At 39.5% G+C, this 288,358-nt stretch overlaps 7 protein-coding genes and 1 non-coding gene across 18 annotated transcripts in view; 6 read left to right on the top strand and 2 right to left on the bottom strand.

The window, feature by feature from the left end:
- Positions 1 to 16,078: 16,078 nt before the first annotated feature.
- Positions 16,079 to 106,344, top strand: JAM3 (junctional adhesion molecule 3). 2 transcript variants are annotated; one of them, XM_032357436.1, is made up of 10 exons: positions 16,146 to 16,227; positions 43,890 to 43,964; positions 92,247 to 92,312; positions 92,825 to 92,938; positions 98,598 to 98,750; positions 99,247 to 99,449; positions 100,425 to 100,524; positions 103,087 to 103,216; positions 103,312 to 103,366; positions 103,671 to 106,344. In XM_032357436.1, the coding sequence occupies exons 2-10, from the start codon at positions 43,904 to 43,906 to the stop codon at positions 103,704 to 103,706; spliced, it is 918 nt and encodes a 305-aa protein (XP_032213327.1). In that variant the 5' UTR covers positions 16,146 to 16,227; positions 43,890 to 43,903; the 3' UTR covers positions 103,707 to 106,344. The 2 variants fall into 2 exon arrangements, with proteins under 2 accessions (XP_032213326.1, XP_032213327.1); XM_032357435.1 differs by lacking the exon at positions 43,890 to 43,964 and having other exon boundaries at positions 16,079 to 16,227.
- Positions 106,345 to 107,075: 731 nt separating this feature from the next.
- Positions 107,076 to 175,848, bottom strand: NCAPD3 (non-SMC condensin II complex subunit D3). Of its 2 annotated transcripts, XM_032360485.1 has the most exons (35): positions 175,684 to 175,848; positions 173,346 to 173,500; positions 171,698 to 171,860; positions 159,270 to 159,454; positions 157,971 to 158,135; positions 157,801 to 157,862; positions 157,537 to 157,624; positions 155,194 to 155,327; positions 153,589 to 153,661; positions 152,668 to 152,793; positions 152,287 to 152,539; positions 150,620 to 150,676; positions 150,283 to 150,372; positions 144,339 to 144,412; positions 143,464 to 143,598; positions 142,303 to 142,523; positions 136,321 to 136,512; positions 135,699 to 135,796; positions 135,488 to 135,603; positions 131,863 to 131,970; positions 129,789 to 129,903; positions 129,588 to 129,695; positions 127,801 to 128,039; positions 126,796 to 126,875; positions 120,861 to 120,998; positions 120,416 to 120,549; positions 119,964 to 120,163; positions 117,615 to 117,725; positions 115,542 to 115,679; positions 114,662 to 114,816; positions 114,299 to 114,438; positions 113,352 to 113,429; positions 108,088 to 108,159; positions 107,949 to 108,009; positions 107,076 to 107,858 (listed from the first exon to the last, which is right to left on the bottom strand). In XM_032360485.1, exons 1-35 carry the CDS (start codon positions 175,745 to 175,747, stop codon positions 107,750 to 107,752), a joined length of 4,437 nt encoding a protein of 1,478 aa, XP_032216376.1. In that variant the 5' UTR covers positions 175,748 to 175,848; the 3' UTR covers positions 107,076 to 107,749. The 2 variants fall into 2 exon arrangements, with proteins under 2 accessions (XP_032216376.1, XP_032216377.1); XM_032360486.1 differs by lacking the exon at positions 131,863 to 131,970.
- On the top strand, positions 168,160 to 168,265 carry LOC116600416. Its single transcript, XR_004289629.1, has one exon. It is a non-coding gene; the product is annotated as a U6 spliceosomal RNA (small nuclear RNA).
- A 587-nt stretch (positions 175,849 to 176,435) lies between the features above and the next one.
- Positions 176,436 to 198,801, top strand: VPS26B (VPS26, retromer complex component B). The gene is made up of 6 exons (XM_032360493.1): positions 176,436 to 177,148; positions 186,025 to 186,181; positions 191,146 to 191,310; positions 194,200 to 194,375; positions 195,910 to 196,052; positions 196,461 to 198,801. The coding sequence occupies exons 1-6, from the start codon at positions 176,926 to 176,928 to the stop codon at positions 196,605 to 196,607; spliced, it is 1,011 nt and encodes a 336-aa protein (XP_032216384.1). The 5' UTR covers positions 176,436 to 176,925; the 3' UTR covers positions 196,608 to 198,801.
- A 435-nt stretch (positions 198,802 to 199,236) lies between these two features.
- THYN1 (thymocyte nuclear protein 1) lies at positions 199,237 to 204,466 on the bottom strand. Of its 3 annotated transcripts, none has more exons than XM_032360494.1 (9): positions 204,291 to 204,466; positions 203,970 to 204,097; positions 202,126 to 202,307; positions 201,255 to 201,323; positions 201,041 to 201,100; positions 200,816 to 200,908; positions 200,157 to 200,252; positions 199,768 to 199,918; positions 199,237 to 199,436 (listed from the first exon to the last, which is right to left on the bottom strand). In XM_032360494.1, the coding sequence occupies exons 1-9, from the start codon at positions 204,449 to 204,451 to the stop codon at positions 199,390 to 199,392; spliced, it is 987 nt and encodes a 328-aa protein (XP_032216385.1). In that variant the 5' UTR covers positions 204,452 to 204,466; the 3' UTR covers positions 199,237 to 199,389. The 3 variants fall into 3 exon arrangements, with proteins under 3 accessions (XP_032216385.1, XP_032216387.1, XP_032216386.1); XM_032360496.1 differs by having other exon boundaries at positions 204,210 to 204,382; XM_032360495.1 differs by lacking the exon at positions 201,041 to 201,100.
- On the top strand, positions 204,458 to 225,872 carry ACAD8 (acyl-CoA dehydrogenase family member 8). Of its 5 annotated transcripts, XM_032360489.1 has the most exons (12): positions 204,602 to 204,689; positions 205,351 to 205,438; positions 210,437 to 210,537; positions 210,974 to 211,143; positions 211,915 to 212,024; positions 212,435 to 212,511; positions 212,914 to 213,051; positions 215,131 to 215,266; positions 215,362 to 215,459; positions 215,795 to 215,947; positions 216,571 to 216,715; positions 223,412 to 225,872. In XM_032360489.1, the coding sequence occupies exons 3-12, from the start codon at positions 210,505 to 210,507 to the stop codon at positions 223,462 to 223,464; spliced, it is 1,113 nt and encodes a 370-aa protein (XP_032216380.1). In that variant the 5' UTR covers positions 204,602 to 204,689; positions 205,351 to 205,438; positions 210,437 to 210,504; the 3' UTR covers positions 223,465 to 225,872. The 5 variants fall into 5 exon arrangements, with proteins under 5 accessions (XP_032216378.1, XP_032216379.1, XP_032216380.1 ...); XM_032360487.1 differs by lacking the exon at positions 205,351 to 205,438 and having other exon boundaries at positions 204,458 to 204,689; XM_032360488.1 differs by lacking the exon at positions 205,351 to 205,438 and having other exon boundaries at positions 204,458 to 204,689; positions 216,613 to 216,715.
- A 26,858-nt stretch (positions 225,873 to 252,730) lies between these two features.
- Positions 252,731 to 288,358, top strand: part of LOC116599262 (beta-galactosidase-1-like protein 2) — an 81,253-nt gene continuing 45,625 nt past the window's right edge. The window contains exons 1-8 of one of the 3 annotated variants that reach the window (XM_032359045.1): positions 252,731 to 253,148; positions 254,032 to 254,124; positions 254,268 to 254,465; positions 274,171 to 274,239; positions 276,809 to 276,904; positions 278,137 to 278,245; positions 281,112 to 281,204; positions 287,381 to 287,462. In XM_032359045.1, coding sequence (XP_032214936.1) covers positions 254,033 to 254,124; positions 254,268 to 254,465; positions 274,171 to 274,239; positions 276,809 to 276,904; positions 278,137 to 278,245; positions 281,112 to 281,204; positions 287,381 to 287,462 — 739 coding nt within the window. In that variant the 5' untranslated portion in view covers positions 252,731 to 253,148; position 254,032. Of the gene's footprint in view, positions 253,149 to 254,031; positions 254,125 to 254,267; positions 254,466 to 274,170; positions 274,240 to 275,708; positions 275,781 to 276,302; positions 276,402 to 276,808; positions 276,905 to 278,136; positions 278,246 to 281,111; positions 281,205 to 287,380; positions 287,463 to 288,358 lie in introns of those variants that run through there. The other 2 variants (XM_032359046.1, XM_032359047.1) reach the window with 2 other exon arrangements.
- LOC116599263 (elongation factor 1-alpha 1-like) lies at positions 285,405 to 286,845 on the top strand. The gene has a single exon (XM_032359048.1). It carries the CDS (start codon positions 285,420 to 285,422, stop codon positions 286,806 to 286,808), a length of 1,389 nt encoding a protein of 462 aa, XP_032214939.1. The 5' UTR covers positions 285,405 to 285,419; the 3' UTR covers positions 286,809 to 286,845.

The following is a 288,358-nucleotide window of genomic DNA, read 5'->3' on the forward strand; positions in this document are numbered from 1 at the left end:
CAATTACATTTTATGGTATGTGTACTTAAAAATAGATTCCTAAATCTCTAGTAACTTGAAGCTTTAGAGTTTTGCTACATTATATTGCATAATGGAAATTGATTGAAGATTTAGATCATTACCAAATAAGATAAAATACTGAAACATTAATTACTGGACATAAATTAATTTACTTTTTCTCCCCATTATAGAGGAACTGAAGATATTTGGGCCTATTAGTAAACACGTTTTGTGTCATGCTGAGAAATTTATTATGAGAAAATATATGTTTCTAGAAATTATGAATAGTACTTGTAAGTGTATCCAACCACAGAGTGCTAACATAGTTTATAATTGCCTACCTCTGAGGTTTCACTAGAAATTAAGGCTTCTAAGGGTGGAGAATTCTAATTAATATATGTAATTAATCCTGCTAGAAATTTATTATTTCTCTGCATGCAAGGAAAGTAAAATGTGTGTTTTGGTAAAAGAAGGTATGAGGAATGGAGATGTATTTTTGAGCAAAGATAAAGTTATAGAAAATTTGTGATAAAGGAATCTTTAGAAAGGAATTTTAGGTGTACTTTGAACTAAGATGGGAATGAATAAGTTTTAACATCAAAAGTAAGCTGGTGCCATAGTGGAGGTGAGTGAAGGGGATTAAGGGTATACTTCATGATGAGCACAGACCAATGTATAGAACTGTTGAACCATTGTATTGGATGCCTGAAACTAATAGAGAAAGGCATATTACTTATACTAGAATTAGAAAAAAAATAAAAAGGTGATGTGAAATATTGGGGTTCAAGAGCAGACTGTCAAGAAAGAATTCTTGAGATGTCTTCAGGGCAAAAAAAAAGGTAGTTTTATTAACGCATGGGGACAGGACCCGTGGGCTGCACTGGGGTTATGAGGAGTGGCTGGTTATGTACTTTCAAGTTGGGAAGGGGTTAGGAATAGCCTGTCTCTAAGGATTTTGAAACAAGGTTTCCAGAACCTTAAAGAGGCTAGCCATTGTCAGGACAAAATCATTATCACTGTCTAGTGAAACCTTACTCATGAGACCCTTCAGATGTATATCGGTGGGATATATGCTTAGAGGATGGTTGCCAACATATATCTTGGGGGTTATAGATGAAGGAAATTTCCAAAGGGATTTTACAGGATCCTGGAGTTCTGGCTAATGTCAAGCTAAGGCTGCCTTTTGCCTCTAGCAAAGTGTTAACATTGAAGCAGTTGAGTTCCTGGAGGAAGGTCACCCTGCCTGTCTCTGGTATTTGTCAAAGGGCTGTGAGTTATAAGGAAGTTTAATTTTTTTTCTTTTGCCTTTGTTCTCTACATCAAATATAATTTAATATTTAAAAAGGTAAGCTGGTGCAAAATTAGAATTTGGTTTTCTCTTTGGGGTTTTGGTCTATTTTTGATAACAGATTGTGAAAGTTTCTTTACCTTATTTAAGTGATCTGCCTAGACAACAAAGATTCTGTGCTTTATCAAAATAATAGGTCTTTCATTACTTAGAAAAACAGAATTGTCTTAACGTGAAAAGATGTAAGATCTGTTGGGATGCCTGGATGGCTCCATCAGTTAAGCGGTTGCCTTCAGGTCAGGTCATGATCCCAGGGTCCTGGGATGGAGTCCTGCATCAGGCTCCTTGTTTAGTGGGGAGCCTGCTTCTCTGTCTGCCTCTGCCTGCCACTCTACCTACTTGTGCTCTCTCTCTGACAAATAAATAAATAAAATCTTTAAAAGAAAGTAGTTTTGTTAATAGATAATGATGTATTAAGTTTCAAAAAATCTGTGATTCTGTGTAACCAAGTACTATATATATATATATATATGTATATACATATATATATATCTCAAAATCAAATTCTAAATAAAGTGATTTTTTTAATTTATTAATTAATTTTTTTAATAAACTAAATAAAGTTTTTTTGACCCAGAAGAAAGTTCTGCAGTCAAATGCTCTGCTCTACCCAGAAGAAAGTTTTGGATTTTTTTTAGAGGGGCTCTGGAATATTCCAAAGGGCTTGTTAAACTAGGTTTACTTGCTATGTTAAATTACCTGGGAAGGTTTTTCCCATCAGAAGTAATACTAAGCTTTCTTTATGGTGTATTTGTACAGGTATATACATGTTCTACAAATTATATAAAACCCCTAGAAATTTTATATGTTCTGCTATAATGTTATCACTTATAATTCTAGTTATTATTAAAATGTTGTGTTTTGTCCTCTGGGGTCCCAATCAAAAATGAGCAACATTTGGTGTGGTGTTACTGCTATTCTCTTACCTTCTAAAATTGCTGTCATCAAAACTGAGGCTCACATTAAAAGGACAAAGCCTGAGTATCTGGGAAATGCCCCAGCTGCCTTTGATGCAAAAGCAGCAATAACAGAATCTGTAAGGCTGAAACCACCGCTAGGATGAACAGGCCTATGATTCTTGGAATTTCCATCTGAGCCACCTCAGGGTCCTAGGGCTCCTGTCACTATCCTGTCATCCTTTAATCCAAGACAGGGTCAGAACGTACAAATCTCTCCCAGCAAAATGTTGCACAAAGGGAGTGAGGGGAAAAAGATTGTGGCATATGTGGATGAAGTCCATTCTGCTTCTGCAAAAAAATGACCCCTCATTGTCAGACATTTTGCCATCCTGATGTCCTTGAAGCATGACTACAGTCTGCTCCTGAATCAGAAAATTACGGTAAGTAAGTAATATCTGTAAATTGGGGTGTGTGGCTGGCTCGGTTGGGGGAGCTTGCAACTCTGGATCTTGGGGTTGTGGATTAGGGCCCTGTGTTGGGTATAGAGGCTACTTAAAAACAAAATCCTTTTTAAAAATAGCGGTATGGGACTCCTGGGGGGCTCAGTCGTTAAGTGTCTGACTCTTGATTTCAGCTCAGGTGATGATCACAAGGTTATGAGATCAAGCCCCATGTCGGGCTCCCCACACAGTGCAAAGTCTACTTGTCTCTCTCCCTCTGCTCCTCCCCCACTAGCTCTCTTGTTCTCTCTTACTCACTCTTTCTTAAATAAATAAATAAATAATAAAATCTTGTAAAAAAATAAAAGCTATAAATTAAACAAATAGTTGGAGCTGTGGTAAACCCAAGACGGCTGCTTGGTTCTTTTTGACTCCCTGTCAAATCCGATTGTTTGATTTTTTCATTTGTTCACTCACCTTTGCAATCAAGACGACTGAAATTATGAATTGACATTGGTGGGGATACTTCTACAAAATTGCAAAAACAGTTTACCAGCAGTCTGACCTGTTAGGTCCATTATCCTGGAAAAAATATTTATGTCCCCAGAGGCCTCAGACCTCCCTCTGGATCCTTTGAACATCTGTAGTGAGATTTCATTCAACTGTCACTTAGTATAGGTTGTCAATATGTTCTTGTTATTGTGTATGTGTGTGTGTGTGTGTGTGTGTGTGGTTGTATGTGTGTGTGTTTTCCATGTGGGTTGAAGCTTTCCCCTGCCACAAGACCCATGCCCTCATAGTGACAAGGAAACTGTTTGAAAATGTGTTTCCCACTTGGGGTATACCTACCATGATCTCCAGAGATCAACACACCCATTTTGCTGGATAAATCATACAAGCCTTAATGAAAGCCTTGCAAACTCTGTATTTATCACTGTCCCTATTACTCTCAACCATGAGGCAAATTCAAGAGAGCAAACAGGATGCTCAAACTTAAAATTTTTAAACCTGCGGTAACTACTGGCCTTCTGAGGCTTAACGTGTTGACTCTGGTCTTCCCAGATGTGTGCAGTTCCCACTCTGGGAAACATAAACTCACCCTACATGAGATAGTCACTGGCAGACCGGTATCTATTTGTATACAACCTTCTGCTGATCACTTGTCTCATGCTAGTCTGGGCAGCTACTATGAGGCTCTAACATCCGATGCTCAAGTTTGTCATCAACAGGCTAAAGAAGGCTTCCCAGATCCCAATTCAAAGGATCCTATTGGTCACCATCTAGAGCCTGGTGACTGGGTTTTCTGGAAATATTATCAGAAAAGTCAGTCCATAAGCCCCATTGGAAGGAACTTCACCAGGTATCCCTGACTGACGTAGGAAAGAATGTTAGGATTCAAAGCCGATAGCCAAGAAAGAATTCTTGAGCCGTCTTTACTGCAAAGAGATGATTTTATTAAAGCATGGGGACAGGACCCATGTGTAGAAAGAGCTGCACTGGGGTCATGAGGAGTGGCCCATTGTACATTTTCAAGTTGGGGGTGGTTAGGAATAGCATAAGTCTCTGAGGAATATTGGAAGCAAGGTTTCCAGGACCTTGAGAGAGTTAGCTATTGTTGGGAAAAGGTCATTTATTACCATCCAATAAACCTTAGTCACGACACACTTCAGATGTATACTGGAGGGCCATATGCTTGAGAGATGATGGCCAACAAGTATCTTGAGGGGTTTAGAGATAAAGAAATGTTCTAAAGGAAGTTTTATATGTTAAAGTAGACTTAAAGGATTCCTGGTGAGGAAGGTGGTCAGGCTAGGATTGTCTTCTGCCTTTAGCAAAGTATTAACATTGAGGCAGTTGAGTCTCTAGAGGAATGTCACTCTATTTCAAGAATTTGCCAATGGGCTGTAGGTAGTAAGGAAATTAAATAATTTTTTTTCTGCCTTTGTTTCCCACATCATTGGCTACTGTCATTGCTGCAAAATTAGAAGGTATTAAACCTTCAGTACACATCTCACAGCTAAAGAAGGCTCTACCTAACAGCTGATTCTGTGCAGACAATGGAGATCTCTGAATCAAATTGAGAAGGAAGAGAAATAGTTGACATTGGGGCAAATTGCTTTCAGCAAAGATGATACATCAAGACTTCATACTTTAAGCCTAAAACTCTTTCTCCTTTCCCTTTTCTTTTCTTTCTTTCTTTTTTTTTCTTTTTTCAAATTTTGCTTATTTATTTATTTATTTGAGAGAGAGAGTATGAGCATGAGCAGTTCTGGAGCAGTGGAAGAGGTTGAAGCAGACTCCCCTCTGAGCAAGGAGACTGATGTGGGACTTGATTCTAGGACCCTGAGATCATGACCTGAGCTGAAGGCAAAGGCTTAACCAACTGAGCCATCTAGGTGCCCCTTCCTTTCCCTTTTCTTTATTCTGACGCTGGCTTGGAAAGATAATGCCTTTATTCATATCTCCTAAACCATTGTGAACTCTGGAATTTAAAACAACCTTTTATTTCAGGCTAGAAGAAAATCTAAACATGTCCCTAACTTTTCACAAAGCAAATAAGACATTGCATTGATAAAGGCTTCTGAATTTACATTGTTAAGTTAGAAAAGACCTGCCAGGAGTCTTTCATGATTCAGGATTCACTCCTTTGTCAGGTCCCTCCTTCCCTGACTAGGAATAAATGTAAATGAGGCTTTGGTAAGGAACTTCTCCTTCATTCTTTAAGTCATTGGAGAATCTGCTGCTGAAGCAATAGTGAACCAAAAAGTTCCTTAGACTCTGGCCAAAGTTGTTCTGGAGAATAGGGTAGCCCCTGGTTATCTTTTAGCTGAGCAAGTTGGAGCCTGTACTATGGCCATCTGCTTCCCCTCAATCAACACTTATGAGGAGGTTGAAACTCAGTTACATAATGCCACTGAGCAAGCCTTTTTGCTTGAAGGGGTAACTCCTCTAACAGGATCTTTCTTTGACTTCTGTGTGTGTGTGTGTGTGTGTGTGTGTGTGTGTGTGTGTGGTTGTTTTGTTTTGTTTTTTACTTATTTGATTTTGATTGCTGTGGGTTTTGGGGACAATGGCTTCAAAGTACACTCCAAACATTGGGAATTATCCTGCTTATAATCTCCCTGGTGTGCTGTATCTTCTCAAGAGCCTTAAATGCATGTTCGCAGCTCCTAACTACCAAGCAGATGAGCTCCTCAAGACTGGAACATTTTGGAGAAGCAAAAAGCATGACTGACTTAAGGATGGTGAGCCTGGAGTTGTGATCTGAGAGTATCACAGAGATTAAGCAAAAACATCCTGACCTGTGAATATCACACAGAGGATCAGTGAAAAACCATGATAACTACAGAGCGGTAGCTGAGAGTGGCGCTAGTGCCTTAAATTTTTATCACACCTCTCAGGCTGAGAATCTGATCAAAAAGGGCAATCATTAAGAAAGAAACAAACCCAAAATAGAGCCATTCGCCCTCACAACAGCAAACCAAGACTTAATTACAGTTTCAACTCTCCCAGGAATGTGACCTTGTAACAGTCAATCTGAAATTTCCTGATTAGCACTGGTAAAGTAATCCACACAATAAAACCCTGTTGTTCCCTTCTTCACAAAAAAGATATTCCAGCCTGAAACAAACCTTTCTTGTCTTTTGCTAATAACTTCTTACCCCACTCTCCTTCCTATGAAAACCTTCTACTTTGTACAAATCCCTGGAGCATCTCTCTATTTGCTGGATGGGATACTGCCCGATTTGTGATTTGCTTAATAAAACCAATTAAATATTCAAATTTACTCAGCTGAATTTTTAAAAGAAGGCACAAGATTAAGTCTTTTTTCTTTTAAGAGAAAACAGGAGCCAAGGAAGATAAACAAGGAATGTTAACTTAGAAGTAGAAGAATAATAAATGAGAGGAAAAGGAATCAATCTAACAAGCGAGTGGAGAGAAAAAGGACAAGGAGAGACCTTGAAGGCAAAGGAAATGAGGGCGGGTGGGAATGGCTCAGCCGGGGTCTTCGAGTTCTGCTGTCCGGTGCCCACTGTGCATATTTGAGTACCAGCCCAGCAGGGCCCCCGGATGGCGGCTGGCTCATCTGTAACTTACAAGCACAAGCTCCCCTCAATCCTGATTAACAGGAATTAAGTGACATATGGCTAATCCTCCTGGCTACAGTTAATACTTTTCAGCCCTGCATAGGAAACCAGTCAGCCTTCCGTATTCAGGGAGGAGGAGGCTTCACCCAACATAGCATCTCAGGCACTGGCGGAGCCAGCCATCAATGCTGGCTGCAGGAGAGGCTCTGACATGAGATTAGCCAGTCAGCCCACAGGAGAAGAGGAGGACAAAGTGGCTGGAAAACTTTCTCTACCTCCTTGAAGAGAGTACTATTCCTCTGCATGTGTACCATTTGCTTTCCTTCTTCCTAAAGGCTTTTGTGTCTGCTGTTTCACTTAAATAATCACAGAAACCCTGGAGGACAGGAGATATACATAATTCCCGTGAAAAAAAATTGGGAAAATAAATCCTAGAGAACTGGAAGGAACTGAACAAGAACTATTCAATAGCCTAGTCTGGGGGAACTTGCTCCCAGTCCAGCCTGAATGTGGAAGATGGTGGCTGATTTATTCCATGCACACAAAAGAGAAAGGAAAAGTGAAAGAAGAAAAGGAGGGGAAATGGGGGAATGGGAGAGGATAGGGGAAGGAAAGAAAGGAAGAGGATAAAGATGAATTTCTGACAGTGACCAGGATAAAGCAAGGTATATTGTGAGCTCCAAATGAGTGCCTTGTGATTAAGGATTTGCTCTGTTTTATAATTGAGCTGTGTATAGAATCCTGGATTGATTTTCCACTTCCCACAGCACTTTGAAGCAATGATTCCATTTTTCCAGCCTGTACTATCATTATTGCTTTTTCCTATTAAATAGCCTACCTTTTCAACATAACTAGTGTTGAGATTTTTCTTTTAATTTGGCGTTCTAATATTTCACTCTGACATGTGGCTGGGGTAACTAAACAAAATGAGATCTCTCTTTCTCCTGGAAGGTTATGTTTGGGAGGGATTCTTCAAACTAGGGATTTTTTACCTTCATCAATTCTAAAACATTCTCAGTCATTACCTCTTCAATGACTGCCTTATCCTTGTTATCACTTCATTCCTACACAACTTCATTCTGTTTTGCATATCTCTTAACATCTTTCTCGACATTTTCATGTCTTTACCTCTCTGTGCCTCATCCTTGGGAATTTCCTAAAATCAGTCTTTGATTTCACTATTTTTTCAGTCAACTATTAATCCAACCACTGAAGTTTTTTCTTCTATATATAGATATATATATATATATATATATATATATATATATATATATAGAATACTAAGCAAGGACCACACAGAATTTCTTAAAAAAAAAATATATATATATATTTTTTAAGAAATTCTGTGTGGTCCTTGCTTATTCTTTTCTAGTACCCTTTTATTTCTCTGTGTTATCTAGTCCATTTTTCTTTCTAAATTTTTAAGTCTACTTATTTTATTATCTCTTTTGGATTATTTCATAGTCTTAAGATTTGGAGGTGTTTATTCTCCCACTTGTTATGTGTGCTGATTCTGCCTATGGCAAGCTATTTCCTCCTGGGGCTTGTAAACTTACTGTTAAAAGTTTTCATCAGAGATTATTTTATTCTGTGGGGACCCTTAATGTTCTCAGGACATGCTAGGAAGTGTTGTGCATTAGCCTCTACTGGTTGGCCCAAAGGTTTCTTCCATGACTAAGGTAACAAAAAAAGAAAAGCAAAGGAAAAGGTTTTACATTAATTTTGGGGCTTGGGGACCCAATGAGATAAAGTTAAATTCACATCCCACACCAGAATGTGACACAAGCTTGGAAATTTGAATTTCTCACAGGAAACTGTTTTCTTTCTTCCCTAGGGCCTAGGTCAGAAACTGATGGCTGGAGGCGCCTGGGTGGCTCAGTCGGTTGAAGCCTCTGCCTTCAGCTCGGGTCATGATCCTGGGGTCCTGGGATCGAGCTCCACACCAGGCTCTCTGCTTGGCGGCGAGCCTGCTTCCTCCTCTCTCTCTCTCTGCCTGCCTCTCTGCCTACTTGTGATCTCTGTCTGTCAAATAAACAAATAAAATCTTAAAAAAAAAAAAAAGAAAGAAACTGATGGATGGAGATGTTTTTCCTATCCATCTTCCCCTGAGGGAGCAGGATTTCAGTTCTACAGCCCTGCTTTCAGTGGGTCCTAGGGTGATTGCCCTAACACACATGGGTGTTAAAATGCTACCCCAGTTCTAGGGCTCCCTTCTTCTGTTCACATCACCATGGCTCTGGTTTGCAAACTTACTCTTTTGGCTTTAAATTCCTTCCTTGTTTCTATCACTTGAGAATTTCTTTCTTTACTTCAAGCTTAATACGCATTTTAATTTTTCTGTTACACTTTATTCAGAATTTCCCTGCATGATGCAGTAAAGCAGTAGATATCCACATTAACTTGTTTCTGTGAGTTACTAGACCCTTAAGGCATAATTATTTTTGCTCCTGTCTCCCCCACTTAACTGTGGGCTCCATGAAGAAAGAAATTATGTCACATTGTCTCTGGTTCCTAAGTTGTAGCAGTCACAAACACAATATAATGTGTGCTGGATGGATAATTAAATGATGGAAAGTGATTATCAAGATTATACAGTTGTTTCTACATCTCTAGGAAGATTTTCTCAATCATTCCAAGCACGAGGATATTCTTTTCTTTCTTTTTTTTTTCTTTCCTTTCCTTCCTCCCCTCCCTACACCTTTCTCTCTTCTTTCCTTCCTTTCTAGTCTCTACACCCAACATGGAACTCAAACTCATGACCCGAGATCGAAAATCACATGCTCCACTGATTGAGACAGCTAGGTGTCCCAGCAGAGGGATATTCTTTTATTCTGAAAATCTTTATAGGACATTCTGTAACATATGTCATTGTGACACTCATGTAAGTATGTTTTTCTTTTTCTTTCTCTCTCTTTTTTTAAGATTTTATTTATTTATTTGACAGAGAGAGAGAAGCAGGAAGAGAGGCAGGCAGAGAGGCAGGCAGAGGGAAAGGAAGAAGCAGCCTTCCTGTTGGGCAAGGAGCCCAAAGTGGAGCTTGATGTGGGACTTGATTCCAGGATCCCAGGATCACGACCTGAGCCAAAGGCAGATGTTTAACTGACTGAGCCACCCAAGCATCTACCAAGCATATATATATATAATATAATATATATAATATATAAAATATATATATATATATTTTAAAGCTCTATACCTAACCATTAAAGAATACATTTTTTAAGCATGCAGGAAGCATTTAAAACAACTAGCCCTCATTAAGCTGCAAAGTCAGTCTCAAAGAATAGGAAGCACTGATTTCACACAAATCTTATTCTCTGGCCATAGTGCAATAAAACTAGAAGGCAGTCATGGCCACATGCTCTCCAGCCCCCAGATATTGAGAAATTAATAAAGAGACTTCTAAATGATGAATGGTCAAGTAAAAGTCATATAAGAATAAGAAAACACTTGGAACTGAGTGACAATGAAGACAATATATAGCATACTTTGTGGGATGCTGCTAATGAAGTATTTAGAACAAAATTATAATCTCAAAGGTACATGTTAGAAAAGAAGGAAGGTTGAAAACTATTAAACTCTAGAAGTCTGAAAACAACTGCAGAGAAAATATGACATTAGAATATGGTGTGATGAAGTGTAAAATATATGAATGCATAGTGTATTATAGGAGGAGGGCCACCTCAATCATCTTGGAAGAACAATGGGGTCAAGAAATTCTCCCACGAACATGCAATGCTTGGAGTGGTTCCTCAAAGACATGATACAGCTAGAAAACTGAGGAAATAGGAGGAGAGGTGATGCAGGCCAACAGGACCCCATGGGTAACTCCAGGAGTTCAAGAGAGCATGACGAGTCATAGGAAGTTCAAATGAGTCAGTGTAACAAGATTCAAGAATATTGATGAGGCTGTAATATGAGATATTGTCTTGTTGCTCATGACCAAAGGACTTATTTATTTCAGCTATGACTTTTTTAGTTATAGAAGGGATTTTAACTGGATTCTGAGGATAATATGGAGCCACTTAAGAATATTAAGTAGAACACTATGAGCTTCTGTTGGTTTGGTAGGATGCAGGAGTGGTTTTTTTTTTTAAGATTTTATTTATTTATTTGACAGAGATCACAAGTAGGCAGAGAGGCAGGCAGAGAGAGAGGAAGGGAAGCAGGCTCCCTGCTGAGCAGAGAGCCTGATGCGATGCGGGGCTCAATCCCAGGACCCTGAGACCATGACCTGAGCCCAAGTCAGAGACTTTAACCCACTGAGCCACCCAGGTACCCCAGTAGGATGCAGGAGTCCTATTGACATTCATTCCACGAATACTTGTTGAGCATTTACCAATGTTCCAGGCCCTATACTACTCAAAATTTTGAAAATAAAAGTCTAGAGACAGAAGATACATGCAGGTGCTTATAGATCATTTTCGCATTCTGAATGAAAACTGATGCAGCTTGCTCTAGGTTGGTGGCAGTGGGATGGCCATTGCTGTGGGGAGGTGCACAAGGAGGATATTGATGCTTAGTAGAATTTCCCACCCCTTCCAGGGTCTATCTTGTGCATCTGCTAGTGCTGGGCCTGGACTATACTGGGCAGTGCAATTCTAGAGAATAAGGCGTGGCCAGAATACAAAATACTGCCTGGAAGGAATGACAGGAATAAGGCGAGACCTCAGAGTATAAATGTGCAGAATACAGACATTCTCAGGAGATGGTCCTCTGTCCTTTGTAGAGCTAGAGTAGCCTCCAAACTGCAATAAATCTCTGCTGTCTTATGGAGTATTTTGAGGACTTGATATCATCGCAGAGGACCAAACACATCCACTCCTCCTAATCCTAAATTTTGTGGAATACAATTCCATGGGATTAAAGAGAAACTTCAGAATCCTCTCTAGAGCCTTTATCTACTTGCTTAAAAGACATGGTATTAAATAATCTCTGGGGGAAAAAGGCTTGGGGTATAATCCTCATCATGTTAGAGATCTGGGAAATAGAATCAAATACTCACTATTTCCAGTCCTGGAACAGGCTATCCAGGACTCTGCAATGGCAAGTAGAAAAAATACCCTTCCACCCTTGGAAAGAAAGGAGCAGTACAAGTTACCAACCCAAATCCTGGGCCCAAGACCATCAGGAAGAACTTGCCTCTTCCCCAAACTGTGCAGTAGGGAATTGACCTTGAAAGGGACTCTGAAAAAAATGCAAGATTCCCTGAAGGACAAGAGAGAGATAACAGAGGCCCTGGTCTCTCTTTGGTGCTGCCAGGAGGTAAATACTTGATGGTACAATTTGTATGAAGAGAAAATTACCTCTAATAGGAGGTTGAGATAAAAATATCTCCAGTCTGTAAACAAAGTAGTTGGAGCATCCCAGAGGCACACAACTTGAGCTGAAGAGCTGCAGATACACTGTCTGCCCACTGTTAGGAGCTCTCCTACCCCTGCCTCTGAATCTGCTCCTTGGCTGGGCTCCAAGATAGTCCCAATATCTTGTGTGTCCTTTGTGCTAATGTTTGTCTGTGTCCCCAGTCCTGAAGCACAGATGAGGAGAAGTTTCCCATCTTCTCCCCGGGCAGTGGAAATATTCATCAAGTCAAGTAGAAGAAAGAGCTTGTTTGTTTTATCTCATGACAGGTGTCCTTCCTGAAGGTGGTCTGGGAAGTGTTTGCTGGCTGTCGCTAACACATTTTCCTTGGTGTCTGGAGGGAACATTCAGGCAAACCCTGCTTCTCTATTTCCTCAAAGAAGGAACTGAGGCAGACACCTTAACAGGGATCTCGGGATTCACAGTTCTTAGAACCTTCAGTGCCAGAGTATAGCAAATCCTGTGTCAGGCCTCGGTTGTGGTCATGAAATTGTCCATTCAGTGTTGGTTGTTGTGTTGCATTTTCAGGGGCACTGGTGAGTAGAGATCCTGGCTAGTGGTGATGGGACATTCCAACTCTTCCCCTAGCAGAGGTGAGTGAGTCTTTCTTTCACCCATGGCATGTATGATATACTTATTTATACCACACACAAACACATACTAACACACTCTAGCATATGAACATCAGCTTCCTTTTGGTGAAATATGAAGGGACTGCCAAATAGCTTCTTATAAAGTTCTCTCCTAGGAAGACATTTTAAGCCAAAATTTTTGGCATTAATACAACCTTTCTCAACTGAACCACTACAAAGGAGAGGACCATGCAAATAAATTGAATAAAAAAATTTTTATTTTATAAATAAAATATATAACTTCCTTATATAGCGTGAGCAGCATATCTAGTTAGAGGGGATGGAGGTTTTCCTTCCTACTGTTGCCTTGGATCGGCAGGGGAGGGATAGAAATCCTCTTATTTAAATGAAATTCAAGAAGTACTTTGAAAAGAAGGAGCAGGGCCTGATAGCTGAGAGAAAGTGTGAGAGAATAGAGTTGAATATTTCAAGGAAGAGGAAACTTGAATGGAGATGAGATGGAGCAAGAATCTTTGATAAAACCTGAAGAGGAATGCTTTCACAGAATGACTCTAGGGTCAGAGACTTCCCTTAGTCAATGGATCTTGCTTCTTTTTTGCTGTGAGGGTTGACTTCAGGTGATTGTTCAGGTGTATAATGGCATACTGAAGGGACAGAAGCTCTTCATGTTACTTTTTAAGAATATAATCACACCAAGAGAACAAACACACATTAATGTAAAAACTTCCTCTTTGCTGCTCATTCTCTCTGAACCCATATCCAGGCTGAAGATTGTTTTCATTATCAAGACTCTCCAGGAATATTATATCATTTGGCCCACTCTGAGCCAGAATAGTAGGAAAGGGAAGGGGCATAGAGCACAAACATCTACTGAGCACCTAGTATGTTCCAGACTTTTATTTCACATGATCTTCACAATGACCACTTGAGGTGGGTATTGTTATCCTTATTTTACAGACAAGGAATCCAAGGTCTAGCGAGATTAAATAACTTTCTTAAGTGTACAAAAACCAAGAACTTGAATCATTGTCCATCAGACTCCAGGGCTTATATTTCCCCTCCTGTAATTGCTCCTTCCAGGACCTCCAGTCTGTTCAGGAGTGACTCTCACAGGAAAACTCTACTCTTTGCTACTTGATTTATACTTTGCATTAATATTGAAAAGTCTCACAAATGCTTCTGTATAAGGTTAGCATATGTGTATTTAGTTCCCTGAGTGCTTCTAAGAAATGTATCTCTCCCTAGTAAATCACACATTAGAAATAAACATATTCAGTTGGATAATGTGGTGATAGAAGCATAGACTTCACAACCCCACTCATTGAATGCTTCCAGAACTCTGGTTCCCTTCTGAACAGAGCCAGAGCTCTCCTGGGAACAGTTAAATCATGTGGAGAAGCAGATCATTTGACAGCCAAGTACATCCTACCCTGTCTTGGTGCATCAGTAGTTAGGCTCCAATCCAGGATTGTGTCTCAACCACCAGCCATGACATGCAGACTCCATCTGTGGAGGAAAATCAATGTTTTACAACGAAGTACCTGCATTTGCTCTAATAGGAACCTCTTTTCCATATAGAATATTCATGGAGCCTTTCTGTCTGGTCTTGTTCTAAGTTTGAAAAGATTCCTTAACAGAGAAGACCATTTAATAGAACCATGTCACAGTGCAAACACAGGAAATACAACAGGAGAAAAGAGGCACTAGTTTTTGAAAACGACTCTGTCCACAGTAGGAAACTTCATATTTCTCAGGTAACCAAAATGGTTCCTTCATTTAGGCAAATAGGCCTAGCTATATATTTGGGAACCAAAGGGAATGATAAAGAAAAGAGAAAGCAAAAGGAAAAAAAATCAGTGGGCCTAAGAAGAATTTTCCCCTTTAAATTCCTGTATGTTGTGTTTGATGAAGGGAGAAAGGCTGCCACTATAATATAATTTTCACATACTTTTACTTGTGACTGGAATATAGTGAACTGGAACAGAAAGATGGGTTAAGAAAGGAAAGATAAAATAATAATAAATTGTTGAGTTATTTTAAATATTTTATTCTGTCTTTATGAGATTTTGAGAATGTAATTAATTCACAATTGCAAAGTTTTGAGCAATTATAAAAATTTATAAAGAAGATCATAAAGTGTGGCAGTTGAAGCATATCCTTGGCAACAACCTCAATCTATTTCATGTTTCCTGGCATTCGTAATTTGGTATATATGGAAACTACAACACACACTCACTGTTCTACTTTGCAAAAAATAAAAATGCTAAAAAATATGTAGGGTGACTGTATGAAAAATGAAGTCCTTAAATTAAACATAAAAAAATCAGTTGTTGGAAACTCTGGCATATTTTACTAATAACTACACTCAGAAATCCGTTTTTACCCTATTGTTTTCTGGAGCATTAGGGGTGTATTTTCTTTTTTTAAATTTTTTAAAAATTTTATTTATTTATTTGACAGACAGAGAGAGAGATCACAAATAGGCAGAGAGGCAGGCAGAGGGGGAAGGGATGCAGGGCTCGACCCCAGGACCCCGGGGTCATGACCTGAGCTGAGGGCAGAGGCTTTAACCCACTGAGCCACACAGACACCCCAGGGGTGTATTTTCTATATTAGATATAATACAAGCTATATTTTAAGAATTTTCCACAGTATTGACACACAAAACTTCCTGCATCCTTAGAACCAGTTTCCAGTACATTCTATCCTTCATCTTATCCGGTTGTCCTCATAAGATTCTGCTCCATTTTCTACCCTAGCCTTACCATTTTCCGATATTCAGAAATCAGACAAAGAATTATCCTGCTTTTCTGCAGAGGAAGCTATCCTCGTGTTTTTGATCTACCACAGAAGCTATAGATTACATTTATTTTAGGAAGACGTCAGTTTTATGTACTACCTAATATATGTCTTGCTTTGTGGGGTTTTGTTTGTTTTGTTTTTGTTTTTTGGTCTTGCTTACGTTTTAAATAGATTTCAGTGTTTTTTCCTTCCATCACATTTGGAATCAGGGTTTCAAAAGAGGTTCAGGCAATAATGCTTCAAAGACAATTAGATTGTACCCTTATTTGTGAGGAAACGCTTCATTTCCAAGTTTTAATTGAGTGTTTCTTCTTTGATCTGTAGTGCCGGATTCATTTTATAGCTATGGAAAATTTACCCTGCCCCAATCTCGAACAAGCTTCTTTACTTCTTCCCATCGGATTCTTTGAATGAGACCACATGGGCGCGGGTTCAGAGCATCCCTGCATCCATAGCAACCATATTTCAGCTTCTTTTGTCACCATGGTGACGGCTGTGCCGGGGCCAGGAGGTCGCTATGGTAACTAGGGGCGGGTAGCAGGGGCCCCGGCAGGCAGGGCGCATGCGCGCGGGGAAGCCTAGCTGCGCCGCGAGCCTGCGGCCCCTCAGCTACCCTCGTCATGGCGCTGAGGCGGCGGCTGGCGGTCCGGCTCTGCGCCCGGCTGCCCGACTTCTTCTTAGTACTGCTTTTCAAGGGTGAGTGTGTTTCTGTCCCTGGGAGGGGAGGATCTGGGGCGGATGGGAGTTGAGCGAGCCCGGAGCGGCTGGAGTCGGTCCAGGCGGGAATAGCGGTCCCGGCTCCGGGAAGGCGGGGGACTCGGCCGGAGGAGCGGCGCGCGCCCGGGTCCCGGCGGGAAGGGGTGCATGCGGGCCCTCCGGGCGGGGGTCTCAGGCGGGTGGGCGCGGGGCTGCGAAGGGCCCGTGCGAGGCCCGGGTAGCTCGCTCCGGGCGGTGGGCCGGTCCCCGGGCGGAGGGCACAGCTCTCTGGAAAGGGGATGGCAGCTTAGGCGTGGGCTCGGAACTTAGGGGAAGACTCTGCGGAGCGAGCACCTTGCCCAGAAGTGGATAGTGAGGGGCCTGCGAAGTACCAGCGAGGCACGGCTCCGAGGCCTGTCTTCTTGGTCATAGCCTTCTGGGGATCTGCGGTTCATTTCTTCCTTGCTGTAAACAAAGGAACTGATCGGGCAAACCCAGCTTTACTTCGGGGGAAATAAAATGGCACAGATCTCAATCAAGTATCCCTTTTGTCTCCAGCCTGGCCTAGGAGACCCCGCAGACCCTTAACCTGAAATAGCATCTGGGCCATTTTGATGAGGTCACAGTGATAAACTTGGGAGTCTTGGCTTTTCCACTGTCTGGAATTCTCTTCGATTTGTGTGTCCCAGGACAGTTGGACAGAATAAAGTAGATTGTATTTCGTGGAAATGAACTGTATACTGGGCACTTCGAAATCTTTATCTCATTTAGTGCTTACAAGAAGTGTGTGAGCTGGATTTTATTAATCCATTTTCAGGTAAGAGAACTACGAACCAAGTCAAATCTCCTTTCCAAGACAGTGTTCTGAGCGAGTCATAAACTCACGTTTCCATAAAGCACTACCACACTTCTGTGGTGGGCATCCACAGGCAACCAGATCCGTAGCACTATCTGCAGACCTTTTCAGTTTTTAGGTCATTTTATTGTTTGAGTTTCTGTTGTCATCCCATGATGTTTTCCAAAATATACAAATTAAAGTACGAAGTGACTGGGAGTGGGGGTGGACAGACTAGGAAGACAAAGCATTCCTGTATTTGATGCTCATTCTTGGGGAGTGTTCATAATGGTGGTAGATAAAAGTAATGGTCCTAGAATCTGTGTAAACAGGATTCTATGATGAGGGATCAGTTTCAGGGTATAGATTTTGTCCATATACTTTGCCTGAAAGTGATCCAAAAACGTGGCTGGGAGATATAAATGATCAAAGGCTAGCCAGGGGACAAGGGTGTCAGGAATGTCCAGCTCCCAGCTTTGTTGGTCACACTGACACTGTCCTATTCACAGACTGGAACAACTCCCTATTGTTGAAAAGTTCTGTTCACATGAAAGTTTGCAGTTTTTATTGCAGACACATTTGGCAATTTAGTTTAGGAATGAATTTCAACTTGGTGGCTTGTTAATAAAACTAGAAGATGCTAAGGACCTCACATATCCTTAACTTTATTTTGCTCTCCTGGAGGTGCAGGTTTTGTGACTTTATTGATATTAAGGGCTGGGATTTACTGGTAGGACATAGGAGGAAGAGTGAAATTTTGCAAAATAGGGCTGATGACAATCACTCTGAAGGGATGCAGCTCTCTCTCTTTTCTTTCTTTCTTTCTTTTTTTTTTTTTTTAGTACGGAGCTGTTTTTCCTGTTATTTTGTATGTACTGTAAACATACTGTGATACCTTGAAATTTTATTCTTTCATAGGTCATGACACCTGTGTCTTTTTTATTTTTATGGTTATTCTTTTCAATTACAATTATTTTTCAGCATTGTCATTTGAAAAAAAATTTGTTCCCGATATAATATGTTTTTTTATTAGCCTTTGCCAGGCTCTGTTATAACAGTTTAATATTTATTCACTTGAGGTTGATAATAACTCTCAGAGGTTTTTACTATTATTTTGCCCATTTTGTGGATGAAGAAGCAAGTACAGAGAGATTCAGTAACTTGCTCAGGGTGATAAGCCCGTGTGTTCTAAATTTAGAAATCTTGAACTATTTTTGTTAATCTAATTTCTGGTTACTTGTATTGCATTTGACAGTGGATTTCTTGTTATGCATTAGTTTAACAGTTTATCAAATGTTCAAAGCTATGTGGTTTGTATATATAAAATATTCTTTTGTTGTATTGGTGACAGGTGCAATTCAACCTTACTAATGTTACACCACATGTCTTTTTTTGAGTGATTATATAGTAATTACTTTTTGGTTTCCAAATCTTTTGACATCCTAGAGAGAAGGGCTTCATTTAGAATTAAAACAGTAACAGTTCGTATTCTTGGGATTAGACAATTTGTGTGCTGAAGTTTAGCAAAATCTGAAAATTGAAACTTCCAGGAAAATTTTTTGAAAAATATTCTGAAACATTTTTTAGAATGACGTATTTTATATTGTTTTAATTCTTTTTAAATTATTTGGCAGATATAATTACTATCAGACGTGTGTGTGTGTGTGTGTGTGTGTGTGTTCAGAAAAACAAAGAACCACCTGCCCTGTAGCATGCAGTTTCTCAAATCAGCTGTTCATTCCCAAATGACTTGTTGATAGGCATTTCTTCTTGAGTGCTTCAGGCTGCTGAGACTGAATGGATAGCTATTAGAGATACTTCATCATAAGTAATTGCAGTATTACATCCAGATAAAATTATCCTACACCCAGCCTCTAAGTTCTATATAACTTGCTCTTAAGGAAGCCCAGTAAGCTAGGCTTAAACCAGTTTCTTTGAAAGAAACCAGATTTGTAATTAAGCACACTTTCTGACATGGACATATACTATAACTGAAGGAGAGATAGATTTAGTATATCCAGCTAGCAGCTGTTAGAGATGTGATATTAGCAGATCACTTCTCCATAAATTCTTTGAATTTTTTCAAAGCACAAGTGGGGTAAAAGAAAAGAAAATATGTGTGTGAATGAAGTTAGGATGTTGAATAAGACACTACTCATGAAGCTGGATTCTTTTTTTTAAGTTAGGTTTAGAATCAGGTGGTGTGTTTGTGATGGTGTTAGGGTTGAATACAGATTTAACCATATATGCAAATAGCTTCACTGGGGTATAAAGAGATCCTGAAAGAAAGTTTTGGTAAGCACATTCTTTTACACCTAGTTTAGCAAAGACAGTATCCACTATGGTACTGTATGTGGAGATCTAAAGCCTTAATTTGCTGCCTCTTTGCCACTTGTGAAATACAGAAAGCTTCCTGAGAATTAGACTTTGTTTCTGATTTAAAGGAATGCTGTAGTATTTTGTGTTGGTGTATTTTCTTTGTTTTTAGGTAGAATCTACTATGTGTTATATATTATATTTCCCATGAATAGTTGGTGTATATTCAACAGGGGTTTCAATGTTAATTGTGTAGAAACCTCAAACTGTTAAATAAATTAAGACTATAATACAAACATTTTTTCTTATGTTATCTTTCATTTTCACAGAATCCCAAAGCTTCTTTGGTTCAGCCTTCTTTCTGTAAACTATTGCCAGAGTCACATTCTGCTATATTCATGCTGCTCCTCTGCTTAACCCAACCTCAGCTCACAGTGACCTTTCCTATTTCCATATAAGCATAGCTCTTAGTTTGTAGTTCAGTTTAGTACAACAGTCATTTACTGAGTATTTGTTATATGCCTGGTACTGTTCTTCATGCTAAGGGTGCAGACATGAATGAAGTATCCCCTGCTCCTGAAGAGCCAGGACAGTTGTTTACTGGGTTTCAGTTATTGGGTATAAATACATTTTATCTTCTCAATGGTATTAAAAATTCATTGGGAACAGAGGCTGAATTTAATTTTTTTTTGTATCTTTCCAGGTATGACATAGTAAATATTCTCTTCGTCACTTGCAAGTCATTTAATTATCTTAAAAACTTCCTGTGTATCTGGGCATTTTTCATGTATCTTAGCTCTAGTGGCCCCAGGAACTTTGGAAATTCTCAGTTTTTACTAAAGTACTTTCCGTGAAAGAAAGCAAGTGATATTTCTTGGTTTAATTAAAAATCTTTACCATCTATGCAGTTATACAAGGTTCAGAAAAAAAAAGGGGGGGGAAATGCTTATGGTATACCTTAAGTGACACAAGTTGCAGATGCAACGAGCATATACTATATGATTACAGTTAGGTAAAACTAATCATATGCTTAGGGGGCAGAAAACCCTGAAATATAATGAACCAAAATTTTGAGAGTTGCTTTTTTGAGTGGTAGGTCTTATGGCTGATTGTTTTCCACTCTTCTCTTTTTCTGGCTGATTCTTTTGTCTTCTTCCAAGTTTTCTTTAATGAGGATTTTTTAATATAATGGAAAAAATTGCATTTTGTTTTGGCCTCTAATAGATACAGTAGTGGAATTTTAAATTTGACACTAGTAAAGATTTTCTTTTAAAATGGAAAAACTGTTTAGTTCAATGTGATAGCATGTTGCCTGTGCTTCTTAATTAATGTCAGCCACAGAGAATAAAGGAGGGGCTGACTAGATTCAGTTGCTTGATCATGCATTGTTTGTGACTCATTTGAGAAATTTGCTGTCAGTGGCTTTTGGGTTGGGGAGCCAGCTGTGGCATCCTCAGCAAATGGATAACTGGAAAACTGAAAGAAAGCTGTTGAGAAAACCTGTCCCCCCCTCCCTTTTTTTTGAACAAACAAACAGAATAAGCTGAGTAGTTGCTGTGGTCTGGTCTGCCTGTTCATAGTCAGCCAGCATTTATTGAACACCTCCTTCGTGCCAGCTGGGCAACTCCTGGAGGACTGTTTCCTTTATCTTGGGTGAGAGGAACACCAGGTCAAATTGACTTCCTTGGAAAATAGACTCTGAAAGATGTTTCCTGAAGTAAGCTATTGGCTCATGTACCCTTATCACTTCTTCCAGCCCAGCATGGACTTCCTTATTTGATGTCTTTCTCTAAGGAAAAATACATAATGTCTTTAGAATGAGGTGCAGCTGTCTGGAGGGTTACAAAGAATGCACAAATCCTAAGACAGCTGCCTTTGAGGGGGGGCATGTTTTTGCCCTAGAGTATCTCTGTCAGAGTGCTAAAACTTAACCAGCCAATCCATATTTATTTGGCAGTCTTGGTTTTCATGGCTGTAAAGCTTTCCATGAGCAAAACAGGGAAATCTAAGAAGAATACCTCTCCAGGTGAAAAGAAACATACAGTTTAGATAGTGAACAGAGTAGCATCTTGGGAAATATTTTATTTTTTTAAAGATTTTATTTATTTATTTGACACACAGAGAGAGATCACAAGTAGGAAGAGAGGCAGGCAGGGGGGGAGCAGGAAGCAGGCTCCCCTCTGAGCAGAGAGCCCCATGCGGGGCTCTATCCCAGGACCCTGAGACCATGACCTGAGCCAAAGGCTGAGACCTAACCCACTGAGCCACTCAGGCACCCCTTGGGAAATATTTTAATGTGTTTAGTTAGAAGCAAGAGCACTTACTTGTGCTTGGTTATTAGGGGAGATTTTCAAGAAGGAGCTGGACTTTCAGGGATAATTTTGATATACCTAGTGCACATATGAGGGAATGGAGGTGTTGAGGGCCAGTAAAATGAATATTATGAGCAAAGGCATGGAGTTGGGAATGCATATGTTATATTTTAGGACCTATGAGTTATAATGAGAAAAATACCACCTACCATTTATTGAAAACTGTGTGCCAGGTGCTGTGCAGATAGCTTTACCTGGGCTATTTTAATTGGTCTCAGAAATCAGTTTTTATTGGTTTCATTTTGCAGATGATGAATCTGAGGTTTAGGCAGGTTAATTATCAGCTTAGGGTTACGCTTAGTAAATTGAAGAGCCAGATCATCCATTGTAAAAAAAAAAAACAAAAACAAACCCCTGGAGAGTAATTAGATTGTAAAGTGCTTTCAATGCCAGGCTAAGAAATTTGGACCTGATTATGTAGGTTCTAGAAATTCATGTGGCAGTTTGAAGCAGGGAAGTGATAAGATCAAAATGATTTTGCAAGTATTAGTCTGATATTAAGAAGATTGGAAAGGGAGGGTTGTTTAGGAAGTTCAAAATCATTTCCAAGGTAGGTCTCTTGATCTTCAATTCACTTTTTTTAAAAAAAATTTTATTTATTTATTTGACAGAGATCGCAAGTAGGCAGAGAGGCAGGCAGAGAGAGAAGGAGAAGCAGGCTTCCCACTGAGCAGAGAGCCCGATGTGGGGCTCGATCCCAGGACCCTGGGATCATGACCTGAGCGGAAGGCAGAGGCTTTAACCCACTGAGCCACCCAGGTGCCCCTTCAATTCTCTTTTATGTGTATCTAAAAATATATTTATTTTGTTCTTAAAATATAGATTTGCTTGATGTGGATTTGTTTTGTTAACAGTTATTTTGTCTTGGAGCCTGGAATATGTAACACAGATGCCATTATTATTATTGTGAAGTCTGCAGTTAGTCATATCCTTAGCCTTCTCTATGTTGGCCCTCTTCTGTCCAGCTACTTTAAAGCTCTTTTCTTTGTCTTTGGTATTCTGAAATGTTACTACAATGTGTCTAGGATGTGTTTCTTTTTAGTTATTTTCCTTGTTAACTTGTTATGCTTTGTGTATCTATGACTTTATATCTTTCCTGAGAGTTCTCAGGTATTATCTGTTCAAATACTGTCTACCATCTGGTTCCTTAATTGTTTCCTTCTGAGACTCCTATTTCATATGTATTCAGTCATTTTCTCTTCTAAGACTGTTAACCTTTCTGTCATAATTTTGTATTCTTCCCTCTGTGCTATTCTGGGTTATTTACTTAGCTTTGCTTTACAGCTCTTTCTTTTTTCAGCTGTGTCTAATCCGTTATTTAGCCAGTACATAAAGGTTGTTTTTTTTTTCTTCCCCCAGTTATATTGCTCATTTCTGAAATTTTACCTTGTTCTTTTTATAATTTGATCTCTTTTCTTTGCTCATTTTTTTAAAAGTCCCTTCAAAAAACCATTTCATGCATCGTTGTTTTATGTTCTTTATCTGATACTTCAAACATCTGTCATTCTTGGATATCTAAATCTAATGTTTATTGTTTCTCATGACTCTTATGATGATTTTTTTTTTTTTAACGCAAAAGCTGATATTTGACTGATTGTAAATAGTTCAGGGTCTGACCTGAAGATGCTTTTGTGAGAGTATGCTTCCACCAGCCAGTGGCCACCTGGGATGGCGTTACTCCTTTGAGAGTCCCTGGGATTATTGGAAAATTTCAGGCTCCATTTCTCTGCCTTCCTGCTGGCTCAAGGGCGCAGTCTCCCCACTGAAGTGTTAAAAATGAACATTTGTTCTCAGAGTCACATCCCTACCCATCTTTCTGGTTTCAGCCCATAGAAATTTTATTTGCCCTTTTAAAAATCTCCCCACTTTGTGGGAGCCCAGAGATGTATTAAAAACTATGGTTTACAGGGGTGCCTGGGTTACTTAGTCGGTTAAGTGTCTGCCTTTGGCTCAGGTCATGATCTCAGGGTCCTGGGTTTGAACCCTGCATTGGGCTCTCTGCTTAGTGGAGAGTCTTTTCCCTCTTCCTCTGCCTGCTGCTCCCCCAGCTTATGTTCTTTCTCTCTCTCTTCATCTCTGTCAAATATATTAAATCTTCAAAACAAAACAAAACGAAAAACAAACCAAAAACCCCCTATAGTTTACATAGGACCTTGTTGCAGTGGAAAGGCCTTTTGTAGTATCTAATCCACTGTACTGCTGGGAAAAGGAATCTCAGTTTTTACTTAACCTATTTCCCCTTTTAATTAATTTTAAGAGTTACATGTCTTTCTTTATTTTTTTATTTTCTTAAAAGATTTATGTGTTAGAGACACAGAGAGCATAGACACTTGCATGAATGGGAGGGGTAGAGGAAGAGGGAGAGAGAATCTCAAGCAGACTTCACACTGAGCTTGGAGCCTGATGCAGGGTTCTATCTCATGACCCTGAGGTCATGACCCAAGCCAAAACCAAGAGTCAGATGCTTAACTCTCAGCACCATCCAGGCACCCCTCACATACCTTTTTTTTTTTTTTTTAAGATTTTATTTATTTATTTGATAGAGATTACAAGTAGTCAGAGAGGCAAGCAGAGAGAGAGGAGGAAGCAGGCTCCCTGCTGAGCAGAGAGCCCGATGTGGGGCCTGATCCCACGACCCTGAGACCATGACCTGAGCTGAAGGCAGAGGCTTTAACCCACTGAGCCACCCAGGCACCCCTACCTTTCTTTAAATGTCCATATTGTGAAGGTAATTTTTTTTTCAGTTTCAAATAGAAAATAAAAGTATTGTTTTTGCAGAAGCACATATACCTCCAGACAGGTTATGATATACTTGAAGGGAGGGATTGTATGATTCTTGCTAAGCTTCACTGCTTTAAGAATTGAGACATATATATATATATATATATATATATATATATATATATATGACATTTATTTATTTATTTTAAAGAGTGAGACAGTGTGTGTAAGTGAGGGGAGGGGAAGAGGGAGAGAATCTTCTAGCAGACTCCCCACTGAGAGTGGAGCCTGGTGCCAGGCTTGATCCCACTACCCATGAGATCATGTCCTGAGCTGAACCAAAAGTGGGATGCTTAACCACCTGAGCCACCAGACACCCTTAGGGGTATATTATTTTAAAGATATACAGAATTGTACAACTATAATCTCTGTCCTTAGATTCTCTGAGAAGCAACCATCTATCACTTAAGATACAGCAACTTAAAATTTGGAGAATTACAGCTGTTCTGTACTAAACAGGCAACTGGTGAAGGTGAAGACATTCAGAGGCAAAATATAAAAGTAAACTTGAGCTTTATAGCTGAAATCTGAATCTGAGATTCAGATTCCTACAGAATAAAATGTTGGTTCTCTGAAAGGCTCAGCCCATGTACAGTGAGGAAGAAAACCACCCACTGCATCTTGGGAAGGCTCCATTGTTTGTAGCCTTTCAGATACTTTTCTGGGTGAAGGAAGGAGCACAGCATCGTGGGTGTTAGGCATTCTGGATTCATTTCCCAGCATTGCATGTGATTCATTTTTGGACCTTGCAGAGATAATACTGGTTTTAATCCAAATCATTTGAAAGTAATTTAAACACCATCCCTTTCACACTACCAGCAAAACATCCACATTTCATTCCTTTTATTAGATGACTCACTTTAGCTATATAAGTTTCACATCCAAAGAAGTGATTTTATGGGAATTTAAGAGAATTTTTAATTGATTAGTTGAATTAGTTTGTTTTTTAATTGAAAGTTTATTAGAAGGTTTTGAAAACCTAGTTTTTAGAAACCTCTTTTTCTTCTGAAAGTTTAGAAGTGTATTAGGGCCAGGTGAACTTTGTTTGATCTCCAAGAGGTTGGGAGCATTCATATTTCAGAGCCTCAGGTTTTTGTTTGTTTGTTTTTGTTTTTTTAAGACTGCTACAGCCTTACTACATCTAATGTTTTAAGAGTTTCTGTGTTTGTTTACCCAAATTAAAAACTAAGAACTATTTGGTTGGGTTGCTGTTCTTAATTCAGTATGATTTCTTTGTATCAGATATGAAGTCTCACTCACCAAAAGTCTACTGGTAATAAAGAACAGGTTTAGAACTGTAGTTTAAAAAAAAAAATAGTTGTGAATCTTTAGAACACTGATTCAGTAGGAACAAATATTGAAGTATCTTTAATTTACCAGGCAATTGTTTTCATACCATTAGGGTACATTGATAAAGTACCTTACGTTATGAACACTTTATAGGAACTAATGAAACCTGTAGACAGACTCTTTCCTCCAAAGAGTATTCTTAAGTACATATATAAATCTTTTATATACTATTTTTGGGGGTTTGCAGCCCCCAGAAAATTATTCATGCACCTTAGGTTGAGAAGCCTGCTCTAGGGCTCAGGATGGGGGACAAATCCTTAGAATGAATGTTTTTTGAAATAGATGCTGACTGCGAGTAGAGTTCAGGAGGATTACAAAAATATTATTTTATTCTTGTTATTTCTTCTTTCCCTTAATTCTGTTATAGCCTAACTTTTCTGTTAGACTATGTATGGATAATGACTGTTAGTGTCAAACATCTGGTTATGGGCACCTAGGTGGCTCAGTTAAACATCTGCCGTTGGCTCAGGTCATAATCCCAGAGTCCTGCGATTGAGTCCCACATTGGGCTCCCTGCTTAGCAGGGAATCTGCTTCTCCCTCTTCCTCTGCGCCTCCCCCGCTTGTGCTCACTCACTCTCTCTCGCTTTCTCACTTTCTTAAATAATAAATAAAATCTTTTAAAAAAAAAACCCATCTGGTCATATTCTTTATGTATTTTCAATTTAAATTACTTTGTAGATAAGTCAGAGAATGAAGACTTCGATGTAAATGGAAAATAATATACACGTAACTTTCAAAATGCTTAATTCTATAATTTTTACAGTGTTTTATCATGTTAGTACAGCTTTAGGAGGTGTGCAGGGTTAAGCCAATGAATAACAGAATGAAATGTCGAGATGAAATTATTGCTGGAATTCCTCTTCCATCTACCTCTGGTTTCTGTTTATAGCAACTCCCTCTCTGTGTCTCTCTTTGCCTCCCTGGCTCACTCTCTCTTTCTTTTTCTTAGGCATTAGTGATGAGAGAAGAATCCCAAAGACATTTAGTAACATTGGATTAGGAATTTGGACTTCATTGAAGCCAGAACAAATATTTTCTCCTTCTAGTACCCTGTGGCTAATATCCCACATGCTGTTTGCAAATTACAGCAAACTATTCCTTCTCAGAGTGAGTTCAGGGTCAGGTAACTTTTTTTGAGAAAGAGTGTGTTTTTGTGTTTTATTCTCTCCAACTCACAGATTTTACTTTCTGTTCTCTTCTTGTCAAGTACATTTTCTACATGTAGGATAAATAAAATCTGTTAAAACTTTGGTTGCTTTTGTTCTTACATCTGAGCAGTCCTTTTAGCTTATATTTTTTTAAAGTTACTTTTAATGAAACCTTGAGGAAGAAAATTTAATTGGAATTTAGAAGCTCCAGTTTCAAGCCTCATAACTTACCTATAGCCCGATGATAATGTGATGTGCTTGGTTGTATAACCTTAGTTTCCTATGGAAATCACTGCTTTCCCTTCAAGAACAAAACATTAGACTTGGGTTTCCTGATGACAGAGGTAAAGCAGTTCTTTGAATGTCCACATCCACCTTTTCCATTTAGGAGTTGGATTCTAGAGAAATATTGCTTTCCTTTTTTTTTTCTTTTTTAAGATTATGGCTATATAATAGAGGAAAAATTGATGATAAGACTTACTTTATTCCCTTTTTATTGGGAATCATGATTTGGAGCATGGTGTTTGGCTCTGTAGAATTGTTTTTTCATTGTCTTCTGAGTAACCCTTGTTTTTTCCATTCCTATTTTCTTATCATGGTTCATTTACCCCCAAATATAGAGCATACTATTTTCTTCATTGCTACACATTCCCTAGTATCCAGCTTAGTGTACTTCTCTGTAAAGTCTTGTTTAGAGCTCTAACCTGTAGTGATCTCATCCTCTTCTGAATTCCTATTTATTACGAAGAGCACAAATTAGACCAAGATTTGGATCTCAACTCTGCTATATTACTTGCCAGTAATTTCCTGTTCTATAAAAGAGTAGTGATAATTTGTAAATTTGTAGGATTGTCTTGCAAACCAGTGACTATATATAAAGCTCCTATCAGAGTATCTAAATGGTAACAAATACAACATTAATTAAGGTAGTAAAATTAAAATTAATTACACGATTCATATAAGTGCTCTGCAGAGGGCGTGGCATAATAATAAGCTCATAGTGTTATGTTTGTTTTTTGTTTTGGGGTTTTTTGGTCAATAAGTAGTAAAGATTTACTTTATTATTAACGGTTGTTGCTACTACTTCTATTACTACTTATCATCTGACTGCAATTCATTTGATCCTTAATTATTGAGAGGCAAATTTAAAGTGAGGTTTATCAGGCTTGGGCATTTGGACTCCTCACTTTCAGAGGGATCCCTTTCAAGGCCCTGGATTTCATACTAGCAATGTGTCCTCAGATTTGCATAAGTTAAATGCCTTAGCCATAATCAACTAAGACTGTTCTTTTCTTCCACTCGCTTTCCCTTCTGTCATACTCTTCCTCATGTTGAGTACCGTTGTAATGGTCATAGGCATTTTTCCCAGCTAACAGGAGTTGAGTTGGGAACACATTCAGTTCTGGTTTTAGTGGAATTGTTTATGTGGTCCATAGTCACTGTTATGTACAGTTGTTATTGCTAACCATCTCAGTGTAGGCATGGTTTCCAGGAATATTCTACGATGTTGTTTGACTTACTAGGATGGTGATAAGAAGTTGTAGAGCCCACTGAGAATGCCAATTTTAAGTCCTCATAATCCTGCTGTAGTGAGTATGTGGTTGAAAAAACCAGGTAATGAGTTTTCTCATGTCAAAGAGTATTTAAGATTTTTCACTGTAAAAGAAAACCTGAAATATCCTGAAGTCTTAGAGCTTAAATGTGAAAGAAACTATATAGTATGTTTTTATTTATTTTTAAATAGAGAGGAGCACCTTGGTGGCTCATTTGGTTAAGTGTCTGCCTTTGGCTCTGGTCATGATCCCAGTGTCCTGGAATTGAGCTGGGCTCCTTGCTGTCAGGCTCCCTGCTTAGTGGGGAGCTTGCTTCTCCCTCTGCCCCTGCTCATGTGCTTTTCCTCACTCAGTTTCTCAAATAAATAAATAAAATCTTTTAAAAAAATAAGTAGAGCACCTGCATGAGCAGGGGTGAGGGAAGGTGCCAAGGGAGAGGGAGACAGAGAATCCTAAGCAGGGTTCACATTCAGTGTGAAGCCTGATGTGGGGCTTGATCTCACAACCATAAATCATGACCTGAGCTGATATCAAGAGTTGAACACTATCGACTGAGCCACCCAGGTGTCCCTGAAGGAAACTTTAAACAGAGATTTTCCCAAATTTAACAACAGTACATTAACTCTTTGCATGATTGCCAATAATGAGTAATTCATTTTCCTGTGATATTACCAGTAATGAATAATGGAGCACCTTAAAGTGTTTGTTTTTTCATTAACCATGCTGAAAGTGGGTTTTTTTTTTTTTGGTTTTTTGTTCTTTTATTTTGATTCACTTATTTTTATAGAACATAGTGACATAGTGGCAGGGCTGAGGGAGAGGGATAGGAAGAGAAACTCAAGCAGACTCCCTGTTGAACACAGAGCCTGATGTGGAACTCAGGCCCATGACTCCAAGATCAAGAATTGGATGCTTAATTTACTGAGCCACCCAGGTGGCCCTGAGTTAACCGACTGAGCCAGGCATCCCAAGGCACCCCTGAATTAAAGTCTTGATTATCATTATTATTTTCATAGACAGTATTACGAAATCATTGTCATATCATGATGTGCTCTAAAAATCCTCAGATGTGAGAAAGATTTTAGAGTACCAAGGAGTTAATGAAAATATGATTATATGTCTAGGTTTTGTGATATTTGTGCAGCCATCTTTTTTTTTTTTTTTTTTAAGATTTTATTTGACAGGCAGAGATCACAAGAAGGCAGAGAGGCAGGCGGAGAGAGAGGAGGAAGCAGGCTCCCTGCCAAGCAAAGAGCCCGATGCGGGGCTTGATCCCAGGACCCTGGGATCATGACCTGAGCCTAAGGCAGAGGCTTTAACCCACTGAGCCACCCAGGTACCCCAGCCATCTTTTAAAATTTGTATGTTTTTGTGATTTTTGTTCTCATTCTCTTTTTTAAAAGATTTTATTTATTTATTTGAGAGAGAAAATGAGAGAGAGAGAGAGCATGAGAAGGGAGAGGGTAAGAGGGAGAAGCAGACTCCCTGCCGAGCAGGGAGCCCAATGGGGGACTTGATCTCGGAACCTTAGGATCATGACTTGAGCCAAAGGCAGTTGCCTAACCAACTGAGCCACGTAGGCACCCTGTTCTCATTCTTAATAAATATTCACTTATTACCTAATTTTGTATTCATAATTTTGTATTTGTTCTCCTAATTAGGGACTCAAAATTATATCCACTTTAGACTCCACAAAACTTGGTTTACCCTAATTATAGTCTAATTTGAATCATATCTTTGGTTGTTAGATTGACCTATTAATTTAAATTACCAATGACAGTGTATTTTCCTATTTGTGTGTCTTGACTCTTCAAGTAGCTTGTAGTTTGAGGGTAGACAATTTGTCTTATGCCTAGCATAATTCTTGAAATAGGTATATAGATATAGTTACACAGATATTCATTGATGAGAGAACAATGTGGCATAAGGAAGTGTCTATTCTTTAATTGCAGGTTTGGGAGCTTCACTAGCTATTTTAGATGCGGGCTGATAAATATTTATGTTCAAACATATTATAGCCTGAATAGATGAGAAGCCATGGTCTAATTTGTATGTTTCTTAATCTTTATTTTATTTTTAAAGATTTTACTTCTTTATTTGACAGAGAGAGAGAGAGAGATCACAAGTAGGCAGAGGGAGGGGGGAAGTAGGCTCCCTGCTGAGCACAGAGGCTGACGTTGGGCTCTATCCCAGGACCCTGAGATCATGACCTGAGCTGAAGGCAGAGGCTTAACCCACTGAGTCATTTCCCAGGCACCCCTAACCTTATTTTAAAGTAATTCGGACCTAGAAGATCTGGTTTTCACTTTGATCTCTGATACTTTCAAATTTTAAAGTTATAATAGTCTCCTAATATATTTGAGAATTATTCTCTTAATCTATAGTGAGATCATTATAATACCCATTTTCTAGGATTGTTACATGGATCAGATGAGATTGTGAGTGAAAGTGGTAGTATACATTATAAAGTGCTCTACAGATGTAAACAGTTACCATTCTTTACTTTGCTTTATTCCCTTTGGGTTCTAGAATTTCATTAGATCTCCAATTCTCCAAAACTTTAACAGTACTAACGAGAGGAACATAATTGTATTAAAGCTTCCCTGATGGTTTATTTTGATGAGATAACCAGTTTTTTAATTTATTTTTTTTCTATGTAGGGAACATATTTCAACTAAGGTACAGATGGTGTCCTGAATTTTTCTTAAAAAAAAACCAAAAAACCCAAAATAATTTTAAGTTTCAAGAGTAAAGAAGAAAAATTTCTCTTTGACATTCCAGGATTTAAAAAGTGGTTCAGTGATATTTGTAGAAAAAGACCTCAGGACACCTGGGTGACTCATTTGTTAAGTGTCTGCCTTCTGCTCAGGTCATGATCTCAGGGTCCTGGGATTGAGTCCCTCATTGGGCTCCCTGCTCAGGGGGGAGTCTGCTTCTCCCTCTGCCTGCTGCTCCCCCTGCTTGTGTGCACACACACACACACGCACACACTCTGAAAAACAAATAAAAATCTAAAGAAAAGAAAAGAAAAGATTAGACCTCTTATTGGGGAAATTTTCATGTCTGAGCCAGCAAGCTTTGAGTAATACGAAGCGTTGGTGGGAATTTCAGCATATCTTTAAGTAAAGGGGCTGCCAATATAAATCATTCAGTTTACATTAAAAATAAACATCTTATGAGATAAATAGCTGGTAAGAATGGATGAGTTTGGGATAATAAAATGCCATATGAATGAATATATGTCCATATTTCATAGGCTGTTCTACCTGAGAGTTTTAGTGTTGCCTTTTCCCCAACAATGAGATAAGGTGACAGAATTTCATGTCCTGAGATCAGTGTGCCATGTAATGTTAGCTACCCTTTACATGAAGGACATTTTTGTTGCTATTGTTGTTTTTTGGTATATGAAGAAAAAGTAGGGGAGTGTGAAGAAAAGCATTCTGAAACTCACCAAAATACCTCTGTTTTAAGACCCAAAGAGTATATAGTTTTCAAAAAATGCTATAACAAAGCATATGTTGGGTATTAAACCAGAGCTTTATGGGCATTAAATTCTGGGTCTCCAACTCTCTCATAGATTATATTCATACTCATTTCAAATCATTAATTGAAGTTAGTTGAAATCTGGAAAGTCTGAAAGTGTTAACTGTTCATTCATTGGAGAGCCAAAATTTGGAATCTGTCTCATTACAGACCTATATAGGTAAGATACTTTAAAAAAATTTCCTCTTCTCTTAAATGTTGTTCATGTTGGACTTCTCTGGAAGAGGGAACTATCTTATAGGCCAAATCTAATTGCTCAGTAACTGGACTAGTTATCAGGAGATCCAGATTTTTGTCACTGATGTACATGGTGATCTCAACAACTCATTTAATCATTTTGTATTAAGTTTTCAACCCTCCAAGGTAATATTTACCCCCTCTCAACTTATACAGAGTTGAGCTTATAGAACTTAAGAGTTGAAAGGCATTGTAAGAAATGGTTTCTCAACATTGGCACTGTTGACATTTTGAGCTGGATAATCCTATATTATGGTGGGCTGTCCTGCACATTGTAGGATGTTTAGCAGTGTCCCTGGCCTCTAAATGCCAGTAGTAGCACTGCTAGTTATGACAACCAAAAATGATGCCAGAAATTTCCAAATGTTCTGTGGGTGGCAGTGTCTCTCCCAGTTGAAAACCACTGCTGTAAGAGATTATTCAAGACTGAGACAACTGAGGCCTAGAGAAGTTCAGTCACCAGCTTTAGATCACATAAATATTAAGTGATTGAGCTGGAACTAGAACCCACCTTTATTAATATACTCCCAACCCAGTTCCCTGGTTTCCCCCTTAAATTAATTTAGGGTTTTGTTCCATATCAAAAGCAGTGGCATACATTAATTATTGATGCCAAAAGAAATATTGATAAATCTTCTACATTTACCAATTACCAATTATGTTTTACCCACTGACTTCCACCCCACAACTTCCAGAGCTCTACCACACATCCTAAGGAATCCCTGCCTTTCTCAACTCGTAAACACTTGATAAATGCTCGAGCACCACTTGAGTTCCAGCTATCCCAAAAGGGCACCCCGGTCCAGAGAGCTCTGGCCTATGCCTGTTCTATCTCCAGCGATCTCACCAGGGCCTTTGGCACGGAATGCCCTAGACTGTGCCCACTCCAACTCTAGCCATCCTTGTGGGGGTGGTTCTGGTGCGGTGTGTCCTAGGACTACTGACCCATCCTGCTTCAGCTCCAGCTCCAGTTGGCCAGCCAAAACTTCTAGGCACTCACATTCTACACTGAGGATGTTTCTTCATGAAGCTGCTCCTTCAAGACTGGGAGATGTGACTGTTTTCCTTAATTCACAGAAACAAAGAAAACCAAACAAAATGAGGAGACAAAGAAATACGCTTCAAATAAAAGAACAAGGCAAAACTTAAGGACAGGATGAAATGGAGATAAGCAGTCTTATAAAGATTTCAAAAAGTAAGGGTCATAATGTTACTCACCTGACTTGAGAGAACAGTGGATAAGCTCAGTGAAGACACCAGCAAAGAGAGAGAAAATATAAAAAGAACCAATAAGAGTTTTAGAATACAATAACTGAAGTGAAAAACTCACTAGAGGGAATCAAGCAGATTAGAAGATACAGAAGAATGGATCAGTAATCTGGAAGACAGGATAATGGAAAGCACTCAAACTGAACAGAAAAAAAGATAGAGATATTACTGTCTATCTATAAACATATATATCTGTTAAAGTTTTTATATATATATAAACACACATATATATAAACATTCTATCCAAAACCAGCAGAATACACATTCTTTTCAAGTATACATCGAACACTTTTCAGGATCACATATTAGGCCACAAAATAATTCTCAGCAAACTTAATGAAATTGAATTCTTATTAAGCATCTTTTTCATTCACAACACTATGAAACCAGCAATCAGTTACAAGAAGAGGACTGGAAAAGGCCCATAAACATATGGAGGCTAAACAGCATGCTCCTAAATAACCAATAGGTCAACAGAAACATCAAAGAAGAACTCAAAAAAATAAGTTTTTTTAAAAAGTTTTTATTTATTTATTTGTTAGAGAGATTGAGAGCACAAGTAGGGGCAGCAGCAGGCAGAGGAAGAATCAGGCTCCCCCTGAGCAAGGAGCCTAGTGTGGGATTTGATTCCAGAACCCTGGTATCATGACCTGAGCTGAAGGCAGATGGTTAACTGACTGAGCCACCCAGGAGTCCCACAAAAGAAGTTTTAAGAGTGAAGTTTATAATGATACAGGCCTACGTCAAGAAACAAGGAATATCTCAATCTAACCTTATTCCTAAAGGAATTAGCAAAAGAAAAGGCCCAGAGTTAGTAGAAGGAAGGAAATAGTAAAGATGAGAGTGGAAATAAATGAAAATGGAAACTACAAAAACAATAGAAAAGATCAGTGGAACTAAGAGCTTGTTCTTTGGAAAGATGAATAAAATTGATAAACCTTTAGCTAAATTTATCAAGAAAAAAAGGACTCAAAAATTAGAAATGAAAGAGGAGAATTAAAACCAACACCATAGAAATACTATGATAATAGGAGACTGCTGTGACCAATTATATGCCAAAATTGGACAACCTAGAAGAAATGGATAAATTGGTAGAAATATAGAGTCTTTTAAAATTGAATCAGGAGGAAAGAGAAAACCTGAATAGACCAGTTAACAGTAATGAAATTAAATTGACAATTTAAAAGCTACCAACAAAAAAAGTTTAGGACCAGATGGCTTTACAGGTGAATTGTACTAAACATTTAAAGATTAATGCCTATCCTTTAAAAAATATGACAAAAAAATAGAAAAGGGAAAAAATCTTTCCAAATTCATTCTGTGAGGCCAGCATTACCCTGAAACCAAAACCAGACTAAGACACTATAAAAAAAGAAAATTACAGACTAATATCCCTGATGAACATAAATGCAAAAGTTTTCAACAAAATATTTGCAAACCAAATTCAACAATACATTAAACAGATTATTTACCATGATCAAGTGGGATTTATTCCAGGGTGCAAACATGGTTCAATATCTGCACATCTATCACTGTTATAACACATTAACAAGATGAAGGATAAAAACTATATCATTTCAATAAATATAGAAAAACCATTTGACAAAATTCAACATCCATTCATGAAAAACTCTAAACAGAGTAGGTTTAGAGGGAACGTACCTCAGCATAATGAAGGCCATATATGACTGACCCATAGCTAACATCATATTGTTGAAAAGCCAAATGCATTTTCTCTAAGATCAAGAACGAACTAGGATATCCACTCTTTCCACTTTTATTCAGCATAGTGCTGAAAGATCCAGCCACAGCAGTCAGACAACAAAAAGAAATAAAAGGCATTCAGATTGGTAAGGAAGAAGTAAAACTTTCACTATTTGCAGATAACATGGTACTATATGTAGAAAACCTGAAAGACTCCACCAAAAGAGTACTAGAACTGATAAATGAATTCAGTAAAGCCATAGGATACAAAGTCAATGTGCAGAAATCTTTTGCATTTCTATACACTAATAATAAAGCATCAGAAAGTGAAATTCAGAAAATAATCCCATTTACCATTGCTCTAGAGATCACAAGATACCTGGGAATAACTAACTAGACTAAATAACTAACTAAAGAGGTGAAAGACCTGTACTCTGAAAACTGTAGAACATTGTTGAAAGAAATTGAAGATGACACAAAAATGTGGAATGACATTCCATGCTTATGGGTTGCAAGAGCAAATATTGTTAAAGCAATCTATACATTTAATGCAATCCTTTTCAAAATAGCAACAGCATTTTTTACAGAAGTAAAACAAACACTAAAATTTGTATGGAACTACAAAACACCCAGGATAGCCAAAGTAATTTTGGAAAAGAAAAGCTGGAGGTGTCATAATTCCAGACATCAAGTGCCAGACTGACAAAGCTGTAGTAATCAAAACAGTATGGTACTGTCACAAAAATAGACATATAGGTCAATAGAACAGAATAGAAAACCCAGAGATAAGCCCACAAGTGTATGGTCAATTAATCGCAACAAACAAGAAAAGAATATGAAATGGGGAAAAGAGTCCAGCAAATGGTGTTGGGAAAACTGGTTAGCTCTATGCAGAAGAGTAAAACCAGACCACTTTCTTATACCATACACAAAAATGGATGCAAAATGGATTAAAGAACAGAGCAGAGGCAGTGATTTCTCTTACATTGGCTGTAGTAATATTTTTCTAGATGTCTCCCGAGGCAAGGGAAATAAAAAATAGACTGTTGGGACTACATCAGAAAGCTTCTGCACAGTGAAAGAAACAGCAAACTAAAAGGCAACCTACTGAATGGGAGAAGATATTTGCAAACTACATACCAATAAAGGGTTAGTACCCAAAATGTCCAAAGAACTTATACAACTCAACACCCAAAGAACAAATAATTCAGTTTAAAAATGAGCAGAAGAAATGAATAGATATTTCTTCAAAGAAGACATACAGGTGACTAACAGACACATGAAAATATGCTCAACATCACTCATCTTTAGGGAAATGCAAATCAAAACTGCAGTGGGAGTTGTCTGGGCGGCTCAGTCAGTTAAGTGTCCAACTCTTGATTTCGGCTCAGGTTCTGATCTCAGGGCCATGGGATCAAGCCCTGTGTGAGATTCCATTCTCAGTGCAAGTCAGCTTGAGATTTCCTCTCTCTCCATCTTCCTCTGTCCCTCCCTCTACTTGTTCTCTCTAAAAATAAATAAAAGCTTAAAAAAAAAAACTACAGTGAGATATTATCTTACATCTATCAGAATGGCTAAAATCAAAAACACAGGAAACAACAAGTACTGACAAAGATGTGGAGAAAGGGGAACCCTTTTATACTATTGGTGGGAATGTGAACTGATGTTACCACTGTGGAAACAGTATGGAGGTTCTTCAAAAAGTTAAAAATAGAAATACCCTATGATCCAGTACTACTGAGTATTGACAGAAAAAATACAAAAATACTGATTCAAACAGATACATGCACCCCTCTGTTTATTGCAACCTTATTTATGGTATCCAAATTATGGAAGCAACCCAAGTGCCTATTGATAGATGAATGGATAAAGAAGATGTGGTGTATATTTATAATGGAATATTATTCATCCATATAATAGAAAGAAACTTTGCCATTTGCAACAACATGGATGGAGCTAGAGAGTATATTGCTAAGCAAAATGAGTCAGAAAAAGACAGATACTGTATGATTTCAATCATGTGGAATTTAAGAAATAAAACAAATGAGCAAAGGGAAAGAAAAGAGAGACACAAACCAAGAAGCAAACTCTGAACTATAGAGAATAAACTAATGGTTACCAAAGGGCAAGTGGGTTGGAGGATGGGGAAAATAGGAAATGGAGATTAGGGAGTGTGCTTATCATGACGAGCACTTGGTAATCTATGGAATTGTTGAATCACTGTAATGCACACCTGAAACAAATATAACATATGTGTTAACCATACTGGACCTAAAAATAATTTTAAAAAGCCCTAGAGACTCCATGAAAAAGTTAATTAGAACTAGTAAGTTCAGTAAATTTGTAGGATATAAAAATTAATATACAGAAATCTGTTGCATTTCTTTCTCTTTTTTAATAGATTTTATTTATTTATTTGACAGAGGGTGGGGAGAGAGAGAGAGTGAGAGTGGGTATAAGCAGGCAGAGAAACAGGCAGAAGGAGAGGGAGAGGTGGGCTCTCCGCTGAGCAGAAAGCCTGGTATGGGGCTTGATCCCAGGACCCTGGGATCATGACCCGAGCCGAAGGCAGATGCTTAACCAACTGAGCCACCCAGATGCCCCAGTCTGTTGCATTTCTTTACAGTAATAGTGAAGTAGCAAAAAGAGGAAGTAAGAAAACAGCCTCATTAACAATTGCACCAAAAAGAGTAAAGTACGTAAGAATACATTTTACCAAGGAGGTGAAAGACCTGTACTCTGAAAAACACAAGCCATTGATGAAAGAAATTGATGACACAAATGGGAAGATATTTAATGCTCATGGGTTAGAAAAATTAATATTGTTAAAATGTCCATATTACTGCAGTCTGTAGAGTCAGTGCAATCCATATAAGAATACCATTAGTCATCTTCACAGAATTAGAACAAATAATCCTAAAATTTGTATGGAGCCAAAAAAGACCCAGCATAGCCAAAACAATCTTTTTTCTTTTTTTTTTTAACTTAACTTCAATTTAGTTAGCATACAGTGTATTGTTAGTTTCAGGGGTAGTATTTAATGATTCATTAGTTGTGTATAACACCTAGTGCTCATTACATCAAGTGTCCTCCTTAATGCCCATCACCCAGTTACCATCCCTCACCCACCTCCCCTCCAGCAACTCAATTTGTTTCTTATAGTTAAAGAGTCTCTTATGGTTTGCCTTCTTCTGTTTTTAATCTTAGTTTTCCTTCCCTTCCCCTATGTTTATCTGTTTTGTTTCTTAAATTCCACACATGAGTGAAATCATGTATTTGTCTTTCTCTGACTGACTTATTTCATGTAGCATAATGCCCTCTAGTTCCATCCACATCATTGCAAATGGCAAGATTTTATTCTTTTTGATGGCTGAGTAATTCCATTATATATATATACACACACATATATATGGAATTCCATATATATTCATAAACATATAATGGAATTACTCAGCCATCAAAAAGAATGAAATCTTGCCATATGCATACATATATGTATATATGTATGTATTATATATATACAGCACATCTTCTTTACCAATCTATCTGGGTTCTTTCTATATTTTGGCTGTTGTGAACATTGCTGCTATAAACACTGGGGTACATGTGCCCTTTTGAGTCACTATTTTTTGTATCCTTTGGATAAATACCCAGTAGTACATTTGCTGGGTCAAAGGCTAGTTCTATTTTTAGCTTTCTGAGGAATCTCCATACTGTTTTCCAGAGTGGCTGTACCAGTTTGCATGCCCACCAGCAGTGTAAGAGGTTTCCTCTTTCTCCACATCTTTGGCAACATCTGTTCATAGCCAAAGCAATCTTAAGAAAGAAGAACAAAGATGGAGATTTCAAACTATACTACAAAAGTATGGTAATCAAAACAGTATACTGGCACTGACACAGAAATAGACACATAGGTCAGTAGAGTGGAATAGAGAATAGAATAGAATAGAATAGAATAGAGAACCCAGAAATAAACCCACTTATTTGGTCAATTAATCTCAGCAAAGAAGGTAAAAAATACACAGTCAGGAAAAGACAGTCTCTTCAATAAATGGTAATAGGAAAACTAGATAGCAAAAGGATGAAACTGGGCTTTTTTTTTTTAAGATTATTTATTTATTTGACAGAGATCACAAGTAGGCAGAGAGGCAGAGAGAGAGGAAGGAAGCAGGGTCACTGCTGAGCAGAGAGCCTGATGCGTGGCTCGATTCCAGGACCCTGGGATCATGACCTGAGCTGAAGGCAGAAGCTTTAACCCACTGAGCCAAACAGGCGCCCTAGGCTACTTTTTTATACCAAGTTTATTAATATTGAGTTCATCTAAGAATAAACTCAAAATGGATTATAGACCTAAATGTAAGACCTAAACCAAAAACTTTAAAAAAAAATTGGGCAGTAAACTCTTAGATATTGACCTTAGCAATATTTCTCTCATTCTGTCTCTTCAGGAAAGGGAGACAAGGGCAAAATAAAGTATTGGGATTACACCAATATAAAACACTTTTGCATAGTGAAGGAAACAGGAAAACAAAAAGCAGCCTAGTAAATGAGAGAAGGTATATTTGGTAAGGGTATATTTGGTAAGGGATCAATATCCAAAATACATAGAGAGCTCTTAAAACTCAATATCAAAAAACAAATTATCTGATTAAAATGGGCAGAGGACCTGACTAGACATTTTTTCCGAAGAAGAAATAGAGGTGACTAGAAAACAGTTGAAAAGATGTTCAACATCACTAACCATCAGGGAAATGCAAATACTACCATGACGATAGATAACCTCACAATGGTCAGGATAGCTAGTATCAATAAGGCAAGAAATAACAAGTATTGGTAATGGTGTAGAAGAAAGGGAACCCATATGTGCTGTTTGTGGAGGTGTAAATTGGCACATCCACTATGGAGATTCCTCAAAAAATTAAAATAGAAATGCCACATGGCCAGGGCATGTGGGTGGCTCAGTTAAGTGTCCAACTCTTTATCTCAACTTAGGTCTTGATCTCAGGGTCATGAGTTCAGGCCCCACATTGGGCTCCACACTGGGCATGGAACCTACTTTAAAAAAAATTACCACATGACCTATTTATTCCCCTTCTGGATATTTCACTGAGGAATGGGATAACATAGATGTTCATAGATGAACATCATAGATTAATGGATAAAGAAGATGTTGTGTATATATATTACTCAGCCATAAAAAGGAATGAGATCTTCCATTTGTGACAACCTGCATGGATGTCGGGGGTATTCTGCTAAGTAAAAGAAGTCAGAAAAAGACAAATACTGTATAATTTCACTTACATGCAGAATCTAAAAAAGAAATGGGCAAAACCAGAAACAGACTCTAGAGAACAAACTGCTGATTGCTGGAGTGAAGGGGGTCAGGTGATGGATGAAATGGGTGAAGATAATAAAGAGGTGCAAATGTCTTGTTCTAAAATAAGTCACAGGTATGAAAGGTACAGCAAGGGTAATATAGTCAACAACATTGTAACAACTTTGGTGACAGATGGTTTACTACACTTATGGTGGTGAGCATTTGGCAATGTATAGAATCCTCAAATTACCATGTTGTACACCTGAAACTAATAAAATGTTGTATGTCAACTATACTTCAGTAAAAAAGTGCTTGAGCAGCATTTAATAAGAACATTTGGAATGGCTGGTATGGAAGGTTTCAGTTTGCATTATAAGTCATATAGATAAGTTTAAGTTGGATATAATGTATTGGATATTGAAAAGTAGTGAATTCTGTTGTAGTGGAGAATCTAGAAGATGTATCTTTGGAATCTAGTGCCTGTGTATCACAGTGAAATCACTGTGGTATCTTATGTTTATACTGAATCATTTTGTGTCTTCCATTCTTTACGTACTTCAAAGTTACATGATTCTTAATAAACAGTAAAATTGGAAACATAGTAGCACTTAGTAAATTTTGATTATTTGTTTAAATCCATATCTGATGTTTATCATAATAACTTGGGTTTTCAGTTTATCATAATATCTTGGGTTTTCAGTATATAGAAATTCAGTTTTAGCTTGGGGACACAAGGGGAAGACAAAAGAAGGAGAACCAGATAAGAGAGAGCAAATTGGGTAAAATTTGTTGTCAGAAAAACTGTCAGGTAGGAGAACTTGTAAATACACACTTTCCTTTAAAGTTAGGGTAAATCATCTGAACATTTGAATTCTGGAATTCTCTCAAGCTCGGTGCTGAGGACATCTTTGGATTTCTTATGGTCTCATTAACAGAACCTTTTCTCTGATAGCTGTGCAGCACAGCTGTCTATCTTTTGAAAACTCCAGACCCCTGCAATGTTGAAAACCTCAGACACTAAGCTTTGAAGATGCTTTTTTAATCTATTGAAATCTTTGAACTTAGATACAATTGGGTTGTTATGTAATATTCTGAACATGCATAAATTCACAATATGAAAGTGCTTGAAGTCCAAACTCAGGGGTTTGCAGACTAAGAGAAACTATAGAGTAAGAGCCAGTAGACATTAAGTGTAATTATCTGCCATGGTTATATTTACTTGCTGTTTTTCCATTCCTCCCTCTATAAGTACATTATAAACTGTCCTAAGCTAAAGTATTGATTAGATATTAAGAGTTTTTAAAAAAGATTTTTATTTATTTATTTATTTGACACAGAGAGATCACAAGTAGGCAGAGATGCAGGCAGAGAGAGAGGGGGAAGCAGGCTCCCCTCTGAGCAGAGAGCCCGATGTGGGACTTGATCCCAGGACCCTGAGATCATGACCTGAGCCGAAGGCAGCGGCTTAACCCACTGAGCCACCCAGGCGCCCCGCTAATAAGATTTTTAAAGATATCATTCTTCTCACTGGGTATCAATATTCTTAGTGGTATTTTCCACTAGAAAATGAACTAACACTAGCCAGTAGGGATTGGCCTAGTACTGAAGGACAGTTAAAAGTGGTCCTTGGGGCGCCTGGGTGGCTCAGTGGGTTAAAGCCTCTGCCTCTGGCTCAGGTCACGATCTCGATCTCAGGATCGAGCCCCGCATTGAGCTCTCTGCTTGGCAGGGAGCCTGCTTCCTTTCCTTTCTCTCTGCCTACCTCTCTGCCTACTTGTGATCTCTGTCTGTCAAACAAATAAATTAACTCTTAAAAAAAAGAAAAGTGGTCCTTAAGGGGCACCTAGGTGGCCTCTGCCATTGGTTCAGGTCATGGTCTCAAGGTCCTGGGATCGAGTCCCACATCGGGCTCTCTGCACAGCGGGTAGCCTGCTTCCTCCTCTCTCTCTGCCTGAGTTTCTGCCTACTTGTGATCTCTATCAAATAAATAAATAAATAATCTTAAAAAAAAAAAAAGTGGTCCTTAAACTTAAGCTTGGATAGTAGGATTGAGGGTCAAAGAATAGGTTTGGGGGGCAGGATGTATCCTATAAGTAAATGTGTGTAGTGATAGAAAGGTTGCATGACGCAAGGGGACAAGGGAGCCACTACCATGTAGTAGTTGGGGAAATGGCCTTTTTTTTTTTTAACTGTAAGAATGATGGTCAGTAAAACTTGGTAAGTTTAAAAAGTTTACATAAGAAAAATAATTATTCACAATCTTATCAGGGCAGTGTTGCAACAATTTAACATTTTCATATATTTGTTATTTTTCTCTACATTTTAGAAATAGTTGAGTTCATACTTTAAATATCCTTTTGTATTCTGCCCCTTTGCTCACTATAGTTGGTTTCCTTGGTTTTTATTTTCTTACAGCTGCTCAGAGAGACTGCACATGTTTCCCAGTGCATGTAATATATTTTTGGCCACTTTTTTGCAGGGTTGAATTTATTTACCCATCAGAGTCAATCCTAAATGTTATTTTCTTAGAGAAGCTTTCCCTAATTCTTGGGATTAGTACCTCCTGTTACATACTTCTGTAGTCCCCTGTACTTTTCTTTATAGCCTTTATTGCAATTACAATTCATAATGTATGCAGAATTAGGATGTTGTATATTGGTTAAGTATGTGTTGTTAGAATGCAAGATTCATGAGAGTAGGAACTGTTCACTCTATCTTTATCTTCTACCCAATACAGAATGTGGTAGGTGCTCAGTAACCTTCAGTATATATTGAATAAATAAATGAATGAACAAACATTATAGGCAGCAGTCTCCCTCCATCATACATAATACCTTTGTTAAAGTGTATGTTTGGTATTGGGTGTCTGAAAGTCTAATCCTGGATTCTTTTTTCTAGGAGCTAATAAATATATATATATAGATCCCTAAATATGCTTCTTGGAAGCACTGCTCTTTTTGACCAAGGAAAATGAGTTCAGAGTCTACCTTGTTAGGCATCAGGGGTGGGAAGTGACTGCTAAGAATGGCAGTCACCAGCTGCTCCCTACTGATTTGGAATTTTGTAAGTAGAATCAGGAATCTCTTCCTCCACAGGCTCACAGACCCCTTCCCTGATCCTTTTTAGTCCATGTTCCAAGATCAGGCAACCCACAATATTGAAATTTCTGCTTTAGGATGCTCTTGGTAGCATCCTGGGTGGAAAAGGGGAGACAGTGTTCGTTTTTCTTGTCCAGGCAGCAAGATCTGAATGGAGCTTCAGCCATTTGCAGTCCCCAGTCCCACTCACAAAAATCACGGTCATCATCCAGGTGGGTCTTTTCACCTGCATTTAAATTCCTGAGATAATAGAAGAGGGAGAAGATTAGTGGGGTGAGATTACAAGTATCCCCAGAACACAAAAAGTCTGACTTCATCATTAAAATGAAGGAGAAAGAAATAGGGGCACCATTGCTGTCAAAATGTTTTCCACTAACAACAGCAGCACCTGATAGGAGCACTGTCCTATTTTAATCCTGATTAACCATTTGGATATATGGGTTAGGGCCTTGCTGCTTAGGGTGTGGTCTATAGACCAATAGCTTACAAAAAATGGATGGGCTGGGGGCACCTGGGTGGCTCAGTGGGTTAAAGCCTCTGCCTTCGGCTCAGGTCATGATCCCAGGGTCCTGGGATCGAGCCCCACATTGGGCTCTCTGAGAGGCAGGGAGCCTGCTTCTCTTCCTCTCTCTCTGCCTCTCTCTCTGCCTGCTTGTGATCTATCTCTCTCTCTCAAATAAATAAATAAAATCTTAAAAAAAAAAAATGGACGGGCTTATATAAAAAAAAAAAATTTTCAGGTTTAATTCCAGAGTAGTGAATCAGAATCTTCATTTAACCAAAGCTGGGTGGCCTGTGTGCATGTTAGCTTTTAAGGCAAGCTGGGTTAGGTTGCTGTAAAATGTACAGACTGAGTGGTTGCAAGTCAAGGACATAAGTATTTGAAAACCTGAATATCTATTTATTTTAAGATTTTATTTTTAAGTAATCTCTATACCTAATGGGGGGCTCAAACTCACAACCCTGAGATCAAGAGTTGTGTGGTCTACTGGCTGAGCTGCCAGGCACACCAGAAACCTGATTTTTAATCTTAGACCCTGATACTCAAAATATTTGATATACGAGTTTCTTTCTGAGAGACAAAGAGTAGCCACTCTTTAAATGTATGGCCATGCAGTAAGTTAATGGCAGTCACAACTCAGTATTTCTGTGGTGTTTTAACCTAGACTTGTTTTCTATTTAATTATTTAATTCACTTTGCCTAATTTTATATTAGGGCAAAACTTTTAAAGATAGTCTTAGGGTGCCTGGGTGGCTCAGTTAGATAAGCATCAGACTCTTGATCTCAGCCCAGGTCTTAATCTCAGGGTTGTCAGTTCAAGCCCAGCCACTGGGCTTCATCCTGGGTGTGGAGCCTACTCAATAAATAAATAGATAGATAGATAGATAGATAGATAGATAGATAAATAAAATAAAATAAAAATTAAAATAAAAAATAAAATTGTCTTCTTGTACCAACAGAGAAAATAGAGGTTTCCTGTGTTTGTATATACAGAAGGTATTCCAAGCAGTATATTTCTCCATTTATATTTGGACTATTTTGTTTGAAAACCTAATTTTAACAAGTGGGAAAACAGGTCAGCTTCTTTTCTCTTTTTCTGTTGGAGTTTTCATCTGTGACATTTGTTCAACATAAGTCTAAAATTTAACACACAGCAAATGAATTATCTTTTCTTTGCTAGACTCAAATGCAGCCATTAACAACATCTGCCTTTAGAAGCCATTTATTTATACAGTGAGCTGCTTTTTGCTGGAGTGAGCTCTGAGTTGAGTATAAATAAGAAAGGATTCTTATTCTCTGATCTTATGGGTCCATTCAGTTCCATCCAGAAGTTCTGGGTTTCTGGGTTGTTACAGTGGCTTTGTATGTGGAGACAAACCTTAAATGCTTTTACTCTTCTTGTTTTACTTCATATTTCATAGTAAGTATATAGCAGTATTTGGGAATTTCCTCTATTTTAAGATTCTTCTCAAATCCAAGGACCCATTGTTTGGTAGAGGTTTACTGGAGACTCCAATCACCTGTTCTTCCCCCTGAGGAAAGGTAGTACATTTGAAGTCTCAGTTCTGTTATCCAAAAGCTGGTTATGCATTTACCTGCTTCTGGTCTTTCTTACTTCCAGGAGAGGCTGACTCAACATTTCCAGCTACCTTGTGCTTTGAACTGACTTCTTTGGTGTGTTGGGGTACTCAGTTTATCAGAAGTGGACATAATTGGATGCTTCTTTCCTTTGGTAGCTGCTGGCCAGAATTACTTTTTCCCTTTTACCTGCCAATAAAGGACTCTTCAGTTTATGGTTTTACATAATTCACTAAATTTAGTGTATTTAGTTAGGTTTATCAGTATAATGTTGCTGAGTGTTTACATTGTGCCTGACACTTTCCAGAACCATTTGGGAGAACCATTACTCGGAGAGTACATCTTTGTGTCTTGGGTGTTGTGGGAGAGGGCTGGAATATAACATTGCCCTTTATGGGGTTTATTGTGATATGTAATATAGAAGAACTTTCTTCATGGCCCCTACACATGTTTATGCCCACTTTAGGCAGATCTTCTTGAGGTGAAGGGGAATACCTTAAAGGAGGAATACAAAATGGTGACAATGTCTTAATTCCCCCCTACCGTCCTCTTCCCCCAATAGTTTGAATGTTACTTAGAAACAGTTTCTAAGAGGGAATTTCCTTAAATAAGTATTACGGAAGTTGGCAAATTGTGGAAACAGTTTTAGCATCTGTGGTTGATGTTCTACATTGCAGAACATTTTTGCATATAGGTTTAAGTCTTAGCTGATCACTTTGCCTTCTACATCGTGCATGCAGGAACAGGGTACAATAATGACACCTTCATTTTAGACTTAGTGAAATTTTTAACAAGGATCTCTGGAATCCTTTGATGAACCTCTTTGGAACATTTAGTGACAAAATGTCTTTTGCAGAGACGTCTCTTCTTCCATCTCATGAGTCCTTAGCTTGTGCTGGTTTTCAGGAGTAGGCTGACTTCTAGTTGTATAATCAATTAAATTTTTTCCACTAGTGGAGAAGAAAGGCATTATCACTAATGGAAAATCCAAATTACAAAGTATTAGAAGAAATTTTTTTAGAAGCAATTTAAGGGTATAGTTTAGGGGTGCCTGGATGCTTCAGTCAGTTAAGCATCTGTCTTTGGCTCAGGTCCTGATCCTAGGGTCCTGGGATTGAGCCCCATGTCAGGCTGTCTTCTTGGCGGAGAGCATGCTTCTCCCTCTCCCTCTGCCTGCCATTCCCCTCTCTCTCTCTCTCTTTTTCTCTGTGTATCAAATAGATAAATAAAATCTTAAAAAAATAAGATTATATTTTACTTTAAATAATATTTGCTGTATGTCTGACCTAACAGTGTTTATTTCAGGATAATGTTTTCTTGATTTCTTTTTATATTAGAAGATGCCACCTTATCTTCCAAATTACAGAAAGTAGTTTTAAGGCATGATCTTTAGGTTTTTAAAATTTTAAAATCTATTCTTAATTTTCTTATTCAATGTATATGCTTTCTTGGTCCTGTAAGATTAATACTGCCCTCTCAGCAAATCCCTCTTAGAGGAAACATGCCTTAACATAGTAAAAACCATATATGAAAAACCCACAGTTAACATCACACTCAATGGTGAAAAACTGAGAGCTTTTCCTATAACATCAGGAACAAGACAAGGATGCCCACTCTCAGCACTTTTGTTCAGCATAGTGGTGGAATTCTTAGCCACAGAATTCAGGCAAGAAAAAGAAATAAAAGGCAATGGGGAGGAGCTTAGATGGTGGTAGAAGAGGAGGACCCTAAGCTTGTCTCCTCCCTCAAACACAACTAGATAGCTATCAAATCTAAATACCCCAGAAATCAACCTGAAAACTGACAGAACAAACTCCACAACTAAAGGGAGAGAAGTATCTACATCGAGGAAGGTAGGAAGTACGAAATGTGGTTTAGGGGAGAAACTGGGTGCTTTGGAGGGGAGGGAGCCATGGTTGCAGAGAAAGAGAGAGAGAGAGAGAGAGAGAGAGAGAGAGAGGAGAACACCAGAGAATACACAGGGAGACTATTTTCCCAAAACCATTTCCTGGAAAATGAGATCGGCTGATTTTCATGAGTTCTTACAACCATCGGGACATAAACACTAGAATTTTAAAAGTCAGTGGGCTCAATAGACAAACTATGGAAAGAACCTAGATGTCCATCAACAGATGAATGGATAAAGAAGATGTGGTGTGTGTGTACGTGTGTGTATATATGTATATATATATATACACACACGTATACACACACACACACACACACACACACACACACACTGGAATACTATGCAGCCATCAAGAGAAATGAAATCTTGCCATTTGCAACAATGTGGATGGAACTAGAGGGTATTATGCTGAGTGAAATAAGTCAATCAGAGAACGACAATTATCATATGATCTCCCTGATAAGAGGAAGTGGAGAGGCAACGTGGGGGGCTTAAGGGGTAGGAAAGGAATAAATGAAACAAGATGGGATTGGGAGGGAGACAAACCATAAGAGACTCTTAATCTCACAAAACAAACTGAGGGTTGCTGGGGGAAGGGGGGTCGGGAGAGGGTGGTGGACTTTGGGGAGGGTATGTGCTATGAAGTATGTAAAGTATGTAAGTGAGTGAGTGCTGTGAAGTATGTAAACCTGGCGATTCACAGACCTGTACCCCTGGGGATATGTTTATAAAAAAATTAAAAAATTAAAAAAAAATAAAATCTTAAAAAAAAAAGTCAGTAGGCTTCGCAGGGTTAGAGCCATGAGAGCACTGCAGTGCTCCTGAAGAGAAGGCAGGCAAACAACCTGGAGGTGTTCAGTATGGAAACAATGATCTGGAAAATGCCTAGGTCACACATGGGGGAGATTATTCACTCCTCCCAGAGTACTCCCCTGAGAGGTGGCAATCAGGGAGATGCCTTTCCAGGGACAAAGGAGCCATCTGCACCATTTCCCTCTCCCACGCCTCAGCATAAGAGCCACCTGCAATAATCAATGCAGTGCCAACACTGCCTAACCTACTTATATCAAGTCTACACCCTTGTGCTCTGGCAGGACTGCCTGTCTTGGTCAAGATTGCCTTAATCCCTATGCAGCAGGCCCCTTACCCAGAAGACCAGCAGAAACCCCTACCCACATAATGTCCCCCAACCAGAGAGTTCTGCAGGGCTTCAGTTCTAGTTGAAGTAGTATCAGGTCCCATTTAACAAGCAGATCAGAGCACATCTAGTTAAAACTGGTGCATTCTGGCCAAGGACCAAACACTGCCCACTGTGGGCAAGGAGACCCTCTGTAAATGACTATATTGAAGGATAGAGCAGCCAAGATACAACAGTAGAGCTCATGCAGCACATACCAGAGACCTTCCCTAAAGAGCCAGGTCCTGGACATTACATGATCTCTTCTTCATAAAATCATTACTTTCAGGAATAGTAAACATAACAGGCTTTTTTCTAAAAAATAGAAAAAGACAAGGACTTAGACAAAATATCAAGTTGGAGGAATTAATCCCGAATGAAAGAACAGGATAAGGTCATAGCCAGAGATCTAAGTGAAACAGATCCAAGTAACATGGCCAGTGGAGAATTTAAAGAAACAAACATAAGGATACTCTCTGGGCTTGAGAACAGAATTGATGATTTCAGGGAGACCCTTAAGACAGAGATAAAAGAGATAAAGCAGCAGAAATGAAAAATGCCATAACTGAGATTTAAAACAGGCTTGCTGCGATGAACACAAAACCAAAAGAAGCAGAAGATTAAGTGATATAGAAGATAAAGTAATGAAAAAAAAAAAAAAAAGAAAACAAAGTAAGGGAAAATAGTGAAAGTGAACAAAAGAGAGAAAGAAGAACTATGGAACAGGAGAGTAGACTGAGGGAATTCAGTGACTCCATCAAACGTAATAACATGTGTATTATAGGAATCCCAGAAGAGGTTGAGAGAGAAAGGGGGGCAGAAAGTTTATTTGAGGAAATAATATCTGAAAACTTCCAGAATCTAGGAAAGGAAACAGACATCCAGATCTAGGAGGCATAGACAACTCCTGTCAAAATCAACAGAAACAGGCCCACACCAAGACATTGTGATTGAATTTGTAAAATATAATGATAAAGAAAAAGTCTTAAAAGCAGCAAGGCAAAAGAAGTCTTAACTTACAAGGAAGGCCCATAAGGCTACCTGGAAATTTCTTAACAAAAACTTGGCAAGCCAGAGGAGAGTGGCATGATATAATCAAAGTGCTGAATGTGAAAAAAAATCTATATCCAAGAGTACTGTATCCAGCAAGGCTGTTCTTCAGAATAGGAGAGGTAAAGAGTTTCCTAGACAAGCAAAAACTGAAGTTTGTGACTACTAAATCAGCCCTGTAAGAAATATTAAAGGGGACTCTGAGTGGAAAGGAAGGACCAAAAGTGACAAAAATAAGAAAGGAACAATGGAAATGAACAGGAACAGCAAAAAAACAGGCAGTAGACACATATCTATCAATAATTACTCTGACTGTAAATGAGCTCAATGCTCTAATAAAAATATATAGGGTGTCAGAATGCATAAAAAGATAAGACCCATCTATATACTGCCTATAAAAAACTCATTTTAGATCTAAAGACACCAGCAGATTGAACATGAGGAGCTGGAGAAACCTTTGTCATGCAAATGAATGTAAGAAAGCCACAGTAGCAACGTTTAAATTGGACAAATTAGACTTTAAACCAAAGACTGTAACAAGAGGCGAAGAAGGGCACTATATCATAAGGCAGGGGACAAATCCACCAAGATCTATCAATTATAAATATTTATGCAGCCAACCTGTGAGCACCCAGATGTATAAAACAATTAATAATAAATATAAAGCTCAGTTAGTTAAGCATTCTGCCTTTAGCTCAGGTCATGATCCCAGGGTTCTGGGATCAAGCCTCATGTTAGGCTCCCTGCTCAGCTGGGAGCTCTCCCTCTACCCCTCCTCTGCTTGTGTTCTCTCTCTCTCAAATAAAAATAAAATAAAAGAACTCATTGATAATAATACAATAATAGTAGGGGACTCAACACTGCATTTATATCAATATACAGATCATCTAAGCAGAAAATCAACAAGGATATAATGGCTTTGAATGGCACACTGTATCAGATAGACTTAAAGATACATTCAGAATATTCCATCTTAAAGCAGCAGAATTACACATTCTTTTCAAGTGCACATGGGACTTTCTCCAGAACAGAGCACATACTAGGTCACAAATCAAGCCTCAGTAAGTACAAAAAGATTGAGATCATACTATTCATATTTTCTGACCACAATGTTATGAAACGAAGTCAACCATAAGAAAAAATTTAGAAAGACCACAAATACATTGAGGTTAAAGCACATTCTATTAAAGAATGAATGGGTTAGGCAGGAAATTAAAGAAGTAAAATATATGTGGCAACAAATGAGAATGAAAACACAGTAGTCCAAAACCTTTGCCATGCAGCAAAAGTGGTCCTAAGGGAGAAGTATAATATGGCAGTAGAGGTCTACCTTGGGAGACAAGAAAAATCTCCAAGAACCTAACCTTATACTTAAAGGATCTAGAAAAAGAACAACAAGTGAAGCCTAACGCCAGCAGAAAAAGGGAAGTAATAAAGATTAGAGCAGAAATAAATGATATTGAAACAAACAAACAAACAAAAACAAAAACCCAGCAGAACAGATCAAGAAAACCAGGAGCTGGTTCTTTGAAAAAATTAATGAAATTGATAAACCCCTTGCCACACTTGTCAAAAAGAAAAGAGAAAGGACCCTAATAAATAGACCACAAGTGAGAGAGGAGAAATAATAACCCAACACCACCGAAATACAGTTATAAGAGAATATTATGGAAAACTATATGCCAAAAAATTGGACAACCTGGAAGAAGTGGGTAAATTCCTAGAAACACATAAACTACCAAAACTGAAACACTAAGAAATAGAAAAATTGAACAAATGGAAACCATCAAAGAAATTGAATCAGTAATCAAAAAATCTCCCAACAAATAAAAGTTCAGGGCCAGATGGTTTCATAGGCAAATTCCACCAGACACTGAAGAGTTAATTCCTATTCTCAAACTATTCCAAAAAGTAGAAAAGGAAGGAAAACTTTCAAATTTATTCTATAAGGCCTGATACCAAAACCAGATGAAGACTCCACTAAAAAACCAAAACTACAGGGCACCTGGGTGGCTCAGTGGGTTAAGCCTCTGCTTTTGGCTCAGGTCATGATCTCAGGGTCCTGGTATTGAGTCCTGCATCAGGCTTTCTGCTTGGCAGTGAGTCTGCTTCCTTCTCTCTCTCTTTGCCCTCCTCTCTGCCTACTTGTGATCTCTCTCTGTCAGATAAATAAATAAAATCTTTAAAAAAATAAAAAAACTACAGGCCAATATCCTTGATGAACATGGATGTAAAAATCCTCAATAAAATACTAGCAAACTGAATCCCAGCAGTACATTAAAAGAAACATTCACCATGATCAAATGGGATTTATTCCTGGGCTGCAGGGGTACTTTAGTATTCACAAATCCATCAGTGTGATACATCACATTAATAAATGAAAGGATAAGAACCAGATGATCCTTTCAAAAGATGTAGAAAAAGCATTGACAAAGTACAACATCCATTCATGATAGAAACCCTCAACAAAGTAGGTTTTGAGGGAGCATACCTTAACATATGTACAAAAAACCCGCAGCTAACATCATCCTCAATGGGGTAAAACTGAGCTTTTCCCCTACGGTCAGGAGGAAGACAGGAATGTCCACTTTCCACCACTGTTATTTAACATAGTACTGGAAGTCCTAACCTCAGGAATCAGACAACAAAAAGAAATAAAGGCATCCACATCAGTAAGGAAGAAGTCAAACTCACTATTTGTAGATGATATGATACTCAATGTAGAAAACCAGAAAGAACACCAAAAAATTGCTTGGACTCATACATGAATTCAGTAAAATTGCAGGATAAAAAATCAGTGTATTTTGTTGTATTTGCAATTTGTATTTGCAGTCTATTTGTTGCATTTCTCTACACCAATAATGAAGCGGTAGAAAAATAAATCAAGGAGCCTGTCCCATTTACAATTATAGCAAAAACCATAAAATACCTGGGAATAAACCTAACCAAAGATGTGAAAGATCTGTACTCTGAAAACTATAAAATACTGATGAAAGAAGTTGAAGGTGACACAATGAAATGGAAAACCATTCCATGCTCTTGGATTGGAAGAACTAGTATTGTTAAAATGTCTCTGTTACCCAATGTAATCTCAACATTTATGCAATCCCTATCAAAATATTAACAGCATTTTCACAGAGCTAGAACAAACAATCATAAAATTTTTATGGAACCACAAAGTAGCTAAAGCAACTTTGAAAAAGAAAAACCTTGAAGCTTCAGAATTCCTGACTTTAAGTTATATTACAAAGTGGTAGTGATCAAGACAGTATGGTACTGTCGCAAAAATAGACATCTCGATCAGTGAAACAGAATAGAAAAAGAATAGAAAACCCAGAAATGAGCTCATAGGCAATTGATCTTTGACAAAGCAAGAAAGAATATCCAATGGAAAAAAGACAGTTTCTTCAACAATGGGTGTTGGGAATACTCAACAGCAACATGCAAAATAATAAAATTGGACCAGTTTCTTACACCATACACAAAAATAATTTCAAAATGGATGAAAGACCTAAATGTGAAACTCAAAACCATAAAAATCTAGAAGAGAACACAGGTAGTAACCTCTTTGACATTGGCTTTAGCAACTTCTTACTAGATATGTCTCCTGGGGCAAGGGAAATAAATGCAAAAATGAAGTATTGGGACTACATCAAAGTAAAAGGCTTCTGCACAATGAAGGAAAAATCCACACTAAAAGCCAGCGTATGGAATGGGAGAAGATATTTGCAAATGACATAGCTCATAAGGGATTGATATCTAAAATCTATAATGAACTTTAAAAACTCAACTCCCAAAAAGCAAGTAATCCAATTAAAAAATAGACAGAAAACACGAATAGACTTTTTTTTTTCAAATAAGACATCCAGATAGTCAACAGACACATGAAAAGATGCTCAGCATAACTCATCATCAGGGAAATGCAAATCAAAACCATAATGCAGTATTACCTCACACTGTCAGAGTAGCTAAAATCAACAACACAAGAAACAATAGGTGTTGTCAAGGAAGTGGAGAAATCTTACACTGTTTATGGAAATACAAACTGGTGCAGCCATTCTGGAAAATGTATGAATGTTCCTCAGAAGGTTCAAAATAGAACTACCTTTTGATCGAGCAATTGTACTACTAGGTTTTTACCCAAAGAATACAAAATACTAACTTGAAGGGGTACATGCTTCTTTGATGTTTATAGTAGCATTATCTACAATAGCTAAATTATGGAAAGAGCCCAAATGTGCATCGACTGATGAATTAATGGGTAACAAAGAAGTGGTATCTCTACAATGGAATATTAGCCATAAAAAGAATGAAATCTTGCTATTTGCAATGGCATGGATGGGGCTAGAGAGAATAATGTTAGGCAAAATAAGTCAGCCAGAGAGAGATAAATACCATATGATTTGACTCAAATGTGGAATTTAAGAAACAAAACAAATGATCTTGGTGGGGGAGGGGAAGAGGAAAATCAAGAAACAGACTCTTTACTATAGCGAACAAACTGATGGTTACCAGAGGGGAGATGGTATAAATTTGTGATGGGGATTAAGGAGTGTACTTGTGATGAGCTGTATGTTGTACATAAATTGTACACCTGAACTAATATGACACTGTATGTTAACTAAGTAGGATTTAAATAAAAATTTTAAAAAGAGAGAGAAAAGACATCTAAATTGGTAAGGAGTAAATAAAACTTTCACTCTTTGCAGGTGATATGGTACCATGTATAGAGCACTGTACAGTCTCCACCAAAAAACTTTTGAAACTGATAAATGAATTCAGTGAAGTTACAGGATACAAAATTAATATACAGAATTCTATTGTATTTCTTTTTAATAATAGTGAAGTAGCAAAGAGAAATGAAGAAAATCCCATTTACAATTGCACTAAAAATAATGAAATTAATAGGAATAAACTTAACCAAGAAGATGAAAAATCTTTACTCTGAGAACTATAAAACACAAATGAAAGAAATTGACACAAACGAGTGGAAGGATATTCCATGCTCACAGATTGGAAGAACCAATATTGTTAAAATAAGTCCATAGTAAACAATCTGCAGATTGGATGCAGTCCCTCACAAAATAGCAACAACATTTTCTACAGAAGTAGAACAATAACCCCCAAATTTGTATAGAACCACAAAAAACCTTGAATAGCCAATGTAATTTTGAAAAGGAAGAACAAAGCTAGAAGTACCACAATTCCAGATTTCAAGCCCTACTACAGACCTGTAGTAATGCAACTAGTAAGGTATTACACAAAAAAATAGACACATAAATCAATGGAACAGAATAGAGAGTCCAAAAATAAACCCATGCATATATGGTCAACTAACCTATGAGACTGGGGTCAATAATATACATTTGGCAATAATATACAAAGATAGTCTCTTCAACAGATGGCACTGGGAAAACTGGACAGCAACATGCAGAAATGAAACCAACCACTTGCTTGAAGCATAAACAAAAATATACTCAGAATTGGTTAAAGATTTAAATGGTGAGACATGAAACCATAAAACTCCTAGAAAATAACATAGGCAGTAATTTCTTTGACATTAGTCATAGAAACATTTTTCTAGATATGTCTCCTCAGGCAAGGGAAACAAAAGCAAAGTTAAGGTATTGGGACCACAACAAAATAAACTTTTTTTTTTTTAAGATTTTATTTATTATTTATTTGACAGAGAGAAATCACAAGTAGATAGAGAGGCAGGCAGAGAGAGAGGAAGGGAAGCAGGCTCCCTGCCAAGCAGAGAGCCCGATGCGGGACTCGATCCCAGGACCCTGAGATCACGACCTGAGCCGAAGGCAGCGGCTTAACCCACTGAGCCACCCAGGTGCCCCCAAATAAACTTTTAAACAGGGAAGGATGCCAGCAACAAAACAAAGCAACCTGTTGAATGGGAGAAGATATTTGCAAATGAGGGGTTTTTATCCAATAAGGGGTTAATATCCAAAATGTATAAATGATTTATATAACTCAGCACCAGAAAACCAAATAATCCAATTTAAAAATGGGCATAGGATCTGAATAGACACTTTGAAAAAAAAAAAAAAAAAAAAAAGACACACAGAAGGCCAACAGACACATGAGAAGATAGATGTTCTACGACACTCATCATCAGGGAAATGCAGTTCACAACCATGATGATATATCACTTCACACCAGTCAGAATGACTAAAGTCAAAGAGAAAAAATAGCAAGTATTGGCTGAGATGTGGAGGAATACAAACCTTGTGCACTGTTGTTGGCAATGTATATTGGTCAGCCACTGTGGAAAACAATATGTAGTTTCTTTGGAAAACTAAAAATAGAATTACCATATGATCCAGTAATTCCACTACTGGGTCTTTACCCAGAGAAAATGAAAACACTAATTCAAAAAGGATATGCATCCTGTGTTTATTGCAGGATTATTTACAATAGCCAAGATATGGAAGCAGCCCAAGTGTCCATGAATAGATGAATGAATAAAGAAGATGTAGTATGTATCTACAATGGAGTATCAGTCACAGAAATGAATGAGATCTTGCTATTTACAGCAATATGGATAGACCCAGAAGGTATATGCTCAATTAAATAATTCAGACAGGGAAGGACAAATACAATATGGTTTCACTCATATGTGGAATTTTAGAAACAACAAATGAAGAAAACAGAGAGAACAACTCAGACTTTTAAATACAGAGAACAAACTGGTGGTTGCAAAGAGAAAGTGTGTGCAGTGGTAAGTAAAATAGAATAAAGGGGATTAAGAGTACACTTGTCATGATGAGCATTGAAAAACTTAGAGAACTCTTGAATACCAGAAATTGTACACCATAAACTAATATTATAAAGTATACTTCAATTAAAAAAAATTTTAAAATTTTAAAAATAAAATATTAATCCTATATTTTATGTGAGAAGACAAAGTAAAGAGAATTTGGATTTTCTTAAAAACAAAGCAGTGATACCTGGTAATGATCCTCACATGGGGGATGCTGTGTAAAGGCTTATTAATGAATGAGGCCCAGGCTCCTGCACCAAGGCTCAACTCCTTGCTACTGCCCTCAAATGCACTAAGAATCAAAGGTAAAGTAAGAGGTTTTCAAAAGGACTCGGGGCACAACACCTGTAAACCAGACTTAGAAAGCAGTCAGTTTAATCCCATCCTGCAAACTCTTTGACAGCCAGGTAAGCAGGATATGTATGACTCTGGAAGCCTGCTGTCCTGCCCTGCCCTTTCCTTCTGTCACTCTCTTTTCCCCAGGCTTGCAGGGTCCTTGCTGCATTCTCTAGTTGTCTGCTCCCCTGGAGTGTCCTACAGGGCTCAGCCCAGGCCTGACATCCATACCTGTCCCACTTGAACTTCCCAGATACTGTTCCTTCTGTATTTTATAAGCTGCCTAGATGAACTAACCAGATAAACTAAGTTCTGACTTGAGGTTTGCCTATGTTTCCCACACTTGGTAAGCTCCACCTGGGAGTAATATCTGTGAGACTGGAGCTAGACATGGCATACCTTCCTACAGCAGCAATATTACTCCAGGATTTGGGAGAAAAATATTATTTGAAAACACAGATATATTATTGTGGCAAATAGTATAAAATTCACTTGATTTTAAGATAAAACATAAAATATAAAAACATAATACTATTAGTTAAATCACATCTCTAGACACTTCCCCTTCATCCCCTTGTCCTATCCCTATTTATAAACCCATTCATTCTCTTCTAGAGTTCAGGGCATCTTGAGGGGAAAAAAGATGCTCAGTTCATGCCATTATTAAGGGCTCTAGCCCTTGAGTTATGAAAATTTAGTGCTTGCTCTTTTGTGATGACTGTTAGTTTTTTCTAATCACTTCCAGTCTGTGACAAAGCTATACACCTTACGGGGCACACAGGAAACATCTTCCTCAATATTTTCCACTTCATTCCCCAAAAACCTTGATCGGGTCCATCCCCTGGGTCTAGTGAGCATTTATTGAGTACCTGCTGTACCCGCAGGGCTTAGTGCTAGAGCATGATGAAGGCCCTGTCCTCTAGGAGTAATACTGTAGTTGTAGAAAGGACCAAGCTGCCCACACCATGTATGCATAGAACATGATGCCTATGCAGAAGCTTCAGCTGCATATGGGCTACTTTTTGAGGAGAGTGTGGACACAAAAGTCCAATTTCAAAGAGGGAAACTAGTAGCAATTCCAAGTTAACAGATTTTAATCTGTTTTGAAAGAGGTCTGTTTATGAACTGAAGCTAGTTCTTACAAAAAGTGCAGTAACCAAAGACAGATAAAACCCATTAGAAGGTTTGTTTGAAATATATGATATTTACAAAATTAGCTCTAATGGGTCAGGACAAACAGTAAACTATTTCTACCTGGGCAAGATTTTGCTTTTCCTGTGTATCTGAAGTTAGAACCAGTCGTCCCTGAGGCTGAAATGCTTCCTCACAGGTAGGCCACATAGACAGATGTGCATTCTCTTTTTAGTTGGGTCAGCCATCTTTCCTATGTGTTAGGGTTACCTCTAACAAGATAGCTAATTGTGGCAGAGAGAGATTCTTTTTTTGCCTAATACCAAGAGCATTGTCAGAATACACTGAACTATGAATTAGGCAAATAGCAACACTTTATCTTTCATTTTTCTCAGCCTGGTTTTTTATTTTTATTTTTTAAAAGATTTTATTTATTTATATGAGAGCTGGGGGGAGAACATGGAGAGGGAGAGAGAGAGAGAGAGAAGCAGGCTCCCTACTGACTTGGGGCTCCGTCTCAGGACCCTGAGATCATGACCTGAGCTGAAAGCAGATGCTTAGCCTCTCAGCCTGATTTTTATGGCATACTGATCTTCTTAACTGATTCTGAGCCAACTTTCTGAGCTGACTATGATGGAGCTCCCTACCTACTAAAGGATAGCTCAGTAAGTAGTTTCCTTCTCCCAGAATACCTATCCCGTTGATATTTTACCATTAGAGAAATATATCTTTGGGTTCAGTCAGAGTCTCCACAAAGTCTCCAATTAAGTGTACCTATGCTCCACAGGGGAGGAATGAGATGAGGTAAATATAAGGTGTAAGATGAAAGAGGCATCTGGCTGGGACAGGTAAGCGCAGGAACAGGTTTCAGAGTTTTATCAATATTTTTATTAGAGTATGTTTCCATTTTCTAGATTTTTTTTTCTTACCCATTCCCTGCTACTTAAAAGAAGATTTGAGGGTGCATACATAATGAGGAGTCTATTTGAATTCTTTTCTCTCTCAAGTTTTTATTCTCTATTCAGTGATAGTTGTGGAGGATGAGACATATTTATCATTTGTAATGTAATATAACTGATTAAACTGTTCTCAAACTTCTATTTCTGGTTAGAAGAACACTTTGAGATGAATTCCCTTTCCCCCTTTTTCTAGTACCTTTCTCTGAATCTTTAAGGAGTTCATCACTTCTACCTAATCTAGAAAAATTTCTGCGACTCTTAATTCTTTAGGGCCCTTGTGTCCTCTGAAGAGTGATGCTTTCTGCATAACATCCAGTGTTTTTTGCTGCTTTCCACCCACATAGCGTTTCTTGTTGAGGAGGAGGTGTGATGTAGGAAAATTATGAGTGCTTTTCAAACCTATTTGAATTGATGGCCCAGATGGTGAGGAAAATCCCCTGGGGAGCTAAAAATTGAATGGTGATAGCAGAATTTTTAAAAATCGTAATTTTAGGACCATTTTAGAGTTTCCAGTCTATTTATGCATCTGAGTTCCACTTCTTAATTGATAGTGATCTCCTTGAGGGCAGTCTTGGTTTGTACACCACTGAAACTCCAACACCTTAGAAAGTAGTTCTTTAATACTATCATAATAATGGCTAACATGGATTGAATGCATTTTATATGTTAAGTTCTGTACTGAGTATCTTACATATGCTACCTTATTTAATTCATACAACCTTAAGAGGGAGGTATTGTAATTTACCCCCATTTTATGGATGAGAGAACAGAAGTTGACTAAGACGCAAGTTACAAGTACCCTGGTAAGCAGCTGGAGAGTATGAACTCTTAACCACTACATAGTACTACTTCATTATTAAATACTTAGTTTTAAAATAAGTATTTGTTGAGCAAAGGAAGAGTGAACCAAACCTAAAATTAATTTTCTGAAGTCACATAGAGATACTTTACTCTTTAGTATGTACTGCTCATGTAAGCAGTAAGCTAGGATGCACAGTGCTGTGCTTGGTGCTACTCAAAATTCAAGAAGATACCACCCCTTTTATAGACACCCAACATGGAATAAGAGTGTTAACACTGAAATTTCTTCTCTTTTTATCACCTTCAAACGAAAGTTCAACAGTGATACTTGGCTTACAAACTTAACATCTGTTGTGCAACTTGGTAATGGCAAGTTAATGTGGCATTGATGAGGCGGCACTGTCATTTAAGTACAAATTAAAATGTGGGTTTTCATCCCAGTTCTGTATGTATTAAGTAGTGTGCTCTGGGAACCACAGAATATTCTCAAGGAGTATGGCCATTTAACTCTAAGCAGAACCATTTGATTTATGAAGACCAGAATATTTGTTAAAAGAGGGGTAGCAAGAAAGTGACTTGGGTAAAGATACTACTTCATAGTGGAGAGAACACTGGACTGTGAGTCAGGATATCTAGATTTTAATCCTGTCTTCATTTTAAATTTCTCTTGGGTTTAGCTAAAGCATTTCTGCTGTTAATACTTTAATATCAGAGAGGTTCGTAACTACACTAGAAAATATGGTCACCTTCTTTGTGTCTTTGTAACAGTACAGTATTCTTTTGGTAGAATTTTCTGTCCACCACCAGCCTTGCTTTTTATCTTCTTAAAAACAAATCTGATCATATTACTCTCTTATTCACTCCTATTTTTATTAAATGCTTGCTCTGTGCCAGTAATTGCTATAGGTCATTTGTATGTAGTAACTCATTTAATTATCTCAGTTACCTTATGAGGCAGGCTCTGATACCTACATTTCACAGATGAAGAAACTAAAGCACAGTAGTACCAAAAGTAGCGTAATAATTGATGGTGCTAGTGTCAGACCCAGACAGTTCAATGCCCAAACTGACACTATGAATTACTACTCTTCACTTCCTGTCAGTAAGACATTTCTTTCTTGAAAATCATCAATAAAAACATTTATGAGCTCCTAATTTATGCCAGTTACTGTTCTAGGCACTGAGGATTCAGAGGTGACCAAAATGTAGGCACTGGGGGCAGGGGGAGGGGCGTGTGGGTGGCTCAGTCAATTAAGCAGCTGCCTTCTGCTCAGCTCATGATCCCAGGATACTGGGTTGAGCCCAGCGTTGGACTGTCTGCTCAGCAGGGAGCCTACTTCTCCCTCTCCCTCTACCTGCCACTCTGCCTACTTGCGCTATATATCTCTGTTAAATAAATAAATAAAATCTTTTTTTTTTTTTAAGATTTTATTTATTTGACAGAGAGAGAGAGAGAGATCACAAGTAGGCAGAGAGGCAGGCAGAGAGAGAGAGAGAGAGGGAAGCAAACTCCCCGCTGAGCAGAGAGCCTGATGCGGAACTCGATCTCAGGACCCCTGAGATCATGACCTGAGCCGAAGGCAGGGCCTTAACCCACTGAGCCACCCAGGTGCCCATAAATAAATAAAATCTTAAAAAAAAACCAAAAACATGTAGGCCCTGGGGTTCAGATAATCTGTACCTGATTAGAGTGCTTTCCTTGTAAACTTCCTGGTGATTTAATCAAAAACATGGGGCCACTCCAGCCCCCACCTTATTACACAGAAAGCAGAATATTAAACTTTCTCCAAGACTAGTCTGTGGCTTTTGGCCTCAGGCATGATAGATTTTCATCCTTCAGACTTCCCCTTTTCTTATCAAATGTCCATGTCAGCGTCCCCTTATTCTATATGTAGACAGGCAAGGGCGTACAGCAGCATAAGTAAGAGCAGCACATATCTAGAGCCACAAGCTGGTTCATCTCCCCTGTACCTTATTTTTTTTTAAATAAATGTTTTATTGGAGAAAAATAGAACCATCATGTACACAGGGAAAAGAGCACAAAAATTTAACTGATATAGAACAATGGAAAGTCGTCATTACCCAGTGTCGTTTGCAGTGACTTTTTAGTTTCTTAAACACCTCCCCTCAACTTATTTGTTTTTTTTAAATATTTATTTTAGAGAGAGTGTGGGGGGAGGGGCAGCAGGAGAGGGAGAGAGAGAGTCTTAAGCAGACTCTGTGCTGAGTGTGGAGCCTGATGCAGGGCTCAAACTCACTACCCTGAGATCATGATATGAGCTGAAAGCAAGAGTTGGATGCTTAACCAGCTGAGCCACCCAGGTGCCCCTCAACTTGTTTTTTAATAGTCTTGCCAATTTTTCAGTTGAAATAGCATCAAATTTTCAGAAAATTGAGAACCTTGGGAGAAGGGACCAGCTTTCAGGATAACAATAGTGACATCAAGAGTCTCCTCCTAACAGGGACAAATTCTTCCTAAACATTCCTTAAGACTAACTATTGAAAAAGTTGTATATCTCAGAGACCATCAGGGATGAGTTAGGACACTGACCTAGATGGTCCAATGTGGAGAGAGGATTAACAGACTAGCTGCATTTCCTTATCAGATGGGCTCATGCAAAGAAGCCAGGGAGAAGCTAAGAAAATAGAGGCAATGGCTTCTCAGAAAGAATTAGGAGGGCATTCTAAATATCAAATATTGTTAACAGTGTGCAAGTTGATGCAGTTAGAAGCAGGCAACTTTTTATAATTGCTGGTCACAGGTCTTAAGAACTCAAGAAAACAAACAGTAGTAGACACAAGAGCCAAAAGTTTCTTCAGTTGACTGTTAAGACCTAAGTATTCTTCCTAATGGCTCCAGTTAGTCAAGGAAATAGAACGTTGCCAGAGGCATCAAAGCAGTTCTGATTTTAAAAAATCCAAAGTTTTCTGCTTCTCCTCCAAGATCAGATCTCTTCAATGAAAAAACAAACAAAAGACAAAAACAAAACAAAAAACCCACAAAAACAAATGAACAAAAACCTCACTGATGCTAAAGAGCTTTTACTCACATTATCAATCTGAATAAAGTACTTTTGCTGTTTTCTCTGTATGAACAATCCTAAGACATTCCCCTGAAAAGTAGATGTCCAGTGGCTATGAGAAGTCTTCAAGAAATTTTGAAAGGCATAAGATCAGCATAATACAGATTTTTGAAATTCCAGATTAGGGAGTATATGGGGAAAATAAAGAAGGACCTTTTTATCTAGGATTTTAGGAAGTTAGAAGATGGATGATAGGAAATGTTTATTTACCAAGAAAACTCTTGGGGTGCCTGGGTGCCTCATTAAGTTGAGTGGCTGCCTTCTGCTCAGGTCATGATCCCAGGGTACTGGGATGGAGCCCTGCATTGGGCTCCCTGCTCAGAGGAGAGCCTGCTTCTCCCTCTCCCTCTGCCTGCCACTCTGTCTGCCTTTTTTTTTTTTTTTTAATAAACATATATTTTTATCCCCAGGGGTACTTTTTTTTTAAAGAAAGAAAAAAGAAAATCCCCATGTACCTTAGTTGCTGTGTGACTTCTCTGCAAGTCTTCTCTTCTGTGATGGGGATAATCGCTGGCTCTGCCTCACAGGATCATTGGGAAAAGGAAGTCCAGTGTTTTAGGAACTTGGCACATGGCCCCAATGTTCATAGCGGCAATGGCCACAATTGCCAAACGGTGGAAAGAGCCAGGATGCCCTTCAACAGACGAATGGATAAAGAAGATTTGGTCCATATATACAATAGAATATTATGCCTCCATCAGAAAGGATGAATACCCAACTTTTGTATCAACATGGACGGGACTGGAGGATATTACGCTGAGTGAAGTAAGTCAAGCAGAGAGAGTCAATTATATGGTTTCACTTACTTGTGGAGCATAAGGAATAACATGGAGGGCATTAGGAGAAAGAAAGGAAAAGTGAGTTGGGGGAACTTGGAGAGGGAGACAAACTACGAGAGACTGTGGACTCTGAGAAACAAACTGAGGGTTTTGGTGGGGGTTTAGGGGAGCCTGGTGGTGGGTACTAAGGAGGACATGTATTGCATGGAGCACTGGGTATGGTACATAAACAATGAATATTGGAAACCTGAAAAAATAAAATTAAATTGAAAAAAAAGGGACTTGGCACATGGCATGTAGGAAATACTCCTGAAGGTGTTTGCAGAGAGGTGTGTGTGTGTGTGTGCGTGCGCACGTGCATGCGCACCCACATGCATATGTGTGTATTGACACACAAACATATCTATATGAGCATGTGTAATTTATGTAATGTACATATATATAGTATTCATTTAGATTATGATTATAATTTGTGTTGAAAGCTATACTTCCATTTCTGACCTTGAATTTATGGCTCATTTTAATTTGCTTTCTTGTAATAAAAATGTTAACCATATGAGATGGTAGTTTTCACATACAAACTATTTTTTCTATTTTTAGAGGCCACTCTCCTCCTTGGTTCTAAAAATGTAATTCATGGGATTATGGAAGTTGTGGTAGGAGGGAGATGCTAGACTCCAGATCGCTGGACTATTTATTTGGGTGTTGTGAGCATTTTGGGGTTCTATAATAACTCTGAAACTTGGTATGTGGGTATCCTATTAATTTATGGATCTACAGAAGTTAAGGTTGAAATCCTCCATTTATAGGAATTGTCTAAAAAGAATGTGGATATTCCTGTTTTATTACTTATCTGGATGAGAACACCTTTTTTCCCTAAGCTTCAGTTTCTTTTTTAATGTGTGATTTTACCATTTCCCTTTTCCCATTCTCTTTCTTACACATTTTAAAGTTCAAAACCGGACCAACAACTCAATTCTGGGTTGTTTGGGGAGGATGATTACATGCTAGAAGAAGAATTAAGAGCTCCTTCCTTTTAATACTATAATTTTACTGACCCTGCACCTTTCCCCCTTAGGATCATACAAAGTGAGAGATGAAATTGCTTAATTTTCATTGGTATCTTTCTGTAGTTAAGTTAAATGATGGATGTGTGTTGGAGTGGAGTGCAGGCATGTGGTACAGGTATAGAAAATGTATAGTAGGGATGAAGAATCATCTTCAAGGAACCATATTGGTCTATATTCTTATATACTATCCTTCTCACAGAAGGAAAAGGTTAGGATGCTTCCATATCTATGTTCAATTTTGGGATTGAGGAATTCTGGTTTAGAGCTACTATATTTTTATTCAGCAGATTTCTGTGTCACAGGGCCACACATCAGAGACCTCTTTTACAACTGTGGATGTTTTAGAAAACAGTGAGGTGTAATTAACATACAATAGGCTACATATATTTAGTGTACAGTTTGATAGGTTTGGCATATCTGTAAACTCTTGAAACTACCACCACAGTTAAGAATTGGACATAATCAGCACTTCCAGAAGTTTTATAGTGCCCCCTTGTAATCCTCTTTTACACCTCCATCCCACCCCATCTGCCCTTTCCCCAGGCAACCATTTATCTGTCTTCCATAATTTCATGCTACTTTGGATTTCCTAGGATTTTTATATAAATGGAATCATACCATGTATTTTTATATGTCTGGCTTCTTTCACTCAGCATAATTATTTTGGGATTTATCCATGTGTGAGTATGCATCAATAATTCATTCCTTTTTATTAGTGAATATTAGTATTACATTGTATGGAAATGCCACAGTTGGTTTTTCTGTTCACTGTTCATGGGCATTTGGGTTGCTTCCAGTTTTTAGTTATTACAAATAAAATTGCTGTGAACATTTGTGTGCAAGTGCTTATATGATTATATGATTTTATTTTCTTTCATAGGTATCTGGGATTAGAATGATTGAACCAAATGACAAGTGTATGTTTAAATTTTTAAGAAACTCTGTTATTTTCCAAAGTGGTGATACCATTTTACATTCCTACCTGCAATAGATGAGAAATCCACTTTTTGAAATTCTTGTTAACACTTGTTATGGTCAGTTTTTAAAATTATAGGTATTATATGAGGTGTGCAGTGGTATCTTATTGGTTTCTTAAAAATTAATTTACTTAAAAGTAATCTCTACATCCAGTATGGGGCTCAAACTTAGCACCCCGAGATCAAGAGTCGCATGTTCAACCAACTGAGCCAGTTAGGTCCTCCAAGTATCTTACTGTTTTAATTTGCATTTCAGTAGTGGCTGATGATGTTGAGCATCTTTTCTTGTGTTTATTTTTCTTCCATAAGATCTCTGTCACAGTTGCTCAACTCTGCCATTTTAGAGCGAAACACCCTGTATGTTAATGAATGGGTGTAGCTGTGTTCCAGTGAAATTTTATTTACCAAACAAACAATAGCACAAAAAAACAGAGCAGGGAAAAAATTTAAAAAGCAAGTTGTACATAGACTTGGATTGTAGTTTGCTGACTCCTGTTGTATGAACATGTCATCTGCAAATAAAAACAGATTTATTTCTTCTTTTCCAGTCTGGCTGTATTCAAATATTTCTTTTTCATGCCTGATCGTACTCTCTAAAACGTCCAACACAGTATTGTCTAGAGATGGTGAGAGCAGATATCCTTGTCTTATTCCAGCTCGTAGGGAAAAAACATCCAATCTTTTATGATTAGTTATATTCTTAACTGTAAGTTTGTTGTGGATACTATTGATCAGGATTAGGAAATTCTCTCTATTGTTAATTTTGGTTTACTTGAACTAGCTTTTGGTTTATTAATTTTCTTCTATTTTTTTCTGTTGTTTATCTCTGGAGGTTTCTTTCTATTCTGAATATTTTCTATCAGGAATGGATGTTGGACTTTGTCAGATGATTTTTCTGCATTTATTAAGAATATCATATAGTGTTTAGCTTTTTATGTGATGAGTTATATTGATTGGTTGTCAGATGTGAAGCCAGTCTTGCATTCCTGGAATAAACCTTAGTTGGTCTTTTTTATATTTTTGGATTTGGTTTGCTAAGGATTTTATTTGGAATTTTTTCTTAAGTTTTTACTTATTTGAGAAGGAGACAGAGAGCACAAGCAGGGGAGAGGGAGAGGCAGAGAAGAGGGAGAAGTAGACCCCAATGTTTAGGTAGCCTGCTGTGGGACTCAGTCCCAAGACCTTGGGATGATGACCTGAGCTGAAGGCACTTAACCAACTGAGCCACCTATGTGCCCCTTTATTTGGAACTTTTGCATCTGTGCTTATGAGACACATTGATCTGTAGTTCTCCTGTAATGGTTTTGGTGTTAAGGTAATGATGGCCTCTTAAATAAGTTGGGAAATACTTCCTTCTCTCTACCTTTTTGGAAGAGTTCAGATTTGTTATTATTTTTTCTTTAAATGTTTGGTAGAATTCACCAGTGAACCTGTCTGGGCTTGGAGGATTTTTTATTGTTGTTTTTTTGTTGTGTGTGTGTGTGTGTGTGTGTACGTGTGTGTGTGTGTGTGTGTGTGTTTAATAGACATAATGATACTTCAATTAATCATTTGTTCTTGAGTGAGCTTTGGTAGTTCGTGTCTTCCAAGGAATTTATTTTCTTTAAGTTGTCAAATTTGTATAAACTTGCCTATAATATTGCCTCATTTTAAAAATACCTATACAATTGTAGTGATGTCTCCCTCTCATGCCTGATATTGTGTCTTCTCTCAGTTTTTCCTGCAGTCTAAGTAGAGTTTTATTAATTTTATTGATCTTTGCTCAAAACCACCTTTTGGTTTTATTGGTTTTTGTCTGTTTTTCTGTCTTCTATCTCAGAATTTCTGCTTTGATCTCTATCATTTTCTTTATTCTGATTACTTTGCATATAATTTGCTTCTTTCTTCCTACTTTCATAATGCAGAAGACAAGGTTATTGATTTGAGACCTTCTTTCCCATGGCCATTAGTGGTGCCAATTTTGCTTTAATTACTGTGTTAGCGGTCTACCACAAATTCTGATATGTCATTTTTCATTTTTGTTCAGTTCAAAATACTTTCTTTCCCTTTAGATTTTTTCTTCGATTGAACTGTTATTGAAAAGTATTTAGTGATTAATTTTCAAATATTAGGGCCTTTCCAGATACCTTTCTGTTACTGATTTCTAATTTAATTTCATTGTGGTTAGAGAACAGACTTTGTATTACTTGAATCTTCTAAATTTTTTGTGATTCATTTTATTGCTCAGAATGGTCTATACGGTAAATGTTCCATGTGCATTTGAGAAGAATGTATTTTGTTGTCTTTGAATGAACTGTTCTATAATATCAACTAAATCAAGTTGATAGTGCTTTTTGAAGTCTATGTTCTTACTGATTTCATATCTCCTTGTTCAATTAATTATTGAGAGAAGAGAGTTGAAATTTAATAACTGGATTTGTGCATTATCTATTTTGCACCTTTGTTATTAGGTACATGATTGTTTAGGATTCTTATGTCCTCTTGATGAATTGACCCCTTATCATTATGCATGATGTTTTTAATCCCTGGTAATATTCTTTGCTCCAAAGTCTACTTTGTCTTATATTAATATAACCACCCCTTTTCTTTTGACTAGTGTTAGCATAGCATATCCTTTTATTTCAAACCTATTTGTGTCAATATTTAAAGATGTCTTGTCTTTTTTTTAAAAAAAATGTATCTGATAGTCTCTGCTTTCTAATTGGGATATTTAGACCATTTAATTTAATGTGATTATTTATGTAGTTAGGTTTAAGTATATTCTTTTGCTCTTTGTTTTATATTTGTCTTACCATTTCTTTTCTTTTTTAAAGATTTTTTTTTTAATTTTGTTTATTTATTTGACAGACAGATTACATGTAGGCAGAGAGGCAGGCAGAGAGAAAGGAGGAAGCAGGCTCCCTGCTGAGCAGAGAGCCCGATTCGGGGCTCGATCCCAGGACCCTGAGATCATGACCTGAGCCGAAGGCAGAGGCTTAACCCACTGAGCCACCCAGGCACCCCTGAAGATTTTATTTTTTATATATTTATTTATTTGACACAGAGAAAGAGAGAGAGAGAGATCACAAGTAGGCAGAGAGGCAGGCAGGGTGGGGGGAGAAGCAGGCTTCTTGCTGAGCAGAAAGCCTGATGCAGGGCTTCATCCCAGGACCCTGAGACCATGACCTTGCAAAGGCAGAGGCTTAACCCACTGAGCCACCCAGGTGCTCCATGTCTCATCATTTCTTTATCTTTTCCTCTTTTTTTTGGCCTTCTTTCAAATTGAGTAGTTCTTATTCTAATTTATCTCCTTTGCTATTAGCTATATTTCATGACCTTGACATATTTAAATAGTAGTAGTTGGTTATTTTGTAGAGTGCCACTCAATTTGAGTTTGTCCAGTATTTTCTCATGATTAGACTTGGGGTGTAGTAATATCCTTCTCATCATAGATATGAAAGGGTACGTGGTATTATCATGACATGTTAACTGATGTTACCTGAATCTCTAGGTTCAGGTGGTATCTTCAAGGTGTCTTCACCCTAAAGTTAATGTTTTTCCCTTTGTGAACTCTGTTATTTATAAGAACAGTCTACACTCAATGGGAAGGAATTAGGTTTCTCCTCTTAGATGGAGGAATATCAATTACTCCTCCACATGTAGACACATAATAAAACCATCACAATAACTAATAAATATTTGGGGGAATCAGATACTATTAAACTATGCAAATACTCAATTTCTCCTTAAAGATTTCCAACAAATTTTGGCAATCATCAGTGGATTTTGCCAAAAACAATTATTACTCTGGTCCAAAGGTAATTTGTTTATTTACCTAGTTATTTCTACATTGACTAACTGGAATACTTTTTTTTTTTTTTAAGATTTTATTTATTTATTTGACAGAGAGAGATCACAAGTAGGCAGAGAGGCAGGCAGGGCGGGGGGAAGCAGGCTCCTTGCCAAGCAGAGAGCCTTTTTTGGGGCTCGATCTCAGGACCCAGAGACTGTGACCTGAGCCGAAGGCAGAGGCTTAACCCACTGAGCCACCCAGGCACCCTCAGAGTCACTTTTGACATGAGAAAATAGGCAGGTTAGCCAGGGCTGGAGTCATTAAGTTTTACTAGGTTGAAATCTGCAGTAGGGAAAATTAAGCTAAGTTTTGCTTTGTTTTCTTTTTGTTTTAGAATGATGATGGTCTTTGATGTGGCTTTCTGGAGAATATTTTCCTCTCCAAATAGGCATCTCTAATTTTCCTATCCATAGTAGACCAGTTGAAGATGAGTGAATTGTAATTAACCAGTTTAAAAAGAAAATCAAAGGTCACTGGTTAGTGATGACTATCCAAAGCCTGTCACTATTAATATTTCAAAATTCTCTGGCACTGTAATGATATAGCTAGCTCTTGTTCCAGTTTTTCTCTTTTTACACCTTTACACTTTTTCTCTTTTCCTTTTGTGCTCATTCCATGTTCATTTATTCATTGAGCCTTGTATATTTAGTCCTGCCTATCATGTGTCACTAAACTCTATTTAGCCTTTGTACTACTAGCGTTATATAAAATTAAAATATTTTTTAGCATTAGTTGTATTTATTGAATATATTCTGGTCTTAAAATGTAAATGGATGAAATATTTTATTCTTCATTGAGGCAAAAAAGTAAATTAAGGTGCTTTTTATATGATTTGTTTAATCTGTATATGTATCAGTGGTCATCAAGAGAAAAAGGTATTCCTACCCTTGTATCAAAATAGAGATACTCGATCATTTATAATCTCTTCTTCTACCTTAGGTGGGATTGCACTAAAACTAATGTGAACTTAGGATTTTTTTGTGAAGACCACACCTTCTATTTCCCCCACCCCCCAATAGCTCAGTCCTCATTGGAATATTTCATAGCATTTTAAAAAAAGTGTTAAACCTAAAGCCCATGTGTTGTAGCTTGAATATGTTTTCTCTTACTGATACATTAGCAGAATAAAACAAAAACAAAAATAACTAACTAGTCCTTGTCTTTTATCCAGTGGTTATTGGCAGGTGAAATTACCATACATGTTTAAGTCTAGAGCCCCTGAGATGGCTTACCCAGTCAGCTTCTAAAGTAGGGTGGTAAGCATGTACTGCCTTTCACCTTAACAGCAAAGGCTATTTCCGTGCACCTCTGAAGGATACAAAGATGGAGTGAGCTATAGAGATCACAAGTAGGATGGGAAGATTGCAGTGTTTGCAGTTGGAAAGCAGATGTAACTTTGAATTATTTCTCTGTAGCATGTGAGAGAACACAGTTTTCAGAATGCTCTGATACCAGAATCTGTAATCCATAGGAAACTGTACTTTAGGACTGGGCTCATGCAGAGAGTAGCATCATGCTAAAGTCTTATGCTCAGGGTATGTTTGGGGTAATTTATTCCCAGATGAGATGTTTTACTGAACAAGAGTATGCCTTGATACATATTCTGTATTTAGTTACATGTATTTGTCATGCCTCAGTACCTTTAAGATAGATCTTATTGCAACAGACAGAGAATTTTATGTGTTCATCTGTACTTTAATGCCAAGAATATTTTACAGTTGGTCTGATCGGTCTGCAGTTAGAAAAGTGATGGTGTACCTGGTTCATGTAAAATTGGTGACTGCCTCTCCACCAAGCATTTGTATAACTTCATTTCCTTATTTTAGTTTAGAGCAAAGCTCCTGGTGAGTAAAGGTTTTGTGCAGTTTTGTTTCCATTGCATATAGACTCTTTAAACCGTCGAAAACATTGAGAAATCATTGCCTTGTTATGATAGAAGTAGTGCCATTATTCTAGATAATTCTTTCCTTTCTTCCTCTCTTTTTCCTCAGCCTTCGCTCTACCTGTTCCCTGCACTTCACTCTTCTCTGCAGCTCATCTTCTTACCTTCACCCTCCTCTCTTCTCCCTTTCTAAATTTTTCCCAACCACTAGTTTAGGAGATTTTATCCTTGTTTTTACTTGGTGGTTTGTTTAAAGGGCATATAAGACCTAGCCGTCTCCCTTTCCCTTTTGGTCTTCTCCCAAAGCTTCCATTCACATGACAGTAATTTCTTACCCTTGGCAATCCTGGACCTCCTACTGAAGCAGCATAAACCTGTCTATTAGACATTGAAGGGGGATGGGGAAAGTCCTTTCAAGGTACTTATTTCTTCAAATACTTCTAAGGTGACTAGTAGATGGATTTTCACTCTAGTGTTTATGACTTGATTAGTCAAACTCATGGTCAAGAAATCTTTGGTTCAGCATAGAAACAACAAATAGTATACTCAAATTAAGAGCATCTCATTTCATTTCATCCTGCTGCCTTAACGTAGGAATACAACATGATACTGTTCTGACTCTGCATTTAGGATTGCCACTGAAGGAGTTCATGAACCATATGTGCAGTGAAATTACAGATTTTTCTTTTAAACTTGAGATTCAAAACAAGAAGCAACATAGCCTAGTGTATTTGTCAAGGTTCTCCAGAGAAATAGAACCAGTGTGTGTGTTTGTGTGTATAGAATAGAATAGAATTTATTTATTATATGTGTGTGTATGTGTGTATATATATATATATTTTTTTTTCTTTTTTTCTATATACAAAGAGCTTTGTTATGAGGAATTGGCTCATGTGATTAAGGAGTCTGGCAGGTTCAAAATTAGCAGGTACCAGCAGGCTAGAGACCCAGGAGAGGTGAAGGTGCAGATGAACTCCAAAGGCAGTCTGCTAGAGAAATTCCCTCTTGCCTGGGAAAGCTTATCTTTTTGATTTATTCATGCCTTTCAGCTGATTGGATGCAGCTCACCATGTTATAGAGGGCAGTGTGCTCACGGAAATTTTGCAAACTTAAATGTTAATCTCATCCAAAAACAGCTCCAAGTTGATATATAAAATGAAACATGACAAATCAGATGTATTTGGAATTCCATGATATTTGGTTTGGTCTTATATTTTTTATGGGTTTCTTTGTATAAACATTTGATTACCAAAGTAGCAATGGGTAGACTTTAACCGGAGATTCAACTGGCTACGTTCTTCTCACAATCCTTTTTTGCTTGATTTACTATATATTCTTAGCTATGTGTATGAGTGAGTGTGTCTGGAAAATATCATTGATTGACATGTAGTTTCTTCTGCTCTTGCTCTTAAATTCCTTAAAAAATTGGCTAAGGAATTGAGACAATGTTAAAAAGATGCTATTTTATGAGATATTTTCTTCTCTAAGATGGAGTCTGCTAAGCAAGCACACAGAAGTAGTCTTGAAGAATAAACATGTAAATATCCTCCACTGGAAAGCCTGCATTGCCATTTTATATTTAGACTTGACCCCAGTAGACCAGTGAGGTCCCACAGTGATGCATGCTGACGTGCACCCACGCTGTTCTAGTCTCAGTCAGGGAAAAGTTTCTTTTGAGCAGGGGAAAAACTGGACAGAATGCCAGAAGTCTAATTATAACTCTTTAGAGAGCCAGACATACATAAACTAGTTCTTAGTGAGCAACACATCTGACTTAAAGTGAAAGCATTTTCTAAAAGAACTTCTTTTCCTTCTTGGTATATAATAATGAGTATAAACCCAAACTAATTTTTTTGTGGTGAGCTTAGACGGCTATTGATTTTTCTCTTTTAGCTCTCTCTGCAGTTAAATGATAATAGCCATTATGAAAGGTAGAAGGAAGCTCCTACCTCTCCCTTGTATCCCAGGCAGTATGCCTGTTCTGCTGCTCAAATTGGTTTTGTTTCCGTAAGTGGAAAAGACAGGTAGTTTGGAGTTTGAGACGTTGATCTTCCTGGCTGTGGGTTGGATGGTCACTTTTGGAATTTAGTCTTTCCTGGACTCTTCCTCCTCCTCAGGATGCTTGCACTGGTGTGCTAAGGCAGTTTGAAGAATTAATCAAAATAAGCCAGGCTCTACTGAATCAGGGAGTTTGTGGGTTAAGAGTAACATTATCTCAACAACTGTTATGGTTTAAATGTATTTTTTTATTATAATATTCTGTGTTGTTATTAGTTTCTTTGCCTGTGGATCTGGAAGCATTTTATAGCCAGTAATTCTTTAGAATAATAAAGGAAAGCAGTCATCATCCTCATGCCCAAGAAAGGGCTGTCCTGTGAACACAACCCTAGATTTCTCATTGGGCCCATTCAGAATGAATGACTTAGTTGCAAGGTTCCATAAAAGGGACTGCACATAAGAGTCACCTGGGAGGCATGGCAAAAACAAACAAACAAACAAACAAAAACAGATCCAGGCTTTTCCCAACCCACTGAATAAGAATTCAGGGTTTGTGTGCTCTAGGGACTGAGGAGGTGTATTGGGAAATAGCATTTCAAACAAGATCCCGAGGGAATTGTCATGCAGCTTGTCTGGCATCAGATACCCAGACTCTGGCAGAATTTCCAAAAGGTCTCTCAAAACCAAAATAAGAAACTGCAGTTGTTGTCCACAGCTGCTAAAACTGTTTCAGATTAGGAAAGGGAAGGGCAAACAAAGAACACAGTAGTTTCAGAGAATAATCTGAGGAGCCTGCATGAACTGGGAAGGCCATTGTGAACCTCAGCGTCAGCATTTCCTCCCCTGCCTTATCATCCCCCCATCTGCCTGCTCCCTTCACTGCCCCTTAATTCAGTTCCACATCTTCCCTAGAAGGAAGAGATGGCTGTGTTGAAGATGCCAGTGCTATCTGCATATTATACCAGAGGCTTTTTTTTTTTTTTTTTTTTTTAAAGGCCACTTCCCCTGCAAACTCATCAGAGAAAGGGTTTTAGTAGAACAATGGGATATAAGTTTAGGCTTCAGGGTCTGAGTCATGTTTCCCTTTTGGTTCCAGATCCTCTTTGCATGTATTTATTGCAATCTCTTTTAGTTCTGGATAGATTTTAATAATACGTTTCTTCTTATATAGGAAAGATTATGAAATAGAGCAAGAAGTGGGGTCTCAGAGTCAGAACTCCTGGCTTCTGGTTTTTACTTTGTGCTTATAGACATTAACCTCTAGGACTTGGTCCCCTAACTGGGAAATGAGTGTAGTCATCCTTACCTACATTGATGGAATGCCGGAGGCCTAATTAGTGTTCCCAATGTGCTGTCAGACAACCTAAACAGTTTTCAGAAGAATGTACAGTTCATTGAATGCCTAACAGCACTATGTACTTACCCTTTAGTTCCCTCCTGCTTTGTTAATTATCAAAATATTGGTGGGAGGAAGTACAGTGTCTGCTCTATTCTATTATCTACTTTATCCATCATGCAGGCTAGGTTGACTCTCCTGTTCAGAGAAAAGTGCCTTAACAAGTCCAGTTTTCTTTTTTAGCAGACTAGTGAACTAAACTACATGGAGAAGCTTACCATCACATCTGCCACAGTTCAAAACAGTACTGCTTGTGAGTCTAAAGGTCTCATTTCTCTGTGTGCTCTTCTTTCTCTGAGCACTGCTGATTGGCTTTTTATAGGTAGAATTTTATACTCTATATGACCTCCTTTCCCAGCCCACCTTTGACTTCTCAGAAGCATGTATTTTTATTGTAGACCAGTGGCCAGAGATACTTGTAGTTCTTGAGTCCAGTTGCTTAACTAGATTATTCTGGAATTTAGAAATTGACACCAAGTTCCTCTGGCTCTCTGTTCTGTATGTGCTGTGCTCCAGGTCCCTAACCAAATGAGGCAAAGGCTTATGTCAAATGTGGTGACTAATATGTAGATGAATGGCCACAGTGTGCTCCATCCCTGCCATCATCTCTGTTTGTTTTTCTGCCGAGCCTCGCTGCAGTGCCCTGCAGGTTCATTTATATGCATGTCTCTGGCATCTGTTTCTAAGAGCAGAGAGGGAACCTCCTGACTGGGAAGGGCCTGTGCTCTTTCTTTTAGGGCAGTCCCATATTTCTCCCTTCTCAAGGCAGGATTCCTATCTCATTTACTTCTCTCCATGTAGTGCCTCGTTCCTCTGGCTTTTTCTTCATGTAGTTTAGGCAGGGGCACACAGATGTGGGGGAAGGGACACTTAATCTGGGAACTATGTAGATGGAGATGGGTCAGAAAATCTGTGATAGATCTAGGACAGCAGTCACAGTTTCTAGAAAACTATTGCCATACAACACTATTTATGACATGGTACGTGTGTTTGGAAGTAGATCTGTCCCATGTGTAACCTTTCTTCATCTTGGTTTTGTCTCTTCCTCCTCAAGTCTTGCTGATTCTACCTAACTGTTGGACCTTAAGGATATCACCATGCCTCTAATAATGTATGGTTAGTATCAATATATTGGTGATAACCTGGTCTTCATGCATTGTAGAATAGCATTGCCTTTGGACCATCTTAGAGCCATTTAGCATTTGGGAAATAACTGGTTAGAAGAATTCTCCAACTTTTTTTTTTTTTTTTTAAATCTCTTGCCACATTTCTTGTCAAGTACACCCACAGATGAAACCAACCAAATGTTAATTTCTTCCATGGATTCCGTGGGGCAAAGAAGAGGTGTAGACAATACAGTGTAATGGAAGGAGTGTTCAACTTGGAGTCTGAGGATACAAATTGAGTACTAGCTTCATCAGTTAGCTGTAGACTAGAGGTTAGTCAGTTAGCCACTTCTTTCATAGGTTGGAAATAATACCACTTACATCAGTATTTTAGAGAGTGATCTAAGGAATAAATTGGAATCTTATTTTCACTTTCCTCCTCACCTCTGGAACTATGACTTCTTTGATGACCTTGGTTTCAAGAATAAGAAATCAAGCCATTATCCTAAGCCACTTCAAAGCTTGATCCCTCTGGAAACCCAGAATTAGTTTCATATTTTTCAAAAAAAGTAAGCCCAGTGGAGAATGGTGTGACAACTGCTGCTCCTAGAATAACATGAAAAGCATAGAGGAGATAAAAAGCAAGAGACAATGTAAGCCTAGGCCATTTTCAGCTGGCCTTCCCATCATCACATCTGTCCTTTCAGAGCTCCTTACTCTCCTCTCTGCCCTTATGTCCAGGCTGACATGGACCTTATGCTGGGTATGAGGCACCTCCAGGCAGAAAGCATATATTGACTCTCATAGTGAACCAGGCAGTGGTACCTTTTGCTTATTAATAAAAAATCAGAGCCTATGGGTGTTGTTTACAAAAAAAGGAAAGAAAGGAAAAAAGTGGTTTCCTTCTTGGATTTTAGCTTTGGCTTGCCACTGAGCTGGTGTATTTTCATAATTATTATCAGCTTGAGACTAGCCTCAAGTCAAGTCTTTTCCTTAATATAGTTGGAAATGTCATATTGTGTGGCTTTGTAATTCCTTTGTCATCTCTGCTCATCTGCAAAGCAGCCCTCCAGGACTGAACCCCCGTGCCTACATTCTCAGAAATCCTCCATTACCATGCTGGGATTAAATACTTTTGGACTAAAAGACCAAGAAACTTTGCCAGCTATGAATTCAAGCATATTTTGATGCTCAGAAATTTAGATTTTCTGGATTTGGTGTAAAAGGAATTATCATTTTTATATTTTCATTTATTTTACTTCTTCTTCTTGACACCATTTAGTTCTTCTGCCACCTTTCAGTTCTTCTCACCCTCCCTTATCCTACCTCTCCTTCACCTGCCTTGGACCTCATATTGAATTTTCTTGGGATTCTCATTTTTATTATTCTACTCATGGTATTTAGGATTAATATATTTCTGGCTTCAAGTCTAAAGCCATTCAATTTAAAACTTAATGTTCTTGGGCCACTAGAAAGGCATTGATCTCTATATAGCAAATATAATAATGACAATAAGATAATAAGTGTTTCTCTTTCTCTATTTTTATTTAGTTTTATTTATTGGTGAAAGAAGGATAAAGTTTCTAATAGTATTTTATACTTGGGAAAATAGGGTCAGATTTCTTGATAGTAATTTATAGTTTTGGCATATAGAAGAACTTTGAAAATGGAATTTTAAGCACAAGACTGTTTACCTCTATATTAGCATCTGTCACCTAGTTCATCTGGTTGAAAACACATTTGTCAGTTCTGTTTGAAGCAGTTAAGCCCTAGGAAATCATGGAATCCAAAATGCTAAAAATTTCCTAATTTATACTGAGAGCTACATTGTCAGAAGAAACGCTGAAAGAGCAAAGACAGTCCTGGGTTTGAGTCCTGGCTCTTTGGTCATACCCTCCGTGTATTACTGACATGTAGATCATCATATTTTATTGAAATTGTGTCTCTCCTCCACTTTGTAGTCAATAGCATTTCCAAAACCTTCTTGTATCTCAGGTATGATTGTTGGGAGGTACAAGGATGAATAAAAATGGCTGAGATAACAAATAAAAAATAAAAAGAGCCATAATGCTAGTTTGGAGTGACATCAGCAAGAGCTCTTGTTCTCCCATAGAAACATTGAAAAAACAAACAAACAGAAGTTGAACCAACTTTGTAGGAGCTTTGGAAACCAGTTAAAGTTTTATAGGAACCAAATAAATGCCCAGTAGAGAAAAAAAATAATCTTCAAAATGGTAGGGAAGTTTTTTGACATTTTTACTCACTCTTTCCCTACCACAGTCTCTCCCTCTGTCCCCCTCCTCCACTCCCTAAATTGGAGGGAGCAGAACAAACCTTATTTTCAGATCGTTTGATACATTTATTCTAACTTCTCTAAGCATAACTGAAGGACAGACATCAGGTGCTCATCTTTGTCTCGCATAAGTTGGAATGCAGGTGGGAAAACTAGTAGATACTGCTTGTAAAAGCTACAAGGGGACTATAAACCCACAATTGCTCTAAGAGATTCTGGGTAGAGATAAACAACAGGCCATCTGGGGCTCAGAAGAGAAGCTGTGATAAGACTAGGAAATTAGGACATTCAGAGCAATAGCATAACATCTCAGGTGATCCCTAGACTCAGAACAAACCTAAATAAGAAAGGGGAAAAGGAGTGCCGCTGTACGGAGCCAGTCTGCAAAGATTTGGGAGAGGGGGCTGTTCTCTCGTGTGTGTGTGTGTATGTGTGTGTATGTGTGTTTCAGTTCTTGGCATTCAAGGAAGTCTTTATCAGAACAGGAAATGTCTGTCAGAACACTAGCTGAAAAGAAGCTAAAGGAATCTCAGTGACCATGTTCAAAAAGGAATAGTGTTTGAGGAAAAAAAAAAAAATTTGGAACTTTCAAAACAGAGAACAACAGTTTTCAACAATAATTAAACACACACACACACACACACACACACACACACACACACACACAGCAAACCCTGGGGAAGGAGAATCTGATTTCCTGAATAATAATTTTGTAATAGTGAAATGCCCAATTTTCAACAAAACTTGGAAAACATACAAATAAGTAGGAAAATGTAGCTTATTCAAAGAAACAAAGTGAATGAAAAGAAACTGTCCCAGAGGAAGACCAGACATTGGATTTAGTAGAAAAAGACATTAAATAATTTATCTTAAATATGCTTAGAGAGCTAAGGGAAAAGGAAATCAGGGAAACATTTTTGAGCGTCAGAGTATCAACAAAGAGAAAGAAGTTGTAAAAAGGAATCAGAAAGAAATTCTGGACCTGAAAAGTACAATAACTGAAAAGAAAAATTCACTGGAGAAGATAAATAGCATATTTGAGCAGGTAAAGGAAAGCATCAGTGAACCAGAAGATAGGGCAATATAAAGTATTATTCAAGTTTGGGGAGCAAAAAGAAAAAAGAATGAAGAGTGGACATAGCTTGTATTATTTTCCTAGGCTGCCATAACAAAATGCCACAGATTGATTGACTTAAACAACCAAAATCTATTTTCTCACAGTTCTGGAGGGTAGAAGTCCAAGATCAAGGTGTCAGCTGGTTTGGTTCCTCTGGAGGCTTCTCCTTGGTGTACATATGGCTGCTGTCTTGCTATGTCCTCACACAGTTTTTCCTCTACATGTACATCATTCTATGTGTCCTAATTTCCTATTTATGTAAGACATAAGCCAGCTTGGATTAGGACTCCTAATAGCCTCAGTTTAACTTACCACCTTTTTAAGGGCTCTGTCTCCACATTTCGTCATATTCTAAGGTACTAGGTGACAGAACTTCAAAATATGAATCTTGGTCAGGGGGAGGTAGGTACACAATTCAGCACATAACAGAGCTTAAGGGACTTGTGGGACACTGTCAACCTGACCAACATGTGCTTTATGGGAGTCCCAGGAGAAGAGAGAGTAAAGGAGGCAGAATGATTATTTGAAGAAGGAAGAAATAATGGCTGAAAACATCCCCAATTTGATGGAACAAATCCAAAAAGCTCAATGAAATCCATGGAGGATAAATCCAGGGGGACTCATTCTGAGACGTATTATAATCAAACTGTCAAAAGCCAAAGACCAAAAAAATCTTGAAAGCAGCAAGAGAGAAGTGAATTATCACTAGGAATCATCAATAAAATTATCAGCTGATGCCTCACCAGAAGTGTTGGAAGCTAGAAGACCATGGAATGGCATATTTAATGTGTTGAAAGAAAAATACTCTAAACTGAAATTTTTATATCTGGCAAAACTGACCTTCAAAATTGAGGGAGAAATTAAGACATTTTTCAGAAAAGCTGAGGGAGTTCATTATCTGCTCTATATAAAAATGTCAAAGGGAATCCATCAAGTTGAAATGAAGGAACACTAGACAGTAACTCAAATCTATATATCTTCATGGGTGCCTGGGTGGCTCAGTGGGTTAAGCCGCTGCCTTCAGCTCAGGTCATGATCTCAGGGTCCTGGGATCGAGTCCCGCATCGGGCTCTCTGCTCAGCAGGGAGCCTGCTTCCCTCTCTCTCTCTCTGCCTGCCTCTCTGTCTACTTGTGATCCCTGTCAAATAAATAAATAAAATCTTTAAAAAAAAATCTATATATCTTCAGTAGAGATAATTACAAATATAAAAACTAGTCTTATAATTGTGGTATATAAATTCTACAGAATTTAAAAGACAAATGCATAAAGTAATTATATTTTATTGACAAGGCATACAACCTGTAAAGATGTACTTTGTGTCAATAATAATATAAAGGGAAGGACAGAGTAGATTTTTTTCATACAGTTGAAGTTAAGTTGGTATCAGTTCAAATTTGTTATAATTTGAGGATGTTATAAACCTTATGATAACTGCAAGGAAAATATCTATAGAGTTTACAATGAAGAAAATGAGAAGGGAATCATAATTTGTCACTCCCAAAAACCAAAACATTAAAAAAAAAGGCCATGGAGGAAATGAGGGAGAAAAATAATACATACAGATAGCAAGTAGTAAAATAGCAGAAATAAGTTCATTATTAGTTAATTACTTTAAGTGTAAGGAACTAAATTCTTCAGCAAAAGGCAGAGATTGGCAGAAAGGATAAAGAAATAATCCAGCTACATGCTGTCCATAAGACATTCACTTTAGATCTAAACACCAATGATTTGAAAGGATGGGAAAAGATATTCTATGCAAATAGTAACCAAAAGATAAAGCAGACTTTAAGTCAAAAACTGTTAAAAAAGACAAAGAATGTCAGTAATAATAATATAATATATAATAATTAGAAACGTGTGCATCAGACATCTGAGCCCCTTAATATATGAAGCAAACTTGACAGGATTAAAGAGAGAACTTGTTCTACAATAATAATTGGAGATTTTAGTGCCCACTTTCAATAATGGATAAACAAGATAGAAGGTCAATAAGGAAATACAGGACTTGAATAACATTATAAACCAATTGGACCTAAAAGACAAATATAGAACACTACACTCAGCAACATAGAATACACATTTTTCACAAGTACACATAGAACATTCTTTAGGATTGATCATATTTTAAGCCAAATTAAAAAAATTAAACCATATAAAGTATCTTTTCTACTCACAATAGAATGAAACTAGAAATAAATAACTGAAAGAAATTAGAAAATTCACAGATGTGGAAGTCAACACACTCCTAACCAATGGGTCAAAGAAGTTACAAAGGAAATTAGAAAATACCTTGAGACAAGTGAAAACACAATATACCAAATTTATAGGATTCAGAGAAAGCAGTGCTAAGAGCTAAAACACTTAAGATTTCAATAAAGATAGATCTAAAATCAACAGCAATGTTACGCCATAAGGAACTGGAAAAAGAAAAATAAACTAACCCCCAAACCAGCAGAAGGAAGGAAATGGAAAAGATTAGAGCAGAAATTAACAAAAAAAAAAGAGAGAGAGAGAGAGAGAGAAAATAGAAAAACAATAGAAAAAAATCAATGAAAATAAAATTTTCTTCTTTGGAAAAAGAAAAAAAATTGACAGAGTTTAACTAGATTGACTAAGGAAGAAAGAAGGTTTGAATTACTAAAATCAGAAAAAGAAGGGGAGGTGTAACTACTGATTTTATAGAAGTAAATGGGATTATGAAAGAATACTGTGAAGAAATAGCCAAACTATTGGAAAGAACCTAGATGTCCATCAACAGATGAATGGATAAAGAAGATATGTGTGTGTATATACACACACACACACACACACATATGCAAGCACAATGGAATACTATGCAGCCATCAAAAGAAATGAAATCTTGCCATTTGTGATGATGTGGATGGAACTAGAGGGTATTATGCTGAGCGAAATAAGTCAGTCAGAGAAAGACAATTATCATATGATCTCCCTGATATGAGGAAGTTGAGAGGCAAAGTGGGGGGTTTGAGGGGGAGGGAAGGAAAAATGAAACAAGATGGGATCGGGAGGAAGACGAACCATAAGAGACTCTTAATCTCACAAAACAGGGTTGCTGGGGGGAGGGGGATAGGGAGAGGGTGGTTGGGTTATGGACGTTGGGGAAGGTATGTGCTATGGTGAGTGCTGTGAAGTATGTAAACCTGGCAATTCACAGAGCTGTACCCCTGGGGCTAATAATACTTTATATGTTAATAAAAATTTTAAAAAAATACTGTGAAGAAGTGTACATCAGCAAATTGACAAATTGCTAGAAACAAGTAATACTAAAACTTAATTGTTAAGAAATAGAAAATCTGGAGATGCCTGGGTGGCTCAGTTGGTGGTTCAGCCCAGGTCATGATCCCAGGGTCCTGGGATTGAGCCCCGCATGGGCTCCTTGCTTAGCTGGTAGCCTGCTTCACTCTCTCATCCCCACTTGTGCTCTCTCTCGCTATCTCTTTCTCTCTCTCTGTCAAATAAATAAATATTATCTTTAAAAAAAGAGAGAGAACTGGAAAATCTGAATAGATTTTCAACCAGTAAGGAGACTGAATCCATAATCAAAAACAAAGAAAAGCTCTGACCAGATGACTTTACGGTGAATTCTGACTAACGTTTAATTTTGTCAAACTTAACTGAAAAATTGAAGAGGGAATACCTTCTTCTTTTTTTTTTTTTTTTTTTTTAGGGAATGCCTTCTAACTCATTACCCTGATATGAATAATAGCAAAAGACACTAGAAGAAAAGAAAGCTATAGATCAGTATTCCTAATATTGATTAAAAAATGTTACAGAAAATAAAAGCAAACTGAACTACACACCCTGAACAAATGAGATTTGTTTCCAGAATGCAAGAATTATTTAACATATGAAAATTAGTTAAGGTAATAACCAGATTAATAGAATAAAGAACCACATGATCATCTTAGTTGATGCAGTAAAAGCATTTGACAAAATTAAACTCCCTTTCATAATAAAAAGACTCAATAAATTAGGAGTAGAAAGGACTTACTCAATATGATAAAAATAAAACCATATATGAAAAACTCACAGCTAATGTCATAAGTAATGGTGAAAGACTGGTTTCCTCCTAAGATCAGGAACAAGACAAGGATATCTACCTACATTCACCATTTCTGTTCTACATATTTTTGGAATTTCTAGCCAGAGCAGTTAGGCAACAGAGGAAAAAGTAGAAGTATTCATATTGGAAAGGAAAGAGTAAAATGATACTAGAAAGAAAGAAAGAAAATTATTTCTATTCATAGATAATATGATCTTATGTGTAGGAAACCCTAAAGGTTACACCAAAAGAAGAAAGAAAGAAAGAAAGGAAGGAAGGAAGGAAGGAAGAGGGATGGAGAAAGAGAGAAAGAAAGGGAGAAAAGTATGTAAGTGTGGAGGTAGCCCAGAGCTAATAACAAGGAAAACAACAAAAAAAGAAACTCCCAACACACAAAAAGTAAGTTGCATTTCGACATATTAACAATGAACAGTGAACATAGAGAAAAGGAAAATAAGAAAACAGTCCCATTTATAATAGCATCAAAAAGAATAAAAAAATAGGAATAAATTTAATCCAGGAAGTAAAAGACTTGTACCCTAAAAACTGCAAAACTTTGCTGAAATTAAAGAAGACATAAATAAATGGAGTAAATTCTGGGTTTATGGACTAGAATATTTAATATTGTTAACAGTACTCAAAGGGATCTACATTTCAGTGTAGATTGGGATTTCAAAATGCCAAAGGTGTTCTTTTCTGAAATATAAAAATCCATCCTGAAATTTATATGGTATCTCAAGGGGCCCTGAATAGCTGAAGTCATGTAGAAAAAGAACAAAGTTGGAGGACTCATATTTCCTGATTGCAAAACAAACTATGAAGCTACAGTAATCAAAACAATGTGGTAGTGGAATAATTGCAGACACATGAACCAATGGAGCAGAATTAGACCACCCTGAAATAAACCCTTGCATACCTGGTCAAATAATTTTCAACAAGGGTGCTAAGACTATTGAATGAGGAAGAGTAGTCTTTTCAAAAAATAATGCTGGGAAAACTAGATATGAACATTCTATATAATGAATTTGGGCTCTTATCTTACACAACAATGACTTAAAATGGATGAAAGACCTAAATATAAATGTAAAGCTAAAATTCTTTGAAGAAAACATTGATATTGGATTTGGCAATGGTGTCTTGGATAGAACACCAAAAGCACAGGCCAACAAAAGAAAAAGATATATTGGACTCCATCAAAATTGAAAACTTCTGGGGCTTTTGGGTAGCTCAGTCATTGAGTGTCTCCCTTTGGCTCAGGTTATGATCCCAGGGTCCTGGGATTGAGCCCTGCACTGGGCTCTCTGCTTGACGGGGAGCCTGCTTCTCCCTCTCTCACTCTCCTTGCTTGTGTTCCCTCTCTCACTGTCAAATAAATAAGTAAAATATTAAAAAAAAATTAAAAACTTCTGTAAATCAAAGGACACTATCAATAGAATAAAACAGAATGGGAGGAAACACTTGTAAACATATATATATAATAAAGAACTGATATCCAGAATGTATAAGGAACCCCTACAACTCAACAACAACAACAACACCTACTTTTAAAAAAAAGCAAAGGACTTGAATAAACGTGTCTCCAAAGAAGATATACAAATAACCAATAAGCACATGAAAAGATGTGCAACATCTTCTAGCTTAGGGAAATGCAAATCAAAATCACAATGAGATACAATGAGTAAAAAACAAAATTCAGAAAATTACATATGTTGGTGAGGATATAGAGAAATTGGATATCTCATGGGCATTGCTGATGGGGTCATAAAATGGTATAGCCACATCAGTGAAATTTAGCATTTCCTCAAAAGTTGCACATAGAATTACCATATGATCCAGGAATTAAACTTCTAGGTTCGTACCCAAAATAATTAAAAGCCAGGACTCAAACAGATACTTGTACACTATAGTTCAGCATAATTCACAATAGCCAAAAGGTAGAAACAACCCATCTGTTGATGAATGATGCATGTGTAAGATGTGGTAAATATATACAGTAGGATATTATTCAGCCTTAAAAAAGAGTGAAATTCTGATACATATTACACAGATATACCTTGAAAACAAAATGCAGTGTGAAATAAGCCAGACATAAAAGGACAAACATTGTATGATTCCACTTATATGTGGTACCTGAAATAGGCAAATTCATAGAAGGTAGAATGGAGGTTACTGGAGGCTGGAGTTTGGTGGAAATGGGAAGTTACTGTTTAATTGGTATAGATTCTGTTTAGGATGATGAACAAGTTGTGGAAGTGGATAGTGGCAATTGTTGTACAACATCATGAATGTCCTTAATGCCACTGAATTAATTATACATGTAACAGTGGTTAAAATGGTGAATTTTTTGTTACGTATGACAGAATAAGAAAAAAAAAATTTTTAAATAGTAATGGCGAGAATGTGGGAAAACTGGATCAGTCATAGACTGCACGTAGAAAACACAGTAAGGACATAAGGGGTGGAACACCATGTCTCACATTCAATTCAGATGTCTTATTGATATAAAAATACCACAGTCAATAAAGAGAAAATCTTTGTCACTCTGACTGATTTTCTCTATTCACTAACCATCAGTTGGGTAGGAAAAGCAGATACTCTGCCTGCTGCTATGGTTTTTTAGAGAGCCCAAAAGCAAAACCTCAAAACCTTCATGTTCAATGAAATGTCAGAAACATGTAGACCACTGCCAAATTATTCATGATCACGTAAGTGTTTTCACTGCATACTTTGATCATGAATGCATTTAAGCCAATTGATTTTTTAACTTATATATTCACTGAAAGAATTCAGGAAAATTTATATAACATTTTTAATTAAGTTTAAATGGTTCTTAAGTATCTATTTTTTGAAATATCATAAATATTAATACCTTAAAACTGTTCCTTCACTTTTTTTTACTGTATCCAGTGGATTCCAAATGCCCTGTTATTAAAACAAAACAAACTTTGATCATGGAAGTTTCGAAATTAAGATTGGAATTTTGAAAGCAATGATTTTTCGGTACAGCCAACTCTGGAAAACAGTTTATGAGTTTCTTAAAAAAAAAAAATCTAAAACAAAACTGACCATGCAACAACATACAGTGGGGCACATGTACTTTTGGGCCTTTATTCCAGAGGAAAGGACACATGTTCATACAAAAACCTATAACGCATGTTCACAGCAGCTTTATTCAGAATAGCCACAAACTGAGAACAACCCAGCTATCTTTTAATGAGTTAGTAGTTAAACTGTGGTACATCCATACCATGGAATACTACTCAGCAATGGAAAGGAATGAACTATATATAGTTAAACCGAAGTTGGATGGATATAAAGGGCATTATGCTGAATGAAAAAAGTCATTCTCTGAAGGTCACCTACAGTGTATTTCCATTTATATATATATATTTTTATATGTCTCTAAGTGACAAAATTATGGAGATGGAGAGCAGATTAGTGGTTGCTAGGAGTAATGGATATTAAGGGGGTAGATGTGACTATAAGGGGTAGCATGAGGGCGATCTTTGTGTCGTGGAATAGTTCTGTATCTTTTTTTTTTTAATAGTTCTTTATATTAATTGCAGTGGTGATTACAGGAATCTTTACATGTGATAAAGTGACATAGAACCATATACATTTTTTTTCTACAAAAGTGGAGACATATACATGTCAGTGTTCCAATTTTGATATTGTGCTATAATTATGTAAGATGTGACCAATGAGGGAAACTGGATGAAAGATTTACTGAATTTTTTAAAAAATATTTTATTTTAGGGGCATCTAGGTGACTTAGTCCATTAAGTGCCTGCCTTTGGCTCAGGTCATGATCCCAGGGTTCTGGGTTGGAGCCCTGGAGTAGGCCTTCTGATCAATGGGCAGTCTGCTTCTTCATCTCCTGCTTGTGCTCTCTCTCTCTTTCTCTTTACCTGAAAGTGATAGAGAGTGACAGAGAGCACAGAGGGGGAAGAAATGGAGAAGCAGGCTCCCCGATGCAGGGCTCAATCCCAGGACCACAACCTGAGCCGGAGGGAGACTCTCGACTGAGCCACCCAGGTGCCCCCGGAAAAAGATTTTATTTTAGAGAGAGAGAGCATGAACGAGCAGGAGAAAGAGCAGAGCAGAGGGAGAGGGATAAGAAGAATCCACGCTGAGCACGTGGAGCTCGATCCCACAACCCTGAGATCATGACCTAAGCCTAAACAAGAGCTGGAAGCTTAACCGACTGAGCGACCCAGGTGCCCCAGATTTACTGAATTTTAATAACTACATACTGAAACCATAATATGCTTAGGACTTAACCACACCTGCCTCTAGAGGGGAGTCTTAAATTTGGTTAAGACGTTTTGAATACAAAGAGACAACTATACGTATCTTAGATCGTTCTAAGTTCAAGACTCAATAATATATTCCTAGGCAGGATGAAGAAGAGAGTGACCACATTATAGCCCTGTGAGAAAACTGAATTCAACCAAATGATTTTTTGGAAAGCTCAAGTCAAGGAAATCCAATATAGAATACAAAAAAATGCACCTTGATTTATTCAGCAACCACTTTCCAAGTACCTACTAAATATCATTCAGTGTTAGAATTGAAGATAGAAAGATGAGTAAACCTAATAATACTTGTTCTTTTATACTAGAATGTAAGCTCGATGAGAACATAGGTTTTTATCTGTTTTATTCACGTCTGTAATGTTCAGGCCAGTATCTGGCATATAATAGGTGCTAAATAAAAATTGCTGAATGAATGGATTCTCCTAAAAAGCCTTGAGTCTGATAAGCCAAGATTGGAAATAGGGACAAGAGCATGTGATAGATGCTATCATAGATTTGCTGCCTTTTTCTCCTTCCCTTTCCATCTAAAGTGGTATCTCTTTATGAGTATTCTGATAGTACTGGGTTCAGTGTGTGCACAGTTAAACTTTAGCAGTCACCACTTCAGGGCTGGCTTCTGGACCCCATTTCTCATCTGGTTCTGTCAGAATCTTACCTTCAAGCAGGGGTAGTTACTCCAAGTTCCAGTGAGTTACTTGCGATACCTTTAAGAGTTAGGTTTGTTCCAGGCCTCATAGCACCGTTCTTTTACACAAGTTATTGCTATTCAGTTGACCCTGGGACAGCATGGGGCAAATAGGTGCCGCTTCCCCCCCTCCCCGCACAGTTGAAAATCCTGTAACTTTTGACTCCTCTGAAACTTAATTATTAATAATAGCCTACTGTTGACCAGAACCCTTACCTATAACATAAACAGTCGATAAACTCATATTTTATATGTATTATATCCTGCATTCTTATAATAAAGTAGCCTGGGGGAAAGAAAAATTTTAAATCATAAGAGAAAGTACATTTACAGTACTGTATGGCTATTTAATTTTTAATGAATCCTCCAGGAGGGGCTGGGACAAGGGGTGGTGGCAGCAGGCCTGGCCCCAGGGGGATGATGTTCTACAGTTGGTGGTCTCTGCTCAGTAGTGGTAGCAGCTGGGCGGCCTGGAAATTCAGTACAGTTGACCCACCTGCCTGGATGTATACCGCCGGCTATAACCATCAGCAGCTTTGGAGACAGAAGGAAGAGGGACTAGAGGGACTCCGGGCAGCGCAGAGCCCGGCACACAGAGGACCCTCTGGGCATGTTCTTCCTCTTCCTCTTCAGCCCAGGCTCCTGTCTGCCAGCTGTGGGCGCTCAAACCAACCACCCTGTTGGCATATGGGCCACCTGTAGCTCTGTCTGGTGCTGAGGCTTCCCTGGGGCTGCTGACGGCTCCCTGCGGGCCTCTCCTCCTGTGTTCTCAGAGGGTAGCAAGTGTGACTTCTGTGCCAGTCACCTTTGATTCTCCTGAGAGACTGGGGTGGGCAGTTGTAAATAAATACTGTGTGGTTTTTGCTGTCAACCCTTAAAAACCCACCTGTAAGTGGACCTGTGCAACTCAAACCCGTGTTGTTCAGGGTCATCTGTATTTTAAAGTGGGATCTAGGCTATTGGGGAGGGTTAAATGAGGCGTGTAGAATGTTTATAAGTTTAAGACTTGCTTAATAATAATAATAATAATAATAATAATAATAATAAAGGCTTATTTAAGAATAGAAGGAGAACTCTGAAGTATAGGACTCTCAGCATGGGCCTCCTCAGCTCAGGCCCGGCTCTGGTGAATCCTCATCTGGGCTAGAGCTTCACTTGCTTGTAGTGGTCCTCTGTTGTTTAATCTTCTTGGGACAAACCATCTTTCAGGATTGGCACAGAATTCCAGGATTGCCTATGAAACTTATCCAGGGTAATTGGGCTGGAGAGGGTCTGGCAGAGCCTTCATTAAGGAGTACAGAGCATTCACCTCTTTGCTGCAGAGTAGAGGGATTAAAAGAGGTGATCATTTCCATTATCTGAGGCTGTGTTACCTTAGCTTCTTTTAGATTGTAAGAAGCACATTAGTTTACTTCACTGTAGGGGTTTATTATAAAAAATGTGTCTCTCGGTTGGCCTTCGTGAAAATTTGACATTGTCGCAGTTACGAGAGTAGCTTTCCTGTTATATCCTCTTTGTTCTCCAGTTCACTTGTTACCAACTATAGTGTTTTCACCATTTTGATAAGTCAGTTAATCCTTCCCTCTACTCTTCTTCCACTCTGTTTCTCTGGTGACTATGAACTCTCCAGTGCATTCTTCATTTCTCTTAGCATCATACTTCTTAAAGGAAAGTGGCAGATTGGGTTTGTCTAGTTGTTTATTATCCAGTTATTTGAAGCTCTCATGAGTTACCTCAAAGGCCCCTTAGATGGCCTCTGGGTTGGAAGGTGATTCCTGGTCATAGTCATTAGTAACTAGAGTTTCAGTGTCTTATCATCTAAATTATAGTGATCTCACTGGAAGAACTGTTTGTGGTCATTTACTTAGAAGGAACCTGTGGGGCCTTGGTAGATACTTGAAGCATCATTTATTAATCTTTCTCAATGGTCATTGGGAGCTTTTGGATTGAAGGAGAAGTAGAAAGTGCTGCACATACATGGGATATGTTTCTGGTTCCCAAAAGGAGTAGCTCAGGTTAATCAATACAAAATAAAATTATTTTTACTTGTCCTGGTTCACTAACCTTTTGTAGAAGTCAGTGTTCTAGAAATTAATATCAACTCAGGTATATGTATTATATTTCTGATTTTCATCCCTGTTAGTAAATTTTTATGGCTTTTGCTATAATTAATGAAGTCTTTTTTTTTAATTAATTTTTTATTTGTTATAAACATATATTTTTTTCCCCAGGGGTACAAGTCTGTGAATCACCAGGTTTACACACTTCACAGCACTCACCAAAGCACATACCCTCCCCAATGTCCATAATTCCACCCCCTTCTCCCAAACCCCCTCCCCCCAGCAACCCTCAGTTTGTTTTGTGAGATTAAGAGTCACTTATGGTTTGTCAAGTAATTAATGAAGTCTTACTAAAAAAGAAACAAAGGATCAAGATGTATACTGGGATTGTACACATGTGTCTCAACCATTAAATAAGACTTAAAAAAGGGAAAGACTGGATTGTTGTGACATGCATCCCACCTAATATACAAGAAGTTAGCTACTCAGGAGTACATGTCTTTCTGCACTTTGTCCTTAGCTGGGATAGTAAGCTAAGATCCAGAGACCTTAATGAGGGTTTTGTATGAAGGCCCTCTTTGGGGAATGCATATTTTCCTAAAGGCCAGGTGGCTGAAGAATGAGATTTTGTGGGTGGTCATTGTACCTTCTATATCTTCTCCAAGAAAATAGGTAAGACGTTAGAGACCATGATAAACTGGTTTTAATGTTTGTTGAAACATGTGGAGAGTCAGATGCTAGTTTTGAAAGGGATTACTGTACAGTTGGCATGTCTTGATTTTATCAGTAGCTTCATTCAATTTCGCTTAATGAAAATTGTTAATATTTTTCTCATTTTACCAAAAACTAGTGAAAAAAAAATTTTTAAGATTTTATTTATTTATTTATTTATTTATTTTAGAGAGACAGTGCACGTGAGCCAGTGCAGGGAGGTACAGAGGGAGGGAGACTCCCGCTGAGCGGGTAGCCCTACGTGAGACTTGATCGCAGGACTCTGAGATCATGACCTGAGCTGAAATTAAGAGTCAGACATTTAACTGACTGAGCCACCCAGGTGCCCCTAGTGAAAACTTTGTAATGGATGGGAATCACTGGGTTATATGGTTAATAGAGCGAGGTGGTCTCTTTGCTGGTTGATATCTATACCAGAGAATGTTGTGCTATCCTGAAGGGGAACGTACCAGACCATGAGTCTGGGCCATATCAAATCCACCAAGGGTGCCATTGCTGTGTTGGAAGCTTGGAGGAGAGGAGAGAATCTGCAGGATGCAGGAAAGACAAGGCCCAGGTGGGTCTGGTTGAAAGACGTTTACAGGATTAAGAATGGCTCTGAGCAAGAAGGAAATTCTTAGAGCTCTAGCTCCAGGGTGGTTATGCTCTAGATCTAAGTTCTCAGAACTCTTCCACTCAGTTCATTCCAGTGAGGTTAGTCTAAGAAAGAAAGTTGTCAACTTGCTTTATCTAATAGACTTTGTTTTGAAATATAGTATTTTTCTATACTCTGTGGTTAGTGATTGTAGTCTACCTAGAAGGGGAAAATCTGAACTTGATTGGAGGATTCTCTGCTATTTTAGAGTTCAATTGTCTCTAATTTTACTTTATTTATTTTTTCCTTCAGGTTGCTTGATTGGAGCCGTGAATCTCAAATCCAGCAACCGAACCCCAGTGGTACAGGAATTTGAAAGTAAGTACAAGGGAGACTACTAAGAGAATGGGCACCATCTAATGGACATTTGGTAGTCTTGCAGCCTACTCAGGACAAACACAGCACATCCATACAGTGCCCAAGAGATGTTTGGGTGGGTGGCTCTGTAGCAGTGCATTTGATGTGCACATGTGTCAGTGAAGCCCTTTTCAGCAGGCTGACAGGGAACTCTGCAGGTTTTATATTGGCTAGAATCAGATTCCTGCCCTGGTTTTGTACATATATAACAAAGAACTTCCTTATATACAAGCAGAGTATTAAGGCCTTGCTAATCACCTTTAAAAATTTTTCTGGCTAAAATTCATCTTTTCTTAGAGTCATTTGGAACTTGAAGATAGATTTTTTAAATGTACATTTAAGACTTCTTTCAAATTAGAGATAGCTTGCAGGGTCCAGATATACAAGTGATCATAAAATTGTTTCCCATTCTGTAAGAGTTCTTCTTCTTCTTCTTCTCCTTCTTCTTCTTCTTCTTTTTTTTGGCTCATTAGGTGTGGAATTATCTTGTATCATTACGGATTCACAGACAAGTGACCCCAGGATTGAGTGGAAGAAAATTCAAGATGACCAAACCACATATGTGTTTTTTGACAACAGAATTCAGGGTATGATTCTCTAATCCCCTCCTTTGTTTGCAGGGCCCAGACATATACTTGTGCCCAGAGACTTTCCTCTGACTGGTCCTGCATCTGTATCCAGGATTGGTTTGTTTTTTGTTTTGTTTTCTTTGTTTCACTTCTGAAAAATTCAAACATGGAAAAGTAATGAGAGTAGTATATTGAATCTCCCTGTCCTTGTTACTCAGCTTCAACAAGTATCACCTCATTAGTTATGATTTAAATCTATCTGTAGCCCATCCTATTGTGCAATGAGAGTGAATGCTGTCCTATGCCATCCTCTTATCATGGTCCCATTCGTGATACCAGCTGCATGAGTTAATCAGAAGGATCACAGGGAACAGCAAGGAGATAAGACAGGTATTTGCTGAGCACCTACTGTGTCCCAAGCTTCCTACATTGAGAAAGCATTTGCTAGAACAGACATCAGCATAAAGTATCTCTGATCACATGAAGTAGGAGCAGGGCAGCTGGTGGGGGAAGCTTCCCAGAAGTGGCATCTAGGCTGAGCTGTGAAGCTGGTTATCCAGGCCAGATGGTGATGGGTGGGGTGGAGGAAGATGTTGGGCAAGAAAGAATGCTCTGCATATAGACGTGGAAGCAAAAGGCAGGTTGGCTTAAGGAAACTGCAAGTTCTCTATCACAGGTGGGATTTAAGGAAGGGAGAGAGGAATATCTCCACACAGCTGGTGAGGCATGCCAAGGCCAGGCAGGAAGTACTGAACGCCATGCAAGAATGGACAGCATCTTGAGTTCCGTTCAGATTTTTTTTGGAGGGAAGGGAGATGACTTCATTTTCAGTTTAGAAAGACTTGACTCGGCTGCTTTGTAGAGGAGATTGGGAATGGGGAAAACTCAGAGCAGGGGTGCTAATTTAGATTGTTTTGCAGATGCCAGAAGGGAGCTGCTGATGGCCTGAGCTAAGATTGAGGCATTGTAGAGAGCAATGGGGAGGGCTTGCTAGGAGCTGGCTGTGGCGAGGGAGGGAGGGAGGGAGGGAGAGAAATTATAGATGACATGCAATGGTACCTTACCTTTATTTTGACAGAAGGGATGGGAGGAACATGAGGGACAAATGCAATAGCTTCTAAGGGCTGGTTTTGTTGTTCTCAGAGAAATTGATAGTTGAGGCTTCAGAGAAGAGGAGAGATGTCGAAACAGCTAAATCTCAGTCTTCCTGCTTTGGGTCCCCAATATCATCAGGCTCTTAAAAATCTTTTGGGGACACCTGGGTGGCTCGGTCAGTTAAGCATCTGCCTTCAACTCAGGTCTGATCCCAGGGTCCTGGGATTGAGCACTGCTGCTCAGCGGGGAGTTTGCTTTTCCTTCTCCCTCCCCACTCCTCCTGCTTGCGCGCTCTCTCTCACACACACACAAATCTTTTTAAATATTTTGTTGTTTTTTTTCCTTCACCAGTATATCTCCCACCTTTTAATTTTGAAGAGATGGAAATGTTTTTTCCAGAAAACAAGTCTGGTTTCTCTGGCAGTTTAGGCTGCTGCTGATAAAGCCTGTACGTGCATTTGTGATCATCAGAGAACCTAGGTGGGGAATTTTTTTCTTTTTTTTTTTTTTTTAGGTGAGAATTTTCTTAAAGAACTTCCTGTTTGTAGGCACCTGGGTAGCTTGGTTGGTTAAATGACTGCCTTTGACTCAGACTATCATCTGGGAGTCGCAGGATCAAGTCCCACATTGGGCTCCCTGTTTAGTGGAGAGTCTCCTTCTCTCTGTCCCTCTCCCCCTCATTCATTCTCTCTCTCTCATTCTCTTTCTCTCTCAAATAAATAGGATCTTAAAAAAGATTCTCTTTCTGGGAATTAAACACTTTACTCTTAGCCAGAGGGATGAGGAGGATATTTATACACAAATATGAAGGCTGCAGGAAAATTTGAATCTTTCTTGGCCTCATCTCTTGCCTCAATTCAGGACTGTGCCAAAAACATCGTGATATATTTTTTTTAATGCCCCCCCCTTTTTAAAAGATTTTATTTATTTATTTGACACAGAGAGAGCACAAACAGGGACCAGCAGAGGGAGCTGCAGAGGGAGAGGGAAAAGCAGGCTCCCCACTGAGCAGAGAGCCTGATGTGGGGCTGGATCCCAGGACCCTGGGACCCTGGGATCATGCCCTAAATTGAAGGCAGACATTAACTGGCTGAGCCATCCAGGCATGCCAATCCTGATAGATTTTTTTTAAAACTTTATTATTGAAGTATGGGTGATATACAGTGTTATATTAGGCTCACGTATATAACATAGTGATTAGACAAATTGTACTCAATGCTCCCTGCAAGAAGAGTAGTCACCATACAACATTATTACAATATCATTGACTCTATTTCCTCTGTCGTACTTTTTATCTCCATGACTTACTTATTTTATAACTGGAAGTTTGTTTCTCTTAATTTCCTCTTCACCTATTTTGCCCTGCCACCCACCCCCTCCCCTTTGGCAACCACCAGTTTGTTCTCTATATTTAGTAATCTGTCTTTGGCTTTTTTTGTTGTTTGGTTTGTGTTTTAGATCACACATATAAGTGAAATCATATGGTACTTGTCTTTCTGTCTGATCTCTCTTCACTTAGCATATATTCTCTAGGCCTGCTGATGTTATCACAGATGAATAGATCTCATTCTTTTTTATAGTTGAGTAATACTCTCAATTATACACACACACACACACACACACACACACACACACACACACCATATCTTTGATAGATTTGCTTACATGGTAAAAGTCTAATCCTCCAGTAACGGCTACTGGATAGCAACCTTCTTATTAGAAAATGCCTTTGCAAGTGTTCATCTTTTGTCCTAAGCATTTTTCTATTTTTATTATATTATGGTAAATCCTTCCTGTTCTTACCACCAGTCATCAGGTTTTAGTAATAATTATTTTCTATTTTTGTGTCCTTTTTTCCCCCCTAATTCCTTCCCTTATTTGTCATTTTTTTTTTTTAGGATTTTATTTATTCATTTGACAGAGAGAGCACAAGCAGGGGGAACAGCAGGCAGAGGCAGAGGGAGAAGCAGACTCCTCACTAAGCAGGGAGCCCAATGCGGGACTTGATCCCAGCACCCTGGGATCACGACCTGAGCTGAAGGCAGAAGCTCAACTGACTAAGCCAGCCAGACGCTCCTTTATTTGACATTCTTTAGGTTCTTCATGCTTCTTTGAAAGAGCTACCATCTTTTTTTGCTTTAAAAGTTTTAAATATTGAGATACAGTTCATACAGCATAAAACTCACATTTTTTAAAGTGTATACTTCAGCAGTTGTTAGTATATGCAACAAAGATGTGCAACCCTCACTGCTATCAAATTCCAGAACACTTTTATCAACCCCAAAAGAAACTGCATATCCTTTGGCAGTGACTTCCCTTCCCCCGTGTCCCCACCTCCAGGCAACCACTAATCTACTTTGTCTCTATGTATTTGCCTATTCTGGGTGCTTCATATAAGTAGAATCATACAATACGTGGTCCTTGGTGACTGACCTCTTCCACTTAGCATATTATTTTCCAGGTTCATCCACGGTGTGGCATGTATCAGTACTTCATCCCATTTTATATGGGTGCATAATATTTCATTGCACTTAGGCCACTTTTTTTTTAATCCATTTATCAGTTGATGTACACTTGGGTTATTTCTAGCTGTTATCAATAATGTAGCTATGGATATTCATGTAAGCATAATGTTTTTTGTGTAAACCTAAGTTTTCATTTGGGGATGGATAAATCACCAAAAGTACAATTGCTAGGTAATATGGTAGTTATATATAAACTATATAGAACCTGTCAAACTATATTCCCAAGTGGCTGCACCATTTTACATTCTTTCAGCAGTGTTTTTCCCTATATCCTCCCTAACATTTGTAATTGTCCATCCTTTTTTTTTTTTTAAAGATTTTATTTATTTATTTGAGAGAGAGAAAGAGAGAGAGAGAGAGAGAGCATGAGAGTGGGGAGGGTCAGAGAGAAAAGCAGACTCACTGCTGAGCAGGGAGCCTGACTTGGGACTCAGGATCATAACCTAAGCTGAAGGTAGACACTTAACCAACTGAGCCATCCAGGTGCCCCTGTAATTGCCCACCTTTTCAATCTGGCCGTCCTAGTGGGTGTGAAGTGATATTTCATTGTGGTTTTGATTTGCATTTCACTGGTGACTAATGATGCTGAGCATATTTTCATGTTCTTGGGGGCCATTTAATATACTTTCTTTGGAGAAATGTCCACTCAAATCCTTTGTCTATTTTTAATTAGGTTATTTGTCCATTTATTGTTGAGTTGCAAATTCCTTATATATTTGGATACTAGTTCTTTTTCCCAGATACATGATTTGCAGATACTTTCTCCCATTTAGTGGATTGTCTTTTCAAAACTTGAATGTGTTCTTTGAAGCACAGAAGTTTTAAAATTTTTTATGAAAATCCAGTGTCATTTTTTTTTATGCTTGTGGTCTTGGTGCCATTTCTAAAAAATTATTGTCTAATCCAAGGTCATGGTGATTTTTATCTGTTTTTTTCCTGAGAGCCATACTGTTAACTCTTGTTTTAAGTTTTATTTTTTAGAGAGTGAGTGCTTGAGATACAGAGCACAAGCAGCAGGGAGGGACAGAAGTATAGGGACAAGCTGACTCCTCACTGAGCAGTGGGGCTTGATCCCAGGACCCTGGGATCATGGCCTGAGGCATGATGAAGGTCTTAACTGACTTAAGCCACAGCTTAACTGACTGAGCCACTAGGAGCCCCCATATTGTTAACTCTTAGAGGAAAGTCTTTGTTGTATATAGTGTGAGGTAGGAGTCCAGCCTCATTCTTTTGCATGTGGATATCCAGTTGTCCTAACACCATTTATGAATACTGGTTGTTTTTTTCATGTTGCTTGTTTGATTTTTTTTTTTTTTCTCTTTTAATGGGGAATCCTGGCTAGGAATGAGGAGAACGAAATAAGGTCCATGCTTGCTTGCTTGCTTGCTTGCTTGCTTATTTATTTATTAATTTATTATTATTATTATTATTATTATTTTTAAGATTTTATTTATTTGTCATAGAAAGAGAAGCGAGAGCAAGCACAGGCAGACAGAGTGGAAGGCAGAGTCAGAGGGAGAAGCAGGTTCCCTGCGGAGCAAGGAGCCTGATGTGGGACTCGATCCTAGGACGCTGGGATCATGACTTGAGCCGAAGGCAGCTGCTTAACCAACTGAGCCATTCAGGCGTCCCTTTATTTATTATTTTAAAAAGATTTTTATTTATTTGTCAGAGAGAAAGCATGAGCAGGTTGCAAGGGAGAAGTGGAGGTAGAAGGAGAAGCAGGCTTCCTGCTGAGCAGGCAACCCGATGGCAGAACTCGATCCCAGGACGCTGGGATCATGACCTGAGCTGAAGGCAGATGCTTAACTGACTGAGACACCCAGGCGTCCCAAGGTCCCTGCTTTAACAACAGAGACACATGTAATGAGTCCTTTTACACACCAGGTATTATTTTGGTGCTCAGTGTCCTTAGTTTACCTCTCTTTTACAGGAGCAGAAGGAGAAGCCAGTCTGCAGTGTCCTTACTGAGGCATTAAATGCTAGCCCCAGAAGCCTCCTTCTTCACAGGTGACAAAGATGTCTTTAAAGTCTTTTTATGTTCTTCTTTTCTGTAGGAGATTTGGCAGGTCGTGCAGAACTATTGGGGAAAACCTCTCTAAGAATCTGGAATGTTACCCGGACAGACTCAGCCCTTTATCGCTGTGAGGTGGTTGCTCGAAACGACCGGAAAGAAATTGATGAGATTGTCATTGAGTTAACTGTTCAAGGTAGGAACTCACATAAAGTTAAAAATATGTTCCCCTTTTTAGACCTCATGAATCTGTCTATAAAATAAAAAAGGTTGGGGAGGCGGAAAAATAAATAAAAATAAATAAAAGAGATTAGCTCTTTCTTTTTTCCCAAAGGTATATCCCTGGGGGTATTGCAGGCCTTAGGGGGCAGGCGGTTGTAGGAGCTTGGACTGCCTGAGTTGGGATAGAAGGCGAGAAGGGAGGTGGAGCTACGGCCACCCACACCCAACCAGCTGTAGGAAGTGCTCCTCAGGAGGTGTGGGCATTAGAAATGCACTGTGGGTTATACATGGGGGTGAGCTGTGTGTGGGGCAGATGCCATGGCAGATCCAAGCCCATGGGTGTGACATGGCTATGGCAGTGGTGCATCCCCAGGCTGGTTTTCCTTTTTTGTGAGCAGGTTTATTATGGGCTTTCAGAAGAATCAATCCATGTGGCTGATTTGAAACCCCAACTCGAATTTCTTCCACAGTGAAGCCAGTCCCTCCTGTGTGCAGAGTCCCGAAGGCTGTACCTGTAGGCAAGACGGCCACGTTGCACTGCCAGGAGAGTGAGGGCTACCCCCGGCCGTACTACAGCTGGTACCGCAATGATGTGCCGCTGCCCACAGACTCCAGAGCCAATCCTAGATTCCGAAATTCCTCTTTTCTCTTAAACTCTGAAACAGGCACTCTGGTAAGATCTCTTCTTGGACGTGAGGATAGAAGAAAAGTCTTTGTTGAGGAAGGGATACTTATGGTGGGAAGAGCGCTTACTAGGAAAAAAATAAACTTTATAAGACAGGAACTAAAAACCTATAATGTTGGGGATTCTGTGGGAAAAATGAACCCTCCCTCCTTTGTATAAGCAAGTAAGTTCTAAGAGGATTAAAATAAAGGAAGGGAAACTTGTAAAATAAAGGTGATTGTGTAGGTCTATTAAAGAAATATAATGGATGAGTGATGTTAGGGTCCTGATGTGAATAACCACCTGTAAAAATCACGAGACAGGGAAACTGGATTACTGGTGGCATATTCGATGTTAAGGAATTGTTCATTGCTTTAGTTACAATAAGGTATTATAGTTATAATCTGAAGAAGTCCTTGTCTTTCAGAGTTGCATGCTGAAGTTTTTATGGATAAAATGTGTCTAGAATTTTCTTCAAAATAACCCAGTGATGGTAGTGGAAAGTGGTTGGGGGGCAAGATGCAGTTACATTGGTCATGTATAGAAGACAGACTGCCCTCCGCAGCAGCATCTCAGCTGGGCTTTCCTACAGCCAGCCCTCCTGATCCTTGGCATATTTAACTACACGTAGTAACAAGTCAGGTTATATAAGATCCTCTGTATTTGTATTGCTCAAGTGTTGCTGAGAAACAATTCTTATTATCTTCACACTGCATTCTGAATGTTGCTTTGATATCTTCAAAAATCTGAGGGGATCTCATTGTTCAGGAGCTCTTGGGCAAGACTGCTGGGGAAGAATATAAGGGAAGAACCTGACAGTGCAGGAAACTGAAAGGAAGCCAAGAGCAAATGAGATATTTTACTGAGCTCTGGACTTAGCACCTTGTTGGGAGGCGGGGGTGGCGGAGCATAGTGATGTCTTCAGTCCACAGAGGTCTGCCCTGGTGATTGGTCTGATGATTTACTTGTAATTTACTGAAATAGGTTTTCAATGCTGTTCACAAGGAGGACTCTGGGCAGTATTACTGCATCGCTTCCAATGATGCAGGCTCAGCCAGATGTGAAGAGCAGGAGATGGAAGTCTGTGAGTTACTTTTTGAAACTATTTCATCTGAAGACTGGCAAGTGGATAGAACATTTTTAATTTAATATTGGACCATCTTTAGACAACTGGTCTCCTTTCTTCTGGAGATGACTAAATTCACCAAAACCCATCCGGGTACATTGAAAGGAAAGATGAGAAAGTTCTGAGTAACAGTTAAATGACTAATAAGTGGTTACTTGAAATATGTTTATCTCCTCAAAATAGACTTTCTGGAGTCTTCTGGTGTTGGGAACATAGCTAATCATGTCACTTTAAACTGAGTTTGTTTTTTTAAAAAAATTTTAAAGATTTTATTTATTTGACAGAGAGAGCAAGCCAGAGAGCACAAGTGAGGGGGAAAAGCAGAGGGAGATGAAGAAGCAGGCTCCCCACTGAGAAGGGAGCCTGATGTGGGGTTCTAGGGTACTGGGATTATGATGTGAGCTGAAGGCAGCCACTTAACCAACGGAGCCTCCCAGGTGCCCCTTAACTGTGTTTAATAAACTCCACTTCTGGGATGTAAGCATCTGATTCTTGATCTTAGCTCAGGGCTTCATCTCAGGGTCATGAGTTCAAGCCCTGTGTTGGGCTCCATGCTGGGTGTGGAGCCTACTTAAATAAATATATGGATAGATGGAGGAAAGATAGAAAAAATTACTTCATTTCTTTGGTAATTGATAAGATCAAAACATAATGTCATGTAAAGTCTCTAGAAATTTATCCAGTTATAACCATTTTGTGGTAAGCTGACAGTCAGAGGTTTAGCCTCAATAACTTTACCATGCATGTTCTGTGATGATGCCATCTCTAGGGTGCTGGTTCTAAAGGAGAGGTGTTGAAGGCAGGATGGGGCAGATGGAGCATGTCACATTCAGTCACCTGCGGAGCTATCTCAGCCCCTCCCTCCTTCCTGAGCATAACTGACCCCAGAGCAGTGTTTTCCAAGCTTGCCTAATTATGAGAATCCTTTGCACTGTTTCATGTACGGATTCCAAGGCCCCACCCCAGGCTTATGGACTTAGTCCTCAGGGGAGGTCTGGAAATGTCTGCGTGTCAAACACAACTCCAGGGGATTCTTGTCATCTGTCAAATTCAGGAAACTGCTCCAGTGCAGGAGGAAGACTCTTGGACTTTGCCCCAGACCTACTGAATCTCTCTGTAGTGATAGAGCGTGGGAATTGACATTTTAAAAGTTAAAATTCCAATTTTTAAATGCACACTCGCATTTGAAACCCCTGCATTAAGGGAAGGGAGAATTTAACAACTTCCAAGTTAGCTGGCTTATGTTGCTATATCGCTTGCATGTTTTCCATTGCATTTTTGTCTGTATGGAGGAAACAACCCCAGTGCCGCACACTGATGTGGACTGGGGCACCTTTGCCCGGTATAGAGAAATGGGAAGAGAGGGTCAAGGGCCTTCCTCCAAGAGACTTGAAGATATGAGGCCATGCAGCTGAGAGTGAAAGGTCATGTTCCTACCTCATATTTTTACTTTTCAGTCTTGTGCAACACTAGTTCTTTTCCCTCCAAATAATGCATAGCAAAGGAAATCCGTGGAAATTAGGAATTTTTTCTTTGGGATTCCTGGCTCCTTAATTCTGTCTCTATAAAGTGAAACAGTTTTCTCCATTAATAATATTTTTAGGAATTTAGCCAGAAGATTGTAAAGCCTTTTAAAAATGCTAAGCCCCTGGGGCGCCTGGGTGGCTCAGTGGGTTAAGCTGCTGCCTTCAGCTCAGGTCATGATCTCAGGGTCCTGGGATCGAGCCCCACATCGGGCTCTCTGCTCGGAAGGGAGCCTGCTTCCCTCTCTCTCTCTCTCTGCCTGCCTCTCCATCTACTTGTGATTTCTCTCTGTCAAATAAATAAATAAAATCTTTAAAAAAAAAATGCTAAGCCCCTTTTAAAGATTTTTTAAAAAATTTATTTATTTGACAGAGAGAGAGAGATCACAAGTAGGAAGAGAGGCAGGCAGGGGGGTGGGAAAGCAGGCCCCCTGCTGAGCAGAGAGCCTGATGTGGGGCTTGATTCCAGGACCCTGAGATCATGACCTGAGCTGAAGGCAGAGGCTTAATCCACTGAGCCACCCAGATGCCCCCTAAGTCCCTTTTAATATCAGATTAAGTATAACAGCATTTGAACTTTGGAGGTCTCGGTACTTTTTACAAGTGAGAGCAGGGGTTTGGGGTCCTCTATGTTCTGGGCTAAACGTGTTAAAAAGTGGGGACACCTGGATGGCTCAGTGGGTTAAATGGCTGCCTTTGGCTCAGGTCATGATCTCAGGATCCTGGGATCGAGACCCACATTGGACTCCTTGCTCAGCAGGAAGGCTGCTTTTTCCCCTCCCAGTCCCCCCGCTTGTGTTCCCTCTCTCGCCATGTCTCTCTCTGTCAAATAAATAAATAAAATCTTAAAAAAAGAAAAAAAGTTGAAGTGGTCTCACTCTGCTCTTCTGGCTGGAGTAGGCATGACAGGGCAGATGTGGGAAGTGGAAGGATGCAAAAAAGAAGTGGGGTCAAGGACTTTTCTAAGACCAGATCCCTTAATCCCTTTTTTTTCCAGATGACCTGAACATCGGTGGCATTATTGGGGGAATTCTGGTGGTCCTTGCTGTACTGGTCCTGATCACTGTGGGCATCTGCTGTGCGTACAGACGGGGTTACTTCATCAATAATAAGCAGAATGGCGAAAAGTGAGCCTGTCTTCCGTCTTAAGTGACCAAACCAAAGTTTAAGTTGGCATTACATGAAAAATCAGTCATTGAAGCCCTCTCTCCTTCCTTTTCAGTTATAAGAGTCCGGGGAAGTCAGATGGAGTGAACTATATCAGGACAGATGAGGAGGTAAGGAAAGGAGTGAGGCAACAGAGCAGACATTGATTAGGAAACCTAGTAATTGAAGTGTTTCCAGAAAAAATGACATTCGTCCTTGGAAACCTTCCCAATGCAGAGTTTTTACACACTCCTGGCATTCAGTTTGCAGGCTCTAGTAGTAGATGTTACCTTTGAAGAAGGGTTTCATTTGATTTGTTTTGCCATGAGTTTCTTCAGGGAAATGGGGATTAGATCTGGCTTCCAATTTCCCTCTCCCACTTGGGCCCCTAGGTTTGTCAAGGATGGCCGTTTCTAACCTGTTTTGGCCTTGCAGGGCGACTTCAGACACAAATCATCATTTGTGATCTGAAATCTGATGGTGTGACTGACGGAGCACATGCAAATACCTCTACCAGAAACTCCTATCAAGAGCAGCCCGGGAGCCAAGTGCACTTGGACAGAGCTAGACACTTGCGCAAAAGCTTTTTGTTTTGGCCAAAGTTGACCGCTACTCCTTTCTTACTTTTTAACAAGCCACATGAATAAAAGAATTTTCCTTGAGGTGGGCATAGTCATCACAAGGGGGAAGAAAAACCACACAACTGTATCTCACTGAGGCGGATTCCCAGTCTGTTTCTGGCCTGGCTCCCACCTGAGCGTTAAGGTGAGCGGAAAGCTCTTGCTCACAGAGGCCGGGCTGGGCATTGTGGCCTGCGAAGCCAGTTTATTTGCCGCTCACTTACATCAGCCCAGGTGAGTCCCATGTGTGTTTCCACAGGCAGCCATGTAGCACCAGCATTGCAGGGCTTGGGAGCACAACCCACTGCAACACCCTACAGCTGCAGAGTTTGAACAGTGAACCCAGAAAAGAGGCGTTCTATGTGATGGTCTTGTTTCACAGCTGCCCACAGCCAGCATGGCAGATTCTTCTTGAAGGTTTTGTTGATCAGTATTTTAGTGTCCATCTTGGAAAATCTATTTGGATCAGAATTTTATAAAAACAGCCCAAATCAGGAAGGTAAATTGCTTGTCCATGGGAGGGGGGTAATATTTACATACAAACCTTCATCTTAGGCAAAATCTGAAATGGTACTGAAATAATGCTCTGCTTTTCTATCGGTGTTTATTTTATAAAATTTTACATTCTGAATTTTTGCTAAAGATGTATTTTGGTTATTGAAGGAAAATTTCTATTTAAACTGTAAATATGTTGTCATACAGTGTTAAATACCTATTTTTTTAAAAAAAAATTTCAACTTAAGGTAGGAGTTCCAAGCTACTAGTGTTAAATTGGAAAATACCAATAATTAAAGAGTATTTTAACCCTAAAAAAATCCTCTCGAGGAAGCTTACTGGAACATTCCTTTTTCCCATATAAGTTTCAGCATTTTTCACAAGAGAACTACATTGTCTATACATCAAACCATTGTTACTTAGGAAACTTTTTTAGAAATCCAATTGAATAATGTCAAAATCTGTTTACATCTCTCCAGAAGAAAATGTAACCTCTAAGGTTGGCTTTGAACAGTGTCTTCCTGGATTACTCAGACTACCTAAGCCCAGAGACACCACCCATAAGTGCTTAGATGTACCTGTGAAACCATGTTAGCCAACCCCTGGGCTTGAGTCCTGCACCACTCTCTAAGTCGATATTAGCTATTAACTTTGAAGGCTAGCCAGCATGTGCACTGCCATCTTTATTGGCTTGATAGTGGCTTTGTGTGCTGATTAGCTTTACAGTTAGTTGTAAGGTGGACATTTCAAGAAGGGTGGGTGTCTTCCCTGTGGTATCCCAGCCTTTGGATCCCCTGTGACAGAGCTCTTTGTGGATGGCTCCTGAAACAAAGCAGCCTCTGCTGTTTGGTTTTAAAATTCATTTTACTTATTTGTGTAGTTCATAAGACTGTCCAGGGCCAAAGGCCATTCTGAAAACTACAGTAATGTTTTTTAAGAAAATGAATTCCACCCTTCCTCTTTGCCATGAAGAAAGCACAGAGACACCACAGGTTGTGTCTCATTTCACAATAAACCCATTGTGTGGTAGCGGCGAGGCCATCCCTTTGAAGAACATCAGGTATTGTAGCCAGAGCAGAAAGCCTGATGGTGAGGAAAGCGAAATGCCTGAATCAAAGGCCATATTCTGATTTTTTTATTTTAAAGTCTACCCAAGACACTGTTGCTCACTGGGTGTGGGACATTAGAAACATCATTCAAAAGCCTTTGTTCTTCAAGAGCAGATGTTCTTCACCTTAGATACATTGCTGTGTTAAACTCATGATGTGAAGCTGTTTGAAGAGGGAGCTTCTCAGAAGAGCGCCTCCAGTCCCAGTGCCTCCAGTGTGCTTCAAGGATGGTTTTTATTCAGAAGGATATAGTCATGTTGAGATTAAACTTCCAGTGTCTTAATTTTTTATACTTGGAGGGTGTTTTTTAATTGAATACTTGAGACTTATGTTGACTTTTCTTTTTTAAGTTCTGTGAATACTCTGCCATGGGCTATTTGGCAGAAGTGGTGGGCAACTCTTCATAATTGCTTAATGGTACCCATCTTCTTTTGCGTTTGTGTCTTGAATGCTTAGACTTAAGATATCCCTTCATCTTCACCCCATCTTGGTAGAAAGGGATAGTGTCCCTGTTCTCTAATTGTTGGGGAGCAACACTCGAGCTGCCATCTTGGTTGTCCAAGTGATAGGACGGCCTTGTTGACACCCTTCTTGTGACCACAACACCTCCTATCCTAGTGCCATGTGAACTGGGTCTGACAGAAGTGAGTATGGAGTCTGGGAAGTTGTTGCCTAATTTGTTGTTTACATTACTGTAAAAATGTAAACAGAAAAGGAACATTCATGTGTTTTTAAGATGTGAATGTGATTGAAGACTCGGAGCTTCTATAAGGCTACTGTGGCTTCTGGTGTGGCTGTTGCTGTACATAGACTTTGCAGACTTGTACTAACACACCTATAAGTTGGTATTTGTTAAACCTCATTTATAAAAGCTTTTAAAAAAAATCAACTTTGTCTCATTATTTCTCCTCCTTATGTGCTCTTATGTTGAGTTTACCTCATCTTCCTAGCATTTTGTTAGGAAGGTATACTTAAAATAGCACAATCCCAGGTTTTAAAAGAGGCTGCCATCAGTTACCATCTACTTGATTTGGAGATAACTCTCCTTACTCAAGGGCGGCTTTGTGACTCTCTCTGCCAATGACATCTCCATGTGTGTCACCATTCATATATGGGAGGACTGTAGAATAGACACAATGCACAATGACATTCTACCCCTCAAATCCAACTACCACATTTATACTAAAAAAAAAAAAAACATATCAACACAGTAACCCTGTAATTTTGCTTCTATAGTACTGGGGTTAAAAAGGGAACTGAATGAATTTTTTCCCCAGTCACTCTTGGATAAAACATGAGTGTAAACGTGTTTTAAGGTGACCTAACGGTATCAGCAGAAGACACCAACACCTTCCCCCTTCATGGGAGCAATCTTTGTGGACTGTTAACACAAACCAGCATTAGTGCATGCCACACATAGGTGGAACTTTCAGGAGCCAGCCCATGTTTACATTTGAAGACAGATGTGTGCTATTAGGAGGCAGACAGCTTCTGTCAGGGGACAGAAGCAGAGGGACAGATGAGCTGAACATTAAAGACAAAGGGAGTCATTTTTTTTCCTAAAGGAAAGTTGGGTTTTATTCTTTTTCTTCCTTTTTTTTTTTTTTTAAACAACACACATTTATTTCTCACAGTTCTTGAGGCAGAGAAGGTTTTATTATTCTTAAACACTTAATGTGAATCAAAATGACTACCAGTAAAAGCCCTGTTCTAAAAGTAGAAATATTCTATTAAATAACCAGAAGGCTATATTTATGCTTAACCTTTATTATTCCATTTTATAAAGCTGTACACTTTAAAAACCTGCAATTTATAAATAAGAATAAAAAAAATAATTACAATGAAAATTTCATCATTAGATACAGGAAACTACTGTACTATAGGGAATTCCGACCATATAACAAACAGAGCCTTCATTTATATAAAAGAAAGCTGATCTGTTGAGTTCCTTAAAGACCAGAGTATGCTTTATCAGAATGAACATGATACTTTCAAATGGAGTAAAATTAGAATATTAAATAGCTAAGGCAGTTCTATTATATATATATACACATATATATATGTATATATATATTTTTTAACCACGTATTGCATAAAGAGAAATGCAAAAGTTTGGCCAGCCACACAGATAAACAGTTAAGAGTGCTGGAGTCACAAGAAAAAACTCTGGTATCACACAGTAAAAGTCTCCCTCACCCTGAGAGTAAGGGAGGTGGACTCTGCCTTTCCACAGGCAGGAGACAACATCTCCTTAGAGCTCTTGCCTCCTGGACACTCCTGAATGACTGTTTCAGTTGGCTGTTTTCAGGGGTGTCTTTCTGAGTGACCTCCTGCTAGGGGCTGGGTTATCTTTATTTCTGGCCGGGGACTTCACATTCCACTGCTGAGGCTGTGGCGGCCTAGGGAAAGGAAAGAGACAATCATTCTGGAACTAAAGATAAAACCCTGACACAAACATTTACCTCAAAAGGAACTCTTGGTAAACTTACGGTTTATCAGGAAGCGATAAACATAAAATGTCATTTCCTTGACACTGGGCTTCAATTTTCTCTGAAAGGGAGTCAGACACAAATTCAGATTTCCCAGAACTCAAAAGCGGCTAATACATCTGACAGGAAAGGAACTTGCCTTTGACCGAAGGTGTCTGTGGTGTGCCTATGTAGCTGACTCCTGCTCCAAATGTGACATCATTGATGGTCCCTGGGTAAATACGGGGAAAACAACACCATTAATGAAAAGCCAGTAGGAGACAGACCTACATAAAGTCACCTGCGCAAGGTCAGTCATGGAGCTTCCGCTACAGTTTTACTCAGTCACTTGTATCAATCCCTAAGCACTGTCAAATCTAAATCCAGGGGCCCTGTCAGGCCTCAATTTTACCTTTTTTGTGGGACTCAAATGAAGTTGGAGACTCTCCTGGATACTCATCCCACCAATGGTCTCCTGGCTCCTTCCACCTCTGACTACTCCCTCAGATGGCTCTGTGGCCCCTGCATTCCCACTGCCCACTGCCTCTGGCTTCTTGCCCACCCCACATCTCCAGTTACTGCCAACACACCAGTGACCCCATCCAGCTCTAGCCTCTCTCGGAGTCCTACATTTCCTACTGTCCCTCACTGCACTCCCTGAAAACACTTGGCCCACCTCATTACCCCCACTTCTCAGCACATTCTTTCTGAATCTCCTATCAATGGACTGCCCAAGTCAGAACTGTCAGGCATGAGAGGCTCCTTCTCCACACCTAATCACTAACTGGTTACATTTACCTTCCTCCTATCTCCTCCCTCTCCCGTTGCCTCCTCTCCTCCTCACTTGATGTCTGCTCCTCTCACCCTGACTTAGCTTAGTGGTTGGTCTCCACCCATGGCCTCCTCTTCTTTCAGTTCTCCCCTAGGAGGCAGGGAGCAGAGTGTAGGAACAGACCTGAATCAGACTGGATCTGAATACTGGCTCAGGGTCTTACTGAATTACTCTAAAAACCTCAAGCTTTTTTTTCTTTTTTTCTTAAGATTTTATTTGACACAGAGCAAGATCACAAGTAGGCAGAGAGGCAGGCAGAAAGAGAGAGAGGGAAGCAGGCTCCCTGCTGAGCAGAAAGCCCGATGTGGGGCCTGATCCTAGGACCCTGAGATCATGACCTGAGCTGAAGGCAGAGGCTTAACCCACTGAGCCACCCAGGTGCCCCAAAACCTCAGGTTTCTTTAGCTCCAAAATGGGATACAGATGTACTCACCTCAGGGGAGTTGTAGGGATTAAAGAGATTATTTATGTTAAGTCCTTAATAGAGGAATTGGGACAAGGTAAGTGCTGAATAAAGGTTATTACTATTGTAACTTATTAGCTGTTACTCCCTATGTCACTAGAGTTAAAAGATGTAGTGAGGTGACTGCTCCGCTTAAGGGTCTTGCCAGCTCAGTGTTCTAGGGGAAGGCCTAAAATCCAGCCTCTGAGCTGGACAGACCCACCTTTGTGTAAGTGCCTATGGAACCAGCCACCCTTAGGAACCAATTTGCTGCATTCCCACACTACAGGCCACCATGTCCGATCATCACGGTTCTCTTCCTGGCCCAGGTCTGAGCGTGCAGTTCTACCTGGAGTGCTTCCCTCATCTCATCTGACTACCATGCCAGTCCTTGGAGACCTGGGAGGCGATGCATCTCCCAGGGACTTGCTCCCTACTTTGTGACCTGTACCGCTCTACATGAGCTATCAGCACATTTGTTAGGAATAGAACAAGGCTCAACACTGGCCGCTGACTGTTCTGTCAGAGCCCTCATGCCTTCCAAGAACACGTGTGCTATGAACCTTCTCCCCTACACTGTGGCCTTGTTAAGAGTACTGATCAGATTTTTCTAGTCTGTTTTAAAGTCCACAGTGCATCTGCAGTGCTATGTGCCCACGAACAACTTAAGCTACATTAACTGCTAAGAGATTGTATTTTCATAATGTGTGTTGGAGAGGATGTGGAGAAAGGGGAACCCTTTTACACTGTTGGTGGGAATGCAAGTTGGTGCAGCCACTTTGGAAAACAGTGTGGAGATTCCTTAAAAAATTAAAAATAGAGCTTCCCTATGACCCTGCAATTGCACTACTGGGTATTTACCCCAAAGATACAGATGTAGTGAAAAGAAGGGCCACCTGTACCCCAATGTTCATAGCAGCAATGGCCACAGTCACCAAACTGTGGAAAGAACCAAGATGCCCTTTAACAGATGAATGGATAAGTTAGATGTGGTCCATATACACTATGGAGTATTCTGCCTCCATCAGAAAGGATGAATACCCAACTTTTGTAGCAACATGGATGGGACTGGATGAGATTATGCTGAGTGAAATAAGTCAAGCAAAGAGTCAATTATATCATATGGTTTCACTTATTTGTGGAGCATAAGAAATAACATGGAGGACATGGAGAGAAGGGAGTTGGGGGAAATTGGAGGCGAAGATGAACCATGAGACTATGGACTCTGAAAAACAATCTGAGGGTTTTGAAGGGGCAGGGGTTGTGAGGTTGGGTAAGCCTGGTGGTGGGTATTATGGAGGGTGCGTATTGCGTGGAACACTGGGTGTGGTACATAAACAATGAAAAGAAATTAAAAACAGAGAGAGAGAGAGAGAGACCAGTATTTTCATCATGCTGCCACTCAAATAGCTCAGTTGTGCTTATTCCTGTTTCTGGGAGGTCTCTCCTTGTGCTGCAGTTCAAACTCCCCTTCCCTACGTATACATTCCTTTTCCGGTTTGGAAGCCTGAGCACATCCAGGCAATAGGTCTCCAAACTTCGCAAAGGCAGCTATGTGGTAGCTCTCAGATCCCCTGTGTACTTTGTAACCAAAGGCAGGAGCATCTCTGCTGCTTGAGTGACAGCAATAAGAGGGACTTACCTGCATGGATTTTCAGTTAAGATCTAGCTCTGAAAAGGACTAATTTACATTTCGCAAAGCCCCTCTGCTCATGCTGAATACCACTGGTGTGCCAGAACAGTGGAACTGGCTAGCATTTTTCCTCCTACCTTCTTAGAGCTGAGACCACTTCCTGACAGTCACCCCACCTAAGAGTTGTCAATAGAATGTGTATTTATAAACCACACAGAAAACAGAACTGAGTGTTTTACATGATCTGATAATTCTCCCAGGAAGGAGAGCTAATAGGAGACCCTTCTTCAAGCATTCCTTCCTGGTTCAGAATAAGGAAAGATGGCCACGAATTTTATATTCAAGAGCCTAGAGAGAGAAAAAGTAGTCTGTTGACCTGGGGTCACCTGACAGTCTTATTTTCAGTGCAAAGACGGGCTCCATGCATGCACATTCAAGCAGTATTAATGCAGCATGCCAGACTTCACAGCTGAGGAACTCAGGCTGCTAGGAAACCAACTAAAGACTGGAATCAGGGACTCCTGGGGATGAACAAAACTAAAATGAGATGCATTCGCCCCATTTCTGCAGCATATGGTTTCTAATGCCAAAATAGAAGCACTCTGAACCAGGAACAAAGAACATACAAAAAAATTTGTCTGTTTCAAAGGGTTGAATTTTTCCACATATATAATATTACACCTATTCAATATAGAGGAACCCCAAATTACAACTTTTAATGACAAAAGCAGTCATGATTCAGTTGTCATCTAAGGAGATGTGGGGTAGGAATTCTGTTCATCTGTTAATCTCCCTTAAAAGGAGGACTTGATGGGTGCCTGGGTGGCTCAGAGGGTTAAGCCTCTGCCTTCGGCTCAGGTCATGATCTCAGGGTCCTAGGATCAAGCCCCGCATCGGACTCTCTGCTCAGCAGGGAGCCCGCTCCCCCCCCCCCCCTCTGCCTGCCTCTCTGCCTACTTGTGATCTGTCAAATAAATAAATAAAATCTTAAAAAAAAAAAAAGAGGACTTGATGGAAATTCTCTACAACCCAGTATATACTCTAACAGATCACAGCATCACAGGTCATAGAACTGCCCAGCAACTAGCCAGAACACACTAGGTGCTCAATACATTTGTATGACTGAATGTACAACTAAATGAATGGCTTGCTCCTGGGCTGCACCATAATCAAAGAGAAGAACACCTTAACATGTTCTCATCTTGCAGTCATGCCCAAGAGCAGCACTGGGAGAGCAAAGGCTGTAGAAGGACATAGGACTTGCAGTCAGGAGACTTGACTTCAGGTCCCAGTTCTGCCATTTGTCCCATCACTTAACTCATTAACATCTGTTTCACTCCTCTCATGTTCCAGGCACTGTGGCAGGCACAGTGGGTACAGTGAAGAGTAAAACAGCATATGAACTACAAGGACAGGTGAAGCAGTACAGATGACCCTGAACAACGAGGGAGCTGGAGCTGCCAACCCCACCAACAGTCGAAAATCTGTGTATAACTTTTAACTGCCCCCAAAGTTAACTACCAATAGCCTACTGTTGGCCAGAAGGAAGCCTTACCAGTAATATCAATTAATGGTGCTGCACTGTAAACAATTTATGGTGCTGCCCTATAAACAATCTGCGCATAAGTGGACCTGTGCAGTTCAAACCTGTGCTGTTTAAGGGGTCCCCTGTGTCTGGAGGTACGGTGAGTACTGCTGCTGGAGGGTAAAGCAGCGAACACCAGGGAAAGGGAAGTTGTAGATGAGGACATGGTGCATGAACGCCCCGTGGCAAGCAAGAACAGGTGTATGCAGGACTTTGAGAACGCGGCCCAGGAGTGGTAGACAGAGGAAGGGGGAGGTTAAGAGGGAAGAGGCAGGAGGCACACTGAGACACGCTGTGGACAGTAAGAAGGTAAAAAACAAGGTAATAGGGAAAAAATCCTCTATACTTCTAACTCACCTTGACTTTGAAATAATAGGAAATAAAAGATTAGAAAAACCACCCAATGGGAGTGAGAAGACAGAGGTTCTCGACACAGCTGGTGGGTGGGGGTCCTCAATAGGACACTGAACCCGAAGCCTCAGCCTGGCTCTGGAGCTGGCCTCAATGACGTACATGGAGCATGCCAGCATCAACATGTGACAGCTACAAAGCAGGGCTGCCCGAGGCAGGCCGGAGTGCCCAAGTGCTGGCTCTAGATTGGCAAGCATGGCGCTGCCAAGGGAAGTTGTGCCTCAGCCTCCCCGTGTGTCAAACAGGGATCCTCAAAGATGGCTGGGAGTTTAACTGAGTTCATGCCTGTGAAATCACTTAGAAAAGTGCTTGACTTACATTCAGCTAGTTCCTGGGCTGTTGAGTTATAATTATCATGAGACACCATGTGACAAGGCACCACAATGTTGTTGACCACAAGAAGTGCCTTCATCTAGTACAAGACCTTTCTTTCAAGAGAAGGAGTCTTACTGCAGCTCCTGCAGACACACAGTGGCTGAGGAGAGACTTAGCAGAAGCTGGCTTGTCACAGGAGTACTTACTCTCGGGAGTACTGATCGCTCGTTTAGTTACGCGGTCCACAGCTCCACTGGACTCCTGCTCCAGGCTGTAGGAGTTTGCTAGGACAAAACAGGGAAATTTTAGCTGTCCAGAAAAACCCCCAACATGATTAGCAAGATCTATGATAAAGTTAATATCCCAAATAAAGTGTTCTTATAATGAAGTAATTCAGAAAGATATAAAAAAATGATAAACATGAGAAACAATGTCCATTTTCACTAGGATTCAAAGAAAAGGAAATTAAAACCATCACCAGTTTGACCTATAAAGCCTGGCAAAGAAGGGAAATTGTTAGACCAATGTTTTGAAGTAGGAAAACAGACACCGGTGCACCACTGGCTCCCATCAATGTACAACCACGGGGAATTACAGAAGGCAACCTGACACTAGCAAAGGCTTTAAAAATATCCACGGCCTTGGAGTGCTGGGAATCAATCCTAAAGATTATATACTTTATTGTGACATTACTTCAAAAAATTGAAAAACACCTATATTTCCAAGAAGAGGGTAACAGTAAATAGGTTTCAGTACTTTCACAAGATAGAATGCCACGAAGCCACAGGAGAAAAGTTAGGAAAAAGTTCATGAGCAAATGTTAACTGTTATTGTATGTGTAGGGAAGTAGATTACAAACCAAAAGTGCGCACTAAGATTAAAACTTTATAAATAAGGCCAAACGCATGTGTGTGGGAAGTAGAAGATGGGAAAAATGAACACTAATGGATGAGTTTTCCACTTCACTCTTTTCCAAATCTCTTCTTACGGAATCCCAAATGCCCAAAATTGTTTGTTTTAAAGATAAGAAAACAGAAATCACTTAGAAAAGGATGAGAGGGAGGCCTGTTCTGTATTTTCATCTGTAACCTCACTGTGTCTGAGGTACAAAACCCAGCACTTCTTTCAGCCCCCGGAGCCACGTGGGGCTTACCACGATTGCACATTTTGTCCAGGCTTTGAGAGCTTAATGGGAATGGCAACGCTCCTGTGCTCCGACTCCGGTGCCTGCTATTGGACTCCACAGCTTTCTTGACAGAATTCAGGATTGCGATGGTGCTCAGGGACATGGGCCTGTAGAGGAAAACATGCACAGAAACGCAGAGAGAAGGAGGGTGAAAATGCTGGAGTCACCACCCTCTGCCTCTCAGGTGCACCCTCAATCACACTCATTGCAAATCTGAAGGAGAGGAGCCTGGAGGAAGTGTTCATGAAACACCCAGTGGGGAAGGCACAGACATCATGGAGAATGTGGTGAGAGGCAGTCTGCCCCATTCCTGATGTACCAGCTCCATACCTGCTTTTGGGTATGAACCTCTTCAATAGCCCAGCCTCAAGGGAAGGAGACAGAGGCGGTGCTTGGCCAGCAGCCGTCCTGAGTGTTGAGGGCTGGGTATCAGTGGCACCTTCCTGGCCAGCAGGAGCTGGCATTACTTCCGAACTCGGGGCAACCTGTCAGAGAACAGAAATAAAGACTATTTACCTACTGAAACTTTTTTTTTTTTTTTAATGGAAACTTTACATGCCCTGAGCAAGTCCAGAAGTAATTTATTTTAAAACCGTATCAGCCCTGGTCAAGTAGAACTTTTTCTTCAGAAAGTTATGGCAGATGCTATGGCATTAAAGAGAAAAAGGATTAAGTTAGTTTGCCTTCATCAGTTTTTAATGCAGCAGATCTATCTGGATTTCTCAGAGAAGTGACCACACTTTGTCTGGAAGTGAACAGCAGCTTACTAGAAATAACCCAAGCAACATTTTGTCCTGAACAGGGGCACACGGGAAGCAGGACCATAAACAAACTGAGATACCTAGAGGGATCTAATTAGCTATGATCACTAGAATCACACATTAAATAACCCCACCACCAGCTTGCTTTTTGGGCATTCATACATGGCCCCCAAGTATTACTACGATGACTTTCCAGAAAAATTCACATAGCCTGGGCATGAGGGAAGGGAAGCCTCTCTGATCAAATAATCTGTGTGGCACACGTGGCAAAGGAACACAAAGCGATCCACAACCGGCAACCCAAAAGGTCTTGTTCCAACCAACCTTGGCTCCTATGTGGGTTTCAAGAAGCACTGGGAAAGCTGGCAGTGGAAGGCAGACTGGAGAGGAGGGTCACATGCTACTGGTGCTCTTTGTGTCCCCCGGGCCCTGTAAGCCACCCCACTCACATCTGCTTGTTCTGCCAGCTCCTGCTCCTGCGCTAGCTGCTCGTTGTACTTCTTGATGTCGTATTCAAGTTCTGATGCCAGCTGCTTGTCTAATGCAAAGAAATCCTTTATTTCATCACGGTAATCCTGCATCACCTCCTGAAACAGACCCAGAGGCATCTTTTAGTGTTTTCTTGAATAAATACATAAGCTCTGCAACACAACCTGATAAATATTAACAGGAATAATAAGATGTGTTTTGTTGAGAGCAGACTTATTTCTAGTATATCAACCAACAAGTTAAGTAACATGATGGTATTATCCTGGGAAATGCCAACTGCACTCGTATTGACCACAGAAGCCAAGAAGACTTGAGAGATTAACTATCAGTTCTGATCTCTTAGGGAGCGTCCTGTCTAACCACCACTCAACAGGCAGTTTCCCAGGATCCTGATAAGGAAGAAAGAAAACAGAATCACACAATCTGAGCCTCCAGCAGGTCTTATACAAGGGCACAGACTTGCCACTAATAAGCTACCCCCATCTATTCCTGAAAGTAGGGATGGGGATAGTGATGTAGCTAGGTGATCGGGCTTCGCTCTGGGTCACTACCAGTTTAAAGGCTTCTGTAGTGTCACTGAGGCAGGTCCTTTAGCAATTCAAGTCAGAGGTTAGATGGGCAGGTGATATATGGCACTGTCCTGGCTCTGACAGGACCTCTGAAGCAAGTTACAGGAAGCTGTGCAGTCTAAAAGTTGCTCATCTGTCTACACTAGCTTTCTCAGAGGACTGCAACTATAGCTCTAATCCCATCGTTCTGTCTTCCTCTGAAGATAGAACAGAAGAGCTTTCATCATACAAGGCTAAGAACATTCTCAGGCCTTACGGGGAGATGCCAGGGACCAGGCCTCTTTGCTAAGAGGAAGAAACCATTTCATCTAACAGTATCAGAAGGAGAAGATTTATCGCAGCCCTACCTGCGAGGGAAGTCCTAACAAAAGGTAGGAACTCTATGAACGCTTCCAGGTACCATGAAGAGGGGGCTGCACAGGCTGGGGGAGAGGGCGGCTGGAACTGCTTTCACAGAAGGCTGCCGATGCACGAGCACTGTGCTGCTCAAATAAGGCAACTGTGTGGCCATCCTCTGGGCGTGTGCTCAGAAATAGGGGAAACTTATTGTTCATAAGCCTTTAAGTAGTTTATTGAAGATCTAAACTCTTTTTTTCCTCTTAGAGCTTTAAAACAGTCAGGGCAGTAAAAGCATAAGAATGACTGGAAGTTCTCATTTGGTCCACACAATGAGCCTATCTTTTCTACCTTAACTTAACTTTCCTACCTTAACTCTTTAGTTTAAAGAGCTATTTGAAGAATTTACATTAAACGTAATTTGGTTGTAGCCCTTATGGAAAATATTTTTTTTAGCATTTCTTGAGGAAGAAAATAGCATCATGTAAACAGAGAAAGGAAAAAAAAAGTTCCATTTATTTCTGATAGAAAAATTTTACCAGAAAGGTCAGGGGCCTCATTTATGTCTACACAGCAGTTCTACATATTCTGAGGGCTTAGACCATTTTTCATGGCCTCGGATGCCACCAGTGATGGTGGCCCAGCCCCCATCAGTGTGCCCCCAAACCCACTGTTATTTCCTGATGTGGAGGCAGTGTTAAAGGCAAACATCCCCAAACTGAACATGATGCCCAATTTCACTTTATCTCTCCCCAGAATGACTAAGATGAAGTCTTTGTACTTGACCCCAGTTGAGAAAGCCTTCAAAACTGAATCTCCAAACTGGCATCAAGGACACACAGGCTCAGCACAGTGAGTCAGCCCTTCATAAACTCAACAGCATGAAAAAGGCAAGGACCAGCTTCTGTGGAACCTATGGTCAAACACTCTCTCTGTTCTCCCAACAGTCAAAGGCCTATTTGGCTGGTCTAATTCTAAAAAAATATAAAGCTGGTTTTGTAGTATTCTGAGTTCCTGTGTTCACTGACCAACTACACCATCATAACTGTGACAGATCCTGAATAATGAGCTAGAGGCAGGAGACAGAGTCCACAAAGCACAAAGTCCTCTTTTAAAGTCCTCTTTTACCCTGAGATAGGTCATGAGTTCCCGCAAAGCTGGGATCTTATTTTTCTCTAGTACGGTCTTCAGGGAGATGATTATTGGAATAATATTTTCTATAAAATTCTTCTTCTGAACCTGTAGTAACACAAACAAAGGCATGTTTTAGATGGATAAAGTTCGGAGACAAAGACTTCTCCACCTAGCTCCTTCTGCATGGCCGAGCTATATAGTACTACAAAGGCTTCTTGTTTATCTTTTATCATGATGCTGGGAACTCTGGCACCTTTGTCCTGGAGACTTTATAAGCATTACCTCAAAATACTCAGAAGGCTTTGTGAAGTAGGATGGGGGCAAATGCTATTCATATTTTCTAAACAAGAAACAGGAATTAAAAATAGGATGAATAAATTGATAATAAGCTCTCAACCTCTACACAAACCCATCTCGGATCCAGTCAATTCTTCTACTCAGCATCCCCCCTTTGGAATAAAAATGAGTTCACTTCTGGCTACTCAAAAAAGACATTTTATATTCCTGCTGTGAAATGACAAATGGTTGAGAATGTCTAAGCATGAAAGAGTCAGCGTTGTATTTCTCTCTTTTTGTGTGTATAACTTCGCATACATTTAGAAAAGGTTTATGTATTTATACAGTACCTGATTTGACCATGCCTTCATATTCTTACCATGAATCATCACTAACCATAGATATTTTCTAATAAATCTCTTAGAATTAAAAATAATCATTATAGTAGCCAACATATGTAGAAAGATTTCTCCTCTGGATTTGGAAAGTATTCTTTTTCTTCTTATTTAAAGTCACTAGTATATGTTCCTTGCTTGTAAATCACCATTTCTAAAAAGGCTTATCAGTTCCTGAAATAGAAGTTCAATCGGTAGAGAAATAAGCACTTTAATAAATATGAGTCTGAGCAGATCGTAAGTATAGGGATAGCCTTAAAATGTGGTTTAAATGCATTCAACTCAATAAATATTATCAAATGCCTTCTTTGTACCAGACACAAAGTTAACCTCTGGGGATGTAAACATGAAGCCAAGAATTCTTGCCTTCAAGCTACTTCTAGATCAGGCTGTGTGCTATGATGTATGACATGGTGTGACAAGTGGCAGGATGGTGAGCAACTTACACAAGAGGGATGCCTACGCAGGCAGGTGAACCTTTTGAAAAGATGTAGGAATTTGGCAGCAGGAAATGAGGACAGCGTGGGAGAGGTCCTGCGGGGGGGGGGGGCAGACAGTGTGCAAAGGCAAACAGCAGGAGCACACACCTCCCACTTGAGGAACCAACAGGGACCTGGAATGGAGGGGTCAGGGAGGGGAGCATGGAGACGGGAGGCGCAGGGGCAGTATGGACACTCAAGAGTTCCATGTGCCTGGGAGAATAATAAGGATTTTATTCAGAAGGTGATAGGAAGCCACCAAACTACAGACTAAAGGTAGCAGTGGTGAGGTATAAATTATATGCAATAAAATTTACCCATGTTAAGTGAACAGTTTGACGCATCTGACAACAGTATAGAGTGAGTAACCAATACCACAATCTGCTTAATCACCCGTAATCCATCACTCTGAAAGTTCCCTGCTGCCCTCTGCAGCCAATCTTCCTCTAGTCTCTTTTAAGCAGAAGAATAAAATGATCAAATTTGTCCTTAAGAAAAACTGCTGGGGCAGCAAGGTGGTACACAGCCTGAACCAGGAAGAAACTAGCGACACAAAGGGTGTTGAGTGAGGAAACCACTGGGAACAGCACCAGTTTAAATAAGTGAAGAATGGGTGAGAGAGATGGGTTTGTGAGATAAAATGGACAGCAACTAGGGACACACTGGATGGCATCAAGGTCTATTTTTTTAGGGTCCAAAGCTCTCAGGACTCAAGTGGGAAATACAACCTAGTGATCGAGGCTAGTTTAAGAACTGGACCCTGGTGAGGACTATGGCAATTAAGTGCCATTCTAAATTAGCCAGATCCCAATTTGGATACTCTGGTCAAAGGAAGCATGCACTTGGCATGCCAGACTCCAGACGGAGGTGGTACTGGGTTACAACTTGGTAGATAATGGTTTGTTTCCCCACAATAAAGACAGTGAGAGAAGAGACAAAGAGGAGAAGAAAAGAGGAGTAACTCAGTTTTGACAGAGGAAGTCTGAGATGCCTGTGGCACATCCAAGCAGACAAATGGGATGGGCTCAGGCCATGAGAGAAGGTGGAGCTAGAAACAGAGGCAGAATCATCATCACTAGGATAAGTGTTAAGGCCATGGGTGAGAATAAAAGTGAGGTAGACCACCAGGACTCAAGGGGTGGACGGAGGAACACAGGAGTATAACCAGGCCCATTTACGGAATGACAACTCACTTGCGAGATGAGCCTCTTTTGAGCTTCCTGCATGACTGCACTGGCCAAGGCTGTGTCATCTTCTTCTAAAAGAAGGTCCTTATCTGCTTTAGATCTCATGGCCAAAAGCTTGATCTCCTTTGAGCTGAGGACCTCAAATGTATCTGAGAGCAATTCACTGGCTTCCATGTCTAGGGGCAGGATGCCGTCAGCAAAGGATGCTGAGAAAAGAGCACAGAAGATCAGCTTCTGAGAAACAGTCCAGCTCCAGGGGCAAGGGTATCCCACAGAGCTAGGAGGGCCCATCTTGGCTTCGAGTGGGGGTCTGCATGGGCACAGCTGATGTCAAAGAAGGAAAAAAACGGGGTCTTCCCATAATATCAGGGTCTCATTTGCTACAGATCTGCTGAGCCATTAGCCACAAGGCATTTCATTTTTAAATATACATTTTATCCCAAACACATCAGGCCTACCCAAAATACTAAGACAGATTTTAGAAGTGATATTGAATCGCTGTTCATCTGTGAAGTGTTCCAGAAGAAATTTGTAGATTTTCATTCGTTTCTGCTTATTTGTCTTTCCCTTCAGTGAAAACAGCCGCTTCTCTCTATGGTGAAACAGGACAATTTTACCACATCACATGGACAAGGATACAAGGGTACAATTTCAACAGCAGTTTGCAGCATCCTAAAAAAATTGTCTACCCAAGGTGTAAGTGCACAGATCAGAGGACTGTGCTTCCTGGAGGCACTTCCCTCAGGACACTATCACAGGGCAAAATGTCTCGGGTCACTTTGCCCAGAGAGGGCAGGCCCACCACACAGAGTGCTAGGGCCGGGGTCTGTGCCTCATCACCTGTACAAAGCAGATGCCCACCTCCCACTGTTTTGCCTAGCCCTTCCAGAGAGCTCCACTGACCTCTCTGACTGGGGAAACTTGTTATACTTCTCATGCTTCTCGTAGTTATTGAAGTGGAAGATACATTCAATGAAGTGCTGGAAGAACATGACAGGGTTCCTCTTCAGTAACAGATGAGCCAGGCAAAACTCCCCAAAACTATAGAAAAGAGGAGAGAAAAGAGAAAGAAAGAGACCCAATTCCTGTTTGCAGACAGCCTCTAAAATTACACCAAAAACACAGGGGCCAGGGGAAGCTATGAATAAGGGAAAGGGATACGAAATCTATCCCAATACACAACTTCATTCAGACCAAAAGCAAGATACAAATTTAGCTTCTTTTGTCTGTCCTTGCTCAAGTGCATAAAGGCTTTTTCTACCTAGATTCCTTTCAAAATTCTAACAAGGTGTTATTATTCAGCTATATTTCAAATGCAGGAAAACAACCAACCGACCCCAAACTGCTCTTCAAGTAGAATTCTGTGGTCCTTACAGCTGATGCAACAACAGACCACCACCTGAAAATGAACACTTGGTTTCCTTCCCCCACTTCAACTTGAGGTGTGTTGTCCAAAATAATGAAAAAAAACCAACTTTCGTAATTGGGACTTCTTTAAGAACTGGGATTAGTTATAAGAGCCTCAAAGTTTGGTTCAGCACAGACAGTGAAGCACTCTCACTGAGCCTTGGACCCATCAGCAAGCCCCAGGCACTCTCCTTTCTCCCATGGCCCCATGTCAGAAGAGGCGTCTGACATGCACATACCAGGCCACCCAGTAAGACACAGATGTCACCAACACTGTGCCGATCTGAATGGCAAAACACTAGTGGTTTCCAAAGCCAAATGTATATGGACAAAAGCCAACTGCAGGCCCTAGACAGTTTATCTAGTAAGGGAGAGAAGGCCAAGGCACGAGCATTTGCTCAGAGGTCAGCACGGGGTGGTACAGGGCTGGCTCTGATTCATTTAGACTGTCTAGACCAATGTTTTAATTTCATTTCAGAGTTAAATCCAATTTCCACCTACACAGGGGCACCAGTTAGCTCCCAAGGAGGGAGGAGCAATGACGAGGATAACCCAAAGCGATTCTTGGCTTTGGGAAGCACAGGACTTGCGGGAGAGTCACCTTCTCCTAACGGTCCTCCTGAGGCTAATATTAAAATCACTTTGTATTCAAAGAATACACATTGATTATGACTCAGAGTAGGTAGTTCTGGAAACTTGACTGAAGTAAACCTAGGAAAAAGCTCCACTGCAAAAAGCGGCACTCTGACCACTTATCTAGGAGATAAGGGAGCAGCCTAACACAAAACCAGCAAAACTCTAACTCCCTTAGGCGAAGTTCCTATAAGGCCAGCTAGATGCCCCTGCTGATCTAGGAGCAATCGGTATGTTCTACACAAACTGCTGTTTTGTAGACCTGGCTGAAGAACAAGCAAGGTCACAGCATCAGGTGAAGTTCTTTCTAAATAAGGGTTACTCTGGTAAGCTATCTGTGACCAAGAGTGGAGAAAATCATTAAGTAAACAAAACCATTTCCCTAGAAACAAGGCTTTACCTCCCTTTATTACAGTTAACCTACAATAGCATAGCAGTTCTTACAACTATCTGCATTTTCTCCTCGTATCTGAAATCATTCATGTCAAAATAAGATTAGACAGAATACAACCCTTCTACAAGAAGAGGGGCTACTGTGAGCTTCAATTTTTGAGCTTGGACTTGATCTTCAGTGTTCATCTGCTCAGAATTTAGGTCAAGAATACATACCAGTAAAGGTAACTGACAGGCAAGATACTGCAATCTACTCCCTAGTGAGTAACTGGCTTAACCAAGTATACAGATAAGTCCAAGAGTAACACAAATTATGCAAAGGATTTACATGCTCAGGGCTGGAAGCAGAGTTAAAGGGCTTTGCATCATGAGAAGCCAGAAACCACAGTCAATGGGTAACATTCAGCACTCGTCTTGCTATTACATTTACTGGGACTAAAAGGACACATTTCAGCATTACACTTACCAATCTTTCTAGCTTGATAAACTGGGAAGACAGAGAATTGGGGATTTTTTTTTGTCAGCTTAAAAGTTAAAATAAATGAACAGTAGTCTAAGGAATGTTTCCTGGAGCATTCCTTTTAGAGTGGCAGAGGACAACACTTTCCAGATACATAAAACAGGAAACTTTAACACTTCCAAAGACACCTTCCTAAGAACTCAACTTCCTTTCCCACCTCTTCTCATCCCTCAGGACAACTGAAAGGAACTGGACAATTAAAAGGAACAGTACATAATCACACCACCAATTCAGGGATATTGTCTAGACATTTTACACCGCATTAATTACATTACACAGAAAACAAAGAGACGACCAGCTAAATCTGAGTCATAACAATCGTTTAAAAAACAGTTGTTACTCTCTTACTAAGAATCCAAATCCAGGTTTCAAATAGCCTGGGAGGAAAGTAGGGCTAGATTCCTCCACCTGGCCCACATAATAGTACGTAGCCTCCTCTACTGAGGATCTGGCTATCTTTTGTCCCTCACTGCTTGGTAACTGCTTCCTAGTTTTCTCCCAACAACGCTTCTGTGGTCTGAATGTTTGTGTCCCCACAAACCCCATTCCTATGTTGAGAACCTAGCCCCTAGGAAACAGTATTAGAAGACTGGGCCTTTGGGATTACTGAATGAGATTAGTGTCCTTATAAAAGATGCCCTGGAAAGATCCCTTGTCCCTTCTGCCATGTGAAGACACAATGAGAAGCCTGCTATCTGGAAGACGACCTCCATTCACCAGAACCCAATCATGCTGGCAACCTGGTTTCAGACTTCTAACTTCTAAACTGTAAGAAAGAAATTTCTGTTGTTTATAAGCTACTCAGTCTGTAGTATTTTTAAAAAATATATTTTTATTTATTTATTCGACAGAAAAAGAGAGACCACAGCAAAGGGAGCAGCAAGCAGAGGGAGAGAAAGAAGCAGGCTTCCTGGTGAGCAGGGAGCCCGATGTGGGGCTTGATCCCAGGACCCTGGGATCACAACCAAGCTGAAGGCAGATGCCTAACAGACTGAGCCACCTAGGTACCCCCAGTATTTTGCTATAGCTGCCTGAATGGACTTAGACAATTTCTCAGAGATTCTTCAATGTCCATACAGATAACCTCAATTAACCCCTAACTTTCTATTTTTCTGATCTCATCAACTCTAGTGACCCTCCCATGCATGTTCTATGTAGCTACTCTGCAGACCCATCCTGAACCATGTCACTACATCCAGAACACCCGCTTCTGATGTAAGATAATCTACGTCATGACCACACACACCTAACCTTCCAGCTTTCTGACACCCCCTCTTCCCATCCCTTTTGTTCTACAACTTCACTAACCCCTTGACATGCTCAATTACTTCCTCTTCTTCCAACCAGTCCGTCTTCACTTTCTTTACTGACTCAATGACTACTATCTTAGTCACTCTCTTGCCTTGAACCTCTCTGGCCCTGCCTTGTGACACTTCCGTGGCATTTCCCCAGTTAAGCCCAAACAACCCACTTTTTACCTATCACCTCTTGATTGCTATACTACAAGGACACCACCTAGTGGGCAGAGGGAATTTTTTTTTCTTTCTACTGCAGACAGGTTTTATTGAGGTTAATGGTCATAGGAAAGGCTCCCAAGGAACCTGGGGAACCCCTTCCCCAGGTTCCTCAACAGGGGTTCCCTGCTGAGTCAGTCAGCGGATGCACAAGGCCAGGGCACATATGTGGGAGGTTAGGACACATTCATCTTCTCAGGATTCTGTGGCTCCTTCTTTGGGGAAGGGGGAGAGCATCTTGAGGGAGGAGTAATTCAAAGAGAGCAAGGGAGAGGTTAGGCACAGTTGAGAGCTCCTAACCTGAGAGAAAGCAACACAATAGGCAGCAACATCTGTGTGGAAAGCTGGATACATCATACATCATACAATTTTGCAGACCCTAAACTTTAGTGGGTGTATATGACCAATTAAAAATGTCACTCAAATTTGCTCATGCAAGAATCTTCAGGAAATCCACCTAGGCCAGAAATAAACGCATCAGGCTGTGCCACTATAGTTTTTAGAAGACTGTATTAGCACACATGTATGGAAAAATTAATCTGTTTCATGCAAGCAGATAGGCCTGACCTAAAAATAAGGGAACAGACTAATTTAAATTACAGTTAATAAAGGTAATCATCAGCTTATCAAAGCTGAAAATCAGGGCCCACATTTAAGCCACGTGGTTTAAACAAACACAGAATATGGAGATACAATGGAAAGATTTAAAAGGAAAGTATCAGAATACTGCATTGATAATCTACTATAAATACCTATCTATCCTTTTTTTATTTAAGATTTTATTTATTTACTTGACAGAGATCACAAGTAGGCAGAGAGGCAGGCAGAGAGAGAGGGTGGGGGGAAGCAGGCTCCCTGTTGAGCAGAGAGCCTGATGGGCTCAATCCAGGACCCTGGGATCATGACCTGAGCCGAAGGCAGAGGCTTTAACCCACTGAGCCACCCAAGTGCCCCCCTATCTATCCTTCTAATTTCTTTCTGATTCATGCTCTGATCACTTTTTTTTTTTTTAAGATTTCATTTACTCATTTGACCGAGACAAAGAGAGAGCACAAGCAGGGGGAGCAGCAGGCAGAGGGAGAAGCAGGCTCTCCACTAAGCAGGGAGCCCAATGTGGGGCTCAAGTCCAGGACCCTGAGATCATGACCTGAGCCAAGGTAGCTGTTTAACCAACTGAGCCACTCAAGTACCCTCTGATCACCTCTATAATGGGTTCTGTGTATGTTACACACTGACCAATGATCTTGTTCACATACATGTAACAAGGCTGAGAAAAGGGAGTAAACCTAGAAGGGTAGGTCTCACCTCCCTGGCTCATCACATGAAAGCCTCTCAACACTTCTAATTATAGTTGCTGCTGGGCTATACATTGTAGAGAGGAGAAAGCCAGGACAGCCAGTCTTATGGTAGCACAGTAAAGGTAAGAGGGCATTACACTGTTATTTTGGTCCTTTCTCAGTTATATAAACAAAAAAAAAGTAATAGTCTCAGCTTTTTTTTTTTTCTGACTCTAGATAGCATTAATTAGAATGTTAACCTTCTACTAGTTTACTATGTGAAATATTCCTCCTTGGAAAATTATACCCAAAGAAAACCAAACAGAAATTCTTCCATGGAAGTCAGAGTAAATCACAGGTGATCATATTTAAAACCACTATTATAAGCTATTTATAGCTAATGAACTCTATAAAGACCTTTTCCCAACTGTGGTAGCTTTTGCCATGGCATTCAACATTCTATTTTCCAGTTGTAGAACTGCTCCAAAAAGAATTATTCATGCAACATAATCAAGGTAAACAAATTCTATTAAGATCATTCCTCAACCTCCTGAAAACAATCCTCAAAAACACAGAATGACAGGAATTAACAATTCTCAAGAAACACCCATTTCCAAGAAGCCTTGTAATTTGTATACTCATTTCACATGTGCAATTACCTTAAAATTCCTAGAATATCTTCCTTACAAGTTCTGTACTTTTAAAAAGCATGAACTCTATCAAAATTGGCATTTTATTGACCTAGAAATCAACATAGTTAAGTCAACAATTAATGGCTACAATTCCGTATAATTTACTATGACAAACTCATATGCTGCTCTTCATTACTCCTTTAGGGAGAGTCAACAATGTTAGCAACTGTAGTCAGTGCTGAGATTATTTAACGGTCAAATTGGATGAGGCATTTTTCTTTTAAACATATGTAAAATAAAGCTTTGTTATATAGCTTACAAATCTGCTAATTCTCTGGCAACTGCCAAAAGCTCACTAAATTCTAAATAACTCAGCTCTAAACCAGTTTTAAAGAAAAGAGCTAAAATACACCAGAAATTAGGTAAATCATTCAGTTTTCTGACATGTGAGGGAAGAGTTACCTGGCAATGTCCGGGTGTGAATCTATCAGAGTGCTGACAAATCTGAAGAACAGAGAGCCCTTCCATTTCACAAATTCTTCCTGTATAAAGAGAAACAGGCTTATTTAAGGATGAATTTTAATATACAAATCCTAAAATCAGTCATAAAACCAACTGTTAACTTTCTTTTGTTTAACATCACACCTGTCAGCTACTTAGTCTGTCTGTGGCACATTAGCATAGTCTGTTAGCACTCACTTCCCGACCATCTTGAAAGCATGTGTATTTGTTAATCACAAAGAGAAGTGGAGGGATATTTGGGTAGAACAGCATCATATCTACTCTATTAGGAAAATGACTCAAAGCACATAGCTTTTAAAGGGAGAGTGCCAATGGTGCCTTCGTCAGGCATCTAACCATATGAAAAAGTAAGTATATAGAACATACAAGAATAGACATACATCTTAGTTAAATGCCTTCTTTTTAAAGATCAATTATTATTTCTCCTTCACTTTAGGCTAAACATATGTTCTTGATAGCAAGAAAAATATTGAGTGCTCTGTTCACTAAGTTTAGAGTTCACCAAGTTCTTTCGCATATTAAAATTTCTCATTAGACTCTCAGAGCAACTCTGAGCTAGCCAAGGCAAACATGATCCTCATTTCACAAAAGAAGTTATGTCGAGAAACACTGACTTGTTCAAAGTCAAGGAGAATGACAGAATAGGAACTAGAAGTACTCATCCACTGAGTGTGTTCTTCTCTATATGGAATTTATTCACAAAAATGAAACCTCACACTGGTTGACAGGATATCTGAACAAACACCCAAAATAAACATTAGGAAGTAATGATCTGTTTAAAAGCCTGTACAGAACATCAGAAGAGTGATATTTTAAACTAGAGCCAAGGCTGATTATTTTTGGATTCTACTACAGAGCAGCACATTTCCTATTTACTCAAATATTCCCTGAAACCAGAAGAAATAGTAGAAGGAAAAATATGATAGGTCCTGTTCTAAGACATACCTGCAAGAGATTAGTAAGCAAGATGAGTGTTTGCTTTCGGATAAATGGATTTGAATCCTTTAGACACATGGAGATATTGGGAATGTACTTGTCCACCATGACAGTGTACCGGATACAAAGATCACACATGACGATGATGACATTGTTGCGAACAGCCACATCATCACACACTTCCAGCTCTCGCACAAGGGCTGGGATGCTCTTCTTTGCAAGATCCTCATGCTGTAAGCACAACTTACCTGTCACAGAAGAGATTAAGATTCTTAATTCTAATCCTATGCTTATAATTTCTCCAGATGTAGCTTGCTAAAATATATATTTTACTTGATCAAAGTTAAAATATCATGCCAACAATCACAAAAGGTCAAAGGCAGGCAAACTCATACTACTAAATATAAGGAAGTTCAAAACACCTAAAAAAATAATATTCCCCTACCCCTTCCAGGGTTTTATGAGACATAGACTAAGAGATGTTCCTTCATTGGAGTAAAACTATTCTCCCGGTTTTTTTTTTAAAGATTTTATTTATTTATTTGACACACACAGAGAGAGAGAGATCACAAGTAGGCAGAGAGGCAGGCAGAGAGAGAAGGAAGTAGACTCCCCACTGAGCAGAGAGCCCAATGCGGGACTCGATCCCAGGACCCTGAGATCATGACCTGAGCTGAAGGCAGAGGCTTAACCCACTGAGCCACCCAGGCACCCAAACTATTCTCCTTTTAAAGTCAACATATGAATTTCAGAATTATCTACTCATCTGGAAAATGACCAATAAAATCTAAAAGATGATACATTTTATTTTGATTATACACATATTCCACTGAAGCCAAAAAGTTTAATAATGAATTCGAAATCTGAATTAGGTAAATAGGAAAGAATGACCACCTCATTTTATTTCTTGTTCACGGTTAGGAGAAGGAAAGCTGTAAATGAGTTTTGTTTGTATATTTTTTTAAAGATTTTTTTTTTTTTTTTTTTTTTGAGAGAAAGAGCATAGGCAGGCAGAGGGAAAGAGGGGCAAGCAGACTCCCTGCTGAATGGGGAGGGCTCAATCCCAGGACCCTGAGATCATGACCTGGCCAAACTCAGCAGCTTAACTGACTGCACCACCCAGGTGCCCCTGTTTGTATTTTTTTTTGCAGCCCAGAGAATGTTTTGCTCTTATTCACAATTTTTACATTTCTGAAAAATAACCATTATTACAAAAAACATTCATAAGTCTTATCCAGCATAAGATAAACAAGCATACTAAAACAAAATTAAAATCACAGCACAGAGGTCAGTCTTTTTGAGATTCACAACAATTTGAGTCCATAGGGAAATATGTTTATTAATTAGCTCATCTGCCAGTCCTGGTAGGTATCAAATAAACTATTTCCTTTCATGAACTGAACTGCAAATTAATTTTTTCATTCCCAGCAATCAGTGTAGTACCCAGCATACATTTCCAGATGAACAGACTTCGTGGTGTCACATTATGAATATTAAAAAAAATAAAAACAAAAACAGGAACAGGTATAATTGTAATAAATTAACATAAAAACCAAAAGCTCCCTATAGGGGGTGTCTTGAATCTGACTGTCTTGGGCGGCTGCCAACCGAAGGCTCTCATTATCAGCTCTCTGGTATGCCTCTGTGGTGGGAGCACCTATCAAATTCACAAGAGCTAGAGTAAATACAAGTGTAGCATATGTAATACATTACTAAGGCTGCCTTATTTAGGACAAAAAGCTACTCATGGAACTAGACTGCACCAGCAATACTTTCCCCATGTTATTCTTGCTTACCCAAGGTAATGATGGCATGTGCTCTAATCACGGAAGGCATGACACAGCTTCTGACTGGGGAGAGTGGCTGAAAGACTGGGGCTTCACTGCCACCTTGAGAAGATGTTGCTATAAGAAAGGAAAAGAGGTCTTACTTATAGTATCTCAGAGGCTAACCGTGCCTTAAGACAGCCATGCAGAAGATAATTTCAAGTGCCTTACGATGATCTGTATCAACAGAAGAAGCTAGAATGGACTGAATCAGAAGGAATGCTCGCTTCTCCACTTGGGCTGGACAAAGCTGGGCTATATCTCCTAAGGTAAAAATGTACTTCACCTGCAAAAAGAATTGGTTTTGCAGTAAAAATAAGGCAAAAGAAAAATTAACTGTAGCTCAAGACATGTCAATTTTTTTATACCCCAAATTAACTATTTTTTTTTCCATAGAAACATATAGCCACTGTAAAAATTCAGTCACTAAAAGGCAAAATCACCCAACCATATATATATATATATATGTATATATATATATATATAACATAATTATATATGTATAATAAATTTTTAATGACTATATAAGTATGTTAAGAACTATTGATATCATCATAATTTACTTCACTACTAGAAAACATGTACACTATTTCTAATCCTTTACTATTATTTGCTTTCCTTCTGAAGAATACCTTTGTACCTTTAAACACTGTTTTACTTCCTTAGAAGTAATCCAGAGTTAAAGGGCATAAAACTGTTTTACATTTTAAAACATATTTCCAAACTGTCTGCTTGACTGGTTTACTATTAAGACTTCTATCAAAAACTTGTAACTTCTGTCTTCCTCACAGCTGCTGTGTTTATGAAGACATTCCACTTGATAATTAATAACACTGCTTTTTTTTCATCCTAAAAATGCAGGGGTGAGGCTAAATAGTAAAATGCAAAAGGTTTTTTTCTTTTTTTTTTTACGATTTACTTACTTATTTTAGAGTAAGTGTGTGTGCAAGCAGGGCGAGGGACAGAGGGAGAGAGAGAATGTTAAGCAGACTTTGCCCAGAGCAGAGCCCAACGTGGGGCTTCATCTCATGACCCTGAGATCACGATCTGAACCAAAATCAAAAGTATGTGTTTTTAAAAAATGCTGAACATAAACATCTTAGTGATTAAAGGAATATTTCAATTCTATTTAAAGAAGAGTGATGTAAACAATATGATACAGGGCAAAACATCTCCATATATATTTTGACTGAAGGGAAGATTTTGATGACATATTTAATAGTTGGAAAAAAATTTAGAGGGAAAAACTCACTGGTCATAATAAGCATTTTTCTTAGTTTGGACAGTGACTGCTCAGACAAATTAGAGGCGTGAGACCCCCTAGAAACCCTGGGACAGGGCCATATTACAAATCAAAGCCCTCTGAACTGAAATGTCTAGATTCCTAATGATATTATTTTTATTACTAAAGTTGTATATTAATACCTCGGCACAAATGGTCTCTTCTCACAAATCTAAACATGGTCTTCAGTTTCTAGGTACAAGTGTGAGGTGGCAAAGAGGAGAGCTCAGAGGAGAGGTGCTCTACTAATTTTCAAATAGATGAGAAAAATGGCCAATTCTGGTGAAATGCTGGCCTCTAATGAAGGGCATCAAAAAGTTTTCTTTCCCAAGTGTCAGATGTTGGCAGTCAGAATTACTACAGCATGTTTTGTTGATGGTCAGCCACTCAAATCAGGAAACTGGCTCCACATATCCTGGCCCACAGAAATTAACTGCACCAACACAATTTCTAAAGCAGCGTGCCATGTCATACAGTTTTGCTGCTCCAAGGTTACTTGTATCTTCAATTTTTAAACACTCCACTGTATTACAGACAAGGCTTCAGAACTGCTCAGCACTAGTCCCTAGTTCTACAGTCTGATACTCAAACAGCTTAGCAGACACATTATAATTTAAATACACACCAAACAAATAAGCCAAAAGAACAAAGAGCATACTCCCTTTATTACTTTCTTACCTTATTATTTCAGTGCATACTGTGTTTTCCCTGTTGGATCAGGTACCTCACAGGCTCTAGCTGGATGAAGCATATCCCAACCAGTTTTTCCCCAGATAATAAATACATGAGAGAAAAATGAAGAGGCCACCAACACAAAAATTTTTCTAAAAAAAAGTAAGTAAGGTCTAGGCTCGGAAAATCCTTTTCTTGCTAATAGGATTAGAAATGCACATTAGAAAGTCATTTTTAGAAAATCCCGCCCAATGTAAAGGAAAGGAATGTCTGAGAAAAGTAATTACTTACAAATAGGTCTTCATCCATATTCCCGGGTCCACTTTGCTTCAGAACTATGTCAGAGAGTGACCGCACACAGGTGGAGAGGATATCCCCACACACCTGTTTCAGTAGTTCCTGTGACAAGTCAAAGGTAATCTCTGAAGGATTCCATATATCTACAAGACTATCCATGAAACAATTTTCTCAGAAGAAACTCTATGGTCTTCAAAGGCATAAACCATGAGAAGTCCTAGCCATCATGCTTTCGAATCTTTGCTCTTTTTAGCAATCTGGCTAGAAGAACTAAGCAGAATTCACAAAGAATAGTATATATAGATAGATAAATAGATAGATGTACACTATATATATATATATATATAGATAGATACATATATAGACATCTATATATTTATCTCATAGGTGTGTATAAACACATATAATACACATACACACACACCTTTCTTTTTCTCTGGGAAGATCTAGTGCCCTGATAAGAAATCTATAATAGCGGTGCTCTTCCATTAATAGAGAAAAACACTGGAAACCTGGGTGGTATACAACCACCCAGTGGTATACAACCACCCAGTGGGTAGTATACAACACTTCCACGCCAGCTGAGAGAGCTCAGTCACATTCTGTAGCTCTTTGACTACATTTTCTCTAGGAGGCCAGTCCCAAAACACCTAAGTTTAGCTAAGAGGCTCCACTCCAAGATTTCCATGTTATTTTCATGTTTATTTATTTGACAGAGAGCAACTGGGGGTTGGGAGTGGACAGAGGGAAAGGAAGAGGGAGGAGCAGACCCTGCACTGAGTGCAGAGCCCAAGCTGGGGCTTGATTCCACAGCCCTGAGATGGTGACCTGAAATGAAATCAAAAGTTGGGATGCTCAACTGACTGAGCCACCCAGCAGCCCCAGAAATGATTATAGTACATGTTGAAATCACCTGTTTCCATGTGCATTTTCCCTGTTATGTTTTGAGTGCCTTAGGAAGGGACTCTGTTTTAACCATCACCCCAGGGCCCAGCAGCACTACCACAAAACAATGCTCAATGTTTACCATACTGTAGCCACTATGACTGTGATCCAAATGTTTTTTAGTTTGACATGGCCTAAAACATTTCAAAATGACGGTCTTTATTACTTTTTATGGAATTACTGTACTTATTTTAATAGATTGCACTGCTTGGGCTATAATGCTGTCCAAGAGAACTTTTGAAATCTGTATGCTCTATCCTGGCAAGAAGACAAAGGTCAGCTTGTGTGAGACCTCAAGGCCTAGAACTGGGCTGGATAGTTGGACTAGAACTTCTGTAATCACAGAATCTGCGAGAGAACTGTTATGCCCATCTAATCCTGGGATTCTCTCCACATAGGGAGAGACTCATGTCAAGTTGTCTAGCTTCTCTCTGAACACATCCAATGACTTAGGATGTATTCTAAGGCAAGTCCCTCCATTTTAGGCAGACCCAGTATGTTTTATCTTTAGTTGGCCAATTATTTGTCTCCTTGCAATTTCCTACTCACTGGTCCAAATCAGTTCTCTGTGATGCCAAATAAATCTAATTTTTTTCATTTTAAGGTCCTTCATATATTTGAACTTAGGGTAGGCAGTGTATCCCACATAATTCTTCTCTTCATCAGCTAAACACCCAGGTCTCTCAGCTGTTCCTTATACAATGTGCTTTGCAATTGCCTCACCGAATTGCTTTCCCACTGATATATTCAATTTTATCAACATTTCTCTAAGGAGTTGCCACTGAAGTTAAATTAGAACACCCCAACTTAGATTTTACCAATATAAAGAAGAGGAAAATCACCCCTCTTACTGTAGACACTGTTTCTATTAATACAGTCCAAAATCTCACAGATTGTTTCTAGTGATAGCCACAAAACACTATAAACCGGTAACAACCTTATAGATAGCAACAATGCCCCAAGACCTATGTCTTTTCATATAGAGTGCTGTTGAGCTTTGGGCAATTTGTTTTTCTCAGTAAAATATAGAATGTTCATTTACAGAGAAAAGAGATGTATGTTTAGGGGACACACCAGATCAAATGAATTTAAAATATCCCAAGATTCTGGAAAATCTCAGGGTACACTGTCTACTACCAAGGAAATAGTTTTGACAAAGCTACAACCATGGTGGTAGTAACCTCTCTTCTAGTTCTGTTTTTAAATGTGAAAATAACTCTGTTTTCCTCACAGACTCTAATAATGATATAACTTACTGTGCTAACAACTGTGGGCCATTAGTGAGCAGCCAGTGGCTTCATAAGGCCCCAATGCCTCCAGTATTATAGATCACTCTTCCTCCAGCCAGTGCTGGTGAAAAAAAAGTTCCAGAGGCCTTAGTTCCAGGCAGGGCTCTGCCATTAATCAATGGTATGCCATCAAGACATCACAGTTTCATAATCTAAGAAATATACATTTCCCCCCACTTTTTCCTACATCACTCTTTCTTCATGAATAGCTTTTTGTTTTGTTTTGACCTGTTTTCTGCTATTCAGATATGCTCCCTACTTAGGTAATGTTCCCCATTTAAAAGTTTTTCTTGGATGAAGAGATAAACAGTTAGAAAAATCAAACAAAGCAAGTATCTCTTTCACCAGATGAGCCAAAAGGTACACTCCAGGAAAACACCAGACACTATTTACATGGAAAGAACAGGGCATTTTTAGTTAAGTACATTTCAACCTGTTTTCAGTCCTAAGGAAAAAAAAGTTATAATATACTTTCTTATTATATCTGTTGCTACAAATAGAAGATGTAACTTATCAAGGAAGGACTTTCTTTAAGGAACTTATATAAGAAAAGGAAGCATAGGAATGTAGCTGAATGAAGCAAAAATATTTTTATTCTGGGAAACTTAAAAATATTCCAGCAGTTATTTAAATTAAATTTTCACTTCTAGAATCATTATTAATAACCTTAGTCCTAAAATTTTTCATTATGATTAGCATTGTCTAGGAGTATATTTGACATATAGAGTGCTGTCATGTCATATAGAGTGCTGTTGAGCTTTGGGCAATTTGTTTTTCTCAGTAAAATATAGAATGTTCATTTACAGAGAAAAGAGATGTATGTTTAGGGGACACACCAGATCAAACGAATTTAAAATATCCCAAGATTCTGGAAAATCTCAGGGTGCATTGTCTACTACCAAGGAAATAGTTTTGACAAAGCTACAACCATGGTGGTAGTAACCTCTCTTCTAGTTCTGTGACAAAAACAGATAACTTACTAGAGAAACTGAATCAAATATTAGAGAAAGGGGCGCCAGGGTGACTCAGTGGGTTAAGCCGCTGCCTTCGGCTCAGGTCATGATCTCAGGGTCCTGGGATCGGGTCCCGCATCGGGCTCTCTGCTCAGCAGGGAGCCTGCTTCCCTATCTCTCTCTCTCTCTCTCTCTGGCTGCCTCTCCATCTACTTGTGATCTCTCTCTGTCAAATAAATAAAATCTTAAAAAAAAAATTTTTTTTTAAATTAAAAATAAAAAATAAAAAAAAGAATTTCCTTGTAGTATCAGCTGCTGGAGACTACCCATTCCTGTAGGTTCTCCAAAGAGAACACAATTCAAACTTCAAAACAGAGTAATATGTCTAAGTACAAATAAATGACAAACATCCAGGAAGAGTTTGTAGCCTACCTGTTCTTCCATAGGTGTCTCTGCAGATGCTCTACAGAGTCTTTGTAAAGTATCAACAGCTGAGCTGATCAACTCTAGAGACCACTGGAATCCATTCAGCTTACACTTGACCACATCTAAAAGGAATGTCAAAACCTTCCAAATTTAACTGCTTAAAACATATATAAAGTGAGAAGCAAAGCCTTTGCAAGATTTTCCAACAGACACTCACCGGTCACCTTGTCCCGGGTACTCTTAGGAAGATGCTTCGCAATATGCCCAATAACACACAGAATATGTCCTAAGGTGTTTGAATTGGGATTCTGTTGACTAGGAAAATGACATAAAGAACATCAATCTAGAGCCAAAATAAGCTCTGCTGCCAACAAAATAGTCTCTGGATTGTTAATACTGGAGGAACGTAGGGTAGCATAGTTTAGGAGTCAAGTTGTAGGAGCATTAAGGCACTTAAATTACCGGGACAAAGGGTAAACTGAAAGCTTAAAACTTATTATGTTCCTGTTTGTTTTTATTCCAGAATATAAAGACAAGATCTATGTATAAGCATAGCTATGAAATAGCCCACTTCCTTTTTTTCTTTTTAAAGATTTATTTTTTAGACAGAGAGAGATACAGTGACAGAGAGAATATAAGCAGGGGGAGTGGGCATGGAGAACAGGCTTCCTGCAGAGCAGGGAGCCTGATGTGGGGCTCGATCCTAGGAACCCGGGATCATGACCAGAGCTGAAGGCAGACAGATGCTTAGCCACCCAGGCACCCCAAAGAGCCCACTTCCTTAAGACATGAGCTCTGTTTACAAGAACCTTCAGCAACTACAGTATAAGCATGCAAACCTGCTGATTTTCTCCCAAGACTCTATTATTTTGGTGTAGTCCAGCTTGGGGGATGAGCAAGCAATCTCGGAGAGCAGCATCCAGGCTGGTGCAGAATGTTCTGTGCCAGTGTAGGATATCACATTGTTTATAAAACTGGATGAGAATTTCTCTTTCTTGGACCAGATATGAAAAGCCTTATTTAAATAGCGGCTGGAAAAAAAGATAGGAATGAACAATTGTAACTGTAAATATACAAAACTGTTCAGAGCAGCCCTCAGTGAAAAGTTACCACCTTCTGTTGCTCCAGGACTCCTCTGGTACATCAAACATCTATGCAGAAGTTCCTGGCTAGTGACATATTTGATACCAAATTCGGTATCTTTAAAAAATATTTTTTTTAAATTTTATTTATTTGACAGAGAGAGAGCAAGAGAGAGAGCAAGAGCCCAAGCAGGCAGAGTAGCAGGTAGAGGGAGAGGGGAAGCAGGCTCCCCGCTGAGCAAGGAGTCTGATGTGGGGCTCGATCCCAGGACCCTTGGGATCATGACTGGAGCTAAAGGCAGTCACTTACCCAACTGAGGCACCCAGGCGCCCCTAAAATTTTTATTAGACAGGATAAGATATATTTATTTCTCCCCTTATAAAGTATTTATCATTTATTTATTTATTTATTTTAAAGATTTTATTTATTTGACAGACAGAAATCACAAGTAGGCAGAGAGGTAGGCAGAGAGAGGAGAGGCAGGCTCCCTGCCGAGCAGAGAGCCCGATGTGGGGCTCGATCCTACGACCCTGGTATCATGACCTGAGCTGAAGGCAGAGGCTTTAACCCACTGAGTCATCCAGGCACCCCTGAAGTATTTATTTTTAAAGCAAAGAATAAAATTTCACAATTCATTTGAGACCCTTCTTATCCTCGTTTCCTCCAAAACTACTATACAAACATAAGAGATGAGTTACCAACAACAAGTACATGAGCTTAGAGGGTTTTAGTGACAATAAACATAGACATTGATTTTTCAATGGAAAGACTGGAGACAAATGACATTCTAGCATTTAAATATGGTGATATTAAACAAGCTAAACTTTGCCATGACCTGCCAATACCACTCAGAAATATATATTTCTAACCCTTTAAAAATAAGACAAAAAATGCTTCTTGTGTATTAAAATGCTGGTGTTATTTTTATATCATTTATCTGACTTCTTCGCATGTACTTCACATGCATGTACTTCACAAGAACATGTGACTGATAAGACGAATGAACTGTTACCTATCTAAGCAAAGAGAAAAATACACTTCTTCCTCCAATTAATACTTCTTAAAATTCTAGGAACACAAACACACTCACACATACTCATATACCAAGACTTTCTCACTAAATGAAAAAAATTCTCAAAGCATGCAGAAGACAACGGAAACAAAATAAACACACCTACACATAATAAGCATATCCATATAAATTAATGGTTTTAATAAATTAGCTACTGTTTATCTATCTATAAACACCTAGAATTTTACTGCAGGTAGCTCATACTTTATATCTGATTACAGTCCAAAAGCAACATACATGCAATCAGCAAGTATTTTAAAATTTATTAAGAATCACACAAAATATTAAGTAATGTCTACTGTAAGAAATGAACAGAATGGGAAAAAAAAATCCTCTGAACCTCCCTGTTTTGAAACCTCAAATTTGACAACTCACACCCCTCCATATCAGCTGAACAGTTCCCCAAAAGCCTCCCTCAATTAGCTTACCCCTGAGTTAGCCCCACTGTTGATCACAAGTCACTCCCCATCAGGTCAGAATGTTGTCAACAGATACTAACCTGGTTCTTTTGTACAATACCACTGACCTCTATCCTAATATCAAAACCAATGGACTATGTTCAGTCCCCATTTTCCATGATCTCTGCCAGACATTGCTGACTACTCTCTCTGCCCTCGTACTCTGGTCTATGGTCTACTTGTTGGATCTCTTTTCTTTTCCCTTCCCTAATCCATTTTCTTCAAAACACTCTAATGGCTGATTTTGAAAAGTTCTATTCTTAGTCCTCTTCTCTTTCTACAACAGAACCTAGATGATCTCATTCATTACCAAAAGGTTTCCACTTAGACATAACAAAACAATGCAAGCACACATCAAGTTAGTTAACATATAGTGTAGTATTGATTTCAGAAATAAAATTTTGTGATTCATCACTCACATAGAATACCCAGTGCTCATTCCAACAAGTGTCCTTCTTAATACCCATCACCCCACCCACATCACCTCCAACAACCCTCAGTTTGTTCTCTATACTTGAGTCTCTTATGGTTTGCTTCCCTCTCTGTTTTCATCTTATTTTATTTTTCCTTTCCTTCCCCTTTCCATATTCATGTTTTGTTTCTTAAATTCCACATGAGTGAAATCATATATTTGTCTTTCTCTGACTTATTTTAACATAATATAGTCTAAATTCCATCCACTTGTTGCAAATGACAAGATTTCATTCTTTTTGATCACAGAGTAATATTCTATTAAATACATACCACCCCCCACATCTTTATCCATTCATAGTTGATGAACATTTGGGCTCTTTCCATAATTTGCCTATTGTTGATACTGCTATAAACACTGTGGTGCATGTGCCCCTTCAAATCAGTATTTTTGTACTATTCGGATAAATATCTCACAGTGCAATTCTGGGTTATAGCATAGCTCTATTTTCAACTTCTTGAGGAATCTCCATACTGTTTTCCAGAGGGGCTGTACCAGCTTGCATTCCCAACAGTGCAAGAGGGTTCCCCTTTCTCCACCACCCTCGCCAACATCTGTTGTTTCCTCACTTGTTAATTTTAGCCATTCTGACAGGTATGAGGTAGTATCTCATTATGATTTTGATTTGTATTTCCCTGATGATGTGTGATGTTGAGCATCTTTTAATGTGTCTGTTAGCCATCTGGATATCGTCTTTGGAAAAGTGTCTATTCATGTCTTCTGCCCATTTCTTAACTGGATTTTTTTTTTTGGGTGTTGAGTTTGATAAGTTGTTTATAGATTTTGGGTACTAACCCTTTACATGACGTGTCATTTGCAAATATCTTCTCCCATTCCATAGGCTGGCTCTCAGTTTTGTCAATTGTTTGAAGTCCTTTGCTCTGCAGACATTTAAATTGGACTTCCATCTCCTGCCCTCCCTCTGTTAAGAAATCTGCCCTGATTCTGCTTGCCATACCTCAGTGAATGGAAATCCCAATGACCAGTTCTTTTGGACAGAATCAGGGAGCCTTCAGGCCTCTATTGCTATTTTTTGTCTGGGAACTCTCACTATTATGGCTGCCTGGTTAATTCTACTTAATCTACCGCTGGGAATAATTCAGCTCTTGCCACCATCGATAGGAAGCCAACCTAAGCTAAAACAAAACAAAACAAAACAAAAAAACCACCAAACTGCTCTATGCCCTTCCTCTTTGAGCCTAAAACTCACTTTCTACCAAAGTTGTGAATTTATTTTGTCTCTTTCCACTAGACTGTGAGCAGCTTAAGAAGAGTGAAAGTGCACTGATTCCTTTCAAATCAAAACTTTACCAATTCTAAACTTCCACTTCTTAAATATACTTCATTCTCTTCACTTCTAATGCCTTCTCCTTGATGCAACCCCTCATCATCTTTAACTTACACTTCAGTGTAAGTTCACTTACATCTTTAACAACACTTCAGTGTTGGCCTGTTTTCTTAGACTCTAGTTTTCTCCTGGTCACCAAGCACAAGTCCCTTTCTGCACTTCTCTGAAACTGAAAGTGGAGCTGAGAAGCCAGCAGGGGGAGCTCTCATGCCTACCACTGGTCATCAATTTCAGACCCAACAGGAAGGGTTAGGACTTACACGCCCAAGAGGAACAAGCTGACTTGACTATTCCAGCCAAGAGGCAGGATTCCTTCTAGCCTGGTGACAGCCCAGCTAATTGAGAGTATGACACAATTCAGCCAGTGAGAAACAATCACTACCTTGAATTCTCACTCACTTTTAACGCTTTCCTTCGAAGCAGCCCCTCCCAAAGTCCCCCTTTCTCTAAACACTAACAGTTCCTCTCCTTTGATCTCCAGACTTGCCTGTGGTTTGTCATAGCTATGCTATTCCTGTATAAACCCATTTTGCTGATAAAATAACTGGGTGTTTTATTTTCAAGGTTAGTATTTCCAAAAATATAAAATCCTGTATTACCCATCCACTTTAAATTCATCAGCAGCCTCCCCCTCCCATTCTGTTTTCTATCTAAAGTCAAACTCCTTGGTATGCTATTTTAAAATTTTGCAGTATGTGGACCCTGCTTAACATCTCCTTTCATTTTATGTAGTCTGACAGGCACCATTTCTCTACCCACAGTGTAATCCTATAGCTCCTAACAGGATGCACTGCTTATGCTTCCATGGCTTTACACTGGCTGTTTCCCCTTCTGCCTCCTTATTAGCCTTCAATATTCAAATTCAAATATCCAATATTCATCTGTTCTGTTAAGTCTCTCCTCTTGAACATGTCCTAATGCTCTAGCTATTTTCTGTTAATAAGAGAACATGCCAAAAGATTTTGTTTACAAATGTTTATAGAACTCTGTTCCTTCTACCAGCCCATACTTTCCTTAATAATCCTTTCTGAAAAACTGATTCCAAAGCTCAGTGGTTCTCACACTTTTTCATCTTTGGGCACTTTTGAGCTAAAAAAATTATGCACCACCTTGAAGAGCTTTGGTTTATGTGGGCTATATCCTGATATGCAGAAGTTAAAACTGAGAAATTTAAAAATACCTATCTATTAATCTAAAAATAACAATAAGCCAATTATAAGTTAACATAAATGCATTGTTTTACAAAAAAAATAATCTTTTTCAAATAGTCTTTCTCAAAATAATCTTTCTCAAAACAAATAATCTTTGTTTTTAAAATAATCTTTCTCAAAACAAATTTGGTGAGAACAGTGTCATTGCTTTTACTTTCTGTAAATCTCTTTATGGTCTGGCTTAAACAGAAGATACGTGGATTATTATAATTGCCTCTGCATTCTATTTGCTTCAAATATTATCATATGGTTCCAGAAAACTCTACTGTACTGTGAAAGAAAAAAAGTGAAAAATGGCACATAACATCTTAATATAATGATCAAAATAGTCTGAGTTCATGAATCCATCACACTTTGAGGACTGCTGCCCTAAATCATTTTCTATAATGGCTATTCCAAAACTTTTTTACACTTAAGACTCTAATTCTATACCCTCCTTCCTAATTTTGGGCAAACAAATTTTTTTTCTTGTGGTAAAATACACATAATAAAATTTATCATTTTAATGATTTTTAGGTGTATATAGTTCAGTGGGGTCACACGGTTGTGCCAATCATCCATCCCCAAACTCTGTTATCACCTCACAGTGAAACTTTGTACCCATTTAACAGTAACTCCCCATTGCTTTCTCCACAGCCCCTGCTAAGCACCATTTTACTGGTGATTTGTCAGAGCTACAGAACAGCATTTTACAATACAAAATCTAGTATGTTTCTACTGTGTGATAATTCCTTCATGACTACATGTAAACAAGTTGGAAGTGTTTCTTACCTGATTAAAAAAAAGTCACTCAAGGTAGGGTAAACATAAGCTAATTGTAAGATTACTACAGGATAGGTAAAATTTAGCAATACAACAGGTGTTAACCCTCACTACAGTATTCACTGCACAGTGTATGCTCAGTAAATGTTATTAAATGGGGAAAAAAATACTGCTGTCATACTAAGTCAACCAATCCAGTAAAATGTCAGGAAAAGTTTAATTTGAAAGAACTAGAAAGTAATCTTTTATAAAAATGAGTATCTGGAAAGGTACTATTAATATATCATGTCCATCAGTACTTTCTATTACATAATAAGACATTAATTTAAACACTCAGAGAAAAGCAAAAGGAGGTAATCAAAAGCTTCACAAAAAACTGTCACTACAAAAATGCTAAGCAATTTGAATTACATACCTCAGTTCCTGGTTTTCTGTACTAAGGAGAGTAAGAAGTGCCCAAGCCAGTACCTGGCTATTGTCTCCAGTATGGAATTTATTGTAATGCTTAATGTTCTGTAATAGGAGCTGGTCAAGGCATTCCAGAGCCTTTTCCTGCACTGTGCTCTCACAGTCCATCACAGCTGGGATGGTCCCTATCAGCCAGGCTTTCTGTATCTGGACACATCCAGGTTGGGCCTTAGGAATTAAACATCATGAAGTCATAAAGAAGTCTGATGTTACCAGAAGTCTAAATACAAATCAGCGAGACTGTGGTCAATATTGAGACAGATTAAAAATAGTCACTCATACAAGTACAAATAAACCATCAAAGTGAAAAAAAAAAAAATCAACATTTGAAATACATGTTAAAACAAAGTTCAATCCCCAATTACTGTATTATCAGTGTGTATTGAAATTTTAAACTTAGGAAGTCATTGCAGTATTATTAGTAAATCAGCACTTTTTGGTAATTCAAGATCAAGAACAAAAGATGAATGCTTATTCCAAAGGAACAATTAGAATAGATGCTGACAGAGGAAGTAAATATATGCATTGCCTGTTGCTTTCTATCATGAAGTAAAGAAATAAAAATGCTTTTAAAATTCTTCAAAAGCTAATTATTTGGCAAAAGCAAATCACATATCAGATTAGTGGATCTGTTCTTTTGGCAATATCATCTAATAGGTTTTAATGTGGAAAACTTAATCTAGGTCTCCGACCTAACAAAATTCATTTTAAAATTCACATTTCTATGGGAGATTTAAGTTAAAGTAAAAAAAAGGGTAATCTCTAGCATTCTCTAGTATTAGTTCATAATTTATATTAATATAAGACATTATTATATGTAATTGAAAGACACCTCTTCCCTTACACTGTATATAGTCCTACAATACACATGGTAGAATTTCCACTAGTCAACTTAATATTTAGCAAAAGGTAATTATTTATGCTCAATTATTTATCACGTAAAAATACACTGTTCCTGGGGTTATGGACACTGGGGAGGGTATGTGCTATGGTGAGTGCTGTGAAGTGTGTAAACCTGGCAATTCACAGACCTGTACCCCTGGGGATAAAAATATATTATATATTTATAAAAAATAAAAAATTTAAAAAAAAATACACTGTTCCTCACCACAAGAAGTTCCGTAAGAGACTGCAAGGCCTGCTTTCGGACAGATACTGCAGGGTCCCGACACTGGTCTTGCAGAAGTGATAGCTCTTCTTTCATACTGGAGATGTCACAGTGTTTCAAAATACTCACTAGTACCTAGAAGGAACATATGTAACAGGGCTGATAACTTACTGGTAGTAAAAAGACACACTGTAGACAAAAATAAGACTTAAGTCTGTGGTACTTAAAACTTCTGAGGTCATAGATCCATCTCTCCGCCCAGTAACATCTTACCTTTTCAGAATCTAATCAAAGCTACGGCCTCTCTCTGGAGAAAATTTGACATACATTTTACATAAACAAGTATTTACAAACAAATTCAGCGGTTACATGCACCCTAACAAAATCCATCCATGGTTCCTAGATTAAGAATCCCTAATCCAAAAAAAAAAAAAAAAGCTAAGGCTATAAATATCTGACTTTTTTTTTTTTAAAGATTTTAATTATTTATTAACAGATTGAGATCACAAGTAGGCAGAGAGGCAGGCAGAGAGAGAGAGAGGAGGAAGCAAGCTCCCTGCTGAGCAGAGAGCCCGATGCAGGGCTAGATCCCACGACCCTGGGATCATGATCTGAGCCGAAGGCGGAGGCTTTGACCCACTAAGCCACCCAGGAGCCCCTAAATATCTGACTCTTAAAAAGCCAACAACCCACCAGGAAACTTAAAAACAGTCAAACCTTTAGATCATCTCTGTAATTTATATATACAACAGTGAACAAATGTTAAGTAAAAAAGAAGTTAAATAATGACTATGGCTGGGGTCTTTACAAAATATTTCCAAGTTTTTAGTGCTAAAAAGAGAGCATATTCAAGGATATCTAGAAAAAACTCACACCTGCAGTGCAGACTTCCTGACATTTGTCTTCTCTTCTCTGATTCTCTTTCTCAGCATTGCCATGACACATCTCACTGTTGAGGAAATGCCAAAAATCATTATGGTCTGAGAAAAACTGTATTTACAGTATCTAACACCTTACTACATAGTACTGAGAAAATATTCTAAAAGATTGACCAATTAGTCAATGTAGAAAAGAAGAAAAGTCAAATAATTAGCTAGTCAAAATAACACAAAGGACAGAACAGTATAATTTTTGAAGGGCATAAATTCTGGAATATGAAAAACTCAGTTTTTAATCCTGGCTCTTATGTTTAAAATGCTGAATTATTTAGCTTTTCCATTTTGTTTAGCTATAAAAAAGGAATCTCTAAATCACAATTTTTTTTTAAAGAATAAATAATATATAACAGCAGCTTTAAAACTTTTTGATCACAAGCTTCTTTACACTATTAATTCTCTGAAGACTCCTAAGGGCTTTTTTGGTAAAAATCTCTAGTAAAAAGATTTAATAGTTCATTTTAAAATAGGAAAATGTATCACTATAAATGGTACATTTTTAAAGGAAAACTAATTCTATTTCCCCCTCAAAAATATTAGTGACAATGGCATTGTTTTACAACTTTGCAAACTCTTTAATACCAGGCTAAATAAAAAAGAAAAAGTTCTCATCTCTGCTTCAAAATCAGAATGCTTTACAGTACAGAGTCTTGGTGTTATTATGAGAACGATATTAACTTCAACGACCTGCTGAAGGAGGCTAAGGGATTCCCAACTACACTCTGTGAGCTGCTGATGTACAAGAAAATATATTACGAAATGAAACAGAGAATGGAAAACAATAGAAAAAAATCAAGGAAATCAAAAGTAGGTTCCTTGAAAAAGATAAAATTAACAAAGTTTTAGCTAGAAAAAAAGAAAGAAGACTTAAACTCTTAAAATCAGGAAAGAAGGAGGAAACATCATTACTATCATTACAGAAATAAAAAGGACTTGCAAAGAAATACTATAAACAATTTTATGTTACAATTTACAATTTTATGTAATCTGGATGAAATGGACAAATTTCTACAAAGATAAAAACTATGGAAACTGACCCAATATAACAATAACAAGTAATCAAAAACCTTCCCACAAAAAACCAAAAAAAAAAAACCAAAACCTCAAATAAAACAAAACAAAAACTTTCCCACACATGCACAAAATCCCAGGACCAGAGGACTTCAGTGGAGAATTCCATGAAATGTTAAAGCAAAAATGAAAACCAATTCTTCATAAACTCTTTTAAAGAAGAAAACACTTCCTGCTACATTCTAGTAAGCAGTATTACCCTGAGAGTAAAACCAGATAAAAATATCCCAAGAAAACAACAGACCAAAATCCCTTCTGAATACATACACAAAATTTTCAACAAAATATCAGCAAATCAAATCTAGCAAGATACAAAATGGATTATATACCATGCTTGGGATTTACCCCAGGAATGAAATGTAATCAATCAATGTAACTAATATACCTTTATATAATATAATATAACATAATATATAATTATACATAAATTATATATAATTATATATTTCATTACATATATAGTATATAATTATATATATGATTATATATATAAATATAATATATAATATAATAAAGGAGAAAGACCACATGATTATCTCCACAGATAAGGAAAACATGTGCAAAATCCAACACCCCTTCATAATAAAAACACTCAATAAACTCAGAAGAGAAGGAAACTTCATCACACTGATAAAAGTCATCCTGAAAAAACTCAAAGCTAACATCACACTCAATAGTGAAAGACTGAAAACTAAGTACAGAAGAAAGACAAGGCAGTCTGCTCTCCCCACTTCTTTTCCACATTGTACTAGGGGTTCTCGCCAGGGAAAGCAGGCAAGGAAAAGATGGAAAAGACAGAAAAGGCATCCAGATGGAAAAGAAAGAAAAAAAACTCTCTCTGTTCAGAGATGGCATGAGCTTATACAGATATTTCTAAGGAATACACACACACACACACACACACACACACACACACAGAACACACACACAGAATTAACAAATTTAGCAAGGTTGCAGGACACAACGTCAAACCATCAAATAGCAGTTGTAAAAACTAGCAATGGACATTTAGAATATGAAACTAAGGAAATACCGGAATTTATTATAGCATCAAAAAGAATAATGTATTTAGGAATCAACTTAAACAGCAAGAGTTGTACACTGAAAACTGAAAAAATATCACTGAAACAAATTAAAGATCTAAATAAATAGAAAGGCATCCCATGTTCATGAACTGAAGGGCTCAATATTATTAAAATGGCTTTTCTCCCTAAAGTCATCTATAGATCAATCCTTACCAAAATTCAAGCTGGCTTTTTTTTTTCTTTTCCCCAGAAATTGACAGATGATCATAAAATTCATATGGAAATATAAGAGACACAGAATAGGGGCACCTGGGTGGCTCAGTTGGTTAAGCAACTGCCTTTGGCTCAGGTCATAATCCTGGAGTCCCAGAATCAAGTCCCACATCGGGCTCCTTGCCTGGCAGGGAGTCTGTTTCTCCCTCTGACCTCTCCTCTCTCATGCTTTCTTTCTTTCTCTTTCTCTCTCTCAAATCAATTAAAAAACCTTTAAAAAGAGAGAGAAAATATTTATCTAGAAAAACAAGAGCAAGGATGCCGAAGCTATACTTCCTGATTTCAAAATTCCTATAAAGCACCAGTAATTAACAGTGTGGTACTGCCATAAAGAGAGACAACGGAATGTCAGTGGAACAGAAATGAAAGTACAGAATAAGCCCATGTGTCTATGGTCAGTTGATTTTTGACAAGGGTGCCAAGAGCATTCAAAGGAGACGAAAGTCTTTTAAACAAACAGTGCTGTGTCAAACTAGTTATCTGCATGCAAAAATTGGACACCTACCTCAAACCATATGCAAGAATTAACTAAAATTGGTTGCAGACCAAAACATAAGAGGTAAAATTACATAACTCTGAGAGGAAAACATAAAAGCAAATCTTCATAAAAAATTAGGCAGTGGTTTCTTAGCTGTGATACCAAAAGCACAAGGAAAAAAAAGAAAAAGTGGACAGCTAGAATTTATCAAGGCTACAATGTTTTATGCTTCAATGAGCACCATCAAGAAGCTGAGAAACTAAACCCCAGAATGAGAAAAGAAATATTTGCAAATCATATATCTGGTAAGGAATTTGGATCCTGAATACATAAAAAGCTCTTTTGATTCAAAAATAAAGACAAATAACCCATTTTAAAAAATGGGCAAAGAAGCTGAATAGACATTTCTCCAAAGAAGACATATAAATGGCCAATAAACACAAGAATATTTGCTTAACACTGTTAGTCATTAGGGAAATATAGATCAAAACTACAGTGAGTAGATATCAATTCACATCCACTAGGATGGCTACAATAAAAATAGATATGACAAGTGTTGGTAAGGATGTGGAAAAATTAAAATTATTACACATGCTAGTGTGTAAATGTAAAAACAGTATGGTCACTCTGGAAAAAGCCTGGCAGTTCTTCAAAATGTTAAACATAGAGATACCACATGACCCAGCAGTTCCACTCCTAGGTATTCACTCCAAAAGGAGTGAATATATTTACATACAAAACTTGCACAAGAATGTTCATAGCAGCATCATTTGTAATAGCCCCAAGATGGAAATGACCCAAAAGCCCATCAACTGATAAGTGAACACACAAAACGTAGTCTTATCCACACAATGGACGATTTTGAAGCTGTAAAAAGTAATGAAATATTGACATGAATATGGATGAAAATATTATGCTAAGTGAAAGAAGCCATCCACAAAAGAACACATATTGTATGCTTGTACCTATGTGGAATAGGTAGAATAGGCAAATATAGAAATAGGCAAATCTGTAGAGACAGAAAGCAAATCAGTGGTTGGCAGAGACTGGGGGAAGGTGAGAATGGGGAGGAACTGCTAATGAGAATGGGGTTTCTTTTTTGGCAAAGGAAATATTCTGAAAATCGATCAGTTTTGTAAAAACAGTAAAAACCACTAAATCATACACTTTATTATTTTTTTAAAAAAGATTTTACTTATTTATTTGACAGAGAGAGACACAGCAAGAGAGGGAACAGAAGCAGGGGGAGTGGGAGAGGGAGAAGTAGGCTTCCTGCCAAGCAGGGAGCATGATGCAGGGCTTGATCCCAGGACCCTGGGATCACGACCTCAGCCAATGTCATATGCTTAACGACTGAGCCACCCAGGTGCTCCAAATCATACACTTTAAATGGTGAATTTTTATGGTATGTGAATTACATCTCAAAAAAAAAAAAAAAAGGATCCCCCTCTGCCTTTGCCAAGAAAACACTTAGCACTCACCTTGTTAAGACTGGAGTCAACACAGACATTCAACACTTTTGGAGAATAAATTTTTTATAATATTTTAGGAAATCAGTTTATATACATATTGAGTTTTTGCTCTGAATTTGAGTAACACATCCTAATATCTAGTCATATAAATCAAATTCCATGCTGATCTTTCAGGCTAAAATAATAAGTAATTAACTTCATGGCACTTCACATAGACCTCAGCACTTACCTGACAACATAACTCTTTTATATATATAAACATGTAGGTAAAATTTGTATACATATTTATTATTCCTACTGCTCCTCAACACATGGAACTATGTTTTATTAAAGTCTGTATCTACAATCCCGAGCACAGATTACAAGGGGTCAGATAATGTTAATGGAACAAATTAATAAATCTAATTATATAATTAATTCTCTACACATATATTCTCTCACTTATCTATCTTGAAAAATCACTTCTCTAAACTTCTTTTCACAGACTTTGACAATGGCCCTCTGTAAAAGACAGGGAGGGTGTTAGACTCAGAAAGTTACAGATTAAGGTGCTGGGTTAGCGTCCATGTCTTAGGCAGCTATTTAGTACCAGAATTAGTACAAGAATTCAGAACACCTCTCATTTCTAAATAGTGTTCCCCATTATTTCATGCTATGTCATCTTACAGATGAAAAAGGCACCCAGAGAAGGAAAGTGACTTTTTTAAGATCACAATGGGTAGACAGACACAGAATCTGGGAGTAGGGTCCAGATCTATCTACTTACTAGTCTAGATTTGTTTTTTCCCTTCCTAAATCACATTAGCACTTAAGCCAACCCAGATTACTCTGGGTTCAGCAACTCAATGAAAGTGATCAGGCATCACTTGTATTCAGAATCCTCTGCTGGAGGCCATAGGAGAGAGGACTCCACAACCATCCCATACAGTATGTATGGTTTATCTTACTCATCAAGAGAAATTATAATCTAAATTCTGAATTTACTTTTTCAACGTGAGCTTCAATTCACAGTTCCCCATCATTTATTAAAAGTGAATTCTGGGATGCCTGATCAGAGTCAAGATGAAATGGTGAAAAAAGTAATGAAGAATTAAAAGTAGGAACAAGATTGGGTACTTGGGTACAAAGGTATTCTTCATCTTTTCCTTTTTTTTTTTTAAAATGATGATTTTTCTCCAAACACAAATTTATTAAATTTATTATGTGCGGCACTTTTTCTAGCAGCTGGTCCCTTTTTAGGTCAGCAATCCCAAGAGTTCACAATGACTGCCTTTAATAAGGAAATAAAGTATTCGCTAATATTCTCTTATGTGTTACAGAAATACTGAGATTCAGGACATAGTCAGTGGAATGTAGCTTTTCTTTACCTTAAGATGAAAGTATAGTGCGAAGATATCAGAGATACAATAAAATAGAAATTATTCCACTTTTAAAAAGAAGGATGTTCCAATTGTTAAGGGTGAATTAATCAGAAAAAAAAAAAATCCAAGGTTTTTAGATTCTACTTACAGTTGTCTGAAATCCAATAGTTATTACTCATCTGATAGTAATAAAATCTGACATACCCCCAGATCCATCTGTTTCACCACTGTTGTCTATATTGGTCACCCCTGAGCCTCCAGAAGGGTTAAGTGTTTGCCTCTGACAGGAAAAAGCTTAAAAATAATTAAAAAAAAGATAAGTCATTAAGATAAAAATTTGTTATACCTCTTAGTAATAATAAGCATGGCATCATACACATTTAGATTACTACATCATTATTGAAATGAATTTCAATTTCCTTGATGAATAAAGTTCATTAAAAAGGTAAATATGGAAATAGAAAAAAGCATGTCAAATACCCAGCAAGTCCTTTAAACAAAAGACAATTATTCAATATTGGAAAATATATTCACCCATTACCTGATGAATTTCTTGGTAAGATACCAGGACGGCTCTCTATTCTTGAAATTGCAGCACCTAAAAATAAGCAGATTGAAAAAGAGGGAAAATGTCATAGTAGCATCAGCACCAAGTAAATATTCAAAGAATCACCAAAATCAAGATAATTAGGCCTATACACAAAACATATTCTAAACTGCTGACAATAATGTTCTCTTTGGTATGCATTTGAAATGGCTGGATATTAGGCCCAATATAGCCAATACCCAACAATGCAAAGTAGTGGTACAGGCAGCCAATAATCTCACCTCTAAAACATGAATATCTAAAATACTCTAAAAGGCCTTTCAAATTTGTCAGGCTTGTCTAACAGGTGTACCTTGTTTTATCCCACTTTGTTTTACTGCGCTTCATAGATACTGCAGTTTTAACAAATTGAGAATTTGTTAAATCAATTGAGAATTTGCAAATCTATGGGTGCCATTTTTCTAACAGTATTTGCTTGCTTTGTGTCTGCCAGGTTTTGGTTATTTTCAAAATACTTCAAACTTCTTCATATTGATGGTGATCTATGAGCAGTGATCTTTGATGTTACTATTATAATTGTTTTGGGATACTATGAACCATACCCATATAACATAGCAAACCTAATAAATGATATATGTGTTCTGACTGCAGATGTGCAAACATGAAGAGAAGCAGAATTAGAAGCAAAGCCTGGAAATATGACTGAATTGCTGCAATCTCATGACAAAACTTGAACAAATGAAGAGTAGCTTCTTACAGGTGAGCAAAGACAGTGGTTTCCTAGGATGGAATCTACTTGTGGTAAAGAAGCTGTGAGTGTTGGGAATGAACTCCAATTTTGGAAGAAAGTGTCACCTACTACAGAGAAATCATTTGTGAAAAGAAGAGTCGATTGATGTGGCAAACTTCATCACTGTTTTACTTTAAGAAGCTGCCAGAGCCACCCCATCCTTTAGCAACCACCACACTGATTGGTCAGCAGCCATCAACACTGAGGCAAGACACTCCACTGGCAGAAAGACTGCAACTTGCTGAAAGCTCACATGATACTTAACATTATTAGCAAAAAGTATTTTTTAATTATAGTAAGTACTTTTTTTAGACATAATGCTATCGCCAACTAACTGACAACAGTGTATTGTAAACATAACTTTTATATGTACTGGGAAACCAAGAAATTCATTTGACTTATTTTATTGCAGTATCTGCTTTACTGTGGTGTTCTGGAACCAAACTCATAAAATCTGCAAGGTATGTCTATATTTAAAAAGTTATTGAGGGCGCCTGGGTGGCTCAGTGGGTTAAGCCGCTGCCTTCGGCTCAGGTCATGATCTCAGGGTCCTGGGATCGAGTCCCGCTTCGGGCTCTCTGCTCAGCAGGGAGCCTGCTTCCCTCTCTCTCTCTCTATGCCTGCCTCTCTGACTACTTGTGATTTCTCTCTGTCAAATAAATAAATAAAATCTTAAAAAAAAAAACAACAACACTGCTTTAAAAAAAAAAAAGTTATTGAACAAAAAAATGTACTAAAATTGGTTTATGAGGGCAAAAGTATATCATACTGTATCAATTACTTTTGCAACAGCAAAGAATGATTTTCTTTACAGTCCAATTTCTTGAAAAGCACAAGACAGGTTCCATGTCCCAATGGTTACCACACTTACTGTTACTCAGAAGTTCCAGTATGCTCTCCGATGCAGTGGTAACAGATACCTCCAGGCAATGTGCAAAACTGGATAGTGCCTTGCTGCGGACAGTCGGTGACTTGTCTACACAACGGTCAAATATAATTTCCTGTACCAAGAACTTATGCTTTAAGATCTTCTGATGCTCCATTGAGAGAGTGTTATCTACCGCTCTTTCAGGCAGTTCCAATAGAGCTAAGACAACATCTAGAGTAAAAACCCTGTGTGGGATCTGATAAAGCAAAATCATAAGAATCTCCATCAGACAGGAATAAAAAACAAAGTATCCCTTGTGTATTCAGATCTGTCTGTCAGGAGGTTGCAAGAGCCAGGAATCAAGATTTTATGCATATCTCCTACCTTGGAACTTCGTGAATATCTGTAAAGCCAGGCAATGAATGTAGCATATTCCCTACTGGGAAGTTTGCTGAGCAGCTGGACCAAGGACTGGGCCGCATAGGTCCGATACTCTGATTTATCAGTCACCTGAAATATAAGCATTGAGAGGCTGTCCAGCCCATATCTACCTATAGGACAACTGAAATACATGTTGTGATAGAAGCAGAAAATTAGTGAATGAAACTATTCAGTGAATCTTTAAATGTTATAAAAATTACTAGCAAATTTTAGGTTCCAGACCCCTTTGAAAACTAATCTATAAGCCCTTCCCTCAGAAAGTCAAACTTAGCACAAAATTTCGGAAAGTTTATGGAACCCCCCTAGAATCTACTGCATTCAAATTAGGAATCATTTGTCCAAACTGCTATAGAAACTGAAAAGATAATCATAAAAATCTGAACATTAACCAGATATTTGATGATATTAAGGAATTATTGTATATTTTCTTTGGTGTGTTAGTATTTATTGGTTATGTTTTTAGGGTTCTTATCCTCTAGAGATACATATGAAATATTTAAGCATCAATGGATATGGTGGAATTTGCTTAAAAAAAGAAAAACCCAATGTTTACATGTGTTGACGAAATTATACATTATAGGGGTATAAGTGACACAAAATTGTTGAAAGTAGGTGCTTATCACCATATTCTATTTATTCATATGTTTGAAATTTTCCAAAATAAAAAGGATCCCCCCCAAAAAAGAACACTGTCAATGGGAACATGTAGTGAAAATATTAAACAAAACTACTTTCCATAATGAATAATAGATTCATTCACAAGAACAAATATACACACAAGCATACACATTTACCTTCACATCTAGTATATATTTTTATCATCATCTTTATCATTCTTACTATTACTATTAAAGCAAATTGTACCTTGGCACAGATGTGCTGGAGTAAGATGCGAAGGATTGGGAATACATTTTCCTTTAGTTCATCCACAAGTGAACTATTTAAAAAAGAAACCACACCCACTGTTTACAATACACCAACTACAAAGAATAGTAATTTTTCAATTCTGTTCTCAAACACCATGACTTCTATGTTTTAAAAGTCCTGAATATTAAAAACTATTTACCCCATATTGTAAGCATTGCTTCAGTGAAGAGAGTAAAATAGTTTCACAGCAGCAGATCATTCACTATGTTCTATATGTGTTTTTAGAGAGCTGCTGCCAAGCAGACAGCTACAGTCAGGGAAGAGCAAATGCGCAAACTTTGTATGACTTTTTGGCTATGTACTAAATTTCATATTGAGACTCTAAAATACATCTTTTTTGGGGTAAATAATAATAAATAAGACATGGCACCACCTTGTGGTAGCTGAGTGAAATGCAACATTTCAACAGCTTTGTTAATAATACGTCTCCAAACTTTAATCCAAAATTATTATTGTGTGTGGTTTTTTTTTAAGTTTACTTACTTATTTTAGTAACCTCTACCCCCAATGTGGACTCAACCCCATGCCCCCAAGATGAAGAGTCACACACTCTTTCAATTGAGCCAGCCAGGTGCCCCAGATTATCATAGTAATGCCCAGATTTGATCCATCTTTAGTGTTTATCTGTACCATTATGTGGATACTACAGCAATTGGAGACATCATGAACTGTTATGGAAGAACCAAAACGGGTGTTTCCACTTAAAGCATCTTAGCTATTTAATGTTTTAAGACCCCCACAAGAGATACTTGCTCAATGATCAGATGACAGCCTATATATATCTGGATTCTACCATCCACACCCCACATCTCCAACTACACTATATTCCATGTATACCTGCAGGCATGTACACACTCTCATATACTTACCACTTCATTCCACCACCTCCACAGTGCATGCCAAAAATTCAATAAAGGAGGGAAAGAAAAGCCAATGACATAGCAATATGTCTTCCCCAGTAAAGATGAGAAATGGAACTTTTTAGGGGAAGCTATGTGATTCATGAAGGGAAAATTGGTCTATCAATTATTGTTAAAGAAGTAAAAATTAACTTAATTCTTCCCTTTAGGAAGTATGGTTGCAGAGGGAAAAGGATAGAAAAGAGAGAAGAAACATGGAAAAAGTGGCAAGGAACAAAAAGAAAGAGACTAAGAGAAGACAGAAATACAAAAAGGAAAAGAAGAGGCAGACTCGTAAGAGAGGCAAACACTGAGCCAAATGATAAAACAGATGAGAAGCAAACTGTCATTCCTCAGAGCCTGACTTTATAGGCTCGTGGGAATCAGGCTGGAGGCCAGTGCTAGTCCATGAATTACAGACTCTGTATCCCTTAGCAATGACCCTGTGCAGAGGCTACCAACAATGAACTCCGGGCCATGTGAACCAGAAGAGCTCGGAAGTGCTTTACTTTGACCCCCAAAACCATAACAGGCCAGAAATCTGTTAGTTCCCATAGGTGTTAGAAATCTTGGCTAGTACAGGGCCCAGGAGGTTTAAGAGAGAGTGATAAAGAGAGTGAAAATCTACGCGTGTATGCCTCACCTGATGAACTGGACCGCCTGCTTTCTACCGTTGATAACTGATGTTGTAATACTAAGGGGAGCACGATGGGCTCCTTCACCTGCTTCTAACATTAATATCACATTCAGCATTTGATGGAAAACACAACCTATAACCTGGAAGAGAAGAAAATTTTATTTAAGGATTGATAAAGAATCTAAGGGCCTCAAAGAGAGTGATGCAGACCACAGTAAACCACTTCTTTTTCTTTTCTTTTTAAGAATTTATTTTTTTGAGAGAGAGAGAGCACACTTGCACAAGTTGGGGGGTGGGGATCAGAGGAAGAGAGAGAAGCAGGCTCCTCATTGAGACAGGAGCCTGATACAGGGCGCAATCTCGGGACCCTTGGGTCGACCTGAGCTGAAAGCAGACGCTTAACCAACTAAGCCACCCAGGTGCCCTAGAGTAAACCATTTCAAGCTGTGTGAAGATAAGCTGGGTTGACAGAGTTTTTGGATGAACACCAGAAACGTGTTTCTTGGACAATTACCAAGTACTCAATAAACACATGATGGAAACAATGTGAAAACACTGCTTACAGGTAGTGATAGGAATGCCATCTAGTTTTTCTCCCTACCCTTTCAAACTATAGCCCTGAAATTAGGGTAAATAGAGGATTAATTGTCACTTCTAAATGGCAAAAAAATGCTACTGCTAATCCCTTATACAACAAGGGAAGAATGGTATTTTACACTTATGTTTTACCTGAAGTTTACAACATGCCTTCCAATGTTTAACACCTCATATAACTTATTCGATTTAACCATTCATTCACCCTGTAAATAAAACATGTGCAGAAAACCACATATATGGCAGGTATTGTGTTAAGCACATTCATATATATTACTAGATTTAATCTCAAACCTCACAACTGCATAAGTGAGGCATTTCCTATATATATATATATATATATATATATATATATAATTTCCACTTTATACCTGATAAAAGAGCCTCCATGACTAAAACCAACATGTCTGACATCTAGTCAACCCTCTCACAATTAAAAAATACTACATCTTGAGAAATGCTGTAGACCTAGGCATATATTTCCCCATCCAGCTAACTTTTACAAATGTTACAAAGACCACAGAAATTGAAAGCACTCATGTGAATTCTATCCCACCCATATTTTAAACACAGAAAGGAAAATGGTATAATAAATTATAAAATATGGCATGTTTTCTAAACAGGCATGGCACTCAGCATCTGACAAGCATTCTTTCATTTCCTCCTTCTGGCAACGCTGTGGAAAGACTGAGGCTTTGGAAAGGCTGAGTACCTCATACAAGGAGGCACAGCTGTAGGGGGTGGAGCCAGAATTCAACCACTGCTGTACACAATCTGGCCCAAAGTCCCGAACCTATTTCTTTTCTTTTTCTTAAGATTTTATTTATTTATGAGAAAGAGAGAGAGGAAGAGGAGAGGGAAAGGGACGACCAGACTCCATGCTGAATGCCAAGCCCAATGTGGGGCTTGATTCCAAAACCCTAAGATCACAACCTGAGCCAAAAAGAAGAGTCAGTAGAGCTACCCAGGTGCCCTCAACCTACTTCTTCTTCTTCTTCTTCTTCTTTTTTTTTTTGTTCCCCAAAGACTAATTGACTTTATTTTATTTTATTTTTTAAAATTTTTATTGTGTTATGTTAGTCACCATCTTTGAACCTACTTCTTAACCAACAAGGGACTCACCCTGGAAATTAAGTGTAGCACAGACACCGAAAGTCATAGGACCTTGTTCTATTACATTTCTTGTAAAATCTTGTTTTATTAATCACATCCAAGTCTAGTAATACCATAATGCTTGAACAACCCTGACTCCAAAGTTTAGATAGTGATACTCTCTTAGGAAAACCCATATACAAATATTGACTAGGAATGATAACCAGTGATATTTCTATAGAATTCTCAACTGAAATGATATAAACACTAATAGAAATACTGAAGCACACATGAAACTTGCCAAGGAAAACTTGAAAATTCCATGACTCTCTGTTCTTTTGAGAACAATCTGGTGACTGTTTCTCTAAAAGTGACATTCTATTCCGTGTTCTTCCTATCTAATTCTCACTGGAACCATTTTTTGTATGAAACCTAAAAGTAATTTGCCATACCCTGCAAGTATTTGAATACCAGTTTGGTTATGAAAAACAGGTAGCAAACAGAAACAGTGATGCTTTTTTTGCCAAAAATGACGTAAGATCATGAAAATGACTTGGTAAATTAAAATGGCAATTACACCAAATGCTGCCAATGTTTTTCCATTATATGATTCAGATGCTTTCAATTCAACTAGTAATTAAATTAAATCTTTTTCTCCTTTACCTTATCTCCTTCTCCATGAATGGGGGAGCACAGCAAATACAATCCATGATAGGCCAGTTCTGGTACATATTTTACTTGGTTAAGGTTTCTAAAGAAAAAAGGCAAAAGATTAATTAATGGACACAATATTACTCTGAATCTTCTGTAACCCTGTAATAAACCACATCCAAATAAATAAATTCTTCTTGTGTGCCAGTTAGGATAATATGGCATTTATACTTTTGCTAGAGCAAAATTTTAGCATTGGAAGAATTAGTGGCTCACCTGGCCTGGGTCACATGAAATTCATGATGAACTGGTTCAAAATTAGTTAATGCAACAAAGACCTGGAAAACAGATACAAAGAAGACAGCTGATTTTTCCTACTTATTAAGTATTAGCTATCATCTCTGCCCTTTGAGGTTGCCCCAAGGTTTTTTGGAATTCTCACTTACTTCTATGCAATTCTGTATGCACTGTGGCTTTTCTTTCAGAGAAAATTTAGACAGCAGCCTTAAAAAATTCTTCAAAAGGTGAAAGATGGTATTTCGAATTTGACATAGGTCTCGAGCAGAAAAACAAATACTTTCTTCATCTTCCTGTTCTTCTATTTCATCCACCTAGATTATAAAGATATGTATAGGTGATGCCTGCTTCACCTGCTGCATAGTAATACCTAACACTTTGTCCCATGGTTTTTAATGTACTCAAATCCAAGTCCAGTTACACTCCACGTGATTGCTGAATTGCTGAGGTGATATGACCCTGATCAGGTCCCTTAACTGCTCTGTCTCCAAAGCCAGAAAAATAAATCACTGGACTAGATGACTGCAGAGTAGTTTCTAGCTCTGTATTTTTGTGTCAATGGGAATTCTTAAGTTTTCATGTCAAAGAACATCCACCGTCCTACCAAGTCATCTCACAAGAATTTGGAATTAATATTATTCCATTACACTCTTACGGACATGAGTCCTCAGATACTTCAATCCTCCTCTTTAATGAGGGTAAGATAATGTGGCAAATAAACCTGTTGGGATGTTGCCAAGCATACCTGGGAATAAGGCTGGTGAAAGATTATGGGGAGGTTGGAAAGATGACAAGGCAGAAACGTATTCTCAGTAGTATACAAAGCATGAAACAACTTAAGGTCATACTGGATAGCTGATGTTACTTTGGGATCATTTGGTTATAATCATGATGCCCAAAACCATAATATATATATATATATATACATATACATATATACATACATACATACATATATATATACATATATATATGTGTGTGTGTATATTTTTATTTGACAGAGAGAGCGAGAGCACAAGTAGGCAGAGAGAGAAAGGGAAGTAGGCTCCCTGCTGAGCAGAGAGCTCAATGAGGGGCTTGATCCCAGAACCCTGAGACCATGACCCGAGCTGAACGCAGAGGCTTAACCCTCTGAGCCACCCAGGCGCCCCCCCAAAACCATATTTTAATATAAAGTTAATCATTGGGGTGCCTGGGTGGCTCAGTGGGTTAAGCCTCTGCGTTCTGCTCAGGTCATGGTCTCAGGATCCTGGGATTGAGCCCCACATCTCTCTGCTCAGCAGGGAGCCTACTTCCCTCCCCCCCCACTCTCTGCCTGCCTCCCTGCCTACTTGTGCTCTCTCTCTCTGTCAAATAAATAAATAAAATCTTAAGAAAAAAAAAGTTAATTCTTAAATCACAATCTTGTGTTGATACAGATATGTTTTATTATTACATTTACTTCTTACCTCAATATCTTCTTTCCTAGGTGGCTTTCCTCTTTTCCTATTCCCTCTTGGATTTGCTTCAGAATTCTTAGGCTGCTCTTTCTTTCTTTTCCGATTCAAGTTAGATTCCTGAGGCCAGCTCTTCTTTAGAATCTGAATACATTTGTCAAACATCACTTGGTGGAACACTTGATTGGCTACACTGCCTATTTATAAAGAATAAAGAGTAGATGGGTTAGATTTAATTGTCTTGAGATAGGTCTATAACAACAGATGAAAAATTAATAAGTAAAAATGAGCTTATCATTAACTCTAAACAAACAATGACCCTTTAGCAAATAAATACCATTCAACTTCAGCATCAGGAGATGAGAAATCGTGCTGATCAGAAATAAATAAGATATTCACACCTGACCAGGGAGTAATTGGTTTTATACCTGTCGTGCGGCCAAAAACTATGTAACTGGACAAAAATGTATAAAATAACTATTTTACAGACATGGAGCAATAGGTAGCATAGAAACACAGTGTCTGAGGAAACAAAAACAAATTAGGTAAATCCTAAAATTGCCCCAGTTTTGTGTTTTGAGGTAATTTTTGGACAACAGCAGAAAATGGTGAATCCAAATACATTATGACAGTGTTTCTAAGTTGAGAATACAGAAATTAGAGTCAGGAAGGCAAGGGTAGCTGGAGTTTAAGGAGCAGAGTATTGGAGAAGCAGAAGCTACACAGAAAAAGAGCTTCAGAGATCTCCATAGGGCTAAATATAAGCTATGTCCACAGAGGGTAAAATTTTATGAAAGTAAGCAAAGAACAATTTCCAAGGAGCTAGAAGATGAACAGCTTTTCTAACTTATACAGGGTTGAGAAATAGTTGAGTTCTGGCCAGCCAGTGCTGGAAACTTAGACACCTAGAGCATTTAGTAGCCTCTTTGGAAAGAAAGACACCTTAAGAGTAGGGCTAAACTAGCTCTAGAGTAAAGGCTACCTTATCTCTACTCCAACAAAACTTTAAAACAAGGCCCAAAAGGATCAAGTTAATCCAGGAATAACTGCTTATCAAAATATACTTAAACACTATTTGAAAAGAAACAATAATGTAACAATGTTTCTAAAACAGATTTTTGAATATGACTATGATACTATATGTAATAAAAACTTGATAAGGATTCATTCATTAGTGTATAGGGTAGGCTACCCTGAAGTAATCTTTTTTAAAGATTTTATTTTATTCATATATGAAAGACAGAGAGAGCATGCATGTGTGCACTCATGAGCAGGAGAGAGGCAGAGAAGAGGGAGAGGGAGAGAAAGAATCTCTCAAGCAGACTCCATGCTGAGCTCAGAGACTCACATGGGGCTTGACCTCACGACCCTCAGACCATGACCTGAGCTGAAACCACAAGTCAGATGCTTAACTGACTGAGACACCCAGGTGTCCCAAGAATACATAATATAATACATAATATAATCAATAACATCAGAAGTGGGTTCTCTGAAATGACCAATACAATTAATAAACCTCTAGACTAAGGAAAACAACAAAAATATACAAATTACCAATCAGACATGAACGCAAACAACATATCACTATAGATTTTACAAAAAAATTTTTCTCAAAGAAAACTCCAGGCCCAGATGACTTCATTATTGATTCTACCAAAAATTTAAGGCAGAAAAACAATCCTGTCTTCACAAACTTCCAAAATATAAAAAAGGCAAGAACACTACCCAACTCATTCTATGCGTGATATTATCCTGAAACTCAAACCAGACAAAGGCTTATCAAAAAGAAGAGTATCTCTTGAGGAGGAGGCGGGAAGATGGTGGAGGAGTAGGAGACTAAAATATCATCAGCCCTAGGAGTTCAGCTAGATAGTTATCAAACCATTCTGAATACCTACACACTCAATAGGAGATAGAAGAGAAGAGCAGCAATTCTAGTAACAGAAAATAGACCACTTTCCAGAAGGCAGGACACGTGGAGAAGTGAATCCAAAGCAACAAGAAGACAGATCGCAGGGGGAGGGGCTGGCTCCCAGCAGTGGTAGAGCAGCAGAACACAAAATTGGAACTTTTAGAAGTCTGCTCCACTGAGGGATATTGCTCCAGACGCTAAGTGGGGGGTGGAGCCCTCACGGGGATAGTGTGGTCTCAGGACCCAAGGGGGTGTCTGAGTGTGGGGGACCGGGGGTGTCTGAGTGTGGCAGAGTTCCTAGGTATTGGAGCAGGAAAGCCAGCTACAGGGACGGAGCTAAGGAGTGCGCGCTCACCTCGGGGTTACCTAAAACCGTGATCCAAGCACAGTTGGGACACTGCTCTTCAAGCAGTGACCCCACAAGTGTTAGACCTGGAGAGACCCCCGCCCCCGCCCCGCTTCCTCCTCCGGGAGGAGCAGTGCAGGAGCACGATGTAGGAACCTGGTGTGTTTGGAAACTCCAAAGGGGGCCGTGTACCAGAGACAGAAACACACGGCCACAGGCTGGGTAAGACAGGAGTGCAGCCAGAGACCAGGGAGACAGGAGGGATTGAATGCTTTTCTCTGAGGGCACACTGAGGAGTGGGGCCCTGAGCTCTCAGCTCCTACAGGCTGGAGATTTGGAGGATGCCATCCTCATTCCCCTCCTCCAGAGTTGTATGGCAATCATTCAGGAAATAAAAGCTACCAACAGTGAACCCAATCAGATTACTTAGCCTGGTCCCTGGCAAGGGTGGTGCAATTCTGCCTCAGGCAAAGACATTTGAGAATCATTTCAACAGGTCCCTCCCCCAGAAGATCAGCAAGAACAACCAGCCCAGACCAAGTTCACCAATCAATGAGAACTCTGGAACTCCAGAGCTAGGGGAAAGCAACACATAGAACTCGTGGCTTTTTCCCCATGACCCTTTAGTCTTGCAAAGTTCAACTTTTTAAATGTTATTTTTTTCTTACTCAATTCCTGTTTTAACATTTTTAACTATTTTATCAATACTTTTAAAAAAAGCTTTAAAATTTTCATTATTATAGTCATATATTATCCCTTCATTGTATTTAACCTTATTTTTTGTACACATATAGGTTTTTTTTCTTTTTTAAAATTTTGGGATACGATTTCTTCTAACAGATGGAAATATACCCTAGAATCTAGCACATGCCTTTGTTCTATTCTCCAGCCTGATCACATTCTCTGCACTTTTTTTTTTCCAACCAACTTCTTATCTTATCAATTCTTTTTAGAATCTTTTTAAATTTTCATCTTTACAGTCATATTCCATCCCTTCATCATGTTCACCTTTATTTTTGTATATATATGTTTTTCCTTGTCTAAAATTTGGGGAGGTAGTTTCTTCTAAGAGATGAGAATACACCCAAAATCAAGTGGGTGGCTCTGTTCTATTCACCACTCTAACATATATATATTTTCTTATTATTTATTTTTTCTCCCTTTCTTCTCCCCCTGGTTTTGGGTCTCTTCTGATTTGGTTGGCATATATTTTTCTGGGTCTTTACCACGTTTTTAGTATTTTGTTCTCTCATTCATTTATTCTTATCTGGATAAAATGACAAGGCAGAAAAACTCAACAGAAGAAAAAGAACAAGGGGCGGTACCAATGGCTAGAGACCTAATCAATATGGACATTAATAATATGTCAGAACTAGAGTTCAGAATGATGATTATCAAGGCTGGGCTTGAAAAAAAGCATGGAAGATATTAGAAAATCCCTTTCTAGAGAAAAAAAAAATCCCTTTCTGGAGAAATAAAAGAACTAAAATGACCAAGTTGAAATAAAAAAAGCTATTAATGATGTGAAACTCAAGAAAGGTCTTAAGTACACAACCTAAAAAGTGGAGGCTTTTACTGTTAGGATAAATGAGGCAGAAGAGAGAATTAGTGATACAGAAGACCAAAAGACGAATAAAGAAGCTGAGCAATAGAGAGACAAACAACTACTGGACCACGAGAGGAGAATTCGAGAGATAAGTGATACCATAAGACGAAACAATATTAGAATAATTGGGATTCCAGAAGAAGAAAGAGAGGGGGGCAGATGGTATATTGGAGTAAATTATTATATAGAGAATTTCCCAAATATGGCAAAGGGAACAAACATCAAAATCCAAGAGGTGCAGAGAACCCCTCTCCAAACCAGTAAGAATAGGTCCACACCCTATCACCTAATAGTAAAACTTACAAGCATTAGTGACAAAGAGAAAAATCCTGAAAGCAGCTCGGGACAAGAGGTCTGTAACATACAACTGCAGAAATATTAGATTGGCAGCAGACTTATCCTCAGAGACCTGGCAGGCCAGAAAGGACTGGCAGGATATACTCAGAGCACTAAATGAGAAAAATATGCAGCCAAGAATACTATATCCAGTTAGGCTGTCATTTAAATAGAAGGAGGGATAAAAAGCTTGTAAGAGAAACAATAACTAAAATAATTTGCAAACCCCAAACCAGTTCTATAGGAAATATTGAAAGGGGTCCTCTAAGCAAAGAAAGAGTCTAAAAGTAACAGATCACAAAGGAACAGAGACAATATACAGTAACAGCCACCTTACAGGCAATACAATGGCACTAAATTCACATCTTTCAATAGCTACCCTGAATGTAAATAGGCTAAATCCCCCAATCAAAAGACATAGGGTATCAGAATGGGGAAAAAAAAAAGACTCACTGATATGCTGTCTCTGAGAAACTCATTTTTTTTTTAGAGATTTTATTTATTTGATAGCCAGAGATCACAAGTAGGCAGAGAGGCAGGCAGAGAGAGAGGGGGAAGCAGACTCCCTGCTGAGCAGAAAGCCCTATGCGGGGCTCGATCCCAAGACCCTGGGATCATGACCTGAACCAAAGGCAGAGGCTTTAACCCACTGAGACACCCAGGCACCCCTGAGAAACTCATTTTAGACCCAAAGACACCTCCAAATTTAAAGTGAGGAGGTGGAAAACAATTTACCATGCTAATGCACATCAAAAGAAAGCTGGGCTGGCAATCCTTTTATCAGATAAATTAGATTTTAAGCCAAAGACTATATCAAAGACACTGTATCATACTCAAAGGGTCTGTCCAACAAGAAGATCTAACAATTTTATATATCTATGCCCCTGACATGGGAGCAGCCAACTATATAAACCATTTAAAAACAACATCAAAGAAACACATCAACAATAATGCAATAATAGTAGGGGACTTTAATACTCCCCTCACTGAAATGGACAGATCATCTAAGCAAAAGATCAACAAGGAAATAAAGGCTTTCAATGATACATGGACCAGATGGACATCACAGATATACTTAGAACACTCCATTCCAAAGCAACAGAATACACATTCTTCTCTAGTGCACATGGAACATTCTCCAGAATAGATCACATCCTGGGTCACAAATCAGGTCTCAACCTGTACCAAAACACTAGGATCATTCCCTGCATATTTTCAGACTACAATGCTCTGAATGAAACTAGAATTCAATCACAAGAGGAAAGTTGGAAATAATTCAAATACATGGAGGCTAAAGGGCATCCTACTAAAGAATGAATGGGTAAACTAGGAAATTAAAGAAGAATTTTAAAAATTCATGGAACAAATGAAAATGAAAACACAACCGTTCAAAATCTTTGGGACACAGCAAAGGCAGTCCTGAGAAGAAATAATATAGCAATACAAGCCTTTCTCAAGAAACAAGAAAGGTCTCAAGTACACAACTTACCCTACACCTAAAGGAGCTAGAGAAAGAAGAGCAAAGAAAGCCTAAACCCAGCAAGAGAAGAGAAATCACAAAGATCAGAGCAGAAATCAATGAAATAGAAACCAAAAGAACAGTAGTACAAATCAATGAAACTAGAAGCTGGTTCTTTGAAAGAATTAATAAGATTGATAAACCCCTGGCCAGACTTATCAAAAAGAAAAAAGAAAGGGCCCAAATTAATATAATCATGAATGAAAGAGGAGAGGTCATAACCAACACCAAGGAAATACAAACAATTATAAGAACATATTACGAGCAACTACACGCCAGCAAATTTGACAATCTGGAAGAAATGGATGCAATCCTAGAGACATATAAACTATCAAAACTGAACCAGGAAGAAATAGAAAACATGAACACACACATAACCAGTAAGGAAATTGAAGGAGTCATCAAAAATGTCCCAACAAGCAAGAGCCCAGGGCCAGATGGCTTCCTGGGAGAATTCTACCAAACATTTAAGGAACAATTAATACCTATTCTCCTGAAACTATTCCATAAAATAGAAATGGAAGGAAAACTTCCAAACTCATTTTATGAAGCCAGCATTACCTTGATCCCAAAACCAGACACACCATCAAAAAGGAGAATTACAGACCAATATCCCTGATGAACAAGGATGCAAAAATTAACACCAAAATACTAGCCAATAGGATCCAACAGTACATTAAAAGTATTATTCAGCACGACCAAGTGGGATTTATTCCTGGGCTGCAAAGTTGGTTCAACATCTGCAAATCAATGAATGTGATACATTAATAAAAGAAAGAACAAGAACCCTATGATACTCAATATATGCTGAAAAGCATTTGACAAAGTACAGCATCTTTTCTTGATCAAAACTCTTCACAGTGTAGGGATAGAGAGTGCATACCTCAATATCATCAAGGCCATCTATGAAAAACCCACAGCAAATATCATGTTCAGTGGGGAAAAACTGAGAGCTTTGCCCCTACGGTCAAGAACATGGCAGGGATGTCTACTATCAGCACTGCTATTCAACATAATATTAGAAGTCCTAGGCTCAGCAATCAGACAAAAAAAAGAAATAAAGGCATCTGAATCGGCAAAGAAGAAGTCAAACTCTCACTCTCTGCAGATGATATGATACTTTATGTGGGAAACCCAAAAGACTCTACTCCAAATCTGCTAGAACCCATACATGAAGTGAGTAAAGTGTCAGGATATAAAATCAATGCACAGAAATCAGTTGCTTTTCTTTACACCAACAATAAGAGAGAAGAAAGAGAAATAAAGGAGTTGATCCCACTTACAACTGCACCCAAAACCATAAGATACCTAGGAATAAACCTAACCAAAGAGGCAAAGTATCTGTACTCAGAAAACTATAAAGTACTCATGAAAGAAACTGAGGAAGACACAAAGAAATGGAAAAATGTTCCATGCTTATGGATTAGAAGAACAAATATTGTGAAAAAACCTATATTACCTAAAGCAATCTACACACTTAATGCAATACCTACCAAAATACCATCAATATTTTTCAAAGAAAAGGAACAAATAATCTTAAAATCTACATGGAAACAGAAAAGACTCTCCAAATAGCCAGAGGAATGTTGAAAAAGAAAAACAAAACTGGTAGCCTCACAATTCCAGACTTTAAACTCTATTACAAAGCTGTAATCATCAAGACAGTATGGTACTGGCACAAAAACAGACACATAGATCAGTGGAACAGAACAGAGAGCCCAGAATCCATCAACTAATCTTCGACAAAGCAGGAAAATTCTTTCTAATTTTTTCCAAAATTTTCTCCAATGGAAAAAAGACAGTCTCTTCAACATGGTGTTGGGAAAACTTGATAGCCACATGCAGAAAAATGAAACTTGACCATTTCTTTACACCACACACAAAAATAGACTCAAAATAGATGAAAGACCTCAATGTCAGAAAGGAATCCATCAAAATCCTGGAGAAGAACACAGGCAGCAACCTCTTCGATGTCAGCTACAGCAACTTCTTCCTAAAAACGTTGCCAAAGGCAAGGGAAGCAAGGGCAAAAATGAACTACTGGAACTGCTTCTAGATCAAAAGTTTTTGCACAGCAAAGGAAACACTCAACAAAACCAAAAGACAACTGACAGAATGGGAGAAGATATTTGCAAATGACATATCAGATAAAGGGCAAGTATCCAACAATCTATAAAGAACTTATCAAACTCAACACCCAAAGATCAAATAATCCAATCAAGAAATGGGCAGAAGACATGAATAGATATTTCTGCAAAGAAGACATCCAGATGGCCAAGAGACACATGAAAAAGTGCTCAACATCACTCGGCATCAGGGAAATACAAACCAAAATCAATTTATACCACCTCACACCAGTCAAAATGGCTAAAATTAACAAGTCAGGAAACTACAGATGTTGGCAAGGATGCAGAAAAAGAGGAACCCTCCTACACTACTGGCGGGAATGCAAACTGGTGCAACCACTCTGGAAAACAGTAAGGAGGTTCCTCAAAGAATTGAAAATAGAACTACCCTATGACCCAGCAGTTGCACTACTGGATATTTACCCTAAAGATACAAATGTAGTGATCCAAGTGATCCAAAGATACAAATGTAGTGATCGGGCACGTGCACCCGAATGTTTATAGCAGCAATGTCCACAATAGCCAAACTATGGAAAGAACCTAGATGTCCATCAACAGATGAATGGATAAAGATGTGATACACACACACACACACACACACACACACACACACACAGAGAGAAATACTATGCAGCCATCAAAAGAAACAAAATCCTGCCATTTGCAACGACACAGATGGAACTAAAGGGTATTATACTGAGCGAAATAAGTCAGTCAGAGAATTATGATATGAGGTACTTGAGAGGCAGAGTTGGGGGACTGTGGGCAGTAGGGAAGGAAAAAAATGAAACAAGATGGGATTAGGAGGGAGAAAAACCATAAGAGACTCTTAATCTCACAATACAAACTGAGGGCTGCTGGGTGGGGGGGTAGGATAGGGTGGCTGGGTTATGGACATTGGCAGGGTATGTGCTATGATGAGTGCTATGAAATGTGTAGTCTGATGATTCACAGACCTGTACCCCCGGGGCAAATAATACATTATATTTTAATAAAAAAAAAAAAAAGAATATCTCTTATGAATACAGATGCAAAAATATTCAGTAAAATATTAGTTGTGCCCGCTTCAGCAGCACATATACTAAAATTAGAACAATACAGAGAAGATTAGCATAGCTCTGGGCAAGGATAACACACAAATTCACAAAGTGTTCCATATTTCTAATAAATAAATAAATAAATAAATAAATAAAGCATTAGCTAGCAGAATCTGGCAATACATAAAAAGGAGTATACACTATGATCAAGGAAATGCAAAACTAGTTTAACATGAAAATCAATCATCATAATACCATACTCTATAATTGGAATAAGGATCAAAAATCAGATAAACATCTCAGAGATACAGAAAAGCAAATAGTAAGATTCAATACCCTTTCAAAATAAAACACAAAACAAAGTAGGAGTAACAATGTCTTAAAGGTGATCCTCAAAACACCCACAGCAAATATCATCCTTAAGAACAAAAGACAAAGTTTTCCTCCTGAGATCAGAAACAAGACAAGATGTGCACCTCCTGCTCAGCACTATACTGGAGGTCCTCATCAGGACAACTAGCCAAATTAAAAAAAAAAAAAAGAAAAGAAAAGAAATACAAGGAACCTAAACTGGAAAAAAGAAGTAAAATTATGTCTATTCACATAGATATAATCCTATTAGATAAAGATAAAATAGTAATTGTAGAAACAGAAACAGTAATTGAATTCAGTGAGGTTTCATAGTATAAGATTGGTAATAAAAAAGTCAATTGTAGTCCTTTAATTAAAAAAAGGGCAGAGGACACGAATAGTTTTCCAAAAAGACATAAACTGTCAACAGTTACTTGAAAAGATGCTCAACATTACTAATCATCAGGGAAACACAAATCAAAACCACAATGATATTACTTCATACCTATCACAATGGCTAAAATTAAAAAGACAAGAGGGGCACCTGGGTGGCTCAGTTAAGCATCTGCCTTTGGCTCAAGTCATGGTCCCAGCATCCATGATGGAGCCCCAAAAGTCAGGCTCCCTGCTCAGTGGGGAGTCTCCTTCTCCCTTTGTCTCTGCCCCATCCCCTGCTCGTGCTCTCTCTCTCTCACAAATAAATAAAATCTTAAAAGAAAAAGACAAGAAATGACAAATCCAAGGATATGAAGAAAAAGGAACTCTCATGCACTGTTGGTGGGAATGTTGGTACAGCCACTGTGGAAAGAAAATAGCATGGGAGTTACTAAAAAAATTAAAAACTAAAATACTGTAAGATCCAATAATTCCACTACTGAGTATTTAACCAAAGAAAGCACTAATTAAAAAATTTACATGCACCCCTATGTTTACTGCAGCATTATTTACAATAGTCAATAGATGGACGCAGCCCAAGTGTGCATTGATAGATAAATGGATAAAGATGGGGTACATATATATAAAATGGATTACTCAGGTACAAAACAGAATGAGATCTTGCCATTTGCAACAATACAGACTGACCTAGAGGGTAGTGTGCTAAGTGAAATAAATCAGACAGAGAAAGACAAATATATGATTTCACATATATGTGAAAACTAAAAAAGTAAAACAAACAAAAAAAGCTGAAACAAACCAGTAAATACAAAGAACAAACTGGTAGTTGCTTGAGGGATTGGAGATGGGCAAAATGGGGGAGGGGAAATAGAAGGCTTCCAGTTACAGAATTAATAAGTCATGGGAATGAAAGGCACAGCACAGAAAATATACCCAATGGTACTGTAATAGCATAGAATGGTGACATGATAGCCTCACTTGGAGTGAACATAGCATAAGGTATAGGCTTTTCATATATAGACTTGTTCCATCACTATATTGTATGACTGAAATTAATGTGACATTGTACATCAACTACACTTAAATATTAAGTAAATAAATGTAACTTGTACCTCTACACACTACCAGTAAACAATCTGAAAATGAAACTGAGAAAACAATTTCATCTACAATAGCAAGGAAAAGAATAAAATACTTAGGAATAAATTTTACTGAGTAAGCGCAAGAGTTGTACATTGGAAAGTATAAAATATTGAAACAGATGAGGGAAAACCAAAATAAATGGAAAGATAGCCCATGTTCATGGATTGGAAGACTTAATGTTGTTAAGATGGCAACACTCCCTAAACTGATCTACGGATTCAGTGCACTGTCAAAATCCCAGAAGCCTTTTTTGGGAGAAATTGACATCCACCTCCTCTAATTCACATGGAAATGCAAGGGACCTAGAATAACCAAAACAATCTTGAAAAAGAGCACACTGTGATTAAAAACTGAATCTCAAAAGCATTGCAACCATAATGCAGAAACATTTAAAAACAGAAGATAATTGGCAAGAACACCACTTGCTGGAAAGCTGCAAGTAGCCTATAATGAACAACATTCTCCACTTTGGCATACATTTCCACCTTAATCAGAAGGAATTGGATCTAACAAGTGAAGAAAAGAACAAAAGTGGGTTCCTAAAACCACCACTTTTCTGTAAGACAGCTCAGTTACAACTGAGATACTGTTTAGCAAGAAGAAAGTCTTTAGAAACTCACTTCAGAAGTCATTATTGGGAGCTTTTTTTTTTTTTTTTTAAAGATTTTATTTATTTGACAGAGAGAGAGATCACAAGTAGGCAGAGAGGCAGGCAAAGAAAGAAAGGGGGAAGCAGATTCCCCGTTCAGCAGAGACCCGATGCGGGGCTCAATCCCAGGGCCCTGAGATCATGACCTGAGCCGAAGGCAGAGGCTTAACCCACTAAACCACCCAGGCGCCCCTTGAGCTTTAATAATAATACAAATTAATGTCCAAGGCTTTATATGTCTTTTTACCATCCCCCAAATCATATGGGATAATCATCATCCTTTAACAGTTATTATAAATGACAATAAATATAAATAAATATAAACATACAAATGACAATAAATATAAAAAATGACAAGCAGTAACTTTAGGTTCTCCAGCTATATCCCCCTCTATGTACCATCCTCTCTTGCCTTGGGTTTGAGATGGGTAGAAGAGATTCTTACTGCTCACAGGAGGAACAGCCACCTAAGTGTTCTAACAATAAAGGAAGTAAAACAATGCTCATAGACTACTTTCCTGTGCTTTCCTTCATCAAGCATTACTAGCTATTCTCATGCTTTCTTTATTAGAATGGTTTTAAAGTATTTTTTCATATATGCATAGGAAAGAGATTATATATAACACAATGACTCCCCAGTCTTTCTCAGTCTGGACAGGGAGTCAGAAGATGAGCAGGCAGTATCAGTTTTTTATACTAGGTGGGGGTGGGTGGGAATGGAGCTCTTGTATCTTAGAAATAATTCCCCTCCTCAAGCCTTTAACCCTCTCAGATTAATTGCATTAGGTTATAGACACAACATATTTAAAAAAAAAAAAAAAACAAGGGAAAGGTATTTCTTGAACACCTGTAACATGCCATATATTTTATAGACATACTCTCATTTAACCCTCAGAACAACTGTGAGATGGGTTACTATTACTCCGTTTTAGAAGCGAGAAAACAAAATGTAAGGGCTCGAAACAATGTAAAAATTTAAAACAGAAGTATATTTATTCTATCATATCAAATATACATACCTGGTACTTCCAGCAGCAGAAAATAAAGCCCAGCAGCATGAAGGCCATATTGTCGATACTGCACGCTGACACTTTTCTTATGAACTGTTTGAACAAAGTGATAGAACAATGCCACCAGTGCCCTGTGAGAAATACTGTTCTCAATGAAGAAGGTCCATATGCTCTGGGGAGAGGGAGAGACATAAAAGCCAAGAATTACAGAAATGGGAAAATCTCTTGTTATTTTTGATTTTACCAAGTATTTAGTATCTCATTAAAAAAAAAAGAACAGACCAACCTGGCTCCTAATTATAAATCTTCCAAGGGACTGAAGCAAAAAATTAAAATGTAGTATTCAAAACTACAAAAATAAATTAGTATATAAGAAACATAAATAATCAAATTTTCAAAAATAATTTGGGGATAGGTTTGAAGCATATATATTTCTGAAATTATCATAGTTAAAAATTATACTAAGACCTTTGGGGCACCTTATATTAGTGTTTACTCAAACAAGTTACCCCCTATATTAAAAGTATTCAAAACCATTTATCACTCTAATTACTAACTGAAGAAATCAGAGCCATTTACTTAAAATTTAAATGCTCTATGGGCAGTGGGAACAGGAAAAGAAATACCTGAAAGCTTCTCCCTCAGCAGATTTCAGAAGTGACCTAGGTTAGAAAAGTAATACACTTGCAACTATAAATCACAATTTTATTAACTGTATCATTCCTCCATGTTTTGCCAATTAAACACATGAAGAGGAACACTTGAGGGTTATTTCTATAAACCAAACACAGCAGCAACTAAATATGGCTTATCCTGGAATACCTTTAAAAAAACTTGGGCCCACGAAAGTTCAAGAAATCAGACCTTGTACTTCCTGATTTCCTGAAGACAGGGAAAGTGGGAGGTAATGTCTTGGCTTAGCCACACTGCTTAGCACGTGCCACTTTACAGAAGAGCACATTTAGAATCCTATGAGCAGTCTGCATTTTTTTCACCTGAAACTTTCAGAAGAAATCACCTCCTACTTTTATAGCAGTCACCTCCTCAATCCTAATACCACTTCAGCTGTACTCCACTCACCTGTAACTGTGACCCTTCAGGTCACCAATGATGATCCAATCATCTCTGCCCCAACTTCCTTGTGTCAGAACTCTGCCTGCCCATGACTCTACAGCACTTGATGCCTGACTACTCCCTAGTCTTCATATTAACACTCACCACATTCTGACTGCTTGCCTGCACATCACTTTGAACCAGCTTTCTCAGTCCTGTCCTCTTTTCTTCCCCACTGACCTCATGCATCACTGCACTTCACCTATCCCCTTGATTCAGATGGCTCTTCCCATCTATGTGGTTGAATTTTTACTTCTTTCCTAGTCTTCCAATTCACATTGCCAGTGACCTATTACATCTCCCTAAGAATTTCCTAACAGAATTTCACGTTCAAAAGCCTAAACTTTCTTCCCACTTGACTTAGCTATTAGCCATTACAATTTTATAACAAATGAACCACATTCTCTATGCTATTCTTACCATACTCCATATAAACTGTATACTAAAAAGGCTAAGCTTCAGATTATAATGACTTTCATCTTCCACTTCTGACACCTAAAGACAGCTGGCTTAATTTTTAATTTTATTTATTTATTTACTTTACCTCTGTAGATCCATGTTCTTCAGTAGCAAAGGGGAAAACACTTTCATATAGTTTTGTGAATGCATTCAACCCAGTCTCTAGGATTTCTGCTTCTATGCTGGGATCCAAAGGCTCAGTCTCTGTGAAATCCAGTTCCCATACTGTGTCCACCCATTCTAGTAGGAAAATGCAATTAAATAAAATGTTTTTATAATAAGTAAAACATCAATAACCTTTAGATTTTAAGTATATTTAAAAAGAGAAAACTTGGGTGCCTGGGTGGCTCAGTTGTTAAGGGTCTGCCTTCAGCTCAGGTCATGATCCCAGGTCCTGGGTTTAAGCCCCACATCGGCACCCTGCTCAGTGGGAAGCCTGCTTCTCTGTCTCCCACTCCCTCTGTTTGTGTTCCCTCTCTTGCCGTTTCTCTCTCTCTCTCTCTGTCAAATAAATACAATCTTTAAAAAAAAAAAAAATGGAGAACTTACTAGTCACAACTCACATTTAAACATACAATACAGGTGGAGCATAATTAAAAGAGAGCAAGAAATGTTAAAAATCTTTTTTAAAATCAGAACTGGCAGCTGGTTATTAGATTGATCATCGCCTAAAAATACCAAGAAAGAAAACACTTTTTAGATATGAATGACACTTCAAAACACTGAACGATATGGCTTTCCCAGAATTCAATCTGGCGAAAAAAGAGAGGTTAATAAAAAAGATTGCCTCAGATGTCCCTTTGTGAAAATCTTACAATCAAGTTAATAAACCCAAAGAAAGTATGCAGCACAAAGGGACATCTGAGGCAACGGTTTAACATGCTTAATTATTCACTCACTCTTTCCTAATCATTCTCCTAACAAATACAATCCTCTTCCTAAAAATATTCTTGCATCTTTTCCTGCTTCTTTTTCTCTCATATTCTCCCATTTAACTAATATGCATATTTTTAAACACATACCAATATTTCAGATCTCATTTCTGGATCACAACTACTCAAGCCCCCATTGAAAAGAGAAAAGATCTGGTCAGGAAATTAATAAATTGAATAAATGATAGGCACTATCTTTTTTTTACGTTTATTATTTTTTCAGTAGACCAGTGTTAAAACAGTAATAGGTATGTAAAATACTAGAGAGCATAGAAGCAAATATTATGGAGGAGGTGGGAAGGATAAAAGAAGTGGGAAAGATGATTCTGCTTCAACTGGACCTAAATGTAGGAGTTTTATCAGGGAAAGAAATGCAAAAAAAGTATTCCAGACAGAGAGAATAAAGAGAAAGTAAGTAGAGCCTGTTTAAAAATAAACAAAATAGTTATAACGCTGAGCCTTAGTGTAAAGGGTGAGAGTCATTATTAGTATTTATTTATGCTATAAGTAAATAGTATTTATTCGGCAGCTACTATGTGCCAGGTACTAAATTAATCTTCACAAAACTCCTGTGAGGTAGATATTATTATAATCCCCATCTGACATGTAAGAAAACTATGGCTTAGCAAGGTTAAGCAACTCACTCCGTGATACAGAGAAGGTAAACTGAAGAGCCAACCCACAGTTCTGACTCCAAAGGATCTGCTCTTGGAAAAGAAGTGAGTGGTGAACCCTCCTACAGGGCATGCCAAAGACTTGGGTCATTTATTTAAGAAATAAAGGAGAAACATCAAAGGCTTAAAGACTTGATAGGGTCACGTTTGTGTTTTCAAAACTGATCCTGGTAGAGGTGTAGGTAACAGGCTGAAAGAGTTGGCATGAGAAAACGGCTAGGATACAGGCTGGCTTTCATGAGGGCTTGCTGCTCGATAGCAGCATCAGGAAAAGGAGCAAGGACGACCTGAGAGACATCTCTGAGGGGAGGACAACCGTGTGGCTGTGAGCAGTAAAGATGAAGAAGGAATGCCATGACTCCCAGGTCTGTGGATTGGCTGGTACCAACAACTGGCTTTGGGAACCCCAGTTTCACGCATGTAACGTCTGAAGTCCCTGTGAGACATCCATTTAAACCAACGAACACGAAGTTCAGGAAATAAGTCTGAACGAAGAACCAAATTTACTATTTTAAAACCAAAGAACTCGATGAGACAGCCAGTGAGGATTTACAGAATAAACAAGGGAAGGCCGAAAACATGCAAAAGAACTAAAAGAGATCGGATCATAAAAGCTCTCTTTTTCCTGATCCTTCACTAGGTTGACCCCCTCTTCCACACCCGGCTCGCCACTGTCCTGGAATGCACAGACCTGGAGACCCCAGCCTTTGCTGGGAGCCGAGCGCCCCACCCCCACTCCAGGCCCGGGCACAGGAGCACCGCATTCGCAAAGCACCACAGCCTGGCCTCCCCGAGACTCACGGCCTCGTTTTCTCACCAGGGCTGAGATCCAGCGGACACCAGGGCTGCAGACCGCTCCCAAGGCCTGGCAGCGCCACCATTATCGCTCAGGAACCGGTTAGCCTCCCCGGTGGTCAACTTTCAAAGCTCGCTCCCGCGCGCGCTCCGAGACGTTCCTGTGGACCAATCACAATGTGGGGAATTTCCCACCGACTAATCGTCGCACCCAGCAGTTTTCCCTATATTAACCAATCAGCAGGGACTTCTGCCGCATGCGCAAAGAATGGGGCGGGCCAAGGATTGCTATTGAGCCAACGTTTCACGGGGTGATTTCTTTTTAGGTTTCCGTTTAAAGTGGGGTTCAACTATTAAATAAAAGCTTAATAGTCTTTCTTGCCTTATTTTGGGAGGACACTGTAAACAGAACTCGAGACAGGATCTTTCCTGTATTAAATGTCACTCTTGCTTCCCCGCACCCCTCTCTCAAGCGGCATTTCCCGTGCGTGTCAAAGGGCTACCCTTACCCCATCAGGCAGCACTCGAACGTTGTATATATTCGAATGTGGATGGTAGTCTAATGTTTACCGAACTAAAACAATAAAGGAAAACAAAGCAAATATCCCAGAAAGGATATTTGTAGTTCTTTTAATTTTATGGGACGTCTGGCCCGGGATCCTGGCGAAAGGCTGTAACGGCCATGTCAACTAAGGGAAAGATAGGCCGCGCAGTCTACCAGTGCACATGCGCAATGAGCACACCTCGGTGGGGGGGGCCGAGTGGCGAAAGCTACAGGGGCAGAGGCGAACGCATGCGCGTGGCGTCTCCGAAGCGTTCCGGCTGGAGACTGAGCACCACCACCCCCCAGCCCCTCCTCACCCCCGCTTGAAGCCGCGGAAGCACCTCCGTGCGTTTCACCGCCAGAGGCCGGGGCTGGCTCGCTGTGCTGCTCAGCGCCGCACCCCACCCGGTGGGCCGGCAGCGGCCACGCATGCCCGGGCTGTGTACTGCCCCCCTCTAATTGCATTGCCGGCCCTAGTCCCTCACTGCCGCCGACGACTCGGACTCGCCCGGGACTGGCGAGTCGCGGTGCACTGGTACCCACGGCGCTGCAGCGGGCCCTGGCCCCTCCCCGTGGAGCCGGGAGTCGTGCCGTCGCCCCCCGTCTGGCAGAGAGCTGGGTCCGGCGTCCAGCCCTCCGGCCTTCGCTTAGGGCTCCTCGCCCGCAGAGAGGAGAGGTTCTACCCGAAACCGGCCCGGCCTGACCCGGCCCGGCGGTGAAATGAGCTTCTTCGGCTTCGGGCAGAGCGTGGAGGTGGAAATCTTGCTGAACGATGCCGAGAGTAGGAAGCGGGCCGAGCACAAGACGGAGGACGGGAAGAAGGAGAAATATTTCCTCTTCTACGACGGAGAGACGGTGTCCGGGAAGGTTAGCCTCGCACTCAAGAACCCCAATAAGCGGCTGGAGCACCAGGGCATCAAGATCGAGTTCATCGGGCAGATCGGTGAGTAGGCACCCGGGGCCTCCCTCCCCGGCCGCCTCCCCAGGGCCAGAGACCGACTTGGGGACGGGGGAGCGGGCTGGTTCCGGGCCCAGCTCCGGTGAGGCCTGTCGGAACCCCTTGGCCACTGCAGTGTGAGGCCCGCCGGCCGGCGACTGCCCCTGTGTTGACGGCTTCCCTGCCAAAAGTGACAAGCGCATCGCGAGGACGGTGGGGGTGGCCGAGGGCGACGGGGAGCATCCCTGCCACAGCATCATTGTTGTGGGCACCTTGCCCTGGGATACCCTAGTTGTCCCTTAAACATGTTCTCAGCTTTGCTTCCTGCCTCCAGGATTTCCAAGTGAAACGCTCCTGCGGTAGCCTGCAGGTGGATTTGTTAGGGGAAGACCTTTCTCCAGTACTGCTTTTGCCATTGTCTGGACACCCACAGCTGTCGGACCCAAGTTAAGCTGGTCCTCTGAGCCTCACTTAGTTTACTCCCATCCACCCCTTTTTTCTTTCACATGTGATGTGGGAGAGAGCTCACCACCTTTCTCTCTGGCCTTAGCTCTGATCTCCTATCCTTGGACCTGTTTTGAGAAAGAAACCCTGCAGCCTTCTGTATTTCAGTCTACTTAGCCTGTGTTTCTAAGACTTCTTCATTAGAATGCTAGTTTTCAGTTGACTAATTTCCTCCTTACAGACAAAAAAAAAAAAAATCCTTCTCAGTCCAAAATTAAATGATCAAAATTTCTCAATGCTCTAACAATCTTCCAACATAACTGTTAATAATTAAAACTAGACAGTAAAAGGCAGTAAGAATCAGAAAATTTGGGAGCTGCCAGTCAAAATGGAGTTGTCTCTAATTCTAAGACTATTTGAAGTCTTGTGTTTTTAAAAACTCTCAGGTACTTCTGAAATAAATGGTCTTTATCACTGGGTCACACTCTGGATTCAGAGTAAATATTCATGTGGGCTGAAAAAAACTTCTGGCTAAAGATTCATTCCTGTAGCACAGGCTGCCTGTATGACCCTGTTCTTACAGACTTTTTGGGAAAACTAGTTAAATACTCTCATATTCTGAGAGCACAGCAAAGAATCTGTTCTCCTATTTTACAGGGGCAGGAAACACTGGCACAGGTAGGAGGAATCCTGGAAAAAGGAGTCTGTGTGGCCAGTGCTCTGGCTGAAGTATTTGCTTCTGATATTTGAGAAAATAAAATTAGGTCAAAGACTGGCTGATCATATAGGAAACTTTTTTGCTATTTTAAATCCACAATTTGAGTGGCCTTTTATGTATCAGAAAAGGGCTAAAGAGTGAGTTTCATACCCTCTACTCTCCTGCCTGTAGCTTGGATAGGGTTTCTTAACAGCAGTACTGTTTACATTTGGGGCCTTAATAATTCTTTGTTGCCTCAGGATATTTAGCAGGATATTAACATGAGCTGGACCCACCATGTACCAGAAACACCCCCAAATAGCACCCCCAAAGATGTCTTGGGATATTTCCTTATGTCCCTGGAGAGTAAAATCACCCGTAGTAAAGGACTGCTGGTAGACGGGATGAATCCAAAGCATTTTGCGCTAAGCATGAGGTATGAAATAGTCGAGAAGTGCTTGCCTGCTTAGCAACGCCATTTTTCAAGTAGTAGTTTTAAAGTTACTGCATGGATTCTTTGGCTCTGTAATATGAATGTAAATAGGCACATTTAGTCCATGTCTTATACCATCACTCCAGGGAGTGGTGATACCACATCAGTACGTGAAAGATAACCAGAATGTCCCCTACCCAGCATTGTGAAATGAGCTGTTGGGGGGAATGGAGTCAAAGCCTCCCTCTAGTCTAAGTGAAAGGGAAGCTGAGGGAGTTGCTTGCTGTACCTGCCCTGCCCGGTTTCTTGTCTAACTCCTTGAATCATCATCCCTGCTGGGTTTTCTCCCAGCCTTTTAGCTTCCATAGATAACTCTTCCTGAGCCTCTGAGCACCGTGGGCTATTGTTGACCCTGTGACTTTGAGCAAGCTGTGTGCCTCTCTGAGCCTCAGCTTTCTCACCTGTAATGCAGAGATGACAAAATCTTGTGAGAAGAATGTTGAGCCGTCAAGGCATAATGCTTCATGCAGAGTATGGTCTATCTGTGTCAACAGTCTACTGATCTCAGGGCACCAGAGCGAGGCTAGCGAATAGCTTTGCCGAGGTTGTGGTTGTGTGGTTTTCTCCCTCGTTGCATTCCTTGACTGTGAATGAAGTGGGTGGAGCTTTGGTCAGGCTCCTAGGTCTGGCTCTGCGAGTGATGATGTACAGTATAGGTCTTGCTATATGAGAGTAAGAAAGTTGATATCATCAGTCTCTGTCCACCTTCCTCACTGAATTCCATTTTAACTTTAAAATGTTCTTATAAACTATCGTCTCTTGGATTTGATTTCTTTTTTCCTTCCCACCTTCCTTCCTTCTGTGGAACAGTTCCACAGCTTGAATATCAAGTTCTTTATGTAATTAACCTTCTTATCCTTATGATTAATTTCTTTTTCCTCCTGATGAAAGTATATTTGTCCCACTTGTGTATTCATTAGAAAGACAGCCTGGTACATGATTGAGGGTCATGCAGATAGGGTGACTTAAATTAGATAGGGCTCCGTTTATAATAGAACAGTCTTTGCTAGGGTCTTGTGAGGACTAAAGATAATATATGTGATGTGCAGGTCTTAGCACATATAATAAGGTACTCAGTAAAAGGAAGTTAAGATGATTATTGTCATTTTCTCTTTTCCTATTAAGCTTGACCCATTAAGAGGTTTCCAGGCACTAGACGTTTAAAATATGTCACTGTGTAGTCACCCTGATTCCTGTGCAGGCGGTCCATGGGGAATGTTTGGACCTGGTTAGCCTTCCCTTTGGTCTACTTGTCTGCCTCCCCCCATTGCCTTCCATTGTCTTCTTCCAAACGGCATGTTAGCCTAAGTGGAAACCTGTGAAAGGGACTCTACAGAGTCCTTGCAGAGACAACCGTTTAGCTTTTTGTTGCATTGGACCTCTCTGGACCCTTCTCAGAAAAGCTCCTGTTCCAATCTTGGTTTTAGAGGTAGGCAGGAACACGCATAACTTTTGTTTCTTGTCTTTTCTCTGTAAGTTGCTCTGACAGTCTCATCTGCACCCATAACTTCTGTGTCTTTTTATATTCTGATGACTCCCAACCTCTTTCTTTGTCCTGACCTGAACTCTCTACTGAGTTCCATGCCTGTGTCTCCAACTGCCTCCTAGGCACCTCTCCACCCGAATACCCCACAGATCCCTCAGAAACACATCCAAAACAGAAACCTCTTTCTCTGCTCCAGGTCCAGCCCTGCTTCTTGTCCTGTGTGCTCCATTGTGGCCTATGTCACAATCAGCCTCAAAGATCTAGAAGTCATCTTAGACTAATTCCTCCTCCCACACTCCCAGTCTGCTCTCCCAACAGCTCTCGAATACATCTTCAGTCTGTGCTTCCTCCTCTTGCCAGTGCTGCTGCCTTTATTATCTCTTTTTTGTGGCTCCCTCCTAACTGGTCTTCCTGCCTTTGCTCTCCTCATCTTTCAGCTCACCTTCTGTAAGAGTGAACGTTCTAAAAAACGGTTCTGACATTGTCAGTTCTCCCCTTAAAATTCTGCTCAACTTCCTATTGGTTACAGGGCGAAATTGTACCTGGCTCCTTCCTGAGCAGCCCTGCTTTTCTCCCCAGCCTCATCTCTCCCTTACCCTGTAACCCTCACCTCTTATAGTTTCATCAAAATATGTTCTTTCTAGAATCTTAGGCATCTTCCCTTTGTATGTGAACATCTTTCTACAAGGTCTGCACTTCCACTCAGGCATTTACCCATTCTTACAGTGCCCAGCAAACATGTTTGGGGAAGCAAACATGACAGCCTCCCGCAAGTTCCCCAGGCTGACTGAAGCCCTCCTTCCACTCTTCTTCCACAGGTCTCATTAATACCTCTTTTCAAACAGGATATGACAAACTTGAGACTTTTTTTTTTTTTTCCTGGTCTGCCTTCCTCACTAAATTCTGAGTCCCTGAAAACCAGGGACTACCTTCAGTCCATCATCAGTAGGTGCTTGATAAATATTTGCTAAGTGGATACCTGGTCAGATCTAGGAATTTACAGAAGCTGTTCTCGATTTTTTTCTCAACTCCTCCTAGATAAACCAAAGTTACTTGAATGAAAAGGGGGAGTATAGGTTTGCTTTGCGGCTTGCTGTGATGAGGGAGGGCTTCCTCTGGCGCTTGTGGTAGAGGCATTGGTAAGCTAGGTGTGGCCATTACTCTAGGCCACTGAGAACTAAGATGACTCACCTACCAGCAGGCACCCATGCAGCCTCTTCCCTAAGGGAACTAGGGCACAGAAACATTAAAGCTGATGTCAGTTCATTTGCTGTTGCACATTGCTTTGATCACACTTTCTTAGGCCAACCTGAGGCTGATCTCTCCCTGTATATAAGAAAATAAGAGTCATCGGACCATGATTCAGTCAGTTCTACACCAACTACTTGGATGTTGCAGTTTGAATGTTGCTTCTGAGAGTATAGGAAGGTCTTATCTATTCACCTGTATTGTCTATGTTTTCTCTTATCCTTAGTAAGTTTGTGAGCCACCTTGGGTTTCTTTCTTCATCTAGTGTGCTTTTTCCCATGGCTTGGTCTGTTGTAACAAAGCTAACAAATGTGTGGGGAGGGCTTCTCCCATGTCACTGTAGCATGGGATGGCCCACATTTTAGAAAAATGCAATGTGGTATATAAGAAGCATGGGGGGGAATTTTTTAATTGTTAGAAGAGACCATTTTTCAGCTGCACTCATTTGGGGAACTGTAATGCATGATATAAGGCAGAGCTGGGCCATCTTAGAGAGTAATGGGATTAAATAAACCAAAGGTAACTAGAAGGTCAGAGTTACAAAAGAGGGCAGATACTCCTGTCCTCCAAAACCAAATAGATAATATCTGGATTTTTTTTAAAGAAAAAAAATTTTTTAAAGTAATGCCACTGGGAGCGCCTTGGTGGCTCAGTTAGCTAAGCATCTGCCTTTCCCTCATGTCATGATCTTGGAGTCCTGGGATCTGGCCCCATGTCCAGGGCTTCCTGCCCAGCTGGGAGTCTGCTGCTTCTCTCCCTTTGCTCCTCCCCCCCACCACCCCTGCTGGTGCTCACTTTCTCTCTCAAATGCATAAATAAAATCTTAAAAAAAAAAAAAGTAATGCCATTGTGTGGATCTGAACCCATCAGTACCAATCAAGCCTGTACTTCTAAAGATTTTATTTATTTATTTGAGAGAGAGAGAGAGCACACAAGCTGGGGGGAGAGGGAGAAGCAGACGCCCCACTGATCAGGGAGCCCGATGTAGGGCTTAACCCCAGGACCCTAGGATCATGACTTGAACTGAAGGCAGGTGCTTAACCGACTAAGCCACCCAGGCGCTGCACGCCTGTACTTCTAAAAATTCCAGAGGTTTTCTGTATTTTATTTCATTAACCCATGAAAAGCTATGTAAAAGACACATCGAAATTAAGTGAATTGATTCTGGCCTGTTAGTGAGTTGTTGCAGGGCCTGAGCTGAGCTGTGTCTTGCTGGGGATGGGCAGCCCAGAGGTGTTACTGCTCTAGCAAGTATACTAGGGTACAAGAGATTGGAGTGGATGTGGCCAGCATGGTCTTGATTGGGTTGCCAGTTAGCCGATAGTGGCTGGGAAAATCAGAATGGGGCTCTTTGGAGGTCTTTTTGGCCTTGCTCACTTAATGTTTCTTCTAATACCTGCATGAAGCTTGGATCAAACATGGTCCCGGCCCAGCAGCAGGTTTCAGGCTGCCTCAAATGATGACCCTGTGATGCAGAGTTGGCTCAATTTCCTTACAAAGTGGCAAATTCATCCCTCAGCCGTTGGTGGCAAGTTTCATCATGAAAACATCCTGACTACAAAATCACTTCTTCCTGTTGGATCAAAAGAGAGGCTCAAGACAGGGAAGTTACCTTAATAAGAAACATGGTCAGTTCCTACTTCTAACTTGAGATGCCTGGTTGCTGAGGGCTTTGGAGGTTGGGGAGAACCAGGGATAACTTGTCATTGCATCTTTGGGATAAAATACAGGCAATTTATAACCTCTTGATGGCCCAGCCTCTTGCTAAAACAGCCTTGTAGTTTCTGTTCTAATTTATATGAGAGGAAACCAAACTTTCTGGCAAATAGCAAAGTATGTCTGTTATTTCTGCCCCTTTCCACCACAATGTTTGCAAGAGCATTGGAAAGGGCTTATAAATTATAAATTAAAAAGCCCAGTCCAGCTCCACTCAGACTACACACTGCCACTCTTATGTGACATTTAGTGCAGGACCTGATATTAACATGTGTCCAGGAGGAAAAGCACTGGGGAGAACGTGACACTATGCAGGGAAGGACCTCTCCTGCCAAAGGTGGCCACAGCCAGGTGCCCCTGCTAGGTCAGGCATAACATTACTAGGTTTCTCAGATGCTGGCCATCTGTTCTCTGAGCGCTCTTGGGTCCTTCTCGGTTTTGTTTCTCTTATTGCCTTTGGTATGTGTGATCACAGTTGTATATTTTTCCAACCTTCTCTCTCCCTCTTTTACTCAACTCTGGATTTCTCATTTAAAGTTAATGGACATTGGGGCTCTGCTCTGCCTGCTTCTGTCCCCTGAATCTATGGCCAGAACCCAGTGCTTGGGAGCTAAGATACCAGGTCTACCAGTTAAGGTGTCACTTCCCACACAGGTGTCAGGACCATCAACAAGGACTTCGGTAGCAATGGACCAGTGAGAGTAAGTGAGAGAGCCTTTGTTGCAGTGGTTCTGTTCCTACCTGATCACTGCACTTCCTTACATTTACTGGGGGCCACAGTTTTTGGATTTCAAAATAGAAGCAATGGATTGTTCACCTTTTCCTATCCTTTCCCTCTATAGGTTGTAAGTGTGATCTCTCATTTAGTGACTTTGTAGATTATTACTCACTACCCAGAATGTTTCCTGCCACTGATTCCATTAAGTATTTGAAGAGAAGGTGGTTGTTTGCAATATAAAGTGGATCAAAGTGTAACTATATAGGAAATCAGCAATAAGCTATAATTAGAGAATATAGTGTAAGTTCATACTTAAGTGGCCGCACTAGTTTGGGATTAAACCACACTAATGCCGCCTTCCTGACTTGGAAGAATCTTAGCACAGAGCCCACTCTGCTTTGAATGCTTCCCTTCGGGGGTTTAAAAAAAAAAAAAAAAAGGCTCCCAATGGAATAGGCTTGTCAGGACCAGCTGCTAGGGGTTGATTTTGCACTCAGACTGAAAGCAGTATCTGAAACCATTTTCTCTTTCTTGACATGGTTCTCCCCTGGGCCAGGACTGGACACTTCATTTCTTGGGCCTGAAGATGCAGTCCTAATCAGGGTTCAGCCCTTATGCTACCTGAGGCGGACCCACACAAATGCAGCTCTGTCGCACTGCCAGGATGCTCAGTTTGTCCCTGAGAGGGATCGCCTGCTGTGCTCTGGAGATAGGGGAACTGGCCTAGTAGGCCATTGTCTCCGACACTCCTCTCTGTGGACCCGTTTCTTTGTCCCCAAGCAGCCGACAGCAGTAGTACTGAGTGCACTCTACTGGATCTAGTTCTGATCTACCCTGTCAAAGGTTGTAGACTTTCATAGGACTGGAGCCCAGAAATGCCCGAGAGGTAGTGCCTTGACTGTTATGTGGCCTTGTATACTCAGAGTCAGTACTAAGTGTTTTCTCTGGACGGCTAGGTACTGGGGGGGTGCCAGGAACTAGGCCTTAACTCTAAAGACCATGCATATAGAAGAGTTAACACTTAAATAGCAGAGTACAAATAGGCATAAAATAATAGAGGATAAATTGATGGCATGAACTTATAATTAAGATTCGAATGCCAGAACTATTTCCAGAGGAGGATAAATTTAGAGCAGTGCTTCTCAAAGTGTGGTCCCTGGGCCAGCAGGACCAGCATCCCCTGGAGCTTATTAGAAATGCAGAGTCTCAGGCCTCACCCCATACAGCAGGACTGAGTAATCTGGTTTTAACAAACCCTCCAATTGATTTTGGTGCTCACTGAAGTTGAGGATCACCCCCCCCCTTATTTAGTTGGAGGAAATGACACTAAAATTTCTGCATCATGTAGATTCCTCTTTGAAGAATCATAACAGCTAGCAGCTAATATGTTTTGAGTATTTGCTGTCAACTGGGTACTATTCTGAGTCATTTACCTGCATTACTTCCTCTAATTCTTATAGAACCTTACAAAGTGTAATGTTACTACTCCCTTTGCACCAGGTCATAGAAATAGATTCATTCTAGCAGTAAATCTGCTTTAATCTGAGCCCTGCAGTCAGCAATGATACTCTAAGCCAATCATTTGACCATGGTATGCCTCAGTTTCTTTCTGTTAAATGGGTGACAAGGCCTGTCCTAGCTACTTCAGCTTATTATAAGGATGATATGATTAAAGAACTATGAACATGCATTCAGAAGTTAGAAATATTTTTAGAAATGTTTTTAAAGCAATGTAGTATTTTTGATAGCAGTTCCCCTGATACAGCTCTCACTAAGGCACTGCCGTGATAGGCTGAAGCAGGGTTATATTGGGTTTTTACTGTGCCACTGGATTTCTCCGGGTAAAACTGGAGTGTTTAGAAAGTGGGGAGGAAAAGAGATCAGTATATGGAGAATGCAGTGAAGAAGCGCAATTAGGTAAATAAAGGGAATCGAAAATAAGGGCTAAGGGGAGTTTGTTTTGCGGACGGGAGTGGTGGGGGGATGTCTCTCAGAAGAGGGGATCCTGTATCCTGGAGCCTCCTTGCTAAGCCTCATGCAGGTTGGGGTCTGATAGTAGAGGTTGATGCTTTCTCCCCAGAGCTCTACTACGACCGTGGGAACCACCATGAGTTTGTGTCCCTGGTGAAGGATTTGGCCCGGCCCGGAGAAATTAGCCAATCACAGGCCTTCGACTTTGAATTCACCCACGTGGAGAAGCCGTATGAGTCCTATACAGGCCAGAATGTAAAGCTACGGTGAGTTGTGCCTGCTTTTTCCCCCACCTTCCCCTGAAGCTGTCCATGTTTCTGAGGCTTTTTAATGTGGGTCTCAAGAAGAAAGAGAACTGAGCTGTGGTGTGCTGGTAAATGGTTAACAATGGGCTCTCTGGGAGGAAAAGCCCTGGTTTGTAGCATTTGTCTCTGTAGTGTAAATATTGCCACCATGGCCAATTTCAAACTCCCAGCCAGATGTCCCTAATTACAGAGTTGGGGAGAGATGTTCAGTAGCCACCTTGACACAGCTAGATGTAAATTCCCCCAAGAGCAGAGAGAATTGTGAATGGTAGCAAAATTATTAGGAAGCAGTGAGTTTGTAGTAAGTATTACTTTTGTTTTTCATATAATCTTAATTATAAATTTTTATAATTTAATTTTAAATAATCACTATGTTTAACAACCAGTTTTTGAAAGTCCTGAAGAGTCAACAGTTAGCTTTCATACTGTGATACATGCTGTCCCCAGCATACCCTGCGCTGCACATCAGGACATACAGATCCTCAGTCCAGCTTTGCCATACAACAGCAATGTGATCCTGAGCTCTGTCACTCAGCTTTCTCACTTGAAAAGTAGAATAGATTTGGATTCTAGATCGGTCCTCCATCGTTCGGGGTAATGGGAGTATAAAACATAACACAGTGTGACGAGCTTTTAAAAAATTAATAAACGCAGTTTAAGTACATTGGACTGTTTTTAGTGTTCCAGGTTCTGCGGATGGAGACTGATTCCAGGGGCTGCTGAGGTTAAAAAAAAATCCAGAGAGGTTCTAGACTCTTGGATGTAACCTGAGATTAGGTGATGTCACTGAGATAAAGCAGACTTCTCTGTTACTTTAGACACCTGGTTCGAGATCTTGATGCTATCTTATAAGATCAGCTCATCTTTATCACCTTAAGGCCCGGTAGTGCAAACTACAGGAAGACATTTCCTCCCCTTCCCTCCCCTTCTCTCCCTTTCTCTTCTCTCCTTGGTCTCTCCTCTTCCATCAGAAGCGTGACTGTAGGCTCTCTTTTTTCAGTCTGTGCAAAGAGGTCTAATCACTAACATCACTCAAACTAGAGACATTGCATTCAGGAAAAGCTTCACAACCATGAGGATTATCTAGTTGTCGCCAAAGCTTGGCTGTGGGATTTATTGTTATTTTATTTAATTTTTTTTGAAGATTTTATTTATTTATTTGACAGAGAGAGGCATGAGGAGGCAGAGTGGCAGTCAGAGGGAGAGGTAGAAGCATACGCCCTATTGAGGAGGGAGCCTGGCATGGGGCCTGACCCAGGACCCTGGGAGCATGACTGGAGCCAAAGGCAGCCACTTAACCAGCTGAGCCACCCAGATGCCCCTATTTAATTTTATTTTTTACAGTGGATTGCTCTTAAATGTTTTTAAGACAGAGAGAAAGGTGTTGAAAGAGTGCAGTGATTCCCCGGAATAATAAAAATAGAATTACCATATGATCCAGGAATTCTGCTTTTGGGTACAAAGCCAAAAGACGTGAAAACAAGGAATCAAACACAGGCATATACACTCACACTCATAGCTGCTTATTCACAACAGCCAAAAGGTAGACCAATCTGAGTTCCATCAGCAGATGAAAGGGTGAACAAATGTGGTATATACATAAGTGGGATATTATTCAGCCATAAAAAGGGAAGGAAATCCTGTGATATGCTACAACATGGATGAACACTGAAAGCGTTATGCCAAGTGAAATTAGCCAGTCATAGAAAGACGACTGCTATTGGTTTCACAACAGCATGAATGTACCTAATGCCACTGAACTGTACACTTAAAAGTAGTTAAAATGTTAAATTCTTATATGTTGTAGAGAGGAGAAAACCCTTTTTTTCCTCTATCCATCTTAGGTTTGTAGACTGAGGCCCTACTAATCAGACCGACAGAAGACATGCTAGCAAGAGAAAGGCAGACTGGTTGATTCACATGTATGTTGTGCATATGCATGGAACTCAGGGATTGGTAACAGAAAGGGGTGGTTAGGACTAGGAGCTTATACAAGCATCTTAACAGAAGAATGATAATTTTGCAGAGAAGCAGCAGGACATAGGGAAGGGACTTTGAGCTTCTAGGGACAGCAAGTTGTGGGAAGGTAAATATATGGGAGAAACAAATGGAAGGTAAGAATCCTTTAAGCAAGATTTGTTCTGTGGATTTCTCTAGTGCAGTCTCTGGGCTGGTAACAGTTGTCTCTGGTGATTAAGAAGGTCTTGCTCTTCTGGTAGAGAGTGGGGAGGGCAGAGAGTTTTCTTTCCTGTGTCTGCTTCTTGCCTGTTGCTTTATAATATCAGCTTAATAAAACTGTCATGCCAGGGTGGCGTATTTTGGGGTGGTGTACCCTGAACTCCTTTTGTGTTTTACTACAAAGTATATAAATGAATAAAAGAGAAAAAGGTGTTGCTGTCCACGTAGATGAAGACATTAGGATTCATGCTGAGAAAGTGAGGAGGTCAAGAAGGGAAAATTAGTTAAGGGCAGCTTATAGATGTGATTCCAGATGAAGGGCTTGTATATTATTACTTACACAGCGGTGGGGGGAATGAAAAGATCACTCTAGACACCTCTTTCTTTGTTTTTAGGTGGGGCATTGGTTTTTTGGATGGTTAATATAAAGTCAACACGTGCTATTTGATGAAGAGTAGAGTGCAAAGACAAAATTGTTGGAAGGCTAGTACAAGGGCCTGAGCATCTTACCTTAGTGGACACAGCTGGAGCGGGCAGTAAATGAGGAATTTAATGGACAACCACAGAAATGACCAGTGAATGTAGGTGCAGGTAGATGGCTATTAGGAGGAAGGGATGACTTGTAGTGAAGATGGTTCATCCAAATTTAAAGTCTAAGGCACTGACAAAATACAGAGGTATGAAAGTTCACTAGACAATTAGAAATGCAAGCCTGGCACTCAGGACAGAGAAATACACTGTTGGGAGTCCTCTGCTCAGTGCTAAAAACTGGTATATTTTTCAAGGGGGTGAGTTGAGGAAGAGAAGAGCCCGGGCAGGACCTGTTAGAGGGATAGGAAAGTGGGGTTGGGGGAGGGCGGGAGGTAAAGCAGGTAAAGCCCTCCTGTAGAACCACAGGAAGAGCATTTCAAAGAGAGAAGGAAATGTTTTACTCTCCAGTGTCAAAACTGAGGCTGAAAAGCAAGGCCACTGGGTTTGGCAATAGGGAAGAAGCTGCAATAGTTAGAACAGGACCCATCTGTGACCACTGTCCTGACAAATGGGCAGGAGCACAAAGCCTGGAGATTGTTTTGGGGATTGAGGAGTTTGGGCCTTTGTATAAACTCAAAAGAGGAAGTCTTTACTGGAGAGATTCGGATAGATTGAGAAAATTGGAAAACTTGAGGGATCGCGATGCCAGGTAGTAGTTCTCTACCAAAGCTCCCATATTAGAATCACTTGGGAGGCTTCAAAAAATGTTGATGCCTGTGTGCCTCTGCAGGACAGTTAAATGTCAGCTCTGCCGAGGCATCTGGATTTTGGAAGCCCCTCCTCCCCAGGGTGGTTGTAATGTACACACAGATCAAAAGTCTTTCTACCAGATGGAGAAGGATAGGGGTCTTGAGAGACGGAGGTGCTGTTGGAAGGAGGAAAGTTTGGGCAAAGATACAGACATGTGTTTAGGACGGAAGTAAGAGACAGTGCAAAACAGAGAAGTGAGAGAATTATCAATCTTAAATTGGAAGGCTTTTTTCTTCTCAGTAGAGTTAAAGCTGTGTCTTCCACAGATCAGGGGGAGAGGAGACTGGAGAGCCTGAGCAGTTAGAGAAGGGTTAGGAACAAATATGTGTCTTGGAGAATGTGGCAGAAGTTACTGAGATGTATGAAAGGGTTGCTGAGCATGGTTCAGGTCCACACAGAGGAGAAGAGCCTAAGTGTGTCATTGATCTGGTTGGCAGCTTTCTGCAGGCACAGTTGACAGGTGATACAGATCATCTAAGTTTGGGTTAGAAGAAAATATCATTAAGGGGTTGTTTTTCTGCATTCACTGGGTATGAGCATAGAGTAGGTCAAGGGGACAGGGACGCCATGATCGAGCAGCTGACCAGACGGTCAGGCTTGGCATGCTAAGCCCTTCAGGTTCTGTGTCTCTGTGTTCTTCACCACTTGTCCTCTACCACAGCAACATCTCCCAAGGATCCAAGATTTAGCCAGAGACTTCCTTTGTTTAAACCGGGACCTCTCCCATCTCTGCTGCTCTACTTACAAGGTCTGCTCTGCCTGAATGCCCTTTTTCCTCTCCCCATAGACTTGATTCCTCTACCTGAATTAGCACTTGCTGTGTGTTCTAATTTTTCTGTTTATTGACCCACCTTCCCTAGTGGACTGTGAGCTTCCCATGAGACTGTATCTTATTCATCCCATGCCTAGCAGTAAATGTTTGCTGAATGAAGAGCTGACTTACTTTCTCCATTCCCTATCACTCCCATTTAACTTGAAGGACTTGGAAATTGCTTAATTTATTGAATATTGTTAAGTAGAGACATGGAAATATAAGAGTTTAAGACAGATCCCTGTGCCTGAAGACCCAGGAGTTAGTTGAGGAAAAACCCATACACAAATACATGGTAGGCAGTGGTGAGGGGCTTGAAAGTTATTAGGATAACCTGTTGTGGGACTATAGAGCAGTGAAATCAATTTTATTTAGGACAGTGCTCTGAGCCCAGAGGATGGGCTCAAAAAGCCATTTGTGGGGAAGGCCTTTGAATTCCATTGTACTATAATTGCAAAATTTTGTGCGTTAAGTACGTTCATTTTTTTTTTTTTTCTGAGAAGTGGGTCCACAGAGGTAAATTTTTGAAGGAATACAAAGCCACAAAGGCTAACCACTATTAGAGCTTCTCTCCAGTGGGTCTGTTTGGTGCATGGATTGAGGCAGCATTGTGGAGACTGGGAGTATTCCTTTATGACACATCCATCTCCTACAGGTATTTCCTTCGAGCCACCATCAGCCGCCGCCTCAATGATGTCGTCAAAGAGATGGACATTGTAGTCCACACACTCAGCACGTACCCAGAGCTGAACTCTTCCATCAAGATGGAGGTTGGGATCGAGGACTGCCTGCACATTGAGTTTGAGTATAATAAATCCAAGTAAGTATCTGGGGCCCCACCGTCGTGGAGAACTATTGAGGGAGGTCAAGAAGGGACCCAATGAGAATCTAAGAGGTTGGTGCCCTGGCCTTGGCTGGCTCATAATGCCGTGCTGGAGGGGAGGCCACTGACCTGGTACTATGAATATTTGTGCCAGGCTGCTGAAAGGTGGACCAGGAAATTAAGCTTCATTTTACTTAAATGGAAATTAAGAAGGTACATTTAAGTTAAATATCCTACATTGTCTTTTAAGGTCAAGCCAAATTAACTTTAAGGTCATTTGTTTTGGGTGTAGACACAGCTCTTTCCTTCTATTGATGAAAATAATCTCAGAATACAATTCCCATTAGCATTTGTATCCTATATACAGTATGTCTCTAGAAATCAATGTGAAGAAGCCACGCAATGGCCGTAGTTTGCTGCTTCCTTCTGAATTAAATGAATTATAGCAAAGAATACCTGATGCCTTTTTATAAAGGTCTTTAAATAATTCTAGCTAGCAAGTTGGGAAGCCATGTATGTTTTATACTGTTTGCTGTCTGAACATGAAGATACTTAAGTGTGGAGCACTGGGGTATCTCAGTTGGTTAAGCAGCTGCCTTTTGCTCGGGTCATGATCCCAGGGTTCTGGGATCAAGCCCTGCATTCTCCATCTACCCCTGCTTCTTCCCCTGCTTGTGCTCTCTCTCTCTCCCAAATAAATGAATTTTGAATATCTTTAAAAAAATATCTAAGTGATTATAAATCACAAAACTTACTGACACTTCAAAAATATACCACAAACATATTTCTTTTCAGTATAATGCCTTCCTGAAAATGTTTGAAAATCAGATATGCAAAAGTAAAAGTGTATTCTATTCACAAAAAGCAAAAAAAAGAAATTAGAGTCTCTAGGGTTCTTATTGGAGAGACCCCTATTATCCAGGTAGTGCGGATTAGGAAGGGCTTTTTTAAAAATTAACAACATATGTGCTTCCTAGAACAGGGGTGAGGGAAAGGCATATATTTCCCTCTGCCCCTGGCCTAGAACCCCTCATGACCCAGAAGAGGCCCTGCTTGGCAAAGCCTCGCCTATGGGACAGGGAGGGGTGAGCTGGGAGGGAGGTTGATCTGGGCCAGGCAGAGACATGCAAGGGAACAGCCTTCCCCTTTCTCTTCAGCCTCAGGGCTCTGTGGGCTTTCTGGAAAGGAGCCACCAAATAGTGCCTACCCACCAGCACTCCAGCTACCTAGTAAAAGAGGTAGCTGACAGGCAGTACTGCCTTGTAGATCTCAAAATAACTGTCAGTCAGCAAGGTTCAAGACCAAGTGTGGTATGTGAAGGGCACTGTAGAGAGTCTATCCCATGACCTCAGGAACTGGATGTTCACACCTGTCCTGCTTCCTCAGAGTAGGCTGCTGTGTAAGAGCACACTGTCTATATCATGTAGTGCTATTCTGCCATTAGGGATTGCTCTTGGGGTAAGGTAGCTCGTATTACTATGTTTGTACCTTGGGAATCTCCTCCGAGAAGTGGAGACAGGTTAGTGGGTTTCAAACACATAAGAAGGGATAAAGTAAAAGAAGAGTGGGGTCCAGGGTTCTAGGCCCTCCACAGGAGTTTCTCGTATATTCATGCTTCTGCATAGGATTTCATTTAGAATAAAGGAATTTTCTGTTTACCAAAGTTTGAAAACCCCTAGAATCTATAATCTCTTAGCATTCCTTCTGAAATGCTGTGAGCAGCCTCCATTCTGACTTTGTAAGTGTCCTTACAAAGTCTACCTTGTAAGACTTTATCTACTGAGAGTATCTACAGTTTTCCCAGTTAGACTGTAAGCAGAAAGGCTGCCTGAAATAGTGGGGAGAACACAAGCCTAGGAATTAGGCACTTGAGTTCATACCCTGTGTCTGTCCCCTACTCAAATCCTTGTTCAAGTATCTGTCTTTGAACTTCCTTTTCTCCACATGTCATGTAAGGAGATTAAATTCTTAGCTTTTAAGATTTATTTATTTATTTATTTATTTGACAGAGAGAGATCGCAAGTAGGCAGGCAGAGAGAGGTGGGGAAGCAGGCTCCCCACTGAGCGGAGAGCCTGATGCGGGGCTCGATCCTGGACCCTGAAATCATGACCTGAGCCAAGGGCAGAGGCTTAAGCCACTGAGCCACCCAGGTGCCCCAAGGAGGTTAAATTCTAAAATCCCTGCCAACACTCCTATTCCATGATTCTGAGCTTCAGGTTTGAAGATTTTCCTTTCTTCCTGTATGCCTGTTACAGGGCAGTGCACACGCAGACGACTGGTATTCCAGACTGACTCAAAGAGAAATGCTGGGAAGGGCAGAAAGTGTAATACAGCATGGCCAAGCTCATAACAGCCCACAGAGCACGAGCCATGTGAGTAGGGCCCAGAGAGAAGGTGCTGATGGAGCATAACGCATCGTCTTCCTGCCTGAGCTGTCACGTCCAGCAGACAAAACTCTTTGCTACAGGCAATTGAGGTCCAGTTTCCAAAAGATGTTTTGTGAGCTCAGATAGCGAGCAAATCCTGTTTCCTGCATTTGTGGGGTTTGCCTCCCACTCGTCAGGACATCTAAAACAACATAAACACAAAAGGTATAAAAGAAATTAAAGTGCTGAGAAGATAGATCAGATGGGTAAGCATAGAATGGGTGATGTAACATGCAAGAACATCCTGTGAGTTGCTTATGGAAAAATGGGACAGATTCCAATAAAGCACATACTGGGAAATCACTCTGCAAGGGCAGTTGTGGTAAGAACATGGGTGCGTGTGTACTGTGACTCCATCTTCAGCCAACCTGCTTGGCAGTGTCCCCTCCCCTGAAACCCAGGAGACCTGGAAGTATGCAGTTTGGCTGCCGTATTCACATCTTATTTTCTGTTCCCCAGATACCACTTGAAAGATGTCATTGTAGGGAAGATCTACTTCCTCTTGGTGAGAATCAAAATCAAGCACATGGAGATAGATATCATCAAGCGGGAAACAACGGGCACAGGCCCCAATGTGTACCATGAGAACGACACGATAGCCAAGTATGAGATCATGGATGGGGCTCCCGTGAGAGGTGAGCATCCTGGCACCCAGCCCGCAGCTGCCTCACCCATTCCCCTAGGCCCTGCAGAGTTTTAGAGGGGCTCAAGAGATTATACTGCTAAAGTAAGATTTCCTATTCACCTATAATTTCTCATCTCTAATTGCTCACTGTGGATCCCAATAAAGAGGAAAAGGAGGGCTGGGTATGTGAAACTCCAAGCTCCTTCCCCACCTTCACCCAGAAAAGCCCCACTTTAGCCGCGTCTACATACCAAGCTTGTACTGGAGATTGCGTCTCAAGAGTTATGCCTCTTAAATAACAACAACAACAAAAGCTTGAAAGTACTGGCTTAGCAGATAAAATTGAACATTTTGCTACAAGGTGCCTGGGAGAGAGTTGGAGCCTTTGGGAACCCCCACCCCCATGCCTCCCTCTCAAGGTAGGTGCCACAGACCACACTGGGTGGGACAGAAAACGATACTACCCCCATTTACCCCCAGAGTGGATATTACATCTGGAATGAATGGAGTTGAAAGCTTTGTTACTTGGGGAATCTGTGATTATTTGGGAGTAGCAATCTTTATGTTCTTCTGGCCCTGCAGCCGCTGATCAGGAAGAATGTACTTTTTCCTTTAGAAGTGCTTGGTTATGCCAAGGTTCTGTTCAGTTTATTCTCACGTGTGTGTTCCGTGGGGAAGGTAGGGACAATGACAGCAGATTCTTGAGTGTCACCATGCCGGGTCCTTAGGGGGATAGGACTGAGCTCTTGACTCTGTATATGCCCTTTTGTTCACCAGCTGTGGAAGTAGAGCCACTTGTCATTTTCTCTGAGAAGTAAGACAAAACAGCAGATAATTAATGGTGAATTTTATATTTAGCTTCAGACTACATTATAGGTTTGGCCTTTCTCAGTAGAATTACTGCCCTAATTTCATTTCACTTAAATTAGGAAAGGCAGGGTGTTAGAGCTGGAAGATATAAAAAATAACACGTAGTCTGATTCCACAGTTTTCCACAAGAGAAAATTAAGGTCCAGAGAAAGCAATAGACTAACTCAGAAGTCATACAACTAGTTAATGGATAACTAAGACCAGAATTAGGATTTTCTCTTTTCCAGGCCACTATACCACTGCCAATCCATCTCAAAGTAGAGATGTATTTTGGGGGGCATACACTATGTAGGATGGAGGAAGGTGGCATTGAGATTGCTGGGTGACATGATGAGTTAGCTGAGGTTTGACAGTTGCCTTGTGAAAAACCAACAACTAGACACAATACATATAATCAAAAGATGCTTAGTAGTAGTGTCCTGTGCTGTTCATACTCATGGGTCTCTGTATTGGGGTGGTTAGAGAAGACACAACGGGACCTGGAGTGGAGCTGCAGTCATGTTTTTGCTTTAGCAGATCACTGAGCCACAGAATGCGAATTCCCACCAGGCAGAAGAATTTACTTGAGTGTTCCATGACATGCTCAGGTGGCATCTCATGGGCGGAGTGTGACTTGGTGTCAGGTAGGATGGGTCACTTTGCCCTTCACTCTGATACCTGCTTGGCCTTTACAGGAGAGTCCATCCCTATCCGGCTCTTCCTGGCGGGCTACGAGCTCACCCCCACCATGCGGGACATCAACAAGAAGTTCTCCGTGCGCTATTACCTCAACCTGGTGCTGATAGACGAGGAGGAACGGCGCTACTTCAAACAGCAGGTGAGGCCCGGGTACCTCCCCAAGACCCCTGGTGGCCCTAGAGCCACATTAGGAATGGCATCATTCCTGTGAAGATCAGGCTCCATTTCAGACAGATTAAGCAGAACAGTACAGGGGAGAGAGTTCACTAGTCTCTGTGCCACTTGTTGGTTCACCGAGAGGGAGTCGCACAGCAAAAATGAGGGTTCCCAGTTGACACGTGAGTCTGCTTCCTGTGACTGCTCTATGCTTCCTGCCCACACCATCAGAAGGAGCCCTAAGGTAGTACGGATAACTGTTGTCATTGGAGAGAGAGAAGCAGAGGAGGTTTTACTAAGGTGCCTGGGAGAGAGTTGGAGCCTTTGGGAACCCCCACCCCCATGCCTCCCTCTCAAGGTAGCATGTTGCCCCCCTCCCCCAATTCTACAGGAAGTGGTGTTGTGGCGGAAAGGTGACATCGTACGGAAGAGCATGTCCCACCAGGCAGCCATCGCCTCACAGCGCTTCGAGGGCACAACCTCCCTGGGTGAGGTGCGGACCCCCAGCCAGCTGTCTGACAACAACAGCAGGCAGTAGGCCCCCAGGGCCAAGAAGCTGCTGGGCTTCCAACCCAGCACCCCCGTCTACGAAACACCAGCGGCTGGGGGAGGGGGAAGACAGTGTGATGCTCAACTGACCCGTTACTTGCAACCTGAAAACAAATCGTGTTTTGACTTTAATTCTTTTTTCTGAAGAACCTAAGGGGCTTGGGTTGGGAGGCAGTCTCCTTGAGATTCTGCAGCTGACGTGGGAATAGGGATAGGTAGCAGCCCGGTAGCTAGTCTCTGTGGGGTAAGAGCCTTCTGTTGAGGCCTTCCATGTGGGGGTGCCTTGCATTTTACAGGAGAGCAGAGAGCGGGCATCCTTGATTCCTGGGTCTCTGAGCTTCCTGATACAGGATCTGAGCATGTGCCTGGGATTCTGAGCTGCCAGTGGGGCCCGGGGTAGTCACATCTTATTCTCCCCTCTACTATCCCTGCCCTATCCTAAATGGCAGGGGGGAGACTCAAGATCAGGAAGCTACCTCTTTGGGAGTATTGGATGTGGTGCTTTGACGTTTCCACAAGCCAACTCCTTTTGGCCTTTATGTCACTGCTGTGAACAAGACACCTCCCTTCTCCATCTTCTACGGACTCTTATCAGTAACGTCCTGGAACAGAAGCTTGTGGAAGGGCCTTTGGCTGTTGTCCCCTCACCTTGAGAAATTCTGGGCATGGAAACACCCTGGGGTCAGTGCCATGCATGGATGGCAGCATGTTGAACGCAGGAGGCCAAGCAGGCCCACTGAGGAAGAAGCATGGTGACTGTGCGTAGCAGCTGCCTGCCTTCACCCCATGACTGTGCTCCCCAGCCCCTGGGGCTGGATGGTTCTAGGGTATTGCTGTGTGCTACAGCAAGCCTAAACAAGGGCATCTGTTTCCTTTAAGAGATCCCGGGAAGGGGCCTTGATCTCTTTGCTTTCCTACAAATGGATCTTCATCACTCCTTACTCTCCCTCCACTTACTTTGTGGGAATTGGGGCTTGGGAGTTTCTTACTGATGCCCATGTCCCCTCATTCTCTGAGATTCAGAAGAGAGATGAGAGCTTCAGCAGAAGACCCTGCTACACAACTTCAGAATAATTCTGCTTGCCAAATTATGTTTTCACCTTCACCAGTTGACCGACCAGAGTTTAGGACCATTGATGTTTTGTTTAAAAACTCTCATGGGTATTCTTGTTATCCTAAAGGAGAGGGGGACTTCCCTCTGTTGCACTGTGTGTGGGCCTACTGGAGTAAAGATGTTGACATCCTTTTCTGCCTCATCTGGAAATGATCTAATGGCCTCCCTTCCCTTCAAGCAGACCCCACTGGCCAATAAGTACAGTATTTGGTGGTCTAACTTCTCCATAATTTGGGAAGCAGAGGGGTTGGTTCCTGTGTCATCTTTTAGTGTGGAAAATTCAGACTCTTCTTTTCCTCAGAAATCAGTGCAGTCATGGGCCTCTGGCTGGGCAGGCTCATGGGTCAGGACTGAGACTGGAGGAAAGGATACTAGGATGATACTTGAGGTTGACTGGGGACAGCAGAACCAAGGAAGGTAAGGTGGTTCCCCTTCCCCATCCCCCATGCTAGACCCCAGGTACAGGTGCGACGGACAATCCCGTGGGATCAGGATTACTCATCCAGCTGCCCCTGGATTATCAAGGTTAGGGGCTCAAGTGTATGGGGGAGGCAGGTTCTGTGCTCCTTGCCTTTTCCACAACATGAGATTAGGCTCTGGTGTGCCTCCCATTATAGCTGGTATTCTAACTAGAAAGGACCTGTCAATTCCTCTGCCTCCCAGCTGACAACCCAAATTCATTTTCCAACTTTCCTAACATCTTAGACGTTTCTTCTGAGAGAACTAGAAGGTAGAATTTGATTTTATTCTCTCAGGAGCTGTGCATAAGCCAGGTCTTCTGTTTTCCCTCACTCTGCCCCCATTCACTCCTTGTCCGTGCAACTGTGCAGGTGAGGGGAGGCCCCACCCCCACCTTCACAGGTTCCCATACCTGGGAGTGCATAGGTACTAAACCAAGCAGTGCAACTTGTAATTAAGCAGCTGCAGTGTTTACATGTTTCTTAATGTGTCGTCTTTTCAATGGCTGTATTTTAAAAAAAAAAAAAAAAAAAAAAAAGAACACTTGTTTCAGTTGTCTCTCTGATTAAAGGAAGCCCCTGTGGCTTGGGGGCATTGTGCCCATGGTCCACCAGGGTCTGTGATTTCTTATCTTACACTGTCCCCACTCACACCCAAGGGGAGATAGACTCCCACCTTGATCCAACACAACCCCTGCCCTCACTGTGGCTGTACCCCCTGGTGAACAGTGATGTTTTATGAATGCCCATTTTAGACCAGCACAGGCTGAGAAAGGAATGCCAGCTGTACCCTCATCTGGCAAGCTGTGCTGAAACTGCTGATGGTTTACCCCACTGTGGAGCCCAGATGACTTCAGGGGCAGGTGTGGGGGTGGTGTAGAAAAATGAAATTTTGTTTCAGTAGGTGGTAACAGACTGAACCCTGCACCCTGGTATTTGCTACAGTAAAGGAAGATGGTGGAGGTCAGCCTGCATCTTACAGAGGGGCAGAAAGATCTGCAGGGGAGTAGTCTAGTCCAGTGCCATTTTAAAAGAAAAGTTTTCCATCTTTGATATTAATGTTTTATTGGAAAAGGTACATAAAACCATCTACGTACACAACCCCAGGTGAATGTAACACGCAAGCCACCTTCTTTTGTCTTAGAAAAACTTGACTTCTTTGGAGTAATGTCTTGCCCATTCCAGCAACAGTGTCCCAGTTAACTTGGCTCCTTTTCCTCCAGGCTCAAAATAAAATAAAACTCCTCTACCAAAGAAGGGGAAAAAAAAAAAGAAATGCATTAGGTATGTCTCCTCTTGAATAGAAAAGTCGTGCCAGGCACTTCACATTGTTACTGAGGCAGGTAGTCATTCATTCAAAAACTATTTATGTGAGGGTTTTATTATGTGCCAAGCACTGCTGGGTAATAGGTACGGAGTATTGGGTAACTCCAGACATAGTTCCTCCCTGGGTGTGACAGGTGAGGAGACAGACTCAGAAAAGTTTAATACTGTGCCCAAGTTAAATCACTAGTAAATGTGAGTTCATGGAGTCCTCCTGGTGTGTGGATAATATAAAGCAAAGGGCCTGCTCTTACCTGGGGTCAGGGGTTGAACTGAGAGTCTCTGGCGAGTGAAAAGAGCCATATCTTTTAAGGGGCCTCCAGTGGTTTTGTGAGCTTGGTAATGGGTTTTGAGCTCAGCCAGAGTAATGTAACGCTTCATCATCCGAACAAACTGTACATCCACCTATATAACAGAAAGGAATGTTTAGGCAGTTCCTGTCTACTGTGTTATTTGCTTCTTGTGGGAGGTTCTTAGGGGCAGAGCTGCCAGTGTTCTGTTCTTATCCCCAAAGCCAGGTAACCTCTTTTGGGTGTAAAAGCTGGACTGTGTACCTTGACCTAAAGACAGCACACACCTTCTTCCTCCCTCTCTTTGTCCATCCTTTTCCTCTCATGAAATAGGAAAAATAAGTACTCTTTACCATGGACCATTTAGGGTTGTCTTCTTTGCTGGATGGGTCATAATAGGGACTGTTTTTCTCAAACTGTGTGTGATCTGGGTAAGCCTCCTTCACAATCTGAAACCAAAACCAAATCTCTAATCATTTGCCTGTACAGTCAACTCCATGGCCAATTTTTAACTCAAGTGCAACTTTCTCTTCTGACCCTGTACATACTCAGCTCTTCTGCCTTGCTCTAGAGCCACTATATCTGGAAATAATAATACAGTCTAGAGCAAGCATAGGAAATCAAACCTGTTTTGACAAAAATCTTGAAAGTAGGTTTTAAAACCACGTATTAAAGGTTATTATTGGTACCACTGTTTTTCCACTTATAGTTAATATTATTCTAATAACTTCTGGTTTGAAAGAGCCATCATCAGGCCTGTTTTTGAGTGAAAGACTGAGGCAGAGAATGAAGAGAAGTCTGTACCAGTGGGACTGAACTGAGGCTTCTCTTGTTACAGTCCTTGCTGTACTGGAAAAGGCCAAGGTGGTTTTACCATATTCTTGTGACATCAGGGATGGGAAGGAGAGTATTTCTTTTTTGTTACAGATCTAAGCTGTGTTCCTTTATATCGATATGAGTAAGTCTCCTTGAAGGAAGAGGGATTAAGATTAATGCTTATTGTACAACTAACCTTCACAAGTCCTGCGATGCCTGGCTCTTTGCAGTTGCTATGGTAGAAGAAGGCTTCTTGCTCCAGCTTCATGGCTCGAAGGAAGTTCCGGGCCTATCCCAGGAGAGAATAAACAACAACTATCCTCCTCACCCAGTGGAAAGCACCAATTAGCGGAATCAAGTCTGCTTTATTGGATGAGTTTTTCTCTTTTACAGTTTCTTCCCCATTCAATTCAATACTTGCCTTTGCTGAGACACCCAGACTGGTATGCAGACACTGGCCAGAACACAGGCCATTTGTAAACTGTATGCAGAGGAATTAAGATAGTTTTGAATATACAGTTTGGGATCTTGGAAAAAACAATGCTGGCCAAGAGATTTTGCTACTGAATAAGTCCTAAAAAGGATTCAGGCATTTCTTTGACCCTGGGTCTCAGGGCTTGCTCTTACCCTCTTACCTGGTAGTTGCGAACACCATCCCAGCATGCTGTCTGCTTGGGCTCTGCTTTAAGATCCTCAATGCTGAACTAGGCAACAGGAAATGAATTCATTCATTAAACAGTCTTGGGGCCAGTTGTAGCATATGGAAGTAGAAAGGTTTTTCCCCTATGTTGAGGGTGCCACTTGCTGTAGTGGAAGTCTGTAGTTTACTGGGAAGTAGTTACACAAAGCCACTTCTATTGGGCAAATGTAGAGTTAGCATTGCATTATCTTGTTATCCTTGCTAATTAAAAGGATTAGTGGAATAGATAATTTAAATGATAAAATAACCTATTGGTTATTCGTATTTCACTCATTAAACTATTATATATTTCTATTTTCTCCAGGCTGTTACTAAAGCTGATTTATATTAATTCAATGAATATATACTAATTGTTGGCAGAGAGATACATAGGAGTATGGTTAAGTGTCAAGAGTAATGCAACTTAAGTTTGAAACGTTGCCCAGATCAGGGGTTGGCAAACTACAGCTTTGTGCCCAGGCCTGACTTTGTAAATAGTTTTATTGGAGCACAGCCACACCATCTGATTACCTATTGCCCATAGCCATTTTCTTGCAACAACAACAGAGCTGAAACAGGAACCATAAGACCCAAAACCCTAAAATATTTATTATCTGGCCTTCTACAGAAAAAAGTCTGCCACCCCTTGCCCTAGATAAAGGATTCACAAGAGTTGATGGTAGTAAGTCCTGCTGATTTTATTCCTTATAATCTATTCCCTAACCCTACCCTTCTAAGAAGTTGGTGATAGAACCCTGTGGTGTCCCATATTCACTTCTCACCTAAAAAAAATAGCTTGAAGGGATTAGAGAGGTATCTAGTCTCACCTTCACATCGACACCTTTCTCTAGTCGGCTTTCTGGCTCGGACTTCATCAGCCAGTAACTGCTTAGATTCTTCCCACAGTTTTTAGAGTCTGAAGTCTTCTCAGGGCTGGAGTTACCCATTGCAGCTAATGCCCCTGCTGGGTTCTTAGTCTTGGTATGTTTTCCTGCTGGCCTCTTATTGTCTGCAGTAGAAGCAAAAAGAAGAAACTGGTGAGAAGTAATGCTCTGTGTGGGGAAAGCACATTCTTTGGAGTCAGACCTGGATCCAAATCCTGCCTGTGTCAGTTACTGGCAGTAGCAACTGAATTGCTATACTTCAGTTTATCTATAAAAATGGGGCAGGGATGCCCACCTTATAGGGTATCTCCTGGATTATCCATTCAGTGGGATAAAAATAGTGTACATGGTTTTGGGTTAGGACTGACAGAGTCCCTGGTTTCTACTAAGTAGAAAGTGCCTTTGCTGAGGCTCTCTCTCCAATAAGGAAACCGAACACCTCCTCCACAGACTTATTTTGAAGATGAAACAAGGTAGTGCAAACAATGGGATTAAATAATGGTTGACATTATAATAAATACTCAGTACTAAGATTATTATCACCAACTCGTGGTTCTTTTTGCTTGCTCACTGTACTTTGTGGCCTGCCTCCTGCTCCTTGAGGGTGCCAAGAGATGTTGGATAAGACAGCTCATTCTGGACTTCGAAGACGTGGCAAAGATGATTTTTTCCAAAGAGAATTAGAGCAAGAGTGCCTGGAACGTCGTAGGCACTCAATAGCTAAGTTGTTCAATTCTTACTATATAAACTCTATTTGTTATCCTAACAATAACTCAGTTAATCTACATAATGTATGAGATGTTCTGTTCATCTGCTAAATGTGTCCAGATTACACATTTCAGTAAACGGTATAATCAGGAACTGTCCCCTGGTCTATCTGAATCCACACTTCATGACCATATTATACTACCTCTGAAGGTAGTATCATACTACCCAGGTCCTGCATTAGCTCTCATTAAGTATCATTCACAGAGGTCAAGTAGTTTGATCCTCCGTAGCCTAGTTTTTAGGTGGTCCCTTTGGAGTTAAGCACACTGCAAACACCATTATGTGTTGTTAATAACGCAATGTACTATAGTCAGTCCTAAAGCACTTTCTCTACCGTCAGTTGTTTTTTTCCTGTTCATCTTCCATTCATCCTCATGAATATAAAAATGGCATCACACTTTCTTTGCCTTTGGAAAGCCTTCCCATTTTTTTAAGGATGGACTCAAGTTCCACTTCCTTCTTAAGGTGTTCCTCCCTGCTCTCATACCCTTAGCCATGGTTTCCTAAGACCCTTTTCCCTTATGTCTGTTTGCATTTTCCATGAGAGCACAACTGTATTTTCTTTGCCTTTGTACAAGCCACCCTGTATCTACACCAAACAACTACTGCTTCAGTGAACAGAAGCAGCTCTGGGTATAAGCTTGGTGGGAAGAGGAAAGGAGAAGATGGAGGGCAGTTAAGGATAAAACAACAATCCACAAAGGATTCTCCCCACAGGCAGGGATTTGAAAGTGAACAGCATTTATTTTTTTTAAAGATTTATTTATTTGAGAGAAAAGAAGAGGGTGTGTGAGAGCCTGGGTATGAGCAGAGGGAGAGGGAGGAAAGAAGCACCCTCCCCGCTGAGCACGGGGCCAAGTGGGGCTCCATCTCACCCTAAGCTCATGACCTGAGCCGAAAACGAGTCCCACGCTCAACCGACCGAGCCACCCAGGTGTCCTGAAAGTGAACAGTATTTTACAGATCCTAGAGAAACTTTCTTTACAGGGCTACCTTTTTGCAGCTCAGGGGCAGCTCACCTGGCCCCGCAGCCCCGCCGAGCCTCTTCCGGGATTTCGGCATGGTTTCCCTGCGGGGGTCGAAGAGCAGAGGATTCCAAATCAACCGAGAAAAACAAGACGCAGCTCTGTTATCTGCCCCCAGAAACCTGCGCAAAGCAAGATGGAGACAACGAGAGAAATCTGAGTCTCAGCCCCGAGGGCTTTTTGCGGAGCACCGATGCAACTGGCCTTGAGCCCCCTCAAATTCTTCCCAGTTATCTACGACCCCATTTCCATCTTACAAAACCTGCTGCTAAAGTCTCATCGGTTCTCTCCCTGATCTTTCTCTCATTCATTCACCATTCTTCCGAGCCACTGATCTCACAACTCCGCAGAAGAACCCCAACCAGGCTCCAGAAGGCCGGCACTGAGTCCCCCGCCAATACCCGAGCTAAGTACCACAAGGCACTTTTGCGCCGCGGCCCTGGGGATCTCTGGGAGTTGTAGTCCTGCTCTGGCATAGACCCGGCTGAGTCTGAGCCATGAGGGCGCTGGATGCACTACAGCGCCCAGGGTACAATGCGGGGCCTGGTCTGTGCCCTGCCCCAGGTCACTGCGTGCAGGTTCTGGCTGGAGAAGGAGCTGCTACTATGTTGCGGAGCGGCTGCGGGCGGCTGAGAGGGTGCTTCTACTACCTGCACGGCGCTCTGCGGGCCCCCGCCAAGAGCGGTCGCCGGAGCTTGGTCTCCTGCATAGATCGTAAGACTCACTCCTCTGGTGCAAGTGTCCGGTCCCTGGGCGGGGAGGGGGTGCCGTGGTCTGAGCGCCCACAGAGCGCTTGTCACCCTCGGCTCGCTCTGGCGGTCACCTGGGCCACCACCCCCAGGCTCACCTGCCGGTTCCCTAATGGGCTTTCCCCGCCGGCTGGTCTCCCCATTTTGTTCACCGGATTGGCTTCTCTGACCGCCCTCGCTCTCTGCGGTCTCCATCTGTGGCGCCCCTGGGCCTCGTTTGCTACTCTTTCACCTACCTCCAAACTTGTGGGTGGGAAGCCTGGCGTTGGAAACACGTGCTGCAGGCGGTCCTCTGGCTTTTTAACCCTATCTTCCCTCCTGCCTACGTCACGGGGGCCCTCTGAAGACCAATGAAGATAGGAGAATACAGCTTGGTCTTGGTTGCTGATGATATTTGTTAATTGTTCAGGTCTTCCACAAACACACTTGGTAGTATCAACCTCTTGATAAGTTTAATACGTTGATATCAGGTTTAATAAATAAATAAATTCATTTACTTATGAATACAATAACTAAGGGTTTTATGATGAACCTCACAACTCTGAGGGAGATTCTGTTACTATCCCTACTTTCAAATAAGTAGTGGGTGCATAGAAACTCCTGGTGGTGTTTTGTCTTCATCCTAGGTGGTAAAGGATAGTACAGATGTAAATAGCTGGGGCTGGTTGTGGTGGATGAAGCGAAGCTCCTTTAAGTGATGCAAGATTTGTTCAGGTAAATTTTGTGACTTAGCACCTATAGTTACAAAACACTTTTAGTGTTGAAATTCCCGTTGAAAAATAATTACTACTGAAAATGGGAAACTACCCAGAGTTGACAGACCTGAATGTCTTCAGACACCAGGCACATAATTTTGGATGCGAGTATCGGGGAGTGATGGTGAGCCTAGCCCCACCAGGAATAACCGGCGACTTTGTGACTCTGACCATTACATAATCGTGTTTTTTTCTTCTGGAAAAAAAAATCTTTTTAATAAGTGTCACTTTTCTTTATAACAGATTTGGTATGAATCCCTTTGATTGACACCCAGATCTATGACATACACTAGGATAGAATACCGTTTTCCTCTCCCTGTCCTAAAACTCCTTCACATGGTGCTGCCTGTTCTAGCAATTGGAATTAGGTAAACAAGGTCACCCTGGCTGGAGAAGGAGCTGCTACTATGTTGCGGAGCGGCTGGCTGAGAGGGTGCTTCTACTACCTGCACGGTGCTCTGCGGGCCGTGCATTAACAATGCAAATAAGGAGTTGTTTTGGTAACAAATATATTAAATATTTAATAGGTTAATATTAAATACTAAATAACAAATAGGTTACATAGGCTACAGTATTTCTAGCAGCTGCTTGTGTAGGTTGAGCCCATGAGGTACCTTTACACCTTTTTATTTTATTTTATTTTTTTAAAGATTTTATTTATTTATTTGACAGACCGAGATCACAAGTAGGCAGAGAGAGAGGAGGAAGCATGCTCCCTGCTGAGCAGAGAGCTTGATGCGCAGCCCGATCCCAGGACTCCGGGATCATGACCTGAGCCGAAGGCAGAGGCTTTAACCCACTGAGCCACCCAGGTGCCTTTACACCTTTTTAAAATAAAGTACCTCTTAATTAGTAAAATGAAAGGAAACTACCCTTTCAGTGTATCATTCTACATACTAGAATATAAAATTAATGGGAGTGATTGACAAACATTTGTTTGATTTCATATTTTAATAAGTGAAAAATGATTTTTAAGAGAATTATGATTTGTATTTTACTTATTATGTGGTATACATATTCATTATGTATACTTCCCTCATCCTACAGATGAGGAAATTTACTCAGTGTCTAATGCAGCCGCCTCATTTTACAATGGGATAACTGAAGCAGACTGAGGTACTTAACTTACTGAAAGTTGTACATTTAATACATTTAATAACTTCAGAACCAGAGCTCAAACACCTGATGGCTTGTCTAGTGTTCTTCCACTACACTTTGCTGCAATGTCACAAGCATTCTTTGAAACACCAAGGTTCTCAAATAGAACTGTTGATTCTCTAGTGAGGTTTCTACTTTGGATGCATTTAAGATTCTTATGTTCTTTAGTTATTTGTTTTTGCCTGTTGCTTACACTTAGGTTGTTATACAATCAGGGGTTTCCTCATCTCATTTGGGCCCACTTTCCTTCCTTTTTTTTTTCCCTCCCTGAGATAGTGTGTGTGTGCATGTACAGGCATGTGGCAGTGGGGGAGGGGGAGCGGAGAAGGGCAAAAAAAATTTTTAACTTAAATTTAATTAATTAACAAATAATGTATTATTAGTTTCATAGGTAGAGGTCAGTCTTACATACATAACCCCCAATGCTTATTGCATCACATGCCTCCTTAATCCATCACCCAGTTACCCCATTCCCCCATGTCCCTCCCATGGAGCAACCCTCAGTTTATTTCCTATGATTAAGAGTTTCTTATAGTTTGTCTCCCTCTCTGATTTCCTGTGGTTTTATTTTTTTCCTGTCTTCCCTATGATCCTTTGGTTCTTAAATTCCACATATCAGAAGATATGATAATTGTCTTTCTCTGATTGACTTATTTCACTTTGCATAATACCCTTTAGTTCCACCCACATTGTTGCAAGTGGCAAGATTTTGTGTGTGTGTGTGTGTAGGTGAGTAGCATTGCATTGTATATGTGTATACACCACATCTATCTGTGGATGGACATCTGGGCTTCTCCGTAGTTTAGCTATTGCAGACATTGCTGCTATAAACATTGGGGTACAGGTTCCCTTTTGAATCACTACATTTGTATTTTTGGGGTAAATACCCAGTAGTGGAATTGCTGGGTCATAGGGTAGCTCTATTTTCAACTTTTTGAGGAATCTCTATACTGTTTACCAGAGTGGCTGCACCAGCTTGCATTCCAGGCAACAGTGTAAGAGGGTTCCCCTTTATCTGCATCTGGGAAAGTGAAAATCTTAAGCAAACTCCGCTCCAAGGGCAGAGCTCAACCCAGGCTGGATCTCATGACCCTGAGACCATGACCTGAGTCGAAATCAAGAGTCACATGCTTAATGGACTGAGCCACTCAGGAGCTCCAGGCCCTTTTTCTATTTAGCTTTGCCATTTTACATTTTACTATGTGTTGGCTTCTTGAACTCTGCTAATAACTCTGTCCAACTTCCTTAAGTCTGGTTTTTATTTTGTTTGTTTTTAATGTATTCTGGGAACTGAGATGTTTTTACTTAGTTACCATGCTTTCTTACGTATAATTTGCTTTTTAACTTGCCTTTTCCGCTTTTTTCTGCCAAGTAGTGCTCTCATTTTATTGGCATTCCTTTATCAAAAAGTGGGTTGGATATTGTATTTCAAAAATGTGTAATTACGTTGTATATACTTGCACATAAGATTTTCATACAGTTGTTCCCTGATATTTATTTAGGATACAATTCAAACCTATTTCTTAAAACATTTTGTTTCTTGACCTACTTGTTTTACTCTAATAAAAATAATAGTAAATGTTTATTGAGCTCTTTGCTGGGACTGAAATTCTGTAGCACTTCTCTTTATACTATAAGATTTACATTATCACCATTTATGTTGTGCTTTGTGTAAATGGACTATATTCATTTTTGTAACCCCAGTACTGTTCCGTAGTAGACATTCAATAAATATTCTTTTGTGAATGGTCTTTAAGCTATGATCTACAAGAGCATTTCTGCAAGACTTCTGCAAACAAATGAATGACCTCTCAGTCAGGAACCATGAATTGTTTATTCCTAACCATATTCCTGTGAGTAACAACCAACATAAATTTCTGCTCTATCCAGGTTTCTCAAAGTAGCCTAATCTCTAATCCTTATAAGTATTCCTTTCTGAGATTCTCCAATACAGACCGACTGCTTTTTCCTGGCTCACATAGCCAGCCATTACTGCTGCCTATGTCTGACCTAAAGAAACTGACTCTGCAAAGGATTATGCATCACTATTAGGCACTGAAATAAATTCTTATTAATTGTGGCTCCATAGTCTTACTTTAATGCTCTTTAGCATCACCTCATAATGATCACATATTTAGCACTAAAGGATGAAACCTCAGTAGGTAATACAGAGCCTTGCACTTCTTCTTTCCGCCCTATATTGTACCTCAAGGCTTCACTTGGAAAAGTATAGGCATACACTCTATTTTTTCTTACACACCTGCGGCAGGTTGTCCTTTCAAAGTGACAATAGTAAGAGACAACAAAAGAGACATAAATATGAACAACGTAAGTCTGAGTCACTCTGTGTAGGTTGCTGATCCTGATGCAGATTCCCCGGATTTGTGGTCCCATCTTTTCTGAATTGGCTACACTATTGCCAAAAGGTGGTTTTCACGGGAGATTTGCCTAGGCTGTTTACTTTCAGCTCTGGCCTGCTGCTAACTGGAAGTCTGCATCAGTGCAGAATAAGAAAAATATTTTATACCTTACTTAATTAGCTAGTTGACTTTGATGTCTGCTTTCTAATTCAGTGTGATCTTACTCTCTGCAGTTTTTTTTTTTTTTAATCTGTAAAAAATAGTGTTCGTGTCATTTGGGGAACTGGCTATTTAAAGAAAATGTATGAAGTAATGATACTGTGAATTGGTAGTCATTCGGTTTATGTTAGTAGAAATAGTTCTCTTTCTCCTGAAGAACATCACCTCTGATAAAGGACTACTTTGGTGTAGTCTTTTATTAGGTGTTTAAAGTTCTAAAGAAACTTCTCCTAATGAGGCCACACTGTGTATTTGTTGATGTCAATTCTCTGTCCTTAGCTTTTAAGTATCTTAAGCCCAAAAGTGAAGGAATTACCCAAAGTCACATCACTGATAGTTTATGATAGAAAATGTTCTGAGAATGCTAAATCCATTGGCTAAAAACAGATATAGTAGGGCCTTAACCCTGTTTTCAACACTGGAAGACTTTTTTTTTCATCATCAATGTTATCCGTGAATGTCTGGGATTTGCCAAATGCATAGCCTTATTAGAAGATCTTTCCCTTAATTTGAAGGTAAACCAAAGTACACATATCTTCCTTTTCCTATTGACTTTTTTTTTTTTTAATTTGTTTATTTGAGAGAGAGAGAGAGAACAGAAATAGGGAGAGAGAGCATAAGCCAGGAGGAGAGGGAGAAACAGGCTCTCACTGAGCAGGGAGCTTGACATGGGGCTCGATCCCAGGACCCTGGGAACATGACCTGAGCCAAAGGCAGATGCTTAACCAACCGAGCCACCCAGGTGCCCCCTCTTGATCTTTTAAAATGAATATGTTGAAACAGACAGCTATCCAGATTCACAGATAGGACAGATTTTCCCAGGATACTAATACAGAAAAGGTAGGACATTCTAAAGGAAAAAAAATGTTTACTATAATTTGAGGGTCAGTGTATATTTACTATTTTTTTTTAATGTGGACTTATGAAGAGGAAGAGATAAATAAGAGTACCGAAAGAATAAGCAATTGGGAGGTAAATGAAGACAGCCGATCCACTGGGGAGGAAAGAAGAAAGGAAAAGAGATAGTATATCAGATATTATCAACAGATAATATATAATATATTAATGGTGGGCAAGGCCATTCTACGGATGTTAAAGGTTATACTGCATAAGAGAAATGCTATAGCATGTCCCTTGTCTCAACTTCACGCCTCTTGATACTGGCACTACTCTTCCCTGACCCCTGTCCTGGCACTGAGTATATGCAATCTTACCCACAGCTTCCGTGGGACTGAATGAAGAGCAGAAAGAATTTCAGAAAGTGGCCTTTGACTTTGCTACCCGGGAGATGGCTCCAAATATGGCAGAGTGGGACCAGAAGGTGGGAGTTTTCCTTGTGGCTAGACATTCCAGCAAATGCCCCCTGTAGTGACCCTGTCTTCGTCCCCTTGTAGTCCTGACTGTTCTGTGTTTATTCCCCTTGCACAACTCTTAATGCAAATGAGAGTAGTGGTAATGTGATTCTTTCCCTCATCTTGTAGGGACTAGTTTTTTGTTTATTTTTTTAATTGTACATAGATTTGTATACTCTTAAAACCAAGGCAGTTCTGTTGATGATTAAAAGGAACTTTAATGCTAGAAAACCAGTGCTTATAGAATGCATTTTAACTGCTACTATAGATAACAAATAGTCTGTTGAGTTAAGGTAGGATATACACACTCCCAAATGCAAACCTCTTAATCCTTCATTGTGCCCTTTGAAGAAAAGTTCGTCTATGAACCCCTTACTGATGACCCTGTTCTCTTTTTGTATGTAGGAGTTGTTCCCAGTGGATGCAATGCGTAAAGCTGCTCAGCTCGGCTTTGGGGGAGTCTATGTACGAACAGATGTAGGTGGGTCTGGACTGTCACGGCTCGATACATCTGTCATCTTTGAGGCCTTGGCGACAGGCTGCACCAGCACCACAGCCTATATAAGCATCCACAAGTGAGTGCCAGAGCTTGATGAGCACAGTGAAGTACTCATCAGGTTGACTGGGAAATTTCAGATAAATAGGGAAAAGTTCATCTTTTCAAGGTGATTGCCGTTGAGGAACCAGACTATAAAAGGTCATGATCTAAGGGTTGTGGGATTGAGCCCCGTGTCGGACTCCACACTGTGCATGGAGCCTGTTTGGGATTCTCTCTCTCTCCCTCTATTTCTACTCCCCACCCCACCCCCCCTTACTCCTGAGCACATGCACTCACTCACTCTCTGTTTCAAAAAAAGAAAAAGTTCATTCTAGGTCTGCTGCTGCCTCTCAGACTTGAATCTGTCATCTTATTTGTATGTTGCTTAGCAAATGAGGTCTGTCTGCCTTCTCACAAATCCTAGATTGAGCTGGAAGCAAACAGACTTCTCCAGGAGAGTGGTCAGGGCCCTGTTCCCATCTTTCTCAACCCAAAGATGAATCCCCCCAGGAATTTGTCTAAGTACATATAACTCTTTGATTTTTAGGGAACTCATTTAACCTAAAAATAGCATGGACATCCAAGTGAGAAACACTTTGGCCCTGCTTATCTCTGGGTAGTACAGGTTCCATGAATATGTTTTAACCAGGCCTTTCCTTTAAAGTCGAATCTTCTCGGTGGTGACTTTCCTCTTCCCACTCTCTCTTCCTGCTTGGCTGCTTGTCTTCTCTTGCCCCTTCCCTTCCCCCCTCAGATTTCCTTTTCTCCATATTAGCTCTATCATTGTCTTTTCTTCTTGGTATATCAGCATGTGTGCCTGGATGATTGATACCTTTGGAAATGAGGAACAGAGGCACAAATTTTGCCCACCGCTCTGTACCATGGAGAAGTTTGCTTCCTATTGCCTCACTGAACCAGGTGGGTTTGCCACACCACCAGCAAGACGTAGTGGGGGTGCTGCTCAGGTGAAATCACGGAGCACTCTCTCATCCCACTGACACACATCTGCCACGACGCTGGGTTGCAGAGTAACACATTCCCATGGCCTGATCTCACAAGCCTAAGAGTGCTCTAGGGCAGAGTCTCTCCAGGCTGCACATGGGAGCCTCCTTGTATTCAGTGTGTTGGGAGATGGAAAATGGTCTAATTGCTGTCCACAGTTTTCACCAAATACAGAGTTCCTCTGGCTATCTGCATTTTGAAGTATGAAACACTGAGCTGTTGGTTATAAGGGAAGATTTCCTTGGAAGTGGAACTGTGCTGGGGCCCCCTTACCATCACTGACTTTCTCCCCCACCTTCTCTGCTTCCTTTTGATCCCTGCCTCAGGAAGTGGCAGTGATGCTGCCTCCCTTTTGACCTCAGCGAAACGACAAGGAGATCATTACATCCTCAATGGCTCCAAGGTACCAGCATGCCCACCTTACAGAACACCTTGGAGATTGTTTCCATCTTTCTGCTGACATCACCTGGATCCTTGCTATCTACAAATTAGTATTTCCTAGGAGTTTTACACATTGGGTAGAGAACCTCTGACCTGTTTCCCTTTATTTACCTTTACTTTCTCAATTTTCTGATCTGAATCCAGATAATCCTGCTTATTTTTGTCTGTCCTTTTTATAGTCTCATCAGCTAGATTCCCAATTCCCCAGTGAGCACAGGATCTTTTTACCCCTCCTTTACCCCTCTGTACCATCATGCCTCTTGGTGTCTTACTGTCATGAGGACTCTTGATTGTTTTCCCGGGTGTTAGGCTCCAGGGACGGATGTGTTTCCTTAATCCTGTACACCCCTTCTCCAACCCCCAGGCCTTCATCAGTGGTGGAGGTGAATCAGACATCTATGTGGTCATATGCCGAACAGGAGGACCAGGCCCCAAAGGCATCTCCTGTATAATTGTGGAGAAAGGAACCCCTGGCCTCAGCTTTGGCAAGAAGGAAAAAAAGGTGAGTGGCTCTTGGACACAAAATAAGGCAAGTTCAAACAATTCAAGAGTCTGGCACCTGCCAGACCAACCTCTGTTCTGTTTTAGGGAATAGGTAACATATTTGCTAACTTGACTTGGACACAGTTGCTTCTATTAGGATTTCAACAGGAGCATATAGAATAGACTAGGGCATGGCTGAAGGATCACACCTCTGGCACCATGGCAGAGTGCCTCAGTAAGCTGATCAGCTGCCTGTTTTTTAGCGTGAGAGATTTCTCGGACTTCTGTCCCACCTTCACTTTTGGCCTGTATTTCTTATCCAGCTTCTTATTTTGGCACATTCTTTTATCCCAGGAAGAAATACTTACAGATCTGGTGGTGACTATAAGTCTTAGGGATGAAAAGCATATGGGCTACTTTTCATCTTTAAATAAAAATAAAAGAAAACTCATTGGAGATAATTGTGTTTCAGTAATAAAAAGGGAGAGTATTTCCACAGGTGCTTTGAAAAGACAGTCCTAGGACCTAGCAATCCCATAGCCAGACCATGAATAGTAGATGTATGATTCCATAGCTGTAGCTTGTGGGAAGATGAGACCCATTCAGACTTGTTAGGTCAGGGGACCAGAATACTCATCTCCCCCTATTATGTACTGTTATAGTTAGGATTCTAGGGGAGAAGTCAGGTAATGAAATGACCCCGAACTATACTTCTCCTTTTTTTAAAAAAAAGATTTTATTTATTTATTTGACAGAGACAGAGAGAGAGATCACAAGCAGGCAGAGAGGCAGGCAGAGACACAGAGGGAAGCAGGCTCCCTGCTGAGCAGAGAGCCTGATGCAGGGCTCCATCCCAGGACCCTGAGACCATGACCTGAGCCGAAGACAGAGGCTTAACCCACTGAGCCACCCAGGCGCCCCTATACTTCTCCTTTTTAGTTCCTAGGGTTTCCATGTTTCCCCTCATGAGCTTTCCTGATATTTTATAAACTGCCAAAGAGTTAGAGGTTGTAGTGCCTCTTTTCATTTATAGTATATAGGTTTTTACTAGATTCCTACTATGTGCAAAGCATGATGCTGGCTCGTGGGGTGAGGAAGGATACAAAAGTCACCCCTAGCCTTATTTGAATTCATAAGACATACGTTGTCTTACCTGTGTAAGATGTATAAGCTGTGATTGTGGTATGTAAGTTGTGTATGTGTTATGTAAGATACATAGCTGTAGAATGTCTTAATTCTAGAAATGTCTGCTTTGGGTCTTAGAACAGGGACAGACTTACATAGTCTGACATATAATTTTACAGGATCAAGTTACACTGATTTAGGTTGTTGGAACTTACAAAGGCAGTGGTGATTATTTCAACACACATAGGTAGTATCCACCACAGTATCTGTGACATCTGTTGACAGAACACCAAAGCTGTCACATTTCGTGCCTAGAGAAAAATTGCAAATAAGTTCCAGAAACAAAGTGTATCATTTCTTCCTTTCAGTTTCTGTTTTCTCTCACTTTTAAGTGTATACTTTTATCTTTCTTTTTTAATTCTTGGTTTTGCTTTATATATTTTTTTATGTAAGGGAAATTTGGAAGGATATCTGTATACTCATTCGACAGCTGGTGAGTGCCCACTATGTGCCAAGCATTTGTAAACAGTAGGGGTAGGATAGTGAACAAAGACAAAGCTCTGTCCTCATAGAGATTACCTGTCAGCAAGTAGGGACAGGCAACAGACACATACATAAGCAGGGTACCTTCTGGTAGTGCTCTGGCTATAGGAGGGATAAAACAGGTTGATAAAATAGTGAAGAGAGCTTGAAACTTCTGTGATAGGTCTGGGCTCTCAGAAGTCATGACTTTTGAGATGAGATCCGGAGTATTAGAAGAAACAACATAAGAATTCTGGGCAGAAACAATAGTAGATGGCCTGTTCGGGAAACCAAAAAAAAAAGTTCAGTTTGGCCCTAAGGTAGTGAGCAAAGAAGAGAACAGAGTGGGATGAAATTGGACAGGCAGGCAAGGGCTTATAAGCTGAAGGGAAGAGTCACTGCCCTGAATGCCACCCTGTTGGGCAGCCATGTAGCCCCTGATTTTTGCCAGGTGGGGTGGAATTCACAGCCAACCCGCGCCGTGATCTTTGAAGATTGTGCAGTGCCCGTTGCCAACAGAATTGGAAATGAAGGACAGGGCTTCGTCATTGCCATGAAAGGACTGAATGGAGGGAGGATCAATGTTGGTGAGAATACAGCAGGATGGGGCAGGGAGGCGGCCAGGGTGGGGCAGGCAGCACTGTCCTGGCTCAGTTGAAATGTTCACCTTCTTCCTTTCCAGCTTCCTGCTCTCTAGGAGCTGCTCATGCCTCAGTCATCCTCACCCGAGACCACCTCAGTGTTCGGAAGCAGTTTGGAGAACCTCTGGCCAATAACCAGGTAATTTCCCAGAGGCCCCTGAATCTGCTTTCCATGCTGCAAGAGACCTGCTCTGTGGCCGATATTCTCTTGGAGGGTGAGGCTATGAGTTTTCACTGGAGTTCTGCCCCCATCTTAGAACTTGTGTTCTGATTTTATCAGTAATCTTTTTCAGGAGGAAAGTAGGCTTGGAACTCACAAGGCAGTACATTTTCTTTGTAGAAGACGCAGGGTCTTTGAAGCTTGGGGTCAATTAGAAAAGGTACCTCATGAGAGATGTCTTATAGAGGGTCCCAGATCAGTGCTGGTCTAAGCCTATGTATCTTGTCCGGTTCTCTTCTCCCCTGTTGCTGTAGTACCTGCAATTCAAACTGGCTGATATGGCAACAAGACTGGTGGCCTCACGGCTGATAATCCGCAACGCAGCAGTGGCTCTCCAAGAGGAGCGGGAAGATGCAGTGGCCCTGTGCTCCATGGCCAAGCTCTTCGCTACAGATGAATGCTTTGCTGTGCGTGCTGATGCCCTCTGGCTGTCTTGGGTGGACAAGGGGCAACTACTAGGTCCAGGGATATTAAGAGCCATTAGTTTACTCCTGGGGTGCTGCAAAGATCACCTTGGGGCTTAAGGATATAAATGAACTCATGAGAGGCCTGCTTGGGAGCTCTCAGAACTGACTTTTTACCTGCTCTGTGCCATTACACACTCAATCCTGTCACTGTCATTCTGTTGTGCTCTAGACGAGACACTACCTTTGGAAGAAGGTTTGGGGCAGCCCCATGCCTCTTGCTCAAATTTAGCACTAGGCTGTGCTTAAAATGTCAAGGGCAGAACTATTTCCACATGAGGCTACATTGTCACTAGATGGCATCATAGGAAGTTCACATGATCCCATTCAAAGTGCTTGTGGGAGGCTTGTCCCCTACAGATAATAAAGCAAGAAAGGCAGAGCTCTCTGAGTTGCTTGCCTGGTGGGAACTGACAAGTTTAGTAGGTAAACTTCCCATGTCATCTAACCACACAGAATACGGAGCCCCTCTTTGGGCTCGGCTCGGGTTGTTCTTCCTCATATTAGTTTACAGCAGACTGCCAGATTGGGGGCTGGGGTAGAAAGAAAAGCCTTATGTTCCACAGTCTTCCCCCAGTCAAAGATGTCTAATCCCTGTCTCCCTGAAGATCTGCAACCAGGCTTTACAGATGCATGGAGGCTATGGCTACCTGAAGGACTATGCTGTTCAGCAGTATGTGCGGGACTCCAGGGTCCATCAAATCCTAGAAGGTAAAAATTGCCAGAGCTGTTCTCCAGAATGCTTATAGGATCACCACTTTTCCCAGCCTGTCTGTCCCCATGCTGACTGGTTCTGAGAGTTCCATCAGGCCCTATTGTCTTTTGCCTTTCTCCTTCCTCTTTCTCCTGACCGGGCTCTGGAGGTGTTTGTGGATGCCATACACAGCACTAGCTTGGGAGTCCGGAGGCTCTGCTTTGTCACCATGAGTAAGCTATCAAATCACTCCATTTCTGCTTTTTTTCCTCTGCAAATTTTAGAGAACACTCAAATTCAGATAATATGTGGGAAAGCATTTTGAAAACTTCAACAATAACTCTTTTATAAAGTACTTGGTTCTCAGGGATCTCAAAACTTCTGTACAGGGCAGATGTGAGCTGATTGGATCACAGGCAACCTCTATAAATTGACAATATCTCTATCAATATTGCTAATGGATTTTTCAGTTAACTAAATCATATGGGTATTTTTCTTGGCAATCATAGACTGAAATGGGCTGGAAAATGTGTGAACTGCTGGAGGCTGGTTCAGAGCATTGGCCTTTTCCACTCTCCACACAAAGTGGGGATGTTTTAAAACTGCATGACTCCTCTCTCAGTTGGCGTAGGCAGCCAGAAGTGGTTATGTGGTTAGGGTTAGTTACGTGGTAGGAGCCAGGTGGGGCAAAAGCTTATCTAAGTGACCTTCAGTGATGCAGTGTGGGGCTGCTTCCAAAGAGGCACAGGAAAGACCTGAGGGCATTGGTGTCTCTGTCATTTTCAAAGCATTCTTGAACCTGAGGAGGTGCCAGAATCTTTCAGAGGGCTTGTGAAAACAGATTGCTGGGCTCCACACCCAGAGGTACTGAGCCAGTGGGTCTTAGGCCTGAGCATTTTGCATCCCTAATAAGTTTTTCAAGTGAGACTGCTGCTGGGTATCTGGGAACCACATTCTGAGACATGTTACGTCCGAATCACAGGCTTCTAAAAGTTAGACTTGCTTTGTTCTACAGATCTCATCCCTGGAATAATGTCAGTGAGCTCAGTCACTGGTGCTCAAGTTCCCCATAGGCTTTTTTGTGTTTACTTGTAAAGTTATTTCCCTACCCAGCATTTAGGAATGACAAGTTTAGTAGGTAAAGAAGAAATGGTGAAAGCCAGGTACATTTATTTGAGGCCATGCCATCATCCGCTTACAGAAAATTTGGGGCTCTAGTCTCACTTTGTTTCATTGTGGACTTTGTAATAGGATAAATCTGCAGTTTTAGATTTGATTTTATTTGAGATATGTGATTACTTATTTTTCATGGAGGTTCATATCTCTCTTTGCATTAAAAGCCACTATAAAATGAAGCAAGAAGGGGGCACCTGAGTGCTCAGTGGGTTAAAGCCTCTGCCTTTGGCTCAGGTCATGATCTCAGGGTCCTGGGATAGAGCCCAGCGTCTCTACTCAGCAGGGAGCCTGCTTCCTGCTCTCTCTCTCCCTGCGACTCTGCCGAACTTGTGATCTCTGTCAAATAAATAAATAAAATCTTAAAAAAAAAAATGAAGCAAGAAGTTGATCTTTCAGGGAAAATATTTTTGTCCTCTTAAAATTTACTTTTCTGATTACATAAGAAATTGATATATTTATTGTTGAAAGCTTATAAAATATAGGAAAAGTAAAATAAAATTCATGTTTCCACATTCAGAATTAATATTTTGGATTCCTTTTATATGTAAATCCAGAAAATGTCCTTTGGGGCTTTTTCTGTGTTTTTGTAGGTACGTATTTTTTAATGTGAAATATAGTTGCCATACAATATTATATTAGTTTCAGGAGGGCAACACAGTAATTAAACAGTTGAAATAGTTTGAGAAGGAAGTATATTAACTCTTCTTTAAATGTTTGGTAGAATTCCCCTCTGTGGCTGTCCAGTCCTGGTCTTTTCCTGGTTCAGAGTTTTTTTGTTTGTTTGTTTGTTTGTTTTTTTAAAGATTTTATTTCTTTGACAGACAGAGATCACAAGCAGGCAGAGAAGCAGACAGAGAGAGAGGGAGAAGCGGGCTCCCCGCTGAGCAAAGAGCCCGATGTGGGGCTCTATCCCAGGACCCTGGAATTATGACCCGAGCTGAAGGCAGAGGCTTAACCCACTGAGCCACCCAGGCGCCCCTGGTTCAGAGTTTTTTGATTGCCAGTTTAACTTTGTACTCATAATCAGTCTGTTCAGATTTTCTGTTTCAGTCTTGGAAAAGTGTATGTTTCTAAGGATTTATCTGTTTCTTTCTTCTAGGCTGTCCATTTCTCATTTTGGCATATCATTTTTCATGGTGGCCTCTTATAATCCTTTATGTTTTTGTGGTATTGGTTGTAACTTCTCTTTCATTTCTGATTTTACTCATTTGACTTCTCTCTCTCTTCTCTCTTTTTTTTTTTAAGTCTGGCTAAAGATTTATCAATTTTGTGTATCTTTCCAAAGAACCTGCTCTTGGTTTCACTGAACTTTTCTGTTGTTTTTTTAGTCTCTGTTTCATTTATTTCACCCTGAGCTTTATTATTTCCTCCTTCTGCGAACTTTGGGTTTGTTTGTTCTTTTTTTCTAATTCCTTCAGGTGTATAGTTAGATTGTACATTTGAGACTTTTCTTGTTTTTTTCTTTTTTTTAAGTAGGCTCCACCTCCAATATGGGGCTTGAACTCATGTCCCTAACTTTACCTACTGTACTACTCAGGTGCCCCAGTTTTTCTTATTTCTTGAAGAATGCCTATATCACTATAATCTTGCTTGTTAGACTGCTTTTGCTATGTCCCAGAGATTTGGAACTTGTCTTTCCACTTTCATTTCTCTCATGGTATCTTTTTATTTCCTGTTTGATTTCTTTTTTGACCCATTTGCTATTTAATAGCATGTTGTTTAGCTTCCTTGTGTTTTTACCATTTTTTTCCTGTAGTTGATTTCAAGTTTTATACCATTGTGGTTGAAAAAAACGCTTAATATGATTTCAGTCTTCTCAAATGTATCGAGAGTTGTTCTGTGGTCTCCTTACATGTGACCTTAGAGAATGTGCACTTCCAAGTGCACCTGAACAGGATGTGTATTCTGACATTTTTGGATATGTTCTGTATATATCTGTGAAGTCCTAAAGTCCTGTCTGTTCTAACATGCCATTCAAAGCCACTGTTTGCTTACTGATTTTCTGTCTGGGTGATCTGTCCATTGATGTAAGTGGGGTGTTAAAGTTTCCTACTATTATTGTATTACTGTTAGTTTCTCTTTGTATCTGTTAGTATTTGCTCTATATACTTAGGGCTTTGGATTGGGTGTGCAGATATTTATAATCATTATATCCTCTTGTTGAATCAATCCTTTTATCATTATGTAATTACCTTCTTTATGTTTTGTTATAGTCTTTGTTTTAAAATCTGTTTTGCCTGATATAAGTATTGCTACCTTAGCTTTTTAAAAATTTTTCCTTCACTTAGAATATCTTTTTCTGGGGCACCTGGGTGGCTCAATGTGTTAGGCCTCTGCCTTTGGCTCAGGTCATGATCACAGGGTCCTGGGATCAAGCCCCACATTGGGCTCTCTGCTCAGCTGGGCCGGGGGTGGGGGGGATGCTTCCCTCTCCCCCTCTGCCTGCCTCTCTGCCTACTTGTGATCTCTCTCTCTGTCAAATAAATTTAAAAAATTTTTTTTTAAAAATATCTTTTTCCATCCCCTCACCTTCAGTTTGTATTTGTTTTTAGGTCTGGAGTAAGTCTCTTGTAGGTAACATATATCTGGGCCTTGTGTTTTGTTTTGTTTTTACCCATTCAGTCACCCTTTGTCTTTTGATTGAAGCATTTACATTTAAAGGAAAGGTGATACTGTTAGATATGTACTTACTGCCATTTTGTTAATTGTTGTCTGGTGGTTTTTATTCAGTTTCTTTTTTCTTTTCTTGCTGTCTTCCCTTGTGATTGATGACTTACCTTAGTGTTACGCTTGGGTTCCTTTCTCTTTATTTTTTGTACATCTCTTACAGGTTTTTCATATGTGGTTACCATGAAGTTCATATATAACACCCTATTATATAGCAGTCTATTTTAAGTGATGGTTGCTTAAATTCAAACACGTAATGGGACCACGTTTTTAGCACCCTCCCATTTTATGTATTTGACATCATATTTTATGAGCCTCTTAACTAATTTTCTATAAATAAGTGATTTTAAAATTACTTTTTCTTTTCTTTTGACCTTCATACTAGCTTTATAAGTGATTGATCCACTACCTATGTTAAATGTTGCTTTTCCTGTGAAATTTTTTTTTAATAAGTTGCTTACTCCTAGTTATTGCCTTTTCTTTTCAACTTAAAATAAGTCCTTTAACACTTCTTGTGAGGTTGGTATAGTGATGATGAGCTCCATTAACTTTTGTTTGCCTGGGAAACTTTTTTTTTAAAGATTTTATTTATTTATTTATTTATTTATTTATTTATTTATTTATTCATTTATGAGAAAGAGAGAGAGCACCCAAACGGGGAAGGAGCAGAAGGAGAGGGACAAGCAGACTCTGTGCTGAGCACAGAGCCTATTGCAAGGCTCGATCTTAGAACCCTGCGATCATGACCTGAGTCGAAATCAAGAGTTGGACATTTAACAGATGAGCCACCTAGGTACCCCTGTCTGGAAAACTCTTTATCTATCCTTGTAAGGTAGACTATTCTTGATTATAGGGTTTTTTCCTTTCATGAATAACATCATGCTGCTTTCTTCTGGCCACAAAATTTCTGCTGAAAAGAATCAGCTCATAGCTTTATGGGTGTTTTCCCTTGTACATAACTATTTGCTTATAAGAGTTCTCTTTATATGTAATTTTACCATACACACACACACACACACACACACATACACACAAACATATCGTGGTATGGCTCTCCTAGTTTATCTTGTCTGAGACTCTCTCTGCTTCTAGAAATGAGATGTCTCTTTTTTCCCCCAGAGTAGGGAAGTTTTCAGCCATGATTTCTTTAAATAAGTTTTCTGCCTCTTTCTCTCTTCTCCTTCAGGGACCCCAATAGTGCAAATGTTAGTATACTTCATGTTGTCCCAGAGGTCCCTTAACCTATCCTTTTTTAAAATTCTTTTTTTTCTTTTTGCTGCTCAGCTTGGTACTTTATTCTACTCTGTCTTCCAGATTGCTGATCCATTCTGCATCCTGTAATCTGCTGTTGATTCCCTATAGTGTATTTTTTCATTTTAGTTACTATACTCTGCAACTGTTTTTTGTTTTATTGTTTTGTGTCTCTTTGCTGAAATTTTCACTGAATTAGACTACTCCTCTCTCAAGGCCTCTGAGCATCTTTATGACCATTATTTTGAAACTTTCTCAAGTAAATTCTGTATCTCTATTTTGTTCATTTCTTTTTTCTGAGGTGTTGTTCTTTCATATAGAGAATATTCTTTTCTCCTCATTTTTGTTTTTGTGTATCAGGTAAGTCAGACTCTCCTGGTCCTGAAAGTAATGCCCTGTATGGAATGCATCTATCTTGGAGGCTCGGTAGTGCAGTCCCTCCTGGTCTCTAGAACCAGGCACTCCCAGGGTGTCCCCTATGTGGTCTGCATGTGTCGTCCTGTTGTGTTTGGGCTGTGACTACTGTGGGCATGCTGGTAGCTGGCTACAAGGCCTACCTGTGAGTCTTGGGGGTGTGTTAGTGGGCAGCAGTGACTTTGGGTGGGGGCGGGCAGTGGTCCCCACTGAGGTTGCCTGCCAGGTATGGTGGTTAGTACCTGATTGGAGGGAAGTGTGCTGAGTTGAGTGTGTTGAGCCCAAAAGATCTGCAGGTGAATGCCAGGGTGGGACAAGCAGTGCTAGCAAGGTAGAGTGGGTGTCAGATCTTTCTTCCAAAGCATCTGGCTAACTAAGCTGTAGGAGTACAAGAAAAATGGCACCTGCTAACATTTCCATTCCCAGAGAAAGTTCCTACAGATCCCTGCCCCTCTGGCACACAGCTGAAAATTAGTCATTAAACCTCCCTCTCCTGTGTGACCCAAGAGCTTTTCAAACTGCTGCCTCTGTGCTGGGCTCTGAATGACTGACTGATACTGTGTGTGGGCCCTTTATGAATAGTGTCTCAGTTTCCTGTAGCCCTCTGGCTCTCTTAAGTTAAGCTCCACTGATTTTCAAAGCCAGACAGTATGGGGCCTCCTCTTCCCAGTGAAGATCTCCAGGGCAGGGGCTGTCTGCTGTGGGTCTTGAACTCTCACTCCTCAGGAAGGATCTCCACATACTAGCTTGTGGATCTTGTGCTCCTGCTTGTGGGTCACTGTGCTGTGGGTTTGGTTCCCAATCGTCTCTACCCCTCCAGCCTTCTCATGTGACTTTTTCTTTATATCTTTAGCTATGGAATAGCTGTTCTGCTAGAGTTTAGGTTCACAGAGTGAGTTGTGCCGTACATAGTTGCAGCCTTAGTGTATCCATGGGAGGAGGTGAGCTCAGCATTTTCCTACTTGGCTATCTTCCCCTGTCCCAGGAGAGGTGTTTCTAAAGAGTAGATTCATTCCTTACTTCCAGACATTTTTCTGTACTTTGCAGAGAAGTCTGTGATAATCCCATCCCCCTCCGGGCTCAAGCAACAGTTGTGGTTAGAGCTGCTACTGCCCTGAATGAGGCTTGGAGCACCTTGGTTTAAGCTTTACCAAGCTCTCAGACTTTGCTGCAACGAAATCCTTCATTCTTTCTCCCTCTTGCAGGTAGCAATGAAGTGATGAGGATGCTGATCTCTCGAAGCCTGTTTCAGGAGTAGTACCCAGACTTGATGTTCGCACGTGATGGTTAATGCACAACCCGAATCAGAGGTTTCATGTGGACTGTTAAGTTACAGATGAATCATGGATGAGACTGAAGGGCTGAGCTTTTCTAGGTGGACCCAAAGTGGTGGAAGCAGCATCAGCTATAGGAATGGGACAGAGTCCTCAGCAGAACTAGAGGAGTTGCCCTGATTGAGAATGTTACAAGAAGACAACAACAAGACACTCCAACAACAAGAAGATTCCTAATGAAAAAAGGTGACCAGTGAAGACTCATCACCAAGTCAGAGTCCTTTTTTGGATCCATGTTGTCCTGATTTGTCTGCATTTGGTGGTTCACTGAATCCCTCTTCCAGGGATCTGAGCACTTCCATTGAGGGTTTTTCCTGATGATAAAGCAAAGGTGTGGGAAAGGAGAAATGGACAAAAAATGTCCTCCTATCTTTTCTTATGCTCTACTAAAGATGCAGAAGGTTTCTGTGGGTTGCATTTCCTTTGTAGTACTCCTGTGAATGTAAGTAATGATAAAGTGAGTATTTGGGAAACCTTACTCCTAGGTGAGATTTAAGGTATATCTGCACTTGTACACTTTCTGAATATCAAGGACTGAAGTTATTTGAAACTCTGAATATTTGTTGTTTTCTTTTTTAGAAACATGTGGTCTAAAAATGGTATTTAAGTTTCTGTAACCCTTTCTGATAAGTACTTTGAGCATAATTTCTTTCTATCTGAGTTTAAGGAAATGATAGGCATATAGAAGAGAGAGTGACCTGGCAAAAGTGATAAAGTTGGAAGGGATTCATAAACAAGGTAGAAATTAAAATTAAACTTTTATGAAAACGTGTAATACATAAAGAGAACCAAGAAAGTCAGTTTTAGACAGGAAGGAACCAGGAGCAGGAAAAGTGCAGAATTTGTATGGGACCTGTTTGCAACTTTGTTTTGTTGTGCTTTGGACTTGGCTTGGGATGGAAAGAAAATGTAAGTTGAATCTGGATGGAGAGTTATGAAAACCAAAGTGTGGGTTTTATCTCCTAATTGGAGAAACTGTGAGAAGGTTTTTAATGAAGATATGTTGAGATAATTTGTCGGTAAGAACGTTCTTGGAATACACATGCAGAATGAACATGAGTAGAGAAAGACAAGATAAGGCATGTCCAGTCTGTAGGTTCTGGAAGTAATTAAGGTCTGAGGAAATTGAGCTCAAGCTTGAAAGGTAAAGAAAAGAGGAGAAGTGAGCAGATACAGACCCATGCTTAGAATGTTTGCTGTGGAACATGGAACATGAGGGTCTCCCTGGTAATTGGGCTGCTTTCTAGCATTTACTTCTAAGGCTTCTGTTCAGATTTGAAGCAAAAATAGGTGTTGTATTAATGTCTTTCTATTTGTGTCCCTCATAAGAGAATGATGAGATGCTATTACTACAAATGCAACCCGCACTGTCACCCATCATTACTATTCAGAGTTCAGTTTCCCGGCAGCCTAGCAAGGGACTTGACCTCTGTGACAAGAAGTTAGGGACATTTCAAGCTAATTTCTATCACTGTTTATTTTGCTGTTCCATAGATGAAGCCAAAAGGAGCAGAACAAATATGTCTTAAGGAAAAACCTGTGCCAGGTGCTATGTTAGGTGCAGGATATACACGGATAAGCAAACACAACTTAACTTGGATGGACTTACAGGCCCGGAAGGCTAGAAATTAGATAACATAAATTCAGTATGTGGTAGCAAAAACAAACACATTTACTAAGTACACTGGGGCACAAGTAGTGTTGTGGCTCTATATGATGGCCTCAATGAAAATTGGATTTCCAAGTTGGCTTCATAATTTCTTCAAACTATCTCCCCTTGTAATAACTCATACAGTTATTATACAGGGGGAAATCTGATTGCTCTGATTATATGTCCATTTAAACAGAAGAATGTTTAGGTTACCCATTAAAATTTTCATCTTTTATAGATTCAGTAAATTAGAAGTATCTTATTTACTTATTTGCTTTAGTGCTTATCTGGTTATACTTTTATTTTAAAAACACTTCTCCAAAGTACTTTTCTGCAGATTATCTCCTATATCTCATGATTTTCACAAGGAGCTCCTTGCATGAGTATTTACTTAAGATAATTGTGTTAAATTGATCTGAGTTGAATTGAGTAACAACCGTGATGAAAACAGCAACTAACAATGTTTCTGTTCAGTTAAGAGACTGAACTATGGATTCAGGCTCCCATATCTGGATTTGATTGCTAGCTTTGCTCATTAACCATGTGACTTTAAGAAAAAAACACCTAAACTCTCTGTGCCTGTTCCCTTATGTATAAAATGGAGATAATAAGGATCCCTGCCTCTTGGGGTGGTTGGTGAATCAAGCGAAAGAATCCAAATAAATGGCTTTGAATAGAGTACATTAAGCACTCAAATATTAGTATTATCAATCTCATTTTATAGGTGAGCATAGTGAACTGTAAAGAGATTTAGTGACTTTCTCAAACTTATACAGGTAGCATACTGAAGTGTTAAGACACATCTCTGCCAAGAACCTTTAAAAAGTTAGAATCGTGACTAGTAGTCATTTAGTGCTGAATATCAAATATTTCTGGTCTGCCTCTCTTCTAGGTAGGTAAGTGGCAGGATTGCATCTTCCTTCTGCCAACTTTACAGAAACATATATATATACCTAAACAGATTTCTAAGGTTTCTCCCAGGATCTTAGGAGGGACCCAAAGCTTAAGTTTCCTTAATTTCACAGTAAATTTCTTATGGTCTGTCCTCTTTCCTTTATCTGAACATCTCCATATATATTCTTCTACCCAAAATTTGTTTTACATTTGAAACTCAGGCTGTTATCCCTAGGAATTATGATCAGCCAAACACCATATGAATGAATGCTCTCCTTTTGAGTGTTCCTGCCGCAGCGTCACAACAAACCCTGAAACAGCATGGGTCCCTGTGTGCCCACTTCAACAATTCCCAATTAATGACTTCCATGGGAAGAAGAGAGGAGGATCTGCAGAAGCCAGGGTCAAGTGGGAGCCCAATGGACAAGTTTTTCCAACTAAAATCCAATCTCATGCTTCATGACCTATATGGCAAGTTCTACCTGAGAAGTAAAAAAATAAGCCAGGATAGAACATTCTTTCATTGCTTTGAATGGAGCAAAATCCAGCACCACTAGCAGGACCCCAAAAGCTTTTCCTTCCTGCTCCAGGAGGACTCAGATTTCTCTCTGTTATTTGTAACTGAGGGTAGGGGTAAGTGTGTACCCAGGTCTTTTTACTTTTTCCTCCTGGCTACTTGTCTTTTCACCCAGTTTCTTGATCCAAAGTCCAGGACATTCTGGATCAGTCAGGAAGACTAAATACTCACTTCCTGTCACCACAAACAGAAAGGAATCTTAGCTCTCTCTGGTCAGGAATTCTTAATCCCCATAGAACAAAATGAGGAGTTGCCAGTTCTCTTCACACCAACAGAGAAGGATGGATATTTTGAGCCATCATGCTCAGGAAAAGGGGGCCTGTGATTTATTTCTAGGGCAGTTCTACTTAGTGTTGGTTTTGTTCTGCCCACCATACCCCAAGTTTAATATGGGCATTACAGTTTCCTCAAGAACTATATAAAAAATATTCCAGGGTAGTCCACTGTTCCCTTCCCCAGCTGTCATCCAGATTAGGGCCCTGAACTGCTACAGTACTTGGTCCTTTCTACAGAAAATCTGTATTGCTGGTTTCCACTTTTTCTTCAAACCAGTCTGTGGTCTTAATGAGCCATAAAATTCATCCACCAAACTCAGGTTGAAAGTCCGAAATACATTTGATTCATCTCTTTATTCTGGTGCATTCCTCACATAGTAGGAGTTCAATGTGTTTTGAGCAGATAAAGACTTTAAAAAGCCAGCACCACCAATGTGATACTAACTCAAGCTGCTGGCAAATACTTTTTAGGAATAGGCAAGACACACCATCAAAAGTCAGCTAACTGGACACAAGAACTTGGATGGACCTCTAGGGAAGTTGGGTGAGTGAAAACCAAACTCAGAAGGCTATATACTGCAAGATCCCATTCATATGACAGTCTTGAAATCATGCTATTATAGAGGTGGGAAACGGGATAATGGTTGCCAGGGACTTGACTGGGGAGAGGGAAACAGGGTCTATAAAAGGTAAGCATGAGGATGGGAGGGGCCTGTGGTGGTGGCCACAAGTAGGTTTGCAACTCTCTTAGTTTCCCAGATGTAATCTGAACATAGGCTTTGTATTGGACTAGGACAGGCCAAAGAAAGAAGCAGTCCACTCCAGAATGGTAGGTTGCAGGTTTTTGTTTTTGTGTTTTAATATTTTATGACAGAGCACAAGTAGGCAGAGCGGTAGGGGAAGGGAGAAGCAGGCTCCCCGCTGAGCAGGGAGCCCAACATAGGGCTCAATCCCAGGACCCAAGGATCATGACCTGAGCCGAAGGCAGATAACTTAACCAATTGAGCCGTCCAGGTGCCCTGGTAGTTTGTTTTAATAAGCAAAGGCAACTTACATATGAGTCTTGTCTTGGGCAGCAGCAAGACAGGTGGATCCCTGCACCAGCCTGTTAAATCTTAAAAACTTTTTTAAAAGGGAGCCTCTCCAGTCCTCAGGTCCAATTCTCAGATTGTCACATCTTTTTGATCAGGCTCCCCAACACCACACAAAACCACAGGTGCTCTGGTAGCTTGTTTTAATAAGCAAAGGCAACTTACATATGAGTCTTGTCTTGAGCAGCATCTAGGAGAAAATAAAAAATATATTAGACCAACAGAAATAAATTTAATTATTAGGGAAAGAGATTCTGAGAGAAATTAAGGGACTTAGCTAAAGTCATCCAATTAAGTGAGAAATTGCTATTAGAAATTAGGATTTCTCAGTAAAATACTAGTAACTGAATCCAATAGTACATTAAAAGAATCATTCACCAGGGTCGCCTGGGTGGCTCAGTGGTTAAGCCTCTGCCTTCGGCTCGGGTCATGATCTCAGGGTCCTGGGATCGAGACCTGCATCAGGCTCTCTGCTCAGTGGGGAGCCTGCTTCCCCCTCTCTCTGCCTGCCTCTCTGCCTACTTGTGATCTCTGTCTGTCAAATAAATAAATAAAACCTTTAAAAAAAAAAAAAAAGAATCATTCACCAGAATCAAGTGGAACTTAGTTCTAGGCTGCAGGCTTGGTTCAATATTCACTAATCAATCCACATGATATACCACATTAGTTAAAGGATAAAAACCATATGATCCTTTCAATAGATGAAGAAAAAGCATTTGACAAAGTACAACATCCACTCATGATAGAAACCCTCAACAAAGTAGGATTAGAGGGAACATATCTCCATATAAAAAAGGCCATATATGAAGGAGCCACAGCTAGTCTCATTTTCAGTGAAGAAAACCTTGTTCCCTCTATGGTCTAGAACAAGACAGGAATGTCCACTCTCACCACTGTTGTTTAACATAGTATTGGAAGCCCTAGCCTCAGCAATCAGACAACAAAAAGAAAAGGCATCCAAATCAGTAAGGAAGAAGTCAAACTTTCATTATTTGCAGATGACATGATACTCTATATAGAAAGTCCAGAAACCACCCCAAAATTGCCAGAACTGATACATGAATTCAGTAAAGTCACAGGATACAAAATCAACATACAAAAATCTGTTGCATTTCTATTTACTAATAATGAAGCGGCAGAAAGAGATATCAGGGAATCAGTCCCATTTACAACTGCACCCAAACCCATGAGATACCTATGAATAAACCTAACCAAAGAGGTGAAAAGATCTGTATTCTGAAAACTATAAAACACTGATGAAAGAGATTGATGATAACACAAAGAAATGGAAAAATATTCGATGCTCAGGGATTGGAAGAACAAATATTATTAAAATGTATGTATACCCAAAGCAATCTACACATTTAATGAAATCCCTATCAAAATATCAACAGAATTTTTACAGAGCTAGAACAAACAACCCTACATTTTGTATGGAACTACAAAAGACCCCAAATAACCAAAGCAATCTTGAAAAAGAAAAAGCAAAGCTGGAGGCATCTCAATTCTGGACTTCAAGTTTATTACTAAGCTATAGCCATCAAGACAGTATGGCACTGGCACAAAAATAGACACCTAGTTCAATGGAACAGAATTAAAAAACTCAGAAATGACCCCACAACAATATGATAAACTAGTCTTTGACAAAGCTGGAAAGAATAGCCAAAGGAAAAGAGTCTCTTCAACAAATGGTGTTACGAAAACTGGACTGCAACATATAAAAGAATGAAAGTGGACCTCTTTCTTACACCTTACGTAAAAGTACATTTTATTTTTTTTAATTTTATTTGAAATCTTAGTATTTATTTTTTTATTTTTTTAAAAGATTTTATTTATTTATTTGACAGAAATCACAAGTAGGCAGAGAGCCAGGCAGAGAGAGAGGGGGAAGCAGGCTCCCTGCTGAGCAGAGAGTCTGATGTGGGGCTCGATCACAGGACCTTTGGATCATGACCTGAGCTGAAGGCAGAGACTTTAACCCACTGAGCAACCCAGGTGCCCCTAAAAGTACATTTTAAATGGACGAAAGACCTAAGTGTGAGACAGGAAACCATCAAAATCCTAGAGAACACAGCAATAACCTCTTTGGCATTGACCATAGCAACTTATATGTCAAAGGAAACAAAGGCAAAAATAAACTATTGGGACACCATCAAGATAAAAAGCTTTTGCATAGTAAACAATCACTAAAACTAAGAGGCAACCTATGGAATGGGAGAAGATATTTGAAATGATGTACCGATAAAGGGTTAATATCCAAAATCTATAAAGAACTTATCAAATTCAATACCCCACTATAAATAACCAATTAAAAAATGAGAATACCTAAACAAATATTTTTTTAAAGAAGACTTACAGATGGCCAACAGACACATGAAAAGATGCTCGACATCACTCATCATTGGGAAGTAGAAATCAAAAATACATAAAATATCATCTCACACCAGTCCAAATGGCTGAAATTAGCAAGATAGGAAACAACAGAGGTTGACGAGGATATGGAGAAAGGGGAATGCTTTACACTCTTGGTAGGAATGCAAACTTGTGCAGCCACTCTGGAAAACAGTATGGAGGTTCTTCATAAAGTTAAAAATAGAGCTACTCTATGACCCATAAACTGTACCACTAGCTACTTATCCAAAGGAGAAAAACAATGATTTGGAGGCCACCTGTACCCCAATGATTATAGCAGCAATGTCCACAATAACCAAAATACGAAAAAAGCCCAGATGTCCAGTGACAGATGAATGGATAAAGAAGAGGTGGTATATATACACAATGGACTATTACTCAGCCATCAAAAAGAATGAAATCTTGCCATTTGCAACAATGGATGGAACTAAAGGGTATTATGGTAAGCAAAATAAGTCAATCAGAGAAAGACAATTATCCTATGATCTCACTGATATGTGGAATTTAAGAAATAAACCAGAGGATCATAGGGAAAGAGAGGAAAAATATAACAAGATGAAATCAGAGAGAAAAACCATAAGAGACTCATAATCATAGGAAACAAACTGAGGGTTGCTGGAGTTGGGGGAGATGTGGAGATGGGATAATTGGGGGGGGAGGTAATGGGCATTAAGGAGGGCACATGATAGAACAAGCACTGGGTGTTAAATAATACTGATAATAACTGATCTCTACCTCTGAAACCAATAATACATTATATGTTAACTGAATTTAAACAAAAAATAAAAACAATCTTTGATATTTGTGTTAATTAATACATTATATTTGATTAATTCTTGGAAACAACAACTTAAAAAATCCCCCCATAACAAATGTGAACTATTAAAATATATAGGCCTCTTCTTTATTGTTAGGAATTTGACAAATTTAGTAAATTACGAAAATTAATAGAAATCAATTTGAAATTTTGATTAGAAGACAAGGATATTTGCATAAGATCCTCCTAACATAACAATTACTTCATTACAAGCACTTATTTTCCTGCGATGGGAAAAGTTGATTGGAAATAGAGTATTTTCTGTGACATATGAACTGGTGTTCTGAGGGACTAACACCTGCATTTTCAACTGAAAGCAACCCTTGTTTTTTCGTTGAATAAGTTCTGTATGAAGGTAATGCTTGCCCTTATCATGGTGTGGGGAGAGAACCTAGGGATACAAAAATGCTTAAAATGTGGTTCTTGGCATGAAAGAACTAATCACATCACTTGCCATCACTAAAGATTAGCTCCTTGGGCCAGAATCAGAGCCCCCTGGTCTTGGGTGCCTCATGCTACCCCCAGGGAGCCTGGCTGGCTGAGGTCCACACAGAGCCACTTTTGAAGGAGAGACCTCTTCTGGGAGCTTGCAGGAGAGACAGCCATGTGGAAAGCCTTCCTAGAGTTGAGACATCTTGTTTCTGCCTCAGCCCTCTGCATCCTGTCTCTGGTGCCTGACCTTTCTGAATGAGAGCTAATGACCCAACCAGCTATCCCCAACCCCTGCAGCTTCTTGGAACCTCTTTCTCTGCCTTGAAATAAGCATTCTGACTCTTCAAATGTTAGCATGTCAATCTCAGAAATAATTGTCTCCTTTCCCCCATAAAAATGGATGCAAGTTGTTTAAGGTCTTATAGTTTATCTATAGATAAATCAGATCTAAATGGCCAGTTCTTTTCCAATGCCACTGATTCTTGGATGGGTGACCTGATACTACATATAAACCTGACATCAACCCTACTCATGTGGAGAGCTCCTGGTATCAGTTTCCACACATTCCTGAGCATGTAGGATCTAACTAGTAAGTGATGTCCAAACTCACCAGAATATAGCTGTTATTTCTTCCACACATGCTTGCTTACAGGTGGACTCACTGAGGCATGGGAGCGTGCAGTGTTCTTTGGTCTGGTGACCACTTTTATTTTTCAGTCCATTGCCCTTAGAAAAAACTCAAGTAGCCATTGTTCTTAACATCAATGGTCCAATATCAGAAGACAGCATGACATGATGCAGTACTGCCTTTGGCAACTTGTTTTCTTTTTTAAAAAATTATGTTATCAAAGTTACATATGTAAGTGACTATAAAAGTCAAATAATTTCTCAATTATTAGTTTTTAATAAAAACTATAGCCTTCTTTCCCACCTCTCTCCATTGTTCTACATTGTTCTCCATAGTCATTTTCAAAACTTTCACCTGTTTCTTCAAGTTATTTTCTTCAGATTTCTAAATAATATGCTTAAATTCCTACATATTGATTTTCAATTTTGAATCAATTTATTATTCCTTGATATAAAAATTAGAACTTATGGCTCCTGGACTCCTTTTACTCATCTACATAGTCTTTCTCTCTACTTATCATCCTAGTACAGTTAAACCATGATTTTTGGTTAAATCAATATTCATATTTGGTTAAATATTTAATCATATTTGATCAAATTAATATGCATATTTTCTTTTTGGAAATCTTAAATCTTGTTCCATTTGACAATTGAGATACCAAATAAGATAGAATTGATAGATATTTGTCTATATTCCAGTCTTTGAAATAATAAATTTTCATCCCACCATGTACCTATAATGTTGATATCAAATAATATTATATAAAATATAACTGGTAATACTAATGCAAACACTAATATAATAATTAGTATTGATAATATTATTATTAATACTAATATAAAAACTAACATAAAAACAAATATTAAGAGAGAGATGTTGCAAAATGCAAACACTAAAATATCTAGTTTGAACTGACTTTCTGTTCTGGAACAGTAGGGACGATGTAAAAATTTGGGATAGGCTTTAGGCAAGATGCCAGACTCCAAATTAATTACTGACTTAAATATTAAACATAAAACTATAAAACTTTTGGTAATAAGAATAGAAGAAAAATTTCAGGATGGGGGACTAGGCATAAAATTCTTAGACTTAACACCAAAGCATAATCCATAAGAGGAAAAATAGATAAATTAGATTTCATAAAAATGACAAGTTTTTGCTCTGTGAAAGCCATTTAAATATATGTAATATCTTAATTCCAATATAGTTAACATACAGTCTTATATTAGTTTCAGGTGTACTAATATATACACCTGATATATACACCTGTATAGTGATTCAGCAATTCCATTAAACATCCATTGCTCATCACAAGTGGACTCCTACATTCCCATCACCTATTTCACCCCCCACCCCCGCCAACTCACCTCTCCTCTGGTAACCATCAGTTTGTTCTCCATATTTAAGAGTCTGTTTTGAAAGACCCTATTAAGCTAAGGCTATGATAAACTATAGACTAGGAAAAAGAATCTGTAAACCACATTTCCAGTGAACTGCTAGTATCTGGAATATATAATGAACTCTAAAAATCAAAATAAGAAGCAATGCAATTATATAAAATACATTTCACAGAAGATATATATGGCAAAGCTGCACATAAAAAATGTTCAACTTCATAGTTATTAGGAAATGAAAGCTAAAACTACAATGAGATATCACTACACAATTAACCAAATGACTAATATTTAAAAAATAAAGACAATAGCAAATCCTGGTGAGGATTGGAGAAATTGGATTGCTCATACATTGCTGGTGGATTATCAGTGGAAGACAATTTGGTAGTTTCTTTAAAAACTAAAGGTGGATTTACCACATGACCCAGTAATTTGTCAGAGAAATAAAGTCTTACATTCACACAAACACCTGTACATGACTATTTTTTTCATAGTAGTCCACAGTTGGAAGCAACCCAGATGCCTTTAATGGGTGAATGATTAAGGAGACTGTGGTACAACCACACACGGAATACTACTCAGTAGAAAAAGGAACGAACTATGGATATACTTAAAAACCCAGATGAATATCCAGATAACTATGCTGAGTGAAAAAAGACCAACCCCAAAAGATTACACACCATATGATTCCATTTATATAACAGTCTTGAAGTGACAAAATTATAGAAATGGTGAACAGATTGGTGGTTGCCAGAGGTAATGAATAGATAGGAAGTAGAGGGGATGGGTGTGGCTATCAAAGTTCAGTAAGAGGGTTCCTTGTGGTGATGAATTCTTTGTATCTTGATACCATTAGTGAAACCAGGCAAAGGGCACAAGGATCTCTCCCTATTGTATCTTAAAATTGCATATGAATCTATAATTATCTCATAACATAAAGTTTAATTAAAAAGTCATTAACCAGAATAGGAGTTAGATGAAATGATAAATAATAACCCACTAAGAAAATAATATAAATTCAAATATAAGTAAAGGAAAAATTAAATTTTAAGTAGAAATTGACATATCCACCATAATAGTGGGGACTTTTAAGACATTTCTGCCTTAAGCTCATAGATCCAATAATAAAATTTAGTGAGAACATAGATTTAAACAACACAATTACACAAGCTAGACCTAGTGGACATATATAGAACCCATCACCCATCAAATAGAGACTGAAAATACTTTTGAAATAGCTATTAAAATTGATCATGTTGGGCAAAAGTTTTATTTTTAAAAAATTTTATTGAGAGTCTTTATCAATCAATAAAAGACTAAAACCCAATGGAAAATTAGTTATAGTCACAATAAAGGAAATCATAAAATATGAAACACAAAAATTTAATACATTTATAAAATTTTGTTCAATCTCACTAAGATTTAAAATAACTTATGTTCATTTGAAGATATTCTAGATTCCAGTATGCCAAAATGGCTGATTCAGTGTTATCATTCTTTGTTGCTGGGTATGAGACTTTCTAGAAAGCATCATGCCAATATATTAACAGTTACCTAAACAGTCCTATAGAAAACAAAATCACAATGAGATACCACCTCACACCTGTCAGAATAACTAAAATTAACAACACAAGAAATGATAGGTGTTGGTGAGGATGCAGAGAAAGAGGAACAAGCTTGCTCTATTGGTAGGAATGCAAATTGATGCAGCTACTCTGGAGAACTGTATGGAGGTTCCTCAAAAAGTTAAAAATAGAACTACTCTATGTTCCAGCAATTGCACTACTAGGTATTTACCCAAAGGATACAAAAATACTCATTCAAAGGTGCACATGCCCCCCTATGTTTACAGCAGGATTATCAACAATAGCCAAAATATGGAGAAAGCCCAAATGTCCGTATTTCCATTGACTGATGAATGGATAAAGAAGATTTATATCTATCTATCTATCTATATCTCCACATCTATAATGGAATATTACTCAACCTTCAAAAAGAATGAATCCCACCATTTGCAACAGCATGAATGGAGCTAGAGTGCATTTCTCCAGTCAGAGAAAGAAAAATACCATATGGTTTCAATCATATGTGGAATTTAAGTAACAAAACAGATGAACACATAGGAAGAAGGGGATATAGAAAAAAAAGAGAAAGAAGCAAACCATAAGAGACTTTTAATGACAGAGAACAAACTGAGGGTTGATGGGGAGAGGTGGGTGGGGGATGAGCTAGACTGTTGATGGACATTTCAGAGGATACTTGTTGCCATGAACAATTGATGTTGGATGAAAGTGATGCATCAGCGAATGCTACTCCTGAAACCAATATTGCACTGTACATTAACTCACTAGAATTTAAATAAAAATTAAAACACTTCAAAAAAATTAAAACAAAACATGCTTATAAACTTTTCATCAACAATTCAACTTCTACAAAAAAAATTTATCATCTAATAGTAAGCTTTGGAAGAGATGTGACAAATTTCGAAAGTCAACATCATATAAGTTGCATTCCTTGAGTCTCTGATCATAATGCAATAGCATTAGAATTTTGGAAAAGACAAACAAACACATGCACATACTCATAAAAAATCACACATCAAAGAAAATCATAATAGGTTTTGAAACAAAGTGGAAAAATCACATGACATTTTTATGATGAGCTTAAAAAATAATTAAAATGTAAAGCTTTTACAGTTGCATCGAAATAATAAAATATCTAAGAAGAAATTTAACTAAAGACATTAAAGACTTGTAGACTGAAAACTATGACAGAGATTAAAGAAATTGAAGAAGACAAATAAATGAAAAGATATCACATGCTTATGGATCAGAAGAATTAGTACTGTTACAATTCCATACTACCCAAAGCAAACTACAGATTCAATAATGTTGTATGGTGACTACAATTATCATGATGAGCATTGAGTAATGTATAGAATTGTTGAATCAATACTGTATAGTAATCAAAACAGTATGGCAGTGGCATTAAAACAGACACAGAGATCAGTGAAACACAAAATAAAGAGGCCGGGAAAAAATGCATACATTTACAGTCAATTAATTTAAGACAAAGGAGCCAAGAATACACAATGTGAAAGGATTGTCTCTTCAGTAAACAGTGTAGAAAATACTGGAGAGGTACATGTAAAAGAATGAAACTGGACCACTTTCATACACCATTTGTAATAATTAATTTTAAATGGAATAAAGACTTGAATGTAAGATCTGAAACCATAACTCTTCTAGAAGAAAACATAAGTAATAAGCTCCTTGACATCTGTCTTGGTGATGAGTTTTTGGATTTGACACCAAAAACAAAAACAGCAAAAGCAAAAATTAACAAATGAGACTACATTAATCCAAAATGTTTCTGCATAGAAAAGAAAACATTTATCAAAATGAAAAGGCAACCTAGAAAATATCTTCAAATCATATATTTAATAAAGGGTTAATATCCAAAAAATATTTAAAAACTCACAGAACTCAATAGTAAGAAAAAAAATCCAATTTAAAAATGGGCAGAAGATCTCAACAGACATTTTCCCCAAGAAAACATACAGATAGTTGATAAATACATGAAATCATGGTCAGCAGGACTAATCAACAGGGAAATAAAAATCAAAACCACAATAAGATATCACTTCACATTTGTGAGAATGGCTATTGCCAGAAAGACAAGAAATATGTGTTATCAAGGGCGTGGAGAAAAGGGGACCCTTGTACATTGTTGTGGGAATGTAAATTGATGTAGCCACAATGGAAAACAGTATGGAGTTTCCTCAAAAAAGTTAAAAATTGAAGTACTGTGTGGTCCAGCAATATCACTTGTGGGTATTTATTCAAGGGAAACAAAAACACTAATTTAAAAAGATATCTCCTTCCCCATGTTTACAGCAACATCATTTACAGTAGCCAAAATATAGAAGCAAACCAAGTGTCCATCCATGGATAAACGGTTAAAGAAGATGTGGTGTATATATACAGGAATAAAATTCAGCCATTAAAAAGAAAGAAATTTTGCCATTTGTGACAACATGGATGGCCCCTGAGGGAATTATGCTGAGTGAAAGAAGAATAACAAATATTGTCTGATCTCACTTATATGTGGAATCAAGGGAAAAATCATAAGAGAACAGAGTAGTGGATGCAAGAAGCAAGGGGCTATGGAGGTGGAAGAAATGGGTGAATGGGGTAAAAAGGTACACAGTTCCAGTTGAATAAGTCAATGGACAGCATGGTGACCATAATTAATAATACAGTATTGCATGTTTGAAAGTTACTAAGAGAGTAGATCTTAAAAGTTCTCAACACAGAAAAAAAATGTGTTATAATATTTATAGACATTAATTTATACTTATTGTGGTAATCACTTTTCAATATGAACAAATATTAAATTGTTATGTTGTATACCTGAAACTAATATAATGTATGTCAATCATACCTCAATTAAAAAAAGAGAGAGAAGGGAGGCTGGGACTAAAACACATTTATCTTGGGGCGCCTGGGTGGCTCAGTGGTTTAGGGCCTCTGCCTTCGGCTTGGGTCATGATCCCAGGGTCCTGGGATCGAGCCCCGCATCGGGTTCTCTGCTCAGCAGGGTCCCTGCTTCCCCCTCTCTATCTGCCTGCCTCTCTGCCTGCTTGTGATCTGTGTCTGTCAGGTAAACAAATGGAATCTTAAAAAAAAAAAAAAAAGAAAACACAATTATCTTATTTATTTTTTACTAAAGCATAACTAACATGCAATCTTATATTAAGTTTAAGGTGTACCACAAATGATAAACTAATAAGTCTAGTTACCATCTGTCAACATGCAAATTTAATACAATATTGTTGTCTATAGCCTCATGCTGTACATATCTGTGACTTAATCATTTTATAACTGGAAATTTATATATCTTAATCCCCTTCACTTATTCCACGTACCCCAATCTTCTTTCCTCTGGCAACCATTAGTCCATCCTCTGCATCCATTAGTCTAGTTTTGTTTCTTCGTTGTTTTTTAGATTCCACATGTAAGTGAAATCATATGGCATTTACCTATTTATCTTTCTTGTTCCGACTTATTTCACTTAGCATAATGCCCTCAAGGTCCATCCCTGTTTTTACATCTGACAAGATTTCATTCTTTCTTTTACGGCTGAGTAATTATCCATTGTATGTATATGTCACATCTTCTTTATCCATTCATCTATTAATGGATACTTAGGCTGCCTCCATTTCTTAGCTATTGTAAATGTTGTTGCAATGTTTATTTTTGCTTTTTTTTTTTTAAAAAAAAGATTTTATTTATTTATTTGACAGACAGAGATCACAGGTAGGCAGAGAGGCAGGCAGAGGGGGCAGGGAAGCAGGCTCCCCACCGAGCAGAGAGTCCAGTGTGAGGCTCGATCCCAGGACTCTGGGATCATAACCCAAGCCAAAGGCAGAGGCTTTAACTCACTGAGCCACCCAGGTGCCCCTATTTTTGCTTTTTGAGTTAGTGTTTTTATTTTTGATTTTCAGATAAATACCCAGGAATGGAACTAGATGGTAACTACTCATGGTCTAGATGGTAATTCTATTTTTAATATTTTGAGGAATCTCCATACTCTTTTCCACAGTGGCTCACCAATTTACCTTCCTGGCAACAGTGCACAAGTGTTCCCTTTTCTCCATATCCTTGCCAACACTTGTTGATCTCTTCTCTTCTCTTCTTTTTCCCTTTTCTTTTTCTCTTTTTCTCCCTTCCTTCTTCCTTCCTTCCTTCCTTCCTCTCCTCCCCCTTTTCCCTCTCCTCCTCCTCCTCCTCTTCTCCTCTTCCTCCCCTTCCTCCTCCCCCGACCCCGTCTTCTTCTTCTTCTTGTTACTAGCCATTCTATCAGGAGTGAGGTGATATCTTATTGTGGTTTGATTTGCATTTCCCTAACAATAAGTGATGTTGAGCATCTTCTCATGTACTTCTTGGCCATCTGTACATCTTCTTTTGAAAAATCACTCAGATCTTCTATCCATTTTTGAATTGAGGTTTTATTTTGCTATTAAGTTGTATGAGTTCTTTATACATTTTGGATATTAGTTCCTTGCCAGAACTATGATTTGTAAATATTTTCTCCCAGTCCATATGCTGACTTTTCATTTTGTTGATAGTTTCCTTCACTGTGCAAAAGCTTTTTAGTTTGAGATAGTCCCATTTGTTTATTTTTGCTTTTATTGCCTTGCCTGTGGAGTCAGTTAAAAAAAAACATTAAGACATATAAAAGACCTTTCTGCCTATATTTTCTTCTAGGAATTTTATGATTTCAGATTGGACAATCAAGTTTTTTTTTAATTTTTTAATTTTTTTATAAACATATAATGTATTATTAGCCCCAGGTGTACAGGTCTGTGAATTGCCAGGTTTAAACACTTCACAGCACTCACCATAACACATACTTTCCCCAATGTCCATAACCCTACCACCCTCTCCCTACCCCCTTTCCCCCCGGCAACCCTCAGTTTGCTTTGTGACATTAAGACTCTTATGGTTTGTCTCCCTCCCTTCTTACCCCCAAACCCCCCCACGTTGCATCTCCACTTCCTCATATCAGGAGATCATATGATAGTTGTCTTTCTCTGACTGACTTACTTCACTCAATATAATACCCTCTAGTTCCACCCACATCATTGCAAATGACAAGATTTCATTTCTTTTGATGGCTGCATAGTATTCCATTATATATATATATATATATATATATATATATATATGCCACATCTTTATCCATTCATCTGTCGATGGACATCTAGGTTCTTTCCATAGTTTGGTTATTGTGGACATTGCTGCTATAAACATTGGGTGCATGTGCCCTTTTGGATCACTACATTTGTATCTTTAGGGTAAATACCCAGTAGTGCGATTGCTGGGTCATAGGGTAGCTCTATTTTTCAATTTTATTTTTAAAAAAATGTTTTTAAGATTTTATTTTTATTCATTTATTTATTTATTCATTTATTTATTTGTTACAGAGTGAGGGAGAGAGATCACAATTAGGCAGAGAGGTGGAGGGGGGTGAAACAGGCTCCCTGCTGAGCAGAGAGTCCTATGTGGGCCTCGATCCCAGGACCCTGAGATCATGACCCAAGCTGAAGACAGAGGCTTAACCCACTGAGCCTCCCAGGCACCCTATTTTCAACTCTTTGAGGAACCTCCATGCTGTTTTCCAGAGTGGCTGCACCAGCTTGCATTCCCACCAACAGTGTAGAAGGGTTCCCCTTTCTCCGCATCCTCGCCAACATCTGTCATTTCCTGACTTGTTAATTTTAGCCCTTCTGACTAGTGTGAGGTGATACCTCCTTGTGTTTTTGATTTGTAAAATGCTCTTGGTTTTTTATTTTTGTTTTCATTTTTTTCTTTCAGGCTTGTGAGTATATCATGTCACTCCCTTCTGGCCTGCAATGTTTTTGCAGAAAAAATCTCCTGATCATCTTATGGTAGTTCCCTTATATGTAATTGGTTTTCTTTTGCTGCTTTTCATTTTTTTTAAAGTTTTTAAAGATTTTATTTATTTATTTGACAGAGAGGGAGAGAGAGCACAAGCAAGGGGAGCAACAGATAGAGAGAAAGGGAGAAGCAGCCTCCGTACTCAGCAGGGAGCCCAATATGGGGCTCAGTCTCAGGACCCTGGGATCATGACCTGAGCCGGAGGCAGACACTTAGCCAACTGAGCCACCCAGGTGCCCCTCTCTTGCTACTCTTTACTTCGCTGTTTCTTTTTAATTTCTGACACTATAATTAAAATGTGTCTTGGTGGAGAACCATTAGGGTTTATCTTTTTGGAATTTTCTGGGATTCCTGCATCTGGGTGTCTGTTTCTTTCCCCATGGTAGGAAGGGCTTCTGCCATAAATTTGGGAGTTCTTACTATTTTCTCTTTCTCAGACACTCAGGACACCTTATAATGCAAATGTTGGCCAGCTTAAAATTGTCATATAAGTCCCTTTGGATATCTTTGGGGTTTTTTTTGTTTTTTGTTTTTCACAAAAGTAGTAAGATATTCAGCCATTGTCTCCTCAAATAAATTTTCTGCCCCTTTCTCTCCCTCTTCTCTTTCTGGGACCACTATAATGCTAATGTTGGTCCACCTAAAGTTGTCACATAGCCCCTCGAGGTATCTTCACTCTTTTGCGTTCTTTTTTCTTTTTGCTACTCCTATTAGATGGGTTCTAATGCTCTGTCTTCAAATTTGTTGATCTTTTGTGGTTCAACAAAACTCAACTGCATTTTTTTTCAGTTCAGTTTTTTATTTTTTTAGCTTTATTACTTCTATTTAGTACTTCCTTTTACTTTCTATTTCTGTTGAGATTTTTACTCTTTTTCATTCTTTCTTCTCCTGACCTTGGTGAGCATCTTTATAAATTTTATATGAACTATCTATTAGGTAAATCATCTATCTCTCTATTTCATTAAGATCTATTTCTGGTTTTATCTTATTTTGTTTGAAACACATTTCTCTGTTTCTTCACTTTCTTCAACCCTCTGTGTTAGTTTCTTTTCATTAGATAAAACAGCTCCTCTCCCAGTATTGAAAGAGTATTCTCTTGTAGGAGACAAACTTGGGCTTGGCTCTAGGTTATCTAGCTCTAGGTTATCTGGCCCTAGCTCTAGGTTATCTCTCAAACTTTTGTCATTGTCCAGGCTGACTACTTTATTTTTAGTGTCTCCCAATAGTTAGTGAATGTGTGTCAACATCTGTCAGTGTCCCAGATGGGACCTGGATGCAGGTTGACTGGGAATCAGACAGTCAGGGATCAGGTTTTATTTTTTAATTTTTAAAGACTATTTATTCATCTGTCGTTTGAGAGAGAGACCAAGAGAGTGGGGTCAGGGGGAGAGGAAGAGGGAGAGGGAGAAGAGAATTCAAGTAGACTCCTCGCTGAGCATGGAGCCTGATATGGAACTCAATCTCATGACTCTGAGATCACAACCTGAACCAAAGGCAAGATTCGGACACTCAAATGACTGAGCCACCCAGGTGTCTGGGCATCAGTTTTTAAAGTACACAAATACACCTCTTTCAGGGGAAGACTAGTGAGTGGAGTTTCTGTTTGCTCATTCTGTACTGAGCCCTGGGGTGATACCCAGTTAGAAACCGTTTCTCTCTTTGCTACCATCCCACTAAACCTGTGAACACAAGCCTTGGTGGGCACCAGAGCTGGGCTATCAAGGGATGTATCCTTTGGGTAGCCACCACAAAAACCAGGGTGACAGATGTGTACATAAACTGGTTATTTTTGGAGATGTTAATCTCACATGAGACAGATTCAGAGTGTGAAGATGGCACCTCCAGCCTCCCTAGTTTCTGGAGAGGATTGTAGTTAGCCCCTAGATGTTAATTAATTAGAAACTTACCCCTCAGGCTGCAGCTATGAAAACAAGATAATAGCCATCTTTCACAGATTCTAGAGACCTGGAGAAAGCAGAGGGAGAACTCAAAGATAGCACCCACCAGCCTCTGTCTCCAGAGAACACCTTAGTAGGCTCCTTGTTATATACCAAACCAGAAGCCTGCCCCTTGGGCTGAGTTTCAAGGCAAGCAAAAAGACCACTTTCACAGAAATAATGGGCATATGTTTCACTCTGTCTTTTGTACTGTGCCCTGAAAGTGGTCACATGCCCAGAATGGTCTCTCCATTTGTTAGAGTCTTAGGGGTCCTACAAATGCAAATCCTCCTGGCCACCAGAGGTAGGTGATCAAGGGGCTTTCTCTGGGCAGCAGCCATGAAAGCTGGAGTAGCAGATGTAGAAACTTGGGCACCAAGTCCTTGAATAGCTTCCCCTTGGGAGATACCAGATCTCTGGAGCATGACAGAAAGAGGGTAAAAATAGCAGCCACCCTCTGAGATCTCTGGAAAAGATTAAAGTCAGCCCTTAGATGTGTGTTTAATTAAAGGCCTACCCCTCAGGCCACAACTATGAAGTTTAGCTAATAGCTCTTTCAAAGAATGGCTGGGTGTCTTAGTCTGTTGCCCCTCTGCTCTGTCCTGGGGGAGATTGGTTAAGAACCCCTTCTCCATTTATTATAGTCCTGTGGGACCCATAGCAGAGCTCTGTTAGTCATTAGAGCCAGATAATCTAGATATGTCACCTGGCTAGCAGCCACAAAAATTGTGGTGTCAGACAAGAGTATAGCTGCTTCCCAGGAGCTACCAGTGAGCTGGAATGAGGCGGAGAGAGAAAACTAAGATGGCACTTTCCAGCCTCCATCTTTGGAGAATATTTCCATAGGCCCCTACTTATGTGTTAAATTAGATGCCTCTGCCTTTTGGGCCAATGCTGTTTTATTCTTTCTTTTCTTTTCTTTTTTTGAAAGGGGAGGAGGGTGGGGCAGAGGGAGAGGAAGAAAGAGAGAGAGAGAGAGAGAGAGAGAGAGAGAGTCTTAAGCATGAAATGGGGCTTACCTCAAAATATTGAGATCTTGACCTGATCCAAAATCAAGAGCTAAATGCTTAAGTGACTGAGCCAACCAGGTGACCCAGGCCAATGGTTTAAGATAAATAATAAGCCTTTTCCACAGAAATTCTGGGAGCTTTTTGTTCATCTAGCTGTCTCTGTGCTGACCCCTGGGGTGAATGAGTTCATACATGCAAGCCCTTTAAGAACTGTTCTACAGTTTTCTATAGGCTTGTGGGTATCATTGGCTTTCAAAGCTAGATGTTTTGGGGACTCATCTCTCCAGCACAGGTCTTAAAAGTTGAAGTGCCAATGCAAAAGAATAAAACTAGACCATTTTCTTATACCATTTACAGAAATAAATTCAAAATGGCTTAAATATCTAAATGTGAGACACGAAACCACTAAAATCCTAGAGGAAAACAGCCAGTAACTTCTTTGATATTGGCCATAGCAACATTTTACTAGATATGTTGCCTGAGGTAAAGGAAACAAAAACAAAAACAAACTATTGGGATGACATCAAAATAAAAATCTTCTACACAGCCAAGGAAATAATCAACAAAATTAAAAAGGAACCTACAGAATGGGAGAAGATAAATGCAAATGACAAATTCAATAAAGAGTTAGTATCTGAAATACATAAAGAACTTGCCAAACAGCCCAAAAAATAAATAATCCAATTAAAAATGATTAGAAGACATGAGTAGACATTTTTTCAAAGACGTACAGATGGCCAACAGACGCATGAAAAGATGTTCAACATCACTCATCATCAGGGAATTGCAAATCAAAACTGTAGTGAGATATCACTTCACACCTTTCAAAATGGCTAAAATCAACAACACAAGAAACAATAGAAGGTGGAGAGGATGCAGAGAAAGGGGAACACTTTTGCACTGTGGTGGGAGTGAAAACTGGTGGAGGCACTGTGGAAATCAGTATGGAGATTTCTCAAAAAGTTAAAAATAGTACTACCCTATGGTCCAGAAGTTGCACTACTAGGTATTTACCAAAAGAATACAAATATACTAATTCAAAGGGATACATGCACCTCAATGTTTATAGCAGCATTTTCTACAATAGCCAAATTACAGAAAGAGCCCAAATATCCAGTGACTGATGAATGGATAAAGAAGTTGTATGTTATATACAATGGACTATGACTCAGACCTCTTGAACTCAAACCTCCATTCTTCATTCTGTAAAGGCATTCACTTACATGTCACCTTCTTATTAGGCTTTCTTCAGCTACCTTATCTGAGATAGTGTCTTCCATATCCCTAGCTTTCCTTTATCTTTCCCTGTAGCACCCACCATCTAACATATTATAAGTTTTACATATTTATCTTTTCTTTTATTTATCTACCATGTTGAAACATAAACTCTATGAGGGCAAATTTTTATTGGTTTGTTATTTTCCTTTGTTTTGTTACTAGTACCCTGAATAGTGTTTGGAATAATATAGGTTCTCTATAAGTATTCATTATTCAGTGAATAAATAAAAATTAAAGCATGGTGTTATGGAGAGAGAAAAACTGTGTATTATTTTTAGGCCCAAGAAAGAGATCTCAAACATTTAAATACCATGTGCTTAACTGGGATGATCTAATTACAACTTGATGAACTTAGTAAAATGATTCTAAAATTCGTCTGGAATAATAAATGAATAATCAGGAAGACTCATTAAATAGAATAACAAAGACATGGACTTGAGCTGTATAATATGTGTTTGATGAGTTAAAAATATTCTGATCTACTATAGAAAACAAACAGAAAGAATAAAACTCAATGTTTTGTGAGGCATAGATAAATTAGTCAGCTGTGAAACTTGTTAGATGAAGTAGGTAGATCATATGTATATAAACATAGGGTTAGAAGGACCAAACAGAAAATTAAATGTTTATGACATTCTGAGAATGCCACCTTAAAATTTTGCACCCTATATAGTCCACTCTAATGAAACCCTGTACATATGCCTAAATGTTCATAAGTTAAATGTATATGAAGCAAATGAGGCCCTCAAAATTCATGAGGTCCTAATTCCCTCCCATTAGTGATACTAATTCTGGTTTTAAGGATCTTCTACTCAAAAAACATTGAAAAGGGGAGGAGTTAAGATGGCAGAGGAGTAAGGGGACCCTAAGTTTGCCTCATTCCTTGAATGCACCTAGATAGTTATCAAATCATTCTGAACAACCAAGAAATCAATTGGAGGTCTGACAAAATATATGCTGTAAGTCTACAAGCAGAAAAGACACTATTTGGAAGGTAGGAGTTGCAGAGATTTGAATCCAGTGTGATACAGCTGAGGATATGGCAGCAGGAAAGAAGCCTGCTTAAGGAGGCTATTGCAAAGCATTTTAAGCAGCGTAGTGCAAAATTGGAAATTTTAGAAGTCTGCTGTAGTGGGGTGATATGCCTGGCTTAAAGATGCTCAGGTGGTGAAGCAGGGAGAATCCAGGTGTAACAAGGTAGTCTGCCAATCCCCGGGATTGCAAGAAGAAAGTCTGGTGCATAAATGGGGCACTATTCCCAGGCAAAGGAGCACGAAATCTGGCTGAGGACAGTGAGTATGTTAAGTGCTGGATTTCTGCTCTGTGTTGCCATAAACTACGAACCACTGCATGGTCATGTGATCATGTTCCTGGGATAGGTCCAGCAAAAAAGCAGAAGCATAGGGAGACCTCCCTCTCCCAGGGGAAAAGCACAAGTCTGCTCCATGGGACTCCCTAAAATTTGGAGTTTGAAACTGAAATTGCATGCCTGAGATAAAAATAGCTGGACACAGGCCAGGTGAACACAAGCGTTCTGAGAGAAACTGGGGAGACAAGAGTGATTGATTGCTCTTCTGCGAGGGCTCACTGAAGAGTGGGGGGCACGAACTTTCAGCTTCTGTGCTAGAGAGTGGGGCACTTCCATATTCATTGAGCCCATCAGTGCTAAAAGCCTTCAGGGAGCAAAACAGTGCTACCTGAGTCCAGAGCTGTTACCCCAAGCTAGGCCTTCCTGCACACTGGAGGTACATTTCAACTTTGGTAAGTCTACCTGAGAATCAGCACAACAATCCCCTCCCCCAGAAGACCAGCACAAACTGCTGGATGTCACCAAATTTACTGATCATAGAGGGCTGCAAAGCTTCAGCTCTTGTGAAAAACAGTAGATAGCATTTTTTGTATTTTTATTCTTTAGTCTCTTAGTATTATTTTTTCCATTATGTTCTTATTTTTTCAATTTTAAATTCTTTTTTAATTTTAATTTATATATGTACTTTATTTTTGTTTCCTTTCATTGTATTTTCTTATATATATCTTCTTTCTTATTTTAGGATCTAGTTTTTTTTGTTTGTTTGTTTTTGTTTTTAACAAACAGAGCAAAACACACAAAGAATCTAGGTTTTTTTTTGTTTTTGTTTTTGTTTTTTTAATTTCTTCTTTTCTTTTCTGGACAAAATGTTGAGATGAAGAAATTCGGCCCAAAAGAAAGAACAGGAGGTAGTACTTATAGCCAGGGATTTAATCAATATGGATACGAGTAAGATGTCTAAACTAGAATTAAAAAAAAAAATCATAAAGATACTAGCTGGTCTTGTAAAAAGCATAGAAGACACTAGAGAATCTCTTACTGTATAGATAAAAGAAAAGAAGTAAAATCTAGTTAGGCCAAATTTAAAAATGCTATAACTGAGATGCAGTCCCAAGTAGAAGTCATATAAATGAAGATGAATGAATCAGAAGAGTGAATCAGTGATACAGAAGATAAAATGATGGAAAATAATGAAGCTGAAAAGAAGAGGGAAAGAAAGCTATTAGATCATGAAGATAGACTTAGGGAACTCATTGATTGCATAAAGCAAAATAATATCCATATTATAGGACTCCCAGAAGAAGAGGAGTGGGAAAAAGGGGCAGAAGGTTTATTTGAACAAATTAAAGCTGAGAACTTCCCTAATCTGGGGAAGGAAACAGGCATTCAAATCCCAGAGGTACAATCAAAATAAAAAAAAAAGTCCACATTTGACATATTATAGTGAAACTTGGAAATTACAAGAGAAAGAAAAAATCCTAAAAGCAGCTGGAGACAAGAGGTCATTAAACTACAAGGGTAGACATACAGGGGTTGGCAGCAGACCTGTCCACAGAGGCCAGGCAGGTAAGAAAGGACTGGCGTGATATATTCAATGTGCTAAATGGGAAAAATATGCAGCCAAGAATATTTTTTTCAACAAAGCTATCATTCAGAATAGAAGGAGAGATAGTTTCCAAAACAAAAACTATAGGATTTCATGACCACTAAACCATCCCTATGAGAAATATTAAAGGGGAAGCTTTGAGTGGAAAGAGAGCCCAAAAGACCAGAAAGGAACAGAGATGATCTACAAGAACAGTGACTCTACAGGTAATACAATGGCACTAAATTCATACCCTTCAATAATTACTGTGAATGTAAATGGAGTAAATGCATTAATCAACAGACATAGGGTATCAGAATGGATTAAAAAAAAAAAAAAAACAAGACCCATTGCTATGTTGCTTCAAGGAGACTCATTTTAGACACAAAGAAACCTCCAGATTAGTAGTGGGAGATGGAAGAACATTTATCATGCTAATGGACATTGAAAGAAAGCTGGAGTAGCAATCCTTATTAGACAAACTAGATTTTATTTCATTTTTTAAAGGATTATTTATTTGAGAGAGAGTGAGAGAGAGTGTGTGTGCACACACAAACGGAGAGGGAGAATCAGCCTCCCCAGTGAGTAGAGAGCCCAATGTGGGGTTTGATCCCAGGATTTTGAGATTTTGACCTGAGCTGGAGGGAGATGCTTAACTGACTGAGCCACCCAGGTGCCGCCAGAGAAACTAGATTTTAAGCCAAAGACTGTAATAAGAGATGAAGAAGGACACTATATCATAATAAAGGGGGTCTATCCAACAAGAAGATCTAGCAATTATAAATATTTATGCCCCCAGATTGGGAGCACCCAAATTTATAAATCAATAATAAAAACAAGAAATGCATTGATAATAATACAATAATACTAGGAAACTTTAACACCCCACTCACAGCAATGTACAGGTCATCTAAGCAGAAGATCAACAGGGAAACAATCGCTTTGAATGGCACACTGGACCAGTTGGACTTCACAGATATATTTGGAACATTTCATCCTAAAAATAACAGAAGACAAATTCTCCTTGAGTGCAGATGGAACATTCTCCAGAATACATTACATACCGGGTCACCACTTAGGCCTCAATAAGTACAAAAAGATTGAGATCATACCATGCATATTTTCCGACCACAATTCTATGAAACTTGAAATTAAGCACAAGAAAAAATTGGGGATGATCACAAATACATGGAGATTAAAGAACATGCTACCAGAGAATGAATGAGTCAACCAGGAAATTAAAGAATTAAAAAATTACATGGAAACAAATGAAAATGAAAACAAGACAGTTCAGACAAACAAGACAGGATGCAGCAAAGGCAGTCCTAACAGGAAAGTATAGAGCAATACAGGCCTTCCCCAAGAAGCAAGAAGAAAAGTCTCAAATATGCAACCTAACCTTACACCTAAAGGAACTAGGGGAAAAAATAAATAAATAAATAAATAAATAAAGCCTAAATCCAGAACTAGAGGAGAAATAAAGATTAGAGCAGAGATTGCTGAACTGGAAATTAAACAAACAAACAGAACAGATTAAAAAACAAAACAAAACAAAACAAAAACAAAAAACCCCCTCAGAGCTGGTTTTCTGATAAACTGCAGAAAAAGAGAGACTCAAATGTCAGCAGGGAACCCCACTTCCTGTCCTTGTTTCTTGAATTTGACCCAGAAAGAATTCAGAGTCAAACCCTTAGTAAGCAAGCATTTATTAGCAGCCAAAACAAAAGGAAGGTAGAGCAGACTATGAAACAGACAGACAGACACACATAGGTAAGGAGAAAGAGAGAGAGAGTGCAGGAGCCCTAAGGTGTCAGCACTTCCATCTTTTTAGCTACATTTTCTTTCTTGTTCCTTTGGTCCCCCCCTTCCCTTCACCCCCCTTTCCCCATTTCTGTATTTAGTCTCCTAAAGTGAGCCATTTTGATTATTTGCCATCATTTCTTATGAAAATGGGGGTGGGGAGGTGAAGGGTATGGTGTGTGTGTGTGTGTCTCTGTGTGTGAGAAACTGCAATGTAAATGTATTAAAATGAAGCTGTGGGTCCTTTGAGGACAGTGGTAACAGGGAGTTGCATCTGCATTTCTCTCAGGGATTTCTCCAACGATTTATGCTCTGGAGGTGATTGGTGGGTTCTGGCTTTTTCAACATTTGGAAAAAACCCTTCCCTGCTCATGTCTGGCTAACTGCCTACTCTTTCAAGAAGACTGGAAATTCAAAGATTGATAAGAACAAGTTTGGAAGATACATTGAAAAAATGATTGTAGCCAGAAAGCAGAATTTTAGAATCTTACTTCTTGGTGATGAAATAAATTTTATTGCAAGTAAAATTATATAATTTGGTAGGTGAAACAGTGTGGGTAATGATATGAAAATGTTGGGATTCAGGAGCAAATGGTCCAGAAAGAATTCTTGAGGTGACTTTGGTGCAAAAAAGGTGGTTTTATTAAAGCACGGGGATAGATCCTTGGGCAGAAAGAACTGCTCTGGGGTTATGAGGAGTTGGTTACATACTTTCAAGTTGAGAGAGGGTTAGGAATAGCATAAGTCTCTAAGGAATTTGGAAGCAAGGTTCCAGGACCTTGAGGGGCTAGCTATTGTTAGGAAACGTCATTTACTACTGTCTAATAAAATCTTAGTCATGAGACCCTTCAGGTGTATATTTGCAGGCCCTATGTTTAGGGATGATTACCAATACATATGTTGGGGGGCAGGGATAAACCAAGTTTCCAAAGGAATTTTTATATATTAAAGTAGACTTACAGACTTACAGGTTCTGGGGCGGGGAAGAGGGGAATGTGTGGAGGTCGGACTAGGATTGTCTTTTTTTTTTTTTTTTAAGATTTTATTCATTCACTTGACATACAGAGATCACAAGCAGACAGTGAGGCAGGCAGAGAGAGAGAGGAGAAAGCAGGCTCCCCGCTGAGCAGAGAGCCCAACATAGGACTCGATCCCAAGACCCTGAGATCATGACCCCAGCCTAAGGCAGAGGCTTTAACCCACTGAGCCACCCAGGCGCCCCCTAAGATTGCCTTTTGCCTTTAGCAAAGTACTAACATTCAGGGGCACCGGGGTGGTTCAGTCCACTCAGGCCGTTAAGCATCTGCCTTTGGCTCAGTCCTGGGATCCCCCTCCCCATTGGGCTCCTTGCTCAGTGGGGAGTCTGCTTCTCCCTCTCCCTCTGCTGCTCTCTCTGCTTATGCTCTCTCTGTGTCAAATAAATAAATAAAAGTTACAAATGTAGTGATCAGAAAGAGGCACCTGCACCCCAAAATTTATAGTAACAATATCCACAACAGCTGAGACTTATAAATGGAGCTTGATCTCCCATCCAGAGGGAGCCAAAAGCTGAAAGAAGGAGCAGCACAACCACACAGGTGCAGTTGCACCGATGAAATTAATTTAGAGCCTCTCCACCTCTACTTCGGACCACCCATTTTGCCTCAGATGTCCTTTTTCCTGTGGAGACAATGGCGAGGGGTAGAGAGGGAAGCTGTAGACCTGTAGTCCCCAACTTTAGCGTACATTAGTATTGCCCAGAGTTTCAGATTCTGTAGGTCCCAAATGGGACAGAGCATCTGCGAGTTGATAAGGCTCACTCACACCACACTTTGTGAGCAGCTACTCCCAGCCGAGTTACTAGCAGTAGGGTAGGCAGGGTGAAGGAAAATGGTCTTCCTCCTCCAGGATGTAGATTGGCCTTGTTAGGCGTTCCCTGCAGGGGCAAAGGGATATTCCTTATCTGTGTCCTCAGCACCTAGCACCGGGGGCGGGGGGGGGGGGCTGTGGTTAGTGAACGCGCGCTGAAGCGACCCAGAGGGAGGAGCTGTGGTTGCTGTGGAGAGGAGGACACCCCTGTCCCCAACCTGGACGCTTCGGGAATGAATCTCCTGCCGTGACCCAGCGAGTGTGCCAGTGGCTCTGCTGAGCCGGCTTCCCTCCCGCAGCGCCGGGCCTGGGAACCGCGCCTAAGTGGGTCCCGCGAAAGAAAAGGGGCGGAGGGGCACTCGGGGTTAGCAGCTCAGGACTGGGGGGAACGGATGGAAAGCCGTCCGCACTCCGCTGACAGCGCTCCTCAACTATTAGCTGTCACAACTGACGGAGTCCCCAAAGGCCAGAGCCGGCCTCTGGCTGACCAAGAGGGCACAGAGGGCCCGCTGAGCTCACTACGACGGCCGCACTTCTCTCTGCAGAGTCGGGGCTGCGGCTTATCAACCCCCCGGGCTCCGGGGCTGGGGGCGGATCCCCGGAGGGCAGGGAGAGTACACCGGGAAGGATGTGCTCCGCTGTGGGGTGGAAGCCGTTCTGCCGTGGAGCGGGGGCGGGTGTGGGGGAGGATCTGCCCCGGGCGGGGTGGGGAGCGGGTCCGCGGAGAGTGAGGCCTGCGCGGGGCGGGGGGGAGGGGGGGAGGCGGGGGGGCTAGTCTGAGGTCTGGGAAGGGCGCGGGTGGTGGGAGGTTACTGCCGGCGGAGGCTACCCCGGGAGAGCCCGCAGCCGCTCTTTTCCCGCTCTGTCCCCCGCCTGGCGGCCGCTGCCAACCTAACGCTGCGAAGTTGGGGAAGGAGCAGTCCGGCCCAGGGCAAGGTAGGCTCTGGCCCGAGCGCCCACCGGAGCACCCACGCCCGCGACAGCCCCGGGGCCTCTCCGCACCTCCCGCGCGGTGGCCTCTCCCAGTGCTGGGCCCACCGGCAGCGTGTCAACCCAGACAGCCCCTCGGGTTTCCTTTCTGGAATTTTTCTCTAGGCCCTTCGGTCAGGTTCCCTGGAGGTTCTGCTTTGTCCCGTCTGTCTTCTCCCCGGAAATCTCGGAGCGTCGTATGATCTCAGTCCGTTGCCCCGGACTCTTCACGCCCACATAAGGAGTCGAGTGGTGCCCAGGGGGTCTGTCTTCTCTAATCCCTGGGCCCCATTCTCTTTTCCATCCTATTTTCCTACAGAAAACTGTTGCTTTCTACCCTCCCAACTCTGCCTGAGGGAGTCCTCAAGAAGCCCATGATAAAGCTGAAGCCTATGGAAGCGACACAGATGTTTTACCGATTGCGGCGACTCTTGTTCAGAAAACATTAGTTGAGCATTCCTGTAATTCAGGCGCTGCTCCGGGTAGCCAGCACTCAGCCACGCCCCATGCAGAGTGCTTCCCTACGCTGGAAGCTGCGCTGCGCCCGGACTGGGCTAGGCCGCCCTGGTTCTGCCTACATCGGACCCGTAGAACTTTTGATACCTAAGGAAAGAGCATTTGCCCCTGGGTGAGCAGCATGAAGAAGATCAGTAGCCACACGAATGCTGAGTGTGTTCTGGGAGCTAATTAGATGGCGTCCTACAGTAGCAGAGAAGTAGAAAATTGGGATGGAGATAGAAATTGGCACCCAGCTACGGCTATGGAGAGAGTGCTACATTCCAGGGAGTGTTCTCTGATAAGCAGGGCTCATTCCTTACTAGTAGGAGGTCTCTCGCATATTTTGGAGAGATTATATTCTATTCTGTGAAATTTACTGGACTGAGGCTTGATCTTCTCTAAAATGTAACAGGGGTCAGAAAACCCAGTTACTATCAGGAGGCTCTTCGTTGCAGCTGCAACCCCCCCCCCCCCCACCTGGGTCTGTCGTGGATCCTGGTTCTGCCTTCTAGTGAGGCCACTTCTGTGCTGCTCACCCACCTCTGCAGGCAAGGCCTCACTCAGTTCCCACATCCTTCTCTGCCTCCAGGATGTCTGACTTCAGTTCTGTCCTCTCTGTTTAGCATGCTGGCCTTTTTGTTGAGACCTGTGAGCATCCTGTACCTGTCTTCAGGGTTATTGGTAACAGTTCAGTTTGGAGGAGACTTCTCACCCAGGTATGTTGGAGAAGGGTTGGGAAGTTCTCTTTGCACTGGAGGCATGCCTAGGGCCCCTGAAGGAAAGACCTTTTGGATTTGCCCAAACTGTGTGCCACATGGTAACATCTTGAGGACTTCATACACCTTCTTTGTCCTTGCAGGATGAATCAAGTTTCCCTGACTCCCTCCCACATAATAAATCGCAATGTGGGTCTGAAAGTTGAAGGCTCAAGCTTCACACTTGATGGCTTTCCTTTCCTGATCATAGCAGGTACTATTCACTATTTTCGGGTGCCCAGGGAGTACTGGAGGGACCGCTTGCTGAAGCTGAAGGCTTGTGGCTTCAACACTGTGACCACGTGAGTGTTGGCATCTAAGTAATTAGTTCAAGAATTTGTAGTCTTAATTTCTAGTTCTGAGACTTTATTAGACCAGTATAAGGGTTGACCCTTTTTGTATTTTCTTCACTATTCTTAGGATGTCTGAGTCTCCACTTGTTATCTCCAGAATATCCATTCTGTGGATAGAGCCTGCTCTGCTTGCTCTGAAAGGGCTCCCTTTAAACAGGCTGTGGCCTGCATGTAAAAGTCTAACTTTCAAAGGCATTGGTCGGTACAGATGGATGTAGGTCAGTGGTCCCTAACTACTGAAGGAATTCAGGCACAGAGAAGTCTCTCTCCTCCTTGGATATCCTCACTTGCTATAGGAATGATGAATCCTAGGATAGAATTCTGTTCCAGAAACCTTGGTCTTTGAAGATAGAGTTCACTGAGAATCAGGCATGGCGAGTAACAAAATTATCCTCATTCTACAAGCTGAAATTAACAAAAATTAGTAATTTCTTTCTAGGCTTCAAAGCTTGGAAAGTACTTATCCATTACTGTTTTGATATCAGTTTTAGCTGTATTCTCTTTTTCAGTGTTTTGATTTTTAAGATGTAGGTTTAGAAGAAAAAATATTTGAGTGGAATTTGATTTGGTGAATGATGGAAGTGATATTTATTTATTTTTAAAAAAATTTTTATTTTTTAATAAACATATAATATATTATTAGCCCCAGGGATACAGGTCTGTGAGTCACCAGGTTTACACACTTCACAGCACTCACCACAGCACATACCATAACCCCACCACCCTTTCCCGACCCCCTCCCCCCAGCAACCCTGTTTGTTTTCTGAGATTAGGAGTCTCTTATGGTTTGTCTCCCTCCTGATCCCATCTTGCTTCATTTATTCTTTTCCTAACCCCCCAAGCCCCCCACATTGCATCTCCACTTCCTCATATCAGGGAGATCATATGATAGTTGTCTTTCTCCGATTGATTTATTTCGCTAAGCGTAATACCCTCTAGTTCCATCCCCATAGTCCTAAATGGCAGGATTTCATTTTTTTGATGGCTGCATTATATATATATATATATATATATATATATGTATATGTACATATACATATGTACAATATATATGTATATGTATATTGTATGTATGTATGTATATGTATATATATATATCAAATATATATATGTACATATACATATATATATATATATCTCACATGGAAGTGATATTTAAAAGCATTTACCCTGGAAAGAACCTAGATGTCCATCAACAGATGAATGTATAAAGAGGACGTGGTATATATACACAATGGAATACTATGCAGCCATAAAAAGAAATGAAATCTTGCCATTTGTGACAACGTAGATGGAACTAGAGCGTATCATGCTTAGTGAAATAAGTCAATCGGAGAAAGACAACTATCCTATGATCTCCCTGATATGAGGAAGTGGTGATGCAACATGGGGGCTTAAGGGGGTAGGAGAAGAATCAATGAAACAAGATGGGATTGGGAGGGAGACAAACCATAAGTGACTCTTAATCTCACAAAACAAACTGAGGGTTGCTGGGGGGAGGGGGGTTGGGAGAAGGGGAGTGGGGTTATGGACATTGGGGAGGGTATGTGTTTTGGTGAGTGCTGTGAAGTGTGTAAACCTGGCGATTCACAGACCTGTACCCCTGGGAATAAAAATATATTATATGTTTATAAAAAATAAAAAATAAAAAATTTTAAAAAAAAGCATTTACCCTCTAAACTGTCATAATGCTTTTTACACATCACATCAAATATTTTTTTTCTTTTCATATATACATTCTTTTTAAAGGGTTTTAGGTTTACAGCAAAATTAAGCATAAAGTGTAGGTTGTTAATTAACAGTGGCCACTGAGAGTTTTTATTATGAATGGTGTTGAATTTTGTCAATACTTGGATCCTGTCTTCATTTCCTATAACATTAATATCGTAATTTTCTTCCTGAAACAAACATTTGCCAGATATGGAATTTGCGTGATACTATGTGATATAATGAGAAATATATACTCAGTCTTCATTCCCAGTTCTGCTACACAGCTTCTAGAATACTTGGACTTTCCTGAGTGAAAATGATCAGAAGAGCATTTTTTGTTACTCATAACAAGACTTTTTCAAGCATGTTCAAATTTATGTTAATGAAGTAACTTTTAGAAAGCCTCTCAGGATGAGGAAGAACTGGTTGCCAGGGAACTAAACTGCGTGATTGGAGAGTTGGAACTTTCAGCATCTGCCCCTACCAACTCTGACATCTAGAGAGGGGAGAGGGGCCAAAGGTTGAGTTAATTACCAATAACCAATGATTTAATCAACTATTCCTACATAATGAAGTCTCCATAAAACCCAACTGACAGAGAGATTGGCAAGCTTCCACGTTGGTGAGCACACTGAAGTGCTGGAAGTGTAGTGTGCCCAGAGCAGGCATGGAAGCTCCATTTACCTTTCCTATACTTTTTCCTATGCATCTCTTCTATCTGTTCCTGAGTTGTATCCTTTATAATAAACTGATAAAGCTAAGTGTTGCCCAGAGTTTTTTGAGCAGTTCTAACAAATTATCAAACTCGGAGAGGGGGCCATAGGAACCCCTGATTTGTAGGCTGTTGATCAGAAATACAGGGACTGGTATCTGAAATGGAAGAGTGAGGGGAACATCATGTGGGACTGAGCCCTTAACCTGTGGGGTTGTGCCAACTGAAGGCAATTAGTGTTAGAATTGAGTTAAATTGTAGGACACCTGGTTGGTACTGCTAGGAATTGGAGAATTGCTTGGAGTGGAAAAACCTACATATCTGGTGTCAGAACTATTGTGAGACAAAAATGAGACAAATTTTCCTTGAAACTGGCAATTTTTGTAGCACTTAAAAAAAATATTGTGCCACTTCCTTCTGGCCTCCGTAGAATAGGGTTATATTCCATGTCTCATAATTGACTATACTTCCAAGTGGGATTCCTCCCTAAGTAGAGCATAATTTCTCTCTGTCTGCTTCCAAATTTTTTCTTTTCTTTTTAGTTGTCTGTCTTCTTTCTTTTTTCTTTCTTTCTTTCTTTCTTTCTTTCTTTCTTTCTTTCTTTCTTTCTTTCTTTCTTTCTTTCTTTCTTTCGTGTTTCCATTAAAAAAAGACTTTAATTTTTAGAGTAAGTAGTTTTACGTTCAAACAAAATTAAGAAGAAGGCACAGAGATTTTCCATATCACACCAGCACCCACCAGTGCCAGGGCTTCCCTCATTGTCAAAATCTCTCATCAGAGTGGTCAGCAAACCTACACTGACACATCAGCAATCACCCAAAGTCCATAGTTTACAGTGTAGTTTACGTTTGGTGTTACATATTGTATGGGTTTGGACAAATGTATAAAGACACATATCCACCATTAATAACACCATAGAAAACAGTTTCACTGTCCTAAAAGTCCTGTGCTCCGCCGTTCATCTTCCTTCTCCACTAACTCCTGGCCACCATTGATCTTTTTACTGTCTCCATAGTTTTGCTTTTCGCAAAATGTCATGTAGTTGGAATCATACAGTATGTGGCCTTTTCAGATTGACTTCTTTCATACAGTAATATGCATTTAATTTTCCTCTTGCATATACTTTCATGGTTTGATCAGTTCCTTTTTCAGTGATGAATGATTTTCCATTGTGTGGCTGTATCATGTTTACTTATCCATTTACCTATTGAAGGACATCCTGCTTGCTTCTGAGTTTGGGCAATTATGAATAAAGCTGCGTGTCTATGTGCAGGTTTTTGTGTGGCCATGTTATCAACTCATTTGGGTATATACTTAAGATTATATGATAAAAATAGATTTAGTTTTATAAGAAACTGCCAAACTGTCTTCCAAACTGGCTATATCATTTTGCATTTTTAAAAAAGATTTTATTCATTTATTTGACATACAGAGGTCACAAGTAGGCAGAGAGGCAGGCAGAGAGAAAGGAGGAAGCAGGCTCCCCACTGAGCAGGGAGCCTGACGCGGGCCTCGATCCCAGGACCCTGGGATCATGACTTGAGCCGAAGGCTGAGCAGAAGGCAGAGGGTTTAACCCACTGAGCCACCCAGGCACCCCTCATTTTGCATTCTTATTATAAGTGACAGAATACATAAAAAAAGAGAGTTCCTATTGCCTCATAGCCTTGGGAGCAATTGGTGGTGTTATTGTTCTAGATTTTGGACATTCTAATAGGTGTGTAGTGGTATCCTCATTCTTTTTTTCTTTTTAAAATTTTATTATTTATTTGACAGAGAGAGATCACAAGTAGAGAGGCAGGCAGAGAGAGAGGGAAGCAGGTGCCCTGCTGAGCAGAGAGCCCGATACAGGGCTTGATCCCAGGACCTTGAGATCATGACCTGAGCTGAAGGCAGAGGCTTAACCCACTGAGCCGCCCAGGCACCCTGTGGTATTTCATTCTTATTTTAAAATGCGATACCCTAATGAGATAACATGTTGAGCATTTTTTCACATGCCCATTTTCCATTTGTATAGGTTTTTGATGAGTTGTCTGTTCAGATATTTATACATTTTACTTGCATGTTATTTTATTGTTGAGCTTCAAGAGTTTTGTATATTTTAGATAATAGATCTTTATGAGATAAATCTTTGGCAAGGGTTTTTCTCCCAGTCTGTGGCTTGTCTTCTTATTGTCTTGACAATGTCTTTTGCATAGCATGTTTTAAATTTTTAACGAGGTTCAACTTAATTATGTCATGCAATGTGCTTTTAGTGTTGTACCTAAAAAGTCATTGCCAAACCCAAGGTTATCTAGATTTTCTTCTATATTATCTTCTAGGAGGTTTATAATTTCATACTTTACATTTAAGTCTATGATCTATTTTTAGTTCATTTTCATGAAGGTTATAAAATCTGTATCTACATCATTTCTTGGTGTGTGCATTTCTTGGTTGTCCTGTTGTTGCAGCACCATTTTTTAAAAAGACTTCTTTTTTCTCTTTACTGTATTGTTTTTGCTCCTTTGTCAAAAATAAGTGGACTGTACATGTTTGGATATATTTCTACACTCACTATTCTGTTTCCTTGATCTACTTGTCTGTTCTTTCATCAGTGCCACACTTTTTAAAAATTTTTTTTAAATTTTTTATAAACATATAATGTATTTTTATCCCCAGGGGTACAGGTATGTGAATCGCCAGGTTTATACACTTCACAGCACTCATCATAGCACATACCCTCCCCAATGTCCATAACCCCACCCCCCCAAACCCCCTCCCCCCAGCAATCCTCAATTTGTTTTGTGAGATTAAGACTCACTTATGGTTTGTCGCCCTCCCAATCCCATCTTGTTTCATTCATTCTTCGGCTACCCCCTTAACCCCCCATGTTGCATCTCTACTTCCTCATATCAGGGAGATCATATGATAGTTGTCTTTCTCTGATTGACTTATTTCACTAAGCATGATACCCTCTAGTTCCATCCACGTCAATGCAAATGGCAGGCTTTCATTTCTTTTGATGGCTGCATAGTATTCCATTGTGTATATATACCACATCTTCTTTATCCATTTATCTGTTGATGGACATCTAGTTCTTTCCATAGTTTGGCTATTGTGGACATTGCTGCTATAAACATTCGGGTGCACGTGCCCCTTCAGATCACTACGTTTGTATCTTTAGGGTAAATACCCAGTAGTGCAACTGCTAGGTTGTAGGGTAGTTCTATTTTCAATATTTTGAGGAACCTCCAAGCTGTTTTCCAGAGTGGTTGCACCAGCTTGCATTCCCACCAACGGTGTAAGAGGGTTCCCCTTTCTCCGCATCCTCGCCAGCATCTGTCATTTCCTGACTTGTTGATTTTAGCCATTCTGACTGGTGTGAGGTGATATCTCATTGTGGTTTTGATTTGTATTTCCCTGATGCCGAGTGATATGGAGCACTTTTTCATGCGTCTGTTGGCCATCTGGATGTCTTCTTTGCAGAAATGTCTGTTCATGTCTTCTGTCCATTTCTTGATTGGATTATTTGTTCTTTGGGTGTTGAGTTTGCTAAGTTCTTTATAGATTTTGGACACTAGTCTTGTATTTGATATGTAGTTTGCAAATATCTTCTTCCATTCTGTCAGTTGTCTTTTGGTTTTGTTAACCAAAACCTTTTGCTGTGCAAAAGCTTTTGATCTTGATAAAATCCCAATAGTTCATTTTTGTCCTTGCTTCCTTTGCCTTTGGCGATGTTCCTAGGAAGATATTGCTGCAGCTGAGGTCAAAGAGGTTGCTGCCTGTGTTCTCCTCAAGGATTTAGATGGATTCCTTTCTCACATTGAGGTCCTTTATTCATTTTTAGTCTATTTTCATGTGTGCTGTAAGGAAATAGTGCAATTTCATTTTTCTGCATGTGGCTGTCCAATTTTCCCAACACCATTTATTGAAGAGGCTGTCCTTTTTCCATTGGACATTCTTTCCTGCTTTGTCGAATATTAGTTGACCATAGAGTTGAGGGTCTATTTCTGGGCTCTCTATTCTGTTCCATTGATCTATGTGTCTGTTTTTGTGCCAGTACCATGCTGTCTTGATGATGACAGCTTTGTAATAGAGCTTGAAGTCCGGAATTGTGATGCCACCAACTTTGGCTTTCTTTTTCAACATTCCTTTGGCTATTCGAGGTCTTTTCTGGTTCCATATAAATTTTAGGGTTATTTGTTCCATTTCTTTGAAAAAAAAAAAAAGGAAGGTATTTTGATAGGAATTGCATTAAATGTGTAGATTGCTTTAGGTAGCATAGACATTTTCACAATATTTGTTCTTCTAATCCAGGAGCATGGAACATTTTTCCATTTCTTTGTGTCTTCCTCAGTTTCTTTCATGAGTACTTTATAGTTTTCTGAGTATAGTTTCTTAGCCTCTTTGGCTAGGTTTATTCCTAGGTATCTTATAGTTTTGGGTGCAATTGTAAATGGGATTGACTCCTTAATTTCTCTTTCTTCTGTCTTGTTGTTGGTGTAGCGAAATGCAACTGATTTCTGTGCATTGATTGTATATTCTGACACTTTACTGAATTCCTGTACAAGTTCTAGCAGTTTTGGAGTGGAGTCTTTTGGGTTTTGCACATATAGTATCATATCATCTGCAAAGAGTGATAGTTTGACTTCTTCTTTGCCGATTTGGATGCCTTTCATTTCCTTTTGTTGTCTGATTGCTGAGGCTAGGACTTCTAGTACTATGTTGAATAGCAGTGGTGATAATGAACATCCCTGCTGTGTTCCTGACCTTAGTGGAAAAGCTTTCAGTTTTTCTCCATTGAGAATGATATTTGTGGTGGGTTTTTCATAGATGGCTTTGATGATATTGAGGTATGTGCCCTCTATCCCTTCACTTTGAAGAGTTTTGATCAGGAAGGGATGCTGTACTTTGTCAAATGCTTTTTCAGCATCTATTGAGAGTATCATATGGTTCTTGTTATTTCTTTTATTAATGTGTTATATCACATTTGATTGATTTGTGGATGTTGAACCAACCTTGCAGCCCTGGAATAAATCCCACTTGGTCGTGCTGAATAAGCCTTTTAATGTACTGTTGAATCCCATTGGCTAGTATTTTGGTGAGAATTTTCACATCTGTGTTCATCAGGGATATTGGTCTGTAGTTCTCTTTTTTGTTGGGATTCTTGTCTGGTTTGGGGATCAAGGTGATGCTGGCCTCATAAAGTGAGTTTGGAAGTTTTCCTTCCATTTCTATTTTTTGGAACAGTTTCAGGAGAATAGGAATTAGTTCTTCTTTAAATGTTTGGTAGAATTCCCCCGGGAAGCCGGCTGGCCCTGGGCTTTTGTTTGTTTGGAGATTTTTGATGACTGTTTCAATCTCCTTACTGGTTATGGGTCTATTCAGGCTTTCTATTTCTTCCTGGTTCAGTTGTGGTAGTTTATATGTCTCTAGGAATGCATCCATTTCTTCCAGATTGTCAAATTTGTTGGCGTAGGGTTGCTCATAGTATGTTCTTATAATTGTTTGTATTTCTTTGGTCTTCGTTGTGATTTCTCCTCTTTCATTCATGACTTTATTTATTTGGGTCCTTTCTCTTTTCTTTTTGATAAGTCTGGCCAGGGGTTTATCAACCTTATTAATTCTTTCAAAGAACCAGCTCCTAGTTTCATTGATTCTGTTCTATTGTTTTTTTGGTTTCTATTTCATTGATTTCTGCTCTGATCTTTATGATTTCTCTTCTCCTTCTGGGTTTAGGGTTTCTTTCTTGTTCTTTCTCCAGCTCCTTTAGGTGTAGGGTTAGGTTGTGTGCTTGAGACCTTTCTTGTTTCTTGAGAAAGGCTTGAACCACTATATATTTTCCTCTCAGGACTGCCTTTGCTGTGTCCCACAGATTTTGAACCATTGTGTTTTCAATATCATTTGTTTCCATGAATTTTTTTAATTCTTCTTTAATTTCCTGGTTGATCCATTCATTCTTTAGAAGGATGCTATTTAGTCTCCATGTATTTGGGTTCTTTCCAAATTTCCTCTTGTGATTGAGTTCTAGCTTCAGAGCATTGTGGTCTGAAAATATGCAGGGATTGATCCCAATCTTTTGATACCAGCTGAGACCTGATTTAGGACCCAGGATGTGATCTATTCTGGATAATGTTCTATGTGCACTGGATAAGAATATGTATTCTGTTACTTTGGGATGAAATATTCTGAATATATCTGTGATGTCCATCTGGTCCAATATGTCATTTAAGGCCTTTTTTTCCTTGTTGATCTTTTGCTTGGATGATGTGTCCATTTCAGTGAGGAGAGTGTTAAAGTCCCCTACTATTATTGTATTATTGTTGATGTGTTTCTTTGATTTTGTTATTAATTGGTTTATATAATTGGCTGCATAGATATTTAAAATTGTTAGATCTTCTTGTCGGACAGATCCTTTGAGTATGATATAATGTCCTTCCTCATCTCTTATTATAGTGTTTGTCTTAAAATCTAATTGATCTAATATAAGGATTGCCACCCCTGCTTTCTTCTGATGTCCATTAGCATGGTAAATTGTTTTTCACCCCCTCACTTTAAATCTGGAGGTGCTTCGGATCTGAAATGAGTTTCTTGTAGGCAACATATAGATTTTTTTTTTTTAATCCATTCTGATACCCTGTGTCTTTTGATTGGGGCATTTAGCCCATTCACATTCTCGGTAACTATTGAGAGATATGAATTAAGTGCCATTGTATTGCCTGTAAGGTGACTGTTACTGTATATTTTCTCTGTTCCTTTCTGATATACTACTTTTAGGCTCTATCTTTGCTTAGAGGACCCCTTTCAATATTTCCTGTAGAGCTGGTTTGGTGTTTGCAAATTCTTTCAGTTTTTGTTTGTCTTGGAACCTTTTTATCTCTCCTTCAATTTTCAATGATAGCCTAGCTGGATATAGTATTCTTGGCTGCATGTTTTTCTCGTTTAGTGCTCTGAATATATCATGCCAGTTCTTTCTGGCCTGCCAGGTCTCTGTGGATAAGTCTGCTGCCAATCTAATATTTTTACCATTGTATGTTACAGACTTCTTTTCCCAGGATGCTTTCAGGATTTTCTCTTTGTCACTAAGACTTGTAAATTTTACTATTAAGTTATGGGGTGTGGACCTATTCTTGTTGATTTTGAGGGTGTTCTCTGTGCCTCCTGCATTTTGATGCTTGTTCCCTTTGCCATATTGGGGAAATTCTCTCCAATAATTCTCGCCAATATACCTTCTGCTCCCCTCTGTCTTTCTTCTTCTTCTGGAATCCCAATTATTCTAATGTTGTTTCGTCTTATGGTGTCACTTATCTCTCAAATTCTCCCCTTGTGGTCCAGTAGTTGTTTGTCCCTCTTTTGCTCAACTTTTTTATTCTCTGTCATTTGGTCTTCTATCACTAATTCTTTCTTCTGCCTCATTTATCCTATCAGTGAGAGCCTCCGTTTTTGATTGCACCTCATTAATAGCTTTTTTGATTTCAACTTGGTTAGATTTTAGTTCTTTTATTTCTGCAGAAAGGGCTTTTATATCTTGCGAAAGGGTTTCCCTAATATCTTCCATGCCTTTTTTGAGCCCGGCTAGAACCTTGAGAATCATCAGTCTGAAATCTAGATCTGACATATTACCAATGTCTGTATTGATTAGGTCCCTAGCCTTTGGTGCTGCCTCTTGTTCTTCTTTTGTGGTGAATTTTTCCTCCTAGTCATTTTGTCCAGATAAGAGTATATGAAGGAGCAAGTAAAATACTAAAAAGGGTGGCAAAGACCCAGGAAAATATGCTTTAACCAAATCAGAAGAGACCCGAAATCATGGGCGGGAGAAAGGAGATTAAAAAGAGGTTCAGAAGAAAAAAAAAAAGAAACAATTAAAAAAAGAAAATGAATAAAGAAAAAATATAAAAAAGAAAAAAATATATATATTAGATAAACTAGTTAAAAAATGTTAAAAAAAGAAAAGGGTAAAAGTTTATAAAAGAAATTTAACAGAAGAAAAAGAAATTGAAGAAAAAACCCAACACAAATTAAATTAACTGCAAGAGTAATGAATCATGGGGAGAAAGCCATGAGTTCAGTGCTTTGCTTTCTCCTCTGGAATTCCGCTGCTCTTCTTGGTATTGAACCTGCACTCCTTGGTAGGTGAACTAGGTCCTGGCTGGATTTCTTGTTGATCTTCTGGTGGAGGGCCCTGTTGTAGTGATTCGCAAGTGTCTTTGCCCCAGTCAGAATTGCAGTGCTTTTACCAGGGACCAAGCTGAGTAATCCGCTCAGGATCGCTTTTGGGAGCCTTGTTCCCTGAACACTTTCCATAGAGTTCTGGAGGACGGGAATGAAAATGGTGGCCTCCTAGTCTCCGGCCCAGAGGAGCCGAGAGCTTGGGGCCCCACTCCTCAGTGCGCTCTCAGAGAAAAGCGCCCAATAACTCCCATCTCCCTGGCCTCTGGCCGCACTCCAAGCTCACCCAGGCTGTGACCGGTTCAAGGTAACCCTGAGCTGAGAGCTCACTCCTCGGCTCTGACTCTGTAGCCAGCTTCCCCATTCTAATACCTGTAAGCTCTGTGACACAGACACCCCCGATCCTTCTGTGACCCTGTGGGACCTGGGGCCACGCTGATCCTGTGTGGGCTTCACCCCGGTTTAGCGTCTAGAGTGATGTCCCTCAGCGGAACAGACTTTTAAAAGTTCCGATTTTGTGCTCCGTTGCTCCACCGCTTGCTGCTGCTTGCTGGGAGCCGGCCCCCCACTTCCCTCGGTCTATCTTCCCGTCGCTTTGGATTCGCTTCTCTGCCACTCCTTTCAGAAAGTGGTTGATTTACTGTTTCTAGAATTGCTGTTCTTCTTCTCTTCGATCTCCTGTTGGATTTATAGGTGTTTGCAATGTTTAGATAAGCTATCTAGCTGATCTCCTGCTACCTGATGTGGCCTCAGCCTACTATTTCTCCGCCATCTTGACTCCTCCCCTTCAGTGCCACACTATCTTGATTGCTGTAGCTTTATGGTGAGTTTTGAAGTTGAATAGTGTTATCTTTCCAGTGGTTCATTGCTCTTATGTAGGAAAATGATTAACTTTTGTATATTAACCTTGTTTTCTGAAATCTTGCTATTGATCACTTAGTAGTTCCAAGAGGGTTTTTTTTTTTTTTTTTTTGGTCTTTCGAATTTTTTTTCAGATATTTTATTTATTTATATATTTATTTGTCAGAGAGAGAGAGTGAGAGAGATAGCATGTGCCCAAGCAGGGGAGTGGCAGGCAGAGGAAAAAGGAGACCCTATTTAGCAAGGAGCTGGATGTAGGACTTGATCCAGAACTCTGGGATCAGGATCTGAGCCAGAGACAGCTATTCAACTGACTGAGCCACCCAGGCATTCCTCTTTTTAGTTTTTTAATAGACAATGTCACTAGTGAACAAAGAAGCTTTCATGTTTGTCTTCCCAATCTGTATACTTTTTATCTAATTTCTTACTTTATTGCATTAACTAGGCTTTCTGGTACAATGTTGAAAAGACCAGAGATAGGAGAAACTTCTGTTTTGTTCTTTTTTTTTTTTAAATTTTATTTATTTATTTGACAGAGAGATAGAGATGCCAAGTAGGTGGGGTGGGGGGGGGGGAGAAGCAGGCTCCACATTGAGCAGAGAGCCAGATGTGGGGCTCGATCCCAGGACCCTGAGATCATGACCTGAGCTGAAGGCAAAGGCTTAACCCACTGAACCACCCAGGTGCCCCTGTTGTTGTTGTTTTAAAGATTTTATTTATTTATTTATTTATTTATTTGACAGAGATCACAAGTAGGCAGAGAGACAGGCAGAGAGAGAATGAGAAGGGGAAGCAGGCTCCCTGCTGAGCAGAGAGCCCAATGCGGGGCTTGATCCCAGGACCCTGAGATCATGACCTGAGCTGAAGGCAGAGGCTTAACCCACTGAGCCACCCAGGCAGAGGCTTAACCCACTGAGCCACCCAGGCGCCCAAGCTTCTGGTTTCTTATGATTAAGTTTGTTGTTAGCTATAGGTTTGTTATAGCTATTCTTTATGAATTTGAGGCAGTTCTCTTTTCCTAGTTTACTGAGAATTTTTTGTCACGAATGGGTGTTGGATTTTCTCAAATGTTTTTTGTGCATCTATAGGTAAAATTATGTGAGTATTTTCTTCCTTAGCCTGTTGATGTGATGTATTGTATTAATAATTTTTCAATTTGAGTCTTCAGTTGACTGGATGAGCTCTATCCCATTACAGAGGGCAATCCATGTTACTCAGTCTACCAGTTCAAATGTTAATCTCTTCCAGAAACACTTATATACTGTTTGGTCAAGTGCTGGAGCACCTGATTGCCCAGTCAAGTCAACATGTAGGATTAACCATTACATCAGCTGTCTCTCATTCTAGTTTTTGGGACAGCAGTTTTCCCTGTGACCTGTCTTCTCTGATGGATAAGTGAGTTGTTGCTTTTCAAAGCTTCCAGCTTTTCAGCTTTGTTCTTATTGTGAGGATGGAAGTGACAGCTTTGAAGCTCTTTACCTCTTGGATCAGAAAGCAAAAGTCTTTTTGATGCCTTCTGTAAGTTAATGAAAAACTTGCTCACTTTTTCTTGTTTTCCTCATTAAAAGGCTTGGCCGAAATTACCTACTACCTTAATGGCAGTAAATATTCTCAATTCCATTTTTCCCTGTTCTTCTTCATTTAGTTTTATTTTAAAGTAATATTTGATTAAATCTTAACATTTGGATTATAAGAGTTCAGCTCAATGAATTTTGGTAAAGTGAACATACTTCTGTAACCAACCCCCAAAGCTTTGTAGTACACCAATGTCTCAGAAGCTCTACCACTCTCCTTACAGTCATGACCTTCTACCAAAAGATAACTACTACTCATTATTCTTGGCCTGTTTTTGAGTTATTGTAGTTTTCTTCTATAATCTCTTTTTTTAAAAAGATTTTATTATTTATTTGACAGACAGATCACAAGTAGGCAGAGAGGCAGGCAGAGAGAGAGGAGGAAGCAGGCTCTCTGCTAAGCAGGGAGCCTGATGCGGGGCTCTATCCCAGGACCCCGGGATCATGACCTGAGCCAAAGGCAGGGGTTTAACCCACTGAGCCACCCAGGCGCCCCTCTTCTATAATTTCTAATTTAATAAAATTTTATACTTTTATTCAAATAACCAATTTCTATTTTTTAATAAAATTTTCCATCAACTAGAGTTTGAAATTCCTTTGTAAACAATTTTGGCATTATATTCTAAAAGTTATTTTAATATCTTTTGCCATATTAGTTCTATTTCTCTTTAATTTCCAATTTATCATGCATTATTTTCCTGTTTTTTAGATCATTTTTTAGCTTTATTGAGGTATAACTGACAAATTAAATTGTAATTGATAATTAATTAGCTAATTAATTAATTTGAATAGCATAGTGTACTTAATGTTCCCTCTTTTGGAGACAATCTGAAGGTTATCTGGTACTTTGGTATAGAAAGGATTTGGTCCCATATCTTACTGGCTTAAGACACTGAAAGGCAAATAAAGTTGGTAGTTCAGACGTGTGTGGTCTGGAGTGGAGTAGGAGGTGGATAGGGTGATAATTTAAGATAAATGAGCAGAACTTGGATGTGGGCTCCACTTCTTGTTCACAGAGGTAGTTTGTCCTGGGTAGGTGCTGGGGCAGCTGAAGGCACCTTTTACTCCTCAGGCTGGGTAAACCTTGATGGGTGGTTTCATCTGCTCAGTCTGCCAGCTCATTGCTCCAGAACCACAGCTGGAACTTTCTCTGGGTCCTTTCCACAGAGTTTCTGGTGTGGATGACTCTCTTGTTGATGTGGATGATAAAGTCTCCACAGTGGTGCCAGGGGTGGCCTTAACTGAGTTGGTGCGGACCATGTTGGGGCCTTCCTAGATGATGGCATTGTAGACCATGATCATTATAGGGCCAAGCTCCTGTAGCTGTGGAGGGCCCGGTAGAAGGGTTCCTCTGCAGACTATAGGTCATAGTAGTACTCAGCAAGGATGCTCTCTGGAACCTGCAGCGTCTTTTATTTATTTATTTTTTTAAAGATTTTATTTATTTACTGGAGAGAGAGAGAGAGAGCGAGCATGAGAGGGGAGAGGGTCAGAAGGAGAAACAGACTCCACACTGAGCAGAGAGCCCGATGTGGGACTCGATCCCAGGACTCCAGGATCATGACCTGAGTGGAAGGCAGTTGCTTAACCAACTGAGCCACCCAGGTGCCCTTGAACCTGCAGCATCTTTATCCCCAGCTTGAAGCCTCTCCTCTCAAAGTCCTGGTCCTTTCCCTGATGAGTTACTTTCACACCCCATGTGGCTTCACTCTGACCAAACTCCACTCTCAGGTCCAGGAGAACCCTCCTGAACTGAGGTGCACGAGTAGGCTCAGCCTGGGCAGTTGCATCACACATATGCTCCATAGTGGAATGCTCCTGAAGAGGCCACCTTGCCACTGGCTGAACACTGTGAGTAATATTCTTCTTGATGTCAGAGTCCCCCTTCCCCCAAAGGGAGCAACTGTAATATATTTAAAGTATACCATGTGATGATTTAATATATGTACACATTGTGAAAGAATTCCAACCTATAATCTACTTAACACATCCGTGACTTACATATTTATCTTTGTTTGTTTGTTCTGGTGAGAACACTTAATTCCTACTCCCTTAACAAATTCAGTTACACAATATAGTATTATCAGTTATAGTTACCATGTTATACATTAGATCCACAGACTTTATTCATCTTATAATTGAAAGTTTGTATCCTTGTACCAATCTCTCCCCATTTCCCCTTACCCTCAGGCCCTGGAAGGCACCACCATATTTTGTTTCTATGAGTTAATTTTTTTAAAAAAGATTTTATTTATTTATTTATTTAATATTTTCTTTTCTCTCTTTCATTTTTTTTGTGGTCTGTATATTTTTAAAATTTAATTTAATTTAATTTTTTTTCAGTGTTCTAAAATTCATCATTTATACACCACACCCAGTGCTCCATGTAATATGTGCTCCCCTTAATACCCACCACCAGGCTCACCCCATTTTATTTATTTATTTGAGAGAGAGAGAGAGAGAGATTAAGAGAATGAGTGGAAGGAGGGGCAGAGGGAAAGGCAGACTCCCTGCTGAGTTTAGACCCCCCCCCCCCCCGCCCAATGTGGGACTCTATCCCAGGACCCTGGGATCATGATCTGAGCCAAAAGCAGATGCTTAACCGACTGAGCCACCCAGGTGCCCCTTTTGTTTGTTTGTTTGTTTTTGTTTGCTTTTTAAAGGATTTTTTAAAAGTTTTTTTTTTTTTAAAGATTCTACATATAAGTGATACCATCTAGTATTTTTCCTTTGCTGTCTTTTCTTTCACTTAGCATAATGCCCTCCAGAGTGATTTAAATTGTCACAAGTGACAGGGCTTTCCTTCCTTTTTTTTTTAAGACTAAAACATATTCCTGTATATGTGCATGTGTTTGTGTTTCACATTTTCTCAATCCATTTATCTGTCATCAGACACTTAGGTTGTTTCTATACCTTGGTTAGTGTGAATAATGACACTATGAGCATGGGAGTACAGATATTTCTTTGAGGTAATGATTTTATTTCTTTTGGCTGTATACCAATTTGAAATAGGATTGAATCATATGATAATTCTATTTTTAATTTTTGGAGGAAACTCCATACTGTTTTCCATGGTGGCTGAACCAACTTATACACCAACTTATTCCACCAACAGTGCTATAAGTATTCCTTTTTTTCCACATCCTTACCAACCTTTGTTATATCTTGTCTTTTTGATGATAGACATCCTAATAGCTGTGAGGTAATATCTCATTGTGGTTTTGATTTGCATTTTTCTGATGATTGGGGATGTTGAATATCCTTTCATGTACATGTCGTACATTTATACATCTTCTTTGGAAAAAATGCTTACTTATACAGTTTCTTTGTCCATTTTTAAATTGGATTATTTGTTTTTTGCTCTTGAGTTGTGTGGTATATTTTGGATGTTAACCTCTAATCAGCTTTTGCAAATTTCATTAGATTTGCAGGTTTGTAAATATATTCTTCCATTCCTTAGATTGCCTTTTCATCCTGTTGCTGGTTTCTATAACTGTGTAGACCTTTTAGTTTGAAGTAGTCCATCTTGTTTATTTTTGGTTTTATTGCCTAGGCTTTTGGAGTCAAATTCAAAAAAATCATTGCCAAGATTGATGTCAAGGAGCTTACCCTTGTTTTTTTCCCAGCACTTCTAAACATTTAGGTCTGTAATATATTTTGAGTTAGTTTTTGTGTGGTGTGAGATAGAGGGCTAGTTCATTAATTTGCATATGGCTGTCTAGCTTTCCCAACACCATTTAAGAGACTCTTCTTACCTCATTGTATATTATTGACTGTTTTGTCATAAATTAATTGACTATATGGGCATGGGTTTATTTCTGGACTCTCTTTACTGTTCCATTCACCTATATGTCTGTTTTTATGCCAATTCTATACTGTTGGGATTACTACAGCTTTATAATATAATTTGACATCAGGAATTGTTATGCCTCCAGCTTTGTTCTTTCTCAAGATTACTTTGGCTATTCAGTGTCTTTTGTAGTTTCATACAAATTTTATTTATTTATTTTTTAAATTTCTGTGAAAAAAGCTGTTGTAGCTTTGATAGAGATTGCACTGAATCTGTAGATTCTTTTGGTTGGTATGGGCATTTTAACAACATTAATTCTTCCAATCCTAGAGTATGGAATATCTTTCCATTTTTTTAAAAGATTTTATTTATTTATTTGACAAAGAAAGAGATCACAAGTAAGCAGAGAGACAGGCAGAGAGAGAGATAGGGAAGCAGGCTCCTTGCTGACTAGAAAGGCCAATGAGGGGCTCAATCCCAGGACCCTGAGATCGTGACCCGAGTCTAAGGCAGTAGCTTAACCCACAGAGCCACCCAGGTGCCCCTATATTTCCAGATAATCATGTTGTTTAATTTCTACATATTTGTGAATTTTCCAGTTTTTTTTCTCTCAAAATTGATTTCTATTTTCAGACCATTATGGCAGAAAAGATGCTTGGAATGATTTCATTTTTCTTGAATTTATTAAGACTTGTTTTATGGCCTAATATGTGATCTATCCTGGAGAATGCTCCATGTGCACTTGAGAAGAATGTGTGTTCTCTGCTGCTATTGGATAGAGTGTTCTATATTTGTCAAATAGGCTCATTTGGTCTAATGTGTAGTTCAAGTCCAGTGTTTCCTTATTGGTTTTATGTCTGGATGATCTACCTGTTGTTGAAAGTGTGGTATTGAATTAAATCATTTTTTAAGGATCCTGAATTCATTTCCAAAGTTTTTATATAAAGTTCTATATCTAAATTCGTAAATTCCTAATTTGCTCTCTTTTTTTTCCTGAATATATAAAGCTATCACTGTAGAGTCTTAAAATTCATATTTCCATTTTACTCTTCTTACCTTTGTACTATATTGTGTCATAGGCTTTGTTATGAGCTACAGAATTCATGGTACATTATTATTTTACTGCTTTGAACATCTAGTTATATTTGAAAGGAATTTAAAGTGATAAAATATCTTTTTTATTTACCACATATTTATCATTTTTAGTACTCTTCAAGACCTTTGTATAGATTATAATTTCCATGTTGTATTTCCTTCTGTGGAAGGACTTCCTTTGACATTTCTTGTAGTGGAAGTCTGTTAGTAATGAATTCTTTTAGCTTTTGTTTTCTTGAAAATTGATTTTTTCATCTTCTATTTTGAGGGATAATTTCACTGAGTATAGGTAGAATTCTAGGTTGACATGGTTTAATTTTGTTTTCATTTTTTAATTTCAGTATCTTAAAATGTTTCTTCATTTTCTCCTGACCTGCACATTATCTGATGACAAATCTGCTTCTTATCACACCTCCCCTTTGTTTGCATTTAAGATTTTCTCTCTTTCTTTGGTTTTTAACAATTTGATTCTTATTTGCTTGGGTGTAGATTTTTTTCCCCTAAATTCTGCTTGTGATTCACTGAAATTCTTGAATCATGTAGGTTTATAGATTTCATTAAATGGTAAAATTGTGGCTCTATTTCAACTACTATTTTTGCCTCCCCCCTTTTTTCCCCGGAGTGCAATTCCATGTATGGTAGACTTCTTGGTGAGAAAGCATAGGTCACTGATCCTGTATTCATTTTTATTTTTAGTTTTCCTTTTTTCTACTTTCCATTTTGGATAGTTTCTTTTGTTCTGACCATTTATTCTGTTGTATGTACTCTGTTATTAGTCTCAGCCAATGTGTTTTTAATCTCTGCTATTAATAGTATCAAGTATTTTTTATTGCAGATGCTATTTTTTAAAATTTAGAAGTTCCATGTGAGTCTTTTTAGTATCTTCTATTTTTCTCCTTATCATGGTTATGCATTCCATTACTTATTAAAGATATGGTACATACTTGTTATACCTTTTTAGTATTTTATTTTTCTGCTCCTTTCATCCTATATGTCCTTTCTGGGATTGTTTCTATTGCTTGATTTTTTTTTTCTGCTTTGTGTCACATTTTTCCGATTTTGCATTCCTAGTAATTTTCTTAATGTATCCCAAGTATTGTGAATCTTGTTTTGTTGTTTGCTGGATTTCATTTTATTCATTCAAAAGTTCTATAAACTTTTCAGCTCTTGCTGATTTCTATTTTATGGTTAATGGGTTTTTCTTTTTTGCTATTATAGATATGGATTTAAATTTTCATATATTTTCATTAGTATTAAAAAAAAGAAATTTGTGGTTCCACCTCAGAGGGTGTTACATATATATTTATCTACCTGAAGTTCAGCATCAAGGAACGCTATTGGCTGCTTGGATCTGCACTGGGGATTTGAAGGATGAAAAATTTTTTTTAAGGTTTTGTTATTTATTTGACAGAGAGAGACACAGTGAGAAAGGGAACACAAGCAGGGGGAGCAGAAGAGGAGAAGCAGGCTTCCTGCTGAGCAGGGGGCTCCATGCAGGGCTCAATGTGGGGCTCATCCCAGGACCCTGGGATCATGAACTGAGCAGAAGGCAGATGTTTAATGACTGAGCCACACAGCCTCCCCTGAAGGAGTAAATTTTTAAGCTAATACAAAGTTCACTCACACACAGAGTCTTGGCTATTGAAATCTTCAATTTCCTTCACAGTAGAGATAGGCCAGGTGCTATATTAAAACTGGAGGAATCAATATGGAATAAGGTCAAATAAGGTAAAATATTTTTATATTTCTCTTTTTTCCACTGCAGGCATATTCCCTGGAACCTTCACGAGCCAAGAAAAGGCTGGTTTTATCTTACTGCAAACCTGGATTTCACGTATGTCTTAGTGCTGTGGTTGCTTCTTTCCATGGATTGAAGACAGGGGCTAGACTCTGGGATCAGATGAACAAATGCACCTTACTTTCTGTTTGGGAAATGATCAGGAAGCTCTGATAATTCTTTTCCCTGGTTTGAAGCCCTCTTGAGCAGTGAATCTGTTATTTGCAATAGAGCGTAGAGCTTAGTGTTTTTGGTGTATTTTATTTACAGTGTGGTTTAGGAAGTCTGCATCTTAAGTGCTGCAGTTTTAATCTATTATGAAGAACCTGCTGTCTCAGTTATAAGAGGATATTTCTGGATGATAGTTTACAAGATTTCTATTATATAGCACAGAGTATACATGGTCCCAAACTTACAACATTTTGACTTACAATGTTTTGACTTTATGATGGTATGATAGTGATATTCATTTAGTAGAAACTGTACTTCAAATTTTGAAGTTTGGTCTTTTTTCAGGCTAACAATATGTTGTACTATACACTTTTATGATACTGAACAGCACCGGCTAACAATAGTTCCCAGTCAGCCTTGCAATCATGAGGGTAGACAGTGATATACTTACAACCAATCTGTACCTATACAACCATTCTGTTTTTTCATTTTGAGCTTAGTAGTCAGTAAATTACAGGAGATATTCAACACTTAAAAAGGCTTTGTGTTAGATGATTTTGCCCAGCTGTAGGCTAATGTAAATGTTCTGAGCACATTGTAGAGTAAGTTAAACTAAGCTATGATATTCAGCAGGTTAGGTGTATTAAAATGCATTTTTTTACTTAAAATATTTTCAACTGATGATGGGTTTGTTAGGAAGCAACCCAATAGTAGTAAAATACATGTAGCAAATCTTCAGGAAGATCTATAATTGTTTATTCAAAAATATGTATTAGCTATCTGCTAGAGTTTAGACATTGTCTTTGGTGCAGGGATAGACAGATAATACTCTTTGTACTCTTAAGACTAAAGATTCCCTATAGAGAAGGAGACAAATATTATACTAAAACCACACAACCCAATTTATGGGAACAGATCAGGAAAGGTAACAGTGAAGTTATAGCTGAAGTAATTAAAATGTTGAGTAGGAGATTGCTAGAGGGGACTGAGTGGAATTTTAGGAAGAAGGTCCAGCAAGGGCAAAGTCAGAGATGTGAGAGAACATTTTTAAGTTAATTAAGGTGACGTTAGCTGCTATAACAAGTAAGCTTCAATGTCTTTAACAATAAAGATTTTTTTTATTTAAGTAAAATCTAAAATAGGTATTCCTGGTAAGCATTATGTCTCTTTTCCAAGAAATAATTGAAAGATTCAGGATCTTTCTATATGTGACTTCACCATCTTCATATAGCTTCCAGGCTGCTACACTGCATCAAGTCAGCGGTGGAAGAGAGAGAAGGAAGAATCTTTTTAGGAAATCAGAACACATTGCTTGTGTTCACATTCTGTTGGCTTGAAGTCAGTCACATAGCAACACCACCTCAATGCATGCGAGGCTGAGATATGCAGTTGAGCTGTATGCCCAGGAAGAAAAGGGAATGGCTTTGGTGATTAACCTTCTGCCATACATTCTATTTTCTGGGAACTCAGATAATGCTGTCTGGTTCTCCTATTAGTTTAACTAGAGATAATGCCAAAAAATGAAGCTGAATAGATAGTAGTAGATAGTAGAACACAGCTTGCCTTTATATTTACTATGCTTCACCATTTGGAATCTTTTCTGAAGTCATTGGGAGTCATTTGAAGAATTTTAATTTGGAAAGTTTGTATGTACATTTAGAAAGATTGTACCAGCAGTATTTTCAAGAGGCAGTATAATAATATAGTAGTTGATATTTCATTTCTGGAAGCTCTCTGATTGTACTTTTAGTTCTTCCATTTTCTGAGAATATGACCTTTAGGAAGCTCCAACTTATTTAAGCTTTTATTTAAGCTTTATTTAAGCTTTTTATTTCATTGTAAAATGGAGATGATATTGATACTTATCTCACTGAACTGTGAAATAAAATAATAGTCTTAAAGAAGGCTATAGTGCCAGATGCTGATACAAGGTAAAAATTAACTCCTATTTTTGTTGTTGATGATGATTATTGATGGGACTGGAGAAGCACTGGAAAAAGGTAAGAAGAAGGAAGGAAAGCAGTCAGAAAACCACTGTCGTAACTCAGGTGTGAAATAATGAGTGCTTTAATAAATGTAGTGGTACTAGAAATTAAGAGGAGTTTCATATTTGAAAACATTAAGTTGGAGGAATAAACATGATTTGGTGACTGACTGAGAGTAGGAGACATAGAAGAAGGAGGAACAAGGTTTGTAAGAATCTGCCTTAGCATGGCTTTCTTGCATGGTGGGGGCAGATGCATGGTGAGTAGTAGTCTTCTGGACTTGTTTTCTAGAAACATGAATGAGCCCCTTTGTAAGTCAGTGTACGGCTCCATGTCTCTCTGGTTCATGCCACCTACAAAGACTTTTGTAGATGAGGCTGGGAGTTCCACCCATTCTAACCTCAGAAGAGAACTCAGTGATTCCAGTCTCAGCCTGAATAATAAATGATCCTTATTGCTTCGCTTCCCAGGACTTTTATAGCCATGGCTTCGGAGGCAGAGCTGTGGGTAATTCTGTGTCCAGGCCCTTATATCGGTAGCGACTTAGACCTTGGAGGCTTACCCAGGTAAGTTGCTCTCTGAGGCCCCTGACCATGACTCCATATGGGCCCCTAGTACATACAAATGCAAGTTAGAGCAAAGGGTTTTGCTGGTTTTCTGTGTACATTTTTAACCTATACTATTTTCCCATTTAATGACATAGAAAATAAACTTCGATTTATTGGGATTTATGTAGTATTTTTTTTCTATAAACTTCCATCACAATTCTGCAGTGTAAATAAGATAGAGCATTTTTTTTTTTATTTTAGTAAAAACTAGTGGCTGCCACATAAGCAATACCTTTGTAAGTTCTAGTTTTTGTGATGGAGGTACAAGTAGTAAGAAATTGGGTCAATTATCTCTTTTTAAAAAGGGGTATTCCCTCTTGGTAACTTCCAATCATTTTTTATTGTAGTAAAATACACATAACATAAAAACTTACCATTTGAAAGTGTACAGTTTTGTGACAATTAACTACATCAAAAATGTTGAACAACCATCACCACTGTCTAGTGCCAGATTTCTTTGTCACCTGAAAAGGAAGCCCTATGTCCAGTCAACTCCCATTATTCCTTCCCCCAGCCCCTGGCAACCACCAGTTTGCTTTCAGACCCTGTCAGTTTGCCTATTCTGTATATTTCATATAAATTGAATTAGAGAATATGTGACCTTTTGTAACTGGCTTCTTTGCTTTGCATAATGTTCTCAAGGTTCCTCTGTGTTGTAACAGGTAGAGTTCTTCAATCCCATTTTATGGCTAAATAATATTCCATCAAAGAGCATTTTTTAAAAACTTTGAAACAACTTTACAAAGTCTCACTCCAGACTAGGGGTTTGTAAAACTTTTCTGTAAAAGGCCAGATAATAAATACTTTCTGTTTTGAGAGCCACATACATAGTCTGTTATGACTACTCAATCCTGCTCCTGTAGCATGAACACAGCTGTGACAACATGTAAACAAATGGATCTGGCTGTGTTCCAATAAAACTTTATTTTGGAAATAGACATTGGCTCTGATTTGGCCTGTGGGCTGCAGTTTGATTTCGGGGCTCTGGATCATTTCATCAGTACACAACTCTGATGTGGTTAAGGTGCTGAGCTATTTGCAGCTAGAATGCAGATTGCTTTTTTAAAGATGGATTAAGATCTGGCAATATACTGTTCTAGTGTGGCTGTCCTTGTTTTCCAACCTCATGCTTGAGCATTTCTTATTCCTGTTTCCCACCACAAGAGTAATTCTTACCTTTTCAATCCTAGCTGGTTACTCCGGGACCCAAAAATGAAGCTGCGAACAACTTACAGAGGCTTCACTAAAGCAGTGAATCACTATTTTGATAAGATAATTCCCATGGTAGTACAACTCCAGGTAAATCCAAATTCACCATTCTTATGACCAAGAGAAGTAATTGCTTCAGCTGATTTCCTGGATAAAGTTAGCCTATTTTCTATCACACAGAAGCAGGAAGTGCATATATAGCAGTTCGTTCCAATTCCTTATTTAAGAAATACCAGGTTTTTATTACCTTGCTTTTCTGCCTGTTTCCTATCTGCTGCCAACTGGAAGCCTTTTCTCTGGCAGTGGACTTGAAACTGGACTCTGTATATTTTTGTTTTCTCTTTCCCATTGTATCTTTGCCCTCAGTCACCATAAATGGGAAATTAATGGTAGTCCTCAAAATGTCTAAATATGGCTTCTAAAGGTAACGACTTGTCAGTCCTTCACACATAATAGATTAGATGGGTGACCTTAAGTCAGCGATTTTGTAAAAGTTGAAATTTATTTGTTTTTTAACATCCCTCCACCACAATAAAGCCATGATGCCAAACATAATCATTGTTTAGTGGTACTATATTTCTAAAATGGCTGGAAAACAAAAACAAACAAACAAAAAAAAGGACTATAAACCAGATAGAAAATGAACAAAGGGAGAGAACAAAAATTTAACATCTATTAGGCATCAAGATTTCTGTGAGGCAATCAACAATTACCTTGCATATTTCACTGCCACAGTAATCATTTGAAGGAGATGTTATCATAGATTAAATGGAGGAAATGACAAACTTGTATGTGGGTAGGAGAGGGCTTCACAGAATGTGAATCTGAATTTACTATGGAGAGTTGGTTCTTAACACTGTGAGTATCTCAGTTGATCAGACTCAAGAAAGCTATTAAAACTACTAAGTGACTAAAGAGAATCTGTGTGCCATTTGGGGAATGTGGAGATAATCCTTCAAAAAGATTAGAGCTATGCTATCCAGTACAGTAGCTATATATATGCTTTAATTTGATTTAATTAAAATCAAATAAAATTTAAAAATAATTTTCTCTTTTATACTAGACACATTTTTAGTGCTCAGTAGGCATGTGTGGATACCTACCATATTGGGCAATGCAAACACAGAAATATTCATTATCAGAAAGTTCTGCAGGACATCATTGTACTAGCCCACCCCAAATCAGACTTCTCAGTCTTGCAACTCCTGGAAAACTAAATTAATAATCAGAACTTTGCTTAGTTAACACAAAATCAGGGTCTGAGGCAGTTTGGAGGCCTTAAAAGCATTTTATAATGGTGTTATAAATCAACACTTGCAATGAGTAGCTGCCTTTTAGAACTTCTAGTTGTATTGATCTGGTTCTGGATCTCTGGCTAATTCAGGTACTGTCAATATCTGGATCTTCCCTCTTTCTTCATCTATTCTATAACCTGCTAGATTCATAATTGGATAGATGGGAAAGGGGAAGAGAGAAGCAGGTTTTGAAAAAGTTTTTCAGTGTTTGTTAGCAGAAGATGACATTTACATTTTTCAATGTTTGTCAGCAGAGGATGACATTTAAAGGTTTGAGAAACACTCTTGTGGGCCTTTTGTCCTTTTTTTTCCCTATCAGGATATAATGCAGTCATTCCTTGCTTGCTAAAGATTCTTCCATTTCAACTCTTTCCACCCAGTTGCTCCTCAACCATGATGAACACAGGTTTTGATGTGCAAACACTTCCATGACACTTACACATGGTGCTGGGTGTTGTCCAGATTCTTACTTGCATGGTTGGTGTGGAGTTTAATCCTTAGAAATCAACACTATTTCTATTTTTGTATGCTGGGAGGAGTATCTCACGCTTCCCCATGTATCTCCAAGGGTAGGTTGAGGAGTTGCTGAAGTGGGCATGATAAACCTCAACTAAGGTGTGACAGGTGCAAGATATGAAGAGAAAATATATTGGCTAGACTGGTGAGAACTATAAAGATAGGGGATGACTGAAATATGTTACCATCAACAGACAGGAATGAGTAGGGATGGGAAATGTGAAGATATTTGCAAGAGGGCATAATTATGAGAACAGAAGGGATGTGACTTAGCACAAAGTTGGGATTAATAAAGAACCAGGAGAAACATCAACATTTAAGCGGTGGGTAGGGCAAGAGGAGCTCACAAAAGAAAACTGAAGTGTAGTGACCAGGCCAGAGGCAGGCCAGAAAGTAGGAAAGAGCAATAGGAGACCACAGATGAGAGGTTTCAAGAAGGAGAAGGTAGCCAAGGATGCCAAATGTTGAGAGATAGTAAATTTGAATTTAAATTTATTGCTTGAACTTAGCAAAGATAAGGAATTGTTAATAACGTAGGTGGAATGGAAAGAATGGGAATGAGTAAAAGAGTAAATGAGTAAATGAGAGAAAAAGAAGTCAAGTGTTAGTTCATGAATATTTCAGAGTTTGTCCATGAAGATGAAGAGGGCAAGATAGTGGGCACTGGAGGGGGAAGTGGTCCAGGCAAGTTATTTTTAACAGAGGACTTTGCGTCAATTTAAATGATAATGGGGAAGGTTTAGTAAAGAGGGAGATGATGATATAGAAGACAGAAGGGTAGTCCAAAAAGAGTGAAGTTCCTGAGAAGTAAGGAGGATGAGAGACATTTGACTCATTTAACTGGTGCTAAGATAGAAAGGATGGAAGTGGAGGTGTGAAGCATCATGCTTAATGCATTGAATTAAGAGGGAAAAGGGTGGGAGTCCATTAATAGGAAGTACTAGAAAAGGTAGGATTCTAGGAGCAGTTGACTGCTGACTGTGGAGTGAGAGAAATTGCCTGAATTATAGTGTAACTTGCAGTTGAGTTTAGGAACGTGTTATTTTTATGGCACTCTAAGTATGTGTGTGCAACAGCAAAATTGAGAAAATCTAGCCTTTCCCACAGTAACTTTACTCTCAAACTCTCATCTCCTTGACCCTCAGTATGGAAAGGGAGGCCCCATCATTGCTGTGCAGGTTGAGAATGAATATGGTTCATATCATCGGGATAATCGTTACATGTCTTATATTAAAAAGGTAAGTGCTCCTTTCAATTTCCTCCATGTTCACATATTTTTTCCCTCATTTTGTTAGTTTGTGGAGCAAACTAACTATCCTGAGTAGCTATAGCTTGCATGATACCATGGAATATAAAGATGAATAAGGTCCAGTTTAATTTTTTTCATGCATTTATGTCCTAAGACGAGAAAAGAAACTACCTATATAACTCTCAAGTTAAGACAGACTGATGTTAAAATATTTTTCTTTTCTGTGAACATTATAGCTCTCTTTTGGTTGGTGTTTGTATAATACATACTTTTCTATCCTCTTACTTTCAATTATTCTGGATTCATATGCTTTTTTAAAAATTTTTTATTTTTTATAAACATATATTTTTATCCCCAGGGGTGCAGGTCTGTGAATCGCCAGGTTTACACACTTCATAGCACTCACCAAAACACATACCTTCCCCAATGTCCATAACCCCACCCCCCTTCTCCCAACCCCCCTCCCCACAGCAACCCTCAGTTTGTTTTGTGAGATTAAGAGTCACTTATGGTTTGTCTCCCTCCCAATCCCATCTTGTTTCATTGATTCTTCTCCTACCCACTTAAGCCCCCATGTTGCATCACCACTTCCTCATATCAGGGAGATCATAGGATAGTTGTCTTTCTCCGCCTGACTTATTTCGCTAAGCATGGTACGCTCTAGTTCCATCCATGTTGTCGCAAATGGCAAGATTTTATTTCTTTTGATGGCTGCATAGTATTCCATTGTGTATATATACCACATCTTCTTTATCCATTCATCTGTTGATGGACATCTAGGTTCTTTCCATAGTTTGGCTATTGTGGACCTTGCTGCTATAAACATTCGGGTGCACGTGCCCCTTTGGATCACTACATTTGTATCTTTAGGGTAAATACCCAGTAGTGCAATTGCTGGGTCATAGGGCAGTTCTATTTTCAGCATTTTGAGGAACCTCCAAGCTGTTTTCCAGAGTGGTTGCACCAGCTTGCATTCCCACCAGCAGTATAGGAGGGTTCCCCTTTTTCCGCATCCTCGCCAGCATCTGTCATTTCCTGACTTGTTGATTTTAGCCATTCTGACTGGTGTGAGGTGATATCTCATTGTGGTTTTGATTTGTATTTCCCTGATGCCGAGTGATATGGAGCACTTTTTCATGTATCTGTTGGCCATCTGGATGTCTTCTTTGCAGAGATGTCTGTTCATGTCCTCTGCCCATTTCTTGATTGGATTATTTGTTCTTTGGGTGTTGAGTTTGCTAAGTTCTTTATAGATTTTGGACACTAGTCCTTTATCTGATATGTCGTTTGCAAATATCTTCTCCCATTGGATTCATATGCTTAAGGAACATACCTTATAAGCAGTATATGATTAGAATTTGTTTTTGTTACTTCATTATGAAAATTTTTATCTTTTAAATGAGTTATTTGGCTAATTTAAATTTAATATAATTACTGACAGTTGCATTTATTTATTTTTTTAAAAAATATTTTATTTATTTATTTGACAGACAGAGACCACACGTAGGCAGACAGGCAGGGAGGAGGAAGAGGATGTGGGGCTTGATCCCAGGACCCCAGGATCATGACATGAGCCAAAGGCAGAGGCTTTAGCCCACTGAGCCACCCAGGCATCCCATTGACAGTTGCATTTAAATCTGCCATCCTGTTAACTTTCTATTTGCCCTACCTGTATTATGGTCTTTTCTCTCTCTCTCTTTTTTTTTTTCCCTTTTGGATTGACTGAGTATTTTTTTTTATTCCATTTTTTTCCTGTATTAGCCTGTTAAACACTTTTTACTTTTCTTTTAGTGTTGGCCATAGAGACTACTATTTATGCTAGACTACTGTTTATCCTAGACTACTATTTATCCTAGAAATATTATTGTCTAATATAAATTAGTGTGTTTGCTGGTTCCTAGACAAATTAAGTTTAATTGCATTTTCCTCCTTTCTTTCCTCAGTACTATTGTTATTTCTTTTAATGCTAAATATATTTTATGTCCACAAGATATTATTTTTATTATTACATGGAGTAATTTAGATTTATGTACCTAATTTACTTTTTTGTTGCTCTTATCTCCTCTCTGCATCTCTGAGCTTTATCTCTCTTATCATTTCCTCTGCCTAAAGAATACCTATTTGTATTTTCTTTGTTGCAGGTATGCTACTAACAAATTCTCTCACCTTTTGTTTACCTGAAAATGTGCCTAGTTCGTCATCCATTTTGAAGGATATTCGTACTGTATGTAGAATTCTAGATTGGCAGTTATTTTCTTTGATGATTCTCTGGCATACAATTTTTTTATTAAGAAGTTAGTTATTGATAATATTATGGTTCCTTTGAAGGTAAAATGTATTTTTCTTCTGGCTTCTTTTAAGATTTATTTTTTGGTTTTCCTCAACTTTACTAAGATTTGGCTAGGTGTGGTTTTTATTTTTATTCTGCCTACATTTGTTTGCACCCCTCATTATGTGGCTTGAAGTCTTTAATTGGTTTTGGAAAATCTCCACCAACTGTCAGCTTAATTTTTTCTCTCCTTTCCTCTAGGACTTCTGTTATACAAAACTAGATATTTTCATCATATTTGTTTTGCTCTTTTCTGGATTACTTTTTTCTAAGATATCTTGTAATTTATGAATTTTCTCTGCAGCTTTGTCTAAATTGATGTTAAACCTAGTTCTTAATTTCACATATAGTGATTTTTAGTTCTAGAATTTTCATTTGATTCTTTTCTGTGGTTTCCTTTTTTTGGCCAAGATTTTTCATTTTTAAAAGATTCCTTGAACACATTAATTATAATTATTTCAAAGCTGTGTTTAAGAAACCTAATGTCTAATTTCCTATCTATCTCTTCTGTTGTCTGTTTTTCTCATGTTTTCAGTAAATAATATCTTTTGGTATGCCTCATAATTTTTCAATCCAATTTATTTATGAAAACATGACTGAGATCATTTGAAGTTCTTCAGATGGATTTATTTTTGCTTCTAGAAGGTAACAAATGATTTGGAGCTGGGCTTTAATTCTTATGAGAGTAAGTCTAATTCTTGCTCACCTTCTCTCCCAGGGGATAGATAATCCTTTGCGACCCAGCTAAAAGCCTAAAATTGTTATGGCATCTCTTCTATTTTGGAAGTCTATAAACTGCAATTTCTTTCCCAACATCCCATAAAATGCTGGGGAATCTAATCAGCTTTTTAGCCTCTCAACTGATGCTTGGGGAATCAATGTCTGAAGGAAAAAGTTTAAAACATGCTAGTTTCACCTCTCTCGGCTGCCTGCCTCTCTGAAAACTTGACTCCTCAAGTCCTTCCTTGGCATATGTCTAGTATTTGTCCAGCTCATTTAGTTGCTATTAGCAGGATGGTGAGTCTGAAACAAAATAGCCCACTGTGCCTAGAAGTGGAACCTATTGCCATCCCTATGAGTAGTGGTCCATGAATCCCAGTTAGCACCCTTTTCTTTACCCAGTGTTCTAGTTTAGATGAAAAGTTATATTGTCCTCTACCAATTTGCCATATTGCTTGCTGGTCCCCAAATTGGGAAACATTACATCTAATAGGACCTATGGTAGTAGAAGTTTGGCTGTAATTAATATATGACATGCTGTCTCCTCTCACTCATTCTGTTCACCTCTCAGCCTTCCCTGTTTTTCAGAAGAGTTCAGGAGAAGCAAACCACCTTCTCATTCCCAACAAGGATAATTGCAGGAATAGTTTCACCTTCAGAATATTGCGATCTACAGGCCCAGGAAGACATACCTTTGGCTTTTCTCAGTATTCATGGCCATAGTCTCAGTATTTGATTTATCAAATAGATAAATTTCTTAGCCTCTTCTCTCTCTCTCTTTGATTTAGACTATCTTGGATTTATTTCTAGTTGAAGTAGAGACATTAAAGTTTCAGGCAGTGACAAGTGCAACCATAGACTGACTAAATAAAAATTTACCTGTGCATGCCATTGACCAAAGGAAAACCAGCAGTTGTGCGTGTGTTTCCTAATCCACCCCGTGAGCTGGGTCCCGGGCATGTAGATAATTTGCATATGAGTATGGAGGAGAAGTTTGTCTTAAGCTCTCTGATGCACTATACAAAATCTGGGATTCAAGGCCTTAGGGGAAAGCACTGTATTAAGGTGAATGAAAATAGTCTCACTGGCTTTTTCGCAATGGGTTTGCTGCCAGAACACAGGTGTCGCGAAAACCACCGCTCAACCTAAACCAGAATGGGGAAGGAAAAGGCTCTTATCTACATTGTTGTCATTGGACACGTAGATTCAGGCAAGTCTACCACTACTGGTCATCTGATCTACAAATGTGGTGGGATCGACAAAAGAACTATCGAAAAATTCGAGAAGGAGGCTGCTGAGATGGGAAAAGTCTCCTTCAAGTATGCATGGGTCTTGGATAAACTGAAAGCTGAACATGAACGTGTTATCACCATTGATATCTCCCTGTGGAAATTCGAGACCAGCAAGTATTATGTGACTATCACTGACACTCCAGGACACAGAGACTTTATCAAAAACATGATTACAGGCACATCTCAGGCTGACTGTGCTGTCTTGATTGTTGCTGCTGGTGTTGGTGAATTTGAAGCCAGTATCTCCAAGAATGGGCAGACCCGTGAGCATGCCCTTCTGGCTTACACACCGGGTGTAAAACAACTAATTGTTGGTGTTAACAAAATGGATTCCACTGAGCCACCCTACAGCCAGAAGAGATATGAGGAAATCGTTAAGGAAGTCAGCGCCTACATTAAGAAAATTGGCTACAACCCCGACACAGTAGCATTTGTGCCAATTTCTGGTTGGAATGGTGACAACATGCTGGAGCCAAGTGCTTACATGCCTTGGTTCAAGGGATGGAAAGTCACCCGTAAAGATGGGAATGCCAGTGGAACCACACTGCTTGAAGCTCTGGATTGCAACTTGCCACCAGCTCGTCCAACTGACAAGCCCTTGCGTCTGCCTCTCCAGGACGTCTACATTATTGGTGGTATTGGTTCTGCCCCTGTGAGCCGAGTGGAGACTGGTGTTCGTAAACCTGGCATGGTGGTCACCTTTTCTCCAGTCAATGTTACAACTGAAGTCAAGTCTGTTGAAATGCACCATGAAGCTTTGAGTGAGGCTCTTCCTGGGGACAGTGTGGCCTTCAATGTCAAGAATGTATCTGTCAAAGATGTTTGTCGTGGCAATGTGACCGGTTACAGCAAAAATGACCCACCAATGGAAGCAGTTGTCTTCATAGCTCAGGTGATTATCCTGAACCATCCAGGCCAAATTAATGCTGGATATGCACCTGTGCTGGATTGTCACACAGCTCACATTGCTTGCAAGTTTGCTGAGCTGAAGGAGAAGATAGATCGTCATTCTGGAAAAAAGTTGGAAGATGGTCCCAAGTTCTTGAACTCTGGTGACGCTGCCATTGTTGATATGATTCCTGGCGAACCTATGTGTGTTGAGAGCTTCTCTGACTATCCTCCTCTGTGCCATTTTGCTGTTCGTGACAAGAGACAGACAGTTGCTGTGGGTGCCATCAAAGCAGTGGACAAGAAGGCAGCTGGAGCTGGCAAGGTCACCAAGTCTGCCCATAAAGCTCAGAAACCTCAATGAATATTATCCCCAATACCTGCCACCCCAGTCTTAATCAGTGGTGTTTGTGTCAATTGGCCATTTAAGTTTAATAGTAAAAGACTGGTTAATGATAACAATGCATCGTAAAACCTTCAGAAGGAAAGGAGAATGTTTTGTGGACCATTTGTTTGTGTGTGTGTGTGTGTGTGTGTGTGTGTGTGTGTGGCAGTTTTAAGTTACTAGTTTTTAAAATCAGTACTTTTTAATGGAAACAACTTGACCAAATATCTGTCACAGAATTCTGAGACCCATTAAAACAAAAGTTTAATGAGGGGGAAAAAAAAAGAAAGAAAGAAAATAGTCTCACTGCCTCTTACTTTAGGTCCGATATTTTAGTTGTCAGTTTTGCCTTTCTGAGTGTGGCTGAGGCAGGGATGATGTTTTTTGGTTCTAATTTACTAACTTACAATAAGTTGGATGAAAGAATTAGGCTTGTTCTCCATTCCTCAGCTTCATTCCAGTATTTTTATCACCATCATTTTTTTTTCTAGAGAAAAGCCATTCCATGGGATAAGGGGACAGTTCATTTACCTTACTAAATTTCTTCACAGGCTCTGATCACAAGAGGAATCAAGGTGCTGCTTATGACCGCTGATAATGGAGATGAACTGACAAGAGGCCACTTAAAACGGGGTACAATTTCTCTTTATTCTTTTTCCTGTACTAGTGAAGTCTGAAACAGAACCGCAGTCCTTCTGATGCTTTATTTCTCCCATTTCCCATGGATGCTTTATTTCTCCCCATAGTTTTCTTTTTAAAGATTTTATTTATTTGAGAGAGAGAGAGAGCATGAGAACATGCAAGCCCACAAGTTGGGGGAAGGGCAAAAGAAAAGGGGGAAGGAGAAGCAGATTCCCCACTGAGCAGGGAGCCTGACTATGGGGCCTGATCCTTGGGACCCTGAAATCACAACCTGAGCTGAAGTCAGATGCTTAATCAACTAATCCCGAGGCCCCATAGTTTTTAGGAGAAAGTGGTGGGGTGAGTTAAGGAACAAGTTCTTACCCTACTACCCCACCAGCTGTTACTTACAGAACCAACAATGCAGAACGCTTGCTCGATCCTTTTCAGTCCTTAGTGGCCAGAGTGGGGCCTGGCTGAGACCTGAGTAAAGGCTATCTTTGTCATTGCCAAATGTCTATGACTGAACAACAGGAAGTGGAGGCAGTGTCAGAGAAATAGTACTGTCATGGACCAAGACCCCAAACTCGGGGGATAAATAAGTTTGGGGAATAAATGTATTGGGGAAACATGGAATAGATTTCTAAGGAGGGAATATGGATTGACACTTAAGAAAATGGAAAAAGATGATGTGCAGACAGATTGAATCAGAGAAAACCGCTATCTGCAGTCCTTTCACACACACAGCCTGTCAGGCATGTTCTCTTCTCTTGGCCTTTCTCCCATCTTTTGGTGTCCTTTATCTTGTAGGAGAGGCAGGAGAGCATTCTGAATTAGAATTCAGGAGATCTATAATCAAGTTTTAGGTCTTAGGCTATTCATCTCTTTGGGCTAAGTTTTTTCATTTG

Source organism: Mustela erminea, chromosome 9 (genome assembly GCF_009829155.1).
Source record: "Mustela erminea isolate mMusErm1 chromosome 9, mMusErm1.Pri, whole genome shotgun sequence".
Classification (NCBI taxonomy): Eukaryota; Metazoa; Chordata; class Mammalia; order Carnivora; family Mustelidae; genus Mustela; species Mustela erminea.

Coding starts and splice junctions, on each gene's coding strand:
- JAM3 (XM_032357435.1), top strand. CDS start 16,152: ATGGCGCTGAGGCGGCGGCTGGCGGTCCGGCTCTGCGCCCGGCTGCCC. Junction 98,751..99,246: donor CATTGAGTTAACTGTTCAAG/GTAGGAACTCAC, acceptor TTTCTTCCACAG/TGAAGCCAGTCCCTCCTGTG. Junction 103,367..103,670: donor ATATCAGGACAGATGAGGAG/GTAAGGAAAGGA, acceptor TTGGCCTTGCAG/GGCGACTTCAGACACAAATC.
- THYN1 (XM_032360494.1), bottom strand. CDS start 204,451: ATGCCAGAGCAGGACTACAACTCCCAGAGATCCCCAGGGCCGCGGCGC. Junction 200,909..201,040: donor GTCTGGGTGTCTCAGCAAAG/GCAAGTATTGAA, acceptor CTCCTGGGATAG/GCCCGGAACTTCCTTCGAGC. Junction 199,437..199,767: donor AGTTCAACCCCTGACCCCAG/GTAAGAGCAGGC, acceptor CTTCTTTGGTAG/AGGAGTTTTATTTTATTTTG.
- LOC116599263 (XM_032359048.1), top strand. CDS start 285,420: ATGGGGAAGGAAAAGGCTCTTATCTACATTGTTGTCATTGGACACGTA.
- NCAPD3 (XM_032360485.1), bottom strand. CDS start 175,747: ATGGTGGCGCTGCCAGGCCTTGGGAGCGGTCTGCAGCCCTGGTGTCCG. Junction 128,040..129,587: donor ACATGCCATCATTACCTTGG/GTAAGCAAGAAT, acceptor CTTCTGTGACAG/GTAAGTTGTGCTTACAGCAT. Junction 120,999..126,795: donor TCACACCCGGACATTGCCAG/GTAACTCTTCCC, acceptor TCTTTTCTATAG/TTTTGGGGAGTTTTGCCTGG.
- VPS26B (XM_032360493.1), top strand. CDS start 176,926: ATGAGCTTCTTCGGCTTCGGGCAGAGCGTGGAGGTGGAAATCTTGCTG. Junction 191,311..194,199: donor TTTGAGTATAATAAATCCAA/GTAAGTATCTGG, acceptor TCTGTTCCCCAG/ATACCACTTGAAAGATGTCA. Junction 194,376..195,909: donor GGATGGGGCTCCCGTGAGAG/GTGAGCATCCTG, acceptor TGGCCTTTACAG/GAGAGTCCATCCCTATCCGG.
- ACAD8 (XM_032360487.1), top strand. CDS start 204,473: ATGAGGGCGCTGGATGCACTACAGCGCCCAGGGTACAATGCGGGGCCT. Junction 210,538..210,973: donor TGGCAGAGTGGGACCAGAAG/GTGGGAGTTTTC, acceptor TTTTGTATGTAG/GAGTTGTTCCCAGTGGATGC. Junction 216,716..223,411: donor GGTCCATCAAATCCTAGAAG/GTAAAAATTGCC, acceptor TCCCTCTTGCAG/GTAGCAATGAAGTGATGAGG.